We start from the raw sequence: 243793 nt of genomic DNA on the forward strand, positions 1-243793 counted from the left end.
TTCCTTCCTTTCTTTCTTTCTTTCTTTCTTCCTTCCTTCCTTCCTTCCTTCTCTTTCTTCCTTCCTTCCTTCCTTCCTTCCTTCCTTCCTTCCTTCCTTCCTTCCTTCCTTCCTTCTTTCTCTCTCTTTCTCTCTCTCTCTTTCTTTCTCTTTCTTTCTTTCTTTCTTTCTTTCTTTCTTTCTTTCTTTCTTTCTTTCTTTCTTTCATCTTTCTTTCTTTCTTTTTGAGACAGACTCTCACTTTGTTGCTCAGGCTGGAGCGCAGTGGAGTAATCTCAGCTCACTGCAACCTCTGCCTACTGGGTTCAAACAACTTTCATGCCTCCATCTCCCAAGTAGCTGGGATTACAGGCATGCACCACTAGCTAAATTTTTGTATTTGTAGTAAAGAGGGGATTTTGCTATGTTGGCCAGACTAGCTCGAACTCCTGGCCTCAAGTGATCCACCCACCTCCGCCTTACAAAGTGCTGGGATTACAGGTGTAAGCCACCATGCCCAGATGCTTTATTATTCTTTTAATATCCATGAAATTAGTAATGATGCCTCCTCCTTTTCTCTCTTTTCTTTCTTTCTTTTATCTTCTTTTCCTTCCTTCCTTCCTTCCTTTCTCTTTCTTCTTTCTTCTTTTTTCTTTTCTTTCTTTCTCTTTCTTCTTTCTTTATTCTCTTTTTTTCTTTCTTTTTTTTTTTCGAGACAGCGTATCACTTTGTCACCCAGGCTGGAGTGCAGTGGTGCCATCTCAACCCACTATAGCCTTGACCTCCCTGGTTCAAGCAATCTTCCTGCCTCAGCCTCCCAAGTAACAGGAATTACAGGCACACAACACCACACCTGGCTCGCTTTTGTCTTTTTGATACAGATAGGGTTTGCTAGGTTGCCCAGGTTGGTCTTGGACTCCTGAGCTCAAGTGATCCACCTGCCTCAGCCTCCCAACATGCTAGGATTACAGGCATGAGCCCCCATGCCCAGCCTTCTATTTCTGATATTAGTCATGTATGTTTTCTCTCTTTTTTTTCTTAGCTAGCAAGAAGTTTATTGATTGTATTAATTTTGCCAAAGAACCAACTTTCGCTTTCATTGATTTTGCTCTAATGTTTTCTTGTTTTCGGTTTTATTGTTTTCTGTTCTAATTTTTATTTTTATTTTATTGGTTTTTTGAGATGCGGTCTCACCGTTGCCTGGGCTGGAATGCAATGGTGTGATCATAGCTTACTGCAGCCTCGAAATCATGGTCTCAGGTGATCCTCTCATTTCAGCCTCCTGAGTCTCTGGGCTTACCAGGAATGAGTCACAGCACCTGGCTCTGTTTTCTGCTCTAATTTTTATTATTTCTTTTCTTCTGATTGTTTTAGACTTATATTGCTCTTATTTCTATAGTTTCCTAATGTGGAAGTGTAGATTGAGTTTAGATCTTTTTTCTTTGCTAATATATGTGTACGATGCTAGAAGTTTCCCTGTAGCTAATGTGGGTGGATCACTTGAGGCCAGAAGTTCAAGACCAGCCTGGCCAACATGGTGAAACCCTGTCTCTACTAAAAATACAAAAAAGTAGCCGGGTGTGGTGGTGTGTGCCTGTAATCCCAGCTACTTCGGAAGCTGAGGCAGGAGGATTGCTTGAACCCAGGAGGTGGAGGTTGCAGTGAGCAGAGATTACGCCACTGTACTCCAGCCTGGACAACAGAGTTAGACTCCATCTCAAAAAAATGAAAGATAAAAATAAAGTAATAAAAATACAAAAATTAGCCTCATGAGATGGCATGTGCCTGTAGCCCCAGCTACTCAAGAGACTGAGGCATGAGAATCACTTGAACTGAGGAGGCAGAGGTCACAGTGAGCTGAGATTGTGCCACTGCCCTCCAGCCTGGGTGACAGAGCAAGACTCTGCCTCAAAAAAAAAGAAAAAAAATTACCTTGAGACTTCTTCTTTGACCTTTGTGTTATTTAGAAGTATGCTGTTTAGGCCGGGCACGATGGTTCACGCCTGTAATCCCAGCACTTTGGGAGGCCGAGGCAGGCGGATCACAAGGTCAGGAGATCGAGACCATCCTGGCCAACATGGTGAAACCCCGTCTCTACTAAAAATACAAAAATTAGCTGCGCATGGTGGTGCGTGCCTGTAATCCCAGCTACTCAGGAGGCTGAGGCAGGAGAATTGCCTGAACCCAGGAGGCGGAGGTTGCAGTGAGCCGAGATTGCACCACTGTACTCCAGTCTGGCGCCTGGCGACGGAGTGAGACTATGTCTCTAAAAAAAAAAAGAAGTATGCTGTTTAATCTCCAAGTATTTTGGAATTTTCGAACTGTCTTTCTGTTAATTATTTCTAGTTTAATTTCAGTGTGGTCTGAGACTGAGAGAACACTTTGTTATTTTCGTATTTTGTTTTTGGAGGCGGAGTCTTGCTCTGTTACCCAGACTGGAGTGCAGTGGCACAATCTCGGTTCACTGCAAACTCCACCTCCCAAATTCACACAATTCTCCTGCCTCAGCTTCCCAAGTAGCTGGGATTATAGGCATACACTACCACACCTGGCTAATTTTTGTATTATTAGTAGAAATGGGATTTCACCGTATTGGCCAGGCTGATTCAAACTCCTGACCTCAGGTTATCTGCCCATCTCAGCCTCCCAAAGTGCTGGGATTATAGGCATGAGCCACTGCACCCAGCCTGAGAGAATTTGTATGACTTTTAAAAAATTCATTAAGATATGCCAGGCATTCATTTTTTAAATTAGTTTTCCAATCACTTTGTTCAATTAATTTTTAAATTCCTTTTTTTTTTCTGTGACAAAGTCTTGCTCTGTCACCCAGGCTGGAGTGCAATGGTGCTGTCTCACCTCACTGCAACCTCCACCTCATAGATTCAAGCGATTCTCCTACTCCTCCAGAGTAGCTGGGAAGGGGAAGAGGAAGGAAAAAGGAAACGGGAAGGGGCGGGAGAGAGAGAGAGAGAAAGGAAGGAAGAAGAAAAGAAAGAGATAAAGAGAAAAATGGTAACTGTGAGGTGATAGACATGTTAATTAGGTTACAATTAAAAATGAAATAAAATAGCTTAAAAATTCTGTGATGCATCAGCTACACACACACACACACTTATTCACACATTTAGGTTGTTCTGTCTCTATCCATCCATCTATCTGTCTATCCATCCATCCATCTATCTATCCACCCATCCATCTATCATCTATCTGTGTATATAGCCAGCCAGTTTCTTAAATGGTCTTCTTGCTTCTGGACGTCATTTCCTCTGCATATTGCTGCCAGAAAGATCTTCTAAATCATAGTTATAAATCATGCCATGGTACATCTTAAAACGTTTCGTAATTTCCCATTTTTTTCAAAATAAAATCCAAACTAGTCAGTCTGGCCTTCAAGGTCTTAGGTGATCTAATATCAACGCGCATTCCCAATTTATCTCACACTGTTTCTGCTCTTGTGTCCCAGGCGCTAAGAAAATCAGACTGCTTACCACTCCCCAAATAAACTCCACACTCAAGAGACCAGCATGACTCTGCTTAGGGTCACTTGTCTTTGGAATACAACCCTGAGGTACAATCTAGGCATGCTAAAATCCTACTGCACTTGCCAGTCCAGTTCCAATATTGCTCGTTCTGAGAGTGTTTCCTGAGCCCCTGAAACTGTTCTCTACACCTGTACTCTTCTTGTTTCTCACAATTATAGCATTCTTTTTCTTACAATAATTTGAATACTAGCTTTATCTCTGTTCCTGGTCCCTAGCAAGAAGAGAGCTTGCTATTCCTGGCATCCTTCACACCTAACACAATGACTTGCACGTAGAAAACATTCCGTACATGTGTCTTGAAATAATTGCCCTAAACAAGTTAATTTCTCAAATAAAACGACAGTTCCATTGGGTTCTGATATGGTTAGGCTTTGCGTCCCCGCCCAATTCTCAACCAGAATTATGATCCCCAGGTGTTGAGGGAAAAACCTCGCCCGCCACCATACCCGGATAATTTTTGTATTTTTAGGAGACAGGGTTTCACTATGTTGATGAGGAGGGTCTGGAAACTCCTGACCTCATGATCCGCCCACCTCGACCTCCCAGAGTGTGTTGGGATTACAGACGTGAGCTACCACACCTGGCCTTAATTTCCTTTTTAGATTATACAAGATTGGCAAAATGTTGATATTTATTAAATCTGGATGATGAAAACATGCGGCTTCATTATACCATTTTCTCTATTTCGTGTATAAGTGAACATTTTCATAATAAAAAGCTTTTATAACTATCTAAGAGTTCTGTGAGTTACCAGGAGTGAAAGGAAAAAAAGAAAAACTACTTAAGGCCAGGTGCAGTCGTTTACACCTGTAAACCCAATACTTTGGGAGGCTGAGGTGGGAGGATCACTTGAGCCCAGGAATTCAGCCTGGGAAACATAACCAGTCCCCTGTCTGTACAAATAATCAAAACATTAGTCGGGCATAGTGGCACATGCCTGTGGTCCCAGCTACACAAGACGCTTGGGTGGGTGGATCACGTGGGCCTGGGAGGTCAACTGCAGTGAGCCTTAATTGCACCACTGCACTCCAGCCTGGGTGAGAGGATGTGACCCTATCTCAAAAACAAACAAACAAATAAACCTACCTAAAACCATAACATGGTATCTGACATATAGTAAGGGATCATCGGGCCATCATCATCATCACTATCACCATCATCATCATCATCATCATCATCATCAAAAAGACAGTTTTGGGGCTTTGTGTCTCCTCCATCCTCGACTTCTTCTCCAGACATATCATCCTATTATTGTTGAAGCATATTTAAGTCTCCCTCTGTCCTTCTCTTTCACTTCTCAACTCAGCCATTTTTGCCTCTCTGGATGTGTTGCCTCTGATCACTCTCTGTTGCCTCTGATCACTCTCTCTTTGGCTTCTGGGCCAACGTCACTCCTGGCTTTCCTCCAACTTCTCTGGCCCCACTCTTTTTTTTTTTTTTTTGAGATGAAGTCTCTCTCTGTCACCCAGGCCAGAGTGCAATGGCATGATCTCAGCTCACTGCAACCTCTGCCTTCTGGGTTCAAGTGATTCTCCTGCCTCAGCCTCCCCAGTAGCTGGGATTACAAGCACGTGTCACGTGTCACCACGCCCAGCTAATTTTTGTATTTTTGGTAGAGACGGGGTTTTACCATGTTGGCCAGGCTGGTCTCAAACTTTGATGTCGTGATCTGCCCACCTCGGCCTTCCAGAATGCCAGGATTACAGGCCTGAGCCACCACGCCCAACCCTCCTTCTGTCTTTCTTGTGAACAGTTTTCACTGCCTGTTCCATATACTTTGGTGCTTCCCAGGTTCTATCTTAGGTCTGTTTCTCTCTCAGTCTATGCACTGTCACTGGATGATCTCTTCCAGATAGTCCATGTTTTGTTACCATCCAAATATTGCTGCCTCCAAAATTCACAATCCCAATCTGGCTTTCTCTCATAAATTTCAGCCACGTATCTCCAGCCACTGGCTAGACCCTTAAAACTCAACAACATTCACAAAACTAAAATCTATAAACCAGTTCTGACAGTCCCCATCTTGGCAGAGAGTACCACCACCTGCCTACCTTCCAGCCAATGTCCAGCTCAAAAGTCTGGGTCATCCTCTCTTCCTCCCTCTACTTCGTCACCCAGATCCAGTCTCCATGTCCACTGTGGCTTGAATGTTTATGCATCCTCCAAAATTTATATATTGAAACTTAATTGCCAATGTTAACTGTGAGGGAGCCATTGCCTCCCAAATGCTTCCCTGGAGGGTCTCCTTCCTCTGGGACTCTCTTGCCTCTGTGTCCGTTCACTAGCAACTGGTCTTGGGTCCTGACAGCAGGGATCAGGGCTTGAGTCCTCCTCGGCCTCCCAAAGTGCTGGGATGACAGACATGAGCCATCGCGCCTGACCTAAAACAATTTTTTTTTATATGGAATGCTTCATGAATTTGCTTGTCATCCTTGCACAGAGGCCATGCCATCCTTCTCTATATTGTCCCAATTTTAGTATATGGGCTGCCAAAGCGAGCACTATTGTCACTTATTTTAAGTATTCAGATCTACTCTTCTGAACCTTGGGGGTCAATGTATTTTGATTCAGACTTTTTTAGATTTTACAAAGGTGCATAATTACAAAACATCCTTAGTGTGCTTGAGGTAGCAACTCACAACAGTCAAATTCATTAATATTTCTGCAGAGTAGTCACTTTAAGTGAGATAACTAAAGAATATCAATAGCACCACATCAGTTTGGATAAGGTGGTACAGCCAAACAATTAGCTACAAACTTGGAAGACAAACACAAAAACAAAACAGCCTTGTGGTTCCAGGGATTTTTGCCTGGGGGAACTACAGGTGAGAGACGTGGACCTGTTTATATAGAAGCATCTGGAAAGCCTGACTCATTATGTTGTTACCGTGCTGTTGCTCATTGAGGAGACTGTGGCTTATTTTTATTTTTGCCTTTTGACTTTGCTGTTTTAATTTTTCTGTACCAAGTATTAATTACTCTTTTTCCTATAGTTTCTTTAATTTCAATCAATTCAGATAAATGTAACACAGATTTAACACAGAGAGAATATTACGTTGTTCAGTGGACCTCAGAAAGACCATAGTATGCATTGGGTTCACAATTTTCATGTGTGCCTTTAAAAAGTTTATTTTTCTGGGGAAGCAGGGAAAAACAAAGGAGATGGAACTGGTTTTTCTATTCTTTTTCTTCTGTCTTTAATCTGGTCCCAGCAACATAGTCCATATCCAGCCATATCCAGAACTAGCTCATTTCTCGACTGGGGCTTGCCCTACCTCCTCTCTTACTTTTTTTTTTTTTGAGATGAAGTCTGGCCCTTTCACCCAGGCTGGAGTGCAGTGGTGTGATCTTGGCTGACTACAACCTCCACCTTCCAGGTTCAAGTGATTCTCCCACCTTAGCCTCCCAAGTAGCTGGGACTACAGGCACACACCACCATGCCTAGCTACTTTTTATATTTTTAGGAGAGATGGAGTTTCACCATATTGGCCAGGCTGGTCTTGAACTCCTAACCTCCTGAACCACCCACCTCAGCCTCCCAAAGTGCTGGGATTACAAGCATGAGCCACCGTGCCCGGCCCCTCCTCTTTCATGATAAATATATGTTAGTTTTACATTAAAAAGTAAAACAAGACCAGGCATGGTGCATCTACCTGTAATCCCAGCATTTTGGGGGCCGAGGTGGGAGGATTTCTTAAAGGCCAAGAGTTCAAGACCAGCCTGGGCAACATAGCAAGACCCCATCTCTACAAAAAATGAGCTAAGTTAGCTTGGCATGGTGGTGTGTACCTGTAGTCCCAGCTACTCAGGAGGCTGAGGCAAGAAGATAGCTTGAGCCCAAGATTTTGAGGTTGTAGTGAACTGTGACTGCACCACTATACTCCAGCCTGGGTGATAGAGCAAGACCCTGCTTCTCTTAAAAAAAAAAAAGGTCAGGTACAGTAACTCATGCCTGTAATCCCAGCACTCTGGGAGGCTGACATGGGCAGATCACCTGAGTTCAGGAGTTTGAGACCAGCCTGGCCAACCTGATGACCCCATCTCTACTAAAAATACAGAAGTTAGGTGGGTGTGGAGGCACATGTCTGTAATCTCAGCTACTCAGAAGACTGAGGCAGGAGAATTGCTTGAATCCAGGAGGCAGAGGTTTCAGTGAGCCAAGATGGCACCACTGCACTCCAGCCTGGGTGACAGAGCCAGACTCTGTCTCTAAATAAATAATTAATTAATTTTTTAAAAATAAAATGAAAACCACAATAAACTGAAAAATAAATAGAATGTGGGGACAAGTGAGGGAAGTGTATGTGGACAGGGGAAATGGGGAAAGAAGAACCCCACAGGGCCACAGAGCCTGTGGGGTTTAGGGGAGGTTTTTAGGGAGCCAGGAAGGAGATGTCACTGGGCAGAGCTACAGTCAATGAGGCAGGGAGAGGCGGCTGTTTGGGGCGACTTTGCAGCTCAGGGCCGGTGCAGGGCCCAGCTGGGGAAGAGGAAATGTGGAAACAGCCGTGGGCCAACCTGCTGAGTTCTCTAAGCCTGTACCAGGAGCCCTTTCCTCTACAGCTTCTTGGGAGCTTGAACAATTTGAGGGAAGTTACATATCCAGGAGGAAATTGCAATGCATGCGTGTGAAGTCTTCTAGTCAACTGTCCATGTGGTTGAGAATTCCTTAGGATTACCAAAAACAAGCGCTACTGAAAGGGACCTATGTCTATGTCTATATCCTCTATGTCTATCTATATATTTATCTGAAATCATGAGCCTTGCCAGACTCGGACTGGCTGATGATTGAGGGGCTTCTGCCAGAGGGCTGGTCAGCTTGGGAAAGGGAAGTGTGCCTAAGCCAATGGAGGTCACAGAAGAGGGGTGGGAGAGGCTGGCAGAAAGTCTAAATAGAAAAGGAGCTTTAGATTAGGTAAGTCCTATGGGGACTTTAAGGACATTGGAAGGTAGAAAATTCCAGATGAGGGAGACATCATGTACTCACAAAACAAAACAAAACAAAATAAAAATTAGCTGGGTGTGGGGTCACGCACTTGTAGTCCCAGCTACCCAGGAGGCTGAGGCATGAAAATCACTTGAATCTGGGAGGTGGAGGTTGCAGTGAGCCAAGATTGCACCACTGCACTCCAGCTTGGGCAACAGAGCAAGACTGTCTACAAATAAATAAAATAAAAATTTTAAGTATTAAAAAAAATAAGTGATGATAAAACAGTGATGCTGTACAGCATGTACATGTTCCAGGTACTGCCAAGCACTTTGCATATATTAATCAAATGCTCGTAACAACTCTGTAGGGTAAGCACTCTTATCTTCATCTGCATTTTACATATGAGGAACAGGACTACATTGTACCTACTGTTTCACGCTTGCTTTCTGCTCTTAATATGTCTTGAACATCTTTCAATTAAGTGAATATTTATCTACAGCATCGTGGCTGCATCATGTCCTACTGTGTGGCTGTGTGATCACTTCACCCGTCCTCTGGTACTGGACACTTAGGTTGCTTCCATGCCCTTTGTTTTTGGTGCATTTCTCTGTGAGACCCTTCAGTAGAGGTCTGTGAGTCATCCCTCTCAAACCTTTCACCATGAGAGGACAGCACACCCCAGTGGCTACTAGCTCCTTGAACGGAAGCTATGTCTTCCTACCTCTTGACCATTTCCCTTTTAATGTATTTTTTATTTTTTCTTATTCTAACAGAAATGTGCTCCAGCTGAGTGTGGTGGCTCACCCCTGTAATCCAAGCACTTTGGGAAGCCAAGTTGGGTGGATCACCTGAGGTCAGGAGTTCGAGACCAGCTGGCCAACATGGTGAAACCCTGTGTCTACTAAAAAAAAAAATACGAAAATTAGCTGGGCATGGTGATGGGCACCTGTAATCCCAGCTACTCAGGAGGCTGAGGCAGGAAAATCACTTGAACCTGGAAAGTGAAGTTTGCAGTTAGCCAAGATCGTGCCATTGCACTCTAGCTTGGGTGACAGAGTGAGACTCTATCTCAAAAAAAAGAAAGAAAGAAACAAAAAAGAAAAAGAAATGTGCTCATTCTCTGTATATCTCTGTCTAATTTCCTAGCATTTGAAAGATCCATTTTACCACTGTTGGGGCAGGATCTGAGCTGGGCGGCATCCCTCCCTTTGTGCAACACGGCCTCTTTGGTTTCCTGCCCTTAAGTCCTGTCAGTTCTACTGACCTACTTCCCTGTCTGTGTGACTCGGTTTTAGAAAGTGAGTATGTCATCTCGTGAGGTCTGCAGCCCTATTATCTGAAGTTACATGTTTAGCTGAATGGGTCTTCTTTTGATGTCTTCTAATCTTGATTCTTTTCCCAGAGTTGTCACTAAATTGTCCCATGCCACCTGTTCCCTGTGGCTGCTGTGACACATTACCACAAATTTCGTGGCTTAAAACTACATAATTTTTTTTATTTTGAGACAAGGCTTCACTCTGTCACCCAGGCTGGAGTGCAGTGGCACAATCTTGGCTCACTGTAACCTTTGCCTCCAGACTTAAAGTGATCCCCACCTCAGTCTCCCGAGTAGCTGGGACTACAGGTAAATGCCACCACACCCGGCTAATTTTGGAGGATATTTTTTGTAGATATAGGGTTTTGCCGTGTTGCCCAGGCTGGTCTCGAACTCCTGAGCTCAAGCGATCCATCTGCCTCAGCCTCCCAAAGTGCTGGCATTATAGACATAAGCCACCAGGCATGGTCCAGATATTTATTCTTTCACAATTTAGGAGGCCAAACATCTGTAGTCAACGTGTCAACAAGGCAGCACTCCCTCTGAAGTCATGGAGGAGAATCCTTCATTGCTTCTTCCAGCTTCTGGAGGGTTCCAGGAGTTCCTCAGCTTATGGCTGCATAACTCAGATCTCTGCCTCTGTCCTCACATAAACTTCTCTTTCCCCAGGTGTCTCTTCTCTGTCTCTTATAAAGACACTTGTCATTGGATTTAGGGTCCATCCAGATAATTCAGGATGGGCTGGGTGTGGTAGCTCATGCCTGTAATCCAAGCACTTTGGGATGCCAAGGCAGGTGGTTCACGAGGTCAGAAGTTCAAGACTAGCCTGGCCAACATGGTGAAACCCTATCTCTACTAAAAAAAAAAAAAATACAAAAATTAGCCAAGCATGGTGGCACATGCCTGTAATCCCAGCTGCTCAAGAGGCTGAGGCAGGAGAATCACTTGAACCCAGAGGCAGAGGTTGCAGTGAGCCCAGATCACACCACTGCACTCCAGCCTGGGTGACAGAGCAAGACTCTGTCTCAAAAAAAACAAAAAACAAAAAACCACAAAACAGATAATCCAGGATGATCTCACCTTGGGATTACATCTGCAAAGACCTTTTTCCAAATAAGGTCACATTCACAGGTTCCAGAGGTTATAATGTGGGCCAACTTTTTGGGAGCCACCATTCAACCCACAATAGGATCATTCTTCCCAAGTCTAGGGATTTGTTTTTCCTCTTCACGCTCTCCAGGTGAGACCTCTTGCTCTCTCACTTCCCATCCAGGACAGCATATAACTCCCTGGGAGATCTGTCAGTCACGTGGAATGTGTGGAGTTAGACTATGGGCATGAGAAAAATGGTTTCTTTCTTCTGCTGAACCCCAAGAATCCCAAACCAGTCCTTTTACGTATATTAAATATATTTTCTTCATCAAATTGGGTGTTGTTACTTATGCTAAAACTATGGGCAGTTTTTCTTTACCCCAAAAATCAAAGTTTACATTTCAAGGAGGAGAGAGTTCTCTTTTTGAGTTCTTAGAATACAATAAGTGCTGTTATACTATCTTATTTAACCCTTGTAACAACCCCGAGTCTTACGATCCATTTTCTCTTCTTCAGATAATGGAAAACTGAGGCTCAGAGAGATTAAATAGCTTACTAAAAATCACACGGTAAATAGCGGGACACAGCTCTGTCAGCCTGAGAGCCTTTTGGTTCTGTCTCTACGCTAAACTGCCTTTGGGATTTTCCCCGGATGACGTGAGTGCAGCATAGCAACAATAAATGGGACAGAGAAGCCAGGCGTGGTGGCTCAGGCCTGTAATCTCAGCACTTCGGGAGGCCAAGGCAGGAGGATCTCTCGAGCCCAGAAGTTCAAGATTAGCCTGGGCAACCTAGGGAGACCTTGTCTCAAATAAATAAATAAATGGCACAGAGGTCACTTAGCTCATGATGCCAACAGGAACTGAAGCTTGCTCAACTCCCAGTCATTTGCTCTTCCCCCCATATTCTTGGCTTAGAACATAAGGTATCCTCTGGGCTGACAGAAAGACACACATCCTGATTGAGCTCAGAAAGAACCTGAATTCTGGAGTCAGAGCTCAGATCTATTCCAGTTCCTCTGCCTGGTAACAAGTGCTCCTGGACCAGTCACTTGGCATCTCTGATACTCAGTGTCCTGATCTGCAAAATGGTGTAATCATGGCACCCACCTCTTTGCGTCACTGTGAGGACTAGGGAATGCATGCTGAAATACGTGGCACGTAGAACAGGTTCCACAAACAGCGGCCATGACAACTGATCACATTTCAATTGCATGCCTCTTCAGAAGTAAAAGCCTTTTTCAATGATAAAAGAAAAGGTAATTCGTGTTTATGGTAAGGAGTATAAAGCCGCCACTTCCCCATCCCAAAGGACCCCACACCTCATCCCTGAGGGTGGCTATTGTTAACAGCACCTTTTGCATGGTTTCACAGATTTTCTACACATTTGGAAGTATGTATCCATTCGTCACATTAATAGGATCATAGAAGTTCACTGCTTACCGGCTGGGCGTGGTGGCTCACACCTGTAATCACAGCACTTTGGGAGGCCAAAGTGGACGGATCATAGGGTCAGGAGTTCGAGACCAACCTGGCCAACATGGTGAAACCCCATCTCTACTAAAAATACAAAAATTAGCCTGGTGTGGTGGCAGGTGCCTGTAATCCCAGCTACTCAGGAGGCTGAGGCAGGAGAATCATTTGAACCCGGGAGGCGGAGGTGGCAGTGAGCTGAGAAATCACCACTGGATTCCAGCCTGGGTGACAGAGTGAGGCTCTGCCTCAAAAAAAAAAAAAAAAAGTCCGCTGCTTACTTTTTTCTTGAAGTAGTTGTCCCAGTTGCGCTCCCCAGGAAGCAAATTCTGAGAAGGAATTAAATGTGCATGGCTGGGCGCCGTGGCTCACACCTGTAATCCCAGCACTTTGGGAGGCCAAGGAGACAGATCACTTAAGACCGGAAGTTTGAGACCAGCCTGGGCAACATAGCAAAACCCCAAAAATATAAAAATTGGCCAGGTGTGATGGCTTATGCCTATAATCCCTGCACTTTGGGAGGCTGAGGTGTGCGGATCCCCTGAGGTCAGGAGTTCAACAGCAGCCTGGCCAACATGATGAAACCACATCTCTACTAAAAATACAAAAAATTAGCCAGACATGGTGACCGGCACCTGTAATCTCAGCTACTCAGCAGGCTGAGGCAAGAGAATTGCTTGAACTTAGGAGGGGGAGGTTGCAGTGAGCCGAGATCACGCCACTGCACTCCAGCCTGGGTAACAAGAGCAAAACTCCATCTTAAAAACAAATGCAAAAATTAGCTAGGTGTGGTAGTGCACACCTGTAGTCCTAGCTATTTGGGAGGCTGAGGTGGGAGGATTGCTTGAGCCCAGGAGGTTGAGGCTGCAGTGAATGAGCTGTGATTACACCACTGCACTCCAGCCCAGGCAATCAAGTGAGACCCTCTTTCAAATTAAAAAAGAAAAAAAGGAAGTATGTGTACACGATGCATGCTTACCAGGGAGTGCTTCTGGAAGTGCCACCTGTGGAAGGAAGGGCAGAGGGAGAAGTCAGGTTGCTCCGGCAGCCTGAGAGGTAAATGGGACCTCAGAGAGCCCTGGGCCTTTCCACCCCCACTGCTGTCAGTGGGCCAGCCTGGCCTGGGCATGCCCTTGGACATCTTTGAAGGGGACGACAGTAAAGGGCTCTCTGCTCTCCCTGCACCCAACTGCCCTGGTGTGCTTCTGGCTGACTTATCTAACTGCTGAAGACCCAGGCTCTGTCAGTGAGGCCGGCTACACTGGGCTGTGTTACTTTTAAAGCAGTTTGATGTGAGTTTTTGCTGTCTGGGGAGAGTCACCATTAACTTGTCTTCTTCCCCTTTTGACAGCAGAACTTCTGGTTCCTCTTTGGCTGCAACCTGAGGTAAGGGGTTATGAGAAAGGAAAGGATGAAGCCCAAGGCACATTTCTCTGACAAATATCAAAAACAGAAAGTAGATAAGGATTCCCATCTGGTAAAAGACAAGCGCAGAGTCAGTCACACATGTGACAATGGGCCCATTCTATCCACTTCCCCTTTCGATAATTTTTTTGTGTTTTCCTTTCCTGAGTACTTGATAAATCAACCACCAAGGTGAGAATTTGGAGCCACTGCCCCATGGTCTGAAAGGGTCAGATGCCACTGCCCTGCCCAAGAAATGTCCACAAAGGGGGCTGCCGTGTAACTCAGCATACTCTATGGACAACCCCATCCCGCACTTGCCCCTTCCTTCTCTCAAATTTAGGCACCCACTCATTCATAGAAAAGCAAAGATTCTAGCCTGGGCAACATAGCAAGACTCTGTCTCTACAGAAAAATAAATTAGCTGGAGCTGGGAAACAGGGCTCCCACCTGAAATCCCTGCACTTTGGGAGGCTGAGGCAGGCAGATCATTTGAGGTCAGAAGCCTGACCAAAATGGTGAAACCTGGCCTCTACTAAAAATGCAAAACTTAGCCGGGCATTATGGCACACACCTGTAATCTCAGCTACTCAGGAGGCTGAGGCACAAGAATCACTTGAACCTGGGAGGCAGAGGTTGCAGTGAGCTGCAGTCATGCCACTGCACTTCAGCCTGGGCGACAGAGAGACTCTGTCATAATAAATGAATAAATAAATAAATAAATAAAAGCTGGGCATGGTGGCATTCACTTGTGGTCCCAGCCACTTGGGAGGCCGAGGTGGGAAGATCACTTGAGCCTGGGGGTTTGAGGCTGCAGTGAACTCTGATCATACCACTGCACCTGGGTGACAGCAAGATGTTACCAGAAAGAAAGAAGGAGGGAAGAAAAGAAGGGAGGGGAAGGGAAGGGAAGGGAAGGGAAGGGAAGGGAAGGGAAGGGAAGGGAAGGGAAGGGAAGGGAAGGGAAGGGAAGGGAAGGGAAGGGAAGGGAAGGGAAGGGAAGGGGAGGGGAGGGGAGGGGAGGGGAGGGGAGGGGAGGGGAGGGGAGGGGAGGGGAGGGGAGGGGAGGGGAGGGGAGGGAAGAAGGAAGGAAGGAAAGAAAGAGAGGAAGAAAGAAGGAAAGAAATAAGAAAAAAAAAGTAAAGAAAGGAAGAGATTGGGAGGGGTGGACCAGGCTCTATGGTAGGGATGATGAACGTTGTGAAAGCAGAAGTTAGGCTTTAATCAACACTACAGTAACTTTTGCAAGTTTCTTATAAAGTTAAATAAACAACACATGAGCCAGCCATTCCACTTCTAGATAGATGAAAACCTGTATTCACACAATGACTTATACATGAATGTTCACAGCAGCCTTATTCATAATAGCTCAGGCTGGAAACAACCCAAATGTTCATCATATTAAAAAACTGTGATACATTCTTACAATGGGCTGTGCATGGTGGTTCATGCTTTGAATCCCAGTACTTTGGGAGGCCAAGGTGGGTGGATCACTTGAGATCAGGAGTTCAAGAACTGCCTGGCCAAAATGGCAAAACCCCATCTCTGCTAAAAATACAGAAATTACCAGGCATGGTGGCCCGCATCTGTAATCCCAGCTACTCAGGAGGCTGAGGCATGAGAATCGCTTGAACCTGGGAGACAGAAGCTGCAGTAAGCCAAGATAGAGCAACTGTACTCCAGCCTGGGTGATAGAGCAAGACTCTGCCCCAAAATAAATAAATAAATTAAACAAATAAATAAAAATAAAAAGTAAAAACAAAATTTGGCCAGGAGAGGTGGCTCACGCCTGTAATCCCAGCACTTTGGGAGGCCAAGGCAGGCAGATCACTTGAGGTCAGGAGTTCAAGACATGCCTGGCCAACATGGTGAAACCCCGTATCCATCAAAAATATAAAAAGTTTACGGGGTGTGGTGGTGCACTTCTGTAATCCCAGCTACCCAGGAGGCTGAGGCAGGAGAACCGCTTGAACCCAGGAAGTGGAGGTTTGAGTGAGCAGAGATTGTGCCACTGCACTTCAGCCTGGGCAACAGAGCAAAAATCTGTCTCAAAACAACAACAAAATTTGGATGAATCTCAAAAACTTGTTGAATGAAAGAAGATAGACACAAGAGTACATACTGTGCAATTCCATGTATATAAAACTCTAAGAAAATCAGTTCGATCTACAGTGACAGAAAGCAGAGCTATAGTTGCCGGGGGCTATAAAGTTGACTATAAAAGAGTATGAGGGCTGGGCCAGTGGCTCACGCCTGTAATCCCAGCACTTTGGGAGGCCGAGGTATGCACGTCTCTTGAGGTTCATAGTTTGAGACCAGCCTGGACAACATGGCAAAACCCAATCTCTACCAAAAATACAAAATTTAGCTGGGCACAGTGGCAGGCACCTATAATCCCAACTACTTGGAGGGCTGAGGGAGGAGAATTGCTTGAACCCGGGAGGCAGAGCTTGCAGTGATCCGAGATTGCACCAATGCACTGCAGCTTGGGTGACAGAGTGAGACTCTGTCTCAAAAAAAAAAAGAAGAAAAAAATAGGGGAAAAAAAGAGTATAAGGTAGGCCTGGCACTGTGGCTCACATCTGTAATCCCAGCATTTTGAGAGGCTGAAGCAGGAGCATTACTGGGTATATATCCAAAGGACTATAAATCGTTCTACTATAAGGACACATGCACACGAATGTTCATTGCAGCACTGTTTACAACAGCAAAGACCTGGAACCAACCCAAATGTCCATCGATAATAGACTGGACAGGGAAAATGTGGCACATATACACCATGGAATATTATGCAGCCATCAAAAAACGATGAGTTCGTGTCCTTTGTAGGGATATGGATGAACCTGGAGACCATCAGAACCTGGAGACCATCATTCTCAGCAAACTGACACAAGAACAGAAAATCAAACCCCGCATGTTCTCACTCATAGGTAGGTGTTGAACAATGAGAACACATGGACACAGGGAGGGGAGCACTAACCACTGGGGTCTGTTGGGGGGAATAGGGGAGGGACAGCGGGGGGTGGGGAGTTGGGGAGAGATAGCACGGGGAGAAAAGCCAGATATAGGTGAAGGGGAGGAAGGCAGCAAATCACACTGCCATGTGTGTACCTATGCAACTAACTTGCATTCTTCACATGTACCCCAAAACCTAAAATGCAATACAAAAATAATAATTTTAAAACCATGTGTGTATATATATACATATATGTGTGTACATTACATACATATGTAATATTACATACCTATCTAAAATATTTTTGCTTTCATTTCCAAATAAAATAAAATAAATAAAATTTTTTAATTAAAAAAAAGAAACCAAGAGGAAACATCATAGGGAATGGTGAAACAAGCATTTTAATGACAAGAGCCTGCTAACATCTATCTGCTCAGCATTGCACTGGAATGTCATTCTGGAATCACCGTTGGATCTCTACAGGAGAGGTACATACACCCTTAGAAACCTATACATACATACATACCTTCTAGGAAATATATTGGAAGAATGTGGGAGCATATTCAGTTATCATAATGACCCAGGGTTGATAATGGCATTTATTGGGTCAGGCCCAAAGATGCTAGTTTCGCAAATTGAGGAATGATCCCATGTTCCAGAATGAAATTAGCACATCATTTGAGGAAATATTGTACCTCATTTTTTCCAAATTTTATCAAAAGCTGTTGACCATTCGGAAAAATCTTTTTACCTGTAGCACCACAGTAGATATTTGAGTAGCCTAGTATCAGTCGAAATTTGTGTTGTCAATTCCCAGTGGTAATGTACACAGATAGAAGTCTCTCTGACAGCTTCATTATGGCTGTTAGTACATTTCTATCCCTAACGTTTACATATTAAAATAATACTATCTTATTATAGAATTATTTTCCTTAAGTTCTCCTTAAGTCCTTATTACCTTATAGCATAATACTGATAGTTTAGAAATTATGAGTTTAAGTGGCTTATATTGTCTATGAATTTCATTTCAGATTATTGAAAGTATTGTTACATATTTTTTGTTATAATGTGATGGAATTAAGAACCACTGTTATAGGCCAGGTGCGGTGGCTCACACCTGTAATCCCACCGCTTTGGGAGGCTGAGGAGGGCGAATCACTTGAGGTCAGGAGATCAAGACCAGCCTGGTCAACTTGGTGAAACCGGTCTCTACTAAAAATACAAAAAATTAGCCAGGTATGATGCCATGTGCCTGTAATCCCAGCTACTCAGGAGGCTGAGGCAGGAAAGTTGCTGGAACCCAGGAAGTGGATGTTGGTTGCAGTGAGCCAAGATTGCCCCATTGCACTCCAGCCTGGGTGAGAAGAACAAGACTCTGTCTAAAAAAAACAAAAGAAAAGAAAAGAAATACTGTTCTAGTGCTATCAGTGAAGTAACTGAGGTAAAATACAGGAAGGAAAAAAATAGAAGCTGTTTGTCAGAGACATAATTTAATTAGAAAAGTCAAGAGAGTCAGCTAAAAACCATTAGCATTGGTAAGAGAGGTGACTATGATAGCAGTTATAGGGTAAACCTTGTTTTATTTTTCTTGATAAATATCAACTTTCCTTTGCAAACCTCACTCCTAACTCTAAGCCTATGCTAGCAGGGTGGATAGAGTGTGGTGAGGAAGACTAAGCATTGCCCAGGAATGTTGCTTCTGCTACATGTAATGATTTTGTTCAGCATGGTGGTGATTGCCTGCAGAGGTGCAGAGAGGATGATGAAGGGGAGAGCCAGGGCCACAGTCTCCTTGTTGCACTCTCTCCTCTGTTCTGTGGGTCAAAGCTCTCAGCAGGCAACTAGATCACAATAATGTATGGTCTGCAGGGTAGGCTGTGCCCTGGGCTATGATCTTTCCTCCCTTAGGTTCCTTTCCATTTTCATTAAAGAAGACAGAAAGAAAGATATAGGAGGAAAGGAAGAGAATGGAGAGAGAGGAAAAGAGAAAGTAATTTTTTAAGAAAGTAAAGAAAGAATAGTAAAAACAATTTTTTAAGAAAGTAAAGAAAGAATAGTAAAAGGAGAGTCCGTATGTGCATGCTGGGAACAAAGAATATGCTCCCAAATATTAAAGTACTTGACTGACTTATGGAAGGAGATGTTGAGGGACAGTATAGAATAGATAACTCTTACTTTATGCAATCCTGTGTTTTAAAAACTTTACAATATGGTCTAGCAATTCCACTCTTAGGGGTATACCCAAGGGAGATGGAAACCTATATTCACACAAAAACTGGTACATGAATATTCATAGAAGCATTATTCTTAACAGCCAAAAAGTGAAAATAACCCAAATAGCCATCAACTGACGAATGAGTAAATAAAATGTAGTATATCCATACGATGGAATATTATTTGGCAATGAGAAGAAATGAAGTCCAGGCACTGTGGGTCACACCTGTAATCCCAGCACTTTGGGAGGCCAAGGTGGGAGGATCGCTTGAAGCCAGGAGTTTAAGACCAGCCTCAGCAACATGGCAAGACTTCATTTCTATCTTTTTTTAAAAAAATGAAATACGAATACATGCCAAACTGAACATGGATGAACCTTGTGAACAGTATGCTAGGTGAAAGAAGCTAGCCACAAAGGACCAAAATTTATGAATCCGTTTTTATGTAATGTCCAAAATAGGCAATCTAAGGACAGAAAGTAGAAATTAGATTAATGGTTGCCCAAGACCAAGAAAATAAAGGCACTGGGGGATGATGGCTAAAGTGTGCAAAGGTTCTTTTTGGGATAATGAGAATATTTCAGAATTTATTGTGGTGATGATTACACTTATCCGTGAATATGCTAAAAACCATTGAATTATACACTTTAAATGGGTCGATTGTTTCTGAGAAAATGCCAACACAAAGAAAAAATAAATAAATAAATAAATAAATAAATGGGTTGATTGTATGCTATGTGAATCATATCTCAGTAATAAAACCATTAATAAAAACTTTGCCAGGAGCATGTATAACTTTTATACTAATAAACAAGTAGTGCTTTTATCTGTTACATGTATATATTATGATATGAATTTGTTATATATTAACAGTTGGCAAAAAAAACCGCTAGAACCATCACAATAGGGCTCTGCCCTCAATGCCGTGGATAATTTCTCTTCTAAATATGCGATTATCTAACAAAAGCAGGAGGGAATACAATGTAGCAATGGCAAAAAAAAAATTTTTTTAAGGAAAAGAAAAGCAACACACAGCATGGACAAAATGGAGAATATAGAAATAGACACTGCTAAATATAAACTCGTCATATGATACTGTAAGCTTTTAAAAACCCTGAGGTGAGGACATTTTCTTTGAATGGTGTTGGAATAATTGGATAGTAGTTTGGGGAAGAAATTAAATCAGACCTCTGTCTTAATAGCATACTACAAAAAGAAACTCCAGAAGGTTTGAAGTGTGCAATATAAAAGTCACATTAAGCCGGGCACGGTGGCTCAAGCCTGTAATCCCAGCACTTTGGTAGGCCAAGGTGGGTGGATCATGAGGTCAAGAGATTGAGACCATCCTGGTCAACATGGTGAAACCCCGTCTCTACTAAAAATACAAAAATTAGCTGGGCATGGTGGTGCGTACCTGTAGCCCCAGCTACTCGGCAGGCTGAGGCAGGAGAATTGCCTGATCCCAGGAAGTGGAGGTTGTGGTGAGCCGAGATTGTGCCATTGCACTCCAGTCTGGGTAACAACAGTGAAACTCCGTCTCAAAAAAAAAAAAAAAAGTAACATTAAATAAAATCTAAAAGAAATGAGAATGGATTATTTATCAAATCTGTGAAGGATTGGTAAATTTCTCAACTCAGAAAGTATCACTAAAGCCAGACATTCAAATATGCAAACTTTTTCATTTCTACAACTTAACAGTTAAGCAAAATTAAGATAAAAAGACATCAGATTAAAAAATAGTCCAGGCGAGGCGGCTAATGCCTGTAATCCCAGCACTTTAGGAGGCTGAGGCTGGCTGATCTTATGAGTTTAGAAGTTCAAGACCAGCTTGGCCAAGATGGCAAAATCCAGACTCTACAAAAAATTTAAAAATTAGCCAGGCATGGTGGCACACACCTGTGGTCCCCGTTATTTGGGGGGCTTGAGGTGGGAGACTCACTTGAACCCAGGAGGTCAAGGCTGTAGTAAGCCATGATCATGCCACTGCACTCCAGCTTGGGTGACAAAGTGAGACCCTGTCTCAAAAAATATGTATATTCATCACAAATATGACAAATGATTAGTAGGGGGAAAAAAGATTCATAGAAAAGTCTTACCGTAGCTATTAAAAAAAGAAGAAAAGACCCTAGTGAGTAAACGACAAAAGAACAGACAATTTGCATTAGGAGAATTAAGTAAACAGAAATATATTAAAAGGCTCATAATTGCTAGTAATCAACAAATGCAAATTGCAGCAGCTGCCTTCTGAATCCTGGCTACTGTATTAACCTACGTGATGCTTTAGATTCTGGGCCCTTACTTGCTTCAACAAATAGACCTGGTTTTGCCTTCTCTCTTTTACAGAGCTCAGTTAGTGCTCAAATATAATAACCTCATTATCTATATGAGGTCAAAATTATCTCACATTTATTCCTCCTTTCCCCACACCTTTATGACCCATACTTTTTCTGGAAAAAAAAAAGTTATTGAGGGCTGGGCACAGTGGCTCAGGCCTGTAATCCTAACACTCTGGGAGGCTGAGGCAGATGGATCACTTGAGCCCAGGAGTTCAAGACCAGCCTGGGCAGCATGGTGAAAGCATGTTTCTAAAAAAAAAAAAAAAAAAAAAAAAAAAATTAGCCTAGTGTGATGGCATGTGCCTGTGCTCCCAGCTACTTGAGAGGCTGGGGTGGGAGAATCATTTGGGCCCAGGGACTGGAGGCTACAGTGAGCCGTGATCATGCCACTGCACTCCAGCCTGGGCAACAGAGCCAGACACTGTCAAAAAAAAAAAAAAAGTTATTGAAAATATGTAAAAATACACTGCTTCCAATTTTCTTCACAAGCAAGTTCTTAGTCCATAATGCATACATATGTGAACTTTTTAACCCAAGAGCTACCAGATGTCTGCTGATTCCTTCAGACACCTTGTAGCAGACCTATTAAGTCTCTAATGAGAGGATGAGAGTGACATCTTCCTGTACCTTTTCAGCTTTCCCTGACTCCCAGCCCATGCCTTGCACTCTTCCCAAGTCCCTCGCCATGAGCCCCGGCTCACAACGCTCCGTAAGCCCTTCCTCCTTCCTCTCTGCGTCCCCCTGACTTGCCTAAAACAACACCGGCAGTGTCTCTCATACCGACCCTTCAAGCCTCTATTTTGACTCTTGTCACATATTATCGCCTCCATCCCCCCCCTTTTTTTGTTGTTGTTGTAAAGAAAGGTATGACTTGTTTTTGTTTGGAAAGTGGTATTGTTAAATTAGCCAAAAAGCAAGAATAATTTAATTATAATATTTGATGATATGGTGCTGATACAATCTCATGCTGCTAATGGAAGTAAAAATGATATAAAGGCCATAAAATTGTGCTTTGTTTTTTGAGCATTTAAAAGTTGTAAAAATGGCTGTGTGTGGTGGCTTCATGTCTATAATCCCAGCAGGAGGCTGAAGTGGGCAGATCACTTGAAGTCAGGAGTTTGAGACCAGCCTGACCAACATGGTGAAATGCCATCACTAGTAAAAAAATAAAAAGTAAAAAAAAAATGAGATGAGCATGGTGGCATGCACCTCTGTAATCCCAGCTACTCTGGAGGCTGAGGTATGAGAATCACTTGAACCCAGGAGGTGGAGGTTGCAGTGAGCCAAGATCGAATCACTGCACTCCATCCAGCCTGGGCAACCCCCCAAATTTGTAAAAATATAAAAATAAAATAAAATAATTGTATGCATTATATATTTATGGGGTACAATGTGATGTTCTGATGTGCACTCATCTTAATTCTATGAACGTGTGTGTGTGTGTATGCAATGGCAAAAAAAAAAAAAAAGGCATTCTCCAAATGTATAGCCACAAGGAAAGAGTTAAATAAATTGTGACCCTGTCTCCTTGCAAAGATTGATTGGAATAAGGATGGACACCTGACCCAATAAATCCATCAGCTAACAAGCGACCTATAATTTCTGTAGCCTGGCAAAAATAAAATAAATTGAGCCTATTAGAGACTTTCTCTCTCTCTCTCTCTCTCTCTCTCTCTCTCTCTCTCTCTCTCTCTCTCTCTCTCTTAAATTAAGAAATACCTATTGCCAATTAAGTATAGGTATTAGAGCTGGAATATCATCTATACAAATTGTTCTCTACTTTAATGTTCATGAAAATCATCAGGGGAGCTTTTTAAAATATAGATTGCTTGGACCCACAGAGTTTCTGATTTAGTAGATTCGGGGTAGGGCCCGATGATTCACTTTTCTAGTGTGCTCACAGGTGATTCTGATGCTGCTGGGCAGTGCCACACTCTGAAAACCACTGATCTAGACATTACCAAGAAACAATTATTTCTGGGCCATGGGCAAGTAGCAGCTGTGCCACAAGCAGGAAGCCACAGTGAGAAGTGGAGGTGAGCCACAATTCCTGACAACTTTCCTGTTCCCCTGACCCAGCTGTTGTTGGGTTCTGATTTTAGAGTTTCTGTGACCTCTTTGAATCTGTACACTAAACTCCATCAATGGAGTCCCTTCCTTGCAACATAAAATGCCTGCCTAGAACACAGCTGAGAGAATTCACACCCTCCAATGGAGACAAAGTTCATTATCCCCAACTCCATTCCAACCTACCCACTGAGTAACCAAAGTTAACAAGTTGGCACGTGTTTTTCCATACCTTTTCTAAGTTCCATATACATATGTATGCAAATGTTTACTATTTCTTTTATACACCAAAAATAAATTGCTTTGTATTAGGATTTGGATTCTGCCCCTGAAATAGACCAACATATTTGAGGCCAGCCTCCCAAGTAGCTGGGATTACAGGCATGCGCCACCACGCCTGGCTAATTTTGTATTTTTAGTAGAGACGGGATTTCTCCATGTTGGTCAGGCTGGTCTCAAACTCCCCATCTCAGGTGATCCGCTCACCTGGGCCTCCCAAAGTGCTGGGATTACAGGTGTGAGCTACGGCGTCTGGCCACATTTTGCATTTTTATAGATATTGCCAAATTACTTCCCCCAAAGCCTAGCTTGGGGGGAAGCCATGTAATAACTGTACATGTAATACAATAATAAGTTATACATGAATCAGCAATGCTGAATCCCATTTCTTTTTTTTTTTTTTTTGAGACAGAGTCTTGCTCTGTTGTCAGGAGTCAGGCTGGAGTGCAGTGGCGGGATCTTGGCTCACTGCAATCTCTGCCTCTCGGGTTCAAGCAATTCTCCTGCCTCAGCCTCCTGAGTAGCTGGGACTATAGTGCGTGCCACCATACCCAGCTAACTTTTGTATTTTTAGTAGAGACAGGATTTTACCATCTTGGCCAGGCTGGTCTTGAATTCCTGACCTAATGATCCACCTGCGTTGGCCTCCCAAAGTGCTGGGATTACAGGTGTGAGCCCACTGCACCTGGTTTTTTTGTTTTGTTTTGTTTTTTGGAGTCCAGCTCTGTCTCCCAGGCTACAGTGCAGTGGCATGATCTCAGCTCACTGCAACCTCCACCTCCCAGGTTCAAGCGATTCTCCTGCCTCAGCCTCCCAAGTAGCTGTGGTGGCATACATCGCCATACGCAGCCAATCTTTATATTTTTTTTGTAGAGACAGGGTTTCGCCATGATGTACAGGCTGGTCTCAGACTCTTCACCTCAGGTGATCTGCCCACCTCAGCCTCCCAAAGTACTGGGATTACAGGTGTGAACCACCACACCTGGGCCTCCTATGCAGGTCATTTTGATGTATAATGAGTAAGTCTGAAGCAAGAGAGGGAGATGGAGTCCAAGCACCAAGGCTCACTCATCAGGGATTCTCATGGGGGCAGTTAGGAGGGGATTGGGAAACATTCTCATGGGGGGAGAAAGGCTTATAAATTACACCAGAGAAGTTCATTAATAAATAGCCTGTCCAAGGTTGGGCATAGTGGCTCAAGCCTGTAATCCCAGCACTTTGGGAGGCCGAGGAGGGTGGATCACAAGGTCAGGCATTTGAGACCAGCCTGGCCAACATAGTGAAACCTCATCTCTACCAAAACTACAAAAAATTAGCCAGGTGTAGTGGCGGGCACCTGTGATCCCAGCTACTCAGGAGGCTGAGGCAGGAGAATCACTTGAACCTGGAAGGCGGAGGTTGCAGTGAGCCGAGATTGGGCCACTGCACTCCAGCCTGGGAGACAGTGCGAGACTCCATCTCACAAATAAATAAACAGGCTGTCCACATTAACACCTGTCAATAAACAGGATTCTAAATGGCAGAGCTGCAGAAGTTGCTGCATCTGGAAACCTGGTGGGCAATGGTGCAGTGTCTGAGGACGGAAACAAGGAAGTGTGTTATCAGTGTAGAGCAAGTGAAGTCCATGGGAGCAGTGCAATGGGCCAGTACTTAACCAGTATGCACTACAGTAGCCATACCATACAGTAAGACCCAGAAACACATTTGTTCTGCTAGAATGCACATTTCTGCTGTGGGTTCATTGCAGAAGTAAAATTATAACCATCATCAGGGAAGGAAGAAGTGCTCAGCTCAGCTGCTACACTAATTGCATGAGCCCTTTGAGCTATATTTTAGGAAAATTACAACGAGCACCCACACCCAGGGCCCTTTTCCCCAGCTCTCAGCCAGGTTGCACTGCTCTCTGGATCCACCTGACTAGCACTCAGAGCGCACCGCCATCTGCATTCTTTCAACACTTGCCAGGCCAGCTCTAATTAAAGTGTCGCCAGCATGTTCCCACCCTATCATATTGAACATTTTAAATATCTACTGTGACAGTCTCCAGCCACACTGAGGCTGTCTGGGCAGTCCAAGTTATCTCCTTATGTGCAAGCCACTATTTTTATTAGCATTCTGGTTACAGATTTGCATAGACTTAGAGTGATCTGCCTCTAACCCTATTTTCCCCATAAGCTCTGTTATTCTCACTGCTTGATTTTGCTGAACACAAGGTTCTTCAGGAATGCCTAAGTGTTGGGTGCTCCATGCACTGCCTCAAATCCTCTTGGCCACACCTCTATTCCTGCTATTATCTGTGGACACAATTCCAGGCAGGCTTCAACTCACCTCCTGTGGCCCTGCCTCACCCTTCCCCTGACCCTGCAGAGTTCTCTGATGCCATGGTGTGGCATGCCTGCAGGAGCACCCCTGGCACTGACTGATGTGAAACCTTCAAGTGCAAGGGTGTTACAACCTTCAAGATGACCCTCTGTCAATGCTAGATGGGGGTTGATGAATGAACACTTACAACTAACTTCTGCCTTTCATCCATTGGGTGGTCAGTTTGAGGCACCTTCTGTACAACTCCTCAGAAGTTCCTGTTGGGATGGAAGCCCCCATGCCCACAGCAGCCACCAACGTGACCGGCTTGGCTTTCCCTTCTTCCCCAGTCAGTCTCCTTAGTCTCCCCTTCTGCTTCCTGGGTTCACCATCCACTGTAAACCACACACACAGTTCCTTGTTCCAGGCTTGTCTTCCCAGGGGAATAAGGCAGCGTTTGCTGCCCTAAAATGGAAACACCTTTACTTACCTTTACCTACTGTGAGTCAATAGACACTGACCAATTCTTTCAAGTGGCCTTTGTCATCCCTTCCCTGTAACTTCCTGGGTCTCCCCCGAAACACCCCCAAAGGAGTAATGTCACACACAGCAAGGGGCTGCCAGCAGGGGGCTCCAACCCTGCAGAAGCATCTGTTCTGAAGGTACATCAGCTGGACTAGTGTTAAATGTTTTAGATCTCACCCTGGCAATGAGATACAGATGTAGATAAGTGCCTGTTCAAGACCTATGTTTCTGGATCCACCTGACTGCAATTTATGTAAACCACACTCCTAATGAATTGAGGACTAATTTTTTTTTTTTTTTGAGACAGGGTCTCTCTGTAGCCCAGGCTGGAGTGCAGTGGCACAATCATAGCTCACTGCAGCCTCAACCTTCCAGGCTCAAGCGATCCTCCTGCCTCAGCCTCCCAAAGTGCTAAGATTGTAGACAGGAATCACCACGCCCAGCTAATTTTCTTTTAATTTTTCGAAGAAACAGATTCTCACTATGTTGCCAAGGCTGGTCTCAAACTCCTGTATTCAAGCAATCCTCCTGCTCTGGCCTCCCAAAGTGCTGAGATTACAGGCCTGAACTGCTGTGCCCAGCCAGGCACTGTTTTAAAAGGCAAGGTCTATAATCCCAGCACTTTGGGAGGCCGAGGCGGGTGGATCACAAGGTCAAGAGATCGAGATCATCCTGGTCAACAAGGTGAAACCCCGTCTCTACTAAAAATACAAAAATTAGCTGGACATGGTGGTGTGCGCCTGTAGTCCCAGCTACTCCGGAGGCTGAGGCAGGAGAATTGCTTGAACCCAGGAGGTGGAGGTTGCAGTGAGCCGAGAACGTGCCATTGCACTCCAGTCTGGGTAACAACAGTGAAACTCCATCTCAAAGAAAAAAGGCAAGGTCGGTAGATTAGGTATTTGAACTATACATTCATCGCTGGACACAGTGGCTCACACCTATAATCCTGGCACTTTGGGAGGCCGAGGTGGGTGGATCACCTGAGGTCAAGAGTTTGAGACCAGCCTGGCCAACATGGTAAAACCCCATCTCTACTACAAATATAAAAATTAGCCAGGTGTGATGGTGCATGCCTGTAATCCCAGCTACCCGGGAAACTGAGGCAGGACAATTGCTAGAACCCAGGAGGCAGAGGCTTTAGTGAGCCGAGATTGTGCCATTGCACTCCAGTCTAAGTGACAGAGCAAGACTCCATCTCAAAAAAATAAATAAAATAAAATAAAATAAAATATCTACTCATTATGGATTACCCAAAAAGTTTGGGTAAACATTAAAAGTAATAAGAGACCTAGCAAGAAAATAAAGAATTATGAGACCAAAAACTGAAAGATGATGGAAATTCAGAGAGGAAAGCCCAGAATTTGGGCCACTTTTCTTCCGGGAAAAACTTGTCAATTATATTTATTTATTTATTTATTTATTTATTTATTTATTTATTTATTTTTCTGAGACAGTCTTGCTTTGTCACTCAGGCTGGAGTGCAATGGCGCCATCTTGGCTCACTACAACTTCTGCCTCCCAGGTTCAAGCAATTCTCCTGCCTCAGCCTCCCGAGTAGCTGGGACCACACATGCATGCCACCACACCCGGCTAAGTTTTCTATTTTTAGTATCCCAAAGTGCTGGGATTACAGGCCATTGCACCTGCCCAAAACTGTCAATTATAAAAGAGGTGTCTTGGCTGGGCACAGTGATTCATGCCTGTAATTTCTTACAACTTTGGGAGGCTGAGGCAGGTGGATCCCTTGAGCCTAGGAGTTCCAGACCAGCCCGGGCAACATGGTGAAACACTGTCTTTACAAAAAATACAAAAATTAGTCAGGCATGGTGGTGCATGCCTGTGGTCCCAGCTACTTAGGAGGCCGAGGTAGGAGGGTCACCTGTAGCCCTCGAATGATCAAGAGTACAGCAAGCCATGATCATTCCACTTCACTCCAGCCTGAATGATAGAGTGAGACCTTGTCTGGAAGAGAGAGAGAGAGAGAGGCACCTAAGAGGCTCAAAATGTAGCTGTGCTTTTGGACAGTCTTTGAAGCTAAGGGATACAAGTTGGAGTCTAAGGATACAACAGATTGGGGTGCCTCACAGCTTCCCTACCTTGTTCTGGCATTAGGGCCTCAAAATACTACCTTCAGAGTAAGAATAAATGAGATATAAACCCACCCTTGCAGAAACAGAGCTCAGCTTTGTATCACCTAAGTCACAGAAATTGAATTTGGCAATACTGGACTGCTAGTGCCCTAGCACTGCCTCTCTGGAGGAAAATAACATAATCCTAAGCTTCAAGATATGTCTATATTATTTCAGGCACAAAGTTCAATATTTTTTTAAAAAGCCAAACACTTGAGCTGACAAGACAATATGAATGAAAACCAAGAGAAAAAGTAGATATGGAGACAGACCCACAGGAGATCCAGATGATGGACTTGTCACATTCACTTGGTCACATACCTATGCTTAGTAAGCATATGGTCAAAGACATAAAAGACAGGAGTGACACTGTTGAGCTGGGCATGGTGGCACGTGCCTGCAGTCCTACCTATTTGGGAGGCTGAGGCAGGAAGATTGCTTGAGCTCAGGAGTTCAACACTGCAGTGAGCCATGTTCATGCCACTGTACTCCAGCCTGAGTGACACAGTGAAATTCTGTCTCAAAAAGAAAAAAAAAAAAAAAAGCTAACAATTTTGCCTGAATACTGAACTCCAAGAATGAATAGAAAAATCTATATCTCAAAAATATGATAACCAAAATGGAATACCACTCACACCCAGTAGGATGACTATTATCAAAACCACAGAAAGTTGGGCATAGTGGCTCACGCCTGTAATCCCAGCACTTTGGGAGGCCAAAGCAGGCAGATCACTTGAGCTCAAGACCAGGCAGTTCAAGATCAGCCTGGGAAACATGGTGAAATCCCTTCTCTACTAAAAGTACAAAAACTAGCCGGGTGTGGTGGCACACACCTGTGGTCCCAGCTACTAGGGAGGCTGAGATGGGAAGATGACTTAAGCCTGGGAGGCAGAGGTTACAGGGAGGAAAGATCATGCCACTGCACTCCACCCTGGGCCACAGAGCTAGACCCTGTCTCAAAACAAACAAACAACAACAACAAAAAAAAAAAACAGAAAATAACAAGTGTTGATGAGGATGTGGAGACGTTGGGGTTGCTGGGGGGGGCGGTGTAAAATGGCAAAGCTACTGTGAAAAACACTATAATGGTTCCTCAAAAATTTAGACAAAGTGACCATATGATCCAACAGTTCTACTTCTGGGAATACATGCAAAAGAATTAAGAGCAAAGATTTGAAGAGATATTTGTACATCCATGTTCATAGCAGCATTATTCACAATAGCTGAAAGGCGAAAACAACTCAGATGTTCATTAACTGATGAAAGGATAAGCAAAATATGTGACATACATACAACGGACTATGATCCAGTCTTTAAAAGGAAAGAAATTCTGACACATGCTACAACCTGGATGAACTTTGAAGATACGCTAGGTGAAGTAAGCCCTGTACAAAAGACAAACACTGCGTGATTCCACTTATATGAGGTAACTAGAGTAGTACAATTCACAGACAGGAAGTGTAACAATGGTTACCAGGGCTGAGGTTGGGGGAGGAGAATCAGGAGTTACTGTTTAATGCAGCAGTCCCCAATCTTTTTGGCATCAGGGACGGATTTCGTGGAAGAATTTTTCCATGGACAGGTGTAGGAGGGAAAGATGATTTGGGGATGTTTCAGATGCCTTACATTTACTGTGGACTTTATTTCTATTATTATTACATTGTAATACATCATGAAATCATTACACAACTCATCTTAATGTAGAATCAGTGGGAGCTCTGAGCTTGCTTCCCTGCAACTAGACAGTCCCATCTGGAGGTGATGGTAGACAGTGACTGATCATCAGGCATTAGATTCTCATGAACAGTTAGCAACCTAGATTTCTCCTATGTGCAGTTCACAATAGAATTTGTGCTTCTGTGAGAATTTAATGCCAATGCTGATCTGACAGGAGGCGGAGCTCAGGTGATAATGCAGATGATTGGAAGTGGCTGTAAATACAGAGGAAGCCTTGCTCCTCACTCTTCCCTCACCTCCTGCTGTGTGGCCCAGTTCCTAACAGGCCAGGGACTGATACAGGCCTGTGTACCCTGGTTTAATGGGTACAGGGTTTCAGTTTGGGAAATGAAATGTTCTACAGATAGATGGATGTGATGATTGCACAACAATGTGAGTGTATTTATGCTACAGAACTGTACACTTAAAAGTTTTAAAATAAGTTTCATGTGAACCTGACATGTTTTCAGAAAAAAAATACATCTTATATTATGTGTATTTTACCATATTACATGAGTATAATAATAAAAACTTAAAACTCAACAGATGGTTGGGAGGCTAAGGTGGGCGGATGGCTTGAGGCCAGGAGTTAGAGACCAGCCCCGTCAACGTGGTGAAACCCCGTCTCTACTACAAATACAAAAAAGTTTAGCCGGGCTTGGTGGCATGAGCCTGTAATCCCAGCTACTGACACAACACAAGAAGACAGCTGTGATCCCCTGTGATTTCATCCCTGACCTAACCAATCAGCAGTCTCATTCTTTAGCCCTCTGCCCACTATTCTATCCATGGAAAACCCCACCCTCCAAATTCTTGATGAGGTGGATTTGAGAATTATCTCCCATTCTTCAGATTTGCTAGCCCCACAATAAGTAAATTCTTCCCTCCTTCCTTCCCTCCTTCCCTCCTCCCCTCCTCTTTCCCTTCCTCCCTCCCTTCCTTCCTCCCTCTCTTTTTCTTTCTCTTTCTTTCGTCTTCTTGTGTTGAGTCAGTTCCTGGGTGGGGGACACAAGACCAACTGAGTTACTTTCTTGGTATAAGTTACTGGTCTGGGTGGTGCCAGCTGGTCCATCAGAGTGTAAGTGCTGAAAAATACCTCAAACACAAATCTGAGGTTTTGGAATAGTGCTGTAGTCCCAGCTACTTGGGAGGCTGAGGAAGGAGAATCACTTGAGCCCAGAAGGCGGAGGTCTCAGGTCTCAGTGAGCTAAGATCACACCACCGCACTCCAACCCAGGTGACAGACTGAGATTCCATCTCAAAAAAAAAAAAAGAAAGAAAACAATTAAAAAATATATTTTTCAATGCCTCCTCTTCTTTCCATGCCCTCCAGGCTGGAGTGCAGTGGCACATTCATGGCTCACTGCCACCTCCACCTCCTGCAGCTCAGGTGATTCTCCCACCTCAGCCTCCTAAGTAGCTAAGACTACAGGTTTATGCCACCATGCCAAGTGGAATTTTGTATTTATTGTAGAGATGAGGTTTTGCCATGTTTCCCAATCTGGTCTCAAACTCCTGGGTTCATTGATCTATCTATCTTGGCCTCCACAGCATGCTGGGATTACAGGTGTGAGCCACTGCACCCAGCCAATAAGTTTCTGTTTTGTTGTTATTGTTTGAGACAGAGTCTCACTTTGTTGCCCAGACTGGAGTGCAGTGGCCCAATCTCAGCTCCCTGCAACCTCTTCCTCCCAGGTTCAAGAGATGCTCCCACTTCGGGAGGCCAAGGCAGGCATATCACCTGAAGTCAGAAGTTAGAGATCAGCCTGGCCAACATGGTGAAACCCCCTCTCTACTAAAAATACAAAAAATTAGGTGGGTGTAGTGGCGGGTGCCTGTAATCCCAGCTACTCGGGAGGCAAGAGAATCACTTGAACTCAGGAGGCAACCCAGTTGCAGTGAGCCAAGATCATGCCACTGCAGTCCAGCCTGGGCAACAGTGTAAGACTCCATCTCCTTGTTAGTTTTACAAAGGAGGTTTCAATCCCTGAGCAAGGAGGTGCTGTTTTCTATAGGAGCAATTGCAGAGGCTACAAATCTTGTGACCTCCAGCTACATGACTCCTGAACCATAATTCTAACCTTGTTAGTTTTACAAAGGAGGTTTCAATCTCTGAGCAAGGAGGTGGTTAATTTTGAGAAGCACTTGTTGTCATCTTCGTTTTAAAGTTGAAGTGTAAGCTAAATTCCTCCCTTAGTTAGCTTGGCCTCCACCTAAAAATGAACAAGGACAGTTTGTGAGGTTAGAAGACGGAGTCAGTCATGTTGCATTTCTCTCACTGTCATAATTTTTGCAAGGGCAGTTTCAATCTCACTGTATGCAAAAAAAAAAAACAAAACCCCACTTTTTGTGTAATAAAGAATGAGATGAAGAGAAGTGCTTCCCATGAAAACTGTGGCATTTTTGCTACAGAAGTGGAAACTGAAAAGATTTCTGCAGATTGTAAGCTAGCACTGCTTAAAAAACTGTTTCCTGGTTGGGCTTGGTGGTTCACACCCAGCATTTTGGGAGGATGAGGTGGGCGGATCACTTGAGGTCAGGAGTTCGAGACCAGCCTGGCCAACATGGCAAAACCCTGTCCCTACCAAAAATACAAAAATTAGCCAAAAATCCCTCCAAAAAATACAAAAATTAGCCAAAAAGTAAATAATAAATTACAAAAAATAAGTAATAAAGGATACAACTCGATAAATGTTATACAGACATGCCAGTGATCATTACCGCAGTCAAGATGATGAAAGTATTCATCAGCCCTCAAGGTTGCTTTGTGTCCCTCTGTACCCCCACACAAACCTACCGCATCTCCAGACAGTCACTACTGAGCTATTTTCTGTCACTATGCATTAGTTTGCATTTTTTTTTTTTTAAAGACAGGGTCTCACTCTGTTGCTCAGGCTGAATTGCAGTGGCATGATCACGGCTCACTGCAGCTTCAACCTCTCAGGTTCAAGTGATCCTCCTACCTCAGCCTCCTGAGAAGCTGGGACCACAGACACACGCTACCATGCCTGTCTAGTTTTTTAATTTTTAGTAGAGATGAAGTCTGTCTATGTTGCCCAGGTGCGTCTCAAATTCTTAGGCTCTAGAGGTCCTCCATCTTTGGCTTCCCAAAGTGCTGGGATTATGGGCCAAAACCACCATGTCCAGCTCCTACAGTTTCATGTAAATGAAATCACACAGTATGTTCTCCTGTTCATCTGACTTATTTCACTTAGTGTAATTATTTTGAAGTTCATTCATGTTACAGTATAAATTTTTTTATTTTTATTATTTATTTTTTAAATTATATTTTATATCTTTGGATATACGGGGGTCAGGGAGCTGCTTGAGGTGACAGTCTGACCCTTATAGGAGCTCAAGTGCTGAGCTGTGAGTTCTGTTGTTCTGTTCAGAGCTGCTGGGCAGGTACATTTAAGTCTGCTGCATGGAACTCCTAACCGCGGTTTTTCCCAGGTGCTCTGTCTTGGGAAGGTGGGGCTTTATTTATAAGTTCCTGACATGCTGCTGCCTTTTTTCAGAGATGCCCTGCCCAGCTAGGAGGTAGCCTAGTCACAGTCTGCTTGCAGAGGCATTGCTGAGCTGCTGTGGGCTCTGCCCAGCTGCTGTGTGAACTTCCTTGCGGTTTTGTTTATAGAGGTATAGTTAGAACTGCCTCAGTAATGGTGGACAGCCTTGGTAGTGGTGGACTGCCTTGGTAATGGTAGATGCCTTCCCCCGACAGAGCTGGATTCTCCCAGGTCCAACTGCGCTTGCTGTGAAACTCTCAATCCAGAGCGTTTCAGATTGCTTGTCTTTGTGGGGGGTGGGACCTGCCGAGCCAGATCACCCGGCTCCCTGTTTCAGCCCCCTTTTTTTTCCAGTCGAATGGGTGGCTCTATCTCCTAGGCATTCCAGGTACCAGTTGAAATGGCCACCCAGATTTGTGTGAGTTGCCAGTTGAAACAGCCATGCTGGAAACTCATGGTGCTTTTCAGCCTGGGAATCTCCTGGTCTGTGGGCAGTAAAACTCCTTTGGAAATGTGGTGTTCACTCACCCTCTGCGTTGTTCTCTCTGGGAACTGCACTCCAGAGCTGTTCCTATTCGGCCATCTTGGATCCCTATCTCCACTCCTATCATATTTTTTTGCACATTCAGATACCCTCACAAAAGTATAAAGCTATATGATAAATCCTTAGCATTAAAATGAACAAAGGGTACATGCATTTAAAAGTTATAATAATATTAAATTACTCTCCAAAATATTGTGCTAATTTACATTTCTACTTACAGGATACAGGATTACCTATTTCTCTATATCTTCGTGGCAATACTTGGCATTATCAAACTTTTTAAAACTTTTCAATCTTCTTGATGGAAAAATGGAAATCATTATGAATGAGACTAACTATCTTTTCAAGTATGTAAATAAAGGTCAATATTTCTCAATATGATTTACCTGTTCATGAGCTTTGCCCATTTTGTTAGGGTATTCATCTTTAAATTATTAATTTAAATTATTATAAATTAAAAATTAAAATTAATTTTTAATTTTTATTTTTATTTGAGACAAGGTCTTACTCTGTCATCCCAGCTGGAGTGCGGCGATGCAATTATGGCTTACTGCAGCCTTGATCTCTTGGGCTCAAGTGGGCATGCTCCACCATGCCCAGCTAACTTTTGTGTTGTTTGTTGAGATAGGGTTTCACCATATTACCCAGGCTGTTCTCAAACTCCTGGGCTCAAGCAATCCACCCAACTTGGCCTCCCAAAGTGCTAGGAGTACAGGCATGAGCCATCATCATACCCAGCCTAAATTGTTGATTTTTAAGAACTCTTTCCATATGAAGCAAAGTAGCTCTTACAAATATTCATGCAGGATGCAGTGGTTTACACCTACAATCCCAGCCCTTTGGGAGGTCAAGATGAAAGGATTGCTTGAGCCCAGGAGTTTGAGAGCAGCCTAGGAAACACAGTGAGACCCTGTCCCTTTAAAAAATATATATTTTATTTTGCTGTGTATCTTTTGACTTCAATAGTATTCTTTTCAATAGAAACATATTTTCTTAGTCAAATTTTCCAGTTACTTAAGTTGTGCCCTCTGGATTTAATATATTCCTTCAAAATGGCTTCCAACTCCTAGATAATAAAAACAGTGCAGCCATTATTATCTGACTCAATTTTTAATAGTTCAATCTTTTTATCAAGTAAAACTTTGATCCATAAGGAACATGTTGGTAAAGAATGAGGAAGAAAACTAATTTTATATTCTCCATAATTCAAGTTGCCTTATCATTATTTACTGAATTATCAATCCTTTCCTTGCTTCTTCAAAATGTCACATCTATCATACAATAATTTCCTTTATGTATTTGATGACTTTGTATATTTTATATGTTCTTTCTGATTCTTCAGGACCTTCATTTACAATGCTATTTTTTAAGGAAGGTTTTAATTTTTTTAATGAAGGTATTATAGTCACAGAATTCTAGCATTGGGAGGTTGTTCAAAGTCATATAGTGCATTCTCCAGTCAAATTTAGACATTTATTTCACTGCACACATGACAGACGGTCACCTAGCCCCAGCTTGAATATTTCTAGCAATGGAAAACTCAAACTCCATGTGACAGATGCTTCAGTTTTTGGTCACTTCTAGTGATTAGAAACTTACATCATATTGTGCTAAAATTAGCCTTCCTGAAATTCCTGGCTACTGCTTCTATTTCTACCCTGACAGCACACAAGACTATCAAATCTGCCAACCTGTTGATGTATGAGGCCATTATCCTCCCTTTGGCCATCCTGATTTAAAAAAAACATTTTGTTTTTGTTTGTCTTGTTCTGTCACCCAGGGTGGAATGCAGTGGCATGATCTTGGCTCACTACAACCTCTGCCTCTCAGGTTCAAGTGATCCTCCTGCCTCAGCTTCTGGAGTAGCTGAGATTACAAGCACCCATCCCCACACATGGCTAATTTTTTTTTTTTTTCATATTTTTCAATAGAGACCAGGCTTGACCATGTTGGCCAGGCTGGTCTCAAACTCCTGACCTCAAGTGATCTGCCCGCCTTGGCCTCCCAAAGTGGAAAAACATGGGTATCGATCCTTCTACCTCCCATAGTCTAAACAATTTGTCTACTTTTTGGATAATTAACCAGTTAGTAATGTGATTTTTTTATTGATGCTGTATTTCAAAAGATACACATCTGTAAAATAAAAATTCGTAATCTTCACTTCCTATGTTTCAACCTTCCAATTCCCTCTCCTTGAGGAAACTAATGATAATCTTAAGAGGTGTATCTTTTAATGTTTTTTTCTATCCACATACAGGCATATGTACACATATAAAGAGTGTTTGTGGCCGGGCTCGGTGGCTCACGCCTGTAATCCTAGCACTTTGGGAGGCTGAGGTGGGTGGATCACCTGAGGTCAGGAGTTTAAGACCAGCCTGGCCATCAAGGTGAAACCCCATCTTAAAAAAATGAAATAAAATAAAATAAAAAATAAAGAATGTTTGTTTGTTTCTTTGTTTGTTTTGAGACTGAATCTCAATCTGTCGTCCAGGCTGGAGTGCAGTGGCACCGTCTCAGCTCACTGCAAACTGCACCTCCCAGGTTCAAGCGATTCTCCTGCTTCAGGCTCCGGAGTAACTGGGATTACAGGTGCCCGCCACTATGCCTGGCTCATTTTTTGTATTTTTATTATTTGTTTATTTTTTGAGACAAAGTCTAGCTCTGTCTCCCAGGCTGGAGTGCAGTGGTTCGATCTTGGCTCACTGCAACCTCTGCCTCCACAGGTTCAAGCAATTCTCCTGTCTCATCCTCCTGAGTGGCTGGGATTACAAGCACCCACCACCACACCCAGCTAATTTTTGTATTTTTAGTAGACATGGGGTTTCACTGTGTTGGCCAGGCTGGTCTTGAACTCTTTACCTCGTGATCCACCTGCCTCAGCCTCCCAAAGTGCTGGGATTACAAGCGTGAGCCACCACCCCCAGCCAATTTTTTGTATTTTTAGTAGAGAGCCACCTGAGTAGCGCCTCAGCCTCCGAGTAGCTGGGATTACAGGAGTGCACCACCACACCCTGCTAATTTTTTGTATCTATTTTTAACAGAGGCGGGTTTCACTGTATTGACCAGGCTGGTCTTGAACTACTGTCCTCAAGCGATCCACGCGCCTGTCTCCCAAAGTGCTGGGATTACAGGCATGAGCCATGGCGCTCAGTGAAAATACATTTTTTTTTAAACAAAGCCAAAAGATAAATTGACTGGAAGATAACATTTGCAAGATACAACGAAGCGTAAATATTATTAAAATATAAATAACTGACCGGACATGGTGGCTCACACCTGTAATCAGAGTTCTTTGGGAGAAAGAGGCGGGCGGATTACCTGAGGTCAGGAGTTTGATACTAGCCTGTTTAACAGTCTCTACTCAAAAAATACAAAAAAAATTAGCCAGACGTGGTGGCACACACCTGTAGTCCAGCTACTTGGGAGGCTGAGGCAGGAGAATCACTTGAACCTAGGAGGTGGAGGTTGCAGTGAGCCAAGATCTCAGCATTGCACTCCAGCCTGGGAGACTATATATATATATATATATATATATATATATATATGTGTGTGTGTGTGTGTTATTAAAATATAAATATATTTTATATTTTGTATGTATCTGCTTCAAATTAAGAAATTCATAAGATTTATGAAATTACTAAGAAAGAAATATATAAACAAGCTCATAGACTGGGCAAAGGATAGGGATAAAAAAAATCATAGAAAAAAATATAAGCAGGCCCGGCATAGTGGCTCATGCCTGTAATCCCAGCACTTTGGGAATCCAAGGAGGTAGATCACTTGAGCCCAGGAGTTGAGATGAGCCTGGGCAACATGGCAAAACTATGTCTCTACTAAAAACACAAAAATTGCCATGCAAGATGGCTCTGGCCAGTAATCCCAGCAATCCCAGCACTTTGGGAGGCCTAGGTGGGCGAATCACCTGAGGTCAGGAGTTCAAGACCAGCCTGACAAACATGGTGAAACCCTACTAAAAATACAAAAATTAGCCAGCATGGTGGCAGGTGCCTGTAATCCCAGCTACAGGGAGGCTGAGGCAGGAGAATCACTTGAACCCAGGAGGTGGAGGTTGCAGTGAGTCCAGATCACACCACTGCACTCCAGCCTGGGCAGCAGAGCAAGACTTCTCTGCCACACACACACACACACACACACACACACTAGCCCGGCATGGTGGCAGGCACCTGTAATCCCAGCTACTCAGGAGGCTGAGGCAGGAGAATCTCTTGAACTTGGGAAGGGAGAGGCTGCAGTGAGCCGGGATCATGACACTGCACTCCAGCTTGGACAACACAGCAACAAAACAAGACTCCATTTAGAAGAAAAAAAAGGCAAATGGAAGCATGTCCACAATGTTGGTGATAGAAGCAATGTTACTCCTTCTGTTTTTCAAATCTTCTGTAATGTGGCTTTCACAATTTAGAAAAAAATTCACAGGAAAAATGTAATATTCTTATATTATTTTCTAAGCATGCTGCATGTTCTAGAACCTCATTTTGCAGTCCAATTGCAATTTACACTTCTGCCAAATAAATCCTACTTAAGCACTGTTCTACAGCCTGAACTAAGAATAAAATTATCTTTTCATAATAAAGACTTTCATTTTATTATCTTCTTTACTTTCAAGTAGAAAAAGAGGAAGTATGAGAGGAAGCTTTAGAGGGGGATTTTGATCCATATAAAGAAACAGTCCAGAAAGGGAACTTCAAGTTCACCTGGCTGCGCTTATTGTACAGAAGAGGAAACTGTAAGCTAAGAGAGGCAAGACCTCAGAAACCAGAGAGGATGTGCTGTGTCGCATCTGCTGATGAACTTTGTCTTAGCTCACCCAAGTGGGTATTTTACCCTCTGTGGTCCAGCCCCTTCTCTGCAGTCTCACACTTTCCAGAAGGAAGGTCGCTTTGGTGCAGGCTCACCACTAGGTGGCACTGTGCACTGCTGGGCTAGTTCTGGTAAAATACCCCTGAGCCCCCTAAAGGACTGCCTGCCGGCCTTCCCTTCCTTCTTCTTTCTTTCTCTCTCTCTCTTCCTTTTTTTCCCCACTCTCTCTCTCTCCCTTTTTCTCTCTCAGTCTTCTCTATTCTCTTTCTTTCTTTATTTTTTTTTTTTTGAGATGGAGTCTCACTCTGTCACTCAGGCCCGAGTGCAATGGCACAATCTCAGCTTACAGCAAACTCCACCTCCCGAGTGCAAGCAATTCTCCTACCTCAGCCTCCTGAGCAGCTGGGATTACAGGCACGACACCACCATGCCCAGCTAATTTTTGTATTTTTAGTAGAGATGAGGGTTTCACCACGTTGGCCAGGCTGGTCTCGAACTCCTGACCTCAGGTGATCTGCCTGCCTTGGCCTCCCAAAGTGCTGGGATTAAGGTGTGAGCCACCTCGCCCAGTCTTTTTCTCTCTTTCTTCCTTCCTTTCTTTCTTTTCTTCCTTCCTTTTTTGTTTCTGCCTGCTTTCTTCCTTCCTTCCTCTCTCTCTTTCATTTATTTTCTTTCTTTTTGTCTTTTTCTTTTTTTTTTTTTTTTGAGATGAATCTCGCACTGTCCCCCAGGCTGGAGTGCAATGGCATGATCTAGGCCCACTGCAACCTCCGCCTCCCAGGTTCTACCAATTCTCCTGCCTCAGCCTCCCAAGTAACTGGGACTGCAGGCATCCCCCACCACGCCCAGCTAATTTTTTGTATCTTTAGTAGACATGGGGTTTCACCATGTTGGCCAGGCTGGTATTGAACTCCTGAGTCAAGCGATTCACTCACCTTGGTCTCCCAAAGGGCTGGGATTACAGGCATGAGCCACCATGCCTGGCCTCATTTATTTTCTTTCTTCTTCTTTATTTTCTTTTTAATTTTAATTTAATTTAATTATTTTTTATTGTTATTATTATTTGCAGAGATGGAGACTTCCTATGTTGACCAGTCTGGTTTCAAGCTCCTGGGCTCAAGTGATGCTCCCACCTCAGTCTCCCAAAGTGCTGGGATAACAGACAAGAGCCAGCAGGTCTTTTCGGGCTGCTAAATCGTAATTCTCCAAAATTTCTAAGATCAACCAATTTTAAGAGTAGTCAGAGTTTTATAAGAAAAGACTTGATTTGTGAATGGGAAGAGCCTTCTACTTTCATTTTCTGGAATTAATCCATTCCAAATTTGTTGCTATAAAATTTATCCATGGGCTTTTTGAGATGACCAGTGGCCAGTGAGCTCTGAGCTTATGCAGCTGGATGACAAATATGTAGCATTCAGTATGCATGAAAATGCTTCATGAGACCCAAGAAAAAATGAAAATCTCCCGGAGAAGCCATGTTAAATACCTCAGCCCTCACTAAGCCTGTCTCTTCTATACTTGGCAATAGAGCAAGGACACCACTGGAAAAAGTAGATGCAACCCTCTGTAGGCACATCTTTGAGACTGAAAGAAACGTCATTATCAAGCCATGGTCCCTGACTCTTCATCCTGAGCATCCCAAGCTCTGAGCCGTCCTCACCTGGGAATTCCCACATGCCCAGCTGATCACAGCCATCCCCTCCCATCCAACTTTCTTTGTCAAAGAAGAAATGTTGTTGCCAACATGATAGATCCTGAAGTTTTCTCATCTGGGCAATGAAGGCCATGAAAAAAACCTGGGTATCCCAGGCACACCTAGTTCTCATAACCTGGAAACCACCTTGAGGAGGCTGTCTTTTTAACAGAAGAATTACCTCTTGAAGAGGAGGTTGTTTTGGGCAGGAGTAGGAAAGGATAATCTGTGAGCTGGCAAAGAAGGGCCAGCAGCACCGTGATGCCACTAGAACATCCCATCCCTTGGTACACACACCCACTTCTCTGAAGCCTGTTACTCAACCTGTTTGAGAAATTCCAGAATGTGAAGCCACCGGAAGGCTCTGCTGCCCATCACCCCTGACAGCAAGGCCAGCCTTTCCCAGAGTGCTTTGGACCTCCAGCCAGGTGTGGTCACCAAGGGCTTCTGGAAGTTAGATGCTACAGCAAGTGCCCATCTGTAATAATGTTGAAGATGACTACTAAATAAGTGACTATACACACCAAAAAACCAGCATAGGTGACAACACTGCTCTCCTGAGCCTAGTTTCCTCCATGCCAATTCAGCAACGAGAAACCTCTGCTGAGCCATCCCAAGCACGGGAGCCTGGCTTAGATAGCAGAAGTTACCTGAGCTGGCCTTTGATTTTCCGGAGGAGATTCAGGGGCCATGGGCTGCCACTGATGAAGGTGAGGGTGAGGGGTCGGGGGAGAGAACCACATCAATTTCCATTAACCTGGCACCTTAAAGGTCATTTTCAAGGTGTGAGCACTAAACCATCAGCATCCCCTGGGGGATTCTTAGAAATGCAAACCGTGGCTCATGCCTATAATCCCTGCACTTTGGGAGACCAAGGTGGGCAGATCACCTGAGGTCAGGAATTCGAGACCAGCCTGACCAACATGGTGAAATCCCGTCTCTACCAAAAATACAAAAAGTAGTCAGGCATGGTGGCCCACACCTGTAGTCCCAGCTACTTGGGAGGCTGAGGCAGGAAAATTGCTTGAACCCAGGAAGTGGAGGTTGCAGTGAGCCAAGATCATTCCACTGCACTCCAGCCTGGGTGACAGAGTAAGAGCCCAACTCAAAAAAAAAAAAAAAGCCAATTGTCAAGTCTCGTCTAAGACCCATTAAGTGGACACTCTGGGATTTGAGGGCCCCCACTGTCTGTGTTGTAACAAACCCTTGTTGTGATTCTGATGCCGAAGTTTGAGAACCACTGGTTCACAAGGTCCGTAATTGCCACAGTCCCAGGCGCCATGCTAGTGGCTCTTTGTCTGACTTCAGGTAGCCTGTGGGAATGATGATGAGAAGCATTCACATTGTTCAGGTTTTGTATTTTCCTGTGCATAGAGTGTCACCTGTGCTGGGCATAAGAAAGAACACAGCCTTAACCACGGCCCTCATTGTTCAAGATGGTAGTTGTTCCAAAGCCCAGCATACAATAGATGCTCAGAGAATATTTGTCAGCTATAAAATAAAACAAATTACTGCTAGATATGTTGAATATTGTGCACATACTACTAGTTTTAAAAAGTTTGTAAAGGCTGTTCAAGTGAAGCAGTGGGAGTAGAGGAGAAGCAAAGAAATGTAACTAGTTGTGATCAATTAGTTGTAAACTGAATCTCATATATGTATTATCGAGCGAAAAAAAACAGCCACAAACTACTGCACACTTTCCAACTTCAAACATATGAACACCAAGAAAAGGCAAAACTAATGAGGATGTAAGTCAGAAAAGTGATTACCTGCGTTGGGGGAGTATTGAGTGATGGAGGGCATGAAGGAGTAGGTAGGATGCTGGTTACATGGGTGTATATATGTGTAAGAAAGTCATTGGGTGCTACACTTGAAAGAAAGAGGCCAGGTGCGGTGGCTCACACCTGTAATCCTAGCACTTTGGTACTAGGAGGCTGCTAGGAGCTTTGCTAGGAGGCTGAGGCAGGCGGATCACGAGGTCAGGAGATCGAGACCATCCTGGCCAAAGTGGTGAAATCCCATATTTACTAAAATACGAAAAATTAGCCGGGTATGGTGGCATGGGCCTGTAGTCCCAGCTACTTCAGAGGCTGGAGAATTGCTTGAATCCAGAAGGCAGAGGTTGCATTGAGCCAAGATCTCGACGTTCCATCTCAAAAAAAAAAAAAAGAAGAAGAAGAAGGAAAGTAAATACCTGAGATGGGAGCTTAGCTGGCAAGGAAGACAGAAAAACAACTATGGAAATGAAAAAGAGTTTTAGAAAACATGATAAGATGAGAAGAGAGAGAGAGGAGAGGCAAAGAACAGTCATTTATAAAGTTGGAGTCCCTAAAGAAATCAATGAGACAGAACCAGCATCTGCAAGGTGGAGAGGTTCTGGAGATCAGTTACACAACAATGCGAATATACTTTAACACTACTGAACTGTACACTTTAAAATGGTTAAAATGGGCTGGGCATGGTGGCTCATGGCTGTAATCCCAGCACTTTGGGAGGCCAAGGCACATGGATCACCTAAGGTCAAGAGTTCAAGACTTGTCTGACCAACATGGCAATACCCTGTCTTTACTAAAAATACAAAAATTAGCTGGGCATGGTGGCATGTGCCTGTAATCCCAGATACTTGGGAGGCTGAGGCAGGAGAAACACTGAACCTGGGAGGTAGAGGTTGCAGTAAGCCAAGATCATGCCATTCCACTCCAGCCTGGGTGACAAGGGCGAAACTCTGTCTCAAAAAAATAAAATAAAATAAAATATATATTCATGAATTTTTTGTTAGGACAGTATCCTACTTTGTTGCCCAGGCTAGAGTGCAGTGGAACTATCTGGGCTCACTGCATTCACCTCTCAAGCTCAAGTGATCCTTACGCTTCAGCCTCCCAAGTATCTGGGACTACAGGTGTTCACCACCATGCCTGGATAATTTTTGTAGAGATGGGGTTTCACCATGTTGCTCAGGCTGGTCTCGACCTCCTGAGCTATAGTGATCTGATAGTGATCTGTACACCTCAGCCTCTCAAACTGCTAGGGTTATAGGCATGAGCCACCACACCCAGCTGCTCATGAATAAATTTTAAAGAAATATTTGTAGTACAAAAAAAAAAAGAAAGAAATGTTTGTAATATACTGTCAGTTGCATTAAAGGATAATGTATTGAGGTAAAATCATGACTGTCATGCAAATCTAAAGTGGATACCCATCAAGATTTAATTTAATTCATTGATTAATGAGGGAATCAGTAAATTATTATAACCAGTTCAAAAGAGAATTCAAGGAATCCCACATGAATTGGTCAATCAAGAATATGTTAATGAATTTATAAATAGATACAAAACTGACTTTATTCACATAGGAATTTGGAAGTAATTTGCCCGGCACCCATCAGAACAATTTGCATACCTAAAGGCCAGAGTATTTGCATTGTGTCAGTCAGCAGAGACATGCAATAAACAGGATACTGTTTTGTTTGGCACCCAGGCAGGAGTGCAATGGCACGATTACAACTCATTGCAACCTTAACCTCCCAAACTCAAGCTATCCTCCCCACCTCAGCCTACAGAGTAGGCTACCACATACAGGTGATTTTTTTTTTTTTTTGGTAGAGACAAGGTCTCACTATGTTCTCCAGGCTGGTCTCGAACTCCTAGGCTCAAGAAATCCTCCTGCCTCTGCCTCCTGAAGGTCTTCAAGTGAAGACCAGCCTTAGCCAGGATACTATCTTGAAACCACCATTGCAAAATTATAACTGAGACAGTGAAAGAGATCTGACCTAACCAACTCCATCTTGGTTCTAACCCCCAAGCTGTCCTTGTTAATTCCTGGACATAGTAGGCCAAACTAACTTTGGGAAGAACTCAGTTTATAGTTTATGGGTTTTTTGGTTTTGTTTTTGAGATGGAGTCTCCCTCTGTCACCCAGCCTGAAGTGTAGTGGCGCAGTCTCAGCTCACTGCAACCTCTGCCGCACAAGTTCGAACAATTCTCCCACCTCATCATCCCAAGTATCTGGGAGTACAGGTGTGCACCACCACACCTGGCTAATTTTTGTATTTTTGGTAGAGACAGGGTTTCACCATGTTGGCGAGGCTGGTCTCAAACTCCTGACCTCAGGTGATCTGCCCAGCTCAGCCTCCCAAAGTGCTGCTATTACAAGCATGAGCCACTGTGTTCAGGCTATACAGTTCATAGTTTAAAACAAAGATGAGAACAGCCCTTTCCCAAACAAACCCCCTTCTTGCCTGGGGACTAGAATGATTTTGTAGGACTAACAAATTAGCCAAAAGATTAGAAATTATGGTTTAGGAGTCAAGCAGCTGGAGGCTAAAATATCCTGACCCATCCCAAATTGCTCCTGGGGATAACCTCTTGTAAAACCTAAGAGCAGTGCTTGAGATATTTTACAAATCCTGCACTTGATGGATCAGCTGGCACCACCCAGATGGTAAACTAGCTCACCTGATCTTGTGGCCCCCACCCAGGAACTGACTCAGTGCAAAAGGACAGCTTCAACTCCCTATGATTTCATCTCTGACCAGACCAATCACCACTCCTGACCCACTGGTCCCTACTCACTACATTATCCTTAAAAAAAATCCAATCCTGATTTAGGTAATAATAAAACTCCATTCAACCTGAGAAAGCCAATAGGTTAAAAAAAAAAAAAAAAAAAAAACACTCCAGGCTCCCATACAGCAGGCTCTGCAGGAATTACTGTTTCTCTTTTTTGTTTGAGACAGGGTCTCACTCCTCTGTTGCCCAGCCTGGAGTGCAGTGGTACCATCTCAACTCACTGCAACCTCTGCCTTCAGGGTTCAAGCTATTCTCCCACCTCAGCCTCCTAAGTAGCTGGGACTACAGGCCTGTACTACCACATGCCACTGATTTTTGGAGTTTTTAATAGAGACAAGGTTTCGCCACATTGGCCAGGCTGGTCTTGGGCTCCTGGCCTCAAGTGTTCCCCCTGCCTCGGCCTTCCAAAGTGTTGGAATTAGAGACATAAGCCATCACGCCCAACCTAGATTACAACATTTAATATATAGCATTGTCTCAATTAAGGAGAAAAAGAGAAAATAGGCCCCAAACATTGCATGTGGCTTTTGTCTCAGTGATGGATTTAGTAGTTTAATTTCTTCCATTATCTTTTCTATCTTTTCCAAATTTTTACAATAAGAACCTAGTCCTGGCCAGGCACGGTGGCTCACACCTGTAAATCTAGCACTTTGGGAGGCTGAGGTGGGTGGATCACCTGAGGTCAGGAGTTCAAGACCAGCCTGGCCATCATGGTGAAACCCCATCTTTAAAAAAAAAATTTTTTTTAATTTTTAAAAAAAGAGAGAGAGAAAAAAAGAACCTAGTCTTTTTAGAATTTATACATATGCATATACATATATATATATAAATGCTATAATTGTAAGTAAAGTCAGTTTATAAGAGGCAAAAAGCCACAAATAATAGCACCACCAAAATTTAGTAATAAGCAGGAAAACTTATTTCCAGAAATCTAAAGTTAAGAGCATCAATATAAAAAATATAGGATTTGCTATTATATATATATATGTGTATATATATATATATATATATATATATTTTTTTTTTTTTTTTTCTTGAGAGGGAGTCTCTCTCTGTCACCCAGGCTGGAGTGCAGTGGCGCAGTCTTGGCTCACTGCAACCTCCACCTACTGGATTCAAACGATTCTCCTACCTCAGCCTCCATAGTAGCTGGGATTATAGGTGCCCACCACCACACCCAGCTAATTTTTGTATTTTAGTAGAAACAGGGTTTCACCATGTTGACCAAGATGATTTCAAACTCCTTACCTCAAATGACCTGTCCACCTCAGCCTCCCAAGGTGCTGGAATTACAGGCATAAGCCACCACGCCCGGCTTGGATTTGCCATTATAATACAGTTGTCCCTAAGTATTCATGGGGAATTGGTTCCAGGACCCCTCACAGAAAGCAAAATCTGCAGATGCTGAAGTCTCTTATATAAAATGGCCTATGGTACATGTCAGTATGTAGAAAAATAAGTAAAATTTAAGAATAAAAAAATAGTCTGGGCACGGTGGAGTGGCTCACACCTGTTATCCCAGCATTTTGGGAGGCCAAAGTGGGTGGATCACCTGAGGTCAGGAGTTTGAGACCAGCCTGGCCAAGATGGTGAAATCCCATCTCTACCCAAAATGAAAAAAGTAGCTGGGCATGGTGGCAGATGCCTATAATTCCAGCGACTCAGGAGGCTGAGGCACAAGAATCACTTGAATCTGGGAGGCAGAAGCTGCAGTGAGCCGAGATTGTGCTACTGTACCTCAGCCTGAGTGACAGAGTGAGACTCCATCTCAAAACAAATAAAATATAATGTAGCATTTGCATATAACCTATACATATCCTCTCATATACTTTAAATCATCTCCAAATTACTTATAATGCCTAATACACTATAAATGCTGTATAAATAGTTATTATACTGTATTATCTAGGGAACAATCACAAGAAGAAAAGTCTGTTTTTCTCCGCCACTCCTCAAGAAAAAAAAAGAAGAAAAATCTGTACATGTTCAATACAATTATCCTTTTTTTCCTGGAATATTTTATTTTATATGTATTAATTTTTATTGGCTACCTAAAGGACAGGATTAGACTATTTTAGATCCAAGTTTGGTTGGATCTACAGATGCAAAACTCACAGAAATGGAGGGCTGACTATAGTCCCCAAAAGCAATCTTCCTCTGAACAAATTTGATTGTAATTTTTTTAAAAAAGAGTCTTGGCCGGGCACGGTGGCTCACGCTTGCAATCCCAGCACTTTGGGAGGCTGAGGTGGGTGGATCACGAGGTTAAGAGATCGAGACCATCCTGGCCAATGAGGTGAAACCCCATCTCTATTAAAAATAATAATAATAAAAATAAAAGAGTCTTGCTCTGTTACCCAGGCTGGAGTGCAGTGGTGTTATCTCAGCTCACTGCAACCTCTGCCTCCCAGGCCCAAGGAATTCTCGTGCCTCCGCCTCCCAAGTAGCTGGGATTACAGGCAAGCATCACCACACCCAGCTTATATTTGTATTTGTAGTAGAGATGGGTTCTCACCATGTTGGCCAGGCTGGTCTCGAATTCCTCAGCTCAAGCTATCCGCCCATCTTGGCCTCCAAAAGTGCTGGGATTATAGGTATGAGCCACCATGCCCAGCCTAATAGTAAATATTTTTGAGGAGAAAAAATGTTCTTGATGTTCTGAAAGAAATCGAAACTAGGCCTAACAAGAAAATATGGGTGAGGAGTTTTTAAATGAATTGTAACATATAGTAGAGCTGATAATTGGTAAAGATAGATTTTTGTCTGCATGGATTAGGGAGGTAAAGAGCTGGACATAGATAATCTGCCAGTGTTTTGTCAGTGGTTCTCAGAGGAAAGAATATATAGTACTGATTTGAGATGGCCAGTCCTAAATTCAGTAGAAATATATTTTACAGTAGAAGAGAACAATTCCTCTGCTTACCACACTATAGTTTAAAAGAATAACTTTTAAAAGTACATCCTTAAAAAAAATAATAAATAAAATAAAATAAAAGCACATCCTTCTCTTTTTGTGCTCATTCCACCTTGACCACTGTGATTCAGTCTCCTGTACTGATATCCACTGGAATGATTAAGTGCTGAGCACATACCTGTTCCTATCTTAGATACTAGCAAATAGACTCTGTTGGTCAAAAGAGTCCATCCACTACCCTCATTAGAAGCTCATCCTTCACTTACAGTCTCTTACAAAGAGGTTCAGTCAATCACACAGAAACCAGCTCCTCTCCAGGCTTGGAAGAGAAACTACAACCATGAGCCTCGGAGTCCAGGGCACCTGAGGTGTGGTTCCGTATGGGGAAATGCTTTCTCCCCTATTAGGCTCAAGATTCACTTCAGGTAGCCAGCCTTTTCTGGAAGGAGGCACTTCCTATCAGACCTTGAGGATGTCCTGGACAAATTGGCCAGGAAAGGGAAACACAGTAAAGATAAAAGATAGGAATCAGGAATTAGGAAATCATATATGGGTGTATATATATATATATTTTTTTTTTTTCTTTCTTTCTTTTCTTTCTTTTTTTGTTTAAGACAGAGTCTTGCTCTCTTGCCCAGGATGGAGTGCAGTGGCACAGTCTAGGCTCACTGCAACCTCTGCCTCCCAGATTCAAGGGATTCTCCTGCCTCAGCCTCCTGAGCAGCTGGGATTACAGGCATGTGCCACCACACCCAGCTAATTTTTGTATTTTTTAGTAGAGACAGTGTTTCATCATGTTGGTCAGACTGGTCTCTTTTTTTTTTTTTTTTTTTTTAAAGACAGAGGTTCACCATGTTGGCCAGGCTGGTCTTGAACTCCTGACCTCAGGTGATCCACCTGCCTCAGCCTCCCAAAGTGCTGAGATTACAGGCATGAGCCACCATGCCCAGCCCAGACCGGTCTCAAACTCCTGACCTTGTGATCCACCCACCTCAGCCTCCCAAAGTGCTGGGATTACAGGTGTGATCCACCACACCCAGATGGAAAATATATATTTCTTAAGTTGTGATGTTTATATTTAACTCTGTCTAAACTTTAATCTATCATCAGACTCATGGGCACTGTAAAATAATTTTTCTGTGTACTTAGGATTTTATGCCTTTGTTTGCATTACTCACATAGTGAAGTGTTCCTTTTTTCCCCCAAAATATCCTGACCTTACTTCAGGAAGATTAGAAGAAAAAAGGGTTTCTCTGGCCCTTTATCTTTTTATTCTATTTCTTCCTTTTTCTTTCTTTCTTTTCCTTCCTTTTTTCCTTTATTCCTTCCTTTCTTTCCTTCTTTCTTTCTTTTTTCTTTCTCTTTCCCTTTCTTTCCCTCTCTTTCTTTCTTTCTTCCCTCCCTCCCTTCCTTCCTTCCTTCTTTTCTTTCTTTCTTTCAAGATGGGGTTTCACTCTGTCACCCAAGCTGGAGTGCAGTGGCACAATCATGGCTCACTGCAGCCTCAACCTTCCCAGCCCAAGTGATTCGCCTACCTCAGCCTGCTGAGTAGCCATGACCACAGGTGTACACTACCATGCTGGCTAGGTTTTTTTTTTGTATTTTGTAGAGACGGGGCCTCCCTCTGTTGTCCAGGCTAGTCTTAAACTCATGGGCTCAAGTATTCCAATCACCTTGGCTTCCCAAAGTGCTATGATTACAGGTGTCAGCCACTGTGCCCAGCCTAGAATGTTAAAATAATACTTCTCAGCCCTTTACATTTTGGGAGGATGGTCTCTGTTACTTTCTTATTTTAGGCTATTTTATGCTATTGCCTACCCCATCCGAGAGATAACGAGTCCAGTCCAAGATCAATAACTGATGGTGTAGCCTCCAATGTCCAACCTTGCAAATGGTTGGTAAGATCTTTTTTCAGGCTGGGTGTGGTGGCTCATGCCTGTAATCCAAGCACTTTGGAGGCCAAGGCGGGCGGATCATCTGAGGTAGGGAGTTTAAGACCAGCCTGACCAACATGGTGAAACCCTGTCTTTATATTAAAAATATTTTTAAAAAAAAGATCTTTTTTCAAATCTTTGCACTTCAGAACAAGGAAGAATTGACGGCACTGTGAGCAGCAGTAACCTGAGAATCAGCAACTGATTTTCTTTTCTTTTCTTTTTGATGCTGTGACTCGGATGAAGCAACTGATTTTCTATGGCTGAGGTTAGCTGAGGTTTCCTTAATCTACAGAATTTGGGGCTAAGCCTGTTGATTTTGCTAAATCCGTAAGATGCTTTTCAATACCTTATTTTACAAGTCGGATGTGACACACTCTCAACTCTCACAATTTTTTGCTGTACAGAAATCTTTTCCCTACAATGCAAAACTGTAGTCAGTTTTTTTTTTAATATAAAGACAGTGGTGAGATTTCAGATGATCTTTGGTAGAACAGGTAGGAATTAAATTAGCAGAGAAGAGAAGAGATGAATTACTCTATGAGAAAAATGACATGACATAATAAAGAATAGTTCATCTAAACCAAATCAAATTCATGAAGAAATATGAGATGAATTCCTTTCAAAAGAATGATGCTTACTATTTCTTAAATATAATTATTTACTGTTTTGAAAAATTTTCCACTGCAATAAGATATGAAATAGAACTAAATGGGACAAACAGTAAAAATGAAGAAACAAAAATATTTTAGATAACACAGTTTCAGTATTAACTAAAAAGAATTGGTTAAAAGTATTGAAATTAATGTAGGTTTAGTAAAATAGCTACAAACAAATTAATGTGCAAAGAAGTAATAACATTTCTGCAACTCATTGGAAAAGACAGTGAAGTTTTGCCTACGTGTGATTCTGAATGCAGTTACGTTTCACTTCTCTGTCAAGTGCCTTGTCCAAACCAGTTCCTCTCTTTCCCACCACCGTCTCCCTGAGCCTGCTTTGACATTGCCCTGAGGAGAATCTCATGAATCATATGCATATATATATATATATAAGTGGAGTCTCACTCAGTCTCACCCAGGCTCACTGCAGCCTCTGCCTCCTGGGTTCAAGCAATTCTCCTGCCTCAGCCTCCTGAGTAGCTGGGATTACAGGTGCCCACCACCACACCTGGCTAAGTTTTTGTATTTTTAGTAGAGATGAGGTTTCACCATGTTGGGCAGGCTGGTCTTGAATTCCTGACCTCAAGCTATCCACCTGCCTCAGCCTCCCAAAGGGCTGGGATTACAAATATAGGCCACCTCGCCCAGTCTATATATTTATTTTTAATTAATATTAATGAGAATAAAATTTATTTTGAACCTTCTGTCTTAACATTTTGGGTGGACAAGGATTGTCTGAAAGCTTAAAAGAGATCCTTCATAACTTTTTTTTTGTCTGTTTACTAGGAACTTTTTTTTTTTGAGACAGAGTTTCACTCTTGTTGCCAGGCTGGAGTGCAATGGTGTGATCTTGGCTTACTGCAACCTCTGCCTCCCGGGTTCAAGTGATTCTCCTGCCTCAGCTTCCCAAGTAGCTGGGATTACAGGCATGTGCCATCATGCCCAGCTTATTTTGTATTTTTAGTAGATACAGCGTTTCTCCATCTTGGTCAGGCTGGTCTCGAACTCTGGACCTCAGGTGATCCGCCCACCTCGGCCTCCCAAAGTGCTAGGATTACAGGCATGAGCCACCGCACCTGGCCATTTTTCTGTTTTGTTTGTTTTTCTCTCTTTTCGTTTCTCCTAGGTCTTGCTTTCCTTCCAACCCTCCAATAACTGTTTGTTATGAAATATAATAACTACCAGACTTTTGTGATAAGCCTGCAATAAATTCAGTGTCTGTCTGCACATGGAAGTAAATGGCCAATTCTCTCTCTTCTCCACCCACTTGTTACTTAGGCACAGACTCTGGAAGGGTTAGCGGAGTTACAGAACCACAGTCTCTCTCAGCCAGTATCCTTCCCTAGGTCTATCTGCGTTGCCCACCAACACCTGAGGAGAATTTTATGGCCATAGCCTGACTGCCTGCAGCTTCTGTTGTCAGATAGGTTAGCACCCTCAGGTCCTTGGTCTAGAGAGTGTTTCTGTCTCTGGCCCCAAGAGGACTTTGGTCAAAACTTAATTTGAAGTTGAGGAATGTTGGAGGGGCTGGGCTGTGACTAGGAGGGCTGGTGATGGGAACAGAATATAATTGAGGAGGATGCAAAATGCATCTTTCTTTTACTCTTACTAGGGCCAAACTCGGAACAAGCAAAGGCACATGGAGGGCATAGAAGAGTCTGAGCAGGGGTTTGGGAGTGGGTGAATTTGATTCCTCTACTCTCCTGTTTCACTTCAGCTTGACCCTGTTTTATCCTGCTGAGCAGGGTGCCTGGCCCCAGCTGAGCCTTGATCACCTAGTATGATTGATGTCTTGCTCCATACTAGGTGCTGTGCTAGACACTTCATTGTCAGGACATCATGTAATCTTCCCATCAAGCTAATGAAATAGAACTACTATAATTCACACTTTTCTGATGAAGAAACAAAAAATTAAAGAGGGGTTAAATCTCTTGCCCAAAGTCACCTATCTAGTAAGTGGCAGAATCAGAGAAACAAACTTTGGTATAATGTGATTTTTTTTTTTAAATTTTTATTTTCAGATGGAGTCTCGCTCTGTCACCCAGGCTAGAACACAGTGGCACGATCTCTGCTCACTGCAACCTCCACCTCACTGCAAGCAATTCTCGTGCCTCTGCCTCCTGAGTAGCTTGCGATTACAGGCATGGGTCATAATCCAGCTAATTTTTGTATTTTTATTAGAGATGGGATTTCATGATGTTGGCCAAGCTGGTCTCAAACTCCTGACTTCAGATGATCCATCTGGCTCGGCCTCCCAAAGTACTGAGATTACAGGCATGAGACACCATACCCGGCCAAACTTTGGTCTAATGTGCTTTTTAAAAAATTAAAAATTTTAGCTAGTCCTGGTGGCTCATGCCTGTAATCCCAGCACTTTGGGAGGCCGAGGTGGCTGGATAACTTGAGGTCAGGAGTTTAAGACCAGCCTGGCCAACATGGTGAAACCCTCATCTCTACTAAAAAAAAAATTAGCTGGGCATGCTGGTACCTGCCAATAGTCCCAGCTACTCAAAAGGCTGAGGAGGTTGCAATGAGCCAAGATCGCGTCACTGCACTCCAACTTGGATAACAGAGTGAGACTACATCTCAAAAAATAAATAATTAATTAATTTAAAATAAATATTTTGGCCTGGTGCAGTGGCTCATGCCTATAATCACAACACTTTGGGAGGCTAAGGAGAGCAGATCACGAGGTCAAGAGATCGAGACCATCCTGGCCAACACGGTGGAACCTTGTCTCTACTAAAAATACAAAAATTAATCTGGTGTGGTGGTGAATGCCTATAGTCCCAGCTACTCAGGAGGCTGAGGCAGGAGAATCGCTTGAACCAAGGAGGGGGAGATTGCACTGAGCCGAGATTGTGCTACTGCACTCCAGCCTGGCAACAGAGCGAGACTCCATCTCAAATAAATAAATAAATACATAAACATTTTAATTGGACAATATCTTTAGATTTACAAAAAAGTTGCAAAGATGGCACAGGGAGTTTTGTATACCCCATAGCTAGTTTCCCTCTCCCCCTCAACTTTTTTTTGAGACAGAGTCTCACTCTGTTGCCCAGGCTGGGGCGAAGTGGCATAATCTCGGCTCACCACAACCTCCACCTCCTGGGTTCAAGTGATTCTCCTGCCTCAGCCTCCCAAGTAGCTGGGATTACAGGCATTCACCACCATGCCCTACTAATTTTTAGTAGAGATGGGGTTTCTCCATGTTGTTCAGGCTGGTCTCAAACTCCTGACCTCAGATGATCCACCTGCCTCAGTCTCCCAAAGTGGTGGGATTACAGGCGTGAGCCACCGGGGCTGGTCCCATGTTTGAGATTTTAAAGAGATCACCACACCCAGCTCATAATGTTCCCCGTCCTTCTCTACTTCAGGGGAGAACTTGGGTCTGATTTTGGGTCAAAGTAAACAGGCAGAAAGGATTTCTGATCCCAGCTAGTATTGCTGCCTACACCCTGGCAACTCCTATCCACAGACTACTGTACTTTGTACAGTTCTTCCTAAAGTCATGTTATTTTAAAATTTAATTGTGTTTGAGCACAAGGGTGTTGGCAATAGGGGTGCCCGTGGTTAATTAGTAACAGAGAGCAGTAGATAAAACAGATGCTTCCACCTTGGCCAGACACTAATTGGCCTTCTGTTCTCCCTAAAGGCCCCTGAAACATGAGTACTCAATTCGCTTCTGTCTTGACTGATTTTTCATCCCAACTAGCTAGGCCCCAGTGTTACTCTTCCCTTCTCCATTCAGCCAATTGCTTGATGCCTTGAGTGGATCTGACAACGTAATGCTCACTACTCTCACCCCAGCTGGTATCAAACATTCAGGCCAGAGGTAAGCTCCACTGGGCTTGATAATAGATCCCGCAGTCATTCATTCCTTTCTTCACCCAAAATATTGAATCAGGTGGGTGCGATGGTTCATGCCTGTAATCCCAGCACTTTGGGAGGCCAAGGTAGGCAGATTGCTTGAGCCCAGGAGTTTGAGACTAGGCTGGGCAACATGGGGAAACACCATCTCTATTTTTAAAAAAGGCCAGGAGCGGTAATTCACGCTTGTAATCCCAGCACTTTGGGAGGCTGAGGTGAGAGGATCATTTGAGCTCAGAAGTTCAAGACCAGTCTGAGCCATGTAGCAAGACTCTGTCTCTTAAAAAAAATTATAAAAATAAAAATAAAATATCAAGCCAGCCTGGTGTCTTATGCCTGTAATCCCAGTACTTTGAGAAGCTGAGGTGGGTGGATCACCTGAGGTTAGAAGTTCAAGCCCAGCCTGGCCAACACGGTGAAACCCCATCTCTACTAAAAATACAAAAAATTAGCTGGACATGGCGGTCCATGCCCAGCTCCTTGATTACCTGGAAGTCAGTACAAGAATTGCTTGAACCCAGGAAGTGGAGGTTGCAGTAAGCTGAGATTGTGCCACTGCACTCCAGCCTGGGAGACAGAGCCAGACTCTGTCTCAAAAAAAAAAAAAAAAATAATAATAATCCAATGCCTGTAATAAGCTAGCCTTCACTATGCAAACCAAAAATATAATTTTAAGGTCCCCCAACCATCTGAATGGACCCCTTCTCTCAGCCAAAGACATTCCAAAGTTAACCTGAAAAACTGGTTCAGGTCATGATGGGAAGGGAGGTCAGACATGTTTCATTATACCCTCTTCCCTTTTGGAATTCAGGAAAAGCCAACCAGCATTGCAATCAACACAGACCATAAATCTGATAAGAAACACTTACAATCTATTCTCTCTGAAGCCTGCTACCTGGAGGCTTCATCTGTGTGGTAAAACCTTGGTCTCCACAACACTTTGATGTAACCCAAGCATTCATGTCTATTGATAATAACTCTTTCAACCAATAGCCAATCAGAAAAATTTTTAAATCTACCTATGACCTAGAAGCTCCCTGCCGAGCTTCAAGTTGTCCCATCCTTCTAGATCAAACCAATGTGAATCTTACATGTATTGATTGATATATTATGTCTGCCTAAAATGTATAAAAGCAAGCTGTACGGCCAGGCGAGGTGGCTCATGCCTTTAATCCCAGCACTTTGGGAGGCCAAGGCAGGTGGATCACGAGGTCAAGAGATCGAGACCATCCTGGTCAGCAAGGTGAAACCCCGTCTCTACTAAAAATACAAAAATTAGCTGGGCGTGGTCACGCAAGCCTGTAGTCCCAGCTACTTGGGAGGCTGAGGCAGGAGAATTGCCTGAACCCAGGAGGCGGAGGTTGCAGTGAGCCGAGATTGCGCCATTGCACTCCAGCCTGGGTAACAAGAGTGAAACTCTGTCTCAAAAAAAAAAAAAAAAAAGCAAGCTGTACCCCAACCACTGTGGCCACCTGTTCTCAGGATCTCCTGAGGGCTGTGTCACAGGCCATTGGTCACTCATATTTGGCTCAAAATAAATGTCTTCAAATATTTTACAGAGTTTGGTTCTTTTCATCAGCAATAATTTGGCACCCAACATGGGGCCTCACAAAAGACTCAGGACCCTGAAGGAATTGCCTGAACTCAGAGCTAAGGTACCAGCACGGACCTATTGAAAGTCTCTCCATACTCCAAGAATGTTATGGGAAAAAAAAAAAAAAAGACAGTCTCTCCAACTTACTTCAAGCTTTTCCTTCAGTGGAACCGGTTAGTCCCCTGAGCCCTGGACCTCCCTTTGGTTAATGGTCCTTGATTTATTCTGAGCTGGATTTTTTTTGTCTCATAGGAAGTTGTGTGGAGGACCCTAACTCTAGTTTGGAGGTGCAATCTAAAGGGTCTTCTCCGTTGCCTTTTTATTTTATTTATTTATTTATTTTGAGATGGAGTTTCGCTCTTGTTACCCAGCCAGGCTGGAGTGCAATGGCACGATCTTGGCTCACCGCAACCTCCACCTCCTGGGTTCAAGCAATTCTCCCGCCTCAGCCTCCCGAGTAGCTGGGACTACAGGCGTGCACCACCATGCCCAGCTAATTTTTTGTATTTTTAGTAGAGACGGGGTTTCACCATGTGGACCAGGATGGTCTCGATCTCTTGACCTCGTGATCCACCCGCCTCAGCCTCCCAAAGTGCTGGGATTACAGGCTTGAGCCACCACGCCTGGCCCTTTTTTTAAAAATTAATTTTAAAATTATTATTTTTTTGAGACACAGTCTTGCTCTGTCGCCCAGGCTGGAGTGCAGTGGCACAGTCTCAGCTCACTGCAACCTCCACCTCTCAGGTTGAAGTGATTTTTTTCACCTCAGCCTCCTGAGTAGCTGGGATTATAGGCACATGCCACCAGGCCTGCTTAATTTTTGTATTTTTAGTAGAGATGGGGGGTTTGACCATGTTGGCCAGGCTGATCTTGAACTCTTGATCTCATGATCGACCCACACTCAGGCTTCCAAAGTGCTAGGATTACAGGTCTGAGCCCAGCACCCAGCCTCTATTGCCTTTTTCTAAAGACAAGGAGAAAATATCTTACCAATAAGTGCAGAGTAGTAAAAAGAAAAAAAAAAAGACAAGGAGAAGGACTCCTTTTTGAGGACTCCATTTGGTTTCTAGTTTGAAGGTGCATTCTAAAGGGTCCTCTCCATTGCTTTTTCTCCCAAAATTAAGCTCAATTGGCTTGTCTGCACATTTGCACGGGGAACTAAACTGTAATTTTTGTGAATAAATGAGAGACAGAGTTTCCTCAGCTCTAAAGAAAAAGAGCAGTTTGCTCCTCCCAGTCGAAAGGCGCCCCTGGGTGATTGGAGTCCGTGTGGGAGTGACACGGGGGTTGAGCCCCCACAACATTAGCAAGACTACAGGGAACCCCCAATAAAACTAGTTAAAAAGGCTCATCCTAGGCTGGGCATGGTGGCTCACGTCTGTAATCCAAGCACTTTGGAGGCCAAGGCGGGCGGATCACCTGAGGTCGGGAACTCAAGACTGGCCTGACCAACATGGTGAAACCCTGTCTTTAAAAAAAAAAAAAAAAAAAAAGGCTTATCCAGGAGGCACATATAGGAGCTGGTCACTTCAGGTTTTGAGCCCTCTCAGAGATGCTAGACCCCTGGAGAGAGAAACTGAGGCACATAAGAGAGGAGAAACGACTCAGTGGGGACACACTGTTGGAGTCCCACCCACAACCAGCACATTTCAACCCATTCCACAAAGCCTTAGGGCACAGCTCAGTTCCTCCTTGCTTTTTAAGTAAGAAGGTCAGGTGCAGAGGCTCATGCCTGTAATCCCAGAACTTTGGGAGGCCGAGGTGGGTGGATCATAAGGTCAAGAGATGGAGACCATCCTGGCTAACATAGTGAAACCCCGTCTCTACTAAAAATACAAAAAAAATTAGTTGGGCATGATGGCATGCACCTGTAGTCCCAGCTACTTGGGAGGCTGAGGCAGGAGAAATGCTTGAACCCAGGAGGTCGAGGTTGCAGTGAGCTGAGATTGTGCCATTGCACTCCAGCCTGGCGACAGAACGAGACACTGTCTCAAAAAAAATAAAAATAAAAATAAGATTAAAAATATTTAAATGCCGGGCGCGGTGGCTCACGCCTGTAATCCCAGCACTTTGGGAGGCCGAGGTGGGTGGATCACGAGGTCAAGAGATCGAGACCATCCTGGTCAACATGGTGAAACCCCATCTCTACTAAAAATACAAAAAATTAGCTGGGCATGGTGGCACTTGCCTGTAATCTCAGCTACTCAGGAGGCTGAGGCAGTAGAATTGCCTGAACCCAGGAGGCGGAGGTTGCAGTGAGCCGAGATCGCGCCATTGCACTCCAGCCTGGGTAACAAGAGTGAAACTCTGTCTCAAAAAAAAAAAAAAAGTAAGTGAGAAACAACCTAAGAATAAGGAAAAACAAGAAGAATGACCCCATTGGGGGCACCCTGTTGGTTTTATGGCATCTCTACTTGCAAGCGTTTGGGTAAAATGGACATATTATGTTCTTTTTGTGTACATTTTAAACTGATGAACAAATTACATCAAGAAATTACATCTGCTGCATGTGGGCCCCGCAGCAGAGCACAAAGGTCCACCTGTAGGTAGAGATTTCCTACACTCTCTCTTCCTCTATTTTCTTTTCTGCCTGCTTTAAATCTAGTTATTTTTCTACTGAGATAAAAACCACTGTTTGAATCCGACCTTTGGTTGTTATTGTTGTTTTTGCAAACTGGTGAGTTTCTATTAATACCTCATGGGTAAAGTTCTGAAGTAAAAGTTATAGGATTTTTGTATGAGTGTGTATGTGCATGTTTATGTGAACATGCATGTATTTTGTTATGTGTTTTGGTCACAAGGTACCAAATTGGCTTTAAATTAAAGAGTATTCATAAATTTAATAATAAGCCCAAATGCTATTCAAGTTCATGTGACTTAAGATCTTTATTAAATAGCCCCAAATTTGTAACTGCCTGGGGGGTTCTTCCTGCTTGCTGCATAAAGACCATGGCATTGTAGTAGAGAAAGAGTTTAATAGACATGAAGGGGCCACACCAGGGGGGAGATTATCAACTCAGATAATCTCCTGTGGAAGCTCAGAGGTTAGGCGCTTTTCAAAGACAATTTGGGGGAAGGGGTGGAGGTGGCCACAATAGCTGCTTGCTACTGGATTGTTGGGACAGAGCTGGAATCTTAGAGGGTGGAAGCTGTCCTCCTGTGGGCTGAATCATTTCTGGGTGGGGCCACAAGAGCAGGGTCGGCAGGTCTAACTGCAGCCCTGGGTGTCAGACATGCAAAACACTTTAAAAGGTATCTCAAAAGGCCAATCTACAATAGTGGTGCTATTTGCAGGAGTAATTGGGGAAGTTTCATATCCTCCAGAATATTGGCTGAGAATCATTTATGTCTGAACTTCAGCAGACGTAACTCAGTCTCTTCTCCTCCCCCTGTTGGCTTATATAAAGTAGCTTTCTTTCTTCTTTAGGAAGAAAGAAAGGAGGACAAAAAAAACCAAAAAAATAAAGTAGCTTTCTATAAAGAGGCTTTATAGAAGTGGTGGAATTTTGGACAAGGTCTATCATCATTTGAATGGTAACCTAAATGTCTCCCAAAGTTAGCTTGGCCTAATAGTCTAGGAATAATTAAGGGAAAGGCAAGATGGGGTGGTGGGTTAGCTCAGTTTACTGTTATAATTTTTCTCACTAATATAATTTGCAAAGGTAGTTTCATAATTTTGAATGCTACAGAGCAAGACAGCATGTTTGGGTGAATGCAAGACCCATAGGTTATTAGTAAATGATTGCCGATGAGTATGTGTGATCCAAATGCACAGGACATTATTTGTGAGAGAACAACCAGCCTAGCGGACTGGCTAAACCCCACTGCAAGGTCTGTATACCCTGAGAAGGGGACTGCCCAACTCTTCCTATAAAATGCCAAGTGGAGCACTCTAGATGAAGCAGCTGGTATATTTTATATGCAAGCCATATGGGACTGGCTTTGTGACGACCAGGACATGCTCCCACTGAATGTGCTTATTACCCAGGTCATGGTAAATGTTAGTGAAGTGGTTACATTGTCCGGAGTAAATACTTGGGGTTTGTCATCTCGCACCAAGAACACTGAGGACATGGACACTCAGGAGTTTAGGAGCAGAGGCGTTTTTTTGTTTTTTGTTCTGTTTTGTTTTGAGACAGAGTCTCACTCTGTTGCCCAGGCTGGAGTGCAGTGGCACGATCTCAGCTCACACAACCTCTGCCTCCTGGGTTCAAGTGATTCTCCTGCCTCAGCCTCCTGAGTAGCAGGGATTATAGGCATGCGCCACCATGCCCTGCTAATTTTTGTATTTTTAGTAGAGATGGGGTTTCACTATGTTGGCCAGGCTGGTCTCGAACTCCTGACCTCGTGATCCTTCTGCCTTGGCCTCCCAAAGTGTTGGGATTACAGGCATGAGCCACCACACCCAGCTGAGCAGAGGTTTAATAGGCAGAAGAAAGAGAAAGAAAAAGAACAGCTATCTCTCTAGTGAATGACAGAGAGGGGCTTCTGAAAGGAAAGACCAGCTTACCGCAGATGCATCAGATTTTATAGTCTGGCTTGAAGAGGCTGTATCTGATTTATGTAGGGCTCACAGATTGGTTCCATCAGGTGTGACGTTTACATAGCATGTGGGGAAGGCTTGTCACCTTACCCTATCCTTATTATGCAAGTGAATTCTTTCCTTGGCCGGTGCCATCTTGTCTCCTCCTTACTGTACATGTGGCTGACAATGAGAAGGGAAAATGGAGCCACCATCTTGAACATGATTAGCACAACTGCCAGCATCTATGTCTGCAGCTTGATTTTACAGGCTGCTCTTTGTTAGAAACGAAAATGATTTGGAGCTGCTTTTCATTAAAAGGAAAATCTTGGCCGGGCGCGGTGGCTCATGCCTATAATCCCAGCACTTTGGGAGGCCGAGGCGGGTGGATCATGAGGTCAAGAGATCGAGACCATCCTGGTCAACAAGGTGAAACCCCGTCTCTACTAAAAATACAAAAATTAGCTGGGCATGGTGGTGCGCGCCTGTAGTCCCAGCTACTCGGGAGGCTGAGGCAGGAAAATTGCTTGAACCCAGGAGGTGGAGGTTGAGGTGAGCCGAGATGATGCCATTGCATTCCAGTCTGGGTAACAACAGCAAAACTCTGTCTCAAAAATAATAATAATAATATAATAAAAGGAAAACCTTACTGAGGACTTTTGTACCCTCACTATCTGCCTAAGTAATTTTCTTCTTAACTCCTGTATCATTAGGGTTAAGGGAGCCCCTTTTACATGGGTACCCCAGGTGACATTGAAGCAGGAAATTTTCTCTGACCCCTTCATGGGCAGGAACTGGAGTTAGGACTGGAGCTAGCAGGCTGCTTCAGCGCCGGCAAGGGCAAACTACTCACTAGAATCCACTGTGCCCAACCCCTATGCAGGTAAGTGGGTTCAGGAGCAGGGGCGAGCACTTTTGGGCTCTGGCAAGAGTAAACCTCTGTGTAGCTGTGCAGCAGCATCTAATGGGGAGTACCTATGACCCCCAAAACCCCAGAAGGAGTGTTACAGTCAGTGCTCTTTTAGCTTTGCCATCCCCAGATGGCTTAAGTGTTAACAGTTCAGTGGAGGGTCAGTGTGACAGCCTTTGCATCCACACCCATGGTACCTAAGCCCTTGTTCAGCATGCAGGAAAAATCAGGTCACATGAAAGAATTGAAGGGTGGTGAATGAGGAGGATTTTATTGTCCAGGAAAGTGGTTTTCATGGCCAGGTGTGGTGGCTCATGCCTATAATCCCAGTACTTTAGGAGGCTGAGGTGGGTGGATAACTTGAGGTCAGGAGTTTGAGACCAGCCTGGCCAACATAGTGAAACTCCTGTCTCTACTAAAAATACAAAAAATTAGCTGGGTGTGGTGGTGGGCACCTGTAATCCCAGCTACTTGAGAGGCTGAGACAAGAGAATCACTTGAACCCAGGAGGCAGAGGTTGTAGTGAGCCAAGATCACGCCATTACACTCCAGCCTAGGCAATAGAGTGAGATTCCGTCTCAAAAAAAAAAGAAGAAAAAAGTGACTCTCAGTGGGAACGGGAGCAAGAAAGGGGATGGAGAAGAAAGATAATCCTCCCCTGGAGTAACACCCCTCTGAAGTCAAAATGCTTCTCTCCATTGTCCAACTGTAGTCTCTGGCATCCAGCTGCTTCTCCTCTTCTTCTTCTCCTCCTCTCCTTCTCTGCTGGCAGAGCCTGGGGTTTTTATGGGCACAGGATGGGGGACAGGGCAGGCCATGGGTGGTTTTGGAAAAGGCAATATTCGAGCGGGAAAACAGGAATGCATGTTTTCACTTTGGGCTGCGGTTCCAGGCTTGAGGTTGGGACCCTCAAGACCTGCCATCTTCTGCTCAGAATTTCCCTACCTCAACATTACTCCTGCAGAATCTCAGGGAGTTCTGTTTGAGAACCCTAATCAAATTTGCTATTCCTCATGGGTCCTATAGATACTTAATAAAATATTATTATGGTAGTTAACAAAACAGAAAAATTTAAAAAAGGGAAAGACAAAAGGGAGCATCTCAAGTGCTGGGATTACGGGTGTGAGCCACTGAGCCCAGCATGGTCCTGTTAAAAAAACATTCACAATCTATTCCCTCTAAAGCCTGCTACTTGGAGGCTTCATAAGGGTGATAAAACCTTGGTCTCCACAAATCTTTACCATAGCCAGACATTCCTTTCTATTTTTTTTTTTTTTTTGAGATGGAGTTTCACTGTTGTTACCCAGACTGGAGTGCAACGGCACCATCTCAGCTCACCACAACCTCCGCCTTCTGGGTTCAAGCAATTCTCCTGCCTCAGCCTCCCGAGTAGCTGGGACTACAGGCGCGTACCACCATGCCCAGCTAATTTTTTTGTATTTTTAGTAGAGACGGGGTTTCACCTTGTTGACCAGGATGGTTTTGATCTCTTGACCTCATGATCCACCAGCCTTGGCCTCCCAAAGTGCTGGGATTATAGGTGTGAGCCACCACGCCCGGCCTCCTTTATATTGGTAATAACTCTTTGAACAATTTGCCAATCAGAATGTTTAAGTCTACCTATGACTTGGAAGCCCCTGCTTCAAGCTGTCCTACTCTTCTAGATAGAATTAATGTAAATATTACATGTACCAAATGATGAATTAAGTCTCCCTAAAATGTATAAAGGCAAGCTGCACCCCGACCACCCTGGCCACATGTTCTAGGATCTCCTGAGGACTATGCTGTGGGCCATTGGTCACACATATTTGGCTCCGAATAAATCTCTTCAAATATTTTACAGACTTTGTCTCTTTGTTGACAAATAGGTCATATGAGTAATAACAGATAATATTTACAAATCTCTCACTCATGTGTTAAGCACTCCTTATACATGATTTCACTTAATTCTAGGACAACTCTTGTGAGATAGATTTGTTTTCTATTTTAGGTTAAGTAAACCAGGGCTCAAACAATTTAAATAACTTTCTAAATTTGACATAACTAACAAATGGCATATGTGACATTTGAACCCAGTCGTATACTTAACGCCAGAGCCCGTACTCTTAATTCTTGCCCTGTACTGCTTCCTTGGGAGAAGTCACGGTTTGGGCACTCAAGGACTTCACATATGTATAATAGCTATTTTTAGAAATCTTTAAAAATGTCTGTCATTGGCCAAGTGCTGTGGCTCATGCCTGTAGTTCTAGTACTTTGGGAGGCCAACGCAGCAGGACTGCTTGAGCCCAGTTCATGCCCAGCCTGGATAACATAGCAAGACCCTGTCTCTACAAAGAATGCAGAATAAGCTGAGGCTGGTGGTACACACCTGTAGTACACACCTGCTATCAGGAGGCTGAGGCGGGAGGATCACTTGAGCCCAGAAGATCGAGGCTGCAGTCAGCTATGATCATGTTACTGCACTCCACCTGGGTGACAGAGTAAGACCCTGTCTTAAGAAATATATGTTGGCCGGGCGTGGTGGCTCACGCCTGTAATCCCAGTACTTTGGGAGGTCAAGGTGGGTGGATCACCTGAGGTCAGGAATTTGAGACCAGCCTGACCAACATGGTGAAACCCCGTCTCTACCAAAAACACAAAAATTAGCCAGACATGGTGGTAGGTGCCTGTAATCCCAGCTCCTCAAGAGGCTCAGGCAAGAGAATTGCTTGAACCCAGGAGGCTGAGATTGCCGTGAACCAAGACCACACCTTTGCACTCCAGCCTGGGCAACAAGAGCAAAACTCCATATCAAAACAAAAAACAAAACAAAAACAAAATGAAACTAATATACATATATATGTCATATGTCATGTACATACATATCATCTCTGGATGTGTTTCTATTTTCTGTCCTCCCTCGCATCCCTGGTTATTTATTATCTTGTCTGGTAATTTTTATTGTCATACATTATGTATATTACATTGTAAAGCATTTGGATGTTATTGTCTTCCAGTAAAAAAAAGTTAGTTTACATATTTTTTTCCTGGAAGTAAGTTAATTTGATTTGTATCAGTTTACTTTTTTTCTTTTTCTTTTTTTTCTCTTTGTTTATTTTCCTTTCTTTTTTCTTTATTTCTTTTTTAAAATTTTTAAAAATAGCCCTATTCCTAAAGCATGAAAGTTTTTGGATCCAAACTCAATGCCCAGGGAATATATCAAGGTCTCTCAACATTTTTTTTTTGAGATGGAGACTCAGGCTGAAGTGCAGTGGTGCATGCTCAGCTCACTGCAACCTCTGCTGTCCAGGTACAAGCAATTCTCCGGCCTCGGCCTCCCAAATAGCTGGGATTACAAGCATGTGCCACCACACTCACCTAGTATATATATATAGATTTTTGAGAGAGTTTCACTCATTACCCAGGCTGGAGTGCAATGGTGCAATCTCGGCTCACAGCAACCTCCACCTCCTGGGTTCAGGCAATTCTCCTGCCTCAGCCTCCTGAGTAGCTGGGATTACAGGCACGCGCCACCATGCCCAGCTAATTTTTTGTATTTTTAGTAGAGACGGGGTTTCACCATGTTGACCAGGATAGTCTCAATCTCTTGACCTTGTGATCCACCCGCCTTGGCCTCCCAAAGTGCTGGGATTACAGGCGTGAGCCACCATGCCCGGCCCATATATATATATATATATATATATATTTATATTATATATATATATATTTATATATATATTTATATTATATATATATATTTATATATATTTATATTATATATATATTTATATATTTATATTATATATATATTTATATATTTATATTATATATATATATTTATATATATATTTATATTATATATATATTTATATTATATATATATATATATATTTATATTATATAGATATTTATATATATATTTATATTATATATATATATTTATATATATATATATATATTTTTTTTAAGTAGAGACAGGGTTTCACCATGCTGGCCAGGTTGACCTCAAACTCCTGACGTCAAGTGATCTGCCTACCTTGACCTCCCAAAGTGCTGGGATTACAGACATGAGCCTCCCTACCCCGTCTTTTTTTTTTTTTTTTTTTTTTTAAATCGGGCATTCTCTGAAGCCAGTTTAGGCTCAAAGAGACTCTCTCTACTTTTTTCTATTCAGAACCATAATTTGGTATCCCTACACTCTTCCAGCTACTCCAAGTTATCTCTGTTCTTGCAACCCCTCAATAGCTGTTTTCTGCCAGAATTTGTGGATGTTTTCCTGTGCAGGTAGCACTTAGTATTCAGCCAAAGCCTAAGGGAATCACTTTGTATTTCTTGAGCTCCTTATCTGTGTACATCTCTCCTTTCTTCTACTCTGCCTCAAAAATTACAGCCACTACCACCATTTGAAACTCTGATCTCTGCTTCTTCACCTCAGCAACATCTTTGCACTCTAATTAGTCTTCCCCTCTCAGCGCCCTGGTTTGGAAAGTGCGCCCAGGCAGAGAGCTGTGTCGACGGAACTCAGCTCACGTATTTCCATTTTCTCAAACATCACAGTAAGCACTGTCTGTTACTCAATGCCGGGAAACAGTTGCTTCATGTATTTGCCAATTTTGTTGTTTCTGATGTAAGAGTAAGCCTAATACCTGTTACTTCATCATGGCCACATGTGAAAAGCCTTGATTTTTTTTTTCTTCTTTGCTTCATTTTTTAAAAATTAAAATGAATTACTCTTTCTTATTTCTTTTTCCAAATCTTGCACAATGGGCATTCATTTTATAACAATCTGATCATCTCTGAATTTTCACTGCTAACTTTGGGAGGAATTTAGTGTATTTTTTTGAGACGGAGTTTCGCTATTGTTACCCAGACTGGAGGGCAATGGTACCATCTCAGCTCACCGCAATCTCCGCCTTCTGGGTTCAAGCAATTCTCCTGCCTCAGCCTCCCGAGTAGCTGGGACTACAGGCGCGCACAACCATGCCCAGCTAATTTTTGTATTTTTAGTAGAAACGGGGTTTCACCTTGTTGACCAGGATGGTCTCGATCTCTTGACCTCGTGATCCACCCGCCTCAGCCTCCCAGAGTGCTGGGATTATAGGCATGAGCCACTGCGCCCGGCCAGAATTTAGTTGAGAGTTTAACTCGAAAATAAGAGTAATCATAATCCCTCCCTAAAACTAACTCCTTCCTTGCTCAGGGGCCCAAAAACCTCCTTTGTCAGACTAATGAAAGGCCACAAGAATAAAATTAAGGTAAGAGTCTGAACTCTTCTAAGATGGAGACATAGTTTCTTTCTTTCTTTCTTTTTTAAAGATGTAGACATAGTTTCTATAATCCCTTACTGCTCAGGGGTCATGCAGCCAGAGGTCACAAGGGTTGTCACTTTCCAATTGCTTCCATAGATAATATCACTCTACATGCTATCTATACTATAGAACCCAAGATCGGTCTTTTTTGAGATGTTTCTCATATTGACCCCACCCAGACTCGTGGGTCATGACTCAGTTGGTCTTGTGGTCCCACCCAGAGGCCAACTCAGCTCAGCACATGAGGATTGTGTCCACATCCCTATGTTTTCATCCCCAACCAAGCTGCAGCACCCATTACCTAGCCCCCTGCCCACCAAATTGTCCACAAAAGCCCTGAGGTCTGAGCCTTCAGGGAGGCTGATCAGGGTGTTAACTCCAGTTCTCTTGCATGAACTAAATTCTTTCTTCACTGCAATGTCATGGTCTCGGTGGCTTGTGATAACACCACTTTCTTTCCTCACTATCACTTTTTGGATCTCAGATCTTCATTCTGAGACCGTTTTTCTTCTTCCTGAAGTCATTTTTTAGGCATTCTTTTGGTGAAGGTCTGCTGTGGCAGATTCTCTCAGATGTTATTAGCTTCAAAATAGCTTTATTCTTCCCTCATTCCTGAAAGATAATTTTTCTAGGTACATAATTCAAAGTGGATAATGATTTCTCTAATTTCAGGTTGACAGTTACTGATTTTTTTTTTTTAGCACATTGAAGACATTATTGATAAATGTATTTTCTTTATATTTTTCTTTTTTTTTTTTTTGAGACACAGTCTCACTGTGTGAGTGTGTCTCCCAGGCTGGAGTGCAGTGGTATGATCTTGGCTCACTGCAACCTCTGCCTCCTGGGTTCAAGTGACTCTCCTGCCTCAGCCTCCTGAGAGTAGCTAGGATTACAGGTGCCTGCCACCATGCCTGGCTAATTTTTTACTTTTAGTAGAGATGGGGTTTCACCATATTGGTCAGGCTAGTCTCAGTCATCTAACCTCAAGTGGTCCACCAACCTTTGTCTCCCGAAGTGCAGGGATTACAGGTGTGAGCTACCACATCCGGCTGATAAATGTATTTTCTACCTTTGTTGTTATGAAATCTGCAGTCTAGCTGTCATTCATTCATAGGAAATTGTTTTCTTTTAAGATACTTTTAATATATTTTTACCTTTGTGTTCTGGAGTTTTACTATAAGGTACCTAGAACCTAGATCTAGAGTCCTTTTTAAGCTCTTTTTCTTTTCTTTTCTTTTTTTTTTTTTGAGACAGGGTCTCATTTTATCACCCAGGTTGGAGTGCAGTGGCAAAATCTCAGCTCATTACAGCCTCAACCTACCAAGCCGACTCAGCCTCCCAAGCAGCTGGGAGTACAGATGTGCACCACCACACATGGCTAATTTTTGTATTTTTTTGTAGAGATGGAGTTTTACCATGTTGCCCAGGCTGGTCTCAAACTCCTGGACTCAAGTGACATGACTGCCTTGACCTCCCAGAGTGCTTGGATTACAGGCGTGAGCCACCACGCCCAGCATGGAATCCTTTTTATTTATCAGGCTTGCTATAAGTCATGTTTTGGCCAGGCGTGGTGGCTCACACCTGTAATCCAAGCACTTTGGAGGCCAAGGCGGACAGATCACCTGAGGTCAGGAGTTCAAGACCAGCCCAACCAACATGGTGAAATCCTGTCTTTATTATAAAAAAAGAAAAGAAAAGAAAAAGGTAAGTCATGTTTTGGACATTCATAAACATATATCTTTCATCAGGATTGAAAAATAATCATTAATCCTTTAATTATTTCTTTTTCCATATTCTCACTAATCTCCCAGAAATTCATAGAGATTAGATTTATTCTATTTTGCACATCTGTTAATCCAACTTTTATAATTTCCATCTTCTTAGTTTCTTTATTACATTCTAGGTAATTTATTCAGATTCAGTGTCCATAATATAATTCTCTTTTATCCATGTGTCATCTGCTATTTCAGCCAAGGCTTTAGGAAGTTTTAAAATGTCAACAATTGCCAGGTGAGGTGGCTCATGCCTGTAATCCCAGCACTTTGGGATGCCCAAGTGGGTGGATCACCTGAGGTCACGAGTTTGAGACTAGCCTGACCAACATGGTGAAACCCTATCTCTACTAAAAATACAAAAAATTAGCTGGGCATGGTGGTAGGTACCTGTAATCCCAGCTACTTCGGAGGCTGAGACAAGAGAATCTCTTGAACCTGGGAGGTGGAGATTGCAGTAAGCCAACATCATGCCATTGCACTCCAGCCTGGGCAACAGGACAAGACTCCATCTCAAAAAAAAAGTCAAATTATGTTTTTCATTTTCACATATGTTGTTTATTTCTATTTTAAAAATTCCAATTATTTTTGATAGTCTTTGTTGCTTATTTTGTAATTCCATTTAAAAATTCATAGTATTTCATATAAAGTTATTTTATAGTTTGACTACTATAATTTCCATATTTGAAGACCATGGAGGACTAAATCTGTTGTTTGTTGTCTAACTTAATCATACTGACATTTTTCTCTTATGTTTGCTGATCTCTGATTGAAAGAACATAGGTATTTATCTTAATCTTTGGGGATACTGGAGGCGTAAATTGGGGATTTTTTAATGTTTTTACTAGAATCCAACAGGAACTACCCTTCTTGAACTACTTTAGTTTTTTCCAATATATTTCCTTATTTAGGAGTCTCAGGCTCAAGAAGCCTATCTGAAACTAGCCCAAAGCTTGTCTCAGATCAGTTGTAAACACTGATATGTCTACATTTACCCTTAGGGCAATACCAAACTCCAAGCCTCTTTTTTTTTTTTTTTTTTTTGAGACGGAGTTTCGCTCTTGTTACCCAGGCTGGAGTGCAATGGCGCGATCTCGGCTAACCGCAACCTCCACCTCCTGGATTCAGGCAATTCTCCTGCCTCAGCCTCCTGAGTAGCCGGGATTACAGGCACGCGCCACCATGCCCAGCTAATTTTTGTATTTTTAGTAGAGACAGGGTTTCACCATGTTGACCAGGATGGTCTCAATCTCTTGACCTCATGATCCACCCGCCTCGGCCTCCCAAAGTGCTGGGATTACAGGTGTGAGCCACTGTGCCCAGCATTTTTTTTTTTTTTTTAAGAATCATGTGAAGATTTTACTTATTTACTAAAAGCCCCACAATGTATTTAAAAACCTTTTCCAGAATCTCCTTGTGTTAGAGTAGCAGGATGCTTTCTAGTGTGTAGTCTGTCATACTGACAGAAGCCGAAGTCCTATAGAAGGCCTCTTTTCCTCTGTTTGAAAAATGATTCATGTGTACTTCAGAATCATAAAGAAGGTAAAATATACATTTCAAAAGTGATTCAGATATATATATTTCAAGAATAGTGAAATCACAGTAAATAAGATGAAGGTAAGCTAAACATCTATCTTAGTAAAAAATTCAGATATAAATTTGAAAAAGAAATGATATCACGGGCTGGGCGTGGTGGCTCACACCTGTAATCCAAGCACTTTGGAGGCCAAGGTGGGTGGATCACCTGAGGTTGGGGGTTCAAGATCAGCCTGCCCAACATGGTGAAACCCCGTCTTAAAAAAAAAAAATTTAAAAAAAGAAAAAAAGAAAGAAATGATATCACAGTATTACCAGCAGAAAGAGGACTAAAACTAAAACAATAAGAGTTAGCCTCAGAAGGAGTATTGATACAGAGGATCTAGATACTTTATTCTTCATATAACCGGAGGCTGAGAATCCAGGGTTGGCCCCAGAGCAGAACCTCCCAGTACAGAAAATGGTGAAAGCAGCTGAGATTTTGGTATATATGTGGAACAGTAGAGAGGCAAATCGAATATTTCAGATGTCAAATGGAGGCCCCTAGTCTCCCTCGAAGCTGTGTGCCAAATTTTAAAGACACTTGCGGTGAGAGACTGGAATACCCAATCTGAAAACCTCTTAAGAGCAGAACTTGGGTGGCGCAGTGGCTCTGATGCCTATAATCTCAGCACTTTGGGAGGCCAAGGCGGGTGGATCATAAGGTCAGGAGTTCGACACCTGCCTGGCCAAGATGTTTCTACTAAAAATACAAAAATTAGCCAGGCATGGTGCAGGCGCCTGTAATCCCAGCTACTTGGGAGGCTAAGGCAGGAGGATCCCTTGAAGCAGGAAGGCGAGGTTGCAGTGAACTGAGATTGTGCCACTGTACTCTAGCCTGGGTGACAGAGAAAGACTCTCAAAAAAAAGAGAGAGAGAGAACTTAACTTTCCAAAAACGTTCAAGAAAGGTAACAAACCCTATTTCTCAATTTTAAGAGCCCTAAAAGACCATTCCTTGGAAAGAGAACAAATCAGAGATAGACTAAGTCTAATCCACTTCTACCATACCCAGCTTTCCTCCTAATCCCACCCATGCTCCGTCCCAGATTGAAATGAGACGATCGGCCCCCCTCCTCTATCAGCCTAACAGATTAAAGGATGAATTCTCTATGATGGGCTATAACACCATCTGGAGCATATATGGTACTTTATATATAATATCTGCCATACAATCAACATTTTCTGGACATTCGAAGACCAAGACTTTAAGACAAATCCACAATTATAATCAGAGTTTTTGGTTTATTTGTTCATTTGTTTTAAGATGGAGTCTCACTCTGTCACCCAGGCTGGAGTGCAATGGCAGGATCTTAGCTCACTGCAACCTCCACCTCCCAGATTCAATCGATTCTCCTGCCTCAGCCTCCCAAGTAGCTGGGACTACAGGCACGCACCACCACACCAAGCTAATTTTTTGTATTTTTAGTAGAGACAGGTTTTCACTGTGTTAGCCAGGATGGTCTCGATCTCCAGACCTTGTGATCTGCCTGCCTCGGCCTCCCAAAGTGCTGGGATTACAGGTGTGAGCCATTGCACCTGGCATAATCAGAGTTTTCAAGGCACCTGTCTCAAGAATTTAGTAGACAGAAGATAAGCAAGGATAGTGCTGACAAGAACAACACTCTCAATTTATTTGACTCCCAACAACAGCAGAATACACTTTCTTTCTTTCTTTCTTTTTTTAAGATGGGGTTTCACCATGATAGCCAGGCTGGTCTTGAATTCCTGACCTTAGGTGATCCACCCACCTCAGCCTCCCAAAGTGCTAGGATTACAGGCGTGAGCCACCGTGCCCAGCCTTTCTTTTTTTTTTTCAAGACAGAGTCTCACCCTGTCATCCAGGCTGGTGTTGCATTGGTGGGATCTTGGCTCACTGCAACCTCCACCTCCGGGTTCAAGCAATTCTCCTGCCTCAGCTTCCTGAGTAGCTGGGATTATAGGCATGCACCACCACACCTGGCTAATTTTTGTATTTTTCTTTCTTTTTTAAATTTTTTATTATTTATTAAAAAATAAGACAGGGTTTCACCATGTTGGTCAGGCTGGTCTTGAACTCCCGACATCAGGTGATCCATCCACTGTGGTCTCCAAAGTGCTTGGATTACAGGCATGAGCCACCACGCCCGGCCTAATTTTTGTATTTTTAGTAGAGATGTGGGTTCACCATGTTGGCAAGCCTGGTCTCATATGCCTGACCTCAAGTGATCGCACAGCTTGGCCTACCAAAGTGCTGGGATTACAGGTATAAGCCACTGTACCCAGACAGAATACACATTCTTCTCAAGAACATGCGAAACATTTATCATGACTGACCATATTCTAACCCATAAAACAATCTAAATAAATTTGAAAGGATTAAAATCATAAGGTATATTCTCTGAGTATAATCAGATTAAATTAGAAATCAACAACAGAAACATCTATAGAAAAACTATAATATTTTGGAAGCAAGGTAACATACTTCCATATAGCCCGTGATCAAATTTTAAAAAATCAAAAGAGAAATTAGAAAATACTTTAACTTTTTTTTTTTTTGAGACGGAATCTCACTCTGCACCCAGGCTGGAGTGCAGTGGTGTGATCTTGACTCACTGCAACCCCGCCTCCCAGGTTCAAGCAAGTCTCCTGCCTCAGCCTCCCATGTAGCTGGGATTACAGTGTGAACCACCACACCTGGCTAATTTTTTTTTTGTATTTTCAGTAGAGACCAGGCTTCACCATGTTGGTCAGACTGGTCTCAAACTCCTGATGTCTCCTGATCCGCCTGCCTTGGCCTCCCAAAGTGCTAGGATTACAGGGTGAGCCACGAAGCCCGACCTAAACTTTTTTTTTAACTGATGCATAGTAACTGTCCATATTTCAACCAAAGTGAAAACATATCAAAATTTTAAGTATTTACTTTTAAATTTTAATCATTTTCTTTTTGGAAATCCTGGTTCATGTTCTCTCATGAAAAAGAATTATTCTGAGTGAAAAAAAAAAAAACCAGACAAAAATGAGTACATACTATATTATTTCATTAAAGCTCTAAGAAATGCAGTAGTGACATAAAAGATCATAAATATGGCCGGGCACGGTGCCTCAAGCCTGTAATCCCAGCACTTTGGGAGGCCGAGGCGGGTGGATCACGAGGTCAAGAGATCGAGACCATCCTGGTCAACATGGTGAAACCCCGCCTCCACTAAAAATCAAAAAATTAACTGGGCATGGTGGTGTGTGCCTGTAGTCCCAGCTACTCAGGAGGCTGAGGCGGGAGAATTGCTTGAACCCAGGAGGCGGAGGTGGCGGGGAGCTGAGATCGCGCCATTGCACTCCAGCCTGGGTAACAAGAGCGAAACTCCGTCTCAAAAAAAAAATCATAGCTATAATGCAATAACAGATATTAGATATAGTGACAGATATAGATCAATAGTTTTATGAGGAAGATGCCAAGAAAAGACTAAAAAGGAGAACTTAAAAAGGAGAACTCTGCTTGGGTGTGGGCTGGACTTAGTGACTGCATCCAAAGAATATAGTATAGAAAGAAAAATAGTAAGTTTACAGTGGAGAAACCTGGCAACTATCATCTTAATGAAATGATCAAAGTTTGCATCAACTCGTGACCTCTCATATTGACATATGTACCACGTGACATGGTGCACGGAGAAGGGCACCTCAACTCTTGCAATATTCCTCCCCAGGTCCCATAACCCCACCATAATCATTAGAACACAACAGCCAAACCCAAACTGAGGGGCATTCTACAAATCACCTGACCAGTACTCTTCAAAGTTTCAGGGTCATGAAGCGCAAGGAAAGCCTGCCATAGGCTGGAGGAGACCAAGAAGAAATGGTGACTGAATGCAATATAGCTTTTTTTTTTTGAGAGAGGGTCTTGCTTTGTCACCCAGGCTGGAGCGCAGTGGCAGCGCAATCACAGCTCACTGCAATCTTAAACACCTGGGCTCAAGTGATCTTTCCACCTCAGCCTCCTGAGTAGCTGTGACTACAGGCGTGTACCACCACGCCCAGCTACTTTGATTTTCGGTAGAAATGAGTATGTTCCCAGGTTGGTCTCAAACCTTTGAGCACAATCCATCCTCCCGATTCAACCTCCCAAAGTGGTGAAATTACAGACATATTGGACCCTGGAACAGAAAAGGGACAATAGTGTAAAAACTGCTAAAATCTAATTAAAGTCTATAGTTTAGTAAATAATATTGTTTCAGTGTTAATTTCTTAGTTTTGGGCCAGGCACAGTGGCTCACGCCTATAATCCCAGCACTTTGGGAGGCCGAGGCAGGTGGATCACGAGGTCAAGAGATCAAGACCATCTTGGTCAACAAAGTGAAACCCTGTCTCTACTAAAAATACAAAAATTAGCTGGGCATGGTGGTCCGTGCCTGTAGTCCCAGCTACTCGGAAGACTGAGGCAGGAGAATTGCTTGAACCCAGGAGGCAGAGGTTGCGGTGAGCTGAGATGGTGCCATTGCCCTCCAGTCTGGGTAACAACAGCGAAACTCCATCTCAAAAAAAAAAAGAAGGAATAAAAAAAAAATTTCTTAAGTTTTGACAAATATGCCATGGTTATGTTAACATTAAGGGAAGTTGGGTGGAAGGTATTATCTGCAATTTTCTGTTGCATCTAAAATCATTCAAAAACAAGTTGTTTCTTTTCAACAATTTTATTTAAGGATGGGCCAGCATTAAACAAGTATAAAATGAGTTCCGAAAAAACCCACTGTCATCACAAATCAAATACTTAGAATGAATCTTTTTTTTTCCCTTCTTTTTTTTTTTTCTTTCTTTTTTTTAAAGATGGAGTTTCACCATGATGGTCAGGCTGGTCTTGAACTCCTGACCTCAGGTGATCCACCACCTCGGCCTCCTAAAGTGCTAGGATTACAGGCGTGAGCCACCGCGCCCAGCCCAGGAATAAATCTAATGAAAGATGTGTGAAACCTGTACATTGGAAACTACAGACTATAACAGGGTCTATTTTTAAGACCTAAATATCAGAACAAGGGTCGGGTGCATCGGCTCATACCTGTAATCCCAATACTATGGAAGGCCAAGGCCATGGATCACCTGGGGTCAGGGGTTAAAGACCATCCTGCCCAACATGGTGAAACCCCATCTCAACTAAAATACAAAAATTAGGCTGGGTGCAATGGCTCATGCTTGCCTGTAATTCCATCACTTTGGGAGGCTGAGGCAGGCAGATCAGCTGAGGCTAGGAGTTCAAGACCAGCCTGGCCAACATGGTGAAACCCCATTTCTACCAAAGAATATAAAAATTAGCCAGGTGTGGTGGCATGCATCTGTAATCCCAGCTACTAGGGAGGCTGAGGCATAAGAATCGTTTGAACCTGGGAGGTGAAGACTGAAGTGAGTGGAGATCGTTCCACTGCACTGTAGCCTGGGCGACAGAGTGATACTCTATCTCAAAAAACAAAAAACAAACAAACAAAAAAAACAACAAACTGGGAATGGTAGTTCATGCCTATAATCCCAGTACTTTGGGAGGCCATGGTGGGTGAATCACCTCAGGCCAGGAGTTCGAGACCAGCCTGGCTAACATGGTGAAACCCTGTCTACTAAAAATACAAAATTAGCCAGGCGTGGTAGCACATACCTGTAATCTCATCTACTTGGAAGGCTGAGGCAGAAGAATTTCTTGAACCCCGGAGGCAAAGTTTGCAGTGAGCAGAGATCATGCCATTGCACTCCAGCCTGGGCAACAGAGAGAGACCCTGCCTCAAAAAAAAAGAAAAAAAGAGAACATCTCCTTCACCTTGGAGCAGGCAAAACATTTCAAGACAAAATCACTAATTATAAAAGAAAAAAAACTGGACTATCTTAAAATTAAGAATTTATGCTCCAAAAAGAGGGTCTGTCACAAGAATGAAAAGGCAATGCACAGATGAGAGAAGATATTCAAAATATAATACACATATTCTACAGAAGTCTAATATCCTAAGTACATAAACTATATGTAAACAACAATTTTATAAATAAGGAATATACTGTAGTGCTCCTCATTCACAGGGGATACATTCCAAGACTTTCAGAGGATGCCTGAAACTATGGATGGTTTAAAAATTAGCTGGGGGTGATGCATATCAGGTACTTGGGAGGCTGCAGTGGGAGAATTGCTTGAGCTCAGGAGTTCGAGGTTGCAGTGAGCCAAGACTGCGCCCCTGCACTCCAGCATATGTAACCAAGTAAGAACTCGACTCAAAAAAAGAAGAGTTCCTATTGCATGACAACACTTTTTAAAGTATAAGAACAAATAAAACTAATATATTTGGTTAGAAGTCAGGATAGAAGTTTCCCTTGCGGGAAAGGGTTTATAGTGACTTGACCTAGAATGTTGGTTTCGTTTGCAAAAATTCAAGAACTATGCATTTATGCTGAAGTAACAGATGATCTATATAAACAAGAACACTTGCTTACCTTATGTATTCATTGACGGTTAGCAGAATGGCTCAGGTCATCAGACTCACTCAGGGACCCAAACTGACAGAATAGTGTCACCTTGAATGTTTCCGGTTGCCATCCACAGAGAAAAGAGTGCCCAGGAGGGTGCTGTGTCAACACTCAAATGACCCAGCCTGGGAGTCATGTGTATTGCTTCTTGTTTTTTGAGACAGAGTCTTGCTCTGCAGCCCCGGCTGGAGTGTAAATGTGTATCACTTCTGCTCACAATTAATTCATTGACTACAAGCATGTGGTTCCACCCTAACAGTGGGACCAAACAGTGGGGCCAGGAAGTGAAAGGAAGTGAAATCCTACCATGTCTAGAAGTGGAGAGAATCAGAAACGTGGTAAACAACATACTTTGGTATGTTGACCATTTATATTCTTCTCAAACATACTTTTTTTTTTGAGACACAGTTTCACTCTGTTACCCAAGCTGGAGTGTAGTGGGGAGATTTCAGCTAACTGCAACCTCCTCGTCCCGGGTTCAAACCATTTTCGTGCCTCAGCCACCGGAGTAGCTGGGATTATAGGCACTTGCCACCATGCCCGGCTAATTTTTTTTTGTATTTTTAGTAGAGATGGGGTTTTGCCATGTTGGCCAGGCTGGTTTCAAACTCTTGATCTCAAGTGATCTGCCTACTTCAGCCTCCCAAAGTGCTGGGATTACAGGTGAGACTCCGTCTCGTTAAAAATTAAAAAATTAAAAAACCTAAACTTTGAGGACTTTATTTGGATTTAGACACTTTCATTTTGTCTATCTCAGATGCATTTTCTGCCTTTTCAGCCATAAAAATTGTAAGAGAAATTTTCCATATGTCAGAGGCATGTGAACCGGAGCAACTCCATCTTGAATAGGAACTGAATAGAACAAGGCTGAGACCTATTGGGCTGCATTCCCGGATGGTTAAGGCATTTTAATTTACAAGCTGAGACAGGAGCTCAGCATAAGGTACAGGTCATAAAGACCTTGCTAATAAACAGGTTGCAGGGAAGCTGGCCAAAACCCACCAAAACCAGGATGGTGATGAGAGTGACCTGTGGTCGTCCTCACTGCTACACTTCCACCAGCAAATACCATGGCAATGCCAGGAAGTTATCCTGTATGGTCTAAAAAGGGGCGGCATGAATAATCTGCCCCTTGTTTAGCAAATCATCAATAAATAACCATAACAATGGACAACCAGCAGCTCTCAGGGTTGCTCTGTCTATGAAGTAGCCATTCTTTTCTTCCTTTACTTTCTTAATAAACTTGCTTTTACTTTACTCTGTGGGCTCACCTTGAATTCTTCTTGCTGGAGATCCAAGAACCCTCTCTTTCCTGTAACACATAGAAATAGCTTTCATTGCTACCTAGCTATAAATAACTCCTTTCTGGTTGTTCTATTAAAAATAACTTCTTATACTCACCTAACATAGACAATAGTAATTATTTTTTCTATTTGTGTCCTGAAAACTAGAAGAAAATGTCATGTGTTCAGGGAAAAATATATCAGCATAAAACAGGATTCTGAGGGTTTAAAAAAAAAAAAGACTCACTCCTTTAAAAATCAAAAATTATGCTAAAGATATTTAATTCCAGCTGGGCAAGGTGGCTCAGGTTTATAATCCTAGCACTTTGGGAGGCTGAGGTGGGTGGATCACAAGGTCAGGAGATCAAGGCCATCTTGGCCAACATGGTGAAACCCTGTTTCTACTAAAAATACAAAAAATTAGCTAGGTGTGGTGGCACGCACCTATAGTCCCAGCTACTTGGGAGGCTGAGGCAGGAGAATCACTTGAACCCAGGAGGCGGAGGTTGCAGTGAGCCGAGATTGTGCCACTGCACTTCAGCCTGGCAACAGAGTAAGATTCCATCTCAAAAAATAAAAAAACCCTGTATAGCCAGGTGAGGTGGGGCTCACACTGTAATCCCAGCACTTTGGGAGGCCAAGGCAGGTGGGTGGATCACTTGAGGTCAGGAGTTCGAGATCAGCCTGGCCAACATGGTGAAACCCCGTCTCTAGAAATAATTAATTAATTAATTTAAAAAAGATATTTAATTCCTACATCCTCTCAAACTGACTTTTTTTTTTTGAGATGGGGTCTTTGTTGCCCAGGCTGAAGTGCAGTGGCGTAATTGCAGCTCATGGCAGCCTGGTCCACCCAAGTTCAAGCGATATTCCCACCTCAGCCTCTTGAGTAGTTGGGACCACAGGCTTGCACCACTACACCTGGCTATTTTATTTTATTTTACTTATTTATTATTATTTTTTTGAGATGGAGTTTTGTTCTTGTCTCCCGGGGTGGAGCGCTCCGCCTCCCCGGTTCAAGTGATTCTCCTGACTCAGCCTCCAGAGTAGCTGGGACTACGGGCACCTGCCAACACTCCTGGCTAATTTTTGTATTTGTAGTAGAGACAGGGTTTCACCATGTTGGCCAGGCTGGTCTGGAACTCCTGACCTCAAGTGATCCACCTGCCTCCGCCTCCCAAAGTGCTCGGATTACAGGCATACGCCACCGCAACAAGCCAACTATTTTATTTTTTGTAGAGACAGGGTCTCTCCATGTTGTCCAAACTGGTCTTAAACTCCTAGGCTCAAAGGATCCTCCCAATTCCGCCAACCAAACTGGTGGGATTACAGGTGTGGACCACCACACCCAGCCTTGCCTATTTATATGTTAACTAAACGATTAATTCTATTGTCATTTGGGAAAAGATCTCATAAATTTTAAATCCTACTTACCTCATTCTGAGTGCAGTTTTATTCTTAAAATATCTATCCAGGAGGCTGGGCGAGGTGGCTCACACCTGCAATCCCAGCACCTTGAGAGGCCAAGGCAGGCAGATCAACTGAGCTCAGGAGTACGAGAACAGCCTAGCCAGCATGGCGCAACTCCTCTACTAAAAATACAAAAATTAGCCAGACACAGTAGTGCACGCCCATAATCCCAGCTACTCAGGAGGCTGAGGCAGGAGAGAGGTGGAGGCGGCAATGAGCCAAGATTGCACCACTGCACTCAAGCCTGGGCAACAGAGGGAGACTCCCTCTCTCTGGAAAAAAAAAAAAAAGAAGAAGAAGAAGTAGAAGAAGTCTATCCATATATCTTTACACTGCTGTGATGGATATGAATATACTGCACTCTTTTTTATTTTATTTTACTTTTTGAGATGAAGTTTTGCTCCTGTTGCCCAGGCTGGAGTGCAGTGGTGCTTCCTACTGCAACCTCCGCTTCCCAGGTTCAAGCGATTCTCCTGCCTCAGCCTCCAGAGTAGCTGGGATTACAGGTGCGTGCCACCATGCCCGGCTAATTTTTTGTATTTTTAGTAGAGGCGGGTTTCTCCATGTTGGTCAGGCTGGTCTCAAACTCCCGACCTCAGGTGATCCGCCTGCCTTGGCCTCCCAAAGTGCTCGTATTAGAGCTGTTAGCCACTGAGCCCAGCACTCTTTATTTTTTATTTTTGGTTAACCTTATATTAAATGTAAATAACCAGATTTTATATGCTTACATTTTTACTGGCTAGATCATTACTCTAGTATATTTATTCAATTTAACCTCTGAGTAGCTAAGATTAAAGACAACATTTGCTTAAGTTAAAACTAAAATTTATCAATTTTTCTTTTCTTAATTTTAATTTTCCTTTTTTTGGGCAAGGTGAGTGCTAAAGGTTTATCAATTTTTAAAAGGAACTACTTATTCATTATTATTATTTATTATTTTTTCCTGAGTTATAATTTGCCACACATTTGAGGACATTGTTAACATTTTATGAGAACGTTATCTTCTGTCTTTTTTTTTTTTTGAGATGAAATCATGCTCTGTCACCCAGGCTGGACTGCAGTGGCAAGATCTAGGCTCACTGCAACTTCCGCCTCTTGGGTTCAAGTGATTCTTCTGCCTCAGCCTCCCAAGTAGCTGGAACTATGGACGCGCTCCACCACGCTCGACTAATTTTTGTATTTTTAGTAGAGATGGGGTTTCACCATACTGGCCAGGCTAGTCTTGAACTCCTGAGCTTGTGATCCGCCCACCTGGGCCCCCCAAAGTGCTGAGATTAAAGGCGTGAGCCACTGCACCCTGCCCAAGAATGTTATCTTCTTAAAATATTTACATTTGAGATTTTCAAGTGTGTTGCTGTGTTATGTCTATTTTTATCTAGAGGTCATCTTCCTTTTCCTGATTTTAAAAATAATATGTTATTATAAACAACTCAAGTCACAGTGAAATGTATAAAGTAAAAAAGGTCACTCTACACAAAGTCAACCAGTGATAAAAGAAAAACTTCAGCTGAATTAAATTTAAAAGAGTTTAGGCCGGGTGTAGTGGGTCACACCTGTAATCCAAACACTTTGGAGGCCAAGGTGGGCGGATCACCTGAGGTCAGGAGTTCAAGACCAACCTGACCAACATGGTGAAACACCGTCTTTAAAAAAAAAAAAAAAATGTTTAATTGAGCAATGAACGATTCGTGAATTGGGCAGCCTCCAAGAGCCAGAATATGCTCAGAGACTACAGCTCAGCCATATGATGGAAAGAGATTTATGGCAGAGAAAGGGAAGAGATGGACACGAAATGGGAGTAAGGTACAGAAACAGCTGGATTGGTTACAGCTCGGTGTTTGCCTTCTTTGAACACGATTCAAACGGTTGGCTACATTTGATTGGCCAAAACTAGGTAATTGGCACAAGTGTAGGCTACGGTCTGTTTTACGCTCCACTTGTATATAGTTCACAATATACTGAGAAACCTTTAGGAGGCAGCTTTAGGCTAAACTTGATTTAATATCAGTCTTAACAGTTTGTGGATTATGTTTTTGTATCCCTTTCAGATATGCATGTATACATTCAGTCATTTATTTAACATTTATTAAGTGCCTGTATGTGCCAGGGGGCAGTTAAAAGGCCATTACAGCAGTTCAGATAAGAGCTCATGGTGGCTTAAACTAAGGTAGTAGAGGTGCACATGGGGAGAAGCAGCTGGATTCAGGCTTTCTTTTTTTTGAGATGGAGTTTCACTCTTGTTGCCCAGGCTGGAGTGCAATGGTGCGATCTCAGCTTACCACAACCTCCACCTCCTGGGTTCAAGTAATTCTCCTGCCTCAGCTCCGGAGTAGCTGGGACTACAGGCATGTGCCACCACAACCAGCTAATTTTGTATTTTTAGTAGAGACGGGGTTTGTCCATGCTGGTCAGGCTGGTCTGGAATTTCCGACTTTAGGTGATCCACCCACCTCAGTCTCCCAAAGTGCTGGGATTATAGGCGTGAGCCGCCTCACTTGGCCCAGACTATGTTTTGAAAATAGAGCTGACAGGGCTTGTTCATTCATAGATCTGAAGGAGAGACAGTGGGTTTCTGGCCTATAAAAGTGGGTAAATGGGATACCATTTATAAATACAGAGAGACTATAAAAGGGGCAGATGGATTTTAGGGAGAAAATCAAGAGCTGAGTTGGGGCCAGGCTTGGTGGCTCATGCCTATAATCCCAGCACTTTGAGAGGCCAAGGTAGGAGGATCCCTTGAGCCCAGGAGTTCAAGACTAATGAAAAATAAAAAATTAGCTGGGTGTGGTGGCCTATAGTCCCAGACTTTGGAGGCTGAGGGGGGTGGATCATTTGAGTCTGGGCGGTTAAGGCTACAGTGAGCTGTGGTTGCACCACTGTACTCTAGCCTGGGTCACAGAGAGAACTTGACTCAAAAAAAAAAGAGTAGGATTTGGATACACTGTTTGAGATGGTGTTAGACAACCAGGAGGAGATGCAGAGTAAGAAGTTGTTCAAGGGGTGAGACAAAGATAGAGTTATACATTTGGGATTCACTGGCGTACAGATGTAATTTAAAGTCACATAATTGGCTGGGCACAGTGGCTCACGCCTGTAATCCCAGCACTTTGGGAGGCTGAGGCGGGCGGATCACCTAAGGTCAGAAGTTCGAGACCAGTCTGGCCAATACGGTGAAACCCTGTCTCTATAAAAAAAAAAAAGAAAAAGGAAAAATAAATAAATAAATAAAGTCACATAATTGCTTGACATCTACCGGGAAAGTGAGAGCAGATAGAGTAGATGAGAGTATTGGGTATTCCAACATTTCAATATGGGACGAGGAGGAAGAACCAGCAAATGAGACTGTGTTGGAGGAGCTAGGGAAGTAGAAAGATAAGAAAGTGTTTTCAGAGGGAAATGGTATTCAGTGGTGTGGAAAACTTCTGAGGCATCAGAGAATATTGTGACAGTAGGTAGCTAGTCAGGTATGAGCAGGGCAGGAGAGGGCTTTCTCCCAGTGTACACCAGGAGCACTGGGCAACCATCAGGTGATGGTCAGGTGGTTGTGAACTGTTTCTCCAAAGTAATAATTGGTCACAGCCAGTGCCAGGGAAAGGCAGTCTCTTACTAGATAGAAAACACTTGAAACTGATCAGCAGCTTCCCAATGAGATCTCACGAGTGGGGAGAAATAACACAAGATCCCAGAAGCACGCCAATGTATAAAACCCCAAGTCAGGAGGTCAAGCCATGCACTTGGTTCCTCAAGTTGCCTGCTTGGCCGTTTTGCAAGTGTACCTTCCTTCCTTTCCTTACTGTTCTAAAGCTTTTAAAATAAACTTTCCCTCTTGGCTTGAAGTTTGCCTTGGTCTCTCCTTCTGCCTATACCCTTCAGTCAAATTCTTCTTCTGAGAAGGCAAGAATTGAGGCTGCTGCAAAGCCATACAGATTTGCCACTGGTAACTCGGATACCTTCTACCAGTAACAAGATCACTGAAAGTCAGTCAGTCAATTTGTTCAAAATAAAGACCACTGGCGACTTTTGACAAATAAGAATAGTGGGGGAAATAGTGGGGGAAAGGGCTAAATTGGAGAGTCTAGGGGGAGAATAAAGAAGTAGAGACAACAAATACTTATTTTGAAGAATTTAGCTATAAAGGGAAGCAGAGAATTGCAAGGGTAGCCACAGATGTATGTAGGGCCAAGGTATATATTTTAGGCATGTGTTCAGGTTGAGTATCCCTTATTCAAAATGTTTGGGACTAGAAGTGTTTCAGATTCTGAATTTTCTGGATTTTGGAATATTTACATTATACTCAAGCATCCCAAATCCAAGATTTTGAGATTGGAAATGCTCCAATGAGTTTTTTTTTTTTTTTTTTGAGACGGAGTTCCGCTCTTGTTACCCAGGCTGGAGTGCAATGGCGCGATCTCGGCTCACCGCAACCTCCGCCTCCTGGGTTCAGGCAACTCTCCTGCCTCAGCCTCCTGAGTAGCTGGGAATACTGGTACACGCCACCATGCCCAGCTAGTTGTTTGTATTTTTAGTACAGACGGGGTTTCACCATGTTGACCCGGATGGTCTGGATCTCTTGACCTCATGATCCACCCACCTCGGCCTCCCAAAGTGCTGGGATTTTAGGCGTGAGCCACCGCGCCTGACCCTTTTACATTTTTTTAAATTAATTAATTAATTATTTTTAATTATTTTGAGTGTCATTTTGGCACTCAAAAAGATTCAGATTTTGAAATATTTCTTTTAAAAAAAGTTTTTAATTTTTAAATTTTAATTAAATTTATTTTTTTTTCAGATGGAGTCTTGCTCTGTTGCCCAGGCTGGAGGGCAGTGGCACTATCTCGGCTCACAGCAACCTCTGCCTTCTGGGTTCAAGCGATTCTCCTGACTTAGCCTCCCAAGTAGCTGGGACTATAGGTACCCACCACCATGCCCAGCTAATCTTTGCAACTTTTGTAAAGATGGGGTTTGACCATGTTGGCCAGGCTAGTCTCGAACTCCTGATCTCAGGTGGTCCACCACCTTGGCCTCCCAAAGTGCTGGTATTACAAGTGTGAGCCACTGCACCTGGCATGATTTTATATTTTTGAATATGGGATGTTCAACCTGTATATTACTTGTGGAAGTAATACATTGTTGGAGAATAATATGTCACATTTTGAAATATGCAATCCCTTTGACCCAGCAATTTGAATTCTAGGAGATCGTGTGTGTGTGTGTGTGTGTGTGTGTGTGTGTGTGTGTGTACATATACATTGTGATGGTTGCTACTGAGTGTCAACTTGACTGGATGGAAGGATGCAAAGTATTGTTCCTGGGTGTGTCTGTGAGGGTGTTGCCAAAGATTAACATTTGAGTCAATGGACTGGGAAAGGCAGATGTATCCTTAATCTGGGTAGGCCCCATTTAATCAGTGGCTAGAATAAAAGAAGGCAGAAGAATGTGGAAAGACTTGACTGGCTAAGTCTTCTGGCCTCCATCTTTCTCCTGTGCTGGATGCTTCCTGTCCTGGAACATCAGACTCTAAGTTCTTCAGCTTTTGGACTCTTGGATTTATGCCAGTGGTTTGCCAGGGGCTCTTGGGCCTTCAGCTACAGACTGAAGGCTGCACTGTCGACTTCCCTACTTTTGAGGTTTTGGAACTCAGAATAGTTTCCTCGTTCCTCAGCTTGCGGTTGACCTATTGTCTATTGTGGGACTTCACCTTGTGATTGTGTGAGTCAATTATCCTAATAGACTCCCTTTCATATGTATATCCATCCTATTAGTTCTGTCCCTCCAGAGAACCTTGACTAAAACACACATGAACGTGTACATACTTATATACGGTCTTAGTCTATCTGAACTGCTCTAAGAAATATCGTAGACTGGGTAATCTGTAAACAGAAAGGTATTGCTTACAGTTCTGTGAGGATGGGAAGTCCCAAGATCAAGGTGCCAGCAGATTCAGTGTCTGGTGAGGGCCTGTTTTCTGCTTCAGAGATAGTGATTTCTCCAGCCTGGCCAACATGGTGAAACCCCGTCTCTATTAAAAATACAAGAATTAGCTGGGTGTTGTGGCACATACCTGTAATCCCAGCTACCCGGGAGGCTGAGGCAGGAGAATTGCTTGAACCCAGGAGGCTGAGGTTGCAGTGAGCCGAGATCATGCCACTGCACTCCAGCCTGGTGACAGAGCAAGACTCCTTCTTGAAAACAAAACAAAAAATTCAAGATTTTACTATGAGACCAATCATGTCAATAGGTGATATGATCTGCAGAGACAGCATCTTTGGGGCAGGCTTTAGGGAGGGTTTTAGTATCTTTCTGGGGGAGAGAGGGTCTATCTGATATAAATACTTCATAAATTAGTTTGTAAATGAAATAATAATATCATATCAGTGAAAAAAAAGAAAAAGAAAATAAGGTAAAAAAGCTTATATTCTCAGATATTATCAGTGGAAAAAAAAGAAAAAGAAAATAATATCAACATTCACTAGCCTTATGTGCCAGCCAGGTAAATGATTTACATGAATTATATCAGTTAATCCTCACAACAACTCTTTGATGTAGGTAATATTATTAGCCCCATTTTACTGATGAGCAAACCGAGTTTTAGAGAGGTTAGGATTCAAACCCAAGGAGTGAAAGAAAAGCTAAAGTTGTTAATCTGTGTTCTAAGATAGGAGTATAATGGAAGAATGAGCAGATGGAAGAGAAAGAGAAGACATAGTATCTAGATACAGAATAGGCCAGAGTCCTCAAACTTTTGTTTCCCATTGAGAGGTCCTCTTCTAGTGATGGCTTTAGCTGCTGAGAAAAATTATGCCACACCGAACACATTTGTCTTTAAATAGCTTACATTCTATGTTGGAAGAACAAAGTTTTAAAATTTGATGAGCAGGATGCAATTTGCCCAAAAGTTCAGGACCACCACAGATGATGTCTTACATGTCAGTAGGTGTTTTTATTTATTTATTTATTTATGTTTATGTTTATTTTTATTTTTTTGAGTTGGAGTCTCACTCTGTTGCCCAGGCTGAAGTGCAGTGGCATGATCTAGACTCACTGCAACCTGTGCCTCCCAGGTTCAAGCAATTCTCCTGCCTCAGCTTTGAGTAGCTGGGACTACAGGTGCATGCCACCATGCCCAGCTATTTTTTGTATTTTTAGTAGAGACAGGGTTTCACTGTGTTACCCAGGATGGTATCCATCTCCTGACCTCATGATCCACCTGCCTCAGCTTCCCAAAGTGCTGGGATTACAGGCATGAGACGCCACATCCAGCCTTATTTATTTGTTTAATTTTTTTTGAGACAGGGTCTCACTCTGCTGCCCAGGCTGGAGTGCTGTGGCACTATCTCAGCTCACTGCAACCTCTACCTCCCGGTTTCCAGTGATTCTCTTACCTCAACCTCCCAAGTAGCTGGCAGTATAGGTGCCCACCATGACGCTGGGCTAATTTTTACAGTTTTAGTAGAGACAGGATTTCACTATGTTGGCCAGGCTGGTCTCAAACTCCTAGCCTCAAGTGATCCACCCTTCTCAGCCTCCCAAAGTGCTGGGACTACAGGCGTGAGCCACTGTGCCCAGCCTTATTTATTTTTGAGACGGGGTCACCTTGGCTGGAGTGCAGTGGCAGGATCATAGCTCACTGCAGCCTTCATCCCTCAGGCTTAAGCAATCCTTCATCCTCAGCTTCCTGAGCAGCTGGGAGAATAAGTGCACACCACCACACCCTGCTAATTATTTTTTATTTTTTGTAGAGACAGGATCTCACTTTGCTCCCCAGGCTGGTCTTGAACTCCCGGGCTCAAGAGATTGTCCCTCTTCAGCTTTCCAAAGTGTTGGGATTATGGGAGTGAGCCACTGTACCCAGCTGGTGATTTTCAAATAAATTGTGCACATAGTAAATTTTATCTGAGGAGTGAAGTAAAGGTTAGTTGTGTCCATCTCCAGATCAAGCCTGACCCATTCCTACAAAGGACAGCAGGATTCATGTAAAAGAGTATCCCTATATTTGCTCTGCAACTGATGATCTAGATCTGGAGTGCCTTGCTTTGCCTGATTGTCTTCTCTTTCTTTGTATCCCTATATTTGCTATGCAATTGATGTATCATATATTGAGTATCCCTATATTTGCTATGCAATTGGTGATCTAGATTTGGAGTGCTTTGCATTGCCTGGTTGTCCTCTCTTTCTTTCCTCCCAAAATGTATGACTGAGTCTAGTTCTGAGAAAACAGTGGACAGTGGACGTACAAGCCTGGCATTTAGGGGAGATGTTATATCCAGTGTGTAACTTTCCATCAGATTATTCATAAGAAGATTCAGGAGGCTGGACATGTAGCTCAAGGTGGTAATCCCAGCACTTTGGGAGGCCGGGGGTGGGGGTGGATCACTTGAGGTCAGGAGTTTGAGATTAGCCTGGCCAACATGGTGAAACGTAGTCTCTACTAAAAATACAATATATATATCTCCAAACATAGTGGTGCATGCCTGTAGTCCCAGCTACTCCGGAGGCTGAGGCATGAGAATCACTTGAACTTGGGGGGCAAAGATTGCATTAAGCTGAGATTGCACCACTGCACTCCAGCCTGGGCAGAAAAAAAAAAAAGAAAAGAAGACTCAGAATAACAACAATAAAACTATGTAGTAGGTACATACAGAGAGAGTGAAAACATATATGGTAAAATACTAAAATTTGGGGAATCTGAGTGAAGAGGACATGATAATTCTTGCAACTTTTGTCACTTGAAATTATTTCAAAATTAATATAGAACACATTCATATTTATAATAAACATAAAATATATGTCTACACAAAAACTTGTACACAAATGTTCATAACAGTGGTATTCATAATAGCCAAAAAGTGAAAACAAAAAATATGCAACTGAAATAAACAAATTTTTTTTTTTTTTTTGAGACGGAGTTTCACTCTTGTTACCCAGGCTGGAGTGCAATGGCGCGATCTCCGCTCACCGCAACCTCTGCCTCCTGGATTCAGGCAATTCTCCTGGCTCAGCCTCCTGAATCGCTGGGATTACAGGCACGCACCACCATGCCCAGCTAATTTTTTGTATTTTTAGTAGAGATGGTGTTTCACCATGTTGACCAGGATGGTCTAGTTGTCTTGACCTTGTGATCCACCCGCCTTGGCCTCCCAAGGTGCTGGGATTACAGGCGTGAGCCACTGTGCCTGGCCCAACAAAATTTTATATCTAAAATTTTATGTATCTAAATGATCAAATATTATTTAACAATAAAAAGTAGATATAGGCCACTCACAGTGGCTCATGACTCTAATCCCAGTACTTTGAGAGGCCGAGGCTGGTAGATCACTTGAGGTCAAGAGTTCAAGACCAGTTTGGCCAACATGATGAATCCCTGTATCTACTAAAAATACAAAAGTTAGTTGAGTGTGGTGGCGCACACCTTTAATCTCAGCTACTTGGGAGGCTGAGGCAGAAGAATCACTTGAACCTGGGAGGCAGAGGTTGCAGTAAGCCAAGATAGCACCACTGCACTCCAGCTAGGGTGAAAGAACAAGACTCCATCTCAAAAAATAATAATAATAATAAAGTAAATACAGATACATACTACAATATAGATCAACCTTTGCTTAACAGGTTGCTATGAAAAAACTATATAGAGGCCCGGTGTGGTGGCTCACACCTGTAATTCCAGCACTTTGGGAGGCCAAGGTGAGCAGATCACGAGGTCAAGAGATCGAGACTATCCTGGCCAACACGGTGAAACCCTGTCTCTACTAAAAAGTATAAAAATTAGCTGGGCATGGTGGTGAGCGCCTGTAGTCCCAGCTACTTGAAAGGCTGAGGCAGGATAATTGCTTGAACCCAGGAGGCAGAGGTTGCAGTGAGCCAAGATCATGCCTCTGCACTCCAGCCTGGCACCTGGCGACAGAGTGAGAGTCTGTCCCAAAAAAAAAGAGAAAACACTATATAGATGAACCTTAAAAACATGCTAAGTGAAAGCAGCCAGTGACAAAAGACCAAATATTGGCTGGGCACAGTGGCAAATGCTTATAATCCCAGCACATGGAGAGGCTGAAGCAGGCAGATCATTTGAGTCCTGGAGTTCAAGACCAGCCTGGGCAACATGGTGAAACCCTGTCTCTGAAAAAAAAAAAATCCCTCCAAAATTAGCTGGACTTGGTGGCACATACCTGTAGTCCCAGCTACTCAGGAGGCTGAGGTGGGAGGATGCTTGAGCTCAAGAGCTAGAGGCTGTGGTGAGTCAAAATCGCACCACTGCACTTTAGCTTGGGCACCAGAGCAAGACGGTCTCAGAAAAAAAAAAAGATTACATATTATATAATTTTATTTATATGAAATGTCCAGAATAAGAAAACTCATAGAGAAAAAAATAGATTTGTGTTGCCAGGGGATGAGGAGATGGGGAATGGTAAATAACTGCTGATGGTTACGGGCTTCTTTCTGGGGTGATGAAAATGTTCTAAAAGTGATTGTGGTGATGGTTGCACAACTTTGTGAATATACTAAAACCCCCCGAAGTGCACATTTTATTCTTTTATTATTTTTTAACAATACTGAGTTTTACTAAAGATAGTAGAAAAGCTAATATCATCAAATTCCTTAAATGATAATAAGGAAACCTTCCGGGCAGGGCATGGTGGCGGGTGCTTCTAATCCCAGCTACTTGGGAGGCTGAGACAGAATTGCCTGAACCTGGGAGGCGGAGGTTGCAGTGAGCTGAGATCGTGCCACTGCACTCCAGCCTGGGTTACAGCCCGAGACTCTGCCTTAAAAAGATAAAAAAAGAAAGAAAACCTTCCATGATGCCAGTAGCCCCCGCCCCCACCACCCAATGATCTGTTGAGTAACATTCTCTACTTGGAGGCTCCCATCTGACACTAGGTAGGAAAGGCCTTGGTGCCTTTTAACCATAACTAGCCCATGATAGAATGCTCCCTTGGACAGAGCCCTCACTCACTCCAAAGAGGCCAGGAATGCTAGGTGAGGAGGAATTTACATGCCTAGGCCAGGTCTGGACCAGCCCCAGAGAAGAACAGTGGTATCTAAAGAGCTTGGAAGAGTCCAAAGCCAGCTTGTTCAACACCAGTAACAATTTTACCTCTACAATGAGGGCTAACATGCATCCAATTCCAGTTCCTCTTTGCCCACCTAAGTAACTCCGGAGGTAGCACTAAGCCTGGCCCACTCACACAATATAGGACAGAGCAATCGTCAGACATTTCAATGGGCCCAGCTTCCCACTGATAGAAGTGACTGAGAACAGCACTTGGGGAGCCTCTGTCCACATTAAAAAGAAGCATCTAAGAGGGGTTATTGCCATCTATCTTTGTTGCTGTGCTTTGAGAAACACAAGTCAAATCCTACTTCCCTTTAAAGAGTTCTAGTTGCTATGAGAACCAATTCCACCCCCAACTAGAGCCCCAAGACTTAGAAGGGTATGGGGCCAGGAGGAGGCTCCAGGGTGTCTCAAGAGTAGCCACACTTCTCTGTCAAGGATGTGTTCACATAGTGAATACTCATCTTATGTTTGTCATCCTGGACCATCAGAGAGAAGAGAATGACCCTGGTGGGGCTGCAGGTCTGAAAGAGCCAAGGACAGGTCAGTAGGCACTCCCCTCTTACCACAAAGTTGGATTGATGAAGCTCACTGTTGAGGGCCAGGCAGTCCCCTGATGGGAAAAGGGAAGCTGAAAGTCTTGGCTGCAACAATACACTCACCGCAGACAGCTCTGTGAAGGTTCGCCTTGCAATCCTGCAGATGACAGAGCTGCTCTGCTGGAAACATATCCTGGCCATGGTCTATCTCCCCATGACTCTGGCCCAGGATCCCCAAAGTCAGCTGCTCCACACTAGGGATAAAGTACCTCTGGACATAAGGTAGGTGAAACAGAGGTGGCTGTGTGGGGGACAAAGTCATGAGCAGCAACACTATGTCTCACTTGCCTTTGATTCTAGAATGCTGGTTCAGGCTGGCATCAGTGGCATCAGTAGCTGGAATCTTCTCTTCTGTTAAGAGAATGGGCACCACCTCCATCCGAAACAGTGGATCTTCAATAATGATCCTCATTCTGACAGGATGAAAAGATAATGGCGAAAGAGCCCAAGAGGAATTTTTTCGGTGCAGTGTGTGTGGGGGAGGGTTTATGGTTCCTGAACTCTAGAACAAGCTCAGTGGTATGGGGGTGCAGTGGGCACCCAAGCCCATAGCTGTAACACGGAAACCTCCAAGAAGGGAACTGCCTCAAAACACACAAGCCAGTAGCTGTGTAGGAACTGGGAGCTTTTGGATGTGTGAGTAAAACCATGTCGCCAGGCACAAAAGATCTCATTTATATGGAAAGGCAACATCCACTGGGGACAGTCAAATGTCTCTGCTTAGCTAAAACACACGCCAGAGACCCAGAGCCAAGAGCCCAGGAATAAGCCAAGAGCTGTCACTCCTCCCACTGCCACCCTCCTCCATGCGCCTGCTTTCAGATGAAGCATACACTTTAAATGGGAGAAGTTTATGGTATGCAAAATATATCTCAATAAAACTACAAAAGAAAAATAAATGTCACACATGCAACATAAAGTAAAAGCATAAAGTTTTCTAGGCCAGTGGCATACAGGTAGACAGACTGAGAAGAGAGAAACTCTGAAAGTTATTTATTTATTGAAACAGGGTCTCGCTCTGTTGCCCAGGGTGGAGAGCAGTGGTGTGATCTTGGCTCACTGCAACCTCTGCCTCTTCAAGTGATTCTCCTGCTTCAGCCTCCAAAGTAGCTGGGATTACCAGTGCGCCACCACACCCAGCTAATTTTTTTTTTTTTTTTTTTTTTGGTATGTTTGGTAGAGACGAGGAGGTTTCACCATGTTGGTCAGGCTGGTCTTGAAATCCTGACCTCAAGTGATCCTCCCACCTCGGCCTCCCAAAGTGTTGGGATTACAGGTGTGAGCCACTGTGCCCTGCCTGAAAGTCTTCTTCTATTAAGCAAGAAGAGCCACTACCTAAGCAGTTTCTTAAAAAGACCAAAAGCCGTGTTACCAAGTGACATAGCTTCCCTTCTGTCTGTCTAGGTCTCGTTTCCAACTTAAGGTCCCATTTCCCTGAAGTAGCACTGGAGGCAAAAAATAGTGAGATGGTTAAAGAGCTGGCTGTAACTAACTTGCCCAAAGTCACACAGGTTATATAGATCTGGATTTGAACCCAGGTAGCTAGCCTGCCTGAGTGTGAACCCAGATCTATAACCTGTGTGACTTCGAGCAAGTTACTTAAGCTCTCTGTGCTGTTATAAAATGGGGATACTTGATTGGTTTGTTGTGAAAAATAAACATAATCTTTGAAACATGCTTCAAAAAGCATCTGTTGCTTATTGGAATTCATTCGAAGTTGACTGTGTTTTTTTTTTTTTTGAGACAGAGTTTTGCTGTTGTTACTCAGACTGGAGTACAATGGTACCATCTTGGCTCACCGCAACCTCTGCCTTCTGGGTTCAAGCAATTCTCCTGCCTCAGCCTCCCGAGTAGCTGGGACTACAGGTGCGCACCACCATGCCCAGCTAATTTTTGAATTTTTTTAGTAGAGACGGGGTTTCACCTTGTTGACCAGGATGGTCTCGATCTCTTGACCTCGTGACCCACCTGCCTCGGCCTCCCAAAGTGCTGGGATTATAGGCATGAGCCACCTTGCCCGGCCTGTGTTTTTTTTAAAAAAAGCCTCCCATTAGGATGTGCTTTCTTTTTTAGAAGACCCCAACCCATTTCATCCTCCCATTTGTCAATAATCACTTCTATGTTGCATGGCACCTTCAACTAATCAGACACCAGGTAACAGTTGATCTAATGCTGATGAGCCTAGTCCTACTCCCCTTCTCTGACATTCCTTTTCTGCCATTGTGAGAACTACAGCACATGGCTCAGTTAAGGTCGTTTTCAAAGGCTAAGGCTGTTGCTGTCATTCCTTCACACTCTCACAGATTGACTCAAACTGCACGAGCATCTTGGTTTCCCATCACCCTGCAGACTGGGCAAGCAGACAGGAGCTTAGGAAGGCCTAATCAGAGAACAGATGCTCATTTCATGCTAAGAATGTGCTAGCCACTGTATGGGAATGGTTTCATTTCATTTTCACGAAAACTTCACCTTATAGACTATTTTAATCCTCTATTCACATAAGGAAATTAATGACCAGAAAAGCTAATTTGTCAAGGTTACACTGTCACTAAGAAATGGAGCCAGAATTCCAGCCAAGCTCTGTCTTCAGATCCTATTAACTGCCATGTTATATGGTCTGCCCCTCCCTAGAAGGTAAAAGAGTTTACAGCTAAGGCCCTCTTTCAGGCTTTCAGGGGAGCCCAAAGCAACAGAGGTCAGAAATTGTGTCTTAGCTATCTGTGTGTCCTCAGTGCCTAGGACACCGCCTGCCATGTGATAGGAACTCAGAATGTTTGCCCAGCTGCTTAACTCTGCATGGAACATGGCATGTAGAATTAAATGAATCCTCCAGTTGCAGAGTCTATTTTCTACTTGTAACACAAATTTATTTATTTACTTACTTATTGAGATGACATCTCAGCTCTGTTGCCCAGGCTGGATCGCAGTGGTGCAATCCTGGCTCACTGCAACTTCTGCTTCCCAGGTTTGATGGGTACTCCTGTCTCGGCCTCCCGACATGCCTGGCTAATTTTTTTTTTTTTTTTGAGACAGAGTTTCGCTCTTATTACCCAGGCTGGAGTGCAATGGCGTGATCTCAGCTCACCGCAACCTCCTCCTCCTCCTGGGTTCAAGCAATTCTCCTGCATCAGCCTCCCCAGTAGTTGGGACTACAGGCATGCACCACCATGTCCAGCTAATTTTCATATTTTTAGTAGTGACGGGGTTTCACCATGTTGACCAGGATGGTCTCTATCTCTTGACCTCGTGATCGACCCACCTCAGCCCCCACAAAGTGCTGGGATTATAGGCGTGAGCCACCACGCCTGGACAATTTTTGTATTTTTAAAAAAACTTTGTAATAGGTTTTTATTTTTGCATTATATCTATTACAGTGTTTGAAACCTAAAGAAATATATTTTCTTTTCAAATTTGGATGTACATATAAATATTTGTCTGGACTCAGCACACTCAATGCCATGGTTTCTTGGCCTATGTCTGCTCTGAAATCAAGCTATATCTGTCTACCCAGGGGCCCTAAGAACATGGAAAATAGAGTTTATAGTTATTAGAAAAATAAAAGCAAATGAATTTGCAAAGAAAAACCAGTGAGGAGGATTTGATTCATCTTCCAAGGGTCCATAGCTGGTAACCCAAGTCATTCTTGGGGGATATCCAGTTTCTTGAGTGGCTTGGACTCCATACCCTTTCCCTCTCTTTTTTTTTTTTGAGACAGAGTTTCACTCTTGTTACCCAGGCTGGAGTGCAATGGCGTGATCTCAGCTCACTGCAACCTCCACCTCGTGGGTTCAAGCGATTCTCCTGCCTCAGCCTCCCGAGTAGCTGGGACTGCAGGCACGTGCCACCATGCCCAGCTAATTTTTGTATTTTTAGTAGAGATGGGGTTTCACCCTGTTGACCAGGATGGTCTCGATTTCTTGACCTTGTGATCCACCCACCTTGGCCTCCCAAAGTGCTGGGATTATAGGCGTGAGCCACTGCGCCTGGCCTCCTTTTCCTCTTTAATAGGTTAATCAAAGGCAATTTCCACAAAAGCTGGCTTAAAAAACCAATACCTAACTCCAGAGTCTGAGGGTTCATGAAGATAGGTGTTTTTTTTTTTTGAGACGGAGTCTCCCCCTGTCACCCAGGTTGGAGTGCAGTGGTGCAATCTTGGCTCACTGCAACCTTTGCCTCCTGGGTTCAAGAGATTCTCCTCCCATGTAGCTGGGATTACAGGAGCCCACCACCACGCCTAATTTTTTTTTTTTTTTGTATTTTTAGTAGAGATGGGGTTTCACTGTGTTGGCCAGGTTGGTTTTAAACTCCTGACCTCAAGTGATCTGCCCGCCTCGACCTCCCAAAGTGCTAGGATTACAGGTGTGAGCCAGCTCACCCAGCCATCATTTTTGTATTTTTAGTAGAGACAGGGTTTCACCTTGTTGGCCAGTCTGGTCTTGAACTCCTGACCTCAGGTGATCTGCCCGCCTTCACCTCCCAAAGTGCTGGAATTATAGGCATGAGCCATCAGGCCCAGCCAATTTTCTACTTGTAAGGCAATTTAGAGGGGCTTAGAGTCACAGAGATCTTAGTGGGAATTTGGTAGCTATGTGATCTTGAAAACGTGTTTAACGCATCTGAGTCTTGTGTGCCTAATTTGGAAAATGTGGTAAATATCTACTCATAGCATTATTATTTGGATGGAGTGAAATAATGCTGCAATGATAAACATACAGTATATACTCAATGAATATTAGCTGTTATTATTGCCTCCCTTATCCTTTCTTCCAAATAGGTCTTGGTGACGAGTCAACCATGAGTTAGTTCCCAACTCAAAATAAGTGAAGCAGAAACTGGGACTTAGAGTGGAACTAGCATTAAATTGGAAAGTGGGAAACTTGCCTCCCGGCTTTGTTGCCCTTCCTCTACCAAGTAACTATGTAATCTTGGTCAAGTCACCTTATTTGCCTGGGCTTCCAATTTCATAATTAAGAGCATTCACAGAATTGATCTCTGAAGCCTCTAGGATTCTCTGAATCCATACATCTGAGACTAAGATTATGTCGAGGAATTATTACTCTTGGCTTGATTGTTTTTTAAACAAATTAACGTGGGGTGGTTGGAAAATGCACTCATTATTTACTCATTTTAGAATTACACGTTATTTATTTGAAACTAAACTATACTTCCTTCAAACAAGATAGAAACTTGGTTAAAGGCTGCAAAAGACTAAAACTCGCCACCTAGCGGCGAAGAAAGGAAGTTTCAAGTGACACAAGATGTCCTGCTATCACACGTGAAGGATGGTTGTTGACAGCCATTTTTTATCTCGTATTAGTTCTTTCCCCTCATCACTCAGGACATTATTATGTATTATGTACCCAGAAACTCAATACTTCCTAGCGTGCTCATTTGACACTACTTTTTTTTCCCTTCCGAGACGGAGTCGCGTCGTGTCGTCCAGCCTGGAGTGCAATGACAGGATCTCGGCTCACTGCAACCTCCGCCTCCCGGGGTCAAGCGATTCTCCTGCCTCACCCTCCCGAGTAGCTGGGACTACAGGCACCCGCCACCGTGTCCGACTAATTTTTTAATTTTTATTTTAAATTATTTTTTTTAAAGACGGGGTTTCACCATGTTGGTCACAGGCTGGTCTTGAACTCCCGACCTCAGGTGACCCGCCCGCCTTGGCCTCCAAAGTGTGTGGATTACAGGCGTGAGCCACCGCGCCCGGCCTTTTTTTTTTTTTTTTTTTTTTGTAGTTTTAGTAGAAACGGGGTTTCACCATATTGGTCAGGCGGGTCTCGAACTCCTGACCTTGTGATCCGTCTTCCTAGGCCTCCCAAAGTCCTGGGATTAGCGGCATGAGCCACCACACCTGGTGGACAGTACTCTTAAGCCAATGAAATATTGTGGACGTTTGAGAATTGTGGAAAGATCAATATTTTAAGAGTGGCGAAGTGCGGTAGGAGTGAGGGGAGGGGAAGTTGTCTTCTGACCTTTGCATTTGCATTTCAAGCCACCCGTACCCGAGGCCCACCCAGTCCAACTGTGTATGGGTAGATATACGATTCTGCAATTCCACCAGTGGCTGGTGCAGAGAACCAGGACCACCACCTTTGAAAAGACCTAAATCAATACACCAATGGGATTCCTGAAGTCAAGTATTTAACGACTTTGCTTTACTTACTACAGCAATTAAAATTAAGTCTTCAAACTTAAATTTAAATTTCTAAAGGCAGGAATGCACTGTCCTTAATCTTAAACACCAAAGGTGGGGGGGAAGAGAACAGAATCCTAGGGTACTAGGCCTACTGCTATGGGGCGATCTCTTCTGCTTTTTTTTTCCTACCCCACTTTTCCCTGTCTCCTTTCGTTCCCCTTTCTGCTCTCTTCTCGTTCTCTTCGAGGTAACAGTCACAAAATTAAGACCGCATTACGTTTAAATGACACAGATAGTTCTCTGTGCAGTGTGATTCAATTATTCCAAGAGGTTTGGTCATCGAAAATATTTCTCTTCCAGCCCTTTCCTGAAACCTGAAATGAAAGCACTTCCAATACACTGCTTTAAGTATTCCTAATTAAGTCTGTTTCTTGAAATATTAAAATCATTCTCACTTGAGCACAATATTCCGAAATTCCTTGAGAATTTCGGCTACGATCAGTCTTGCTAGTAGAAACCTATATATATATACATTTAATTTAAAACGCTTGATTTCCACTTTTTACTGGGTTTCCCAATGTTGGCGAAGTCTCCGAATGACTTAATAACCCGTATTCATTTCACCTTTGAAAACCTTAGAGCTCAGTGCCTCCACGGGCATCCGGGCATTTATTCTTATTTCTGCCTCTTAAGCAGGCTCTGGGGAAGAGCAGTTTCGACCCAGAAGTTCAGAGCAGCAGTTTCTACGGAACTTGCAACAGTTGGTGCCAAGCGATAGGCAGGTTGGAAGTGATAAATGGGGCTGGCGTAAAAAACAAAAAGCCCCGGGGAGGGCGGGGGCAGCCGTGGCCTTGGGGGAGTGTACGAGGGCGGTGCGGGGCCGGCGGGGCTGAGCATCGGCCGTGGGAATGCGCCGTCCGGGGCGGCCAGAGACTACGGCCGCCGTGGAGTAGGGGAGAAGGACGGCGGGATCGCAGCCCGGGTGGCGGCGAGACGCGGGCGGCGCGCGGGCCCTGGCCTCCCGGGGCCATGCTGGGGCCACGGCGAGGTGAGGCCGGCCCTGCCCCCGCACCGCCCCCGGCGGGAGGTGCGACGCCCGGGCCGCGGGTGCGTGCGCGGCCCCGGGCGACGCGGCTGGGCGTGCGCGGGGCCGCGGCGGAGGCAGGGCCGGGCGGGCGGCAGAAGATGGCGAGGGTGTGTAGGCGGCAGCAATGCTCCGTTGAGAGACGCGGCTTTCGGCAAGAACTGGATTCGTGGCGCCACAAGCTCATTCACTGTGTAGGTGAGACCCTCCGCCCGCCGTCGCGGGCCCTCAGGCCACTCGTCCGCCGGCCGCCCCCGACCAGGGAGGGAGCCGGGGAAGTGGCAATTGCTGCTCCGGCCCGCCCGCCCTCTTAGGCTGGAGCGTCCCCCTCCCCCACCCCCCGGAGTGCGAGCGCGCGCGACCTCCAGGCGGGCTCCCCCGCTCCGCCGCGCGCGCGCCGGCCCCTCCTCTCCGCGCGCCTCCCGGGGCGGACTCTCGGCGGGAGCGCGTGTTCCTCCCCCTCCCGCTCCTCCTCACCGCCCACTCGCTCCCCCCTCCCCGCTCCCGCTCCGGGCCCGGCGCCCTGGCGCCGCTACCGGCTTATTGTGGCGACTCGCCCCGCGGCGCTGCCTCTCCACTAGGGGTGATGCGAGGGGCGCGGGCGTGCTCGGCCCCAACCCGCGCTCCGGCCGCCCCCGTCCTCCTCCCGCGCCACCCCTCCCCCACGCGCGGGGCGCGCCCCTAGCCCTGCGTGCACGCGCGGCGGGCGGCAGGCGGGCGCCCGGCACTCGGGCGTGTGCGAAGCGTGAGGTGGAGATGGGGGCGGAGGGAGCCGGAGCTGTCACAGTCCCCGGGTGCGCCTGACCGAGCCGAGTGGGGTGTCATGGCCGCGGGGGGCAGCGGCTGCACTTCCTCTGCGGGCGGCGGCGGCCGGGGAGTTAATCCTCGACGCACGGGTCGGTGTGTGCGTATTTGTGTTCGGTGTCGTGAGGCGGGGAGGAGGGGGTGGGACCGGGTCCGAACGAGGATCCCCGGCGGGGGTCGCTTTCGTTTCCTCCCGGGGATTGGCCGGAGCCGCAGCCTCGCCCGTTGCCCTGTCGGTCCCCAGCCTCCCGGACCTTGGGCCGCCCGCGGGTGGCTTTCCCCTGCGGGCCGGAGGGAGCGCGGACTGGGGCGCTCCGGGAGGGGCAGGGCGGCCGAGCTGCGCCTCTCACACTGTGTGTTTTGTCTGTTTTTCTCTCCCAAGGTCCCGTTTCCCTCTGTGCGGCGGCCGGCGGGACCATAAGGGCTTAACTCATATATTTAACCCCCCTCCAAAAAGTAAGTGGCCCGTGTGGTGTCTCCGCTCCGCCCGCCGCCCCCTAGCCCCAGTCCATCCTTGTGTCTGACTCTCCTGTCCTCCAGCATTGTTACTTCCCGGTCTTTGCTTCGGTGCTGCTGGCGTGTGGGGAGATGCCCTCTCGCCGTCCTCTGTCCCCCACGCCCAGTCCTCGGGGAGACACAGAATTCCAGCCCCTTCTCCCCTAGGGCAATATTCTTGGGAACCAGGTCTTCCCCCGCAGAATCTACGAGATTCTATCCGTTCGCTTGGGCCCCTCATCCCCTCCTTCCCGACAGGGTTTCGTTGGAAGGAATTATGCAAATCCTGCTTTCTGGTGTCCATTCAGCGGCAATTTCATGCGGTGAGAAGTTCTCTTTGTTGTGCGAGGGGGAGAACAGACACTGATTTAATAGACATATCTGTTGGGGGGAAGGGTGGAGGGGGTGTGGAGAGGCTCAGTTTGGAAGAATTACAGCACTTGGTTAGCTCAATGTCTTTGTGTTTAAGCCTTCTGGCTTGACAGGAGGGTCTGCCCTTTACAATGTCCCACAAGAGATGTTTTTGATACTAGATTGAAAAGCAAAACTGAAACTTTAAACAAGTGAAAAATCAGGTAACCTTGACTTAAAGAATATAAGCCTTTCCATTTCGGCAGCTTTTCATTACGAAAATGTATAACGTGAGTTTTGTTAAGGATTTAGACTGTAACACCGTAGTTAATATAGGTAACAATGCTTTAAGGTATCTGATACCACTTTGGTTGTCCAAAGGTTAAAAGTACATTTTAACACATATGCTTGTGCAAATAATAAAGGCATGAGTCAGTTTTTTGGTATAATTTGTCTCATGAGTATATTTTAAAATTCCCCTCCTGCCAATCCAAGACCAGTGCTGCCCTCCAGAAAACAGTCTTTTGGCTATCGGTTATCCTGTACTCTGCTTTATCTCTGCTTGTTTTATTCTTTCAAACCTATTATACATCTAGTAAAATGTTATATCAGTTTAAGTACTTTTTGAATTTCATGTTATTTCGGACCATCGTAGAAGAGAGCATATAGCAGGTTTTGAGAAGCTTGAAATTAATGGGTTTTTAGAATTGTGGGTTAATAAAAAATAACTGGAATTGCTTTGAAGAATTTTTAGTTCTTGTTATGTTTTGCGTTTCTTCGTGATTGGCTTTTTCAGCAGAGCGTTTTAGTCTTTGAACGCTTTTGAAATTTATAATGTTCTATCCTGTGAATTTTCTAAGTTCATGTTGCTATAGTTTAGATGGTTTTAATTAGTTGCGTATCTTATTCTAATTCTGTTTGCTTTTAATCTTGACCTCCTGCCTCAGGACCCCATTTTATCAGTCATTGCTAGTTAGTGGTTAGTTACTGCTGCTTGACAAGATGTGTTTTTGTTTTTATTTTTTAATTTTTTTGAGACCGAGTCTCGCTCTGTCACCCAGGCTGGAGGGCAGTATCGTGATCTCTGCTCACTGCAACCTCTGTCTCCTGGGTTCGAGCGATTCTTCTGCCTCAGTTTCCCAAGTAGCTGAGACTACAGGTATGTGTGACCACACCTGGCTAATTTTTATATTTTTAGTAGAGACTGGGTTTCACCATTTTGGCCAGGCTGGTCTCAAACTCCTGAGCTGGTGATCCTCCCGCCTCGGCCTCCCAAAGTGTTCGGATTACAGGCATGAGCCACTGTGCCTGGCTTTTTAATTTTTAACATTATGACTGATAAATTATTTCTGTAAATACCTCAATGGAATATCAAAATTTGGGTTCACTTTTTAAAGGCAAATTTTAATCTGATGATCAAATTTCTTAAAGCATACTTTAAACTCCAAATTTCCACTTTAAAGGCAGTAAAGTTCAGAAGATTATAGAGTCCAGAGTGGAGAGCAATATTTTAATCTCAGCCGTAACATATATTCATAGTCTACCAACTAAAATCAGTGGAGCCTCATGTTTTCTCTTCTATTATGTGTAATTTTGTTAAGAGGAGCATTCTAAGTAAATTAATTGTAGTGTTAGGAACTTTCTATATTTAAAAGGACTGGCAGTGATCCATCTACCTTTCAAAAGGTAGCTTGTTAACTTCCAGATGTAATAATTCCTCATTTAATGGGTTTGGTTCTAAACAGTTAACCTATTTGATTCTCTTGACTGATTATGTTAATACTTTAGGGTCATTTGGTTTCTGAAAGGTATTTAATTTACAGAACTTTGAATTAAAAATTAATTCTCAGTTATTTCTAAAATCGAATTCTGCCTTTTGTTAATAGTTTTTTGGAGAGCAAGTGGTGGTGGTGGTGGTGAAGTTGGTGCTTAAATGATTAGGTTTAAACTGGAGTTAGTCCTGGGTTCAGTGACTGATCCAGATGGATATTTGGTTACCAGGTGATTGTTAAGGAGTCCTCTGAGACTAAGATGATCAGTCTAGATTCCAGGAAGATCTAGACTCTCTCTGCGCCTGATATAATGTAGCGCCTGATATGATGTAACCTATTGCTCTGCGGCACCTTGCCCTTGCCATATTTTCAAGAAGCTCTTCCTAATGTGGGGAAAGTTGTGGTGATTTCAGCTTAGCTCTAGCTTGGCTAAAATTAGGACAGCAGATGAGTCTCTTTGACTTTCAGAAAGTTATTTCAGATTGCCCTAATTTCCTCAAATGTGCTTGTAGCTGGAGCAATTCTAGGAAGTGTTTGAATAATGCCATTTTTTAAGTCTTATAGGCTACACAGGATGACCTGGAATTTCTTACGTAGTGAGAGTTGGTTATTTGATGCCACTTTTATTTTTATTTAAATTTCTTAGTAGAGACAGGATTTGACTGTGTTGTCTAGGCTGGTCTCAAACTCCTGGCCTCAAGGTATCCTCCTGTCTCAGCCTCCCAGAGTACTAGGAGTATACGCATTAGCCACCTGCTTGTTGGAACTTGCCCCTTCAGAGTACCTGCCTAATCACTTGATGCTGTCTTGAGGATGAAGGGCCGTTAGGTGTTACTTCATTTAAATAAGCATCTGTCTTTTACCAGGCAGTGTGGGCAAAATTACTGGGAAAGCTTCCCCAACCTTCAGGAACTTTTCAACTTTAGAGAAAATGTAATCAGTTATTGTACAGGACATAGTGTGTCATATGGTGCTAGGGGTGTTTAGAAGTGAAAGAAATCTCTCCTGAGATGATGATGGAAGATTTCATGAATAAGGTGGTAGATTTTTGCTTAATTCTGATGAATAAGGAAAAGGCATTCCATTCATGAGAAATGGCATGAGCAAAAAAGGACAGCAGTGTTGTCAATTTAAACAGTAGTTCGTGATTAGTGTAAGAGACATACACGCATGATAGCTTTGCAAAGGTAGGTTGTAGGATTTTCTAATGCAGGTTAGAAAGTGGAGACTTTTTGTTAGGTAACTTGCAGTTTGCAATACGTTTTTTTCCTTAGCTCAGGGGAGGAATGTTTCCTTTAGCTAAGAATTTCATTGTGGAACTCTACAAAAAATGACACAGATTCCTTTTTAACCCACTTTTACAGGACAATGTTATCCACAGAAGTATTGTCTTCTAAGCAAGCTCATTTGGAGGCTATACAAATCTATTTTTGGAATACCTTTAGGATTGACAAATTTTCATCTTTGGAATTTGGGTTTGGTATATTGGAAAGAGTATTTGCTGTGAAGTGTGGCAGTTAAAGGTGTATATTGAATAATAGATTGGTTTTCTTCCCTGGTTTGCACCCTAGCTTGGAAAGCTCAGCAGAGGGGGCTTGATTTGTTTCGATGTGACTCTGAACCTCTCTCTTGATTCGTATTTCCTTTAAGTCTGTCCATCTGTTGTATGGAATCTCAGTTTGTGATATTGGATAGATGCAAATAAGCAAAGCTGTTATTTTTCATAGTTGCAAATGAAAAACTTAACATCAGTACCGTATAAATTATCTTCTAGTCTGTGTTTAAAGTTCTTATTACTGTTTCATACACTTGCATGCTGTTTTGGAAATAAAATCCAGTATAAACCATTGGCTCATTTTATTGACCATTCTTATATTCAGCAGGTATCCTAAGTACAGTGGTCCATACCTTGAATTTTTTTCACTTTTAATATAATTATAATTCGAATAAATCAAAAAACCCCACTAAATTGTTATGGTATAGGAATTATAATTTTGTTTAATTGAATATAAGGTTGTGTATATCATCACTGTCTAATTCCTGAATATTTTTATTTTTTTCAGTGATGAGGTCTTGCCATGTTGCTCAGGCTGGTCTTGAACTCCTGGGCTCAAGTGATCCTCCTGCCTCAGTCTCCCAAAGACCTGGGATTACAGGTGTGAGCCACCGCACCCACCCTCAGAACGTTTTGATTTCCTAAAAAAGAAACCCCATATCCATAAGCAGTCCCACATTCCATTCCTCCTATAACCCAGCTCTTTGCAGTTACTAATCTGCTTCTGTTTCTGTGAGTTTGTCTGTTCTGGACATTGCATGTAATCAGAGTCATACAATATATGGCTTTTTATGTTTGGCTGGTTTCACTTCGCATAATGTTTTAAGGTTCATCCATGTTGTACCATTATTAGCACTTTGTTTCTGTTATGGCTAAATAATACTGCATTGTATGGACATAACACATTTTGTTTATCCATTAATCAGTTGATGGACATTTGGGTTGTTTCTACTTCCGGGCTATTATGGATGATGCTTCTGTGAATATTTGCGTACAAGTTTTTATGTGGACATTTGTTTTTAGTTTTCTTGAGTATGTATCTAAGATGGAATTACTGGGTCATGTGGTAACTGTTTTAATTTTGTAGGAACTGCCAAATTGTTTCCTAAAGTGGCTGCAGTTATTTTACATTCCCACCAGCAGTATATGAGAGTTCCATTTCTCCACATCCACTCCAACACTTGTTATTGTCTGCATTGATTATATAATAGATACTCTAGTGGATATGAAGTCATGTTTGAAAAAAAAATACAAAATTTTTTTAAAAGACAGGTTTATTTCATTGTGGTTTTGATTTGCATTTTCCTAATAATGTTCAACATCTTTACATATGCTTTTGGAGATATATTCAGATCTCTTGCCCATTTTTAAAATTGGGTTATCTTTTCATTGTTGAATTGTAAGAGTTCTGTATATATTCTGGATATACTTATCAATACATGCTTTGCAAATTTTTTTTTCTCATCATACTCCCCATTTGAGAACAAGTACAGATGAACACTTGTTCTCTGTACTTGTTCTCAAATGGGGAGTATGATGAGAAAAAAAAATGCAATAAGCAGATACACTGTAACAAAAGCCAAATGCAGGATACCTTGTGAGGAGAATAATGAGCATAGTAATGGAATGAAATAGATAGAATTCTCAGGACAAGCTTGCTTTCTTTAAATGAAGTCTTACTGTGTTGCCCAGGCTGCTGGATTGCAGTGTTGCAATCTTGGCTGGACTCACTGCACCGCTGCCTCCTAGGTTTCAAGCGGTTCTCCTGCTTCAGCTTCCCGAATAGCTGGGACTACAGGCACACACCAGCATGCCTGGCTAGTTTTTGTATTTATAGTAGAGATGGAGTTTTACTATGTTAGCCAGGCTGGTCTTGAACTCCTGACTTCAGGCAGTCTGCCTGCCTCAGGCTCCCAAAGTGCTGGGATTACTGGTGTGAGCTACCACACCCCGCCAAGAAAAGCTTTCTTAAACATCTTTTCTATCAGTTATTAAAATTCTTAGTTATTTGATGGGGTTATGTAATGGCACACATTTACTTTCCTATCCAAATCTAAATTTATGCCTTTTATGATGAGAGTTCAAATATTAAGTTCAGATATATATCATACTGTTTAAATCTATATTATGCCTGAATTTTGGACAGTAAATGGCAGGAGTTTGGATAGAGAAGGATGCCTTTGCTCTATATTGCCCTATTACAGATGTTTTGAATGAATCTATTCCATTTCTGAGCTTGAATATTGAGAATTTAGGTAGTGTGAGGAATCTCACTAGCAATATATTTGAAATTTAAGATTACATTTTTTGTTTGCATTTTATAAAACCCAGACATCTGACAAGTTATACAATTTATGGCAAATGTTTTCTTTTTTTCTTTTATTTTGAGACGAAGTCTTGCTCTGTTGCCCAGGCTGGAGTGCAGTGAGTGGCATGATCATGGCTCACTGCAACCTCTGCCTCCCAGGTTCAAGTGATTCTTCTGCCTCAGCCTCCCTAGTAGCTGGTATTACAGGCGGGCACCACCATGCCCAGCTAATTTTTTTGTAGTTTTGGTAAATACGGGATTTCACCCTTTAGCCAGGCTGGTCTCAAACTTCTTACCTTCCTCCTGCCTTGGCCTCCCAAAGTGCTGAGATTACAGGCATGAGCCACCCCACCCAGTTTATGTTTTGTTTTTTGGTGGTGCTAAATTAAATATACTGTTTTTAAAGTGTTTGTTTAATTTTTGAATTGGTTAGATTTGGTCTGTTACAAATGATGTCTTAAGAATGAAACTATTTTATGGGGTAGGTGACAATTAGATTGAGAATCCTTTGCTTAATGGGTTGTGAAGGGCAAGTTAGGAAAGCTGTGTAATAATGATTGGCATCTTCTAATGATATTTGGTCTTGTTTTTATTCCTTTGTTTCATATTTTGATCTATTTGTTAAAGAGAGTTGTAGATTCTTTTAGCATATCACTTAATCATTTTCCTGAATTCATTATTGTGCAAGCCTCTGAATTTTATATTGTAAAACTAGTATTTGTTGAGTCTTTACTATAATGAAATTCTTATAATTGAGGGTAATAGAAGGATTTAGTCTTGTGTGAAGTGAATTTGTTGTAAGAGCAGGAGAAGTTAGACGGTCTGCTAAAAGAAAAAAATGATGGCTGTTACTAGTGGTGTAGACTAATGTTTCAAATTTGGTGTTGGGAGACGAGAAATTAATATGCTTCAGACATGTCTGTTTTAAAATTTCATATATATATACATATATATACACATATACATAGATATACACATATATACATATGTATATATATTTAAATTTAGATTAAAGAAAAATAGAGATGGGGTCTGGTATTACAGGCATGAGCCTCTGCTCCTGGCCTAGACCAGTCTAAAGGAACTATTTAAACTTTAAATGTTCTCCGGAGACTAAAGAGAAAAAGTAAATTCTACTCAGTTGTACCTTACAATTGTGTTAAAAACTATTATAACTATGCCATTTGAAGTAAAGCAGCATTTTTTGTAACTTCTAAATCAGTAAAAGTTAGTCCATCACAAGTCAGGTGCGGTGGCTCACACGTGTAATTCCAGCACATTGGAAGGCTGAGGCAGAGGAATTGCTTGAGCCCAAGAGTTTGAGACAAGCCTGGGCAGCAGAAACGTTGTCTCCACATAAAATACAAAAATTAGCTTTGTGTGGTTCTGTGCACCTGTAGTCCCAGCTACTCAGAAGACTGAGGTGGGAGGATCGCTTGAGCTCAGGAGATTGAGGATGCAGTGAGTCTCCTGATTGCATCACTGCACTCCAGCCTGAGGGACAGAGCAAGACCCTGTCTGAGGAAAAAAGAAAAGTTCATTAAGGTGTTTTACAAAGCTTGAAGGGGGTTATTTAGAAACATACCTTTGTCTCACAAGAATTTTAAAATGTGCAAAAATTTAGGTGAATAATTAACTCTTTAAAACTTGACATAGAAAGCAGAAAATATCTGCAAATCTATTAATGGTATCACCATCTTATATCTGCATGGCACATTTTATACTTTCTAGAAAACTTACACATTATCTTATTTAGAAAGGTGGGAAGGTAGAGGTAGGTATTAAAAAACAGTTGCTCACACTTGTAATCCCAGCAATTTGGGAGGCCAAGGCAGGCAGATACCCTGAGGTCAGGAGTTCAAGACCAGCTTGGCAAACATGGTGAAACCTGTCTCTACTAAAAATACAAAAATTAGCCTTGGCGTGGTGGTGAGCGCCTATAGTCCTAGCTACTCAGGAGCTGAGGAAGGAGAATTGCTTGAACCTGGGAGGCAGAGTTTACAGTGAGCCAAGATGGTGCCACTGCACTCCAGCCTGGATGACAGAGCAAGACTCCATTCCAAAAAAAAAAAACAAAAGAAATTACTCAATTGGAAAACATTTAGTAATCTTGTTAAAGGAATTAGGGTTTCCCTCAGTGTATATACTTTCCTGTTATCCGTAGAAATAATAGTATGATATTTTAATGTTAGAAAATCTGAAATATTTATGTAACTTCTCAGGTAAGAAAATATAGAGCTGTACTCTTCTAGAAGTGACCTTGTTTACTTTTTTTTTTCCTTCCCATTTTTGAGACGGCATCTCTTGCCTAGACTGGAGTGCAGTGACATGATCTCAGCTCACTGCAACCTTGCTTCCTGGGCTCCAGGGATCTTCCCACCTCAGCCCTGCCAAGTAGCTGGGACTATAAGTGCACATCACCACACCTAGCTTTTTTGTAGAGATGGGTTTTCACCATGTTGCCCAGGCTGGTTTCGAACTCCTGAACTCAAACATCATCCCCTGAGACTACAGGTGTGAGCCACTGTGCCCAGCCCAGAAGCATACTTTTTAGTTAACTCGCTTCAATTGCTGTTTGAAATTAGATAGTTTCTTCTTCTTCTTTTTTTTTTTTTTTTTAACCTCTGTTAAAGATGATACACATCAAGACTTTCTGTTTTTTGTTGTTTTTTTGGGGGGGGGGGGATGGAGTCTCTCTCTGTCGCCCAGGCTGGAGTGCAGTGGTGCGATTTCGGCTTACTGCATGTAACCTCTGCTGTTCAAGTGATTCTCCTGCCTCAGCCTCCTGAGCAGCTGGGATTATAGGCGTGAGCCACCACACCCAGCTAATTTTTGTATTTTTAGTAGAGACAGGGTTTCACCATGTTGGCCAGGCTGGTCTTGAACACTTAACCTCAAGTGATCCACCCACCTTGGTCTCCCAAAGTGTTGAGGTTGCAGGCGTGAGCCACTGTGCCTTGACAAGACTTTCTTTTTGAATTAGAAGATGTTGTAAATACCATTATTATTTTCCGTAGTTGCTATCATTGGAAAACCTGGTTTTTAAAAATTAAATAAAAAGAAATATAGAGATGGGGGTCTCATTACGCTGCCCAGGCTTGTCTGGAACTCCTGGATTCAAGCAGCCCTCCCACCTCAACCTCCCAGAGTGTTGGGATTACAGGCTCAAGCCACTCAGCCAGATGAGAGCATTATTTTTATTTATAATACTAGGTAGTCTGTTACTGTTGTTTGATCTCATGATTAGCTTATTTTTCATGCAATTTGAATCATTTTATCATTATCAATAAGTGATTATTGTGTATGCTTCTCTTAGTAGTTGATTTTTTTAGAGCTTTGCAGAAAGTAAAGGCATGCTTTTACCTTTTCTAAACTCACAGTATAAAGGGAAAGAGAAACTAAAGGGATCTACAGACTGTATCCTACTTGGTAAAAGAAAAATCCATATGTGAAAATGTAAATTTACCACAAAGGCACATTTGTTACAGCTTGTTACTGTATCAAATCAGATAGGAATTGCGTTGTAAATAATTTGTGTCTGATTTAATATAGTAACAGGCTCCGCATACGTTTAGAATGATGAGTTTATTCAAAAATGGTCTAAATAGCTTTCCTTTTATTTTGAGACAGAGTCTGGCTCTGTTGCCCCGGCTAGAGTACAGTGGCGCGATCTCGGCTCACTGAAACCTCTGCCTCCCAGGTTCAGTGATTCTCCTGCCTCAGCCTTTGGAGTAGTTGGGATTATAGGCACATGTCATTACTACAGCCCACTAGTTTTTATATTTTTGGTAGAGACGGGGTTTTACCATATTGGCTAGGCTGGTCTCAAACTCCTGACCTCAAGTGATCCACCCATCTCGGCCTCCCAAATTGCTGGAATTACAGGTGTGAGCCATTATACCCCGCCCCTAGTTTATACAAATTTTTGAAGTATACATCGTATGTAGAGGAGGCAAATGTTGAATTAAATTGAGACATGCACATGTTCAGTTTGATGATCTCTTGTTTTTCACTTTTTTTTATTGTTCCCATTGTGTGGGTATTTATGAACTTTTACTTGGCTACTCCTTTTCCATCTAGTCAGTGCAAGCATGTTTTCTTTGTTTTTTAAAGACAAGGTCTGGCTATGTCATTCCTAGTTGGAATGCAGCAGCATGATCATAGCACACTGTAAACTCAAAACTCCTGGGATCAAGTGGTCCTCCTGCCTCAGCCTCCCAAAGTGCTGGGATTACAGGCATGAGCCTCAGTGTCTGGCAGAAAACATCTGTTAACATCTGTTTTACAGGTGGGGAAACAGATTTAGGTAGATTACAGATTTCATTCGTAATCACTCAGCTACAATGTGGTAGACCTGGGATTGGAATTCAAAATTTTACGCTCTTTAATCTTTTCTTTTTCTTTCTTTCTTTTTTTTTTTTTTTTTTCTTTTTGAGATGGAATTTTGCTTTTGTTACCCAGGCTGGAGTGCAGTGGCACAATCTTGGCTCACCTCAACCTCTGCTTCCCGAGTTCAAGCAATTGCCTTGCCTCAGCCTCCTGAGTAGCTGACATTACAGGCATGCACCACCATACCCAGCTAATTTTGTATTTTTAGTAGAGGCAGGGTTTCTCCATGTTGATCAGGCTGGTCTTGAATACCTGACCTCAGGTGATCCGTCCTCCTGTGCCTCCCAAAGTGCTGGGATTATTACAGGCGTGAGCCACCATGCCCAGCTAATCTTCTTTTTTCTTTAAGACAGGGTCTCACTCTGTCACCCAGGCTTGGAGTGCAGTGACATGATTCTAGCTCACTGCAACCTCCAACTCCTGGGCTCAAGTGATCCTCCTGCCTTAGCCTCCCAAGTAGCTTGTGACTACGGGTACACTCCACAGTGCCTGGCTAATATTTTTATTATTTATTTATTTATTAATTTTAATAAAAAATAGAGATGGGATTTCTCCATGTGGGCCAGGCTGGTCTCGGACTCCTGACCTCAGGTGATCCGCTCACCTCGGCCTCCCAAAGTGCTGGGATTACAGGCGTGAGCCACCTCGCCCGGTGTAGAGCTGGAGGTCTCTCTTTGTTACCAAGCTTTCAGTCTTCAGCATTATGCATAGGCCCTTCTTTTAGAATTTCCATTAAGTTGTCCTCTTTGTTTCTAATTACTGATTGCTTATGTGCTTTATGTCTTACATTAAGGTATTTCGATTTCTCTACTCATAATCTTACCATAAACAGGAATTTATTCTATTAATTTTCTGTTCTCTGGCCTTGACTAGAATACCTTGCCTCCTTCTCTTCAGCTGTTACAGTCCTATTTGTGTTTCCTTTTTTCTTTTTGATTTTTTAGTTTTGTTAGCTAAATGAATTTCTGAGCTGAATATTTCTACTGGCTTAATTTTCCTTCTTATCTTGCTCAACTGGCCATTCTACACCATTAGCTGAGATTGGAGCATAGGCTTAGGAGAGGGAAAGGCAGCAGAGGATATCTGAGTGATACAGATTCTACACCTGGTGAGTCTTCTCGGTGGACCAGCCTAATTCATAGAGGTTTGTAACAAAGACCTTGTGGTAACAGTAGCTGCTTGGCCTTTTCTTCTATTGATATTCTTCCCGGGGACCTCAAGGAGGTGTGGAGGGCTGGTGGAGGGGCAAACAGGTAAAGCAGATTGAGGTCAGGATTCAAGACTCCTGAATCTAGCCAAACGCCTTTTCTTTACTTAAAACCTTCTGTGTGACTTAAATTTGGTGCAGCTGGCAATATTTTAAATTGTGTGACAGAAAAGGAAGTTGCTGAGTAATGTGTAATTACTGAGAAGAAGAAATTGGATAAATTTTAAAAATGAATATACTATTTTGATAACTCATACATCATTGGTCTTAGAGAAAATAATGCTTACTAGCAAGCACAGGAAGATGTTGTGACAAAGGCAACACGGAGAAATTCCTGTCAAATAAAATGGGAAGCTTCTTGCCTTCAGTAATAGGAAAAAAAATGAGGGGAACATCAGTGTTTATGAGCATTTCACGTTTCAAATGTGGCTCTTTTGTTGCACCTTAAATGATATAAACACTAATCTTATATGAGTTAGGTTATAAGAATTTTTATTCGGCTAGTAAAGAAGCTGACAAAGTTTACCATGTATGTGGACTTAACAGATTATAGTAAAATAATTATAGATGAACATCAAGAAGTCCGTAAATCTTTGGTCATTATTACTGAGAAAAACCTTTAAACTGGTCATTTTTAATAAATCTTTTAAAAATGATTCGATTGGCCAGGGATGGTGGCTCATGCCTGTAACACCAGCACTTTGGGAGACGAAGGCAGGCAGATTATTTGAGGTCAGTTTGAGACCAGCCTGGCCAATGTGGTAAAACCCCATCTCTACTGAAAATATAAAAATTAGCTGGGCATGGTGGCGTGTGGCTGTAATCCCAGCTATTATGGAGGCTGAGGCAGAAGAATTGCTTGAACCAGGACCTGGGAGGCAGAGGTTGCAGTGAGCCAAGCCAGCTTTGGCTACAAAGTGATACTCTGTCTCAAAAAACAAAAAAAGAGGCACTGGAATTTTTTTGTACTGACTTTATTTATTTATTTAGTTCCCTTTTCTTTCTTTTCTGTTTTTTTTCCTTTTTTTTTAAATTAAGACATGGTCTTGCACTGTCACTCAGGCCGGAGTACAGTGGTGTGATCTAGGGTTACTGCAGTGTTAGCCTCCCAGGCTCAAGCAATCCAGCCATGTCAGCCTCCTGAGGCTGGGACCACAGGTGTGTACCACCATGCCTGGCTAATTTAATTTTTTTCTAGAGATGGGGGGCTCTCCCTGTGTTGCCCAGGCTGGTCTTAAACTCTTGGGCTCAAGTGGTCCTCCCATCCCAGCCTCCCAAAATGTTCCCACTGTGCCTGGCTGTACTGGCTTCTTAAAAAAAAAAAAAAAAAAAAAAAAAAAAAAAGGAAAGGTACGAATAAAATGATAAAGCTATTTCCCTTGTGAGACTTGTATAACCAGTTTTTATTTGTGTATGTATTTACTGTGTATAGGATTTCATTGTATAGTTTTGATTAAAATAGATTCTAGCATGTTAAAATAAATAGATATATACTAAGAAATCCCCGTACATCTACTGAAAACAATTTCAAAAAGACCTATAGCTTATGGCTACAAATGTACAATCTTATCTAAAAGAGAACCTTCCCTTTGGTGCCTTTCGCCTTAGGAGAAGAACTTCTGCTTAATTTTATGTAACATATTCAAATCAAAGATTAGTACGTTTTACTGGTGAAAGGTAAAGGTATTTAAGTGCGTAAATAGAGTAAAAATAGAAAAGAGAAAACAATCTGGGGGTAGTGGCTCCAGTACTTTGGAAGACTTGAGATTAGAAGATTGCTGGAGCCCAGGGAGTTCAGGACCAGTTTGGGCAACAAGATAAAACCTTGTCTCTATAAAAAATAACAAAAATTAGCTATGTGTGGTGGTACGTGCCTGTGGTCCCAGCTACCTGGGAGGCTGAGATGAGAGGATTGCTGGAGCCTGGGGGTCAGGGCTGCAGTGAGCCATGTTCATGGGACAGCACTCCAACCTGGGCAACTGAGTGAGTCCCTGTCTCAAAAAAAGAAAAGATAAGCTAGAATTTTCCACAGACATTTAAGAAGTCTGTTAGGAAGATAAAAGACCTAGACAGCATTTGCCTTCTTTCCCCCTTTTCCTGAGGACTTAAACTTTATTTTGGAAAAAAAAAATGGAAGGTGTGTTTTATTCTTAAATGGTTGAAAATGTATGTTATTATATTTCAAAACTATATGAAGTAGTTTAGGTAAGAAGACTTTTAGGAAGGAGTTATCGGGAGCTATAATAGAAATTTATGTGGGACTTAATTTTTCCAAAAAGAAAAAAAACAAAAAAATCACACGCTGGTGACCACAGTCCTGAATGAGTTGTTTGGTCAAGATTATCTATTTATTTTTGAGCCAGATTTCTGCTCTTGTTGCCTAGGCTGGAGTGCAGTGGTGCGATCTCGGCTCACCACAACCACTGCCTCCTGGATTTAAGCAATTCTCCTGCCTCTGCCTCCCAAGTAGCTGGGATTACAGGCATGCACCACCTAATTTAGTATTTTTAGGAGACAGTGTTTCTCCATCTTGGTCAGACTGGTCTTGAACTCCTGACCTCAGGTGATTGGCCTCCCAAAGTGCTGGGATTACAGCCGTGAGCACCACACCCAGCCAGCCAGGTTGAGCATCTTTAATCTGAAAATCCCAAATTTGAAATACTCCAAAATCTGAAACGTTTTGAATGCTGAAGTGACACCATAAGTGGATAATTCCACACCCGATCTCATGTGATGAGTTGCAGTCAAAATGCAGGTATACAACAGTTTATTCAGTGTCCCCAAAGGAAAAAAAAAATCCTCCCAGTGCTTTTCAGTTGAGATACATCTTTTCTATATATGCTCAGATTCCCCCATGCAAGTGTGCCCTCTAATAAGATGGCATGTGTGCAGACCAGATATGTCAGTGGCAGGTTCCCCATGATGCCCCATGTTAGGACCAAGACCTCTGTGCATCACTCATTTTGTTTTTTTGCTTTTTCTCTGCCTCTGGTGTAAAGATGTTATTGGAATTGTCAAAAAGACCTGCAGATATCCCTGTGGGTAAAACAAGAAACAGGGGAAGCATTACTAGCAAAGAAAGTCAAGTTGTTGGAAAAACTGGACAGCGATGTCTGACAGCGAAGTATGGTGTTGGTATGACCACTGTATGTGACCTGAAAAATACAGAAGGATAAACTATTAAAGTTCTTGGTTGAAAGTGATGGACAGAAGTTAATGAAAAATAGAAAAGCACTGCATAAAGCTGAAAATGGTCTCGATTAGATCTTGAAAGAGTAGTTCCATCAGCATCACAATGAACAGATGCCACTTAATGGTATGCTAGTCATTAGCAGAAAGATTGAGGCTGGGTGCAGTGGCTCACGCCTGTAATCCCATCTGCTCAGGAGGCTGAGGTGGGAGGATCACATGAACCCGAGAGTTCAGTACTAGCCTGGACAATATAGTGAGACCCTGTCTCTAAGAAGAAAGATCAAGCATGATGAACTGAAAATTGAAGGGAACTGTGAATTTAAAAACAGCCTGGTTGCAGAATTATAGGAAGAGACACGGCATTAAGTTTTTATTATTTATTTATTGAGGCAGGATCTCACTCTGTCATCCAGGCTGGAGTGCATGGCATGATTATAGGTCACTGCAGCCTTGATCTCCTGAACTTAAGTGATCCTCTTACCTCAGCCTCCTGAGCAGATGGGAGTACAGGCACGTGCCACCATGCCTGGCTGATTTTTAAAAACTTTTAGTAATGATCAGGTCTCGCTATGTTGTCCAGGCTGGTCTCAAACCTCTGAGCTCAAGCAGTCTTCTTACCTCAGTCTCCCAAAGTGCTGCGATTACAGGCATGAGGGACCATGCTGGGCTTATTCAATTTTTAAAGATTTTTTTTCTTTCTTTCTTTTTTTTGAGACAGAGTCTTGCTCTCTTGCCAGGCTGGAGTGCAGTGGCTCGATCACGGCTCACTGCAACCTCCGCCTTCTGGGTTCAAGCAATTTTCCTGCCTCAGCCTCCCAAGTAGCTGGGACTATAGGCGATCGCCACCATGCCCAGCTAATTTTTGTATTTTTTTAGTAGAGATGGGGTTTCACCATGTTGGCCAGGATGGTCTCGATCTCTTGACCTCGTGATCCGCCTGCCTCAGCCTCACAAAGTGCTGGGATTACAGACGTGAGCCACCGCTAGGGTCATCATTGATTTGAAAATCTGATGCCAGAACAAATCTGTAATGCTGATGAAATGTCACTGTTTCGGCGTTACTGCTCCAGATAGATACGGACTACAGCTGATGAAAGAGCTCCTGTAGGAATTAAGGATGCCAAGGACAGAATAACTTCTGGAATGTGCTAATGCTGCAGGCATGCCTAAGAGTAAATTGATGTGATAGGCGAAAGCTTGTATCTTTGCTGTTTTCAAGGAGTGAATTTCTTTCTTTTTTCTTTTTATTTTTTTTTTGAGATGGAGTCTTGCTCTGTTGCCAGGCTGGAATGCTGTGGTGCAATCTTGGTTCACTGCAACCTCCTTCTCTCTGGATTCAAGCAATTCTTCTGCCTCAGCCTCCCAAGTAGCTGGGACCACAGGCACATGCCACCATGCGTGGCTGTTTTTTGTATTTTTAGTAGAGACAGGGTTTCACCATGTTGGCCAGGATGGTCTCGATCTCTTGACCTCGTAATCCACCCTCCTCAGCCTCCCAAATTTCTGGGATTACAGGCGTGAGCCACCCCGCCTGGCCAGGAGTGAATTTCTTACCAGTCCATTATTATGCTAACAAAAAGGTGTGGATCACCAGGGACATCTTTTCTGATTGGTTTCACGAACATTTTGTACTACTGCTCATGCTCACTGCAGGGAAGCTGAACTGGATAACGACTGCAAGATTCTTTATTCCTTGATAACTGTTGTCATCCTCCAGCTGAAATTCTCATTACAAATGTTTATGCCATGTACTTTTCCCCAAATGTGACTAAATTAATTCAGCCATGTGACCAGGGTATCCTTAGATGAATGAAGAATAAACATAAAAACACTTTTTTGAACAGCACACTAGCAGCAGTGAACAGAGGTATAGGTGTGGAAGGTTTTCAAAAGAAGTTTAGCATGAAGGATGCCATATATGCTGTTGTTACGTCTTGGAACACACTGAGTAAAGACACAGTTGTGCATGACTGGCATAACCTCTGGCCTTGTGACTATGTTCAGTGATTATGACGAACAAGGTGGTGACTTTGAAGGATTCCTATGTCAAGTGAGAAAAAAATTATGTCTGGCTTACATATGCAAAAAAATATACCTCCAGAGATAATTAGTAAACTGGAAGAAATGGATAACAAAGAAAATTCTAACATTGATAATGAGGCTCTAGTTCATTCATTTAATGGTGAGATAGGTTGTGATTCTGAATCAAGATGATTATAGTGACAATGACGATGATGTTAACACTGCAGAAAAAGTGTCTATAGATGATGTAGTGAAATCATGTCAGTTTATAAAATCAGAGAGAGAACATAGTGAAATCATGTCAGTTTATAAAATTGAAGAAAGACTTCTAAGACAAAAAACATGTCAATGAGGCATATGACTCTGGAGCAGACATGCTAAAAAAGCCATCCAGCAGAATGCCTCAACATTCTTAGAGGATCCACTTCTGGGTCTGTCAACTGCTCATGGTGTTTCTTCTCAACCCCCCCTCCCCAAATAAATACAGTGTACAGTCATTTTTTAGTGAGAACATAGCATTGTAGATGGAGACTGAAAGCCTGATGTTGTTGCTGTAATTTAACAACTGATTCAGGCATTCTGGTGATGCTCCTGTGCTGTTTAGTTTTCCCAAACACGTTATTTTTTTCACGTATTAATGGTATGGCATTTTTAAGATGTTAAGTCCTTATGTGTGAATAAGTGTAAGAAAATGGTTGCTTATTGGTAGCATATAAATTGAGAGGAATGATGCTGATGCCACACAACCGTAGACTGTCCACGTGCATGACTGAAAAGGTGACACCTTTGCTTTCTGATGCTTCAGTGTACACAAACTTCGTTTCATTCACAAAATTTAAAAAATATTGTATAAAATTACCTTTAGGCTACGCCAGGTACATTGACTCATGCCTGTAATCCCAGCACTTTGGGAAGCTCAGGTGGGAGGATAGCTTGAGCCCGGGAACTTGAGACCAGTGTGGGCAATATAGTGAGACCTTGCCTCCACAAAAAATTTAAAAATTTTTTTAGCCCAGCATGGTGGTGCATGCCTGTAGTCCCAGCTACTTAGGGGGCTGAGGTGGGAGGGTTGCTTGAACCCAGGAGGTGAAGATCCCTGTGAGCTGAGATGCGCCATTGCTCTCCAGCCTGGGTAGCAGAGTGAGACCCTATCTCAAAAAAAAAAAAAAAAAAGTCTTTAGGCTATATGTATAAGGCATCTATAAAACATACATGAATCTTATATTTAGACTTGTGTCCCATCCCAAGATATCTCATTATGTTTCTGCAAACATTACAAAATCTGAACAAAATCCTAAACCTGAAACACTTCTGGTCAGAAGTATTTTGGATAAGGGATATTCAACCTGTGTATCTATTTTATTCTAAGGAAACAGACTTTTTCAGAAGCCCATGGAGGCAGAGCTCCATCAAGTAGAAGCAGTAGAAATGGTGGTGATAATTACGGGAGTGAAAGTAACTAGAAAGAGATTTTCATGATGAAATATGAGTAAAATTTTTTTAGTGAATATTTTGCCTCTGTTTTTATCAGTGTTTTTATTCTGTGAAACAATTTCATTTTGTTACAATGTAAAGAGCTTTCTGTCTTCTAGTTTTTGTCTATTGTTCATGAACTTAAAACTTTTTTTTTTTTGAGACGGAGTCTTGCTCTGGTCGCCCAGGCTGGAGTGCAATGGCACAATCTCGGCTTCTTGGCTTACTGCAACCTCTGCCTCCCAGGTTCAAGTGATTCTCCTGCCTCAGCCTCCCTAGTAGCTGGGATTACAGGTGCCTGCCACCATGCCTGGCTAATTTTTGTATTTTTAGTAGAGACAGGGTTTCACCATGTTGGCCAGGCTGGTTGTTGAATTCCTGACCTCTGATCTGCCTGCCTTGGCCTCCCAAAGTGTTGGGATTACAGGCGTGAGCCACTGTGCCTGACCAAACTTAAAACATTTTAAGATGTGTAAACTTTGTTGAAGTTAGACATTAGTTCTCCATTTCTAATAGTTTTAAAGATATGCTTGAATAGTACATTTGTAATGATAATAGTAGGAATAAGCTTTATTTTGTTAATATTTTTGTCACCTTTTTTTTTCCTTGAGGCAGAGTCCAACTCTGGGATTATGGGCATGTGCCACCATGCCCAGCTAGTTTTGTATTTTTAGTAGGGGTTTTGCCATGTTGGCCAGACTCTTGAACTCCTGACCTCGAGTGAACTGCCCGCCTCAGCCTCCCTGGTGCTGGGATTATAGGCGTGAGCTACCATGCCCAGCCTGTTGTCACCTTTTAATATTAGAAAAGGAAGAATAAAAATGATTTTTTTAAATTCACCTACCACAATAAGATAGTGTTTCAATTACCTGATGTCACAGTAATGGTGCATATCAATCACAAAACCGTAGTGACATATAACTAGAAGCATTTATTGAACTCAAAAGTTTGAGGTTCAGTTAATCAGGTCTAGGCTTGCTCATGTCAGCTGTGTTGTTGACTAGGTGGCTCTGCTGATTTTGGCTGGACTTGCTCCATGTCTGGGGTGATTTGGCATATGTAGGTTGACCTAAGTTGGGATAACTGGGGCAACTAGTCTCCGTTCTGTGTTTCTCACATTCAGCAGGTTAGCTTGGGATGTTACCCTTTGTTTAGTCTGTTCTCACACTGCTATAAAGAAATGCCTGAGACTGGGTAATTTTATAAAGAAAAGAGGTTCAATTAACTCACAGTTCCTTATAGCTGGGGTGGCCTCAGGAAACTTACATTCATGTCAAAAGGCATCTCTTCAGGGTGGCAGGAGAGAGAATGAATGCAAGCAGGGAAATGCCTGACACAAAACAACCATCAGATCTCATGAGACTCCCTCACTGTTAAAAGAATAGCCTGGGGGAAACTGCCCCCATGATTTGATTACTTCCACCTGGTCCCACCCTAGACACATGGGGATTACAATTCAAGGTGAGATTTGGATGGGAACACAGAACCAAATCATATCACCCTGGCATGACAGAAATATACAAATAATTTAGAAATAAGCAGCTTTTCAAGCCTCTGCTTGTGTAATATCTACTATCCCGTTGGCTAAATGAGATAACTCATTCACTAAATCACATAATTGAGCCCACAGTAATGGTAGGATGATATTATGATGTTACCTGGCAAAAGGGCTAGTTACACGGAAGGACAAAGAATTGGGGCCATTTATAATCGACATCAGAAAACATCAGTTTTCATTTCTCTCTCTCTCTCTCTCTCTCTCTCTCTTTGCCTTTCTTTCTTTCGTCTTGCTCTGTTGTCCAGGCTGGAGTGCAGTGGCTCGATCTCAGCTCAACTGCAACTTCCACCTCCCTGGTTCAAGAAATCCTCCTGCGTTAGCCTCCTGAGTAGATGAGATTATAGGCACCTACCACCCCACCCAGCTTATTTTTGTATTTTTAGTAGAGACAGAATTTTACCATGTTGGCCTGGTCTCAAGTTCCTGGGCTCAAGCGATCCTCCCACCTGAGCTTCCCAAAGTGCTGGGATTACAGGCATGAGTCAGTGTACCTGGTCTAGCCTAAAGGTAATTTTATGTTGATGCCACACAACCATAGATTGTCCACATGGGTGGCTGAAAAGGTGATATCTTTGCTTTCTGATGCTTCAGTGTATACAAACTTCCTTTCGAACTCCTGACCCCAAGTGATCACTGACCTTGGCCTCCCCAAGTGCTGGGATTACAGGCATGAGCCACCGTGCTTGGCCCTTTTCTTCATGTTCATGACAGTGGGTATTCTTCAAGCACTTATGTGCTAAACTGGTATTTTTCCGATTTAATCTGTACACTCAACTTGAAAAGAGTGTGTTTTTTGAGATGGAGTCTCACTGTCACCCAGGCTGGAGTGCAGTGGCACTATCTTGGCTCACTGTAACCTCTGCCTTCCAGGTTCAAGCAGTTCTCTGCCTCAGCCTCTTAAGTAGGCATATTACACTGTGCCTGGCTAATTTTTGAATTTTTAGTAGAGGTGAGGTTTCACCATGTTGGCTAGGCTGGTCTTGAACTCCTGACCTCGTGATCCTTGGCTTCCCAGAATGCTGGGATTGATTACAGGCTTTTTTATTATGTAGAAACAGTGACTAGGATAATTAAATAATTCACAGATGTACTAGAATTGATGATGTGAATCTAAGACTTTCTGACTTCAGAGTCTAAATGCATTCATATTGTTGTAATCATGTAAATGGTGTCTTTAATTTTCTCCCTGAGTTATTCCTCCCTTATTTTGGGGAAAAATTATATATGTGTTTTATCATACCTTCTCAACTGAATATCTTATTTTAACCCACTCAGGATCTTTTTTCCACTCCTATTATGGCAGTAGCATCTTGAGTTGTTTTTTTTTTTTTGAGACAGAGTTTCGCTCTTGTTACCCAGGCTGGAGTGCAATGGCACGATCTCGGCTCACTGCAACCTCTGCCTCCTGGGTTCAGGCAATTCTCCTCCCTCCTGAGTAGCTGGGATTACAGGCACACGCCACCATGCCCAGCTAATTTTTTGTATTTTTAGTAGAGACGGGGTTTCACCATGTTGACCAGGATGGTCTCAATCTCTTGACCTCATGATCCACCCGCCTCAGCCTCCCAAACTGCTGGGATTACAGGCGTGAGCCACCGCGCCCGGCCCGTATCTTGAGTTTCTTTTAGGGAATCACCTTTTCTGCTATTCTTGAATTCTGTATGATTTGGGTGAGGCTGACTTATCCCTGGGACTGATGTTGGCTGTTGGTTACAATGAGTGAGTGGTTCAGGAATCACCTCTGAGACACCTCTGAGATTTGATTGGTGGAGTTCTTGGAAAAGAGATTTCTTTTCTCTAGGGTAGCTAAGCTAATAGCCTGTAAATGGGAAGCAGCTACTATGTGGGGAGAGCTTGTCCCCTGCTGTGTGCATTTGTGTGAGACATACAGAGTGATGGATGAGAATTATTTCTGTGTACTTGGATCCAACTGTGCATGCTCTAAAAAATCTACTTGAGCCGATAATTCCCCTTTTTTGCTCAAGCCCATCTATGTTGGGTTTTTATTACCTTGAACCAAAAGTTCTGACTAACGCTGTTTTGTTGGTTTTGTTTTGTTTTGTTTTGTTTTCGAGAGGGAGTTTTGCTCTTGTTGCTTAGGCGGGAGCACAATGGCGCAATCTTGGCTCACTGCCACCTCCGTCTCCCAGGTTCAAGTGATTCTTCTGCCTCAGCCTCCTGAGTAGCTGGGATTACAGGTGCCCACCATCACGCCCAGCTAATTTTTTGTATTTTTTAGTAGAGACGGGGTTTCATCATGTATTTTTTAGTAGAGACGGGGTTTCATCTTGGCCAGGCTGGTCTAGAACTCCTGACCTCAGGTGATCCACCTGCCTCCCAAAGTGCTGGGATTATAGCACTGCGCCCCCTCCTGTCTAATGCTGTTTTTAATCCTCCCTCTTTTTCTTTCTTTACTTCTGCCCTACCTTCCCCGTCCCCCACTTCCTTCCTCCCATTCCTCACCGCCTGTCTGCCTTCCTTTCTCTCTCTTTTTCTCTCTCTCAGTCCTCACTCCCTTACACTTTCCCCCCACCCTTCCTGGCAGGGTCTTGCTCTGTTGCCTGTGCTGGAGTGCAGTGGCGTGATCACTGAGTAGCTGAGACCACATGCATGTGCCACTGTGCCCAGCTAATCATTTATTATTTTCGTAAAGATAGAGTTTTCCTGTGTTGCGCTGGCTGGTCGTGAACTCCTGAGCTCAGGTGATTCTTCTGTCTTGGCCTCCCAAAGTGCTGGAATTACAGGTGTGAGCCACTGTGCCCATCTAATACTGTTTTTTTCCCTCCAGAAATATTATACCTCTGTAAGGGGAGCAGAAAAGAAATAGCTCACTATAGGTAGACAATGCAAAAAAAAAAAAAGAAACAAATTATCTGGCCTTATGGAAATAGGAAAGGTTTGTTTACCTGAGATGATACTATACTAGAAAGGAATAGTAGGGAACAGTATGGAGGGAAGATCTACTTAATTTCAGTAAGCAGAAATAATAGACTTACCACTTCAAGGCATTCTCTCATTCTTTTTTAATGAGTTCTTCAGTCACCTGTTAATACTAAGATATTAATATAGATATGTGTGTGTGTGTATAATACACATTTGAATGTTGCAGGGTTCATTTTAATTGTAGTTATTTCTATCTCACAAGACATTTTAGAGCAAGAAACAGTGTTGTGATTGTTAGTTATGAAACCACAACCTACAAACATGATTTAAGTAAACTGAAGAGTTCAAGTAGTATATTATTATTTTATTTTTTTTTTTGAGGCAGAGTTTCGCTCTTGTTACCCAGGCTGGAGTGCAATGGCGTGATCTCGGCTCACCGCAACCTCCGCCTCCTGGGTTCAAGCAATTCTCCTGCCTCAGCCTCCCGAGTAGCTGGGATTACAGGCACGCGCCACCATGCCCAGCTAATTTTTTGTATTTTTAGTAGAGACGGAGTTTCACCATGTTGACCAGGATGGTCTCGATCTCTTGACCTCGTGATCCACCCGTCTCGGCCTCCCAAAGTGCTGGGATTACAGGTGTGAGCCACCGCGCCCGGCCAAGTAGTGTATTATTAAAAAGAATAGACATCCATTCCCAAAGCCATACCCTGTACTTTTTTATTACTTGGAAATGTTAAAGTCTTAAATTCCAGTATTCCATTATCCCACGTTTCGATAGATGTTAATTTAATTTTATATGTGGGTAGACAGTTGTGTAAATTGATGCTGCTATAAATTTATTGTGTCCAGCTTCAGCTGGACTCTTAAGTGCTGGGAATGCGTTTGTGTTTTCCTGGTCAATCCCTGCAGTTTCCCACAGAGGCTCTTAAGCCTCGTTGTACTCCTCCTCCTCTCTCAACTGATGATCTTGTCACTTGCAGAACAGTGAAAACTGAAGCTATTGAAAATGAATATTCCCCAGCATCCATCCTTTTACTCCTAGGACTACTTAGAAAATGTTAGAAAAATACTGCCTACAGCATAGTTTCCAAGTATTGACTGCTTGAACAAAAGCAGTGAAATATTTGTTTAAAAAATGCTAATTTGGGACCCTGCCCTAGATGATCTTGGGCAGGGTAGGGGAATCTCTATTTTTAACAAGTATCTCAAATAATGCTTGGACACACTGAAGTTTGGAAACCACAGGCATATGAATAAGATTACTTTAACCAGCATGAAAGACTTTACAATATATCTGATCCCAGCCTGTTTCTTCAGTCTCGCCTCTCTCTGTACATCTTGCCCAGTCCCTATTCCCTAACCCCTGAAGTCTTCTAACCACAAAATGGCTCACTCTTTTTCTAGCGTGCCAGACTAAAATTCAGCAAGAGGTTAGTGTTCTGTTTATTGTGATTCAAGTTATTTAAGGAAAAATAAGGGAATGTTGATTTTTGGACACAGTTTGGTGTACCTTAATGACTTTAACACAGTGATTTTTAAGAGACGTTAGGTGGGAGGAATTGTACTTTTGAGAACCACTGTATTAGAAGTATTAGAGATAGTAAGGACTATAGTTTTTCTGTGTGTGAGTTGTGTGGAGACACGTGAAATGTGACTTTTTAACAGGTGAAACATTTATCTAGTTTTACTTCAAAATGTAATGCTTTCCTTTTTGTTCAGAACATATTACTTTGAGGTTTCTGAAGCACCAGCAAATGGAATAAGTAAAGGGCTGGGGATTTTTCAGAGATAAATTGGTAAAAGTTGGAGGTGGGCAACAGGCAGAAAAGAGCTTTTAGATTGTATGTGAGTATAAAATATTGATGCTTCTTCCAGAACTACAGGGATGCTTATTGACATACTATATGTGTGACAGAGTTTGTTAGAGAAATAAATAAATGAACCATAAATAATGATAGGCATATTAAAGGGTGAGACTATCATGAATTTCCCCATAGTGGTGCTTTGGTCAGAAAAAGATACTCAATATGATTGTCACCGTTCTGGCCAGCATTTAGTAATTAGACTTGTTATTACTTTCAGGGATGATGGTAATGTGGAGTGTTATTAGAGAGGGAAAATTTTTGTCAGTGTTTGGATACTTAGGGCTTTTTTTTTTTTTTTAATTAATAAAAAAACCCTAAGTATCTAAACATTCACAAAATGGAACTCACAGATCCATACTTTTAATAAGCATGAATGAATTTGTAACTTAGATTCTAGAACCCTGCCTGGCAGATGGCCTGGTGGATAGGGTCATCTGTGTCCATTACACAGATACAAGCTATTCTTTCTCTACTTGCTCTCCCTGTCTCTTTACTAAATTTGAGAAAATAACCTTAAAAAAGTGAGTTCTCTTCTCAGCCATGTGGCATACTGCAGTATTGTGCTTTTATTTATCAGGACACTTTGTATTGCAAATGACAGAAACTCAACTCAGATTAGTTTACATCAAAAAGGTCATTTTTTGCATTGGAACCAAATCATAAAAAGGGGAAAAAAAAGGTCATTTTGTGGGTTTATGAACTTGGAAGTTCAGAATGTAAAATTAGGTTCATGCAGGATCCAGGAGTTTCATCAGGAATGTTTACTCATTTCAACTTTGTACTTTCAGCTTTCTTCTTTGGCAGGTATGATGGTAAAGATGGTCAGTGGCAGCTGCAGCTCTAGTAGCCTTGTGTCATTCTCTTGTTTTTTTTTTTTTTTTTTTGGAGTCAGTCTCGCTCTGTCGCCCAGGCTGGAGTGCAATGGCGCCATCCTGGCTTACTGCAACCTCTGCATCCCTGGGTTCAAGCGATTCTCCTGCCTCAGCCTCCCAAGTAGCTGGGAGTACAGGTGTCCACTAACATGCCCGGCTAATTTTTTTATATTTTTGGAAGAGGCGGAGTTTCACCATGTTGGCCAGGCTGGTCTCCAGCTCCTGACCTCAGGTAATCCACCTGCCTTGGCCTCCCAAAATGCTAGGATTATAGGTGTGAGCCACCACACCTGGCCTAGACTTACATCATTCTTAAAGTCCACAATCCTAGAAGGAGACGTGTCTCTTTCCTTTTTTTGAGATTGAGTCTCATTCTGTCTCCCAGGCTAGAATGCAGTGGCATGATCTTGGCTCACTCCAAACTGCCTTCTAGGTTCAAGTGTTTCTCGTGCCTCAGCCTCCCGAGTAGCCGGTACCACAGGTATGTGCTACCACACCCGGCTAATTTTTTGTATTTTTAGTAGAGAAGGGGTTTCATCGTGTTGGCCAAGCTGGTTTCGAACTCCTGAGCTCAAGCAGTCCACTCGCCTTGGCCTCCCAAAGTGGTGGAATTAGAGTTGTAAGCCGCTCCACCTGGCCTGATGTGTCTCTTTCCGTGTGGTACCAGCCACACTGAGTGGACGGAAGAACACTGGCCAGGCTTGGGTCATGTGGCCCATCCCTGAGCCAGTCACTATGGCCAGTAGAGTGTGGTTCTCTGACTTGACCATGGACAAGTGCCTGCTTTTGGAGAGGTGTTTAAGATCAGCCTTCTCTTAGAGCTTGAGGGAGAAGATTGGTTTCTTCAAATGAAAATTGGGTTCTGTTACCTAAGAGAAATGGATATAGTTAGGCAAAAATTGATAAATATTCCAACCATGAATCTAGATCTAATTTTGAAGAAATTGACAGACTTTGGCCACATGGTGGGTTGAATTGTGTCCCCCCCCAAAAATACATTGAAGTCTTAACCTCCAGTACTTCTGAATTTTAGCTTGTTTGTATATAGGGTCTTTGCAGTTGTAATTAAGATAAGGTCATACTAAATTAGGTTGGCCTCTAAACCAACAAGTGATATCTCTAGAGGGAGTGGGAAATTAGGCTGCAGACAGAGAAGATGGAGGCAGAGATTAGAGTTATACTGCCACAAGCCAAGGAATGCTAATGGTTGCTGGCAACCACCGGAAGCTAGAAAGAAACAAGGATTTTTTTCTAGAGCCTTTGGAGGGAGCATGGCCCTGTCAATACTTTGATTTCTGACTTCTAGCCTCTAGAATTGCAATATTGTTTTCAGCCAGTTAACCAATTTATGATAAGTTCCAGCAGTCCTAGAAAGCTAATACAGTCTATATTTTTGGCACATGCTAAAATTTAATTTTTGGGTGCATCCATTGTTTTGAGATAAAATGCTGACCATAAGTTTTCCCAATGGATATCTTCAAAAAATGTGATGTTACTTTGTGATTGGTTATATTTATGGAACTTTACATTTTAGTCTATAGTTACAGTGTCGCTGAACCTGTGTTCCTAGTTGCTAGATGCTAAACATTTTTCAGTGTGTTTGACTCAGCAGACGTGTGTGAAAACTAATAGAAGAAATAAAGTGAAATGCCTATAGTAAATACATGCTGATATCCTGAGTATAAAAGAAAGACTTTGTCTGGGGCAATTAGGTATTGAGGTGAGGACAATTAGTATTTTGGTGAGTCTGAGCAAAAACTTAATACTTGAACAATATTTCTGGGTTCTAGTTCATTTTCAGCAAACAGTTGGATAACACCTTTAAGGCTGTCTGAACTTTGAAAAAAACGTATATGTTATGAATATCATTTTGGTTTCTAATTTATAGAAAGTGAATATCTTCTGTAGGCACTGTAACTATTGTTCAGAACCTTTGTGGTGTGATAAATTCATTTTCGAGGAACCTAAGTCTTTGCTGGAAAAACAAATTTTAGGAGACCTATGCAAGTGCTTTTAAATACATATGCTCTCCCTCCCAACCCCACTAAAATTTGCTAGAATGAAATAGCAGTAAGTAAAGAAAATGTTATAAATTAGTAATGATGAATGCAGTACACTGCTTTTCATGTTTATAAATATTTTTTTTTTTGGGGGGGAGGAAGGAAGGAAGGGATGAAGGAAGGAAGGAAGGGAGGAAGCGGGGAGGGAGGGAGGGAGGGAAGGGAAGAAAGGAAATCAAGCAATGAAAGAGACATTGCCGACCTGGATCTAGAGGTTTACAAGTTGATTTCTTTTTTTTGAGAGAAGGAAAGAAAAAAAAAATAAGTAAAGGAGAGGAAGAAAGAGGAAGAGAAAGAGGGAGAGTAAATGGAAATATTGCTTTATTTTGAAAAAAATTGGGTATTAATAATGGCCAATCAATGTTTCATTTAAACTAATGGGTAGGTGTGATGTGGTATTGACAAGAATGTATATTTTGTGTATTTGAAGTGGAGAGCTCTATAAATATTTATTAAGTTTACTTGTTCCGGATCTGAGTTCGAGTCCTTGATATCCTTATTAATTTTCTGTCTCATTGAATCTAAGTCTCCTATCTGGGTGTTAGGATTGTTAGCTCTTGTTGCATTGATCCTTTTACCACTATATCTTTGTTGCTTTAAAATCTATTTTATCCGATACAAGAATTGCAACTCCTGCTTTTTATTTATTTATTATTTATTTTTGCTCTCCATTTGGTTGGTAAATCTTTCTCCATCCCTTTGTTTTGAGTCTTTGTGTATCCTTGCATGTGAAACAGGTCTGGATGTAACATGCGGTTGGGTTTTGGCTGTGTCTTTTGATTGGGAATTCAGTCAATTTAAATTTAGGGTTACTGCCATTTGATGTTGACTGGCTGTTTTATCCATTTGTTGGTGTAAATTCTTCTTTATGTTGGTGCTCTTTACTTTTTGGTTTATTTTTAGAAAGGCTAATACTGGTTGTTTCTTTCTGTGTGTAATGCTTCTTTCAGAAGCTCTTGTAAAGCAGGCCTGGTGGTAATAAAATCTCTGAGTTCTTGCTTGTTCATAAAAGATTTTATTTTTCCTTCAGTTGTGCAGCTTAGCTTGGCTGGATATGAAATTCTTGGCTGAAGGTTCTGTTCTTTGAGGATGTTGAATATCGGCCCCCACTCTCTTCTGGCCTGTAGAGTTTCTGCCGAGAGATCTGCTGTAAGTCTGATAGCCTTGCCTTTGTGGGTTATCTGACCTTTCTCTCTGGCTGCCCTTAGTATCCTCTCCTTCGTTTCAACCCTGGTGAATCTAACGATTATGTGCCTTGGGGTTGCTCTTCTTGAGGAATATCTTTGTGGTGTTCTCTGTATTACCTGGGGTTGAATGTTGACCTGCTTTGCTAGTTTAGGAAAATTTTCCTGAATAATATCCTGAAGGGTATTTTCCAGCTTGGATTCACTCTCTCCGTCGCATTCAGGTACACCTATCAAACGTAAATTTGGTCTTTTCACATAGTCCCACATTTCTTGGAGACTTTGCTCATTCCTTTTTATCCTTTTTTCTCTAATCTTTTCTTCACGTTTTATTTCATTAAGTTGGACTTTGACCTCTGATATCCCTTCTTCTGCTTGAACAATTCGAGTGTTTAAACCTGTGCATACTTCTCAGAGTTCCTGTATTGTATTCTTCAGTTCCATTAATTCACTCATACTCCTCTCTAAGTTGTCTATTCTCAATAGGATTTCATCAAACCTTTTTTCAAAGTTCCTAGTTTCTTTACGTTGGGCTACAACATGTTCTTTTAACTCACCGAAGTTTGTTATTATCCATTCCTTGAAGAGTGATTCTGTCATCAGGAGGCGCTCGTTCTCCATCAAGCCTTGTTCCATTGTTGATGTGGAACTGTGATCATCTTTAGAGGGAAAGGCGTTCTGACTTTGCGTATTCTCAGCTTTTTTACGCTGGTTTCTTCCCATCGTAAATTTATCCTCCTGTCGTCTTTGAAGTTACCAACTTTCAGATTAGGTCTCTTGAGTGGGACGTTCAGGTTGTTAGTTCCCAGGGCCAGAGCAGCGGCGTTAAAACTGATGGTGCTTTTCTGCCCAGGATTCTCCTGTCGGGCTTCCTTCTTGTTTCCGTAGTAGGTGACTCTGCCTTCCCCGGGCTCCAAACCTCGGTCAGAAGGGGAACCGGTCCGGTCCCGTTTACTCTGCGCCGAGCGCTGTGGCACCGAGGTGCCGGCGGAACCGCTGCGCCGACCACGAGAGTCGCGCTGGCGACTCGTGTGTTTCCACCACTGGAGGATCTTCTGCTCCGTGAGCGACCAGACTTTGTCTGAAAGTGTGGCGTCCTCTAGTTCTCCGCGCCTTCCCTGAGAGCTGCAATCCCGGGATGTTAGCGATCGGCCGTCTTGGATCGTTCTCGTTTATAAATATTTTTGACAGTGGTAATGTGAGTATGGGAAAACAAAATCTTTTTCATCTGTTCTCACACCATATAACAATAATCACAATCTAAAATATGGAAGAGTTCTGTGACAAAATGTGAGTTTTTTCCCCCCACCAACAGGCAAGCAATGAATTTTGCAGTTCATGCTAGGTGGGTGTTTTCTCTTTTCTTTCTTCTTTTTTTTGAGACATGATGTCTCCATCACCCAGGCTGGAGTGCAGTGGTGTGATCACAGCTCACTGCATCTTCCACCTCCTGGGTTCAAGTGATCTGCTTCAGCCTACCAAGTAGCTGAGGTTACAGATGTGTGCCATCACACTCGACTAATTTTTGTATTTTTAGTAGAGACAGGGTTTCGCCATGTTTGGCTGGGCAGGTCTCGAATGATCTGCCTGCCTCGGCCTCCCAAAGTGTTGGGATTGCAGGTGTGAGCCACTGTGCCCAGCAAAGGTGGGTGTCTTCTAATTCAATTCCAACACTGTCTACCTGGAGATACCATCAGATCCCACACATGACGGCTGCATCTCCAAGACTGGCCCTCCTTCTTTAGACCTACCTACCAGTCTTAAGTCTGAGCCCAGGCTAGAGTGCAGTGATGCAATCTCAGCTCACAGCAACCTCCGCCTCCCGGGTTCAAGCTTCTCCTGCCTCAGTCTCCCAAGTAACTCAGTTATAGGTGCCTGCCACGGTTCCCGGCTAATTTTTGTATTTTTAGTAGAGACGGGCTTCCACCATCTTGGCCAGGCTGCTCTCTAACTCCTGACCTTGTGATCTGCTCATCTCAGCCTCCGAAAGTGCTGGGATTACAGGCGTGAGCCACCACACCCAGCCCATCTTACAAATTTTCTGATTTTTCAGATTCAGAATTGATTTTCTGGGAATTGATTCTAAAAGTTTGGTTACACTGTTGGTGCTTTGGAAATGTGAAGTGTGTGATTGGCATAGCATGAACATGTTTTTCTGAGGTCTATCTTTTTCAAGAAGGTATAGACTGGTGGTGTGCAGTCTTCTTTAAACTGCTTTAAATGAGTTTAGAAAATTGCTCAAATTTCACCCAAAGGTCTGGGCTTGTATTTAGTTTAGGCAATTGCTAAAATAGTTTTTCTCTAGTAAGTTTAAGTTGGTATCTGTAGACTTTTTTTTGTTTGATTTAGTATGTTCTACAAAATGCTAGATGCCGTCTTTCATGATGCTGTCTTTTGTTTCTAACCTGCTATTTTATCTGTTCTTTCTGGCACTTTATTCTTTCTGTGTCAGTTAGCATTCTGTTTACTGATGTTGGAGGAACTGTTTTGAGCTTTGTGGTAGGAATGTCACTTTATATGTTTACATTCTGATCTGAAACCCTCATCCCTGAGCAGTTATGTTTCTATAGGTAATGATGCCATTAAATATTAACTTGGCAGTAGTTTATGAACCTTATTGCCTAATTTCTTAGGTCCAGTATCTTAGAAACTCCAGAAGAAGCACATCATAAAATACACAGCAGAGATTAAAGGTTATAAGAATAAATATGCCTAAGAAGGGACCAGTAGGTAGAAGAATAATGATAGGAAATAATGACGAGGATAATCCAGTATTCTGAGAGCCAAGTTGAAAAGGAAGTAGATACTCTAGTAGTGACTCATAGATGCTAATCCAAAATGTTCTCTGTCAAATAAAAGGTGTATTGACTTTCAGTTGATTTTTCAAACAAGGAAAAAATCTTTATTTGCTTTGGGGATAGTCTTTATTTAGATGGTTTGGTTGGATTGTATCTTTATTCACTGAGCCAAATGTTCTGTGAGCATCTTTAGTAGCTACCAAGCACTGTGCAGGGATACAGTGATGTGCAAAGCAGACTCTGTTCCTGCTTGCCTGCAACTTAGAATATAATGGGAAAAAGAGGGACATCAGTCACCCAAGGAACCAGATAAAAGCTCTGAAAAAATACATTGTTCTCTGCATGTATGTATGGTCATGCGCCTCATAACGTTTCAGTCAACAACAGATCACATATATGACAGTAATCCCATAAGGTTAAAATAGCACATTTTTATTATACCTTTGCTGTGTTGAGGTATGTTTAGATATACACATACTTACCATTGTGTTACCATTGCTGACAACTTTCAGTATAGTGACATGCTGTAGGTTTGTACCCTGTGAACAATAAATTGTCTAGGTGTGTAGTAGGTTATACTATCTAAGTTTGTGTAAGTACACCCTATGATGTTCACATCGCAACACACCTATTGATGTATTTCTCAGACCATATCACTGTTGTTAAGCAGCTCATGACTATAAATGTGTGTGAGTAGTGGGGGTGGATTGGAGTAATAGAAACTCAGAAGAGTTTCTGAGAAAAATTTAATTTGAGAGATGAGAGATTAGTAGGAGTTAATTAACTAGGGGAAGAGGCCGGGCGCGGTGGCTCAAGCCTGTAATCCCAGCACTTTGGGAGGCTGAGACGGGTGGATCACGAGGTCAAGAGATAGAGACCATTCTGGTCAACATGGTGAAACCCTGTCTCTATTAAAAATACAAAAAATTAGCTGGGCACGGTGGCGCGTGCCTGTAATCCCAGCTCCTCAGGAGGCTGAGGCAGGAGAATTGCCTGAACCCAGGAGGCGGAGGTTGTGGTGAGCCGAGATCGCGCCATTGCACTCCAGCCTGGGTAACGAGCGAAACTCCGTCTCTCTCAAAAAAAAAAAAAAAAAAAACTAGGAAAACTAGGGGAAGGAGGTGGGAGAAGTGTGGTTGGTAGAAAGGACTATGGGATATCAGTATATATTTTCAGAAGACAGAAGAAGAAAAGTAAGATCTTAATTTCCCCCTTAAGATTCATTCTGCTTTATACAAAAATTTATATTTTTGTCTCACTATTTGATGTGCTTAAACATGTGTTTATGTTCAGTTTTGACTGGAATATTAGGCTATTTAAAAAAAAATTAGAGAAACTGACCTGTGAATATTAGAAGGGGACTCTGGATGAGTATTGTTAAAATTTTATGGGAAGAAAAGATAAAATCGTACCTAGACACTAGATATTTTTGTAAATGCATAGCTGTACAATTCCCATTGGAGAAACATGAAGGCATTCTTTTTGTTTTGAGACAGAGTCTCTTTTGCCTGGCTGGAGTGCAGTGGTGTAATCTTGGCTCACTGCAGCCTTTGCCTCCCAGGTTCAAAAGATTCTCCTGCCTCAGCTTCCTAAGTAGCTGGAACTACAAGTACTTGCTACCATGCCCAGCTAATTTTTGTATTTTTAATAGAGATGGGGTTTCACTATGTTGGCCAGGATGGTGTTGATCTCTTGACCTGGTGATCCACCTGCCTCTGCTGCCCAAAGTGCTGGGATTACAGGTTTGAGTATGAAGGCGTTCTTAAGCAGACACACTGTCAGTTTCTGCCTCTTTCTTTCCAAAATCAAATAGTGATTTTTTTATTGCATTTAATTGAGATGCAATTAAAATGTACAGTAATTAAGTTATAACTGCTGTATATACCCTATGACCGTCACCCAAAACAAGAAATAAAACACTTCTAGGCTCCTTAAGGTTTGCCAATATCCTTTTCTGGCTAATCCCCCACTGCCACAGTAACCGATTCCTAACATTATAAATTAGTTTTGCCTGTATCTGGAGTTCATATAAAAAGGAATCATACAGTATGTTGCTTTCTTTGTCAGGCTTTTGCTTAAGCCTAATGCTTGTATGTGTTGCTGTATTTATTAACAGTTCTTTTTTTTTTTTTTTTTAGCAGATTTACTGAAATATAATTCATATAGCATTTATTTTACCCATTTAAAGTGTACAATTCAGTGATTTTTTTTTTTTTTTTTTACTGTACTCACAGAGTTGTACAGCCATTACGTGATCAGTTTAGAATAGCCACTCCTCATTCTGTCTCCTTCCCTTACCCCAGCCACAGGCAATTATTAATGTACTTTGTCTCTATACATTTGCTAATCTGGACATTAGTTCACCTTTTTTTTTTGCTCAGTAATATTTTATTGTATACCACAATTTGTTTATCCATTCTGTTGCTGATGAGCATTTCATTGTTTGGGGATATTACACATAATGATGCTATAAACATTTTTTTACAAGTCTTTTTGTGGACTGTTACTCATTTCTCTTAGGTATATACCCAGAAGTGGAATTGTTAAGTCTTCGGGTGGAGATAGATGTATGTTTAATTTTATAAGAAACTGCCAAACAACTCTTGAAAGAGGTTATGTCATCACTTTACATTCCCACCAACGTGTTTGAGAGATTGATTACTCCACATTCTCCCATATTTATGGTATTTGTCAGTCTTTTCTGTTTTAAATATTGGCTAGGTGTGTTGGGCCTCACCTGTAACTCCAGTACTTTGTGAGGCTGAGGCAGGAGGATTGTTTGAGTCCAGGAGTTTGAAACCAGCCTGGGCAACACATGGAGATCTTGTCTCTACAAAACACTTAAAAATTAGATGTATGTGGTGGCGTGTGCCTGTAGTCCCAGCTACTGAGAAGGCTGAGGTGGGAGGATTGCTTGAGCTGAGGAGATTGAGACTGCAGTGAGCTGTGATAACACCAGTACATTCTAGCCCGGCTGATAGAATAAAATTCTGCCTCAAAAAAATATATTTATAAGCCAACTGTGGTGACTTACACCTGTAATCCCATTTGGGAGGCCAAGGCAGGAAAGTGGGAGGATCGCTTGAGCCCAGGAGTTCAAGACTAGCCTGGGCAACATAGCTCTATTTTGTGTATATAGATATATGTTGAATCTACTTAATGTATGTAAAAATAATACAGTATATTTATGTATGAATATATGCAAATTTTAGAATATTTTGTCTGTTGTTTCAAAATAGCCTACTGGAATTTTAACAAAGATTATGTTGAATATATCAATTTGGTGGGGATGGATGTCCTAACAATATTGAATTTTCCAGTATGCCCTAAGGATGGTTACTTGTTTTTTGAGACAGTCTTGCACTGTCGCCCGGGCTGGAGTGCAATGGTACAGTCTCACTCAGCTCACTGAAACTTCCACCTCCTGGGTACAAGCAGTTCTCCTGCCTCAGCCTCCCAAGTAGCTGGGATTACAGGTGCCCGCCACCACACCAGGCTAATTGTTTGTAGTTTTAGGAGAGACAGGATTTCACTATGTTGGCCAGGCTGGTCTCAAACTCCTGACCTCGTGATCCACCCACCTCGGCCTCCCAAAGTACTAGGATTACAGGTGTGAGCCACCACACCTGACCAGGGTCATTACTTTTTAAAAAGTCATCAAATTCTTAAAGAACTGAAATTACAGTGTGGTTTTAGGTAACTGTGGGAAAAACCTAGTCTAACCTTTCATATCAGATCAGATTCCCCCATAAGTATACTTGTCTTTCATAGCATTTTTCATGGTTTTTAATTTTGTATTTATGACCATTTCATTATTGTCCATCTCCTTCAAGTTTTAAGCCTCTTGATGATAAGGACTATCATCTGTCTTGTTCAGCATTGTATCACTGGCAGATAGGTTAGCCTGACACACAGTGAGTGTTCAGTAAGTCATCACTGGATAGATGAATTGTTAGGTTTTTTTTCCTTTGAGACAAGAGTCTCGCTCTATCGCCTGGGCTGGAGTACAGTGGAATGATCTTGGTGCACTGCATCCTCTGCCCCTCCAGGTTCAAATGATTCTTCTGCCTCAGCCTCCAGAGTAGCTGGGTTTACAGGCACCTGCCACCAGGCCCAGCTAATTTTTATATTTAGAGATAGGGTTTCACCATGTTAGTCAGACTGGTCTTTAAACTCCTGACCTCAGGTGGTCCACCCACCTTGGCCTCCCAAAGTGCTGGGATTACAGTCATAAGCCATCACACCCGCCAGGATCTCAGTTCTTCCTAAGCAAATATGTAGGTGTACTGAACTGTAAGCTTCATGAGGACATATAGACTTGCCTGTGGTGCTCATCATTAAGCCTAAGCAGTGATGGGGCTCATATTTACATCTAGGCAGGATCTTACTTCGGAGCCTGAACTTCTTATCATAAGTTTTGACTTCTACTGTAAGAAGGAAAGATTTTGAGGGGAAAAAACCCACTACATTACAACTGTAATAATAATGTCTCCCAAAGTCAGTAGGCACTGACGTTTTACAGCCTTCCAAATCAGAACAAATTTCTCATATGTTGTTGTCAGTTTACCACGCATGACTATTCATAATCTTGTAGACTAATTTCAAGTCATTTAAAAGTTTTGAAAAATAAGTACTATTTGGAATTACTATATCATCCTTGGATATTAAACCTGGGCTCAAAAATCGATTGTTTGATGTTGCAAATAGTTAACTTCAGTTTTCTTCTATTAAGGTAAAATTCTTTCATCATGTCTGTGCCCCCTAAAATAATCCTGTTATTGCTTTGTCTTCCCCTTCTCCTCTCCTAATCCTTCTGTAGTTATTCTGTTTAGAACCAAGATGCTCTTGAGTTTAAGAATTAGAGCAACGAGAAATTGAGCTAGGGATGTACAAAAGCCTTGGACAATAGTAGTTTTCCTTGTCCTCATTCATATTATAAGTGCTGTTAATTTACTGATAAATTCTAAGATGGAAGACAAATCTTTGCAACTGGTAGCATCTCAGTCAGTAATAATTTGTTTTCCTTAGAACCATACTGAGCTCTGGAAAAGCTGTCTTGTTCAGCATTGTATCACTAGCAGATAGGTTAGTATGACACACAGTGAGTGTTTAGTAAGTTGTTGTTGGATGGGTGAATTGTTGGGTTTTTTCTTTTTTTGAGACAGGGTCTCACTCTGTCACCCAGGCTGGAGTGCAGGGGTGTGATCTTTGCTCACTGTATCCTCTGCCTCCCAGGCTCTCGAAGAGCTCAGTATGGTCTACAGAACAATGAGCAGATGTGAACCAAAATGCTGGGATTTTTCAGTTTCAAATATGTGTATGTGTGTATATATATGTGTATGTAAAAGACAGGATCCAGGCAGGAGTGCGGTGGCATGATCATAGCTCACTTGCGGTCTTGATTTCTCAGACTCAAGAGATCCTCCTGCCTTAGCCTCTCAAGTAGCTAGGCCTGTAGGCATGTGCCATCACACCTGACTTTTTTAAATTTTTTCCTGGTAGAGACAGTTTCCCTTTGTTGCTCAGGCTAGTCTCAAACTCCTGGCCACTAGCAATCCTGGTTCAAGACCAACCTGAGCAACATGGTAAAACCTCCATTTCTACAAAAAATACAAAAAAAAATTAGCCAAGCATGGTGACTCATGCATGTAGTCACAGCTACTGAGAGGCTAAGGCTGGAGAATCACTTGAGTTCAGAAAGCCGAGGTTGCAGTGAGCCAAGGTCGTGCCACACTGCACTCCAGCCTGGGTGGCGGAGAGACCCTGTCTCAAAAACTAGTGATCCTCCTGTGTCAGCTTCCCAAAGTGCTGGGATTGATTATATGTGTGAGCCACCACCCCCAGGCTCAGGGTTTTTTTTTCCCCCCCCAAAGAATCAGAATAGGAAAAGGTCAATTTATTTAGATCTTTACTTGTTTCTTTTTTTTGAGACAGGGTCAGGGCTGGGTGCTGTGGCTCACGCCTGTAATCCCAGCACTTTGGGAGGCTGAGGCAGGCAGATCACCTGAGGTCAGGAGTTCGAGACCAACCTTACCAACATGGAGAAAGTCCATCTCTACTAAAAACACAGAATTAGCCGGGTGTGGTGGCATGTGCCTGTAGTTGTAGCTACTCCGGAGGCTGAGGCAGGAGAATCACCTGAACCTGCGAGGCAGAGGTTGTGGTGAGCTGATTATCGTGCTATTGCACTCCAACCTGGGCAACAAGAGTGAAACTCCATCTCAAAAAAAAAAAAAAAAGAGAGAGACAGGGTCTTAGTCTGTTGACCAGGCTGGAGTGCAGTGGCACAATCTTGGCTCCCTGCAACCTTGGCTTCCCAGACTCAAGTGATTCTCCAGCCTTAGCCTCCCGAGTAGCTGGGACTACAGGCGTGAGCCACTATGCCTGGCTAATTTTTTTCTTTCTTTCTTTTGTAGAAATGGAGGTTTTGCCGTGTTGCTTAAGCTGATCTTGAACTCTTGAGCTCAAAGCAATCCAGCTTGCCTTGGCCTCCCAAAGTGCTGAGGTTACAGGTGTGAGCCAGCATGCGTGGCCTATTTAGACCTTTTCTAAGGAGATTAGAAAATTTTAAATTACTTTTTAAAAGCAGCTGCAGTAGTTGGTCACTTATTATTGAAACATGATATTGTAGGCAGAGAGGAGGAGGAGCATTTTAGGATGTATATCTTACAAAACAGCAACAACAAACAAACCAAGTTAATAACATTCTGAAGTCAAAATACCTGCCACTTCATAGAGTCAAGATAGAGTCATGGTCTTCAGTTCTTCTCCCCAGGAAGTTTTGTAAATATATCCAGATAGTCTATGCCATGTAGAAGCAGTTCTTCTGACCAAAACCACCTGAGATGAGAAATGCTCCTAAACTACTAGTCTTGTGGCTTGCCCCACAGTCTGTAGCTAACTCACATGCTATTGTCACTACATAGGCAGCCATGTCTGATAGTCCGAATAGCTGGAGTTAGGTGTGAACTCTATTGTGAGAGCACATGTGGCTTGTGCCATTACCTCAGTGTCAGTAAAAAGTATTGCTGAACCTGTGGAAAGTTCAGAGATACCATCAGTATCAGCAGCCACATGGTTTAGCTTTTGTTAATGAGATTTTAAGTGTGTCCAAAGAATGAGGGTAACCTGAACTGAGTGAGAATTTTAGCAAGATACAGAAGCAATGCTATTTACAAATAAAGGAAGAAGCTGGGTGTGGTGGCTCACACCTGTAGCCTAGCACTTTGGGTAGTGTGGTGGCTCACACCTCCCTGGCACTTTGGGAGGCTGAGGCGGGTGGATCACTTGAGCTCAGAAGTTTGACACCAGCCTGGGCAACATGGTGAAACACTGTCTTTATAAAAAATCAGCTAGGTGTGGTGGTGTGCACCTGTAGTCCCAGCTACTTAGGGGACTGAGGCAGGAGGATCGCTTAAGCCCAGGAAGTCTAGGCTGCGGTGACCTAAGATGACACCACTGCACCCCAGCATGAGACCCCGCCTTGAAACAAAAGGAAAATTACCCTAAGGAGCAAGCTAAATTAACATAAGACTGTAGCTAACAAATTATGGTGAAGATAAAGACCACCAGTTAATTCTCCTTATAACATTAATAGCCTTAGTGTTTCAGAATCACAATAGAGGAGGATGTTCTTATTGTATAAGCTGTTTGGGGTTGGGCAGATATTTATGTGATTTCAAATGAGATTTGTATTTAAAAGGTTATTTAAAAAAAAAAAAAAAACAAACAAGTACTGTAGTATTAGATGATAGCAGAGGGTCACCCCAAATTCCATATGCAGAAATAACTGCCATTATTAACACTGTAGACAACTTTTATTGCATCGATACAGCTAGAAGGGTGAGCAAAGGGCTGAGAGGGGGTTGAGTGGAGGGATGGATGGTTGGAAGGAGAGACATGATTTTAATAAAAATGGGGTTACATTATATATGCTGTTTGTATTTTTAAATATTAACTTTAATTCTGTTTGAATTTAGCAGAAAGGGAAATTGAAACCATTGCTACCATGAAGTAAAAGTTAATTCACAGCAGGAAGTACTTTAATTAGTTTCTAAAAGCTTCTTCTGAGTTTGTGGGGAAAATCATTATGAGGGGAAAAAAAGTAAGTCATTGGGATTTTTTAAACTTTCAATTTAAGACAGTGGTTGTGCTTTGAAAGGTAAAGAAATTAGCATTCTGACCTTTCTTTTTATCACATTTTCCCTGAACTGCTGAGTTTGTAAATTATTTTAGTTTTATGCTTTCCAGGTTTATGAAGTTTGCATTTTTTCTTCAGTCCTAATTCCTGTAGTTTTGTTAACTTGATTCTATATTTGAATGGATTCGATGCTAAATAAGGTTTTTTGTTTTGTTTTGTTTTCTTGAGACAGGGTCTCCCTCTGTGGCTGAGGCTGGAGTGCAATGGTGCAATCTTGGCTCATTGCAACCTCCACCTCCCTGGTTTAAGCCTCCGCCTCAGCCTCCTAAGTAGCTGGGATTCCACAGGAGCCTGCCGCCACAGCCCGGATAATTTTCGTTCTTTTAGTAGAGATGGGGTTTCACCATATTGGTCAGGCTGTAAGTTGTTTTGATGTTAAATCTGTGGTGAACAACGACTAAAATATTCTTCTAGGATTAAAGGGTGTGGGGGAAGGGATAGCATCATGCAGTTTTTAGAAAACCAGCCTTTGGATTGACTGAGGGACATTTATGAGCTTTCGCCAACCTCTCTGGCTTGTGGAAAAGAGGACAAATGGGCCACTTCATGACCCAGAAAGAGTTTTGTTGAGAATTATTTACTTTACTGAATGGAAATTTAATTTTACTAAAATAGAAAACATTAATTATAGTCCAAAAATATTTATTGCTAAGCATATATATATCATGTGCTATAAAACTCTTAGATATTTTGTAGCTTTAGTAGAAATCAGTATGCTTATAAGGTGTCTTGCATAATGTTTGCAGATTTCTGCTATTTTATGTTTTTATCACTTCTACATACATCATCATTAAAGATTCTTTCTGATTCTTGTGTATCTGTATTCCATCCAATCTTTAACCTATATTGCCAGTGTAGTTTTTCTAAACATTATTTCCATTATCCTGTCAATAATCCTTTAATGACTCCTCATAATCTTCCAGATAAAATTCGGACACTAACGTGACTTTCCATACATATTTTAGTTTACTGCTTACTATTTTACCCAGTTTATCTCGATGTTCCAGTAATCAGCATAATAATAGCTAACATTTATATAGTATTTTATATGCCGAGAACTGATAGAGCAGTTATAATAAACTGCTTGTAATTCTACAAATAGATCATGTACTCTCACTTTCCTACCTCTGCACGTAGAGTACCCTATGACTAGAATACTCTTTATCAATCTCTTTGAGATGGAGTCTTGCTCTTTTGCCAGGCTGGAGTGCAGTGGCGCAATCTTGGCCCACTGCAACCTTCGACTCCCTGGTTCAAGCAATTCTCCTGCCTCAGCCTCCCAAGTAGCTGGGATTACTGGCACGTGCCACTGCACCTGGCCTAATTTTTGTATTTTTAGTAGAGACGGGGTTTCAATGCCAGGATGGTCTTGATCGCCTGACCTCATGATCTGCCTGCCTCGGACTCCCAAAGTGTTGGCATTACAGGCATGAATCACCATTCCTGGCCTATCAATCTTTTAAATTATTTAATACCTGCTTATTCTTTTGAGATTCCACCCAGACATCATTTCTTAGAAGCAGAATTCCCATACTCATTTTCTGTACCCCCACCTTTACCTCTTAAAAATTTTTGTGATGTCAGGGCAATGTATTATATAATATCTTGCATAAAACAGAACAGTTTTTTTCTCCCTTTCATCCTGTGTTGCCCCTTTTTTTCCAGTGGTTACGATTCAGTAGGACTCAGTTGCCCTAGTTTAAGAGCAGAGGAAATAGGATTTTTAATTGTTCATCACCACTACTGCCTTCCTCAAACCATGTGTGTGAAAACACGTGGGCCAGGTTTGATGGCCACACCTGTAATCCCAGCACTTCGGGAGGCTGAGGTGGGTGGATCATTTGAGCTCAGGAGTTAGAGACCAACCTGGGCAACATGGTGAAACCTTGTTTCTACAAAAAATATAAGAATTAGCTGGGCCTGGTGGAGTGCTCTTACAGTCCCAGCTACTTGGGAGGCTAAGGTGGGAGGATCGCTTGAGCACAGGAGGTTCATTGAGGCTGTAGTGAGCTGTGTTTGTACTACTGCACTCCAGCCTGAATGACAGAGTAAGACCCTGTGTCAACCCCGCCCCCCAAAAAAAACAAACAAAAAAAAAAGTGGTCCACAGGTAGGAGGTGCAAAATTGGTAAGATCTTGCTTTTGAAGATCCAAAATTCTACTGGTAAAATACCGACTTATAAATAGCTAATTATATTTAGCTGGGTTAGAGACTTAAACTTTAAAAAAAAAAAAAAAAAAGTAAAAGCAAGTAGAAGCAACATAGACAGTTTATCCCCCTATCATATTGTCTTAGTTCTTTTTCTGTTGCTATGACAGAATACCTGAAACTGGGTAATACATAAAGAAAAGACATTTATTTCTTAACAGTTATGGAGTCTGGGAAGTCCAAGGTTGAGGAGCCATATTTGAGGAGGGTCTTCTTGCCTCTGATGGTAGAGGGTACCTCATGGAGAGGGCAAGAATGCCAGCTTAGGTCCCTCCTCCCCTTCTTTAAAGCCACTATTTCCATCATAGGGACCCCACACTGATGACCTTACCTAATCCTAATACCTTTCAAAGGCCTTACCTCCAAATACCATCAACATGTGAATTTAGGGATTAATTTCTCAACACATGAAATTTGGGGATACAGTCATATTATACTACATATTGAAATGGAAAAGGCTTTTAAATGGTTGTTTAGAAATTAAATACTTTATGTGACAAAAGCCATCTAATCAAAAAGCAAACAGAAAAAAGATTGCAGCTTTTATTAATACATAATTTCCTGCCATATGACTCTTAATATTCAGAAAGTAAAAAAGGTTAATGACTCTTCAGAAAATATGGACATGGAAATGAATAGGCAGTTCACAAAGAATTAAAAAGCTCAGTAGGCTTTTTTTTTTTTTTTGAGATGGAGTTTTATTCTTGTTGCTCAGGCTGGAGTGCGGTGGTGCCACCTCAGCTTACTGCAACCTTCGCCTCCTGGGTTCAATTGAATCTCCTGCCTCAGGCCTCCCAAGTAGCTGGAATTACAGGTGCCTGCCACCATGCCTGGCTAATTTTTTTGTATTTTTAGTAGAGACAGGGTTTCATCATGTTGTCTGGGTTGGTCTTGAACTTCTGACTTCAGGTGATCCACCCGCCTTGGCCTCCCAAAGTGCCGGGTTTACAGGTGTGAGCCACTGTGCCTGGCCAACAGGCGTATTTAAAAATTGTTCAGTCTTTATTATAATCAAGGAATTGCAAATTTAAACATCAAGGTAAAATCTTTTGCTTATTCGTGTATTGGCTAAGATAAGTTGAGGCATCCAGAGGACCCTGGGACCATCTTGTATGCTCTCACTGGCCTAACATGGAAAATGAACTGTTTTTTAAAAATAGCTATAATGCATTTAACTATATCAAATCAACAAAAATCCAGGCGTTCATAATGATACTTTAAAAATAGACCAGGTTTGGTGGCTCATACCTGTAATCCAAGCACTTTGGGAGGCAGAGGTGGATGAATTGCTTGAGCTCAGAAGTTCAAGACCTAGACTGAGCAACATGGTGAAAACCCTGTCTCTACAAAACATCCGAAACTTAGCTGAATGTGGTGATGCATGTCTGTAGTCCCAGTTACCCAAGAGGCTGAGGTGGGAGGATCACTTGAGCCCAGGAGGTCATGGCTGCAGTGAGCTGTGATCATGACACTGCACTCCAGCTTAGGTGACATAGTGAGATTCTTTCTCAAAAAAGCAAAATAAAATCAAAATAACTTATTGATTATCTTTGGAGATTGCAAGGGTATCATTTCCTGAAAATTTGTAATAGAGGAATGAAGCATTTATCTTCCCTATCATCCACAGAATGTATTACAAGGTAATAGTTGATAGTGGAAAGCTCTTTATTGAAGAATTTAGTTAATAATGAAGAAAGATGAAAATATTAGAGTACTGTTCTGCATCCATATCCAAGTAATGGATCCAGGCATATTATCAGTATATGCAAGTATATTGAAAAGTATAGAAAAATAATGAAATGCAGACCATGTAATATGTATAGACCATTGTGACAACCTCCACTTTTACTCTGAGCAAAATTGGCAGCATTGTAGGCATTCGAGCAGGTGAGTTGACGGGATGAGATATAGCTTAGTTTTAGCAAACTAACTGGCTGCTATGCTGAGAATTGGTCAATAGTGCAGAGAGCAGAATTGACACATATACCAAGCTGGAAGTTACTTCATCAATCCAGGTAAGAGATGAAGGTTGCTAGTACCAAACTAGTAGATGAGAGAAATGATTAGGACTCTAAATATATTAGATTGATAGATCCAGTAGAATTTGCTGATAGATTAATGTGAAGAGAGAAGAGGATTGCAGAGAGGAGAATAGGAGGACTCTAAAGTTTCTGGCTTAAGCAACTGAAAGTTTAGAGTTGCCATTAACTAAGAAGGAGGAGACTGGGTGGCACAGATTTGGAGACGATAAAGAATTCAGTTTTGACTGCCTTCCACGTAGTATATACTCTCTGTGAGCATAGTATTGCTGAAAATTAAGATCCAAGAATCTGAGAAAGCTGTCATAAGGTGGCCTTTCATTGTCGGCCTCATATTGTTCATTAACCATGAGTTCTCATTTCATCAACTTGATATTTTTGTATTGTGTTTTGTTTTTCTTTCTTTTTTAAGACACTGTCTGGCTCTGTTGCACAGGCTGCAATGCAGCGATGCAATCACAAGTCACTGCAGCCTTGACTCCCAGGCTCAGGCGATCTTCCACTCACTTCAGCCTTCCGAGTCGTTGGAACTACAAGCTTGCACCATCACACCCAGCTAATTTTGTATTTTTTGTAGAGATAGGGTTTTGCCATGTTGCCTAGGCTGGTCTTAAACTTCTGAGCTCAAGCGATTCACCCACCTTGGCCTCCCAAAGTGCTGGGATTACAGGCATGAGTCGCCACATCTGGCCTTTATTTTGTTTTGCCATTTAACATGTGTATATAACACCTACTATATGCTGAATACTATTTACTTTTCAAATACCTCATTTATTTATTTAATCCTCATAAAAACTTGATGAAATAAATATATTGTCATATATGTTTTACAGATGAAGCACGAAGAAATTAAGAAACTTGCCCAAGACCGCATAGCTAGAAAAGGTAGAACTAGGACTTGAACCCATGCAGTGCTTTAAGAGTTCATGTTCTAAACCACTGTGCAAAGCTGCTTTCCTTTTTATTATTTCCCCTTATTTTATTATAGTCAAGAATGGAGAGTGAGGATTTAAACACAGGCCAGAATCTTATTCCAAGTTATCTCCACAGAGGTTGTGGCTAATAAGTACTTCTCTAGCTTTAAAAATCATAATTATTTTCTTTTTCTTTCTTTTTTTTTTTTTTTTTGAGAGACGGAGTTTCGCTGTTGTTACCCAGACTGGAGTGCACTGGCACGATCTCGGCTCACCGCAGCCTCCATCTTCTGGGTTCAAGCAATTCTCCTACCTCAGCCTCCCGAGTAGCTGGGACTACAGGCATGCACCACCATGCCCAGCTAATTTTTGTATTTTCAGTAGGGACAGGGTTTCACCTTGTTGACCAGGATGGTCTCAATCTCTTGACCTCGTGATCCACCCGCTTCGGCCTCCCAGAGTGCTGGGATTATAGGCGTGAGCCACCGCGCCTGGCCTGTGATTGTTTTCATGATATAAAAAGCTAACGATAAGACTGCTAGTGCTGGTAGAAAAGTTGTAGAAATTATATCTCATTGTGCTCTTAGGCAATATTTTGAGACCTTCTGAAATGTAATGGTTATCTAAGTTGAAGACTGTGTATCAATTTTTTTTTTTTTTTTTAAGGAAGTCTCTCATCTCACTCTGTTGCCCAGACTAGAGTGTAGTGGTGCCATCTCACTCACTGCCATGTCTGCTTCCTGGGTTCAAGCTTTTCTTGTGCCTCAGCCTCCTCAATAGTTAGGATTACAGGCATGCACTACCATGCTCAGCTAATTTTTGTGTATTTAGTAGAAACAGGGTTTTACCATGTTGGCCAGGCTGGTCTTGAACTCCTACCCTAAAGTGATCCAACAACCTTGGCCTCCCAAATTGCTGGGATTACAGGCGTGAGTTACCATGCCCAACCAATATTGCATCTTTATGATTTTGTTTACATGTCTAGCACGTTACCAGAAGTAATGGTTTGGGATTTGTGGACTAATGGTGTTTCATATATTCCCCTACTTAATGTTGCTTCAGTTGCTTCACTGTTAATATTGAAAATCCTTAAGGATCTGTCTGGCCTTCAGCATTCAGATATTGGTTTTGCTCTATTTGGTTTAAACTGACATTGCCCCAAAAGGCAGTGTAGCTTTTTAGTCCACACTCTCCTTTAATAATGTCAGTGACCTTTAGAGCTGTCAGTTTGAAATAATGTAACTTTGCAAAGCATTTTATATCATTGGTTTTTCCTGGAGGGCATAGTGAGACTACAACGGTTGCGAGGATAGTGGCCTTCTAGCATTGAGAAAATATATTTCAAGGCCATCTTGTTTAGGTTATCTATATTCTTTTTTTCTTTTTTTTTTTTTTTTTTTTTGGTTTCACTCTGTCATCCAGCCTGGAGTGCAGTGGTGCAATCCTGGCTCACTGCAACCTCCACCTTCCAGGTTCAAGCAGTTCTCGCGTCTTAGCCTCCCAAGTAGCTGGTATTACAGGCATGCGCCACCATGTCTGGCTGATTTTTGCATTTTTAGGAGAGATGAGGTTTTGCCATGTTAGCCAGGCTGGTCTCAAACTCCTGACCTCAGGTAATCCTCCCACCTCAGCCTCCCAAAGTGTTGAGATTACAGGCATGAGCCACTACACCCAGCCAGTTATATATATATTCTTAATGGGGACCAGATAAATGTAGAGCAACCCTGTATGATTCAGTTCTTCCCTTTGTTGGCATTAATGAGTCATCAGATAGCCAAGATATAACAGTTGATATTTGTTTCTTATATTGAATGTAGGTGAACCACTGAACACAGTTGGAGTGACTGTCAAGTCTTCCAAGAATCAGATATAACTAATACCATTTAGGATACATAAGAAAAATAATTTTATTACATACAGTGGATATCTTAGTGCATTTGAGCTTAATTCTCTCAGACAGCCTGGTTAGGCTCATCTTGACTGTGGTCTGTTTTTTGCAAGTCTCAAGAACTAAGGGTAGTTTTTTGTGAAGTAGGGGCAGAGATTGTATATGGTCTGCAACACCCGAAATATTTATCATTTGGCCTTTTACAGAAAAGGTTTGTCTAACTCTTTCCTGGAGAAGAGAGTACTTAGATTTGAATCCCAGCCTCTCTCCTTTGGTAGCTGTTTGGCCCCATTATCTGACTCTGTAAATGGGAGATAGTAATAGTACCTATCTCAGAATTGTAGAGATGACGTAAAGTAATGAATGTCAGGTTTTAGAATACAGTTTAATGATGGTTAACTGGTATTGTAACATATTTAATATGTAATAGAAAATTGTAATATATGCTGTTTCTCTGTGAATATAGCAGATATCAAATCTTGGCTTTGTGATATGTTATTTCAATTGAGACTATTAACCAATATTTGTGGTACCGTGATGTTGTATAGATTGTTGTGGTGGAAATATCCTCTTGAAAGCCATGTAATCTGTCCTCCATTGTTTTACCACTTCTCAGTGTATGATAATTCACTATTTCTTATAGTAGTCTCTTTTTTCTTTGGATAACATTGACTTATTTTTAGTTGATATACTGTCTCTGTCTTCCTCTAGCTTCCTCTAATTGCTGTTCATTTGAGTGTTGTTGTCCTAGATAAGCAGCCCTCAAACTTTTTGGTTTCAGGACCCCTTAAAAATTACTGAGCTCTTTGAAATGTAATGTATTACTAATTTATTTGAACTAATAACCTCTTAACATGTTAAACAACTCTTAATGAAAATTTGTTGTTTCCCAAAACAAATAAGTGGGAAAATGGGCATTGCTTTTACATTTTTGCATATTTCTTCAATGTCTGGTTAATAGAAGGTAACTGAATTATTATATCTACTTTGTCATTCAACTGTTGCATATGTTATTTTGATTGAAGTATGTCATGAAAATCCAACCTGATACAGATAGGTTGTTGGAAAATATTATAATAGCCTTTCAGATAATTCTGGATATTTTTCTTTGATTCAGCATTAAAACTTGACAAGTAGTGGTGGGTTTTTTAAGTTGATAAACTTTATTTCTAGAGTAATTTTAGTTTCACAGCAAAATTGATCAGAAAGTACTCCTTGCTCCCACACATGTACTTGCTCCTCCACTTTTGACCACGCTGCAATGGTACATTTATTACAGTTGATGAACCTACGATGACACATCATTATCATCCAAAGTCCATAATTTATATTAGGGTTCACTATTAGTCTTGTATTTTCTATGGGTTTTGGCACATGTGTTAACCGTTGTGTAGTGTACAGAGTCGTTTCACTGCTCTAAAAATCTTCTGTGTTCTGCCTGTTTATCCCTCCTCCTGCCTAACTCTGGCAACCATTGGTCTTTTTACTGTTTCCATAGTTTTGTCTTTTCTAGAATTTTATAAAGCTGGAATCCTAGAGTATGTAACCTTCTCAGCTTGGATTCTTTCACTTAGTAGTATACTTCTTTAATGCTTATTACTCCATGTCTCTTTATAGCTTGATAGCTCATTTCTTTTTAGCAATGTCTCAATGTACCATAGTTTATCCATTCACCTACTACAGGACACCTTAGTTGCTTCAAGTTTTGGCAGTTATAAATAAAGCTGCTATAAACATTTGTGTACAGGTTTTTATGTGGACATGTTTTCATTTTATTTGAGTAATTACCAGGAAGTGCAGTTGCTGCATCATATGATGAGTATGTTTAATTTTGTAAGAAACTAACAGTCTTTCAAAGTGGTTGTACAGTTTTACATTTCCACCAGCAATGAATGAGAGTTCTGTTGCCCCATGTCTTCCCCAGCATTTGGTGTTGTCTGTGTTCTGGATTTTGGCCATCTGACAGTGGTATGGTTGTGTCTCATTGTTTCAATTTGCAGTTGCCTGCTGTATGGCTGCATCTTGTTTCAGTTTGCAATTCCCTGCTGACGTGTAATGTTGAACTTTCATATGCTTACTTGCCTTCTGTATGTCTTTGATGAGGTGTTTGTAGAGGTCTTTTGCTCATTTTTAATCAGGTTGTCTGTCTTCTTATTTTTGAATTTTTAAGAATCTTATATATATTTTGGATAACAGTCCTTTATCAGATGTGTCTTTTGCAGATATTTTTTTCCCAGTCTGTGGTTTACCTTCTCTTTCTCTTGATTGGTAGTTTCTTTTTAATTAATGAATTATTTTAATTGACAAAAATTGTATATGTTTATGGTGTCCAACATGTTTTGATATATGTATACATTGTGGAATGGCTGAATCAAGAGTGGAAGTTTCTTAAGAAATATGGGTTTTTTAAAAACAGTGATATATATAGCTCACAGATACAATAATATATGGATATATATACTATATAACATTTAAAATGTTTAAATATACTGTTAAATATATAATAATTCACCTCATTTGTAATAGTTTTACGTAAATTTTACAAGTTCAGGGACTTCTGAAGATTCAGGAGGTCACAGCTATTTTCATATAATAATACTAAGCTGTTACTTGACTTTCACTCTTCATTCTCTCACTAGTGAAGTTTTCCAGAGGTTATGGTAAGTAATTCTGCCTTCACTCTGACAGCTAATGGAATGTGAGTCCATTTTCTGTTTTAATTTTAAATATAGAAAATATCAAAGGATATAATTTACATAAACAAAAGCTCTAGTGATTTCAGTAATTTTTAAGAGTATAAAATGATTCTGGGAGCAACATACTTGAAAACTGTTAAATTAGTATATTTGGATTCCAGACCTTATGCAGGGCATAAGCAAGGGGTTTACTTTGTCGAGCGAGACTATCGTCCTTTCTCGGTACCTCAGAAGAGAAGTTTCTTTGCCAGTGTTGATGTTTCCCCCCAGTCAATCCTTTCTGCACCTGAGGGTACAGTGTCTCTAGGACAGCATTTCTCAAACTTTTGTAAACGTAAGAATCACGTGGAAAGTTTGTTAAAACTAAGATTCCTGAGCACATTTCTAGATATTCTGATTGATTAGGTCTGGGTTAAGGTGTAAGAATTTACATTTCTGTGGAACAAGCTGCCAGGTGCCGATATGACAGGTCAGTGGACCACACTTTGGAGTAAGGTCTAGGGTCCTAGCCTTTGTGCAAGAGTCTCAGTTTCATTTTTTAAGGCCCTCTGCCCCTGCATGCATATTAAAACCCAGGTTGCTGTGTTACCGTATTAATCATCATCCACTTAGTGTGTCAGTGCACTCTCAGCTGTCCTTCAGATTCTTCTTCTTTTCTGGCACGTGAGCCATTTCCTACCTACCTTTACAGCTTAGCTTGGTGTATGTGTTTGGTGGGGAGGGGAGTGGGTACATATGTGCACTTAATACATATTTTATCAATTATATGTAGTATTTGGACTTTTTTTTTTGAGACATAGTTTCTCTCTTCTTGCCCAGGCTGGAGTGCAATGGCGTGATCTCGGCTCGCTGCAACCTCTGCCTCCCAGGTTCAAGCGATTTGCCTCCCGAGTAGCTGGGATTACAAGCATGTGCCATCATGCCCGGATAATTTTGTATTTCTAGTAGAGATGTGGTTTCCCTCTGTTGGTCCGGTTGGTCTCAGAACTCACGACCTCAGGTGATCTGCCTGCCTCCCAAAATGCTGGGATTATAAGCATGAGCCACCGCACGAGCTCAGTAACAGGACTTTTTAAGTTGTTTTTACATACTTCTCTGAATAGTTCGGTCCCACCAATAAACCTAAAACTGTTCAACTGGAAGTTTCTGTAAATCTATTTATAGGCCTTTTGGGAAAATGCCCTTAAATATATACTACCTTACTTTGGTTTTGGTACATACTTAATTTAAGGAAATGCAATGCTTTACAGTTATTTAGAATACTACTTCTCATTTGAAAAAAGATATGCTACAGTAAAGCTTTCAGAATTGGACCCAAGGTGTTTTGAGCTTAGAAGATAACAGTATTTTTTAAAAATGGCATTCCTAATAGTTTGTTGACTTGTCATTTGTTTCTCTTTTAGCATTAGAATGTTAAATAGGTTTTTTTTTTTTTTTTTCTTTTTGAGACGTCTGTTTCTCAGGCTGGAGTGCAGTGGTGTGATCACAGCTCCCTGTACCCTTGACCTCCTAGGCCTGTGCCACTGCTCCTGGCTAATTAAACTTTTTTTTTTTTTTTAAGAGACAAGGTTTCCCTATGTTGTCCAAGCTGATCTCAAATATCTGGGCTCAAGTGATCCCTGCCTCTGCCTCCCAAAGTGCTGAGATTACAGGTGTGAGCCACTGCGGCTGGCTAAATGTTTGTTTTTTTTTTTTTAAAGGATTTTAGTTGAGAATGGCGTTGTTCAGGATGAACTGAAAAGAAAAATAAAAAGAGAATTTGGGTTGGTCAGGTTTTACTTAAAGTTCTAATATAGGATACTTTAGATTTGATTTTATATATTTGTTAAAAAGGATGCCCTTTTAAAATATTTTTTTATATGTTTCTCTTAATAATTTTAAAGACTTTGTTTTTTGAGACAGTCTCTTATACCGTCACCCAGGCTGGAGTGCAGTGGCACGATCTCAGCTCACTGCAGCCTCTCCTTCCCAGGTTCAAGTGATTCTCGTGTCCCAGCCTCCTGAGTAGCTGGGACTACAGGCATGTGCCAGCACGCAGCGCTAACTTTTTTATTTCTAGTAGAGACAGGATTTTGTCATGTTGGCCAGACTGGTCTTGAGCTCCTGACTTCAAGCGATCTGCCCTACTAGGCCTCTCAAAGTGCTGGAATTGCAGGCGTGAGCCATTGTGCCCAGCTCAAGACTTTGTCATATATTATTCTAGTCCTTTATATTTGCTTTGTTGAATCGCACTCAGAACTTAGTGATCAGTTCATCACCATGTTATAGGTATACAGGTTGAGGGTCTCTTATCCCAAATGCTTGGGACCAGGATTGTTTTGGATTTTGGAACATTTGAGTTATGCTTAACAATTGAGCATCCCTAATCCGTAATCCTCCAATGAACATTTCCTTTGAGGATCATGACAGTGCTAAAAAAGTTTCAGATTTTGGAGTATTTTGGATTTCAGATTTTCAGATTAGGGATTCTTAACCCATACTATTTAGTTTATAATATTTTTCCCAACAATGTCCAACAGCTTTAGTATTCTCTTTTAGCTGTAATGACATTCTTTGTAATAATTGTAGATTCAGAGAAGAATATACAGTGACACATAAGACTTACTGATTGCTTAGGGACAATCATTGTATAAATCTTATTTGGGTTGTTTTTTCCTTAAATATATTACCTTGTACTTACTCAACCTTAAGAGATTTTACTGGATTGTCTTACGTTTAATGCCATCTGTAAAATCCCTACATCTCTTCCTGATAATAATTAGACTAGATACTGAGGTATCCTACTGCTTACACTTCTCCAGCCAAAAGTACCCATTTATTCCTATGTTTAAACCAGTACTCTCATCATTTAACTTTGTATTCTTTTACTCTGCAAACTGGGGACTAAAGATCTGCTGCAGTATTATGAAAATGTAACTATTAGTTGCAACTTTAATAAATAGAGCAAGAAAACCGTGACAAAAATGACTTGATCCTTCAGGGTCTCAAAGTTTGGTCCCTGGGCCACTGGTGGTTCCTGAGACTCTTTTAGGGATCAGAAAGGTCAAAATTATTTTCATGATGCTGTTAAGGTGTCATTTCCCCTTTGCACTGTGTTGACAGTTGTACTCATATTGAAAGAAAGGTAAAATTGCTCTGGTGCACAAATTAACACACTGTTACCGAATTATTATAGTAGTCATTGTAGTCTTTCGTTGCCTTGTACTCAGAGTATGTGCCAGTTTTACCAAAAAATGCCCACAGTGAAGCAATAAAAATATACTGCGTTTACTAAATCATGAGCCTTGGGTCTCTTCTTAATATTCTATGAAGTGCAATGGGAAATATGCATAAAAGCCCTTTGTGATTTGAGTTGAATTGCAAGGTAAGGTATATACTTTTTTTTTTAACTTGAGATGGAGTCTCACTCTGTCACCCAGGCTGTAGTGCAATGGTGCGATCTCAACTCACTGCACCCTCTGCCTCCTGGGTTCAAACAATTCTCCTGCCTCAGCCTCCTGAGTAGTTGTGATTACAGGCATGCACCACCATACCCAGCTAACTTTTATATTTTTAGTAGAGATGGGGTTTCACCATGTTGGCCAGGCTGGTCTCGAACTCCTGACCCCAGGTGATCCACCCGCCTCCACCTCTCAAAGTGCTGGGATTACAGCCAAGAGCCACTGTGCCTGGCCTACCGTTTTAATAGAATACCATTTTACTTGGAAGATTATCTGACAAACTATAGTTATTCAGACTTCAGTATTTGGCAAACATTGTCTTAAAAATGAATGAAGTGGGCCAGGATGACAGCTCATGCCTGTAGTCATAGCACTTTGGGAGACTGAGGTGGGTAGATCACAAGATCAGGGGTTCAAGACCAGCCTGGCCAACATGGTGAAACTCCATCTCTACTAAAAATACAAAAATTAGCCGGGCACGGTTGTGGGCACCTGTAATCCTAGCTACTTGGGAGGTAGAGTCAGGAGAACCTCTTGAACCGGGAGGTGAAGGTTGCAGTGAGCTGAGATCACACCATTGCACTCCAGCCTGGGTGAAAGCAAGAATATTGGAAAACTTAATCCACCACTGTGAGCATGAGAACTTCCCTTAAACGACCTTTCTGATAGGAACAGTAGTGATATTAACAAATGTAATTTTTTCTTTCTTTCTTTCTTTCTTTTTTTTTTTTTTAAAGATGGGGTTTCACCATGATGGCCAGGCCAGTTTTGAACTCCTGACCTCAGGTGATCCACCCACCTCGGCCTCCCAAAGTGCTAGGATTACAGGCGTGAGCCACCACGCCCAGCCCAACAAAGGTAATTTTTTATGTGATGAAATAGGTCAACATTTGGAAAACGTGCAGTCCTCAGTGAATTAGTGCTTTCCAAATGACCAATAAATGATGTTACAAATAAGCATTGGTCAAGTGCAAAATAGACTGATGGATTTTTTTTGTAGCAAAAATTTTATTTTTTAAATTAAGATATAGTAAAACTGAAAATTTTTATGTACAGTTGGGTGAATTTTGCCACATGTATAAATTTGTATACCCAACACCACAACTAAGATACAGAATAGTTTTATGACTTCAAAAAGTTCCTTATGCTGTCTTGTCTTTTTTTTGAGTCAGAAAGTCTGCTCTGTCACCCAGGCTGAAGGGCAGTGATGCGATCTTGGCTCACTGCAACCGCCGCCTCCCAGGTTCAAGCAGTTCTCCTGCTTCAGCCTCCTGAGTAGCTGGGATTACAGGCACATGCCACCACGTCTGGCTAATTTTTGTATTTTTAGTAGAGACGGCGTTTCAGCATCCTGGCCAAGCTGGACTTCAACTCCTGACCTCGTGATCCACCTGTGTTGACCTCCCAGAGTGCTGGGATTACAGGCGTGAGCCACTGTGCCTGGCCCCTATGCTGTCTTTCCTAATTGCCTCACCCCAAACCTCTGGCAGCTTCTGATCTATTCATTTGCTATAGTTTTGTTTTATAGAGAATATCATATAAATGGAATCATACACTATGTTACCACTTGAGACTGGCTTCATTCACTCAGCATGCATTTTTCCAAGTTTTACCTACCAATATTTCACTCCTTTTTAAAAAATTGAAATTTACCATTTGAACCATTTTAAACTGTGTATAATTCCGTGGCTTTTCGTATATTCACGGTGTTGTACAACGGACACCACAATCTAATTGTATAGCATTTTGATCACCCTCCCAAAAGACAGACCATACCTATTACATAGTCACTTCCATTTCCGTATTCCCTCCGTAATATCCTTTATGTCTGTGAATTTTCCTCTTCTGGACATTTCATATAAATGGAATCATACAATATGTGGCCTTTTGTGTCTTGTTTTCATTTAGCATAATTTTGAAGTTCATCCATGTGGTTATATGTATCATTACTTCATTTATGTTGTCAGCTCAGGTTGCCATAACCAAAATACCACAGACATAGTGACTTAAACAGTAGGTATTTATTTCTTAAGTTCTGAAGGCTGGAGTCCCACATCAAGGTCCAGTAGTATTGGTTTCTGCTGAGGCCTTTCTTCCTGGCTTGTATGTAGCTACCTTCTCACTTTAACCTCACACAGCCTTTCCTACAGCACAAGTGATCTTGAGCATGTGTGTACTTTGTTTTTTTTTTTTCCTAACAAGAACACTAATTCTGTCAGATCCGGAACCCACCCTTCTAACTTCATTTCATCTTTATTACTTCCTTAGAGACCTCATCTTCAAATACAGCCACACTGGGGGCAGAGCATTAACATGAATTTTGGGAGGGACATAAACTTTCAGTCCTTAACAGTTCTTTTTTTATGGTTGAATAATATTCCTTTGGATGGTTATACTCCATTTCATTTATTCATTCTTTAGTTGATGGACATTTGAGTGTTTCCACTGTCAGATTATGAATAATACTGCTGTGAACATTCATGTATGACTTTTTGTTTGAACACCTCTTTTCATTTCTCTTGAGTATATACTTAGGAGTGGAATGCTGGGTCATTTGGTAATTCTGTTTTTAACTTTGAGAAACATCTAACTTGTTTTCCAAAGTGTGTGTGCCATTTTGACTTCCTACCAGCAACGTGTGAGGGTTCCCATTTCTTCATGTCCTTTACCAGCACTTGTTATTTTCTTTGTATGTGTGTGTTTTTTGTTGTTGTTGTTGTTTTTCTGTTTTGTTTGAGATGGAGTCTCACTCTGTCATCCAAGCTCAAGTGCAGTGGCAGGATCTAGTTCAGTGTAACTTTGAACTCCTGGAGTGATGTGATCTTCCCACCTCAGTCTAGGACTACAGGTGCACAACGCATCTGGCTAACCTTTAAAATACTTGTAGAAAAGGGATCTGGCTGTGTTGTGCAGGCTGGTTTAAAACTCCTGGCCTCAAGCAATCTTCTCACCTCTGCTTCCCAAAGCTCTAGGACTGTAAGTGTGAGCCACCCCTGCCCAACCTAAAATTGATTTTCTTATGTTGATCTTGTATCCCCTAACCTTGCTGAACTTAATAAGTTAATAGTGGTGGTGTTTTGATAGAGTCTTTAGAATTACGTATATATAAAATCATGTCATCTGCAAAAAGTAGTTTTACTTCTTTCTTTTCAATTTGGTTACCTTTTTTCTCTTTTCTTTTTTTTTTTTTTTTTTCTTTTTTCTAACCACCCTTGCTAGAACTCCTAGACAATGTTGAGTAGAAATGGTAAGAGCAGACATCCTTGTCTTATTTTTGGTAGTAGGGGAAAGCTTCCAGTTTTTTTGCTATTGAGTATGTTAGCTGTTTCATAACCAGGGTTATGAAAAAGCTCCTTTCTAATCCTAGATCGTTTAGTGTTTTTATCATGAAAAGGTGTTGGACTTTGCGGGATTATTCAAAAGAAGAGGAAGTATTCATTCTTCTTCTTCTTCTTTTTTTTTTTTTTTTTTTTTAGGAGAGTTGGAGAAGATTAGTGTTCTTCTCTGAATGTTTCGTAGCATTCACCAATGAAGCTATATTGTCCTGGGCTTTTTTTGTTGGAAGTTTTATTAAATTTTTTATCTTTTTACTTGTTATAGGTCTTTGCAATTTTTTAGTTGAGTCAGTTTTGGTAGTTTCTAGAGGTTTATCCATTCATCTAGATGATCTAATTTGTGGCATACAACAGTTCATGGTATTCTCTTGTAATCCTTTTTATTTGTGTAAGAGTGGTAATGGTGTCCCCAGTTTTATTCCTGATTTTAGTAAATTGAGGTCTGTCTAGTTAAAGATTTGTCAATATTGATTTTTTCAGAGAAATTTTGGGTTCGTTGATACTGATTTTTCTCTTGATTCTTTACTGATCCCCAATTTTGTATTGCCCCATCTCAGTGTCTCCCTTAAAAGTCACCTATCCAGTTGCCTTCTTCATAGATCTAAGTTGATTTCTAACCAGTGTCTCAGACTTAACATCTCCAAAACTGAACTAGATCTCTGTCTGCCAAACATTTCTCCTCCAGTCTTCTCCATCCTAGAACGTTAAACTACCATTTACTCATGTCACAGACCAAAAGCCTATGTCTCATTTTCAGCTCCTTTCCCTTGCATTCCACATCAGCATATCATCAAGGAAGTTGCTACCACTGTCTCTTGCCAAGACTGTTGTCATAATAGTCTCCTAATGCCTCATCTATTAATCTGTTCTCTGTACAACAACCTGGTAATCTTAAACTATAAATTTGATTATTTTATCTCTACCGTTACCTAAATATGAAACCTCAGTGGATTTCTGTTAAAATTGAAAATCCAGTCTCCTCACTGTGGACTATAAATCATGCGTCTAAATCTCTTACCTCATCTTGTACTTCCCATCTTAATCATTTTGCTGACCATGCTTGCTTTCTTGCTTATTCTCAATAAACCATATTTCATACCTTAACTACGTCAGTGCCGTTCACTCTGTTTAGAACATTCATGTGTCTCCATATGGCTTGTTTCCTTACTTCATTGAGTTCTCAGAAATGTTACCTCCTTTGCCTGTAATCCCAATGCTTTGGGAGGCCAAGGCAGAAGGATCGCTTGAGGCCAGGAGTTTGAGACCAGCCTGGACAACATAGCAAGACTCTGTCTCTAAAGAAAAATTTTTAAATTAGCTAGGTATTGTGGTGCATACCTGTAGTCCAAACTGCTCTGGAGGCTGAGGCAGGAGGATCGCCTGACCCCAGGAGTTTGAGGTTACGACGAGCTATGATTGTGCCATTACAACCCAGCCTGGGCAACAGAAAGAGACTCTGTGTCTAAAAACTAAAAACAAAAAAAAAAATGAAGAGGCAACATTTTTTTTCTTAGTTCTCTAAATGCTCTCTTCACTGCTTTGTACAATAGCACTTATATGCATGTTACTGACATTTCTGGTGTTTAGAGGGGTGTAGGATGAGGAGGGATCTCATCATTACGTGTAGTCATACCTTATGTCATTGACTTTTTTTAAATTGTTCAGCAATGTATTAGACTGAAATACTTATCTCACATACAACTTATTGCTTGTGAGGAATGGGGGAAAATATGAGTAATTTTAATTTCTTTTTTTTTCTTTCAGTAAATTAATTGCAAAGCAGTTTTATTAGTTTTATTTATTATTATTATTACTACTTTTTTTTTTTTTTTAGGCAGATTCTCGCTCTGTTGCTCAGGCTGGAGTGCAGTGGCATGATCCCAGCTCACTGCAACCTCTGCCTCCTAGGCTCAAGCGATTGTTCCCCTCAGCCTCCCAAGTAGCTGGAATTGCAGGCGCACACCACGAAACCTAGCTAATTTTTGTATTTTTAATAGAGGTGGGGTTTTGCCATGTTGGTCAGACTGGTCTTGAACTCCTGACCTCAAGTGCTTCACCCTCCTTGGCCTCCGAAAGTAATCCTCTGTGATTACAGGCGTGAGCCACAATGCCCTGCCCAAAGTAATTTTTGGGCAAGTGTGGTAGGTCTAGGTTGGGACTAACTCTGGAAAGAAGGGAATAAATTAACAAAGGAATAGGGAAAGGATAGGAAGGGGTAGAAAAGGAACCCCACCTTTCCAACCCCCTAAGAACCTTCATAGTTGAGTTTTTATCTCTGTTCTTTCAACTATAGAAATTTCCATTTTACCTAAAGTGAGGGAAATCATTCAGCTATAATTTTGTTTTCACTTTGTTAACTCCATTACTCCCAAGGAATATGAGGCTTTCCTTTAAACTCTCATCAAAGGAGAGGGAGAGAAACAAAAACAAAGGAATGCTTACCTCTTACACTGTAATTTGTACCTTGGTATCTTTGAGAAAAAAATGTGATGTAAAAAAGTTACTGTGGATTCAGTAATGCTTTTTAAGTAAATACGTATTTATTGCTTGTAGCAAGATGTGTTAGAAAGAGTGAAGTTAGTGGATGTATATGCAAGCACATTTTTATTTAATTTACAAACAGTTCTTGTGTGGATTTACTCACCTTGTAATGACTAAGATCTTCTAAGGGATTGTGGCCTATGGATTGTGAACTGATGTAATTGACTCATTCCTAATCAACCTCAGATTTGCATTTAAGTGATTTCTTTCTAAGCATAATTAGCAGAGACAGTTCGATATACTAGAAAAAAAATGAAACAAAACTGCCCTTGGATTTCCAAAGACTTAAATTAATCTGACCTAGCTACTCACTACCATTGTGATTCTGACCTAGCTACTCCCTACCTTTGTGATTTTGGTAACTTATTTAAATACCTTTGAATCTCATTTATGGCATTATGTATGTAATACTATATTTTGATAATGTTCGACCTATTCAGTATATCTTTCTTTTCCCTCCCTGATGTATTAATACCACTGTTTTTCAGGACTTTAACTTTCTTATTTTATTTCTATCTTTGCTATGATTACAGCATTCCACAAAAAAAGTTTGCTGCCTTTTGTTCGTGGGCCAGCAAAGAGAGCCCTTAATTATGTTCTGGTTTTAGTCCATAGATATAGAGAATTTACTTGAGCTGGAACAGAAAGCCATCTTTTTTTGGTCACATATCTATTACCCTTCTGTTTATTTCTGTTTCTTCAAATCATCAGCATGCCTGACACATAATACAGTCTTCATAAAATCTCCAACCTCTCAGGTAATTATAATGATGTAGGAATTAGAATCCAACAAATATTTATTAAGCACTTAGCCTGAGAATGGTAGTTTAAAGAATAGGCTGATGTTAAAAGGCAAATAAACATTTCTTAGCTCAAAATCTAATGGATTAAATACCACAAAAGGATGTAGTTTATAAAATAGTACAACTTGAGTAATGATGAGGATGTTATTAGCTTTGCCTATTTGCGTGGGCCTATGGGGTGAGATGGGGATACCTCAGAATTAGATTGAGGGTTGCAGGAAGAAAATTATAGGCAGAGGACATATTGTGCTCAAATGGCATGGAAGCATTGACAGTGCACGTTGTGATTGATCAATGTGGCCAGAGCATAGTGTATGTATTACAGAATATGGTAGCAGGGGAGACTGAAAAGGTAATTTGGGATCAGACCCTATAATGATCATGCATGGCATTCAGAAATTGGAAGTCTTCAATATTGTCAGTGGAAAGCCATAAAATGTTTTTAAAATGTAAAAGGATGATGTTTAGCAGCAGCATGAAGGATGGATTCTGGTGTTAGAGATGGTGGTGTAGGCGAATATAAAGATAAATTACAAATTAATAGATGTTATTAATAGGTAGTCTCGGCTGGACAAAGTGGCTCACGCCTGTAATCCCAGCACTTTGGGAGGCTGAGGCGAGCAAATCACAGGGTCAGAAGTTCGGGACATGCCTGACCAACATGGCGAAACCCTGTCTCTACTAAAAATACAAAAATTAGCCGGGCATGGTGGTGCATGCCTCTAATCCTAGCTGCTAGGGAGGCTAAGGCAAGAGAATTGCTTAAATCCACCGGGGAGGTGGATGTGGCAGTGAGCTGAGATCAGGCCACTGCACTTCAGCCTGGGGGACAGAGCAAGACTCTGTCTCAGGGGGGAAAAAAAAAGTTAGTTCGATGAAGTGAAAAGAATCTGGACTTTAGAGTCACAGGCATGGTTTTAAATCTAGGTGCTGGCCTTTGCAGTTGGGAACAAATTAACTGCTTTGATTTTTAGATTTTTTTTTTTTTTCACATGTACCAGGTAGTAATAGAACTTGTACAGTGTTCTTCTGAAGATTTTGTTATGGGCATAAAGCACCTGCTGTAGTGCTTGCCTGATACCAAATAAGGGTTGGCTTATGATAACTGCCATTATTATCAACATGGATGACATTTATTATAATTTTTAAGGTAAGAAATAGTGAAAACCTGAATTTAGGGATGGAAAAGAGAACAGATGGGGAGGAATTTCTTTTTTTTGCTCCGTTGCCCAGGCCGGAGTGCAGTGGCACGATTTCAGCTCACTGCATGCAACCGCCACATCCTGGGTTTAAATGATTCTTCTGCCTCAGTCTCCGAGTAGCAGGGACTACAGGCATGCACTGGCTAATTTTTGTATTTTAGTAGAGAGGAGGTTTCATCATGTTGGCCGGCTAAGTTTTGTTTTTTAGTAGAGATGAGGCTTCACCATGTTGGCCAGGATGGTCTCGATCTCCTGACCTTGTGATCCACCCACCTCAGCTTCCTAAAGTGCTCGGATTACAGGCATGAGTCACTGCGCCCAGCCTGGAGGAATCTTTTTGAAGTAAAATGAATAGGACTCAGTGGCCGGAAATACTTGGTGATTTATGGAAAGAATGGAATTGTGACTGAGGTGTCTAACCTGAGTATCTTGTGTTACTCAGGAAAGTGCTCATGATGATATTTTCCAGGTAAGTAATACAGAATATAGGAGGAATCCATGATTACTCAATCATGAATTGAAGGAAAGGAGTAAAATGATGTTGATTTAGGTATTTTTAGGTATTTAGGAGATTTTGGTGATAATATGAAGTAGGCAGTTAGTCTTAGTTATTTCTTAGGGCAAGAAATAAAAGATTGGAGTACATGTGTGATAGTGGGAAAGCATGTTAATTTTGACTCCTTGACTAGCATTATGAATATCTTAACAGCAGGGCTTACTTTTAAACATTATCCCTGTATCCCCACACTGCTAGCTCTATTTAAACACTTGATTTTTATTAAATGTGAGATTTAAAAAATAATATTCTTTGTGATGGCTTTGTGAGTAGAAGAGATAATTCATAGTTACTTTGATTTCTGATTTTTAAATGTTCACTTTATTTAAATTTATACATTTAAAACTAGTTCTCTGTAAATACAGATCTTATTCTGTAACAAATTTTAACAAACTTTTAATAAATGTCTTAATTTCTTAAGACATTTAAATCTAAGTATAAATTAAAAATTTATATTTTCTTTGTAAATATTGATTTAATAAAACCTAGATATTTAAATAAATCTTGTAAATCTAATAATTTAAAACTATAAATGTAGACATTCTTAAGTTCTGTGAGTGTTCTTATACAGGATGCAAACTTAGTAAAATTTCACCATAAAATTACAAGTCTAAATCAGCTATTCAATAATACATCTTAAATTAGAATTACAAGGCTGGGTCTAATAGGCCAGATCTTCTTAAAACATTACAAGTATTTACCAGAAGGCATAGAGTACTTATTTTATAAACAGATTTTTTGAGATATAGTTTACATATCTTAACAGTTCACCCATTTTAAGTGTACAGTTTGCCTATTTTATATTCACAGAATTATTCAACATCACCACAATCTACTTTTAGAATATTTCCCTTAACACAAAAGGAAAGTTGTTGCCCATTTGCAGTTATTTTCATTTTCACTTACCCCAGGAAACCACTAACGTACTTTATTCTGTCCCATAGATTTGCCTTTTCAGTACATTTTTTATAAATGGACTTACATAGTGTGTGGTCTTTTGTTTCTGTCCTTTTTTCACCTTGCACCTTATGTTTGAGGCTTATTCATCCATATTATAATTTTATTCCATTGTATGGGTATACCACATTTTGTTTATCACAGATTGCTTCTTAATATAAAATAATTAAAATTTTAATTCTTTTAAATCATTCTATACTTGATTAAGAAAAAAAAAGAAACCTGAAAATAACTAAATGAATCCTTTATAAGTTAGAAAAAATGCAATAGAATAAACCCAAATAAATGGATAATTGAAAAAAATTTGAGCACAATTAAATGAAATCAGAGATACGATAGAGAAGATCAAAAAAGTCAAAAGTAGCTTTTTAAAAGAAAACTAAAAATGAAACCTGATAAGATCAATTAAGGAGTAAAAGACAAAAATAATATGAAAATGAAGACTGATTTACATATTAGAGATTAAAATACAAGGAATTTGTAGCACCTGCCGTTAGTTTTTATACAAACAGTGTTTTCCCTTTTTAGAAGATCTTTATTCCAGATCATATTTTACTTAATGGAACTACTTTGAATAACCCTTACCCCAGAGTGAATGGCTCTTCTACTTTCAAAATCGGAGAATATCTATAAATGTCTTTTTTCAATATTCATAAGCAACACATTGTCTACATTTTTTCCTTTAGAATTTTGTAAATACAGCTTCATAGGCTTTTTTTTTTTTTTTTCTTTTTTTAAGAGATGGAGTCTGCTCAGGTTGAACTCTTGGAATCAAGCAATCCTTCCCCTTAAGCTGCTCAAGTAACTGGGGCTACAGGTGTGTGTCACCACATACCATACATACCCAGCTCTCCGTAGATGTATAGCATTTGCATATACCAGTGAAATGACTGGCGATATAAATCTCTTTCCTCTTATTTTAAGTAAAATTAAGTGAAATATTTCCCATATTTGGAGCTTGTAAATTTTTATCGTTGAAATTCCAATGTTTTACCAGGAGAGTCTACATGTGTAGCTTCCCCTCCAACCCCTAGTGCTGCCCCAGTATTTCATGGAGCCCATTAGGCAAGAAGACTCAAGCCAGTAATCAATGTTAGGAAGTTTTTGTTCCCTTTTCCTTCCTTAAAAATTTTTTTTATTTCTTTTTTTTTTTTTTTTTTTTTTTTGAGATGGAGTTTTGCTCTTGTTGCCCAGGCTGGAGTGCAGTAGTGCAATCTCCACTCACCGCAGCCTCCACCTCCTAGGTTCAAGCGATTCTCCTACCTCAGTCTCTTGAGTAGCTGGGATTATAGACATGTGCCATCATGCCTAGCTAATTCTTTGTATTTTTGGTAAAGACGGGATTTTTCTATGTTGGTCAGACTGGTCTCGAACTCCTGACCTCAGGTGATCACCCAGCTTGGCCTCCCAAAGTGCTGGGATTACAGGCATGATCCACCATGCCCAGCCTAATGTAAATTTTTTAAATGTTGATTTTTTTGGCTTTTCTTGTTCTAAAAATCTTATTTAAAGTCCTGTTTTACAGATATTGCATGTCTGACCACCTAATCTCTAATATTTTTCTCATGATGTATGTGTCTTTGACACTTTACACTATTAGGGCTGTCTGTCCATTCATCCGTCTGTCTTCTTTTGCTGGTCTCAGATCTTGGCTTACTGCAGGTTCCACCTCCTGGGCTCCAGTGATCTTCCTGTGTCAGCCTGCCAGGTAGCTGGGACTACAGGTGTGTGCCACCATGCTGGGCTAATTTTTTGTAGAGACAGGGTTTTACCATGTTGTCCAGACTGATATTAGGGCATTTCTTAAGTTGATTTTCTAAATCACTACTTCGTTGTGTATTTCTCTACTTAATCCTCTTTGGTTATTTTAGTAGTTTTTCTCCTCCCTCCAAGCATTATTCTCTGCTCTTTTATTCAGAGCTCTTTGCTCTTAAAAAAAAGTGCTATTACTCCCTGGCTTCAATAAAAAATACTGCTTACAGTTTTTCTTCAAGTTCTACTGTTTTGTTTTTTTATTATTATTAATTCTGTTTCAGTTTGGGCCATTAGTTGTGATTTTATTGTTATTTCTCTTTGGTGTATCTGGCCAGGTTTTGTCATCAGTTATTGTGCTGGGTAATTCTGAGAGTGATAAGTGAGCCAAGAAATAGGGTTCATATGCATTATCTGGGAGCAGGTGCTCAGGAGGGGAGGAAGAATTCTTAATGAATTTAGTTCTCTAATAATGAGATGAATCACTAGGGGTAGTAAGGAGAAGAGAAGCCTGAATGATCGTTGTTCATTACCTATAGAAGTTAATCTGGTCTTTGAATGACACACTGAGATAGTTGGAGTGTCAATTAAAAAGAATTGATTACTTTGATCACCTTGGATAGACTATAAAAGATTGTATAATATAGTGCTCTAAAATTATTACCACAGTTACTATTGCATCAACCCAATACTTTGTGACCGACTTGTTATGAAGTTCAGTGTGGTGGTGGCAGCAAATCACACATCCTGAGTTTTAAGCAAACAACTCCAGATAGTATCATTCCCCTTTTTGTTTATTAGGACATTATTACTGCCAGTAAGCACCTTTGAAGTGATATTTTGTAAAATGTAATACAGTCATGTGTTGCTTAACAATGGGGATGCATTATGAGAAATACATTGTTAGGCAGTTTGATCAGTTTTCAACATAAACTGTACTTACACAAACCACATGATACAGCCTACTGCATACCTAGGCTATTTGGTATAGTCTGTTGCTTCTAAGCTGAAAACATGTACAGCATATTATGGTACTGAATACTATAGGAAATACTTGCCATCATTGTCACACAATATCATTGTCATACAGTGGTATTTGTATTCTTAACATAGAAAAGATACAGTAAAAATTGTCACACCTGGTTAGGGCACTTAACATGAATGGAGAGTGCAGGACTGGAAGTTGCTCTGGATGAGTCAGTGAATAAGTGGTAAGTGAACAGGAAGGCCTAGAACATTGCTGAACACTACTGTAGACTTATAAATACTGTACACTTAGGCTACACTAAATTTATCTAAGAATAAAGTAATTGCAGGTCCAGCATTACAATGGCTATAATCACCAAGCGGTAGGGATTTTTCAACTCCATTATAATCTTAGGGGACTACCGTGGTATATGCGGTCTATCCTTTGACTAAAACATTGTTATATGGCACATGACTGTACTTTATTGAAGATTGAGCACCAAGCTCAGTACAAGCCTGAGTACAAGATTCAGGGGACCTTGATGTAAAAATTGCTAATTTTCTGATATATTCCTACATTTCCTTTAGCACTTCTCAAGCTACTAAGTCTCTATACTGGTTATCTCAGAGGAGAGGTTCCCAAGACTAATAAACCACTTTTTCATTCTGTTAATTTTTTCCCAAAAGAACAGGTTGTATTGCTGACCTTAGTTATTGTTACTTTTTTTTTTAATAACTTGTTTCCCCAGTTTTGGTTGGAAATGGATTGTGATTTAGATTGAAGGGGACATTCGTGGGAGAGTTTAGGCTTCTGTTTTCGAGAGCTGTGTGATTAAATCAGAAGCCAAAAGTAGGCATGTAAAGCCTTCCTGTAAGAGAAACATTGTTCCTATAAGAGAAACGTTGCTTCCTACCCTTCCTGGAGCATTAATTCCCCTTGAGGAGACAAGACATAAATGAACAAAAAGAAAAATGAGAACATAGGGTTTTAGATGGCTTGTGACAAATTTTATTTTTGCAAGTGATAGAAAGCAGACATTAAGCAACTGACTTTTATTTAAAATCAATGATTTGGCAATTCTGAGGATGAGAGAACTGGAAACTAAAGATCCATGAGGACAGGTAACATGTCTGCCCAACACTGCCTGTTGAGCAGTCCCTGGCAGATGATAGACTCAGTATATGTCGAATATGAATATTTGTTGAACAGTTTGAAGAGTATCTTGAAGGAGAGAAATACTATATTTGAGCAGAAGTGAGATGCAAAGACTTGAGGAAATGTTAGGAAGTAGAAATCACTGAATGCAACAGAAGACCATCCTGATCAGAGCTGTGGGAATGAGCAGGAAAGCTCTGGTAAATAAGCCAGCTAACAGTAGGTAGGGTCAAATTATAAGCAGTTTTGATTGCTGAATTGGAATTTGGAGTTTGTTCTTTAAGCAGCGTAAACTTTGAAGAGGTATTGCCGTCGTTGAAGCAATGTTTTAGGAATAGTCTGAAGACATGGTGCAGATTGCAGTGAAGAAGAAACTAGAGATCAACCTTGAGACCAGTTGTGATGTTGGATAGGAATTCTTTCAAAAGTAGTCACCTTCATAAAATAAATAATTTTTCTTCATGTGTGATAGGAAAAGGTAGTTTTAAAGCCCTAGTGATTGAACATAATGGCATGGCTGTCTTTTTCAGTATTTAGTTTCTGTGGCATTTTGTTATATATTGATCTTTCTGGCTTTTAGGTGATATCATGGTATAAATTTTGAATGTATTTGTTCTTCCCTTATTTGTCTTTTGTTAATGTCAAGCATAGCACATGAGACATTCCCTGTTGCTATGCAACTGCTAAATTCAATATTTAGTATTAATAAAACTGAGTGGCATTAACATCCAGTGAACAGAGAGTAGCAAAATAGGACTTTATGGTATCAAATCAATAGTATTTGTTAGGTTTAATGTATTGTTGCAGGTATGAGCAAAAGAGGAGTGACTTGTTTACAGTTGCTATTTTGAGCAAAATTAGTTGTGATTAAATCTTTGTGTTTATGACCAGATTTTTGCATTTGCTTTTGTCCTTTCTTTGTGATTGCTTTTTGATTTATGACTCAGTTTTTGTTAGTATTATTGATGTTCTGCTCAGTTGTTTTTTTTCTTGTATCAGATTCTGTTCTTCTTTAAAATTTTTATCTCCCAGAGCTTTTATTTGCATTTTTATTTGCTGGCATTATTTCTCGCTATATTTACTTTTTTCCTTTTCAAGAATTTACGGACAGCCTGCAGATTTGGAATTTGTTACAATTTTATGTAAACCTAGGCGAAAGAATATTAGATTTACTCTTCAGGATAAGACCTGCTTAATGATTTCCTTTAGCTATTTAAAGTACGTATTTGATATTTTCAAGATGTTGAAATACCTTATTTGTGAAATCAGAATTTCTCTTGGTGGGGGCAGGTAGGAGGGCTTAAGAATTGGAGATAGGCTGTGGGAGTTACTTATTTTTTTAAGTCAGAGTATTCTGAAAATATCTGGTCTGCAGGGCCACACTGAGAGTGTATACGGTTCATAAACCCCTTCTAATAACCATTTGAATTCTCAGTGAGGTCCATCGCATACATTTTGGGAACCACTGCTTTAATCCATTATTCCTGGTATGTTGTTTAAAGATATGGTCTGATTCCTGCTCTTATTTTCTTACTCTCTTGACCCATAAAAAATTGCAAGATGACAAAGATATTTATCATGGAGTAGATCACCAGTATTTGAGGTAATAAGCCAGAAAAAAAAGTTTTTGAATTTTTTTCATTTTCTACTTTCACACTGGTAGAAGGACATAATAGTTTAAATGTTTGTATACAAGTATATTGGATTTTTTTTCTCTCTCTTTTTTTTTGATAAGTATAATCAGTAGGGTTTACATTTATAAAGGAACCAGCACGTAGTTATTGTGGCAGTGTTAAATAGTTACAGAAGTCTTAAAAATATATATATATATATATATATGTTGTAGCTTGTATGTGTGTGATGTAGTTTTTCTCAGTGAAGATTTCATAAACAACTCAAAAAATCTGTTGTCTCAATTGGTATTCGAAAAAACACTATTTAGATAATTCTAGTAAGTTGTGGAAATTTTGAAGCAGTTTGATTCATTCATTGAGTAAAGTACCTTTTAAAATGGAGCCTGAGAGTTTGTACAAAGAGGTGTTTGGGATTTTGTCAAATCGTAGGAGAACCTGTGAATTTCCATTCCTTCATTGGTCTTGTTCTTGAATGTGCTCAGAATTTGTGTTGAACGTTAATCATTGACAGAAATGCAAATGCTACTTGTAGATTTGCTGTTGACACTCTTTTTTTCTAAGCATCTCTTCAGTAGTAATCCAGGATCCTTGAGAACTGGAAGAAAACACCATCATTTTTTTATGCCAAGATTTTTCAGCACTAGAGTGAATATTATTGTGGTAATGGATTTTGTTTTTATCCTTTCAGGGTTTGAAAGTATTCTTGAAGGGCTGTTTGGACCTGCATTATTAAAAGATCTCAGTTTATTTAAAGGTATTCAAAAAATTTTTGGTATTTCAAATTCTTCCTGGTGACATACATGATACCTTGGTGATTTAAGCCTCAGTCTCCTATTTATTCACAGTTTCATGTGGGTTAAAGCTGTATTCATGTAAGCGTCTTTTGTGTTCAGTTGATATTGTTAATGTATGTATTAATGATGTATTAACTCTAGTGAGCAGTTAAGAACTTAAGAATTTTAAGAGTTAAGACTTTTAAGACAAATATGGCTCAACTACTTAGGTTTTTGTTAAACAGTATTTTGAAATTAATTCTAATTTATTTTTTGAAAAATTCTCTTTTATGACTATTAATTTGTTACTATTTTTTTTGCAGACTGTGAACCTGAAAGCATTTCTGATTGGACTTTTGATGAAAACTGTTTATTCTGTTGCTTGAGAAGAGATAAAGTAAAGGTAACCAAGAAGCTTGAGGACCTTTTATTTAGTGTAGTATTTAGTTTTCATTTCTAAAAAAGCCGGGCACGGTGGCTCAAGCCTGTAATTCCAGCACTTTGGGAGGCCGAGGCGGGTGGATCATGAGGTCAAGAGATCGAGACCATCCTGGTCAACATGGTGAAAACCCCGTCTCTACTAAAAATACAAAAAACTAGCTGGACATGGTGGTGCGTGCCTGTAATCCCAGCTACTCAGGAGGCTGAGGCAGGAGAATTGCCTGAGCCCAGGAGGCGGAGGTTGCGGTGAGCCGAGATCACGCCATTGCACTCCAGCCTGGGTAACAAGAGCGAAACTCCATCTCAAAAAAAAAAAAGGTTTTCATTTCTTAAAACATTGTATTACTTTGTTGGAGGGTTGTAGGAAAAAGAAGGTATGGTTTTATGATGAAAACTGTTTATTCTGTTGCTTGAAAAGAGATAAAGTAAAGGTAACCAAGAAGCTTGAGGACCTTTTACTTAGTGTAGTACCTTAAAGTTTTCATTTCTTAAAACATTGTATTACTTTGTTGGAGGATTGTAGGAAAAAGAAGGTATGGTTTTATACTTAATTATGAAAGAGTTTGATGGTAGCTCTGGATTTTGCCATTTAAATTCTTTCCATCCTGTTGATTAACCTCTTAAGAAATCTGTATCATACCATGCATTTTTAAATTATTGTTGTTGTTTTGTTTTTTTTTTTTTTGCTTTTTTTTTGAGACAGAGTCACACTGGGATGCCCAGGCTGTAGTGAAATGGCACCATCTCAGCTCACTGCAGCCTCTGCCTCCTGGGTTCAAGCGATTCTCCTGCCTCAGCCTCCTGAGCTGCTGGGATTACAGGCACCCACCTCCACACCCAGCTAATTTTTGTATTTTTAGTAGAGTTGAGGCTTAACCATATTGGTCAGGCTGGTCTTGAACTCCTGACCTCAAGTGATCTGCCTGCCTCATCCTCCTAAAGTGCTGGAATTACAGGCATGGTCACTGTGCCTGGCCCATGCATTGTTTTATTTATATAGTTCATTAGGCAGAATAATTAACTAGGTCTCAAACTCTTGTGTTTATTTTAAAAATAAAATGTATGGTAATTCAAGTAATCAGAGTTATTGGTAGTACAAAAAGAATGGTAACAACAAACAAACAAATAATAAAGAAAAAAGGGGGGCGGAGGAGTAAAAAAAAAAAAGAATGGTAACATAGAGCTAGATCAAGCAGTTACTAATTCATGTAGATTTATGATGTACTATGGTTTATACTTTAAAACATGTCTTCATAATATCGGCATGAATGCTATTATTTTTAGTTGTATAAATTGGCTGAACCTTTGTGTATCTGTTGTTTTATTGCTTTGTTTTAAACATAAACAGTTTTGCTTTAGAAAACATTTCGCTTGTTGGAAACATTTATTAATAATGGTTTACTGTCTTTTATTTTTTTTTCATGGCACTTCTGTTCCCTGTTTTAAAGCCTTGGAAACACTTTCTTCTGCTCTATACATTCTTAACTTAAATCATTGACCAGATTTTATTAGTTTTTCCCTGGTAATGAATTTTATTTTTTTTTCATTTCCACAGTTATTACTATAGTTCTGTCTTAGTTTTCCTCAGTCTCTTAAATATTCCTACAAAGCTAAACTCCTTCCAGCCCTTACCCCTCAAATGGTGTAGAAATGTTACCTTATACTTAGTCTTTGATGACTTTCTCATTGTCTTTTGGATTCATTAGCCTAACAATGCCACAGTACTCTCCACATTTTAATCCACTTTTCTTTCTGTACAGTTTTCTTTCAGCTAAACTGATCTGATCATTTAAACAAGATGCTTTTTACTAGTCTTTGGACTACACCATAGCGTACCGTTTCTCTATAGCTAGAAATTCCCTTGCTTTTACTCTTAAGCCCCACCCTTCGTCTGCTCCTATTGCTGTTTCAACCTTTCACACTGTTGTAAATATTATCTGTGTCAATTACTTGTCAAGTGAATATTCTGCCTTATTTTATTTGTCCTTTTCTGTGTTTGAATCTTTTGTTCCTGACTACATTGTCAACTGCTAAAGACTAGATAGACCATGTTATATGCTTCCTTGTACCCTGCATATAACCATTGTATCACTATTTATCCTTGTTGGCAAGTTGCTTTAAAATTTGAAAGCCAACATGGAGCCAACTTAAAACCTTCTTAATATTCTTCTTTCGTGGCTTCTTTTTGTTGTTTTCTACATGAAAAGGTTGTTGCTCTATTTGGAATGGTCTGTTTTTGTTGAATTGAGGAAGATGTGGCTTAATGTGGTTCCAAAACGAGAGACTAGAAAGTAAAGCAACATGGTTTGAATTAAACTTCCAGTGAAGTTGAAATTCATAATTTTAAACTCTATGTGTGTGTGCGCGTGCACGTGCACACATATCTTGTGGCTATTTATTGAGCAAGCCATTTAATAGGAACTTTTGAAGAATAAAAAGAAAAGTTACAATTTTTTTTTTTCGGTTTACGATAAGGAAGAGAGTCATTCTATGCTTGGTAGTTGTATACAGTATATTCTTGTGATATGATTGAGAGTTTTCCTTTGCTATATGAGGGAAAAATATATGATTTTTTTTAAGAGATAGGGTCTCACTGTGTTGTCCAGGCTGAACTTGAACTACTCTAGGGCTTAAGTGATCCTGCTTCTTTAGCCCTCCAAGTAGCTGGGACTACAGATGCACATCTCCACACTGGCTTCTGTGAATATTTTTAGAAGAAAATACAGATAGAGAAAGTCATGAAATGAAGCATTTGAAGCAACTGTTTTACTGTTTGTAGTTCTACAGTTTTTAGTTGGTTTTCTAAATAAAAATAATATTTCCATTTGACAACTCAGCTGGTTCTGGGAAAGCTGTTTTTCTCCATTGGATACTACACCGCCTTTCTTTGGCATTTATTATTTTCAGAGAAGTCATACATTTGTAATAGGAAAAGAGAAAGCCTATGTCATGTGAATTTTCAGATAGACAGTATTTCTTTAGTTGTGTTAGACTTAAAGTGTTTATATTGGAACTCTGTAGTCATTTGGAGCATCTTATCTGAGAAGGACTAGAATCTAGAAACTAAATCTTTTTATTTTTTATTTTTTGGAAATGATATTCACTGGATTGAGACTTGCATTTTAAGGCTAGCTTCAGATTCTAAAGAAGGAACTATCTGGAGAGTGTGGTAATAGCCAGTAGGTGGTAGCATAGGTGGTAGGTATTGGAATCTTGAGTTTGAGGTTGGCATGGTTAAATAATCTAGGTAATATTTGGAAAAGCAGTTAGAAATATTGATTCGATATTTGGAAAACAGTTATGCGTATCTTTTAGCTAGTTGGATTTTCATTAAATAATCTAGAATGGATAAAGCAAATAACCTTGTTTATATTTACTTTTAAAATATATATATAGGTGAAAAATATGAAGTAGCCTCTTTGGGAAATAGAACAGGGATTCTCTTAGAGATAAGTATAAATGTTTGAACTACACTTCAGGATCCTGCAGAAGTTAGAGAAAATAATTTGAAAGGAAAGGCAACTAATACATTCTGAGCATCTGTTATGTGCCAGTTACTTTTACATGTTTCTTTTTTTTTTTTGACAGCGTCTTGGTCTTTCACCCAGGCTGGAGAGCAGTGGCCTGATCTTGGCTCACTGCAGCCTCCGCCTCTTGGATTTAAACAATTCTCATCCCCCAGCCTCCCGAGCAGCTGGAACTACAGGCGTGCACCACCACTTCCAGCCACATGCTCCCATTTAATCTTCAAAACAATCCTAATTTAAAAAGAAAGAAATGGAAAGGATCAGAGACATTAAGTTATGGGCAAAATCACACAGCTGGCATTTGATCCATCCAAAAATTTGATGTTTTTAGAATATACACATTTTGATAACAATAGGAGCAGGAGCATGGAAAGTAGAGAGCAAGAATTAAGTAGCCCTTGGAATTCAGTTGGAAAAAGGGAAAGAATCCTCAGTTGGAAATTTCTCCAACTCTGAAGTTGGAAAGAGGGAAAGCGTATTTGAAATGACCAATCCTAACTGTGTTAGGAATCTGTTAGTGACTGACTGCCTCAGTTACCTACTTACTGCCTCAGTTACCTACTTCTTTCCTTTCTCCCTTTTTCTGTTTTATGGACATAAAGTAGGCACTCTAAAATATTTATTTAAAGAGTGACTAAGAAGTCAGGAGGCTTAATAAACTTGGAAAATTATAATAATTAATAGCTGTTTTTAGTATTTGCATGTGCCGACCATATATACACAGTTCTCTGTGTACCACTTATTCATGAGACTTTTCTTTAACCTTTTTTTAAGCTTCAAATTTTAAAATTAATTTTAGCCTTATGAAACAGTTGCAAAAATTGTAAAAGGGATTCCCATATATCCTTTAGCCAGATTTCCCAAATGTTAGCATGTTATATAACCATGGTATAATTATAAATTCAGGAAATTCAGTGATATAATAGTATAGTCTGCAAACCTTTGCGAATTTGCCATTTATTTCAGTAGTGTCTTTTATCTCGTCCAAGATCCTGTCCAGGATTACAGTCTGACTGATGTATCATTTTAAGTGCACCATATCAGAAAGCACATGGTGATGTATACTTTCATCACTTGGTTAAGGTGCTGTCTGCCTCTTTTCTCTCAGATTTCTTTCTTCTTTTTTTTTTCCTTTTTGTAGTTAATGGATTTCTTGTAGGGGGAGGTACTTTGAGATTTTGTAAATATCCTCTTTTTAAAAATTATGTGTTTTTGATCATAAACTAAGTTTACCATCCACTGATGAATATTGCCTGAAAAAAATATTACTGTGATGTTAACCAGATGATTTTCTGTTTCCATTATTCCGCCTTTATGAGTTGGAATTCTAGTGTAAGAAAGAACTTCTCTTTCTCCCCATTTATGTTGTTGTTTTAATGTATCAGTGTGAACTGGAATTCTTATTCTGTGGATTATAATTCATTATAGTCCTTGTTTACTTTGCAGTTCACATTATCCAAGGCCATTTAGAGCCATTTGAAATTGGCTCTTGCGTCCTTTTTGACATCTTTCTTCCCTGTTTTTTTTTTTTTCAGGCACTTTGTTTTACTTTTTGGCATGAAAAGATATTCCAGTCTTAACATGTACTATCCCTGTCCCAGCCCTGCCTTTCTCCAAAGAGCTCTAGTTACTTTTAGTCAGAGAATTAAGAATCCAAAGTGTGAGCACTAGGTGTACTCTTAGTACTAGAGTGTCATTGCTTTGAAACTGTATGTTTACTAAAGTACATGTGTATCTATGTTATTTTATATATCACTGAAAAACCATCTGATGAGATTTTTTTTATTACAGTTGTGTTGATAGTATCAAGAGCTAATGTAGTAGTAGTGAGAGAGTGGCAGAGAGATGGGAAGGATAAGAAATTACTTTTAGTAGTTAACTCCTAAAAATGGACTGCTTCAGTGATGAGTCTCTTCTTGTGTATGGCTGAGATAGAGATCGCTGTTGTAAAGTACAGATAGCATGACAATTTATTAAGGATGACGGGAGAGTAGGATGTTATATCAAAATATAAAATTAGTTTATGAATTTATGTTAAGACTAAAGTAAATTTAGTATTTTTTATTGGCATATTAGAAGAATGTTCTAAGAAGTTAGAACTTGAGGCTGAGTGCAGTGGCTCACGCCTATAATCCTGGAACCTTGGGAAGCTTCAGGTGGGCAGATGACTTGAGGCCAGGAACTTGAGACCAGCGTGGCCAACATGGCAAAACCCCATCTCTACTGAAAATATAAAAAATTTAACTGACTGTGGTGGCCCATGCCTATAATTCCAGCTACTTGGGAGGCACAGCAATTGTTTCAAGCCAGGAGGTAGAGGTCACAGTGAGCCAAGATCGTTACTGGGTGACACAACAAGACTGTCTGCAAAAGAAAGTTAGAACTTGATCTGTGTTTTTGAAGAACATCTAAGTCTGGATAAGCGGAGATGAGAAGGCACATCCTGGGTGGAACAGGGCATTTATTTTTGGAAGTTACCAGTGATATGGTTGGAGCCAGATTATGGATACCTTTCAATGCCCAGCTAGCTCAGGAGTCATGTAACTAAATCTTTTTCACTGTATCAGAAATATTTTGCTGAATATTTTATAGTTTCTTCCGATTCATGAATATGCATTATTTGGTTATATCCCTTTAACATTTTAGTTTTTATTGCTATTTTATTTATTTATTTATTTGAGATGGAGTCTTGTTCTTATTGCTTAGGTCAGAGTGCAGTGGCATGATCTCAGCTCACTGCAGCCTCTACCTCCCAGATGCAAGCAATTATTCTGCCTCAGTCTCCTGAGTAGCTAGGATTACAGGTATGCGCCACCATGCCTGGCTAATGTTGTATTTTCAGTAGAGACAGGGTTTCACCATGTTGGCCATGCTGGTCTCAAACTCCTGACCTCAGGTGATCCACCCCGCTTGGCCTCCCAAAGTGCTGAGATTACAGGTGTGAGCCACCGCTTCAGGCCTTTGTTGCTATTTTAGTACATTGATAGTTTTTTTTTTCCTCCTCCAAGCCAAACTGTATCCAGCTTTATTAAAGATACTTTTGATAAACAATCATGATATTTCAGGCAGGACATGGGCAGACTGTCGTTAACAGTATAGAACAACTTTCAGACTCCCTTATTCAGTGGACAGAAATCAGAAAGCCGCTGTAAAACCGAATGAAGTCTTCATCTGATGCTTTGAACAGGGGAAGTTTAGAGTGAGGGTTGACATTTGACATTCAGCATATTGTTTAACAACTGTTCAAGAGCTGCCCCTGACTTTCAGGAATTGACATGAAAATGACAGTATTTATCTGAAGATCCACAATCTAGAAATGGAACCACTGCTCTTTTGAGGGCTGCCATCTCAGTGGTATCACTGGTAAGTTCAGATTGCCTGACACACTGGTAACCATTTATTGGGGCCGAGGTCCCAACAGATGTTTGGATTTAAGGGAGTTAAATCGATGCCAAAAGGTGGAAAGGGAGAAGAGGACATAAAAACACATTTGTTTTTCCATACCACAAGGCTTTTGTGTCATGCTGGCCATGTGTGTCAAAGTCAAGAAATCCCACCTCCTGGGAGCCAAGAGGAAGTCTCTAAACTAAAAGGGAAAGGTGTTTTCCCCCACATCAGTCCAGCTTTGGAGACATTCTGTGCCCCTTCCCCAAAAAGCAACAGTGATGTATTCTGTATGCTCACAGCATAGCTTAAAAAAAAAAAAAAGGAAAATAAAATTCTGCATTTTTATGAAACTTGGTGAAAAATAGTATTTCAGACTATACAGTCAGCAAGAGTACACAGTTATCAAAACTGCACACACTTCACACAGCATCTGCACCACCTTCAGTTTTCTGTGCCTGGTCTGATTTTCATCTCCATTTTCTGCAGAGTTATTCCCCTCCTTGGCAGCATCAGCTTTTTCCTTTTTCCCTTTGGATACCTTCTCTCCCTCCTTTACAGGGCCCCTTGGAGGCTTGGGCTCTAGCTTTGGAGGAGCAGGGTTAGCAGACAACCCACAGATCTCTGTGGTTCTTCCTTCACTTTGGCATTGTCTCCTTTAGCGTCCCCTTCAGCCTTTCTCCAGGCATACTGGCGGTGTTAGCGGCAGGATGTCGGTGCTTGGCACAGGGTACAGTGATACCCGGCCTTTCGTAGTCTAGGAGTCATTCTCACCTCGTCTTCACCCTGCTCCCATTGAAAGTTTATATTAAGAGCAAATGATAAATCTAGTTGTTACCTTTTTATTGTATTCTTCAACATGTATTCATGTTGAATATATTACTTTGGGCTTATTCAACCATTCTTGATGTGATTTTCCTGTCATCTTACACCAGAATACCACAAATCAGTAAGTATTTATAATACCTATTATATAAAAAGAACTATGGAGGAAAAAATATTAATATAGCTTCCATTAGGAGTGAGAAAGAAACACATGAGCTACTTAAAGGTTACACATATATATACACACATATATATAAAGGAGAGATTATATATATAAAATACATGTATTACACACACACACACACACACACACACACACACACATACACACATACATTTTGAGACAGAGTCTTACTCTGTTGCCCAGGCTGGAATGCAGTGCTGTGATCTTAGCTCACTGCAACCCTCCACTCCTAGGTTCAAGCAATTCTTGTGCCTCAGCCTCCTGAGTAGTTGGGACTGCGGGTATGAACCACCTCACCCGGCTAATTTTTGTATTTGTAGTAGAGATGGGGTTTTACCATGTTGGCCAGGCTGGTCTTGAATCTCCTGACCTCAAGTGATCTGATCATTGGCTTCCCAAAGTGCTGGGATTACAGGGTTGAGCCACTGCGCCCAGCCTATATATGAGATTTAAATAGAATGCAAAGTTAAACAGATGTGACAAATCAATACGTGTTAATTAGGTGCTCAGTTAATTGTACAAATCTAAATTGCTGGGGCTTACCTTGTCATATTTCCAGAGACGTCTGGTATAGATTATTTAGAAAAATTCAAGAAAACTACTTGATGTGAATTAATGCTCAGTAGGAGATTCCATTAAATATCAAAGAGTTTATTTATTTATTTTTGTCTTCTGACTTGTGGCGTTGTTTGCAAAACAGGCTAGGGGAAACCATTAATTGGTGACTGCTCTGTTCAATTTTATGTGGTCTTAGTCAACGAATAGACTAATCATTTGGCACGTTTATTAAATGTCTGGTTCTGTGTTTGGCCAGAGAGGATAACAAAGAATTAAAAGACCTGGTCCCCACTTGGTTGTAGAATATCGAGGAAACTGTGGGTGACAAAAGCAATTAGACTTGTAATCTATAAGGAGATTTAAATCATCCATCCTGTGTACCCAGAACCTGAGTTCCCAGTAGGCAGGGAACGTTGAATGTAAAATCCCATTCTCATTCCCATATGTAGTAATTTAGAGATGGTGGCTAATAAATGAAAATGTAAGTACTGTAGCAGTTTGAGAGATGCAGTAGATGACACTGGAGTTACTTAATCTAGAAGATGTTCACTGAACCTTAAAAGGATCTTTGTGTATTTTAGAGTGGTTGGTTTGGTAATTGTGTTTAGGATTTACAGTGAGAAAATTATGGGAGGGTCTTAAAATAATTCAGAAAATGAAACTAAACTAGAGTAATGGCTGTGAAGATGCGTAAGGAAGCGATGTGCTGAAATAAATTGTCAAAGCTTAGTGATTATGTAAATATATAAATAAGGGAGAAGGAAGTGATACTGACATTAGGCTTCCACCCCAGATGGCTTGGCATGGTGAATTAAAAGTCAGTTAGAAGTCAAGAACAGAGAAGGGGAAGTTGTGGTGCAGTGGCCATTTTTATGAGGAGAATAATGGAGTTAGCTCAAAGCATTTTGAGGTGAGAGTGAACATTTAAAGTGTCAGTAGACAGTTGTGGGAAATGAGTTGAAATAAAAGGTCTGAGGTGAAAATATACTGGAGAGGGTTTCTGAAAACATGTGATTGGATTATTTGAACAAAGTTTTTGAGGAGGAAAGCACAAAATACTGAGTTTTATAAAACACCTTCATTTTAAGAAGTAAGAAGAATCAGATTAAAAAGAAGATAGAGTCATAAAATAAATGAGTTACCCATTTTGCATTCAGTTATTTTCCTGGCCCCATACTCTATAATGACTAGGGGGATGGGTTGTCATGTTTGTCAAACTAACATGGACTCCTGTACCATTTCCCAGAATGGACCTCAGATGGGTTGAGCAAGTACCCTCAAAACATACTACAGTGGGCTTTCAGAGAATAGGTTCTCAAGAATTCTGGTTGTAGAGGACAGACAATAAGTCTGACAGCATTAATGAGTATGTGGGTGTTGGTGGGAGTTAAGAAATGCATCTACACTACTAGCTTGAAAAGTTGTCAGTGAAAGGAATGATGATGAAAACAGGACCATAGAAAAATAGGCAGAGGATTTAAGTAAAGATTTTGGGAGCCAAAGGGGGAAGCTTAAATACTATACTCAGGAAGAAATTTAAACTGTTAAAAGGAGGAAATGGTTGGAAAAGGCAAGATTGTAAGAGAACCAACAAGTTATTAGTTACTGAACATTGATAGGACATTCCTACTGAAATTAGAATACAGTCAGTATAACTTCAGGAGTTACAATTGGTAGGAATTAAATGAGGCGTGATGCCTGAGTGTGAGAACTGTGTTCAACTGACTTTGCCCTCACAGAGATAGCAGTGACTAGTGAGAAACTCTTAAGATAATGAAGGCAGTGTATAACACAAGAATAAGGTGGAATAGACTGAGGTAATTGTACTCCTCATCTGCAGTGCTGCTCAAAGTTTTCTAGTTACAGCAGCAACATGAAAGGAAAAGATTCAAGTAACATAAGATTTCTTTAGCCAGCAGTACATTTTTAAGTATAAAAAATACTGGTCTAGATATTAAACAAAATCTTATTTTTTGTATTTTACATTTTGTCAGTGTAAAAACCACGAGGCATTTGGAATGTGTACACATTGAGGTACCTTTTTAACTCTAAAATTCTGTGATTCTCTTTTTTCAGTAGCTTGCTTAAGGAGATTCTTAGAATTAATCAGTGACCTAAGTTTAGAATATGCCTACTTATATATACAGATTTGGGCTAGAGTTATATAGAGCCTCAATGTTTGATTTGAATGTCTTAATAGAGTCAGTATTTTCTTTCTTTCTGCCCATGAGTGTAGGTCTTATTTTTTTCTTTCCTTTCTTATGAACTGGTATTTGCATGTTAGACTTTCTTTGTTCTTTCCCCTCCATTATGAGAGCTTGTATTTATTCTGTTTCTCTTTTCTTCCCTCCTCTCCCCGTTTATTAGGTCTCCATCTTTTTTGAAATTATTTGCATTTTCTTCATGGATTGTACCTTTTTATTTTTTTTAAATTACAGTAAACATACATAACATTTACTATCTTAACTATATTTAAATATGTAAGATCAGCAGTTAAGTACTTGCATTGTTGTGCAGTTAGTCTCCAGAACTTATTCATCTTATAAAATGGAAACTCTTTGTCCATTAAATAGTATCTGTCCCATTTCCTCCTCCCTTTAGCCCCTGGCAAACACTAGTTTACGTTTTGCCTCAATGAGTTTGCTTATTCTAGATACCTCCATATAAGTAGAATCATAGAGTATTTGTCACTTCGTGACTGGCTTGTTTTGCCTAAGATAATGTCCTTTGTTTTTTCATATTGTTGTATGTGTTAAAATTCCTTCCTTTTTAAACCAGAACAATATTCCACTTACGTATGTATCACATTTTGTTCATCCATCCATCAGTGAATCCTTGGGTTGCTTTCACCTCTTAGCTGTTTTAAATAATTCTGCTATGAGCATGGGTTTACAAATACCTCTTTTTGAGATCCTGCTTTTAATTATATATATATATACACACACACACACACACACACACACACACACCCCTAGAAATGGAATTGTTGGATCATATGGTAATTCTGTTTTTAAGTTTTTGAGGAACTACCAGACTTCCCCACATCGGCTGCACCATTTTACATTGCTACCAGCAGGGCTAAAGGGTTCCAGTTTTTCCACATTGTTGCCCTCATTTGTTATCTTCTGTGGGTGTTTTTTGTTGTTGTTGTCTGTTTTGTTTTTTTAACAAATAAGATTTTTTATTTGCCATTTTTATAAGTCTGAGCTTTAAACAGATTCTTGGACTAGTGGTTCATATCCATCAGCTCGTTCAACTTGAGCACCTGTCTCATCCCCGGTGGCTTTTCCAGAACTACTGCCTTCACCATGAAGCTCCGTGAGTTTTCCCAATTCAAACTTGGGCTTCTTCAGCATTTTTACTTTTCTAACGAAGACATCATGGAGAGAATAAATAGATTGGCAAGCTTTTTCTATGTCTTTACCAATGCTGTCTGGAATTAATTTATTGACCACTTCCTTCAAGTCATTTGTCTGCACCTCTAGGGTCATGATTTCCATCATCATCTTCTGGATTTGGCGGACCTGTTGGTGCTGAGCATAAGAGGTCTTTCATATCTGATTGTTGCATTTTTTAGTAAAACCAAAACAGAACAGACGAAGCCAGTAACCATCGGTAGTCTTGACATCAACGTGAGCTTCAGTCATTGTCTGCCATTTTTTGACCATGGAACACATTTTGTCATGGGTAAGATCCTTGCCATGGAAGTTAGGCAGTTTTTGCCCTGAACATCTTCAGTAATCAGCTTGAATTTCCTAAATGCAACTTCATCATTCTGCAAATCAGCAAGACTAACTTCAAACACTCGACCCTTGAGGCCATCAGATGCAATTTTGGTTCCTTGGGTCCTAGTGACTAGCATCTTTCCAGTATTTCTTACATTGAACATAGCGGGTGCTTTCACATCATACCAATCTTTCTTAGAAAATGGATCAACCACTTTCTTCTTGGCTCCCTTTTTGCCACCTTTCATAAGGCGCTTGTTCTTGCCAGCCGCTATGGTGTTGCTCAGAGAGCCAAAAGACCGTTTTTCTTTTTTTCAATAGTAGCCATGCTAATGAACGTGAAGTAATATCTCATTGTGATTTTGGTTTGCATTTTCCTAGTGATTCGTAGCGTTGAACAGCTTTTTGGCCATTTGTATATCATATTTAGAAAAATGTCTGTTCAAGTCCTTTGCCTATTTTTGAATTAGGTTGTTTGTTATTAAATTATAGTTCTGCATGCGTGCATGTATGCATACATATGTGTGTGTGTGTGTATTTGTTGTTTTGGGCAGGGAGAGGGAAGTAGGCGGGGGATCAGGGGTGGCGGTGCAGGAGACAGGATGCTACTCTGTTGCCCAGGCTGGAGTACAGTGGTGCAGACACTGCTCACTGCAGCCTTGACCTCCCGGGCACATGTAATCCTCCTGCTTTAGCCTCCCAAGCACCTAGGACCACAGGCACTCACCACCATACCTGGTTAATTTTTAAATTTTTTGTGGAGTAGGGACTTTGTCATGTTGCCCAGGGTGGTCTTGGACTCCTAGACTCAAGAACTCCTAGAATCCTAGAACTCCTAGGCTCAAGCTGTCCCTTTTTGGCCTCCCAGGGTTCTGGGATTACAGGTGTGAGCCACCTCCCCCAGCCTATATATTCTTAATATTAACCTCATATCAGATATACAATTTGCAGATTATCTCCCATTTTATAATTTGTTTTTTTCACTCTCTTGTGTTCTTTGATGTACCAAGTTTTAAATTTTGATTTAGTTTCATTTTATCTATTTTTACTTTTGTTGTCTGTTCTTTTAGAGTTGTATCCAGAAAATCATTGCCAGATCCAGTGTTATGAAGCTTTTGCCCTGTTTTCTTCTAAAAGTTTTATAGTTGTAGCTCTTACAGTTAGGTCTTCAGTCTATTTCGAGTAAATTTTTATATACAGTATAAGGCAAGGATCCAGCTTCATTCTTTAATTTTTTGGAGGCAGAGTCTCACTGTTATCTCCCAGGCTGGAGTGCAGTGGCACAGTCTCAGCTCTCTGCAGCCTCTGCATCCTGGAGTCAAGCAATTCTCGTGCCTCAGCCACCGAGTAGCTGGGATTACAGGTACATACCATCACGCCTGGCTAATTTTTTTGTATTTTCAGTAAAGATAGGGGTTTACCATGCTGGCCAGGCTGGTCTCGAACTCCTGGCTTCAAGTGATCCTCCTACCGTGGCCTCCCAAAGTGCTGGGATTATAGGTGTGAGCCACAGCACCCAGCCTAGTAGTATGTGGATGCCCATGTTTCCCAACACCAGTTGTTGAGAAGAGTTGTTTCTCCCATTGAGTGGTGTTAATATCCTTGTAGAAAATCATCTGACCACATCTAAGTGTTTATTTCTGGACTGTTTCATTAGTTCATGTGTCTCTCTTAATATCAGTACCAAATTCTGGGAGGGATTACTGTAGCTTTGTAATCAGTTTTGAAATCAAGAGGTGTGTAACCTCCAAATGTTCTTTTTTTTTTTCAGTATTGTTTTGGCAGTTGGAGTGTCTTGAAACTTCAGGGTGGATTTTATTTCCCCTGCAAAAAACACCATTCAGATTTTGATAAGGATTGCATTAAATGTATAGATCATTTTGTATTATATCAGCTAACAGTATTACATCTTTCCCTTTTGATTTCTTAGATATTTTTTAAAATGAAATTTTCTAATTCTTTTTTTTTAAATTCAAAATCAACTACTATATATTTCATTCTTACTACATGAGAAGCATGGCATGAAGATGCTACAAGGGAAAGAAAGAAGTTTTAGCCACAAATATTATTTTCAAGGAATTTACAGTCTGGTGGAGGAGATTAGAAATAGAAGTAAATAGAACACAAGTTAAAGACTGTTGCTATCAGAATAGTAGAAAGTCACACAGGAATTTAGAAAACAGCAAAGTTACTCTCAGCCAGGCTTTATAATGTGATTGCCTCAAATATGCAGTTAATATTCTTGCAGTTGTAGTAGGCTTAGTCACAGTCATTATGAAGAGTGGATTGAAATTCAGGGAGCTTTCTGATTGAGATTGGGCTGTGGTTGAGTACTGGGAGTAGTATAAACTTTGAGCCAGGCACAGTGGCTCACACCTGTAATCCCAGAACTTGGAGAAGCCGAGGTGGGCAGATCATGAGGCCAGGAGATGAAGACCATCCTGGCTAACACAGTGAAACCCTGTCTCTACTCAAAATACAAAAAATTACCTGGGCGTGGTGGCATGCACCTGTAGTCCCAGCTACTTGGGAAGCTGAGGAAGGAGAATTACTTGAACCTGGGAGGCAGAGGTTGCAGTGAACCAAGATCATACCACTGCACTCCAGCCTGGGCAGCAGAGCAAGACTCTGTCTCAAACAAACAAACAAATAAACAAAAAAAGAACTTTGTATTTCCAGCCAATGGAGGCATAAAGAAACCCTTCCTATTGTCTGTAGGGATGGTCTGCTTTTGTCTTTTAATGTTTTTAATAACTATACATGTATAATGGAGAAAACTATCAACAGCAAATGCTGATGATAGATACTGGTGAATTAACTAATGTAATAATAGTCATTTGCTGCTTATTCTTTAGGCTTAATTTCCAGGAACAGTAATAATAATTAGATACATTGATGAGTCATTTATGGTAAGTTTGTACTTTTTTTTTTTTTGAGATCGAGTCTCACTCTGTCACCCAGGCCAAAGTACAGTGACAGGGTGTGATCTTGGCTCACTGCAACCTCCGCCTACCAGGTTCAAGTGATTCTCCTGCCGCAGACCCCGCCTGAGTAGCTGGGATTACAGGCATGTGTCACCACGCCTGGCTAATTTTTTTTTTTTTTTTTTTTTTTTTTTTTGAGACGGAGTTTCACTCTTGTTACCCAGGCTGGAGTGCAATGGCGCGATCTCGGCTCACTGCAATCTCCGCCTCCTGGGCGCAGGCAATTCTCCTGCCTCAGCCTCCTGAGTAGCTGGGATTACAGGCACGCGACACCATGCCCAGCTAATTTTTTGTATTTTTAGTAGAGACGGGGTTTCACGATGTTGACCAGGATGGCCTCGATCTGTTGACCTCGTGATCCACCCACCTCGGCCTCCCAAAGTGTACAGGCGTGAGCCACAGCGCCCGGCCATGGCTAATTTTTTGTACAGATGGGGTTTCACCGTGTTAGCCAGGATGGTCTTGATCTCCTGATCTCGTGATCCACCCGCCTCGGCCTCCCAAAGTGCTGCGATTACATGTGTGAGCCACCGTGCCTGGCCCAATTTGTACATTTTGAATACCATATTTAACTCTTGAAATGTGTCTAGCTTCAAACTTTTTGGTTTTCTATTCATTAACTTGATAGTCTGTTTAACAGTCAGTGGTAACATTGACATATGCCAAAGATTATATTAAGCACAATTCATACTTTGTGTATAAAGCAATAGTTTAAGCAAAGTAAGGTTTTCTGTTAGATAATTGACCTTAAAATGTAAGGACATTTAAATGGTGGAGACATTTCCCCTAAGACTTGTTGGCATTTAAAGTAATAAGATGTAAGAAAGTGGCATTTAAATCAATGAGTTGCATCATGTCAGCTCTTTTCAGCTCGTTGCCTGAAATGTCAGTAGCAGACATGACTGTAGCTATAGACCCATGATCTGTTTGGGGAGGCTTTGCTAACATAATTATTACAAAACCTGCATGTTTACACATGCTTTTAATTCCCAAATTTTCTATATCCTATAGTATGAATTTAAATTCATACTATATTATTTTTAATTCCCAAATTTTTTATATCTTTATAGTATGAAATTAAATTCATACTGCAATATTATCCAAATTTGGAGAATCCTATCACTGAGTTTAGATGGGTGATTTTAAAATGTCATCCTGTCGGTTTTGCATCACACTTCTGAAGTCTAGGCCATCCTACCCTTTCCTAATGTGAAACTGTTTGCATTCTGTCCTCTATTTCCTTTCTTGAGGTCTTACCTCTCAAATAGAAAATAAGAAACATTATGTAAGTAAGCAACCTCCTCTTCCACCACCTAAAACACATCTAAACTCACAAGGGGACAGTTATTAGAGTTACAAAAGAAACTTTAAGAAATGTTCATCTTTATTAAAATTTAATTGTATTAAATATTTATCACTGTAAGGACTAGATTCCATGCTGACATAATTTTGTGGCTTTGTTTATTCGGTGATATCTTTGCTGTTTCAGGGACCATTGGAGCTATTTCTGTCACAGTTCTTGGAGGAATCTTTAAGAGTTTCCAGAGGTCAGCAAACTAGGGCTTGCCACTAAATCTAGCCTACAGGCTGTTTTGTAATACCCACAAGCTAAAGAGTTGTTTAAAAAGAAAAAAAAAGAACAGAGTAAGCAACAGAGACTTATCTGGCCTGTAAAACCTTAAATATTTTCTCTCTAGCCCTTGACAGAAAATTGTATACCCTTTTTAATATCTTCACCAGGTTCTTGAGATATTAAGAGAAGTCTGAAAGTCATTAATTTCCATATCCTGCTTTTATTCTCTTTCTCGTCATCCTCAAGTCGGGTACCAGCTACCTGTAACACAATCAAATATAAGTTAATGGCAGGAGAGCTGGGATTATGGAGGAGAAGATGTAAGAGAAACAAAGGACATCTGGCTTGTGGGAGAAAAGTAAGGCTCAGTCTTTGTCTGCCTTTTATTTTGAGACAGTCTTACTTTGTTACCCAAGCTGGAGTGCAGTGGCACAGTCTGGGCTTGCTGCAGCTTCAACCTCCTGGGCTCAAGTCATCCTCTAGCTTCAGACCCACAAGTAGCTGGGACTACAGGCGAATGCCCCTTTGCCCAGCTAATTTTACATACATACATACATACATACATACATACATATATTTGTTTTTTTTCCTTTTTTTTTTTGTAGAGATGGGGTTTTGCCATGTTGCCCAGGCTGGTCCTGAAGTCCTGAATTCAAGCCATCCACCTGCCTTGGCCTCCCAGAGTGCTGGGATCACTACCATTACTGTGTAATAATCAGGCACGAGCCACTGCTCCCAGCTTTTTTCTTTATTTTTAATGACAATGAAGTTTTTTTTAAATAGCATAGAACATTTATTTTGTAGAATTTCCTTAATTTAGGTTTTTCTGTTGTTTATGATGTTTCTTTATGATTACGTTCATAATATTAAACAAGTGATTATTAAATAATTAAGTGATAGATCCTCCTTTATGTATCATATCATATGAAGCATACAGTGTCAGTTTAATCAGGTGCTGTTAACTTTGTTTTTACTTATTTTTACGTGTGTGTCTGTGTGTGTGTGTGTGTGTGTGTGTGTGAGAGAGAGAGAGAGGTGATGTTAACTTTGATGACTTGGTGAGCTGATGTCTACCAGGTTTCTCCACTGAAGTATTACTGTTTTCCTCTTTATAATAAGTTATGAGGGGATTTCAGTATCACTGATAGTTTCTTGCCTAAATCAGTTATTGTTCTGATAGATGGAAAATGGTAATTTTTTTAACCCCTTTATTCCTTCTGTTTTTTAGTTGGCTTTATACTTTGAGGAATACCTGTCCCTCTTCCTGTATCAGTTTGAAGTCAGGATTCTTATTCTGTGCAATAGGTTATCAGTTAGTGTTTCATATTTGGTCAGTGGAAGTCCCTTTCAGGCCACCTCCTGTGTCCTTTTGGCATGTCCCACTCTTTATGAGCATTTATTACATTCTGTTAGAAGATGGTCTAGGTTCATCTTGTCCTTTTTCTGCTCTAACAATGGAATCCTTTTTTCTAAAGAGATCTGGTTCCTTTGGTGAGGAGTTGTTGATACACATACCTCCTTTATTGCGCATCTGCATACAGCTTCATTCACATTAGCCTTCTTATCTTGATTTGTATTTTTTGGTAGTAGCAAAAATAGTGAAATGTCATTAACTCTTAGCCACTAACAGCATATTCTTTCAGAATACTGTGCAAAGAAGTTTATGGAAAGTTATATAGGTTTTCAACTTAAAAGTATGCTTGCTTTTTAGGAAAGATAGTCAAGTGAAGTTTGAAAATAATCACATATCTTTGTGACACTAAAATTGTAAGCTAAAATTATTTATTTGATTTCAAGGGATTAGTACAAGAGTTAAAAGACAGTGATATATTCAGTATCTTTAATACCCTGAACCTATTTTTAATGATATGTAGGCATTGAGATAGTATTTACATACAATAAATTTTATACAAAGAGTACAATTGGATGAATTTTGGTAAATGCATATGGTTGTCTAACTACCAGCATGGTGAAAGACACAGGATACTTCCCTCACCCTAAGAAGTTTGTATGTGCCCTTTATAGTCAGTCCCCTTTCCAGACTCACAGACCTATACAATCATGAGTTTTACCTTTTCTATAATTTTATATAATAGGGATCATAAAATATATAGTGTTTTATGTTTGATTTCTTAGCATAATTTTTTTGGATTTTTGTTTTTATGTATAAGTTTTGTTCCTTTTTATTGCTGGGTGATTCTCCATAGCATGGATATGCTAGTTTATCATTTCACCTTTTCAGTGGACTGCCGAGTTGTTTTTGGATGTTGGTTATTATGACTTGTATACATCTTTTTGTGGACATATTGTTTCATTTCTCTGGGATCAATACGTAGAGTTGGAATTACTGAGTGGTATTATAAGTATATGTTTAACTTTATATTGCCATATGGTTTACCAAAGTGACTGAACCATTTTGTGTTTCCATCAGCAATGTATGAGAGTTTTAGTGTTCTTCATCTTGCCAACATTTGGTATCATCTGTCTCTTTAACATAAGTCATTCTAGTGGGTGTGTAGTGGTATCTCATTTTGGTTTTAATTTTCATTTCCCTGATAACTGGTGAGGTTGAGCATCCTTTCCATCTGTATATTTTATGCGATTTGTTTGTTTGAAACTTCTATCATTTTTAAAAAACATTATAAGTTATAATGATTCTTTATATATTTTGTGTAAATCCTTTGGTCAGGTATGTTACACAGATATTTTCTCTGAGGCTTGTCTTTTTCTTTGTGTCATTTGAAAAGCAGAAGTTTTTTTTTTTTAATCTCAATGAAGTTCATTTCATCAGTATCTTTTTCTCTTAAAATTTGTTTTTTTAATGTCCTGTTCCAAAAAATCTTTGCCTAACTATGTCAAATGCAAAAGAAAAATTCTATTTTTTCTTCTAAACATTTAGTAGTAACTTATATTTTGATCTCTGACCCATTTCTGTTTAATTTTTCTATCTGATGTGAGGTAGGAGTTGAGGTTTTATATTCGAGTAGAAAATCCACTTGTTCTAGCACCATTTGTTGAAAAGACTGTCTGTTGTCACATTGAGTTACCTCGACATCTTTGTTTAGTCATTTGACCATGTGCATGTTGGTGTATTTCTGGATCCGACACACAAATCTTGGAGATACTGTGGATTGGGTTCCAGATCGTCATAATAAAGCAAATGTCACAATAAAGCAAGTCACATAAATTGTTTGGTTTCCCAGTACATATAAAAGTTATGTTTACATTATATTGTACTCTGTTAAGTGTGCAATAGCATTATATATAAAGAAGCAATGTACATAATTTAATAAATGCTTTATTGCTGAAAATTGCTAATGATTATATGAGCCTTCAGTGAATTGGAATCTTTTTTCTGGTGGAAGATCTTATCTTCATGTTGATGGCTGCTAACTGATCAAGTTGGTGGTTGCTGAAGGTTAGAGTGGCTGTGGCAGTTTCTTAAAAGAAGACAATGAAGTTTGCTGCATAAATTAACTCTTCTTTTCAGGAACGATTTCTCTGTAGCATGTCAGGCTGTTTGCATTTTACCCACAGTAGAACTTTCAAAATTGGATCCAATTCTCTCAAACCCCTTTATTGCTATATCAACTAAGTTTATTTAATATTCTAAATCCTTTGTTGTTATTTCAACAAGATTGACAGCATCTTCACCAGGAGTAGATTCTATCTCAGGAAACATTTTCTTAAAAGCATGATGTAGACTCATTTTAAAAAAAAAAAAAAACTTTTTTTTTTTTTCAAAAGTTTTTGCTCATCCGTAAGAAGAAACTCTTCACGTTTTCAAGTTTTATTACGAGAGTGCAGCAATTGAGTTAAATCTTGAAGCTCCACTTCAAATTCTCTTGCCATTTCCACCATATCTTCAGGTCCTTCCTCCACTGCTGTCTTGAACTTCTCCAGGTCATCCATGAGGGTTGGAATCAGTTCTTCAAAACTCCTGTTAGTGTATATATATTTTGTCAAACTCCTCTCTTGAATCACAAATGTTCTTAATGGCATCTAGAATGGCAAATCTTCCAGAAAGTTTTTAATTTACTATGTCCAGATCCATCAGTATGGCAGCTATAGCCTTGCAAAATGTATTTCTAAAGTAACAAGACTCAATATTACTCTTTGATACATGAGCTGCAGAATGGGTATTGTGTTAGTAGGTATGAAAACAACATTAATCTCCTTGTATATCTCCATCAGAGCTCTTGAATGACCAGGTGGATTGTCAGTGACCACTAATATTTTTAAAGGAATTTTTTTCTCCTTGAGCAGTAGGTCTTAACTGTGGTCTTAAAATATTCAGTAAGCCATAATAAAAACACATGTGCTATCATCCAGGCTTTGTTCTGTTTATAGAGCACATGCAGTATAGAGTTAATATAATTCTTAAGGGCCCTAGAATTTGGGAAATGGTAAAAATGAGCATTGGCTTCAACTTCAAGTCACCACTGCATTAGACTCTAACAAGAGAGTCAACCTGTTCTTGAAGCTTTGAAACCAGGCATTGACTTCTCTCTAACTATGAAAGTCCTTGCTGGAATCTTCTTCCGATATGAGACCTTTTTGTCTACATTGAAAAATCTGTTGTTTCATGTAGCCACCTTCATCAGTAATCTTAGAGTGATCTGGATAACTTGCTGCAGATTCTGTATCAGCACTTGTTACTTCATGTTGCACTTTTGTATTATAGAGATGACTTCTTTCCTTAAACGTCATAAGCCAACCTTAGCTAGCTTCCAACTTTTCTTCTGCAGCTTCCTCACCTGTCAGCCTTCATAGAATTAAAGAGAGTTAGAGCCTTGCTCTGGATTAGGCTTTGGCTGGTTTAATAGTCTGTCCAGACCACTCAGATTTTTTCCATATAAGCAATAAAGCTGTTTTGATTTCTTGCCATTTTTGTGTTCACTGGAGTCACATTTCTAATTTTCCTTAAGAACTTCTCCTTTACATTCACAAGTTGGCTACTGACATAAGAGATCTAAATTTTGGCTTATCAGCTTTTAGCATGCCTTCCTCACTAAGCTAAATCATTTCTAGCTTTTGATTTAAAGTAAGAGACTTGCAACTCTTTCTTTCACTTGAGGTCATTGTAAAGTATATTAACTGGCCTCATTTCTATATTGTTGTGTGTCAGGGAATAGGAGGTCAGAGGAGAGGGAGAAAGACAAGGGAAGTGGGCTAATCAGAACACACCCTAGCATTTATCAGTTTAGTTCACCATCTTATACAGGTGCAGTTTGTGGGACCTCAAAAATAATTACTACAGTAACATCAAAAATCACTAATTAGGAATCACCACAATGAAATAATAACAAAGAGTTTGAAATATTGCAAATATTACAATAATGTGACAAAAAGGGACCATATGCTCTTGGAAAAATGGAACCACTAAACTTGGTCAACACAGGGTTGCCCCAAACCTTTAATTTGTGAAAGACACAGTTACCTGCCAAGTGCAATAAAGTGAGGTGTGCCTGTATTGTGTGTAATTGATCTTTATGTCTGTCCTTAATGCCAATACCACAATGGCTTTACTATTATATCTTTATATGTAGAAATCTAGTAGTATGAGTCTTCCAGTTTTTTTGTTTTTCAAATTTGTTTTGCTAATCTAGGTCTTTGATCTTTCCTTATAAAGTTTATAAAGACTATAATCATTTTACCAATTCCTGAAAAAGCCTTTTAGGATTTTGATTAGGACTGTATTAAAACTTAGATTAATTTGGAAAGAATTGCCACATCAATAGTAGTATTTCAGTTTACTTAGTTTATCTCACCTGTGTATGTTTTTAATTTCTCTCAGCATTGTCTTTATAGTGTCATTTCCCTTCAACCCAAAGAACTTTCTGAACCATTTCTAGTGGCACTGAGAGCATGCTACTTTAAATTGTGGAGAAAAGCATAGAGTAAATTGTGCTTTGAAAGGGTCCTCTCCAAAATTCAGGCGTTGCCAATGTGATAGTATTAAGAGGTGGGGCCTTTTAAGAGGTAATTGGGCCATAAAGACTCCTTCCTTCTAAATGGAATTAAGTTCTTATAAAAGGGGCTTGGTGCAGGGTTCAGCTAGCTTACTTGCCCTTCTGCCTTCTGCTGTGAGAGTGCAGCAAGAAGGCCCTCACCAGACACTGAATGCTGTTGCCATGATCGTGGAATTCCAGGTGCCAGACTGTGAGAAAATAAGCTTCTGTTATTTGTAAATGACTTATTCTCAGGAATTTTGTTATAGCAGCACAAAATGTACTAGACCCTTCATAGAAACCATAATAAAGGCTCATATTAGATAATAAAAGTATATTTTTTAAAGCTTTTACTATTATTACAAATTATGACAAATATTATTTATAATATTGTTATTAAAGCTTTTCCTGTTGGGAAATATCTCAACCCATTTACTATTGTATCTCCTCCCCTGACTTGGGTGAAAGATGGTGAGACCACAAAGCATTGGTAGTTTCTTTTTTTTCCTTTGAGATGGAGCCTTGCTCTTTTTCCCAGGCTGGAGTGCAGTGGTGTCATTTTGGCTCACTGCAACCTCTGCTTCCTGGATTCAAGTAATTCTTCTGCATCATCCTCCTGAAGAGCTGGGACTACAGGTGCACACCACCACAGCTGGGTAATTTTTTTTTTTTTTTTTTTTTTTGTATTTTTGGTAGAGACAAGGTTTAACCCTGTTGGCCAGGCTGGTCTCAAACTCCTGACCTCAAAGTGATCTGCCCGCCTCAGCCCCCTAGAGTGCTGGGATCACAGGCATGAGCCACCACACCCGGCAGCATTCTTAGTATCTATAGCTTTTTTTCTTTCTGCTTCTCCCTACCACCTTCCACAGCTCCCTTAAAAGAAATTACTTAAAGGTATTTGGGAAGTGGACGCAAAGTAGTGAGCCTGAAGATAGATGACCTACACTTTCCCCTGAAAGCTGTATATAAAATTAAATTTTATATATAAACATATATAAATACAGTCTTCATTTGTTTCAGCAGTAGCACTTAGGAAGTAAAAAAAAATCCTTTGGTAACAGCAAGAAAAAAGTAAGATAATAAGTACATGGGAACCTATAAATAAACTTTGAAATCCATTAAAGTCCACTTAGGTAAATTTAAAACAGTTACTAAAAGAGAAGACTGAAATATTACTCTTTTTGAATTACTTTCTAGGTATAATTCTGTTCTGATAAAAAATGCATTGTCTTTCTTTGGGGAGCTTTTGCGGGTGGGTAGCAGAATTCACTAAGTGATTTAAAATTTAATCTGAAGACTAAAGCCAGAATGGCCAGGACATTTTAAAGATAAATAATGAGTGGGGATTTGCCTTTCTAAATACTAAGACTTAATGTAATTTTAAGACTATGCTACTGATGATGGATTTGAAAAATAAATCAATAAAAATGAAATTAATGTTTATAGAACTATTATGGTTTTATAAAAAGTGCTCTCAAACATTGCTTGGAAAATTAAGTGTTACTACTCAGTAGATGGTGCTAGAATTACTGGTTAATCAATATATTACTTCCAGTAAACTCATAGGAAAGGAAAATATATAAATAAGAACAATAAACCATTAAAAGATATTGATTCTTACCAGTAATCAGAGAAGTGCAAATTGAAACAAAGAACCTTTTTTATTTTTTTGAGACAGAGTCTTGCTCTGTTGCCCAGGCTGGAGTGCAGTGGTGCAATCTCGGCTCACTGCATCCTCCACCTCCTGTGCCACCTCTCAGGTTCAAGCTTTTCTCCTGCCTCAGTCTCCTGACTAGCTGGGACTACAGGTGCATGCCACTGCACCTGGCTAATTTTTATATTTTTAGTAGAGACGGGAGTATCACCATGTTGACCAGGATGGTCTTGATCTCCTGACCTCGTGATCCACCCACGTTGGCCTCCCGAAGTGCTGGGATTACAGGCATGAGCCACCTCACCCAGTCCAAAGAACCATTTTTTGCCAGTGAAATCTAATGTCTGCAAGTGTGGCAACCACAGTATCCCCAACGCTCCAAGTGGGAATACAAATTGGTATAACTTTTTCTTATAAAAAAAGTTTGAGAATATATTTCAGGAAAAGAAGAAATTGTTTCTTTTGATTCATGCTTTCTCTTACAGTAATCTATCAAGTGTTTTTGAAGAATAAGTAATGATATAAGAAAGAAAATCCTTGTAATATTGAGAATAGGTAAAATGATCTTCAGTGTGAATCTCGTTTAATTTTTTAAATTAATATATCTGCATATGTGTTTTTCAGGGAAATATGTCAAGTGATGGGCAGTACATAGCTAAGATTGATGAGAATACCAGTTGCTTTTACTTTTTCTTTGTAGCTTTGTGTACAAGGTAGCTTTTTTCAAGATCTTCCAGAGAATGAGAAAAACGTGCATTATTTATTTAAAACAAAAAAAAAGACCTTGTAGGATTTCTGTGCAATATGTTTACTTTAAGAAAAAAGAAAATATAGATGATTGTGGCTTATAAATTTTTATTGGCAAATGGTGAGACCTTTATTTGTATAGAGGAATAAAAGAGAAAAGAATACAAGTCTCCGATTAAGTTAATATAAAATTTAGCAGCTTGATGGTATTGGTTTCAATTTATAGGTAGAAAGACTTTTTTTTTTGAGATGGAATCTCTCCCAGTCGCCCAGGCTGGAGTGCAGTGGTGCGATCTTGGAACCTCCACATCTGAGGTTCAAGCAATTCCCCTGCCTCAGCCTTCTGAGTAGCTGGGATTACAGGCACATACCATGCCTGAAAGACTCTTAATAGATTAAAACACAAATAAAAAGATACACTTGGATTTTTCAGTATTGGTTTCTCTTATGCAGTTCATGAAATAATTTTGAAAAGACTTTCTGACTCAATTTACAGCTCTCTAGTTTCTTGAAGTGCCATAGATTTAAGAGTTTTATAGCATTTGTTTAACATATTTTTTTGCTAAGTGTTTTGTCAGGAAAAAAAAGTTGTGATGCTCACCTTAACAAATTTCACAACTTTGGCAAATGTAGGAACATAATAAAGTGGTTGTTAAAATAATCCAGATTCAAAGGATTAATAAGATGGCAATAAGCTGTACAATCTTTAAATTGATTCTTGAGGTAAGATTACCTATATTGCTTTTGTGTAACTAAATTTAAGCCAAAATTTAAGCAAACAGTATAGGACTGTGAGAGAGGGAGGAAGCCTTCTGGGTTAATGGTGGTATCACTAACAAATGCCATAGCTCTTCTACTCTCATCCCTCCCCCATTTTTGCAATTGCTTATTAAGGAGAGAGCTTTTTAAAAGCCTAAGGACTACTTTTTACCCTAAAGCTATAGAGTCATAAGCTCTGTGGACCTCTAGGCATATACACTTCTAAGAAGTTCACAATAGCTTGTATACAGAGCCACTTCTGCCTGTGAGCCAACCAATCTAGGTAGACCAATTTCTTCATGCTAAAGGAAGCAACTCCTCCTAGGGGGTAGAAAGTCCAGTTGAAATCTCCAACTTTCTTCTTCTTCTTCTTCTTCTTATTATTATTATTATTATTTTGTGACAGAGTATCACTCTGTCACCCAGGCTAGAGTGCAGTGGCACGGTCTTGGCTCACAGCAACCACCACCACCCAGGTTCAGGAGATTCTCATGCCTCAATCTCCCGAGTAGCTGGGATTACAGGCATGCACCACCATGCCTGGCTAATTTTTGCATTTTCAGTAGAGACAGAATTTTGCCATGTTGGCCAGGCAGATGTCAAACTCTTGGTCTCAAGTGATCTGCTGCTTGCTCTAGCCTCCGAAAATGCTGGGTTTACAGGCATGAGACTGGTCTCAAACTCCTGCGCTCAAATGATCTGCTCATCTGGGCCTCCGAAAATGCTGGGTGTACAGGCATGAGACTGGTCTCAAACTCCTGCTCTCAAGTGATTTGCTCATCTGGGCCTCCGAAAATGCTGGGTTTACAGGCATGAGACTGGTCTCAAACTCCTGCCCTCAAATGATCTGCTCATCTGGGCCTCCGAAAATGCTGGGTTTACAGGCATGAGACTGATCTCAAACTCCTGCCCTCAAATGATCTGCTCATCTGGGCCTCCAAATATGCTGGGTTTACAGGCATGAGACTGGTCTCAAACTCCTGCCCTCAAATGATCTGCTCATCTGGGCCTCCAAAAATGCTGGGTTTACAGGCATGAGCCACCACACCTCGCCTAAATCTCCATCTTTACTCCTATTTAGTTCTATGTTAATGAGTTGTTTTCTTTTTTATCTTTTGTTTTAGTTTTTCCCCAAAATGTATGACTTGTTCTTTAATAATGAATAAGTATTCTGCACATGTACCCCAAAACCTAAAATGCAATTAAAAAAAAATAATGAATAAATATTCCTAAATTTATTAGGAATAATAAATGCAAAGAAAATTGGTTTTTTAGTTACAGTAGAAGATTTTGCATATTTTTGTTATTTGCTGTATGATAAATAATGTATTATTTTAGAATTCAGCTGAGGAGAGATGACATGAATTGATTTAACTTTTCCTTATCTCCTGGCTATTTTACTTTTTCTTTTTTTTCTTTGAGACGAGTCTCTCTGTTGCCCAGTCCTGAGTGCAGTGGTGCGATCTTGGCACACTGCAGCCTTCACCTCTCAGGTTCAAGCAATTCTCCTGACTCAGCCTCCTAAGTAGCTGGGACTACAGGTGCATGAGACCATCCTCACCTACTGTCCGTATTTTTAGCAGAGATGGGGTTTTACCATGTTGGCCAGGCTGGTCTCAAACTCTTGACCTCAGGTGATCTGCCTGCCTTGGCCTCCCAAAGTACTGGAATTACAGGCATGACCCACCACACCTGGTCTTGGCCATTTTATTAGCTCTGTTAGTTGTATGTCATATAAACTTTTTTATTCTTAGTAGTTCATTTTATTGGAAGGGTTGACATTACAAACAATTCCAGCAAGGTGTGGTGACTCATGCCTGTAATCCGAGCACTTTGGGAGGCCAAGGCAGGAGGATTGCTTGAGGCCAGTAGTTCTGCAACAGCCTGGGCAATCAAATGATACTCTTTCTCTACAAAATATTTTTTAAATTAGCCTGGTGTGTTGGCACATGCCTGTAATCCCAGACACTTGGGAGGCTGAAGCAGGAGGATAGCTTTAACCTAGGGGGTCAAGGCTTGCAGTGAGCCGTGATTGTGCCACTGCACTTAAGCGTAGGCAACAGAGCAAGATCCTGTCTTTTAAAACAACAACAACAACAAAAAGAAATAGAAAACTCCAGAGCTTTCAGGCTTAGAAAATCTCACCCCTAAAGGTGTTGAAAATAATGAAGATCTATGTGAAGAGACACCTGGAAAGGTCCATGATATTAGTAGCATCAGGTGAAATAACATACCTGTTAGATGTTTGTTTGTTTGTTTGTTTGTTTCGTGAATTGGGCAGCTTCCCGAGCCAGAGTAGGCTCTGAGAATCACATTAGAGGTTTAACGGAAAGTCAGATTCAGAGACAGTTAAGAGCCCTCCTAGGGTTGGAGCAAACCTCAAACAGTGGCAACAACATGCCCTTCAGTGGAGCCCAGCTTTTACTGGATCGAGCAAAGGAAGTTAGAAACTAGTTTCAGATGAATTAAAACAAAAAACTTAACCAAAACAAATGAGATGTAGCCAATGATACTTAGAAGGTACTTAGAGAAGGCCTGTATTTAAAAAGCAGATCTCAAATCAATACCCTAATCGTCCACATTGGGAAACTAGAAAAAGAGGAGCAGACTAAACCCAAGCAGGCAGAGAGAGAGAAATAATAAAGATGTGTGAGCAGAAATAAATGTAGTAATGTAGAAAAATGATAGAGAAAAGGAACAAAACCAAAAACTGGTTTTCTGAAGAGATCAACAAATTAGATAAACTTTAGCTATTGCTGATCAATAAAAAAAGAAGGCTCAAGTTACTAATCACAAATGAAATAGAGGAAATCAGAAGTAAAAAGGATTGGGGAATACAGTGAAGAATGTGTATGCCAGCAGATTAGAGAATTTGATGAAATAGGCAAATTAAATACTGATGTAAGGTGAAACAGAAAATCTGAATAAACCTATGATACAGATTGAGTGTGTCCCCCAAAACATATTAATCCACTCCTGGTACCTGTGAATGTGACCTTATTTGGAAATATACAGTAGTCTTCCCCCTTATAAGGGGATGCCTGAACCTACAGATAGTACCAAACCCATATATACTATGTTTTTTCCTGTACAAACATACCTATGAAAAAGCTTTGTTTACTGTTTGTTTGTTTTTTTAGAGACGGGGTTTCACCATGTTGGTCAGGCTGGTCTTGAACTCCTGATATTGTCATCCGCCCATCATGGCCTGCCAAAGTGCTGGGATTACAGGTGTCAACCACTGCACCCAGCCAATAAAGCTTAGTTTGTAAATTAGTCACAGTAAGAGATTAACAACAGTAATTAAAAAATAGAGCAATTATAACAATATACTATAAAAGAAGTTACATGAATATTCTCTCTTTTCTCTCCAAATACTTTATTTTACCATACCATGAGTAATTGTGGAAAGCAGAACTGCAGATAAGAGGGGACCACTGTAAGGTCTTTGCAGATGTGGTCAAGTTATGATGAAGTCATTTTGGATTAGAGTGGACCCTGAATCCAATGACTGGTTGCCTTGTAAGGAGAGAGAGACTTGGAGACACAGACATACACACAGAAGGAAAAGGACCATGTAAAGATGGAGACAGAGATTGTCAAGGAATGCCAAGGATTGGCAGCAGCCACCAGAAGCTAGGAAGAGGCAAGGAAGGACTCTTCCCTAGAGCTATCAGAAGGAAAATGACCCTGCTGACACCCTAATTTTGGGTGTCTGGACTCCAGAGCTGTGAGAGAATAAATCTGCTGTTTTAAGCCACTTAGTTTATGATAAAATATATAGCAGCCCTAGTGAACTAACACAACTTAGAATAATGAGGTTAGATTAGTAATTCATAAACTTCCGTCAAAGAAAAGCCCATGACCAGGTATCTTTACTGGTATTTTCTTTTTTTTCTTTTTCTTTCTTTCGTTTCTTTTTTTTCTTTTTTCTATTTTTTTTGTTGAATAGAGATGGGGGTCTTACAATGTTAGCCAGGCTGATCTCGAACTCCAGGGCTCAAGCGATCTGCCCACCTTGGCCTCCCAAAGTGCTGGGATTACAGGCATAAGCCACCACACCCTGCCCTGCCTCCACTGGCATATTCTGTCAGACATTTAAAGACGAATTAATGCCCTTTCTTCACAGACGTTTTCAAAGTATAGAGAGGAGGGAAGACTTCATTTAGTGAGGCCAGTATTGTTAATATGAAAACCAAAGAAAATTACAGATACCGCTTATGAGTACCAACACAAAAAATCCTCGGCAAACATTAGCAAACCAAGTTTTGCAACATATAAAAAGTGTTATACTCCACAACCAAGTGGAATTTATCCAAGGAGTGCAAAGTTGGTTTAACACCGTGTGTGCGTGTTTGTGTGTGTGTGTGTGTGTGTGTCTGTCTATCTGTCTCATCTTGCCCTGTCGTCCAGGCTGGAGCACAGTGGCACAATCATGACTCACTGCAGCTTTGACCTCCCTGGTTCAGGATATATTCCTGCCTCAGCCTCCAAGTAGCTGTGACCACAGGTGTACACCACTATGCCTATCTGTTAATAATTTTTTTTTAACTGATTTGTGGAGATGGAATCTCCCTGTGTTGTCCAGACTGGTCTCAAACTTCTGAGTTCCAGTGATCCTCCTGCCTCAGCCTTCCAGAGAGCTGGAATTACAGGCATGGGCCATTGTACCTGGCTGGTTTAACACTCAAAGTCAATTACTGTAATACAGTATATTAGTAGAGTAAGTGACACAAACCACATGATCATCTCTGTAGACATTCTCCAAAAAGGCATTTGGCCGAATCCAACACGTTTTCTTGATTTAAAAACAAATAAACCCAACAAACCAGGAATAGAAGGGAGCTTCCTTAACCTGAGTTACAAAATCACACAGCTAAAAGATTGAACAGCTTCCCAAGATCAGGAACAAGGCAAGATGTCCACTCTCACCACTTAATCCAACATTGTACATGAGGTCTAGCCAGGAAAATTAGGCAATAAAAAGAAACCAAAGTCATTCAAATTGCAAAAGAGGAGGTAAAACTGTCTCAGTTATGCTGTACATAGAAAATCCCTCCACAAAACAGTTTAGCAAGTTCAGCAAGGTTCAGACTACCACATCATTTAAAAAAAAAAAAAAAGCCGGATGTAGTGGCTCATGCCTGTAATTCCAGCACTTTGGTTGGCTGAGGCGGGCGGATCATGAGGTTAGGGGTTTGAGACCAGCCTGGCCAACATAGTGAAACCCCATCTCTACCGAAAACATGCAAAAAAATTAGGCGGGCATGGTGGTAGGCGTCTGTAATTCCAACTACTTGGGAGGCTGAGGCAAGAATAATTTCTTGAACCTGGGAGATGGAGGTTCCAGCGAGCTGAGATCACGCTACTGCACTCCAGTCCCGGCAACAGTGTGAAACTCCATGTGAAAAAAAAAAAAAAGGTGTATTGCTCTACACTAGCAGTGAACAATATGAGCATGAAAGTTTGAAAACAGTTTTGTTTACAGTGGCATCAAAAATAATACAACACTTAGGAATAAATATAAATGTATAAGACTTATATTTTGTAAATTACAAAATGTTGCTGAAATTACATGGAAAGACATGTTCATGGATCAAAAGACTTAAAATTGTTACTATGACATTACTTTCCAAATTGATACGCTGATTCAGTGCATTTTCTACCAAAATCCCAACTGACTTTGCAAGATTCACAAGCCGGTCCTAAAATTCATATGAAAATTTAAGAGACTTGAAATAGTCTAAACAATTTTGTAAAAGAAGAATAAATTGGGAGGATTTACACTTTACCAATTTTAAAACTTACTACAGACTACATTGGTCAGCTTAATGTGACGCTGGCATGAGGATAGATATAAATAGTGGAATAGAGTGTCCAGCAGTAAAATGTATGGCCAGTGACTTCTAACAAGTATTCCAAAACAGTTCTTTGGGGGAAAGAATTGTTTTTTCACCAAAAGGTGCTGGAACTGATTATCCACATGCAACAGAATGAGGTTGGACCCTTCCTTACACCATACACAAAATTAACTTGACGTGCATCCTAGATCTAAAGCCCTAAAACTATAAAACTCTTAGAAGAAAGCGTAGGATTAGATCTTCATGACCAAGTTTTTTAGGTATGACATCAAAAGCACAAGTGACCAAAAAAATATAAATTAGAATTCATTGAAGTTAAAACTTGGGTGCTGCTAACAGTACTATCAATGAAATAATAAGAAAACTCAAAGAATGGGAGACAATATTCACAAATCATATGTCTAATAATGGATTGTTTCAGAATATATCAAGAATTCTTAACAATGCAACAAGAAAATGGTAACTAACTCAGTAAAAAAATGAGCAAGGATCTGAATAGACATTTTTCCAAAGAAGGTGTAATGTGTCATGAAGCACATGAAAAGATGCTCAACATCATTAGTCAGTTAGTAAAATAACAAACCTTAGACCATGATATATACTACCTCTCATCTACTAAAACGGGTTTAATTAAGATAATATGTGTTCATGAGTATGTGGAGAAGTCAGAATCCTTATGCATTGTTGTTGGGAATGAGAATCCTTATACTCATTGTTGGGAATGTAAATGATGTAGCTGCTTTGGAAAATGGTTTGGCCTTCCTCAAAATAGTTAACATATGATACAGAAATTCTACTCCTAAGTATATATGCAAGAGAAATAAAAATATATGGCCAAACAAAAACTTGAGCATGTAATAGCCAAAGAGTGGAAACAGCCCAAGTATTTGTCAACTAATGAATGGATAAATAAAATGAGATATATTCATACAATGGAATGCAGTAGAAAAGTAAAAAGTACTGATACATGCATCAACATTGATGAACCTTGAAAACATTATTCTAGGAGAAAAGTCAGTCATCACAAAACTACATATTGTATGATCACATTTATAGGAAATATTCAGGGTAGGCACATCTGTAGAGACAAAAAGTAGTATAGTGGTTGCTTAGGGTTGGGGGCAAGTTGAGAAGTTGTAACTGAATGTTTATGAACATCGAATTTCCTTTTGGGGTGTGAAAATGTTCTAAAATTAGATTGTGGTGATGGAGAGTCATAGCTGCAAACAGAAACCATTGAATTTTACATGTTAGATGGGTGAGTTGTTTACTATGTGAATTATGTCTCCATAAAAGTGTTTAAAACAAAACAGGTATATCCAATTGATATAAATCAACTAAAAGTAATGTATATATTTCAGAGTTCAGGTTGATACAGTTGTTACTTGTTTGATTCAAGAGAGAACATGCAGCATTTGCCTACTGAATGCTAGGTTTCTCTGTGCTGCTTTAAATTAGAAGGCAGTCTGAATGGTTTTGTTAGTGATTTTGTTTGTTTGTTTTGAGTTTAGGAGTGGAGGTTTAATAGGTAGAAGAGAAGAGAAAGAGAAACAGCCCTCTCTGTGTTAGTTTTTGAAATGGACTTTCACTCTTGTTGCCCACGCTGCAGTACAGTGGCGCAATCTCAGCTCACGGCAACCTCCGCCTCCCGGTGTGAGCGATTCTCCTGCCTCAGCCTCCCAAGTAGCTGGGATTATAGGCATGCAACACCACACCCGGCTAATTTTGTGTTTTTAGTAGAGACGGGTTCTTCATTTTGATCAGGCTGGTCTCAAATTCCCAACCTCAGGTGATCCACTTGCCTCAGCCTCCCAAAGTGCTGGGATTACAGGCGTGAGCTACTGCACCTGGACAGCCTGAATCAGTGAAATGGTACCGAAATATAATACAATTAAGGATTTTATTGGACTCAAATGGATGACTGTTCCTAATAACCTTTTAGATACTAAATCAGTATTAGAATTATTTTGTTACTCATTTTTTAAAACTAACAGTTTTTTAGCCTTTTATAAAAGAGAATGTTGGCAAATACAGCTATAATAAAGGTTCTCATGATTTATAAGACTTAAAATATTTCATTTAAATTTTTTTGTGTTATATAGCAGACTTACTGTGTCTTATATAGCAGTGTTTAAGGATCATTATTTTAGTTTGAATGTGCCAGTGAGTTCTTCATATTAACCTTTTTGCAATATATAATTGATGCTGAATACAGATTTTGGTTGTGCTTTTAATGTAATTCTTAGGATGGGAAATCATAGCTTGTTGCAAATATCAGAATGTATTTTTTAAATCTTTGAGAGAATCATTTGTGCATTATAACATGTCTTCAATGTGTTGTTTAATTCCTTTCATTGTGCCAAGATATGTTCCATTTTCTTATTCAGAGCACTTATATATGGAAATAAAGACATTAATTCATGCATTAAGGTGATTTCAAATAAATTATATGCACTAGAACTTAAAGAATAATTAAATATGCTTTTAGCTTTTTAAAAAAATACTTTTATTTTTGGTTACTGTAAGATATGAGAGTGGAGGTAGGTGCAAAGCATTGTCAATTTGGTCCAGTGCTCCTGCAGTCTGGAATTATATGCTGAAGTCTCAGGGATGAGTATAGTACAGCATATTGGAACTTTCTGGTCAGAGAAACTTTCTGATCTACTTTATTTTTGGAGACAAAGTCTTGCTCTTGTCACCGGAGCTGGAGAGCAGTGGTGTGATCTAAGTGCAATCTCCACCTCTCGGGTTCAGGCAGTTCTCATGCCTCAGCCTCCCAAACAGCTGGAATTATAGGCATGCGCTAATTTTTGTATTTTTAGTAGAGACTGGGTTTTACCATATTGGCCAGGCTGGTCTCAAACTCCTGACCTCAAGTGATCTGTCTGCCTCAGCCTCCCTAAGTGGTGATAGGCATGAGCCACCTCACCCAGCCAGATCCACTGTTTATATTGCAAAGATGTTCAAACATAGATACATTTTAACAAAAGATAATGCTGTGCTTACACTTAGAACATGCAGTGCATTGGATTTCTCAACTCATTTTGCTGCTGTTACTTTTGACCAATTAATCAATTCTGTAACCCACTAAAGGTTTGAGAACCACAGTTTATAAAATAGTAATTTGGAGACAGAATTGTGAATTCAGATGTATTCTGAGTTTTTTTCCTAATGCCCCTTTAAAAGTGTTTGTCTTGTGTGTGGTGAAAAACAGATCTCATACTAGGAAGGCAAACATGATCCTCAAATGAGATTTGAAATTAAAATTTTTTTTTTTTTAATTAAAGCATTCTGTCTGATTGCCTGTGAAAGATAACTATGGTATAGTATAATAGAACCAATATATTTACGTGCTCACAAGGAAATTATCCCTCTGGCAGTTAAAGTTTAATTAGAGTTTATGCAAATTTTGAACAAAATGTATAGTCAAACATGGATAAAATCTAGCCAAAGAATATGTTTACATTTATTTTGCTTTTATACTTTTTAAAAGGTAAATTTTATACTGAAGTTTTTAAATGTTTTAATTGCATCAAATTAATTTGCCTTATTTGCTGCTAACTTTGATTTCATATCTATGCTTTTCATATTGAATGGGGAAAGATTTTTGTGCAACTCTTTCACCAAGTATTTTTGCAGGGACACTTAGTCGGTCTGGATGAACCAGCTTCGGGAGCTGGGCAAGAAGCTCTGCTTAAACAAGAGCAAGCAAAAATCATTCGATTCGAGAGACAAGCAGAAGAATTCCTCAATGCAGTCTTTTATAGAAAAGGTTGGTTTCAGTGAAGAATGATATTTAGCATCTGCTTGTCTTGTATTATTAATCTCCTTAATTTCAATGTGATTTTTAAAGTTACTCTTAAAATAAATGTTTTTCTTCATTGATGATATAGTTTATATTGTTCTATATCCCTTGGGTCAAATTCCTATTGGAATTAGGGTTAAGGTAAGCACTTTTCCACACATTTAGGCTCTGATGTGACAGTGAGTTTAAATAGTTTAGAAAATTATTATGAAATTCTAACATTTTAAGCTCTATTTAATTCTATTTAATTTTAAAATAGCACTACATTTTTTTACACAAATTTTCTTATGGAGACCGTTACTGTTTTAATCACTGATAATCAACTGTGTGAATTTTTAATAATTCCAACCTGAAATTTCATTTGGAGAGAAAATGTAGTTATAAAATTAGATTTGTGAGCGTTCTTTTCCTTGATATAGTCTTGTTTCATAAAATTTTTTATATTAAAATTAGGGAAATGATTATTATGTAGTAAAATTTTTCTCCCTAAATTTGAGTTGGCATTTAATAAGCCCAACCTCTTGCACTTTTAAAATTTATCTTTCTCCTTGAAACTTTGGTATATTTGGCTTATTTTACATTTCTTTTGAAATACAGAAAAGTTCTCTAGTAATAGGCTCTTGAGGCTTATAAATCCTTCATAGAGGCATTCAGGTTTGTTCTCTATTTACAAAGCAAAATTGTAACCTTCAGGAAAGTTCCTTTCATGTTCCTTTCTAGTGAAGAGCCTTTACTTTTAAGAAATTCTAAATGGATTTATACTTCTTAGTTATACTTTTTCTCCATTTCCAAGATGGTAGTTACTATGATGGGTTCTAAAGTTTTATACAAACTCTTGATATTCTTAAATATTCTTATTTAATCTTCAGCCGACTCAGTGATTCCATTTTCTTTAATAATTCTTCATATGTTGTAGTTTACACCTCATTCCTCTGGAAGTTCCCTCCTTCCCTTTGACATTGGTTAAAAGTCTGATAGGTGCTGGTTCTGTTGGTTTTCTTTAGAGTTGGACATTAGCTGGGCTTCTGCTTAAAGCGATCAGTATTTCCAAAAGGTGATGTGAGGTGTAGTGTCATATAAAATTAAGAAATACACAGAGATTGTCTCTGTGGCACTTATTTTCCCCATTTTCTTTCATTAGATCCCTAGGCAGAATTAAATCATTTAGAATATCCTTACTTCTCTATAAAATACCACTAACACCTCCTGACCTAAATCTCCCAGCTGTGTCTAATTATCCCTACAGATTGCTCAGAATTCCAAAATTATGTTCAAAATAATCGTTTTCTTAGTTTTATGAACATTTGATTGTTAAAATCACATTTAAGTATAAATAATAATAGAGCAGTTCTATCAGTTTGCTTACCAAATAAAATTTTTTATTTTTTATTTTTTGAGATGGAGTCTCTTATCGCCTAGGTTGGAGTGCAGTGGCACAATCTCAGCTCACTGCAACCTCCATCTCCAAGGTTCAAAATATTCTTCTGCCTCAGTCTCCTGAGTAGCTGGGACTACAGTTACGTGCTACCATGCCTGGCTAATTTTTGTATTTTTAGTCAAGACGGGGTTTCACCATATTGGCCAGACTGGTCTCAAACTCCTGACCTTGTGATCTGCCTGCCTCTGCCTCCCACCAAAGTGCTGGGATTACAGGCATGAGCCACCGTGCCTGGCCTCAAATAAAATATTTTTACAGCTCCTCTCCTGAAGGATGTACACAGAGTCATTGATCTAATATGTTGTTGTAGCAAGCTTCATTATCTGAAAAGAGGACTTCCTCTCAGTAATTTACATGGAGGAATCACTTTTCATACACTCTTTACTTAGGGGGAATAAGGTCAGTCATGTAAGGACTCCTACAGAGAAGTTCTGTGTTAGTTTTCTGCTAGTCCCATCTCTTTGTCATAGAGGAATAACTTTAAAGTTTTTATAAATTTTTTTTTTAAGAAATTAAAGTTTTGGGTTATAACCTTTAGGGGAGGAATTATTACTTTGGAATCAGTCTCAGGATAGATTTCAAGAGATGCGAATGCTCTGAAATTGTAAGTTGAGTTTATTGGTTTTTATGTACAGGCATGGGATGCCCAGAGAAAGAGTTATTGCTTTGGAATTTGGACATTTTCTTCCCTTTTATGTATTAGTATTGCTATTTTTGGATATAATTTATCTTATAAGCATCTCCAAGATAGTCATTAGTACTCTTTAAATTAATACCAAAAATGTTTAGTCTCCAAGGACATGATGGGCACTTTAGTCTGAAGAGAATCATATTTTAATAAATAATTCAAATGCTTAGATTTGGTCCCTTGTTTCAAAGTATTGTAAATGGTATGTTTTAAATAATTAGTGTAAAGATTATGTATAGTTAAGTAGAATCAGAGATGGAATAAAAGTAGGCTTTTATGATATGGAATCAATTAATTTCACTTTAAGAACAATATACCATCTACAGATGTCATAATGACATTTATTTTTAGCTTGCTTTGTCACTTGTATTAAAAAATCTAAGTTAGGTTTGCATTTTAAGATATATAGGTGGCTGTGATGTAACATATTTTTCTGAGTTTTATTTTTGATCTGATTTGTTGCTTTTATTTGACTCAGTTGTGCTATGTTCCCCTGGGTCTGGATGTATTTGTAGATGTGTATTTTAAGTATGTCAAAGAATGAAATCTGTTCAAGAAACTTTCACAAAATAGAGAAATTCAAATGGCAGAGATGTAATGGATAAACACTGTCTTGTCTCGTGACTGTTTCTTCATTCAATAAAGAAGACAAGATACACTACAGACATTGAATGCTCCAAGATAGTGGTCTGTGGTCCTTGTCCTGGTATCTTTGACTCTTCACAGAGCTCTTTAATTATATTTATTAATACTACTTAAACACAGGGACATCTCATAAATTCATAAATTTTATTTTCTGTATGGAATTTTTTATGTATTGTATGTTCTTCAACTATTAAGGGGGAAACCGTAAACTAATATTAAAACTTGAAATTTATACGATAGTTTATGTGGAGGTTTAGGTAGAAAAAAAAGGGTCTTAACTGGAAAGTTAAATGATACTAAGAAAATTCAACAGAGATACTTAAAAAGCAGTGTATGAAAACAATGTTTATTAAAACACTAGAGGAACCATTGTCATTATCTGTAGCAACTTCTGAACCTTACCTAGTTCCATACCTTTATTTTTAAACCATCTGGAATACTTACAGTCTCTATTTTTAGAGAAGAAAGTTAGAGTTATAAATATTCCTTAGTATGACAGAAACATTATTATTAGGAGAGAGAGCCTCATTAAACTCCAGGAGATGAAATAAAATATCACAACTTTGTGAGCATCTTCTTGTATTGAATATTGTCTTCTGGGGGGCGGGGGAATGCCTGTTCTTAGGAGTCCTGTGAGGTTTTGATGGTGTATTTGTTTGTTGGTTGCTTATTTTGGAGATTTTAGATTAAACTCTTGAGTTCCTTAGAGCTTGAAAATACTGTGGGTAAAGTTGGTTGCCTTCTATAACTAATCTTTAAAAGACTAGGGAAACCTTGGTTTTCTGAGAACTGTCTTGGAAAGCCCCAAAAGTGTGGTGGAGAAGAAAGGTCACAGGTAAAACAGTAAAATCAGGGAAAAAGTTTTGATTGAGGGAGGGTCTATCACTAATCATCTATATAAATATGTAGTGACCACTTACTCTTTTGATCACATTCCCCCCCCCTTTTTTTTAAAGGACTATTTCATGGTGATTGACCTATTTAGTATTCAACTAAATTGAATACACACTTTAGACAAGGCAAGATTAGCTATATGGAGGTACACAGAGGTAAACGCATTTCCCTCGTTTTATTTTTTTAAAAGGACTATTTCATGGTGATTGAATTTGATTGACCTATTTATTATTCAAATAAATTGAATACATACTTTAGACCAGGCAAGGTTAGGTATATAGAGGTACACAGTGAAAAAACACACAGTCTCAGCTCTTGAGAAAGCTTAGTCTTCCTGATTATTAGATTGATAATTATAGAGGTATGATGATGATGGATTTATACAAGTCATTTTCCCTTCCATCCTAACCTCTTTTGCCCTTCAAAGCCTCTTCCAGTGCTAAAAGTTCTATGAGTTAATGAGTTCTTATGGTCAAAACTTAACATTGATTAGCAACTGATAATTTAGATGTTTATTTCATTATTTCCCTAGCTACTGTTTTACTAGTTGGCAGGGTTTATTTAAAGTACTCTTGGAAGATAATGTGGTTTTTCTTAGGCTTTTGAGATTTAACATTTAAACAACTAGCCCATAGGGTCTAAGATTGTGGTCCCCAGACCCAGTAGCATCTTAGAACTTGTTAAAATGTCAGTTCTTGAGCCCACTCTAGAACTACTGAATCAGAAACACTGGGGAGAGAACCCAACAATCTGTTTTTGCAAGTCATCAAGGTGATTCTGATGAACATTAAAGTGTGAGAATGATTGCCTTAGCCTAGAATGGATTTTAAAATTAAGTATCTCCTTTTAAAATCTTGGTATGCTTTCAGTCTTTATAAAGTAAATTAAGCACTCACGAACTCAGCAATGTGTTCTTTGAATATTTAGGAGAAGGTGACTGAGGAAAAAAAATCTAGAGAAACTTGCTGTGATCTATAGGTGTGTTAATGTGAGAGTAGTTATTTCCTAAGAGAAGGGTTTTGGGATTTCTCTATCAGGTAAGTGATTCTTGCCCATAAGATACCTATTTCTTCTCCCTTTATTTAATTTCAAAATCAATTATTATATGGGGGGAAGATGTTTAGAATTATTTTAATGAAAATTTTATTTTTAAAAATCTATAACTCAAAAGCTTAGAGAGTAAAAATATAAGTCAACGGGGAGATACTATTTTTAAGATAACTGCATTTTAAGAAAAAGTGAAATTTTATGTTTACTTGAAAAAGCTGTCTTTTTTTAGTACATTGTCCCACTTTAAAAGTAAATAAATCTTTATTTACAGACAGTCCCTGGGTCTCCGACCCCAATATTCCCCTAGTGGCCCGTGAGATCATGCAGCGAATGATCCAACAATTTGCTGCTGAATATACCTCAAAAAATAGCTCTACTCAGGACCCCAGCCAGCCCAATAGCACAAAGAACCAAAGCCTGCCGAAAGCATCTCCAGTCACCACTTCTCCTACGGCTGCAACTACTCAGAACCCTGTGCTCAGCAAACTTCTCATGGCTGACCAAGACTCACCTCTGGACCTTACTGTCAGAAAGTCTCAGTCAGAACCTAGCGAACAAGGTATGGTTTGATGTCAACTTCTCCTCTATCTTATCAGAGTACTTTAATTGGGGGAGAAAAAAAGCCAAAAAGCATCCTTGGCAAGTAGAGCATCAGCAGCAATAATAGCTTAAAAACTAATGTGATTCTTAAATTATTTCTTACTATTCAGTGATGGAGAAGTACGCTCAAGTTGTTACAGCCTTATCTGTCAGCAGTTCATGATCATGATTGATGTACCACCCAGAAAAGTCAGGTGGTTACAGTTGTCACTAATCTTTCAGTTGCTTGTTATTTATATAAGCATTTTATATTTTCCAAAGTATTTTTATGTTTCTTAAAACTCCTGTGAAAAAGTAAGTTTTCCTCTCACCTATAAATTTTCTAGGACTAGCACCTGTCTGAGAAATACATTTCTACTTGTAGGTATAAGTTACATACTCTGCAAATGAGATCATAAGGAAAAACATGTATTTGAATTTTGAAAAATAAATCACTAGGGTTACAAATAGAGAAAGGAGCAGAACATTCTTTAGGTTGTTAAGTATGTTCAGTGTTTTGTAAATACAGAAACACATATATCCACTGACGAACTTGAAAGTATTTCCAAAAGGGAATTTGTTGAAGACACTAAGTGATGAAGTTAAGAGGTTGTTTTGTTCAGAAAATGTTTCTTGAGTCTCTGAAGTTTATTTTCTTCAGTAGATATTCCTATTGCTTTGTGATTTCATTTTACCTTTAATTTCACAAAAATTGAGGCAAGCATTTCAACTCAGTCACTGTTTGAACCACTGCAAAATTAGTAAATCGGTGATGTTTGTACTGAGATTTTATTGTAGAAATCTTGAGTATATAGCAAAGTTATGAGATATGTGGATTTATTGGTGAGAAATACATGTTTATTTTGGAAAATAAATTTAATTCCTAAAGAACCTCTTTGAAACGAACTTTTGAGTAGTTTTTCTTTGCTTTTATCCTTTTCCTTTGTAGTGAACAGCAAACGAAATACCTGAGTTCTGAGAGATTTCTTGACAGGAGACCTCCTAGTTGTTCACATTGCTCATGTACCTTTGGTTACTGTATTTACAAAGTTGTATCTTTTTTATTGATGACTGTTTTCTTTTCCACAAATCGGTAGTTTTCATTAAAAATCTCTTCACTCTATTGCATCAGAAGCTTCAGGTTTATTTTGGGAGAATGGCAATATAGAATTATATTTAAAGTATTAATGTAGGTTTACATAAAATGATACGTTAGTCTAATTTAACTTGTTATAACTAGTGTTATACTTAAGAGATACATTGTATTGATAGCATGCTCCTACAAAGAAGAATTTGAGCTACATAATAGCAATATAGTATGCAGACTTCAAATGAAGTAAAAAAAATTAAATTATATTTCCTTAATGAATGTGTTTTCAACTAAAACCACAGTATTTTTAGTGGTAGACCTAAAATATGTTGCCTGTTTGTTTAGACAAATTATCTGTTTGGCTTGTCTTTAAATTATAGTGTCTTTGGCTGGAAATGTTTTAAGCAGTACTTTTGCTTCTTAGATGTGTCTAATTGGGTTAGAGGTCTAATAGGATAATTGGTTCTATAAGCCTATAATTATATTTTTAGAAATATTAGTGACTCTAAAAGACAAAACACTTATAAGTATGGGGTTTTTAAAGTTTACAAACTCAGTTGCCTGTTTATTTCTAGCAGCCTGAAATAGGGAGTCAAAATATCTTTAGATACAAGTTGTAAGTAGGTTCTACCCTCTGGTGATTTTTAACATAACTAGATATCAAGACCCCTCTGCTGGCGGACTGAAAATTAGAGACATTGTGTATTATCTCGTTCTGTTAATTTTGGACAGAATACTAGTCTTAAAAGATTTCTGCATATTTCTGTAAGGAGAAAAATGTCTTTGAGGGAAAAGGAAGTCTTCTAACTTTATGTATTAATAACATGAATTTGTGATTTGGTCTAGTTGCAGTAAAAAAATGGTTGTACTTCCAGGTTCTCATCAGTATCAAGACAGTTTTCTTCTTTCTTTAAACTTTTTTCATCAATATTTAATGTCGTCTTAATTCTTGCATTCATAAAATTCAGCAATTAAATTTTGAATCTCTGCAAATTTTTTAAAAATACAAGTATATATTTTTTTATAGATACGTGTAGAGAACTATTAGGATACATCCAAATTATAAATCATTAACAATGGATTCATCTTAAAGACCATCGTGTTTAGTATATACATGTACTTTAATGACATAAATTTACATTTAAAAATAATTTTTTTATCTTATTTAAAATTTTCTACATCCAACTTATATGTACTTTTGGAGTTTCAGGTAGATTTTGCTCTTGAGGGATTTGGTTCTATAGTTTGTATGCCACTGTAGAACATTAAAAACTTCTATGCTTTGATCAAGGTAAATTTAGAAAATTGCATCTTAAAAATTGTGAGAACAGAGGACCTCATGCTATGTAAACTGCTATTTCTAGTATCTCACTGTATCTTAACATCTTCAGTAACATGTTTTATCTTTTCTTTTACCCCGTTAATATTTAGCCCTTGCAGATATTAAGTATAACATGCCTTGCTAAATTTATGTTGCTTCAGGATTGAATTGATTTTCTAACTTAAATATATGATTTGCGTATCTGCTTAGTTGAATAAGCCTACTGCTTTTTCATATTTAGCCTATTCAGTTGACATATGCTCCAAGTTTTTAATGTCCTCAGGTATTTTTTTGTGTCTCTGCAGACGGTGTACTTGATCTGTCCACTAAGAAAAGTCCATGTGCTGGCAGCACTTCCCTGAGCCACTCTCCAGGCTGCTCCAGTACTCAAGGGAACGGGTAAGGGAGAATATTTGTAGTCGTACACAGTTTAATATAGATAATTCATCAAAGGTTGATGCCAGTCTCCCTTTTAGGTTTTAAAAAGTAACCCTTCTAACTAAGTCATTTATAAATATGGACCATTGATTAAGTAAAAATATAATCTGTGCAATGTAAATTGGCTAGTACAGATGAGTATTTGTCAGTTTAGTACAAATAGTAAATAATCATGAATATGGCAGAAATATTTCTTTTACTTTTTGTTGTGGCATGTTTCGGAGTATGAAACTCAAGTTAAATTCTAAAGTTTAGATGTGAAGACAGTATTATGTGTGCTGACGCTGTTGAATGAAAATTGAGCTCTAATACTTGATATCTCTAGTGGGGTTCGTGTGTGTGCATGTTCATTTTTGTTTGTTTCTTTTGGGTTTGGTTTTGGTGGTTGATTTAAACTGTACTTTAACTGGCATTTCAGAAAATGTAATTTTCTGAAAGATTGATTGTAGATGTTGATGCATAACCGTCTTAGGCTACCAAGATATTATTACATGCTCAGTTTTCATAACTCTTAAGATACTAAATTCTCTGACTACCTAATTTTATATAAGAACCATCTTCTCTGTACGTGTATGTAATAACCAACTAGAAATGTCAAGTTTTAAAAAGATATCTAGGCACCATGTTGAAAAAGCATTTCTATAAAACCGTGTGACAAAAATTAACTATCTTGACATGAAGAATAACTTGGTAAGTTTAAATTAGTTAATACTTAGGCTTATTTTAACTTTCAGATTATCAATATGGGGAAGTTACTTAGATATTAAAGGAACAAGTGGATGCTAGGTGGACTGACCTTTTCCAACTTACTGTTGACTACCTTCAAATCAAAGGATTCCTTTACAGACTTTTAAAATCTCCCTTTATTTTCTCTAATTCCGAAACTTTTCATTTGCAGAAAGTATTAATCTATTATGCATAGTTTACTAACCTTTTTCTTAACCCTTTCTTTTCACTATGGTTTATACTAGATATGTCAGCCTGGTCCCAAATCTTTGGGTTCTATTTATATATCAAAAAACACTTGGGGCCGGGCGCAGTGGCTCACGCCTGTAATCCCAGCACTTTGGGAGGCCGAGGCGGGTGGATCACAAGGTCAAGAGATCAAGACCATCCTGGTCAACATTGTGAAACCCCGTCTCTACTAAAAACACAAAAAAATTAGCTGGGCATGGTGATGCGTGTCTGTAATCCCAGCTACTCGGGAGGCTGAGGCAGGAGCAATTGCCTGAACCCAGGAGGCGGAGGTTGCAGTGAGCCGAGATCACGCCATTGCACTCCAGCCTGGGTAACGAGCGAAACTCCGTCTCAAAAAAAACAAAAAAACACTTGAGCTGGGCATGGTGGCCCACGTCTATAATCCCAGCACTTTGGGAGGCTGACTCGGCCAGATTACCTGAGGACAGGAACTCGAGACCAGCCTGGGCAACATGGTGAAACCCCATCTATACTAAAAATACAAAAATTGTCTAGGCATGGTTGTATGCACCTGTAGTCCGAGCTACTCAGGAGGCTGAGGTGGGAGGATCACAGCTGCAGTGAGCTGTGATCACAACACTGTACTCGAGCCTGGGTGACAGAGCGAGACCCTGTCTCCAAAACAAAAACAAAAAAAAAAACAGTTGAGTTGTGTATTTAAGGACACACATAGGAGAAGTCCATGTGCAGTTTGCATAAACAAATCCCCTGCTTAAGATTCACTGTAAACTTGCGTACTAGCTTCACATATTATATGGCTGAAGTTGCTGTGTTTATCCTTCTGAATGGAAAGTGTTTTCTACTAGCTTTGTTTTATGGAAGAAAAATGCACCAATAGGAATGCCCATCTTTTAGTTGAATATTCAGTGTTATCCTTATTGCGTTACTGATGATAGTAGGTCCCCATAGAGTTTTGTAGAACATAACTGGTTTATGATTTCTGCAAAGCCCCACTTTTGTGCGTAGTTAATGTAATCATCCCCTTGGGTATGTTTTGCCAGATGTCAGCCTTAATATTGATAATCTTTCTCTATTGTGGAAGTCAAAAACCTTACAAATTAACGTTGTCTAAGTAGTTGACTTTTTAAACATTATTTAAAAGCTATCCACTTGAAATTTGAAAATAGGTGTTTGGTATTTCAAGAAGGGGAAGTCCTTTTTTAAGCCAGAGAAAACTGCTAAAAAAATTGTTTAGATCCCTCTGACAATAATTACTTTGAGTAGAACTTAACGGGTAAATAAAGACTAATTTCTTTTAAGCTTGAATTATTTCAAATGGAAAATCATGATACTCATGTGTCTATAACTAATAGTGTTTTAAAATGAAGAAGTGTGGTAAGTTATAATGCAGTGGGTCTTTTGGTTTGGTTTGTTTGGGATTTTTTTTCACCCTTGGGTCTGTTAGCCATATATGTGTATTTTTTCCCCAAGCAAAATAAGAAATGTTATTTGGAATTGTTTGATTTTTGATGATGAACATCAACATGTTTGTGGGATAAATGAGGAATTATCTATAAGTTCCAATAATGTATATGGTTCCAGTTTTAAAACTAGTTGTCATGAATGTTGACTATACTGAATTAAAATAAATAATTTGGCTTACTCTTTTATTACTGTACTTGTTTAGTGGTAACGTCACATTGGTAACACAATTCTGTGTAGATCTATGGAGACTGATGATTACTTTGTAATTAATAATTAAGATGCTATTTTCAGACAGTTGCGCGAAACTTTTTCTCCGAAAATTTGTGAACCCAACCAGAGACCAGCTGACAGGTTTAATTTTTCTTTGCCCAAAAAGCTCCTGATTTTTTTCTTTTTTCTTTTTCCTTTTTTTGTGAACAAGTTTTAAAACTAACTGCTGAGACCATTTTTTTTTTAATTTTAGAGAAAAATAAATAAATAACACAAAGTGATGTTACCCAAGCAAGGCCTTCTAATAAAGGAGTGGTCCCCTCACCCATCCCTCCCTACCTGTGCAAGTCCTGCTCACATCAGTTTCCTTCCATCCAATTAGGCGACCTGGGAGACCCAGCCAGTACCGCCCAGACGGACTTCGGAGTGGTGATGGGGTACCTCCAAGAAGCTTACAGGATGGAACCAGGGAAGGTTTTGGACACTCCACATCACTCAAAGTTCCACTGGCTCGATCCCTGCAGATTAGTGAAGAACTACTGAGCAGAAACCAATTGTCCACAACTGCCAGCCTTGGGCCATCTGGATTACAGAATCATGGACAACACTTAATATTATCCAGGGAAGCCTCTTGGGCAAAACCACATTATGAGTTCAACCTCAGCCGTATGAAGTTCAGGGGAAATGGTGCACTCAGCAACATCAGTGACCTTCCTTTTCTTGCAGAAAACTCTGCCTTTCCAAAAATGGCACTTCAAGCAAAACAAGATGGAAAAAAGGATGTGAGCCATTCATCTCCTGTAGACTTAAAGATACCACAAGTTCGAGGAATGGATCTTTCTTGGGAGTCTCGCACTGGTGATCAGTACAGCTATAGCTCTTTGGTAATGGGTTCACAAACGGAGAGCGCGCTTAGTAAAAAATTAAGGGCTATTCTTCCAAAACAAAATAGAAAAAGCATGTTAGATGCTGGACCCGATTCTTGGGGCTCAGATGCTGAGCAGTCTACCTCTGGACAGCCATATCCCACATCGGATCAAGAAGGAGACCCTGGCTCCAAGCAGCCTCGGAAGAAAAGAGGGCGTTACAGACAGTACAACAGTGAGATACTGGAGGAAGCAATCTCAGTGGTTATGAGTGGAAAAATGAGTGTTTCCAAAGCTCAGAGTATTTATGGGATTCCCCACAGTACACTGGAGTACAAAGTAAAGGAGAGGCTGGGCACTTTGAAAAACCCTCCAAAGAAAAAGATGAAATTAATGAGGTCGGAGGGGCCAGATGTTTCTGTAAAGATTGAATTAGATCCCCAGGGAGAGGCAGCACAAAGTGCAAATGAATCAAAAAACGAGTAGGAATACTGTAGAGTGCCAATTACTGTACAAACTGGGTGAGCACTACTGCATCATTGTTCAACTATCATTGTTTGCACGTAATTTCATTTACTGTGACACTTGTTTCTCTGCAGATTTTGCATTGACTTGTGTGTACAGAAATGAAATGTGCATTTCGAATGTTGCATATTTTAAATTTTTCATGTGCAGTATGGCTCGGAATATGTTTGGCCTTTTGCATGTTTCTCTACAAAAGAGAATTGAGTTACCTCACAGAGAACAGATACATGGAAGTGGACTCCTTGCCTGTAGAGCCTGCATGCTTTTCTTTTGTTTGTTTTTTTCTAAGTTATATTTGTTTTTACTTTTTAAAAAAGAAGAGGAAAAAAAAGCCCCCTTTTAGAAACCACGTCTGTCATACTGGGAGCTTTACACTGCAAATTGGAAAGCCATCTTATAATACAAAATTACTCACATTTTTCATCTACGATTCAACTAATTGAAGGATTAAACTAAAGAAAAACTAAGAAGAACAATGAACCTTTGAATTTGAGAAATTTGTTTATTCAGTGACATAATTATTGGGTCATATATTTATAGTTATATTTTATAATTTTCTTCTCACTATTCGATTTACTTAACAAATTAGCAAGCTATTAGTGCTCACCCAGAGGGGAAGGCGGTGGAATATGTGCACACACTACCTTCAGAAATACTTCAGTTAATTACTTTGAACACTACCTTTGCTGTGATTTCATTGAGATTTTCTAAGGGTAGAATTTGGTCTCACCAACAAGTGAGGATATAGCCTTATCTCATGGAGGACGAGCTCCGTATTTACTCAGGAGCAGTCAGGGTACATTACATAAAACAATGGAGGATGCCTCATTTTAGCAAACTAGGTTTCTTTGTATTCTTCAGTCCTTTTACAGAATTGATGTGCTAACTGACTGAATATCATTGCAGCAACTAGATTAAGATACTCAAGATCTGTTTATTGGGGATGGGAGAAATAGGGAAAGAAATGTGTATAAGTAATTATGATACTGCAGAAGTGATGCTTAGATTTTACACAGCCTCAGTAGTCTGCCCAGTATCCACATTAATGAAGGATCCACGTGTGTGATGAGAGAAAAAACACAACCCCAAGGTAACCTGATATGATTAGCATGCATATCAGTTCTAACAATAATTCAATCAGAAGTCAAGCTCATTGGAATTCCTTTTTTAACTAGTCCAAATACCAGTAGAAGGGTGGGAGAGGTTGTTTTTTTAGTTTTCATTTAATTTTGTTGGTTAGAATTTTTTTCTCTCTCTCTCTTTTTTTTTTGGGGGGGGGCATCCTACGTAATATGCCCTTCTTGACTTTTTCTGATAATTAGCTGATATTCATGGTTGTTTAGCACACAATTCAGGACCTTTGAGATCGCGTTTGTGTAAGCACTCCTTGAAGAATATCTAAGCTTTTTTTGAGATGGGCTTTTAAATTTTTAGTAAGGAAAGTTTTTTTTCTGTAGTTTTTGCAAGAACTAAGCAGAGCCCATGGAATTTAATTTTTCATTGTGATCAGATTAAAATTTACTATTTGTGCAAAAACAATATCCACACCACATATACTGTATATTCTAATCTGCTGAGAAAGGTGGTCAGGCCCTTCTAAATGCTTAACCAAAAACAAACATTATTGGAATTTCAGTGTAAAATTAAATCAAACTTGGAGGGTTGGTTAGATTGAGGTTGATTTCAGATGGATATGAACAGTTCGAGGGGAGGTCCAGATATTTCCAAGGCATAAATTCTTGCCTAGAAACTTTGGAGCAGTTAATTAAATTAGGTTAAGTTTTCCCTCAGCAACCTATGTGTTCAAAGGTTAGGCACACCATTGCTGTTATTAAAATACATGCACTGCTCATTCTTGACATAGCTTGGGGGGGGGTGGGTTCTTGATTTGGTTATTTTTTGTAGCAGTTTAATCAGTGGATAACTGAGCTTGTTTCCTCTTAGCTTTCTATACTTCTTAACAGAAAAAGCAGTTTGGGCTTAGTAGCATTTTATGATTCTACAAAACTTTGTCACCTCACTGGAAGTTGCAATAAAAATTCCTTAGGAAATGTATGGTTTTCATCTGCAGTTGAAGGAAATCGTAGTAAGTTTGCTGAAAGCAAAGGGCTAAGCTTATGAAGGAACGCCTCCTTTGTTACACACTCAATTTGTCAGCACACAATTAATTGCAGCCATAGTACCTTTTTTCGTAATGTTTGGGGTATTCAGTAGCCCAGGATTGCTGCAAAAAGGTCCTTTGAGAAAGTTAATTTGTGCTTGCTTTTATTCCCTCTCAGAAAGACATCACTAAAGGCCCATTAAAAATCTGGCCCTAAAAGTTCAACTTTTGTAGAGTTTACTGTTCAGAGAGGTTTAATCCTATGTGGTAGTCTATATAAGTGATGTATGAGTTGAGTTATGTAAATTTTGTCATTGTAGTGTACATGGAGTGATCATTTTACTAACATAAATATTTTCTATGTGTGTTTCAGTGGATGACAATCGAGCAGCAGAAGAATGGTGTGCCTACCCTTTAATGCTGCAGTTTAAATAAGAGAACTTGTATTGTGTCATTTCAGATTGTAGGCTGAGAGTTGTAAATAGTGAAAATTTGAGTAATTCTATGATTTGTTTTGGTTAGAAAGTGAATTTAAAAAACAAACCAAACTCTAAACTTTCTCAGATTAAAAGTCCTGAGACCTGAAGATTGTAATATTCATGTCTGTGAAGCTTTTAAACATTACACTTGAGATCAGTCATGACTTGATATTCAGGTAAATTTTCTTTTTCAAGAAGCTTTTGAATAAGCGTGTTTCCTCCAAAGGTCTCTCTCTTTCTCTCTCTCTTTTTTTGAGTGTAGATTATTTTAAAGCACTAATTGCATTACATTGGTAACTGCAATATAAAATAGCCATTATTGTTTTGTGAAGCATGGTTGAAATTAGCTAGTGGTCCCTTTTAAATTTCATGAGCCTCTCAAAAAAGAAAAACTTAAAAAAAAAAAAAACAGAAGCTGCTGGAATATTTCAAAAGATATATATTTTACCTTATTATAGGTTTTGTAAAGTTAGTTTGTAATATTCAGGTGCACTTTTAATGTTAAATTTTGTGTTCAGAGTTCCATTATACCATTCCTCGGAGGTGGCTCATCACATGGCTGGTTTTCAGTCTTGGTGCCGCAGTGATTCCTTAATATTTGATTTCTCTCTTGATTTGCCACTATTCTGTATTGGCACTTTCAGTGTAGATATTCTAGTTTGGGGATGTCCTCACAAATGTGTGATAGAGATTGGTTTATTAGCGTGCTTAATTTCTGCTAATCAGAGTTTTGCATGGCCCAAACAACAGTTGACCATTTTTATGGTATGGGAAAGTGTAGTTCACAACTGTCTTTATCACGAAAGCCGTTTTTCCTCATGTTTTCCAGTAGACCAGATGATAACATTACTTAAATTATTAATATATAACATTCTTGGAACTATTGATAGGAAATAATGTATTTAAAATAATTTTTTGTGTTTTCAGAGAACCTTGATATAGGGTAGATAAGCTATGGCACTATAAAATCAAAAACACTAAATAATTCTGTGGAAGGTTATCTAGTTGGTATTTTTATCTTTAGCTTTGTTATTTCTGAGACAGCATAGTCATTCAGCTTGACGGTAATGTAGTATATTATATTACTTTGTTCAGTAAGCTTATCAGTGACTCCGAATTATGTTTGTGATGAGCTATACACTTTTTTTCCGTTCCCCAAATACCATGAAGGACAAGGTCACTCTTTGAGGAAAAATAATTTATATTTGTGTATAATACTTCTTAATATTACGTTTGTTGTTCTGAAGTTTAGATGTTGCTTGATAATACCTTTGCTGCAGCAGATCATGAATATGAGTAAGGCTTTGTGTGATAATAGGGGTCCTTATGTGAAGTTAATTACTGTTCAGTACTGGTGAGCAAGCTCAACAGGTGTGAAGTGTGTATTAGCTTTATTTGGTACACTTTTACTTTACAATATTGAAGTGCTTTTAGAACTCTGGTTATCTTACATAAACCGTTACCTCAACCAACTGGCATTTCTTTTCCCCAACATTTACCTTAGCTATAATATGAGCTATGTGTGATCAGATAATAAAACTATTAAAGGCACAATGAGAAGTTTAGTTCCCAAGTTTTGGAGAGAACTCTAAATTAGACTAAAAACAACTACCTGTTAACACCCATATCCTAACTACTTTCTGTCATTAGGCAGTACATAGCAACCTTTGAGCTGCTAGTGAGCTATGTGTTCTCCCCCTACCCCCAAGTAAGCACACAGTGCCAGGCCTGGTTCTAAGCCTTTGTGATTCTCTTAGATCTCATTGACCCATAATAGTGAAGCATGGATTCATTTATTTTCATTAAACAAATTGAGTCAGCTCAATAATATCAGAAGCTGAAAATATTTTGAGTTATAGCAGTTATATGGCAGATTGGAGTCATTTTCTTTAACAGCTTTTATCTTGGTAGATTTCCTGTTGAGACCATGTATTTTTGCTTTTATAATTCTTTAAATTCCAGAGGTTGTTTTCACATAAACTACTCTTTTCTGCATATTCAGGTTGCTGTCATTGGTGATAGAATATGGCAACAGACAGAATTGTGCTCCACTTTATGTTTTATAGGAGATACTGAACGTTACAGGTTAAATTTTGGCCTTCTTGAAGATATCAAAGCTTGTTTTCCTTGTTACCTTTAATTAGAATTTGGTCTTCATTAATGCTTTGGTCAGGCCAGTATTACTAAAAACTTGATGGCTTCAGAACAGCCCATTTAGGAGACTATATAGCTATCTAGGGATTTTTTTTTTAAATTGCTTTCAAAATCTACTGAAAAGGAAAAAAGTACAGTTGTGGTCCAAGGAAGACAGAACTCCAGGCTCTTTCTTTGTTTATTTTGGTTTAATTCTGTACTGGAGACTTGAATAGGATTTGTGAACATGGTGATGGAAAGAAAAATGGAGGACATTATTTGTGTACCCTCATTCCTGAGTAATCTTGCAGTTACCTTTTGAAGAAGCAGACATTAGCCCTGTAACATAACACTGTAGCTATAAGCCCTAAATGTTATGAAGGAGATTGGGGTGGGGAGGGTGGAGTAGGATGGAAAAAGCATGTAGACTTCAGAGAGGGGGCTAAAGATTCTGCCCTAGAATACTAAAAACAAGTTGGAAGATAATGTGGTGAAGTTAGGCCATCCTGATTTGATAGAGAAATCTCTTAGATTGTTTAAAAATGATAATCGAGACTAATTAATGTTGATTTGACAATAGAACATGAGTTAATTCTGCAACTATTGGGGGTTATTTTACGGTTTCCAGTTCATTTAGAGCTGTATCCAGAAAAACTGAAAAGGAAGCACTTTTAGTTAATCATAGATTTATTGGATGTAGCAATTATTGTTATAATATTTAATCTCTGTTATTTGAATGTGGAAATGAACTCTTTTACCCCATCTTGAACTGTCCTTGAACAGGCTCAAGATGATCAACACTGGAAATGACCCTACACACATACCAAAAAAATCTAAAGCAGTTAGACATATTTGAAGATCCATACCTCTTAAACTTTTTAGATTTATCTTGGGAAAGAATTTATGAACCTGTAACCAGTATTAGTGCAGTCTTGGGTTCCTTGTTCTGCATAATTGCACCCTTTCTCAGGTATGTCCTGACAACATAAATTTTAAAATAATCTCTTTAGAGATTAGATTCTCAGTGGATAGTGTGTAAGGGGACTAGGGGTGGGGGGGTTGGGGGTCGTTGAACACAGGACACTGACACAGTAGAGCAGGGATTTTTAACAGTCAATAGCCAAATAGAATTTCAATCTAGAATATTTTTACCCCCTCAGAATGAGTGAAACAACTTCTATTATTTGGTATTCCCGGTGCTACACTCTTAGAAGTCTTTTTTTTTTTTTTTTTTAATCCAGGTGACTTTTTCTTTTTCCTGCTTGGTGAGGAAGGTTATATAGTAAACTTCACTGTCACTAGGAAAGCACTTGTCCAAAATGTTTAAAGTACTAGAAAAGGGATAATTCAGCACTTTTTCTGTTACAACACTAAAGTCTTAATTTATCTTCAGAGTCTTAGGTACTGTAAGTTTTAGGATGATTATTTAAAAATAGAAAACATACTACATAATACGGGGTCAGATCACATTTATATAAATCTTATTTTAGAAAAAGACAACATTTTGTACCTTTCTAGCAATTCCAAGTGATTGCCTCATTTTCTCCATTTTATTAAGCATTTCAAGCTTAAGAATTTGGAATATGAGAGAAGGTGAGGGGGAAAATTCCCCAAAATAAAACGTTTCAGACCATTTTAGAAAAATCACTAGGAAAATGGGTAGGGATTCTCTCCCCCTTTACGTCTTCAGGGAATGAGCAGTATTTAGAATATTTGGCTGAAATTCAAGCCTTTTTACTTTGTAAATTTTTAATATTAATTCACTGACATGCTTTTTACACCAGAGGACTGAAAATGGATCTTAATGTTTAAGTTGTGGAAGGGTATATTTCTAAAATGAGGGTGCGGGGATGATTAACTAGGTTAGTATTACCAGCATTAGTAAGTTTAAGGAATTTTTAGTATGTAATAGCAAAGTGTTTGATTAAAAGTCTAATCCTATATTACTAGTCGAAATTAGTTACATTCTGATCTAGGAAAGATAATAGTCATTGGATATTGATAGGCTGTGCTGTCAGAAAACCAGACTAAGATAGAAACCTTTATCTGACTCCCACATGTTGCTTGTTCTGATGGGATGTATACTTTACAGCAGCTTACTGCTGCTTGGAAAAAAATGTATAAACTATACATTTGGAGTGTTTGCGTATAATTCTTTATAACCTCCACTTTAAGCTGTCAGACATTGGTATTTTATCAGTCCACACTGTTTAATAAAACTAATGTTCTTAGGAATCCAGCTTGTACACACTGTTTAAAAACCCTCAGGGACAGTTTACACACTCTTCTCACTCAATTCAGGTACTTTGATGCTATTCTTAAACCTAACAGTGACTTGTATTTTTCTGTTTTGCTTTTATTTCAACGTGCTGGTAGCACATCTGATGAATGTCAACTTAAAAACTCAGTTCAGGTATCCAGGTATAACTCAGCCAAACAGATTTTAAAGCTGCATATAACTCTCCAGCACATGGTGCCTCACACTCTTATAGTGGCATTCTATATATTCAGTTATTACTACTGAGCAGATACTGTGGGGGTTCCTGTTAACAGTGTATTGTTTAAAAAAAGTGCATAAATGTATAGCCAGCACACTACACACACAGTCATACACAAACACGCACAGTTAAACTATATATTTTTAAATGCCACTAATAGCCAGCACAACTAAAACAAAAGACATTCCTAACTGCTCTGTAAGCTGTAACAGATGCAGTTCCTTCTTGATGTGGCTCTTGCTTCTTCACAATAACTACTACTAAATTCAAGCACTGGTCCTTGGGTGTCTGACCTCTACATTCTAGTTTATGCAATGTCTCTAGAGAATTTTGTGCACTGGCCACTGTGATGGAACCATTGGGCCAGGAGTGCTTTGAGTTTATCAGTAGTGATTCTGCCAAAGTTGGTGTTGTAACAATGAGTATGTAAAATGTCAACAAAAAAAAATTAGCAGAGGTTTAGGTCTGCATATCAGCAGACAGTTTTGTCAGTGTATTTTGTCGCCATGAAGTTCTCAGTGACAAGTTTCTTCTGATGTGAAGTTCTAATTCCAGTGTTTTAGTCCTTTGCATCTGTAATGTTAAGACTTGTCTCTTAAAAATTACTTTTGTTTTCTGCAGTACTATCTGTGGTTAACAAAATAGATATTCCTCTGCTTTAATATTTGATATCTTACATCTAAAATAAATTCTCTCCACATATAAAACCCATAGCCTTTGAAGATATGGAAAATGGGATCTTTGAAATTTCTAGAAGTTCAAGTGTCATACAACAAAACAGGAACCCCCTTTACTCTTATGGACCTCATTTCAATATACTGTTTACAGTTTGATGGAATTGTATAATTTAATATTTCTCTTGTACTGTAGTTTATATTTATTTACAGATTTTTTTTGTACTGTGTGATTTGAACTTTTTGTTCCTTGCTATGATCAATGTTTATGTAGTAGAGCACTTATGATCACAAATTAAGTTTTTTGGTTTGATTGCACTACATTAAATTTTTTAATGCAGTTCTGATTTTTGACTGGACTAAAACTGTGTCTTAATGTATGTGATGAGTACTTAAAATTTTAATCCATGTGGTTCCCCCCCCCCGCCCTTTTTTTTCATTGTATGTCAAAAGCGCTAGTTCTTTCGTGCATGTGTAAGATTTAATGGTTCCATTGTATTATTTGACCATGACATTTTGGAGAAACATTCCCAGCTGTAATGTTGTGTATGGTAGTTCTCACTGGATGCTAGACTTTTCAAAACCACTATTCTTCTAATAAATTTTGTTGTGAAAAACTGTTTTAAAAGCTTTGATTTCTACTTCCTAAGATTTTAATGCTCTTTTGGAAAATTCACAAAATGGGTAAGAGTTGGATTGTACTCCAGCTCTAAATATACATGGTAATCAAAGTTAGTGATTATTTTATGATAAATTCTTTCAAGGTGAAATCTCTTAAAGTTGCTGCTGTGAGATTCTGCTGTCATACTCAGGTGCAATACTGCCTTGTAACTCAGTGTCTTTACTAATTTGATACTCGGCGCACAGATACTCGATTTTTTTCTTTGGGTTATTCATTTTAAAAAATGTTTCCAGCTAGACAAAGAGGTAGTGATATTTTCATAATACCTTTTTCTGTCCTGACTTAGTTTTCCATAATCTTCTTAAGAGTGTAAAACTTCATGCTGGGGTTCCTTGTCCGAAAAGAATAGTGACTTAATTTTTGTTTGCTCTTAATTCTTGAGGTGTGAGTACAAAAGCAACATTGTCAGTTAAGGTTATACTAGTAGTTGTCATTTTTGGCAAGATGCTGATAATTTTACCAGGACACATAAAGTACAGAATATGTGTTGCTCAGCATTTAAATTGTTTTTAGAAACTAAGTGTATAAAGAAGCTTTGCATTGTAAAGTGGTTAGAAGAGCTGAATTCTAGTACGTTAAGATTAGAAATAAGAAATGTATTTCAGAAAACTGCTTGTTCAAGCTCATGATGTAATTACATGTAGGCAGGTTGAAGTGATTTTTGATCATTTCTAATGCTGTGGGTTTTTGTTTTTTTGTTGGTTTTTTTTTTTGAGATGGAGTCTTACTCTGTTGCCCAGGCTGGAGTGCCATGGTGTGATCTTGGCTCACTGCAATCTCTGCCTCCCCGGTTCATATGCAATTCTCCTGTCTCAGCCTCCTGAGTAGCTGGGACTACAGGCACATGCCACCACGCCCTGCTAATTTTTTTTATATTTTTAGTAGAGACGGGGTTTCACCATATTGGTCAAGCTGGTCTTGAATTCTGACCTCAGGTGATCCACCCCCCTCAGCCTCCCAGAGTGCTGGGATTATAGGCGTGAGCCACCGTGCCCGGCCTCTAATGGTGTTTTATATTTAAAGATGATGCTGTTGTTAGTCATTGGTCTAGTTTGTCTTTTAATAGTTTTTGTCGCACATAGACTGGCTATCTAGCTGTTTCTGCCTTTTGGTCTGATGTTTGTAAAACAGGAATTTGTATTAGTACTAGGGACTTATTCTCTTGGCTTCATTTGTTCCCCTAGTTATGTCACATACTTAAATGTTTTTTAAAAAGCTAATTATTATTTCGCTGTAAGTTCCAAAGGCATAACTTACTTGTTTATTGTCATTTCTTGCCATTATTTATTCTAAACTGGTGGCCAGATCCGCAGTAAGATTATAGTTCAGCATCTCATAAATGAATTTGCTTTATTTTAGTAATCCTATCTTCAAATTGATACTTAGCCCTTCAGTTGTTACAAAGGTCCTATTTAAAGAAAGCACATTTATTCTTTTAGACTGGAGTTTTCTCTGATTCTGCTGATATTTTGGAAATTAATTCAGGGGGCTCCCTCTGTCTTAACTGGTGTGGAAATTAGGGAGATTGCATAAGGGAAGTAAAGTGGAAAAAAATTGAAACTATCTTTTTTTTTTTTTTTTTCCATATCCTGAGTTTTGGGGTTTTTTTTCCCCCCAAGGACTCTCACCAAACACTATTCAAATATAACCCCATATGCCCATGTCCTGTGATATTAGGTTTTGTAGCTGAAATGAGTGAATAATCCTTTTTTTAATAGGAAGTATTTGTTAAGTAATATAGTAGATAAGAGTTCTTGTTACATTGTGTTCACTTTATCATTATTTGCTTCTAAAAGGTAAGCATTTTAACACAGATTTTACTTATCAAATTCATCCAATGTACAGATTGTTGAACTTCCTTTGTTTGCCAGAATCTCACTCTTTTATTTATTTTATTTTGAGATGGAGTTTTGTTCTTGTTGCCCAGGCTGGAGTGCAGTGGCATGATCTTGGCTCACTTACAACCGCTGCCTCCCAGGTTCAAGCGGTTCTCCTGCCTCAGCCTCCCGAGTAGCTGGGATTACAGGCATGCACCACGAGGCCCAGCTAATTTTCTATTTTCAGTAAAGACAGGGTTTTGCCATTGTTGGACAGGATGGTTTTGAACTCCTAACTTCAAGTGATCACTCGCCTTGGCCTCCCAAAATGCTGGGATCACAGGTGTGAGCCACCACGCCCAGCCCAGAATCTCACTCTTAATCACCCAGGATGGAGTGCAGTAGTGAGATTACAGCTCACTGCAGCCTCGACCTGCTAGGCTTATGTGATCCTCCCACTTCAGCCGCTGAGTAGCTGGAACTGTAGACACATGCCACCATGCCTGGCTAATTTTTACAGTTTTTATGGAGACAGGGTTTCACTATATTGCCCTGGCTGGTCTCAAACTCCTGAGCGCAAGTGATTCTCCTATTTTGGATTCCCAAAGTGCTAGGATTAGAGGCATGAGCCATCATGACTGGCCAACTCTAGAAGTTTTATAGGCGTGTAAGTATATTGCTGTTTCTTGACTAGTCATTTTTCAATGTTCGTTGTTCATCTTGCCAGCTTTATTTGATCAGCAGTATGGAGTGACTGGTTTGACTTTTTTTTGAGATGCAGTCTCCCCCTGCCTCCCAGGCTGGAATGCAGTGATGCCATCTCGGCTCTCTGCAACCTCCACCTGCCGGGTTCAAGCGATTCTTATGCCTCAGCCACGAGTAACGCTGGGGTTCCACCCATGGTGGGAGGTCCCCATGGTTGGCCTGGCTGGTTTGGAACTCCTGGCCTCAAGTGATCGTCCACCTTGGCCTCCCAAAGTGCTAGGATCACAGGTGTGAGCCACCTCTCTTTGCCTTGATTGTAATTTTAAAGTTACCTTTCAGCTTGGTACACTAGAAAGATCACTTGTTTTTTGTTCTGTTAAGTCAGGGTATTACAGGCTGAATGGTTTTTAGACCTCATTTCAACTCACTTAAAATGATAGAAAATGTCATTTTATATTAAATGTGAGACACACAAATTATATTTTTACGAACATTGGGAAATAAAGTAGAAACCCTTTTTTGAATAATAAGGTCTTATAAACATGGGTCTCACCTTTGTGTTGAAACATTTCTAAAGGAAAAAAAGATGTGGATGTCACTTTTAGATGCCTTTTATTTAAAACAAAGTCTGTTTAAAATTTTTATCATGGACTGTGATACTTTTGCAGATATTAACTTGAAAATTCACTTTATTTTAAGTTATTTATAATTTTTATTTCTGTTGTGTGTGGGCTAGGTCTGCCTTGAATATTAGAGCGCTAAGGGTCTTTGGAATTATCAGATACAATCAGTCTTAAGCAGAATCAACCTTTTAAAAATATAGATGCCTGGGTCCTACACTAGATCCACTGAATCAATTTATAGGAATGAGGCTTAGACATGTTCAGTATTTTCAAAATGTTCCACAGGAAGTTTTTTGGGTTTCTTTTTGTGGTTAAAACATTAAAATTTACCATTTTAACCATTTTGAAGTATACAGCTCAGCATTGTTAAGTACAGTCATGTTGTGACCGCAGGAAGTTTTTATCAACCCACTGATTAAGCACCCATTCTTTTTCATTTTTTAGGTGATAAACATGGAACTTGCAACCTTGAGGGACTTGTCCTGCCTCACACAATGAGTTGTCCATAATACTCACAATTTCATGCCATCTTATCTCTATACCACCTTGGTATTCTTGACTCAACCTAGAATTAAAATTAGGGTTTGTACCTACTCATAATTTTCCTTCAGATTCAGTTTTAATTAAATTTTAACAATTTAATTTGACTGGAGCAAATTTGTACTGCTTTTTAGGAAGAGAATTAAATCTTTTGTTAAATTAGCCATAAAAATATTGAAAGCATATATAAACCTCAGTGTTAAAAATCAGCCATTGATAGGTGACTTTCAGCAAGCCCTCATAAAAGAGGTGGGTCTTGAATAGGTAGGGCACGGACAGGAGAGGAAAGACTACTCCAAGTTTGAGAGAGGATTTGATGGGCCTGGTTTTAAATGCTGTGTCTCAAGGCCTGTAAGCCCAGTTTTGGGGAGGCTGAGGTGAGGGGGTCACTTGAGCCCAAGAGTTTGAGACCAGCCTGGACAACATGGCAAGACCCCACCTGTACAAAAAATATAAAAATTAGCTGGCTTAGTGGCTCATGCCTGTAGTCTTAGCCACTTGGGAGGTGAGGTGGGAGGGTAACTTGGGCCCGAGAGATAGAGGCTGCAGTGAGCCCTGATCGCACCACTGCACTCCAGCCTGGGTGACAGTGAGACCTGTTTCCCAAAAAAAAAAAAAAAAAAAATTTTTCAGCCTTTCCACTTGCTTACTACATGATCTTGAACAAGTTATTGAACCTTCCTGAGTTTCAGTTTTTTTATCTGTTAAAGAGGGTCATAGATTTGCTATAAGGTTTAAATGAGATTCTGTTGTGTAAAATACTTAGCACTGGGGCAGCTCTTTGCAAGTGTTCTATAAATGAAAGGTACTGACAGCACCTGATGGGCATGAATTTCGTGTGAGGGATAGGAGAGTAAGAAAGATTCACATTATGCAAGAAACTATTGATTACAACACTGACAGTGAGGTCGTTGTGTTCATATTAGACTGAAGCAAAGGGCAGCCAGTCTCATTCAAGAACACAAAAATATTGGAACTGTAATTGAAACCTGGAGTGCTGCATTCTTGCATTTCATGGTACTGTTTGAGGGGAATGTAATCAAACCATTAATTCTTGTTTATTTTCAAAGACTAAAATGGAATAAAAGTTGTTTGGAAGTAGAAGATGCTTAAGATTAGAAATGTAAAAGTCACAGAATTAACTATCTGCATTTCCATTGTATGCAACATTTTTTGTATAAGGATGAAGCTTTGCATGCTTTATAGACTTCTTTTTGCATGAGTAGCAGAGTTTGAACAATAATCTAAGAGCTAAGAGTGGGAATGTCTATGTTTAATCATCAAAACTTTTCCATTGGAAGAACCTGGGGACAATTCTGCCTATTTAATGGGGTTTTATCAGTTAGGAGTTCCGTGCACTTCAAACAGACAGATCACATCGCAGCTAACATAGTTTAGAGGTGTTCCTTTCAACAACTATTAAATTGACTTGAGAATGGGCACAGTGGCTCACGTGTAATCCCAATGCTTTGGGAGGCCGAGGCAGGCGGATTGCCTAAGCTCAGGAGTTTGAGACCACCCTTGACAACATGGTGAAACCCTGTCTTTACTAAAATAGAAAAAAAATAGCTGGGTGTGGTGGCACTTGCCTGTAGTCCCAGCTACTCAGGAGACTGAGGCACAAGAATCACTTGAGCCCGGGAGGTGAACGTTGCAGTGAACCAAGATCACACCACTGCACTTCAGCTTGGACTACAGAGTGAGACTCTATCTCAAAAATAAATAAACTAAAAAATAAATTGACTCGAGATGTTTTTACCAAGAAGACCTGGCCGTGTAATTTTTACTACATAGAGCTGGATTAGGAAATACCCATCTTCTTGGATTTGTTCAATCTACCTACCAGGTCAAATTTCTCAAATCGGATTGACCAACTACAGACTGTTAATGGATTGCAAGATCAATTTAGTGTATCCTAACCAGCATTTTATTTTATTTTATATTATTTTATTTTATTTTGGAGGCAGAGTCTCACTGTGTCGCCCAGGATGGAGTGAAGTGGCATGATCTTGGCTCACTGCAGCTTCCGGTTCCTGGGTTCAAGCGATTGTTGTGCCTGAGCTTCCCAAGTAGCTGGGACTAGAGCTGTGCCTGCCACCACACCCGGCTAATTTTTTGTTATTTTTAGTAGAGATGGGGTTTTACCATGTTGCCCAGGCTGGTCTCAAACTCCTGAGCTCAGGCAGTCCACTTACCTCGGCCTCCCAAAGTGCTAGGATTACAGGCATGAGCCACCAAACATGGCTCTCGCCAGCATTTTAAAAAAGAATAGACTCAGAGTACATAGGATTATAGTAAGAATAAATAATGTTTCGTTGAAACATCATTATACGCATGTAATACAAACTGGGATGTGTGTACTGGGTCACTCTGTAAAAAGTGTTTCTTGCTCTGTATTGTTGTATTGATTAGAATTGTATTGAAATTCTAGAATTAAATTTCAATACAATTGAAATACAATCTCTAGATTCTGGATTGAAAACCTAGTGGTGTTTTAAAGCCGTTATGTAATAAACCATTTCTTTTCATCCCAGTTTTCCTGGTACCTTAGAGAACACATTTGGACTGCCTGAGTGGTTAGTCAGGAACCTGCATACTTACTGTCTAACCTTCAAAATTCCTTTCTTTCCCTGCCTCATTGAACTCATTTTCATTGAAAGCTTATTTTTTTTCCCTTCTGATTATATGTAAAAATGTTTTCTCTACCCCTTTCAATTCCCTTGAAAAATGCCTTTGGGAGAATTATTTTCACTGCATAGTAATTTATTTGAGTAGTCCATTTGTGACTGATTTAATGCCATTGGAAGAAACTGGGGACAGTTCCATGAGCTGAGCCCCAAGCTTTGGGCACTGAGGCTGCCAAGTTGAAAAGGACAAAGTCTTTTCAACTTCCTAGAGGAAGTTCACAGTCCATGGAGAAAATGGTTAGGTCAGCAGTTACCATGCAGCATAGAACTGAGAAGCAGACTGTGAGAGTAGAGTAAAAAATACCTAATGGAGCACCAGGGAGAGGGTGCTGAGGAGGGTTGTGAAAGCAGAGGGGAGCTTATAGGGGTTTCAGGCAAGAAAGTAACCAGATGAGATTTGGGCTTTAGGAAGATGGCAGCTCACTCACTCTAAAATTAGGAGACACTAGGGGCAGAGCGCTTACAATATAGTATTTCCCAAAGAAAGTCAACCTTTATATTAAGCTGGATGGTATATTGGAGGCAAAGGAAGTGATGAAACTAATAATAAGGATTGAAGTTGAATAAATATCTAAATTGAAGTAGAATATGTAGCATAGAATATCTAAATAACAGGCCTTAGAACTCATGTCTGCATGTGTGCCTACACATTCAGTTACATTTTGTCTTCCAACATTCCTGAGTAAAAACTTGAATATACAGATTATTTTATTAAGATTTAGTTTAGTCCTCCCTCCAGAACATCTCCAGCTGTAACCTTGAGTGTTTCTCTAGAAAAAAATTCTAGAGTGTTTCTAGAGAGACTTGGGGTGGAGAATAGTTCATAAACAACTATTAATTCCTATAGCACCCCAGAGAGGATGATAAATATAAAATACCTTGCTTATCCTCATACTTTAAAAAATAAAAATACTTTAAAAAGTAAAAATTTAGTTTTATTGCTCACCTTACGAATATCAGTGAGGTAAAAGGGGGGCATACACACACACACACACACGTACATACATATAATTTAAAATTTTTAAAAATGTATGTCATCCATTCCAAAATGTCACATCTCTCACTGTCCTTGAACCCTCCCTTATTTTTTTAAAATTAACACCATGTATACAATAGATTTTACGTAGTCTAACCAAGGATGATGAAGTTAGAAACAATCAATTTGGTAGGAGGAGAAACAGAAGTAGTTTGTCAGAAATGTCTGTTTTTTGAGGTCATTACCTTTCCAGAGAGCAGATGGAGGCATTGACCTGTTGTGCTTAATTTCTGCTCTCCAAGTAACTTTCTGGTCATATTTTAGCATCCTGGGTATATTTGCCTGTAGGGTAAAAATATGTTAAAGAATGAACATGAGAATCTACTTGATAGTTCTATTTTTTTCTTGTAATTTAATAAATTTGACAATCTAGTTGAAGAAAAATAGGATATAAAATGTATATGCCCTAAAATGCTTCTATGATATTTAGGAGATCTACTCTGTCCCTTATCTAGGGATATTAAGCCTTAAGATACAGAAAGCTGGCACCTATGCCTTCATGCCCAGTAAGCGCCCTCTGAAACTCCTATTTTTCCCTCAGTTTCAATTATTAATTCATAATTTTTGAACTTTTATTCTGCTCCGGTTTTAGTGAACATGGTTAAGAACATGGTAAACTTAGCTATTACTAAGGGATTGCATGTCTTTTATTTTAGATCTGTAGCTCCACACACTTCAACAAATACCATGTTACCATTAACAGTGGTGAGTCACTGAGGCTGGGACTCTTACAGGGGTGAAGAGGTACATCCTGGTTTCAACCCCTCACACACCATTCTCCATGATTCTGATCTCTGGGAGAGGGGATAATTTAACCCCAATTTTGAGAATTGCTTTTTCTGCATCTAGGTTCTGTCTACATCCAAATTTAGATAACTTGGATTTCAAACACCTAGAAAACACATATTTAATGGCCTGAGATTTTTATGAACTTTATTTCTCACTTTCCTATATTCACTTTTGCCTACCCTTTCACTGTTTCTCCTGATCCAGTTCTATGGAAAGAAAATTTTGGTCAAGGGTTTTAAAGAACATGCCTTTCTAAAGAGTAAAAAAAAAAAAAAATTCCATGCCTCGTGCCCACTTTCTCCATTATGTCTACACACCTTTGTCATAGCCCTTGGAATATCCTTATATCCAGGTGTGGGGACACACAGATGTGAAATAGCCAAGAGCAGATAAATTTCTCAGTGTAGACCTAGGACTTATTAGCAGATTTTTTTCACCCCCCCCCCCCCGCCCCCTGCCCAACTATACTTAGATTTTCTGTGTTTCAGAGAGAAGTGAGAAAATTAGGGGACATAATTTCAGATTATTGTCTGGCAAAAAATGGAACTCTTATTCTTTGAAGAGGGACTGAGGAAGCATTTTTATGTTTTATTGAAAGAGTGAAGCTGTACTAAATTACAACTCTTGACTATGATCAGCTCTCTAAAGCCTTCTTTCTCCTTGTCTTTCTCTGGGACTCCCTTTTTCTGCTATTAAGATTAGCTCCTATCCAAACATCATTCCACTGTGGCTATTTATCTTTTTCAGTCAAGAATATATTTTGGTCATCAATGATATTGCCTTTGCCCATCAAACAATTTATTGGTAGTTAGTAAATAACTAAATTTGTTACTCCCAAATTCTAGACTCTCAAACTTGTCCCTTCACCTTCATACCACATCTCTTCTCCACTTGATCTTTTGCCCTAAGATAACCTAAGCATTGCCCACCCAACAGTATTAACTACGGGAATGCTTTCCTCCAGGAACTAAATGTTGTGTTATTGACTTGGTAGGCAAGTTCAGCTGTGTCTAACCTGTGATGTAGATAAAGATCGTTGAGTAAATCATTAAAGATGGGGTTGTGAAACAACAATCTCTCTTAAACTGTGGCTTTTAAAGGGTTTATGAATATTATCTTATCCTTTACCACACCCTCAAGAATTAGGCATAGAACTGAAGATAGGAAGACTGTGGTCAAGGTCATGCACATCATTTCTCACCAAGGAGATAAACTGAAAACTAATTCAAGTATTGGAAATCCAGTTTTTTCTTTTCCTTTATGAGAAGTGGGAGTACTTCCTCCACTAGTATCTTACTGTGCGTTAGTGGTGATTTTCAGGTATTTCTGATTAACAAATAATTCACTTGACTATTACAGAGAGTCCTCTTTGTGAGCAGAAGCAGCATGAACTCAAATCATTTCAACATCTGTGATGAATTTACTGTTCTTATATAGATCTTATTTAGTCAGATGTGAAGGACATCATATGATACAGACTTTAATAATCTGCACCGAACTAAAACAGTGCTTCCTCCACCTTAGGCCAAGTTGAGGAAATGGTTTGCAGGACAGAAAATCATCTCTCTCTGGTTTCCCTACTAGCTGCCCAATAATATTCTAAATTAATGCAAGTGCTATACTTAGGGTCTGTTAAAATCTAAGGTCTCAGAAAAATTGAGTAACTAGATGCAAAAGTAAAGACAAACTGTTTAAAACAGGAAAAACTGGCTGACACCTATTGTTTAATATAAAAATAATAGAATTAAATATCAGGAAGTTAAGATTAATTTTTAAAACATTCAGATGAAAAATATAATTTATCTAAACTTAGGTGCTATTGTGGGCATGGTAGCTCACACCTATAATCCCAGCACTTTGGGAAGCCAAAGTTGGTGGATCACCTGAGATCAGGAGCTCAAGACCAGCCTGGCCAATGTGGTAAAACCCCATCACTACTAAAAATACCAAAATTAGCTGGGTGTGATAGCACATGCCTGTAATCCCACCGAATTGGGAGGCTGAGGCACGAGAATCACTTGAACCCAGGAGGCAGAGCTTGCTGTGAACCGAGATTGCACCACAACACTCCAGTCTAGGCAACAGAGGGAGACTCAAATAAAATAAAACTTAGGTGCTATTGAGAAAAATTCTATAAAAAAAGTAGAAAGCTGGATAATTTAGAGCTACAGCCAAAACTGATTTCATTACTATATTGTAAAGTTAGCTGTTATAACAGGGCCATTTAATGGCACCTGGACAAAGGTTAGTATTAATGTGAAGGCTCTCAGATCAAAGTGAAGCGATCAGTGACTCATCATTCGTATGTGTCCAGTTGCCTACTAGACGTCTTAGATTCAGAATCATATAAACATCGTAATACATACAGAACAGAGCTCATCAGAAACATACACACCCTAATAACCACCAGCCACTACCTTTGTTATCTCTATTCCTATTTCAGTAAATGGTGCTGCCCAATAAGAAAACTCAGGAAGCATCCTAGATGTCCCCTTTCCCTCTCCTTTTTTGCTAGGGGAAAACAGGAAAACATGAAACGTGGTCCCTACCTGTGCTCAAGTAGCTTAAATCTGCTTGGGAAGCTAAGACAAAAACAAGACAAAGTCAATACAAGATAAAAAATTATAGGATAAATATGCAAGGCCCTGGCCAGGTGCAATGGCTCACACCTGTAATTCCAGCACTTTGGGAGGCCAAGGCAGGTGGATTACCTGAGGTCAGAAGTTCGAAACCAGCCTGGCCAACATGGTGAAAACCAGTCTCTACTAAAAATACAAAAATTCGCCAGGCATGGTGGTAGGTGCCTGTAATCCCAGCTACTTGGGAGGCTGAGGTAGGAGAGTTGCTTAGACCTTAGAGGTAGAGGTTGCAGTGAACTGAGATCGCGCCATTGCACTCCAGCCTGGGCAACAAGAGCGAAACTCGTGTGTGTGTGTGTGTGTGTGTGTGTGTGTGTACACAAGGCCCCATATAATTGAGTTTTACCAAGAATAGTGCTTTAGAATTTAAGGAAAGGATGCAGTCAAACCAGGTGGGGTGGTTTTGAGCTGGCCAATGACAGGCTGACAAGAATACCCTGGTACCTGCTCTTTACGACCTGTTGTTCAGCAGTGTATTGTCCCTGATCCTTTTTATGAGGAAAGCATACAAATGGCCTTTTCAGTTGAAGCCATTTTCTCTGGAGATTGCCATTTGCAGTTCTGTGAAAAGAAAAGTTTTTTCTTTTCATTCTCCTGAGCTTCCACAAACTACTTCTCTAAGTGTCTCTTAAGGCTAGTGTAGCCTGTCAGTCTCTGATGATACTGCTGTTTTTTAGCATCCACATGCTTTGTTGCATTGTTCCAGGTTAGAGTTCAGTGGATCCTGAACATGTTTCTTTAGCATACCTTAGGGGTGGCATGGAAGACGCCTCCTCCTCTTGCCATGAGGTTGTGAAACACATTCCTGCCTACCTGTGGTTGTCTAATAGGGACTAGCTTGAGCCACCTGGCCACAGTTGTTGCTTCAGGGCCGGCTGCATGGTCCTTCGGAATACCTTACATTAGTTAAGGGCAATAAAAACATTTGGGTGCTATTAAATTATTGAAACATGGGACAGCAGCAGATTAGAGTCTCACAGTCATAAAGGAGGTTAGATATTACCTGTGGACTAAATTATTACTCATTTATTCTATGTGAGCATTTCTTTAGAGGAAAGTGCTTCTTCAGCCTTCTTCATAGCACTCTGACTTCTTAGTGGATGCATACCTTGATTTCATTCATCCCCAGGCATCTTGTTAATTCCAAGCACCAAAGCTTGCTTTCAGAGCCCAGCTATAGGCCTGAAGCAGTATCCAGAAAATTTTTGCAAAGACCCTGTCTCCATAAAACAAAAAAACAAACAAAAAAAACACAACTGTAATTTCTCTACGTACTTTTTTTTTTCTTTTGAAATGCAGTCTCACTCTGTTGCCCAGGCTGGAGTGCAGTAGCACGATCTCGGCTTACTGCAACCTCTGCTTCCAGGGTTCAAGCAATTCTCTGCCTCAGCCTCCTGAGTAGCTGGGATTCCGGGCACCCAACACCATGCCCAGCTAATTTTTGTATTTTTAGTAGAGACAGGGTTTCACCACATTGGCCAGGCTGGTCTTGAACTCCTGACCTTGTGATCCACCCACTTCGGCCTCCAAAAGTGCTGGAATTACAGATGTGAGCCACCATCTAAGTACTTCTAAACCAAGATTTGTACTGTAGTGTGCCTCAATTCTTGTCAGTGTTGTGGACTTATAAACCAATGATTATTTAACAGGAATACCCAGACCTAAAATAAAGCAAAGTATATGTTGACCAACTATAGTTAATAATGTGGTCAAAATTTTATTTTTTTGGAAAAAAAAATGTATTTGCAGTATTTCTTCTCTTTAAGATAATGATTTTTGAATGATTACTTTTAAAGTATGAAGTATCCTTCATAAATATAAACTTACACTGTGGTTAAATTAAAGAAAAAAGTATGAAGAATACTGTCACTAAAAATTGAGACAGTAACAGGCTGGCTTTATATTATAATTAGGTAAATAATTCTTATTTATTGAATCAAAAGTATACGAACAGACTTAGAAGCAGTTTTGGCCAAAGTGCCCACTCTCTTTATAGTACAGATAGCCAGGCAAGGTGGCTCAACCTGTAATCCCAGCACTTTGGGAGGCTGAGGCAGGAGGATCTCTTTAGGCCAGGAGTTCAAGACCAGCTGGGCCAACATAGCGAGACCTTGTATCTACAAAAAAAAAAAAAAAAAAAAAATTAATAATAAAATGAATAACATCAGGTGAATTTTATTATGCAAAAACAGTTCTTTGGTAAATAACCATACTAATATCTTCTTTCTCTTTGTCTGTCTAGTGAGAATTCAACAGAGGCAATAGCAGTAGATTCTAACAATCAGTCGAAGTCCCCACTGGAGAAGTTTATGGTCAAGCTGTGTACTCATCATCAAAAGCAATTCATTCGTGTTCTGAACGACCTGTATACTGAATCTCAGCCAGGCACTGAGGACCTGCAGCCTTCTGATTCTGGAGCAATGGATGTATCCACTTGCAATGCTAGCTGTGCCCAGCTAAGCACCAAACATAAGGAAAAAGATGCTCTGTGTCTCGATATGAAGTCTCCTGCTTCTGTAGATTTGTTTGTAGACTCTCACAGCCCTCTACACTTGACGGAACAGACCCCGAAGGAGCCTCCTCCTGAGACAAACTCTGTAGATGGAAGAGAGAATGCCTTGACTGTTGTCCAGAAAGATTCCTCTGAACTTCCAACCACTAAACTGAATTCTATTAATAGTAGTTCAGTGGATAGTTTCACTCCGGGATACCTCACTGCATCTAATTCTTCCTCAGTGAACTTCCACCACATCCCTAAAAGCTTGGAGGGGCAAACCACTGGACAGGAGCAAGACACAAATGTGAACATATGTGAGGATGGGAAAGATCATATGCAGAGTTCAGCTTTAGGAGAAAGTCTAATTACAGTAAAAATGGCAGCTGAGAATAGTGAGGAGGGCAATACCTGTATTATTCCTCCAAGAAATTCGTTCAAAGCTTTATCAGAAGAGGCTTGGGACTCAGGGTTTTTTGGGAGCTCACCTAGAACTGCAGACAAAGAGAATACTTTACAGTGTAGCTCAAAAACACCTTTATGCCAGGATTTAGAGGCAAATGAACAAGATGCCAGGCCAAAGCAAGAGAACCATCTTCACTCGCTGGGAAGAAATAAGGTGGGCTGCCATTTACATCCCAGTGATAAGGGCCAGTTTGATCATTCCAAAGATGGTTGGTTAGGCCCCAGCCCTGTACCAGCTGTTCACAAAGCGGCAAATGGACACTCAAGAACCAAGATGATATCAACCTCCATTAAGACAGCTCGTAAAAGTAAAAGGGCATCGGGGCTGAGGATAAATGATTATGATAACCAGTGTGATGTTGTTTATATCAGTCAACCAATAACAGAATGCCACTTTGAGAATCAAAAATCGATATTATCTTCTCGGAAAACAGCCAGAAAGAGTACTCGAGGATACTTTTTCAATGGTGACTGTTGTGAGCTGCCAACTGTTCGTACACTAGCCAGAAATTTACACTCCCAGGAAAAAGCAAGCTGCTCAGCGTTGGCATCAGAGGCAGTTTTCACTCCTAAGAAGATCCTTACAACTTCGGCCCCTAGATATACAGTGGATGTGCAGCTTCCCAGAGAAGACAACCCTGAAGAACCTAGCAAGGAAATAACCTCTCCTAAGGAAGGAGGTGGAGACGTTTCACCTGAAAAAGAACCTCAAGAGCCTGAGGTTTGCCCCACAGAGATTAAGCCAAATCTGAGCAGCTCCCCTAGGTCTGAGGAAACAACAGCCTCCAACCTGGTGTGGCCTCTCCCTCCTCACCTTCCTGAAGAGGACCTGCCAGAAGATGGCTCCACAGTCTCAGCTCCCACAGCAAGTGGGATGTCTTCTGAACACGACCAACCACCATGTGCACTGCTGGATACAGAGGAGATGAGTGTACCCCAGGACTGTCCCCTGCTTCCCTCTACTGAAAGCTTTTCTGGGGGAGACAGTGAAGATGTCATTTCTAGGCCTCATTCTCCTCCTGAAACAGTCAGTAGAGAAGAAAGTCCTCAGTGCTCAGAAAATCAAAGTTCCCCAGTGTGCTTGGAGCCTCCCATGAGTCTGGGCAAAGCTGAGGACGACCAAAGCATCAATGCTGAGGTTGAGCCTGGAGATACCCAGGAGCCAGATGTCGACCCACCCTTGAAGGAAAACAGCACTTTTATTGATGAAAAGCCCAGTGAAACTGAGGAAGGTGAGGCAGCAGGTGGTACAGGAAAATTAGAGGGAGAGGATGGTGATATAAAATGCCTGTCAGAAAAAGACACGTGTGAGCCAAGCACTGACTCACTCGAAGAGAATTTGGACAAGAAGAAAAAAGGTAAAAAATTCCTTGAGGCCTCTGATAGGTGCCTAAGAAGTCAACTTTTGGATTCTTCCTCTACTGACAGATGCTTAAGAAATCATAGTTCAAATTCTTCCTCAGCTTATCTTGAAATCAAGGTTTCTAAAAATCCTGGTGCAAAACGTTCAAGAAAAGAAGGGCACCCTAGTGGGGCAACACCCGAGGGCCTTCCACCTGACGGTTTCCACACGGAAGCTCTGGAAGACACAGAAAAGTCAAGTGTCAATGAACGCCCGCCTGAGAAAGATGCTGAGCAGGAGGGTGAAAGTGGTGGGGTCATCACCAGGCAGACTTTGAAAAACATGCTGGGCAAAGAAGTCAAGGAGTTAGGAGGAGAGGTTTTCCCCAGCAAGTACCCCATAACCACAGCTGGACAACCACTTCCTGGAGAGAGACTAGAAATCTATGTTCAGTCTAAAACAGAGGAGAAGAATGCTCATATTCCCTCAGAGCATATTCCTTGTAAGAGGGACCCAGAACAGGCAAAAGAAGAGCCAGGGCATCTTCCCACACAGCATGCGGAGGAGGCTGTGAATGAGGCAGACAGAGAAAACACACAGCAGAAAGATGATGACAGTGATGGCCCATGCAGCTCTCTTGGATTGTCGAGTAGTGGAAATGGTGATGCTGCTAGGCCACCACAATTGGTGCCAAGGCCTAAAAGATTGACCTCTTCAACCTACAACCTAAGACACGCTCATTCTCTGAGCTCCTTGGATGCTTCAAAAGTGACTTCAGAAAAGGAGGCTGCACAAGTAAACCCCCCATTGCCAAAGGAAAATAGAGCTTCAGAGAGTGGAGACCCCCTAGATGAAGATGATGTTGACACCGTGGTAGATGAACAGCCAAAGTTTATGGAGTGGTGTGCTGAGGAGGAGAACCAAGAGCTCATCGCCAACTTCAATGCCCAGTACATGAAAGTTCAGAAGGGCTGGATCCAGTTGGAGAAGGAAGGACAGCCAACACCAAGAGCAAGGAACAAATCAGATAAACTGAAGGAGATTTGGAAAAGCAAGAAACGGTCACGAAAATGCAGGGGTGCTTTGGAGGGTCAGAAGTTTTCTCCTGTTCAGATGCTGTTTATGACAAACTTTAAATTATCTAATGTTTGTAAATGGTTCTTAGAGACAACTGAAACCCGGTCTCTAGTCATTGTGAAGAAGCTCAATACTCGTCTTCCAGGAGACGTTCCCCCTGTCAAGCATCCACTTCAGAAATACGCTCCTTCCAGCCTGTATCCCAGTTCACTGCAGGCTGAACGATTGAAAAAACACTTGAAGAAATTTCCTGGAGCTACTCCTGCTAGGAATAATTGGAAAACACAGAAGCTCTGGGCTAAATTTCGGGAGAATCCTGACCAGGTGGAGCCAGAGGATGGCAGTGATGTCAGCCCCAACCGTAATTCTGAAGACAGCATAGAGGAAGTCAACGAAGATAGAAACAGCCATCCTCCAGTCAACCTGCCCACTCCAGCCAGTACTCGGATTCTTAGAAAATATTCCAATATTCGAGGAAAGCTCAGAGCCCAGCAACGTTTAATCAAGAATGAGAAAATGGAATGCCCAGACGGTCTGGCTGTGGAGAGTAAAACAAGTCGTAAGAGCGTATGCATCAACCCTCTGATGTCCCCCAAGCTTGCCCTGCAAGTAGATGCAGATGGGTTTCCTGTTAAGCCCAAGAGTACTGAAGGAATGAAGGGAAGGAAAGGGAAGCAGGTGTCTGAAATCTTGCCTAAAGCAGAAGTTCGGAGTAAACGCAAGAGAACAGAAGGCAGCAGCCCTCCTGATAGTAAGAACAAGGGTCCTGCGGTGAAAGCCAGCAAAGAAAAGCACGCTGATGGATCCACCAAAACCCCTGCCGCCAAGAGGCCAGCTGCAAGGGACAGAAGCAGCCAACTCCCCAAAAAAATGTCTTTGAAAGAGAATAAAGGGAAGATCCCTAAAAAGTCCCCTGGGAAGAGCTGCCCTCCCTCCAGGAAAGAAAAGGAGAATACAAACAAAAGACCTATTGCCTCGGAAACACTGGCGAAACCTGCAAAACAGAAGGGGGCAGGTGAATCCTCTTCAAGGCCCCAGAAAGCCACGATTAGGAAGCAGAGTAGTAGAAAGACTCGGGCCAGACCCCTGACAAAAACCCCAGAGAGCAGTGCAGCTCAGAGAAAGCGAAAGCTGAAGGCAAAGCTGGACTCTTCGCACAGCAAACGGAGGCGGCTGGATGCAAAGTGATTGGAAAATGGTAATCAAGAATAAAACTGTTCTATAGAAGTAACCTTTTATTTTGCATTAACTAAATCTGCTTTTATAAGCTTATCAAGCCTTTCAAATTTACAGTTAATGGAGAACAGCATAATTTGAGATGTCAGAAAATACGTCTCAGATGGAGAAGGGAACTTGCAGAGTCCTTCTCTGAGGCTAAGGGAAGTTATATATTATATTCTGGTTGTTCCTTGAGTTTTAAACTTGGAACCAAGCAGTTTTTGTTTTTAAAAGTACAGTGCCTTATTTATCCTTTGTTTTTAAATTTACAAAAGCTAAAAAGCTGATCTATGTGATTAAAGGCTTGTATTTTATACTTGATGCACAAGCACTTGTACTGTAGCCGAGAAGACCACCATCATGCACATCAAAGGAGCTTTTCAGCAGCCACCCTGCAGCGTCTGCCCACCAACAGATGCCCCTCTTTGCAGACCCCAGCAGTGAACTTCCCTCTCTGTCTTGTTTGTTTAGATGATATTTGAAAGCTAAACCAAATCATTTTTATGGTATGCAGAGGATTTATAATTATTATAAAAGATTACTATTTCTGTTACCCCCTTTTTAAAAAGATCACATTCATTGTTGTTTCCTCCTCTCAACCTTTGATGTTTTGTCATTTGAGAGCATGTATATGTCACAAGTGTTAATTTTTGTTTATAACTTCTAAAAAAGCATCTGTATCCCCAAACTGTATTACTGATTCTCACCATCTTCTTCATTTCTGGCCTTGCTAGCACTCCTGCTACCAAGCGTCCAGCTGCAAGGGTCTTATTAGAAGACTGGATTCTTAGAAAATAGATCTTAGTTGGAGAAGGGAACTTGCAGAGTCCTTCTGAGGCTAAGGAAAGTTGTATATTATATATACTTTGGGAGTACATATAATATATAACTTTGGGAGGAAAAAGTCCAGGATGTTTTGTTTTTTTTTTCATCTTGCAGCTTGATGATTAGGATGAAAGTGACTTTTCTTATTTTCTTTCTTACCCAGAGTACTTCCATGTTCAAAGAAAGCCGAAATATTTGCAGTAATAGGAAGGTTTAAGAGTGTGTATGTCCATGTATGCGTGGGTGCGTTTGCCTGTGGTTATCAGCCACAAATGTCTCCCAATCCCGATTTTACAGTAAAATTTTTTCTTCCCCATGCAGTGTGCTTGGGTGTCCCTGAGTTGAGTGATTAGCAAAGAATAGGTGGTTTAAAAGTAGCCCAGTGTCTCTGTGAGCATCCCCAATACCACTATAGTACCAGACTCAGAAAGATCTAAAACAGTCGGAGTTATGTAAAGGTTAGAGTAGCCTT

General features: G+C 40.5%; 1 protein-coding gene and 1 non-coding gene across 40 annotated transcripts; one reads left to right on the forward strand and one right to left on the reverse strand.

Moving 5' to 3' along the window:
* Positions 1-5916: 5916 nt before the first annotated feature.
* LOC118146523 (U6 spliceosomal RNA) lies at positions 5917-6023 on the reverse strand. The gene has a single exon (XR_004732383.1). It is a non-coding gene; the product is annotated as a U6 spliceosomal RNA (small nuclear RNA).
* Positions 6024-98583: 92560 nt separating this feature from the next.
* Positions 98584-243189, forward strand: LCOR (ligand dependent nuclear receptor corepressor). 39 transcript variants are annotated; one of them, XM_054243180.2, is made up of 10 exons: positions 98584-98719; positions 99708-99781; positions 100079-100143; positions 104007-104099; positions 168288-168353; positions 168696-168775; positions 204185-204317; positions 209337-209624; positions 212361-212454; positions 238143-243189. In XM_054243180.2, exons 3-10 carry the CDS (start codon positions 100098-100100, stop codon positions 242464-242466), a joined length of 5124 nt encoding a protein of 1707 aa, XP_054099155.1. In that variant the 5' UTR covers positions 98584-98719; positions 99708-99781; positions 100079-100097; the 3' UTR covers positions 242467-243189. The 39 variants fall into 39 exon arrangements, with proteins under 39 accessions (XP_054099155.1, XP_054099156.1, XP_078202293.1 ...); XM_054243181.2 differs by having other exon boundaries at positions 98584-98715; XM_054243183.2 differs by lacking the exon at positions 98584-98719 and adding an exon at positions 99248-99425.
* The last annotated feature ends 604 nt before the right edge of the window (positions 243190-243793 follow it).

Source organism: Callithrix jacchus, chromosome 12 (genome assembly GCF_049354715.1).
Source record: "Callithrix jacchus isolate 240 chromosome 12, calJac240_pri, whole genome shotgun sequence".
Taxonomy (NCBI): domain Eukaryota; kingdom Metazoa; phylum Chordata; class Mammalia; order Primates; family Cebidae; genus Callithrix; species Callithrix jacchus.

Bases quoted from the DNA above. Each gene is read 5' to 3' on its own strand.
- LCOR (XM_054243179.2), top strand. From the start codon at position 99,345: ATGGCCGCGGGGGGCAGCGGCTGCACTTCCTCTGCGGGCGGCGGCGGC. The intron at 168,354-168,695 runs GTATTCAAAAAA...TTTTTTTTGCAG, and splicing joins AGATCTCAGTTTATTTAAAG to ACTGTGAACCTGAAAGCATT. The intron at 204,318-209,336 runs GTTGGTTTCAGT...CTTTATTTACAG, and splicing joins TGCAGTCTTTTATAGAAAAG to ACAGTCCCTGGGTCTCCGAC.